General features: G+C 44.9%; 10 protein-coding genes across 53 annotated transcripts; 4 read left to right on the top strand and 6 right to left on the bottom strand.

Annotated features, from left to right (window-relative positions):
* The first annotated feature begins 10,011 nt into the window (after nucleotides 1–10,011).
* On the top strand, nucleotides 10,012–15,187 carry Mfrp (membrane frizzled-related protein). Of its 2 annotated transcripts, XM_004856798.4 has the most exons (13): nucleotides 10,013–10,369; nucleotides 10,456–10,555; nucleotides 10,667–10,780; nucleotides 10,905–11,042; nucleotides 11,178–11,391; nucleotides 11,880–12,010; nucleotides 12,136–12,261; nucleotides 12,501–12,577; nucleotides 12,908–13,056; nucleotides 13,408–13,538; nucleotides 13,670–13,801; nucleotides 14,386–14,513; nucleotides 14,608–15,187. In XM_004856798.4, the coding sequence occupies exons 1-13, from the start codon at nucleotides 10,319–10,321 to the stop codon at nucleotides 14,830–14,832; spliced, it is 1,716 nt and encodes a 571-aa protein (XP_004856855.1). In that variant the 5' UTR covers nucleotides 10,013–10,318; the 3' UTR covers nucleotides 14,833–15,187. The 2 variants fall into 2 exon arrangements, 1 of the variants encoding a protein (XP_004856855.1); XR_002386775.2 differs by lacking the exon at nucleotides 13,670–13,801 and having other exon boundaries at nucleotides 10,012–10,369; nucleotides 13,802–14,513; nucleotides 14,608–14,625.
* A 283-nt stretch (nucleotides 15,188–15,470) lies between these two features.
* On the top strand, nucleotides 15,471–17,461 carry C1qtnf5 (C1q and TNF related 5). Of its 2 annotated transcripts, none has more exons than XM_013076560.3 (3): nucleotides 15,471–15,664; nucleotides 15,949–16,205; nucleotides 16,623–17,461. In XM_013076560.3, exons 2-3 carry the CDS (start codon nucleotides 15,992–15,994, stop codon nucleotides 17,138–17,140), a joined length of 732 nt encoding a protein of 243 aa, XP_012932014.1. In that variant the 5' UTR covers nucleotides 15,471–15,664; nucleotides 15,949–15,991; the 3' UTR covers nucleotides 17,141–17,461. The 2 variants fall into 2 exon arrangements, with proteins under 2 accessions (XP_012932014.1, XP_021093409.1); XM_021237750.2 differs by having other exon boundaries at nucleotides 15,570–15,664; nucleotides 15,981–16,205.
* A 1,255-nt stretch (nucleotides 17,462–18,716) lies between these two features.
* Nucleotides 18,717–21,554, bottom strand: Rnf26 (ring finger protein 26). Its single transcript, XM_004856797.4, has one exon. It carries the CDS (start codon nucleotides 20,911–20,913, stop codon nucleotides 19,612–19,614), a length of 1,302 nt encoding a protein of 433 aa, XP_004856854.1. The 5' UTR covers nucleotides 20,914–21,554; the 3' UTR covers nucleotides 18,717–19,611.
* Nucleotides 21,555–40,458: 18,904 nt separating this feature from the next.
* On the top strand, nucleotides 40,459–52,842 carry Mcam (melanoma cell adhesion molecule). 2 transcript variants are annotated; one of them, XM_004856796.4, is made up of 19 exons: nucleotides 40,459–40,575; nucleotides 43,494–43,575; nucleotides 43,694–43,924; nucleotides 44,235–44,343; nucleotides 46,041–46,162; nucleotides 46,255–46,462; nucleotides 46,554–46,624; nucleotides 46,738–46,825; nucleotides 48,808–48,987; nucleotides 49,107–49,228; nucleotides 49,320–49,482; nucleotides 49,578–49,696; nucleotides 49,774–49,915; nucleotides 50,072–50,193; nucleotides 50,296–50,437; nucleotides 50,527–50,622; nucleotides 50,796–50,943; nucleotides 51,254–51,371; nucleotides 51,828–52,842. In XM_004856796.4, the coding sequence occupies exons 4-19, from the start codon at nucleotides 44,277–44,279 to the stop codon at nucleotides 51,855–51,857; spliced, it is 1,938 nt and encodes a 645-aa protein (XP_004856853.1). In that variant the 5' UTR covers nucleotides 40,459–40,575; nucleotides 43,494–43,575; nucleotides 43,694–43,924; nucleotides 44,235–44,276; the 3' UTR covers nucleotides 51,858–52,842. The 2 variants fall into 2 exon arrangements, with proteins under 2 accessions (XP_004856853.1, XP_087068660.1); XM_087212534.1 differs by lacking the exons at nucleotides 40,459–40,575; nucleotides 43,494–43,575; nucleotides 43,694–43,924; nucleotides 44,235–44,343 and adding an exon at nucleotides 44,389–44,797.
* On the bottom strand, nucleotides 50,071–147,170 carry Cbl (Cbl proto-oncogene). 4 transcript variants are annotated; one of them, XM_004856793.3, is made up of 16 exons: nucleotides 146,667–147,168; nucleotides 114,124–114,371; nucleotides 86,272–86,418; nucleotides 84,862–85,018; nucleotides 83,805–83,926; nucleotides 83,215–83,352; nucleotides 81,713–81,800; nucleotides 81,258–81,389; nucleotides 80,769–80,972; nucleotides 72,551–72,682; nucleotides 72,086–72,463; nucleotides 69,998–70,092; nucleotides 64,905–65,045; nucleotides 64,294–64,391; nucleotides 63,393–63,575; nucleotides 50,071–62,428 (listed from the first exon to the last, which is right to left on the bottom strand). In XM_004856793.3, the coding sequence occupies exons 1-16, from the start codon at nucleotides 146,856–146,858 to the stop codon at nucleotides 62,136–62,138; spliced, it is 2,748 nt and encodes a 915-aa protein (XP_004856850.1). In that variant the 5' UTR covers nucleotides 146,859–147,168; the 3' UTR covers nucleotides 50,071–62,135. The 4 variants fall into 4 exon arrangements, with proteins under 4 accessions (XP_004856850.1, XP_087068658.1, XP_087068659.1 ...); XM_021237656.2 differs by having other exon boundaries at nucleotides 62,271–62,428; nucleotides 63,298–63,575; nucleotides 146,667–147,169; XM_087212532.1 differs by lacking the exon at nucleotides 72,551–72,682 and having other exon boundaries at nucleotides 146,667–147,170.
* A 142-nt stretch (nucleotides 147,171–147,312) lies between these two features.
* Drc12 (dynein regulatory complex subunit 12 homolog) lies at nucleotides 147,313–155,903 on the top strand. 15 transcript variants are annotated; one of them, XM_087212529.1, is made up of 8 exons: nucleotides 147,315–148,219; nucleotides 151,868–151,914; nucleotides 152,429–152,498; nucleotides 152,880–152,945; nucleotides 153,604–153,723; nucleotides 154,153–154,245; nucleotides 155,371–155,501; nucleotides 155,670–155,900. In XM_087212529.1, the coding sequence occupies exons 1-8, from the start codon at nucleotides 148,141–148,143 to the stop codon at nucleotides 155,811–155,813; spliced, it is 750 nt and encodes a 249-aa protein (XP_087068655.1). In that variant the 5' UTR covers nucleotides 147,315–148,140; the 3' UTR covers nucleotides 155,814–155,900. The 15 variants fall into 15 exon arrangements, with proteins under 15 accessions (XP_087068644.1, XP_087068653.1, XP_087068654.1 ...); XM_087212525.1 differs by having other exon boundaries at nucleotides 147,316–148,219; nucleotides 152,811–152,945; nucleotides 155,670–155,898; XM_087212531.1 differs by having other exon boundaries at nucleotides 147,317–148,219; nucleotides 152,811–152,945; nucleotides 155,690–155,864.
* A 302-nt stretch (nucleotides 155,904–156,205) lies between these two features.
* Nucleotides 156,206–160,508, bottom strand: Nherf4 (NHERF family PDZ scaffold protein 4). 10 transcript variants are annotated; one of them, XM_021237724.2, is made up of 11 exons: nucleotides 160,133–160,508; nucleotides 159,698–159,728; nucleotides 159,407–159,560; nucleotides 158,965–159,279; nucleotides 158,523–158,712; nucleotides 158,285–158,421; nucleotides 157,807–158,011; nucleotides 157,398–157,594; nucleotides 157,086–157,313; nucleotides 156,742–156,942; nucleotides 156,206–156,526 (listed from the first exon to the last, which is right to left on the bottom strand). In XM_021237724.2, exons 1-11 carry the CDS (start codon nucleotides 160,146–160,148, stop codon nucleotides 156,497–156,499), a joined length of 1,704 nt encoding a protein of 567 aa, XP_021093383.1. In that variant the 5' UTR covers nucleotides 160,149–160,508; the 3' UTR covers nucleotides 156,206–156,496. The 10 variants fall into 10 exon arrangements, with proteins under 10 accessions (XP_021093383.1, XP_087068639.1, XP_004856840.1 ...); XM_087212513.1 differs by having other exon boundaries at nucleotides 158,523–158,594; nucleotides 159,487–159,560; XM_004856783.4 differs by having other exon boundaries at nucleotides 158,965–159,176; nucleotides 159,487–159,560.
* Nucleotides 160,509–160,637: 129 nt separating this feature from the next.
* Nlrx1 (NLR family member X1) lies at nucleotides 160,638–174,884 on the bottom strand. Of its 5 annotated transcripts, none has more exons than XM_087212510.1 (10): nucleotides 174,754–174,884; nucleotides 172,499–172,624; nucleotides 171,929–171,995; nucleotides 171,389–171,489; nucleotides 170,338–170,957; nucleotides 168,786–169,598; nucleotides 163,964–164,559; nucleotides 163,200–163,286; nucleotides 162,201–162,452; nucleotides 160,638–161,767 (listed from the first exon to the last, which is right to left on the bottom strand). In XM_087212510.1, exons 2-10 carry the CDS (start codon nucleotides 172,566–172,568, stop codon nucleotides 161,446–161,448), a joined length of 2,928 nt encoding a protein of 975 aa, XP_087068636.1. In that variant the 5' UTR covers nucleotides 172,569–172,624; nucleotides 174,754–174,884; the 3' UTR covers nucleotides 160,638–161,445. The 5 variants fall into 5 exon arrangements, with proteins under 5 accessions (XP_087068636.1, XP_004856844.1, XP_004856843.1 ...); XM_004856787.3 differs by having other exon boundaries at nucleotides 171,401–171,489; nucleotides 174,620–174,851; XM_004856786.3 differs by having other exon boundaries at nucleotides 174,620–174,755.
* A 4,671-nt stretch (nucleotides 174,885–179,555) lies between these two features.
* Abcg4 (ATP binding cassette subfamily G member 4) lies at nucleotides 179,556–194,890 on the bottom strand. Of its 9 annotated transcripts, none has more exons than XM_004856779.3 (15): nucleotides 194,670–194,890; nucleotides 193,843–194,090; nucleotides 189,470–189,587; nucleotides 189,235–189,367; nucleotides 189,059–189,109; nucleotides 188,740–188,885; nucleotides 187,336–187,459; nucleotides 186,872–186,986; nucleotides 186,581–186,723; nucleotides 185,277–185,402; nucleotides 184,936–185,104; nucleotides 184,743–184,843; nucleotides 181,746–181,904; nucleotides 181,471–181,589; nucleotides 179,556–181,253 (listed from the first exon to the last, which is right to left on the bottom strand). In XM_004856779.3, exons 2-15 carry the CDS (start codon nucleotides 194,078–194,080, stop codon nucleotides 181,028–181,030), a joined length of 1,968 nt encoding a protein of 655 aa, XP_004856836.1. In that variant the 5' UTR covers nucleotides 194,081–194,090; nucleotides 194,670–194,890; the 3' UTR covers nucleotides 179,556–181,027. The 9 variants fall into 9 exon arrangements, with proteins under 9 accessions (XP_004856836.1, XP_087068632.1, XP_004856838.1 ...); XM_087212506.1 differs by having other exon boundaries at nucleotides 185,304–185,402; nucleotides 194,670–194,724; XM_004856781.4 differs by having other exon boundaries at nucleotides 185,304–185,402; nucleotides 194,593–194,684.
* A 15,604-nt stretch (nucleotides 194,891–210,494) lies between these two features.
* On the bottom strand, nucleotides 210,495–221,914 carry Hinfp (histone H4 transcription factor). Of its 3 annotated transcripts, XM_021237760.2 has the most exons (11): nucleotides 221,393–221,579; nucleotides 219,591–219,720; nucleotides 216,677–216,867; nucleotides 214,027–214,256; nucleotides 213,676–213,787; nucleotides 213,344–213,496; nucleotides 212,810–212,887; nucleotides 212,605–212,725; nucleotides 212,382–212,520; nucleotides 212,178–212,302; nucleotides 210,495–211,492 (listed from the first exon to the last, which is right to left on the bottom strand). In XM_021237760.2, exons 3-11 carry the CDS (start codon nucleotides 216,855–216,857, stop codon nucleotides 211,078–211,080), a joined length of 1,554 nt encoding a protein of 517 aa, XP_021093419.1. In that variant the 5' UTR covers nucleotides 216,858–216,867; nucleotides 219,591–219,720; nucleotides 221,393–221,579; the 3' UTR covers nucleotides 210,495–211,077. The 3 variants fall into 3 exon arrangements, with proteins under 3 accessions (XP_021093419.1, XP_004856834.1, XP_004856833.1); XM_004856777.3 differs by lacking the exons at nucleotides 219,591–219,720; nucleotides 221,393–221,579 and adding an exon at nucleotides 221,820–221,914; XM_004856776.3 differs by lacking the exon at nucleotides 219,591–219,720 and having other exon boundaries at nucleotides 221,393–221,843.
* Nucleotides 221,915–225,179: the final 3,265 nt, after the last annotated feature.

Here is a 225,179-nt window from a genome sequence, read left to right as displayed (position 1 = left end):
TCTTGCAACAGACTCAAAGCCCAGAAGCCAGCTATACCTGGAAGACATCTCTGAGAAGAAGTAATTGCCTAAGGGTTCTAAATGCTAACAATAAAGCTAACTGTCATAAGCAATTTACAAGCATCAACCCAAGAATTGAATTAAAAACAATAGAAAATTAGAAGACACTTAAGCAAGATACAACCCCAGATTTCCAGCTCACCAAAGGCAAGCCCAGGTGACAATGAGGAACAATTTCGAACAATTCTAAATTCACTTACCTAGACTCTCTAAAGTGGTAACAGTAGAAGTAACAAAGTAGAAGAATAAGGCTCTGGAAAAAAATCAAATCAGAAATTATCTCTCAGAAAACTACAGAGATGATGACCATAAGGAAAGACATGGTTAGTGACTCTAGAGCAGATACAGATAAAAAAAATAGAGGAGCTCAGGAAAATAATGGAAGGCATGAACACCCAACATAGGAAAGAAATGAAATCCCTGAAACAGATTCAAACAGATATCCAGGAGTTTAAAAATTCCAGTGAAAAGGGCCAGGGATGTAGCTCAGTGGTTCTGGCACCTGCCTCGCAAGCGCAAGGTCCCGAGTTCAATCCCCAGTACCAAAAAAAAAAAAAAAAAAAATTCCAGTGAAAGTATATGCAGCAGAATGAGCCAATGAGAGAATAGAATATCAGATATAGAAGACAGAATTGTGGTTAGTGGTCATGAAAAAAAGATTTCTTAAAAATAGCAAGGGACCACAAAAAAAATCAATCTAACAGCTGCTAGATGATACAAAGAATAACTTAAGATTGATCAGAGTCAATGAAAAAGCAAGAAACTGTGAAAATGACATTAAAACCTGTTCACAGACCCAGGGATTTAGCTCAGTGGTGCCACCGCCTACCTTGCAAGCGCAAGGTCCCGAGTTTGATCACTGGTACAAAATAAAACAACTTGTTCACAGAAATAATGCCAGAAAACTTCCCAAGCATGGAAAGAGATTTTGACATATAGATAGATAAGTGAGGCATATAGAACTTCAGTTAGCTATGATAAAAAAAAAAATTACACCAAGGCATGTAATAGTCAAGATTCCAGAAAAGCTGTTAGAGAAAAGAAATGAATCACATATAAAGGAAAGCCCATTAGAATCACAGAAGACTTCTCAACACAAATCTTCAAGTCAAAGAGACCTTGGAGTGAATCACATCAACCCCTAAAAGAAAACAACCTCCAAGCCAGATTGATGTACTCCACAAAACTTCTCTTTCAAAATGGATAGAGAAACAAGATACTTCCATGACAGAGAACACCTGAAAAAATTCATGACCTCCAAACCAGCACTCCAAAATGTTCTGAAGGACAGTCTAGAAAGAGATAATGAGGACTACAACTCCATGTATCCCAACAGAATGAATCTACCAGGCAACTAATTAAGGCAAGTAATTAAAAAGAGGGGGGGAAAGGGGAACCAATAGCAGGAAAATAACATGACAAGGATAAGTCAATACATATCAATATAACCAACAATGTAAATGGTCTCAATTCACCAATCAAAAGAAAGAGACTGCCAGAATGAATCAAGAAGTAAGATCCAACAATATGCTACATACAAGATACACATTTAATTCAAAAGGAAATTCATGGGGCCGGGGATTTAGCTCAGTGGTTCCACCTCAGTGCCTCACAAGTGCAAAGACCCAAGTTCGATCCCTGGTACCAAAAAAAAAAAAAAAAAAAAAACAGAGAGACAGAGAAGGTCGCTTCATCCTTGTAAAAGAACAAAAACCCAAGGGGAAAAGATAACAATCATAAATATATATGCACCAAATACCAGCACACCCAACTAAAAAAAAAGAAAATATTGGGCCAGGGATTTAGCTCAGTGGTTCTGCCACCTCCCTTGCAAGCACAAGGTCCCAAGTTCGATCCCTAGTACCAAAAAAAAAATTTTTTATATGGTAAAAAATTATTAACAGACATGAAAAATCTTATAAGCACTGACACAATTGTAATGAGGGACCTCAATACCTCACTGTCACAAACAGACACATCAACAAGGCAAAAAAATCAACAATGAAATGTCAGAATTGAGCAAAATTTTGAACAAGTGGACTTAGTAGATATCTACAGTGTTTTACTCCACAATGTCAGAATACCCATTCTTTTCAGCTGAACACAGGATGTTCTCCAAAATCGACCACATACTAACTCATAGAAAATATTTAAGTAAATGCAAAGGAACTGAAATTATGCCATGCATATTATCAGACCATAGTGCAATGAAATTGGAAATGAATGGTAAAAGAGACTGCATAAACACGTGGAAATTAAATAGCACCCTCCTGAACAACCAATGGGTCACAGATGAAATTAAAGAAGAAATTAGATAGTTTCTATAATAAAATAAAAATGCCAGTACAACATACCAGAACTTATGGGGCACAATGAAAGAAGCCCTATAGGAGAAAATTATAGCAGTGAATTCTCATGTCAGAGAAACAGAGCAAGCTAAAATAACCTAATATTGAACCTCAAGCTTCTAGAAAAAGAAGAATAAGTCAAGCCCAAAGCTCATGTGAGGGAGGAAATTATAAAAATCTGAGCATAAATTAATAAAATGGGGACTATAAAACAATACAAAGAATGATGAATTGAACTTTTAGTTCTTAAAAAAATTAAATAAAATTGACAAATGCTTGGTCAACCTTATCAAAAAATGAAAGAAGACTCAAATCCACTCAATTAGAAACAAAAAGAGTAAACTCACAATAGATCCTGCAGAAATCTAGTACATCATCAATACCTATTTCAAGAACCAATATTCTAATAGGATGCAAAACACAGAAGAAATGCACAGATTCCTAGATACATATGAATTGCCAAAACTGAATAAAGATGATATAAAAATTCTAAATAAACCAAATTAGTCAATGAAATTAAAGATGTAATTAAAAACTTACCAACAAAAAAAAAGCCCAGGCCTTGACAGATTCACTGCTGAATTCTACAAGAAATTTAGAGAATACCTAATGCCCCTACTTCTCAAACTCTTTAATGAAACTTAAAGGGAAGCAATACTCCCAAATTCATTCCTGGAAGGAAGCATTACTCTGATACCAAAGCCAGAGAAGGATGCAACCGAAAAACAGAACTACAGGCCAATCTCCCTAATGAACATAGATACAAAAATCCTCAATAAGATACTTGCAAACAGAATGTAGCAAATCATCAAGAAGGTTATACACCATGACCAGAAGGATTCATCCCAGGGATGGTTTGACATACACAAATCAATAAATGTAATACACTATATTAACAGAGCCAAGGCAAAAAAACCATATGATCCTCTCAGTAGGTGCAGAAAAAGCATTTGACGAGGTCCAACACCCATTCATGATTTTAAAAAAACCCTCCAGAAAATTGGAATAGATGGTCTTTATCTCAATCTGATAAAAGCCATCTAAAACAAACCAATAGCCAAGGCCATACTAAATGGACAAAAACTGAAATCTTTCACTCTAAAATCAGGAACAAGACAAGGATGTCCACTGTCACCACTCTTATTTGATATAGCGCTGAAACCATTAGCCAGAGCAATCAGACAAGAGAAAGAAGAAGGGGCTGGGGATTTAGCCCAGTGGTTTTGCCACCTGCTGTGCAAGCGCAAGGACCCAAGTTCGATCCCCAGTACCAAAAAAAGAAGAAGAGGAAAGGAAGAAGTTAAATTATCATTATTTGCAGATGACATAATTCTCTACATAGAAAACCCCAAAACTCCACTAAAAGACTTCTAGATTTGATAACAAAATTCAGTAGCATAGATGGATACAAAGTCAACATTCAAAAATCAATAGCCCTCCTGTATATGGATAACAAACTCACTGAGAGAGAAATTAGGGAAACATAGCCGGAGATTTAGCTCAGTGGTTTCGCCACCTGCTGCGCAAGCACAAGGACCCAAGTTCAATCCCCGGTACAAAAAAAAAAAAAGAAATTAGGGAAACAATACCTTTGATAATAGCATCCAAAATATGAAATAACTAAGAATCAATCTAACAAAAGACATAAGAGACCTCTACATTGAAAACTACAGGATTCTGAAAAAGGAGATCAAAGAGGATATCAGAAAATGGAAAGATATCCTTTGTTCACGGGTAGGAAGAACCAATATAGTGAAAATGGCCATACTTCCAAAACTGCTATATAGATTCAATGAAATCCCAACAATATATTTCACAGATCTAGAGAAAACAATCCAAAAATTCATTTGGAACCAGAAGAAACCTAGAATAGAAAAAGCAATTCTAGGCAACAGAGACATGACAGGGGGTATCACAATCCCCAACTTGAAACTATACTACAAAGCTACTGTGATAAAAACAGCATGGTACTGGCAAACAGACCTGAGGATCGGTGGAATAGATTAGAAAATGCACTTAAGTGAAATAAATAGGACACATATGTGTAAATACCAAATAGTTTCACTAGTGTAAAAAACTGATAGTGTAAACAAGGGTTAAAATGATTAAAATGAATAATTGATAATTTGAAATAGGAAAAGAGGTCCAAAGACAAAGGAGTGAAGGGAGGGAAAGGGGAAAGGAAAAGAGGGAAAGGAAAAACTATGAGAAAAGAAAAAAAAATGGAAATTAAATCTATGTAAATAGGGAAGGGTGCACAGGTAATGGAGAAAAAAAAATAAGAATCAAGATATATCATGTACAGGTACAAACACCCAATGATAAATGTAAACGAATTGTATACCTAAAATGTACCAATAAAAGAACTAAGAAAAAAAATGCAGAAACAATTCCAGACATACTCAGCTACCCCATCTTTGACAAAGGAGCCAACCATCCTCACTGGAAGAAAGATAGCCTCTTTAATAAATGGTGTTGGAAAAACTGAATTTCAACCTGCCCAAGATTAAAACTAGACCCCTATCTTTCACCATACATTAAACTAAAATCAAAGGGGATTAAAGATCTAAATATTAGGCCGGGGATTTAGCTCAGTGGTTCTGACGCCTGCCTCACAAGCTCAAGGTCCCGAGTTCAATCCCCAGTACCAAAAAAAAAAAAAAAGATCGAAATATTAAGACAGAAACAATAAACTTGCTGGAAAATAAGTAGGTAGAACTCTTGAAGACACTGGCATAGGAAAAGACTTTATGAACAAAACCTCAGTAACACGGGAACTAGCACAAAGAATCAACAACTGTGATTTCATACTATTAAAAAGCTTCTGCACTGCAAGAGAAACCACCAACAGAACTAAGAGACAACCTACAATGTGGGAAAAAATTTTTATCGCTGTTCCTCAGATAAAAGACTACTGTCTAGAATATATAAAGAACTTTAAAAAATCAGACCCCCCCCAAATATAAAGACCCAATTCAAAAATGGGTATCTGAAATGAACAGACATTTTTCAGACAAAGCAGTAAAAGCAGCAAAAAAACATAATGAAAAAATGTTCAACATCGCTGGTCATTTGAGAGTTGCAGATGAAAACAATGCTGAGATTTCACCTCATCCAGAAAGAATGGCTGCTATCAAGAAATCAACCAATAACAAATGTTGGCAGGGGTGTGGGGAGAAAGGAACCCTTCTCCATTGTTGGTGGGAGTACAGACTGGTGCAACCACAGTGAAAATCAATATGGAGATGCCTCAAAAAACTAGGATTAGAGCCAGAGATTTAGCTCAGTGGTTTCACCGCCTGCTGCGCAAGCACAAGGACCCGGGTTCAATCCCCAGTACCAAAAAAACTAGGATTAGAGGTCCCATTTGACCCAGCTATTCCTCTCCTGGGTATCTTCCCAAAAGAATTAAAAGAATCACACCACAGTGATATATGTGCACCCATGTTTATAACAGCACAGTTTGTATAGCGAAAGCTTGGAAACAGCCCAAGTGCCCATCAACTGGAAACTGGATAAAGAAGATGTGATTTTTTTTTAATAAAATGGAGTACTACTCAGCCATAAAGAATGAGAAACTAGAGACATTTATAGCTACATGGGTGCACATTGAGGCGATACTCTTAAGTGAAATAAATAGGACACATGTGTAAATATTGAATAGTTTCTCTAGTGTGAGAAGCTGAAAGTGTAAATAAAGATCAAAATGTATAACTGATAATGTGAAATTGAAAATAAAGGTCTAAAGGGGTAGGGGAAAGGAAAGAAGGGAAAGGAAAAAATATGAGAAAAGGAAAAAATGTAAACAAAGTCTTTGTAAATAGAGAGGGGTGGAGGGGTTCAAGGGAGAGCAGAGGAATGGGGAAAAAATAAGAACCAAGATACATCATATACAGGTACAAGTTCCCAAGAATGAATGTAACTGTATTGTATACCTAAAATGTACCAATAAACTTTACGGAAAAAAAAAGAAAGAAAGAAAATGGCTATACTTCCAAAATTGTTATACAGCTATAATGTATTCCCAATCAAAATTCCAAAGCATATCTCATAGAATTAGAAAAAAACAATCCTAAAATTCATTTGGAAACAGAAGAGACCTAGAATAGTAAAGGCACTTCTGGGTAACAAAGGCAAGGCAGGGGGTATCGCAATTCCTGACTTGAAATCATACTACAAAACTACTGTAATAAAAACAGCACAGTACTAGCAAAAAAAAAAACAGACCTGCAGATCAATGAAAGAGATAGGAAGATGCAGAAACAACTCCAAACATACTCAGCCACCTTATCTTTGACAAAGGAGCCAAACACCTTCACTGGAAGAAAGATAGCCTCTTTAATAAATGGTGCTGGAAAAACTGGCTTTCCACTTGCCAGAGATTAAAACTAGACCCATATCAGAGCTGAGAATTTAGCTTACTGGTTCCACCTCCTGCCTCGCAAGTGCAAGGTCCCAATTTCTATTCCTGGTACCAAAAAAAAAAAAAAAAAACTAAATCCATATCTTTCACCATGCACTAAACTAAGTTTGAAATGGACCAAATATCTCAGTATTAAAACAGAAACAATCTGCTGGAAGATAGAATAGGTAGAACTCTCAAAGACACTGGTATTAGGAAAGACTTTATGAACAAAACCTCATTACACAGGAACTATCACAAAGAATCAACACCAAGATCTCATCTTATTTAAAAAGCTTTTACACAGCAAGAGAAACCACCAACAGAGTGAAGAGAAAACCCATAGTGTGGGAAAAAACTTTTGCCAGCTGTTCCTCAAAGGACTACTATCTAGAATATATAAAGAACTCAAAAAAATACCCCCTCCCCAATTTAAAGACCCAATCCAAAAATGGACTTCTAAATGAATAGACGCTTCTCAGATGAAGAAGTAGAAATGGTAAATACATATATATGAAAAAATGTTCAACATCACTGGTCATTCGAGAGATGCAAATTAAAATAACGCTGAGATTCTGTCTCCAGAAAGAATGACTATCATCAAGAAATCATCCAATAACAAAGGCTGTCAGGGGTGTGGGGGACAAGGAACCCTTTGTCACTATCGGTGGGAGTGTAGACTGGTGCAATCACTGTGGAGATTACTCTAAAAACTAAAACTAGAGGTTCCATTTGACCCAGGTATTCCCCTTCTTAATATTTTCCTGAAAGAATTAAAAGCATCATACCACAACAATATATGCACACCCATGTTTATAGCAGCACAATTTGAAATAGCTAAATCTTGGAAACAGCCCAAATGCCCATAAGCTGATAAATAGATAAAGAAGATATAGGGTTTTTATACAATGGAGTACTACTCTGCCAGAAAGAATGGAGCACCTTGAGACCATATTCTTAAGTGAAACAAATCAGACACACATGTTTAAATATCACATTGTTTCTCTGGTGTGAGAAACCGAAAGTGTAAATAAGGGCCAAAATGCATAACAGACATGGAAGCAGGAAGAAAATATTCAGATGAGAAGGGGAACAACGGAGTGGGAAGGAAGAAAAGAAGGGACAAGAAAAAAAAGAATAGAAGAAAAAAATGGAAACTAAGTTTTTGTAAATAAGGAGGGGGAAAGGTGTTGAAGGGAGGGGAGAGGAAAGGGGGAAAAAGAAAACAGAAGCAAGATGTATCATGTATGGGGGTACAAATTCCCTATGATGGGCCAGGGATGTAGCTCAGTGGCGCCACACCTCCCTGGCAAGCACAAGGTCCTAAGTTCTATCCCCTGTACAGAGGGGGAAAAAAAAGGAAGAAAGAAAGAAAGAAAAAAAAATTCCCTATGATGAATGTGATCTTTATGTGTATCTAAAATGTACCAATAAAAAAAGAAAAAACCCAAAAACTGAAGAAAATAAAAGTTAAAATTAAAAGAAATGTAAATATTTTCTTATTAAATTTTTTTTCTTACCAGGGATCAAATATACTTAAAATAATAATAAATACTTAAATAATAATAAATACTTAAAATAATAAACCTTTACATACTAACATAAGTATTGGGGTTTTTTTTGTTTTTTAACTGCATTTTTACAAAACAAAAACATTAGTAAAAAGGACAGTGTTGTTTTCCATTCTAGCAAATCTCCTTCACATGTGAGAAGACACTGGACACCCATGCACTCTACATTCAGCATGTCATCATATCACACATCACAGAGCATCTAGAGAACTACACTGGATGTTTGTGAATGACCCTGAGAAAAGCAAATCATGTATCAGTGCAATGATGAAAACAGCTCTCACTTCAGGAACTCTCTAAGGAACCCGTAGGCCCCACTTTGAGAACCGCTGCACTAAACCAGGGGTTATCTGAGACAAGCCAACTGCCAGCTCAGTTGGTGCAGCACCCGGCCAGGCCTAGAACCCGCAGCCTTCCAGTGAATGATCACAGCTCACAGGCCAAGAGATGGGGCCCCAGCTCAGTCCCCAGAGCTCAGCACAAGGCCTCTCTGCTGCAGACTCTGGCCTGGGCTCTTCCTGAGGCAAGGAACCCAGCTTGGGCTGAACCAGCTAAATGGGAAGTACCCGGTGGCCAGGGGGCATCTTGTCTCCTTCAAGAGTACCCACAACTACCAAAAGTATCTTCCTTGAAGACCAAGCTCTGCTAGGCTCCACTCCGTCCAGGTAAGGAGGTTCAACCCAGGACTTTTACACTGAGCTACATCCCCAGCCCTTTTTCTATTTTTTATTCTGAGACAGGGTCTACTAAATTGCTAAGTTGCCTGGGCCTGGGTTTGAAATTTCAATTCTCCTGCATCAGCCTCCCAAAGTATTAGGATAACAGACATGCATCCTTATGCCCACCTTTAGGTTCAACTCTTGGTTGTGTGACCTTGGAAAAGCAACTTAACCTCTCGGGGTCTTAGCACTATCATTTGTAAAATGGTTATGATACCTCATAGAGTTATGAAAGGAGATAAACTGCACAAAAGAACTCCTGCCCAAGCCCGAAAACCTAACAGACGTTCTACAAATAACAGCAAGAGGTCTTATGCTGCCTCCATACCCTCTGCCCTGCTCGACTCTCAGCCTGAGGATGGCCAACTCAAAACAGATTAGCAATCCCTTTCCTTTCTCCCTAAGGACAGCTGAGCCAGGCTGAGATTTCCGAGAGGTCATCACCCATGGAGAAACAGGCATGAAGTGATCTCATCTGCAGTGAAGGCTTTCTGCCTTGTAACAGCAGACAGTAGGGACAGCCAGGCTCTTCACTCACTCTGTCCAATGTCTTGGGCACCTTCTCTTCTCTGTCCTTACTCCTGCAGGCTTAGAGATCCTAGGGATGGATACCAAACCCCTGAATCTCACTCATTGCTCTTCCTATAATGGCTTCTTTTTTTTCCGGGTCACACAGTTCACACAGGCTTGGCTAATGCCCCCTTCACCCAGATGAAGAGGACCACTGGGCAGCTGGCTTTGTCCAAGGCCCTTAAGATGCACAGACCTCAGCGCACAGACCCTACAACAAGCTTCTCTCTCTTTCTCACACTACCTCAGGCTCCCTGATACCTGCAAAGCAACCTCATGTTCTCCTCCCTCCCAGCACCCCCAGAAGCTCTCTCAGTACCTTGGGTGAGGAAGAAGGGAGTGACAAGCTCCCCTGGTCCCTTCCCCCTCACAGCCACTGCCTGTGCCTTTAAGAACTGCCACCCAGTGCCAGAATCTTAACCTCAGCACCCTCAGCTGAGTTGGATTAAGGGACTATTTCGTGCTTTTATGAATTCTTTCTGGCTGCTACCCTTCCTCCACACAGAAACAGAGTGGCAAGGAGCCCCAACAGGTCTGCAGAGGGTAGGCCTTTCCCTTCGGGAGTAGCTCCTTTGTGACCAGGGAGTGGGCCCTTGGGGGTCTTGGACTGTCACTGAAACTCCAGAGAGCCATGCAGAGCCCTTGGCCATGAAGAACTCAGATGTAATCCTCTGCACAGAGGTGACAGAATTGAGCAAGGTAAGGGCCACACAGAACCACTGTCCCAAGACCCAGTGTCCCCAGTAGACACACTTGCCCTCAGCTCTCAATCTTCTACCCCCCAGACTGAGTTCTGCAATCCTGCTTTCGAGCCCGAAGCAGGACCACCTTGTTCTCCTGCAGCCTTCCAGAAAGATGCTTGCAGCGTCCGAGCTGCCTGGCACGGTAACCATCTCAGGGGTGACCTGGGCATAGGATAGGGGCCCAGGAACTGAGGACAGTGTGAGGGATGCCCAAGGGAAGAGGCTCTCCAAAGCCCACCGTGCCTGCCCACAGGCCGGCGTCCCCAAAGGATGCAGCTGGACTGCCACTTCTCTTGGCTCTGCGTCTTCCTGCTCATCCTTCTGGTGCTCTTGCTGCTCGGGTTGCTGGTGGCCATCGTCCTGGTCCGTAAGTACCTGAGGGCTGCTGGGGAAGAGAACCTTAGACTAGGACTCCATGGCCATGAGCCACTCTCCCCATGCCCAGGGATCCAGCACCTCTGAATGCTGCTTCTCCATCCTCCTGCCCCCAGAGATGCAGGCTGTACCCCCATCTGGGGCCACCGAGAGCCCACGGCCCATCATCGGCACCACCCCTACCAGAACCACCACCACCTCCCCAGCAACTACACAGCAGCAGGAGGCAGGCATGAGCCCCCCACACCAGGCCTGTGAGTACTAAGGACTCCTCTTCCAGAGAACTCCTAAGATAGCAGCAGAAGGGAAGGATGCCAGAGAGAGACACAGTGGGGAAATAAATGACATCCTTCCTTTTGACCTCTGAACTCTTGCCCCTATCTCTGCAGTCTGTGGGGGCCTCCTTCCTGGCCCAAGAGGCTTCTTCAGCAGCCCCAACTACCCAGACCCTTACCCACCCAACACCCACTGTGTGTGGCATATCCAGGTGGCCACAGACCACACAATACAGCTCAAGATTGAAGCTCTCAGCATGGAAAGTGTGGCCTCCTGTCTTTTTGATCGCTTGGAGATCTCCCCAGAACCTGATGGCCCCCTCCTCAGGTGGGTTCCCCTACCTCGGGGAGATCCCTCACCCTTTCAGAAGGACAGAACCAGGAAGCTGCAGCAGAAAGGCTAGACTGGGCTCCTACTCTGCCACCACCTCACTGGGTGACCTAGGGAAGTACACGTCCCCTCTCTGACCTCAGTTTCCTAATCTGTAAAATTGAGCTCCTGCCTATCTTTCCTGTTAACAAGTGCTATAGGGCTAGATGTGCAGGGGGTGGGAAGATCCAAGCTCCCTAGGAAATTAAGGGAGCCTTTCTGACCATATTGACCCCACTCCAGGGGTTGGGTTGAGGAAACAGAGTCGCAGGCCCTAGGCAAGCTCCCCTCTGGCTGGCCCTGAGCTTGGGACCCCCTTCACTACTCCCAACCTGGCTTCTTTTTTTTCCTTTTGGTACTGGGGATGGAACTCACTACCTTGCACTTGCAAGGCAGGCACAGTGCCACTGAGCTAAATCCCCAGCCCTCAACCTGGCTTCTTCCAGGGTCTGTGGGAGGGTACCTCCTCCCACGCTCAACACCAATGCCAGCCACCTCCGGGTGGCCTTCGTCTCTGACAGCAGTGTAGAAGCATCTGGTTTCCAAGCCTGGTACCAGGCTGTAGCCCTTGGGCATGGTAAGTGACTTCCTGCCATCTCCCAGATGCCTGTGGCCTGTTTACTTCCTTCCCCTCCACCACTCCCAGTACTGCCAACTAGAGAGGAGACTGGGAGGTTTCTGATCCCAAATGCCCACCCTCAGGGAGTTGTGCCCAGGATGAGTTCTCCTGTGACCAGCTCATCTGTCTGCTACCTGAATCAGTGTGTGATGGTTTTGCCAACTGTGCAGATGGTAGTGACGAAGCCAACTGCAGTTCCAAGCTCTCTGGTATGGGCCCCACCTGGTGCAGGGAGGGTACCATCTTCAGGTATCTGATCCAGGTTTCAACTGGACTCCCAGCTCAGGTCCAGCCCCAAACCTCAGAGTTCCCAACAGCATTCCCTGCCTGGTCATTCTTTTGACCCAGAATTTGTATACCCATAGGCCTGGCCAAAACTCCTACCGCCAGCCCCACCAAGTGGAGGCCCAAGTCCTGGCCACTCACGAGCCCTTCCATTTCTCTACAGGGTGTGGGGGGAACCTGACTGGGCTCCAGGGCACCTTTTCTACTCCTAACCACCTGCAGCAGTACCCTCAGCAACAGGTAAGTGCAGTGCCTCAGGGGACTGCTGTGGCACACATGGAAATATCACAGCACCCAGGCTAGTGATGCAGGAACAGCATAGTAGATACTGCCTTGTACTTGGGAAGGTCGGAGATCAAGCAGGCCAGCAGGGAACATTATTAAGTATCTACTGTGTACCCAGTTACCCATGCTGGGTAACTCATCCATCTCTGAGACCAGAACTTCAAAGGGCCTTCCTACCTTAAGAGCCCCTGATGATGGGGTTAGGTGAGCAGTGGCCAGCTGGAGGCCCAGCTTGGGACAGGAGAAGGACCCCATGGAATTATTCCATCCGTGTCCCCCCCTCAGCTTTGTACCTGGCATATCTCAGTGCCTGCGGGACATGGCATAGAACTACAGTTCCTCAACTTAAGCCTGGATGCACAGGATGGGTGCAAGTTTGACTACGTGGAGGTGTATGAGGCCAGCAGTTCAGGAGCCCTCAGCCTCCTGGGCAGGTATGGAGCCAGGGAAGGGAGTAAGGCCAGCCCCATCCTCAGAAGTCTGACTTAATGGCCCTCTCTCCAGGAGGCCCTTCCATAATCCTCTCCCCGCCCAAATTCTGCCACCCTGTGGGGCCATTGAGACCTTCCCCACAAAGCCATCCTGATTTTTCCCATCTCAAGTGACTCAAGTGCTAACAGTTTAACATCTTCTCTACTGAATATGTGGGTCCCTCTCACCAGAAGCTAAGTTCCGTGAGTCAGTGACTATGTCTCTCCTCACCCCTGGACAGCTAGGCACCCAGCTCAAAGCCCCAGCATTTGGCCAGGGAGCCCATGCCCAGGACAACTCTCTGTTCTGGGCAGGTTCTGTGGAGCAGAGCCACCCTCCTGCCTCGTCTCCTCAAGCCAGGAACTGGCTGTGTTCTTCAGGACAGAACATGGCTTCAGCAATGGGGGCTTCTCAGCCAGCTACCGGGCATTGAATGCCACAGAGAGTAGGTGCCCCTGGGTGGGTGGGTGTGGGCAGCAGAGGAACAGAGATGGGCTCTGGACTTGGTCAAGGCACATGGAGGACAGTGGAGGAGAGGCATGTCCCAGGCTACCGCCATGCCCCCTGTGCCTACAGACCCCTGTGGGCCCAGAGAGTTCTTCTGCCAGGATGGAGGGTGTAGGGATCTGCAGTGGATTTGTGACTTGTGGAGAGGCTGTGCAGATGGCAGCAAGGACAACTGCAGCAGCCCCGTGTTTCCACCCCCAGGTGAGGAGCCTGCCCCTGACAACCCGAACAAGGCCCACGGGCCCAGGCAAACTGAATGTCCAACTCACAGAAACCCTGCCAAGCACACTGCCCAACATCCCCTGCCCTCCTCCCTGATTGGTCCAGGGAGCCAGCTGGACCTCACTTCTGACTCGGGGCCACTTCACAGAGTCCTAGAGAGACTTTCAGCTGGAGGGGCAGTGGTAATTAGTGTCACCTCAGAGTGACATGGGACTCTGGGAATCAATGATTGGGGCTTCTTACATACAGAGTCTCTCCACACCTCACTTCAGAGAGGAAGGTGAGATTTTTTTACCTGAAAAAAGAAAAAGATTCTTCCAGAACTTTCCCTGCATATGTGGGTGCTTCATGTTCCCTGAAATCAAAGAGGTTCCTTCATGACCCCCAGGGCTGGCGAATGATGCTTGGAGCAGGCTCATGAGGATGCAGCAGGTGTATACTGCATCTCTCCTTGCTATCTCCTCGGGTTCTCACAACCACTCTTGTCTGACCCAGTGACAGCAAGAGCCTAGAGCACTGAAGTGGCTCATCCCCACAGTGATCCTCCTCTCCCATCCCTGCAGTGCTGGTCTGTGAACCCATCCAGGTAGAGATGTGTACGGGTCTGAGCTACAACACCACAGCCTTCCCGAATATCTGGGTGGGCATGGCCACCCAGGATGAAGTGATCGATATCCTCAGAGGCTACAAGGTGCTGGAGCAGAGGCAGAGACCAGGAGGGAGGCCACAGAAAAGGGAGGGAGTCCGAGGAACAGGTAGCTGAGGCCAACCTCTTCCTCCTACAGAGCCTGACAAGTCTTCCCTGCTACCAGAATTTCCGGAGGCTCCTCTGTGGGTTGCTCGTGCCTCGCTGCACCCCACTAGGCAGCATCCTTCCCCCTTGCAGGTCTGTCTGCCACGAGGCAGAGCGCCAGTGTCAGTCTGGCCTGGCCCAACTGGGCACCCCTTGGCCCTTCAACTGCAACAGGCTGCCTGAGGCAGCTGGCCTGGAGACGTGTGCCCAGCCCTGACCTGAAGCCGGCCCTGTCCTCTGCCTGCCCGGCCTCCTTTGCCAATGCGGGTGGGCAGGGAGGGAGCAAAGGAAGAGGGACCTTTGCTGGGGACTCTGCACATCCCCCCCTAGGAGGCCCCAGGGAGGAGGAGGATGAGCCCCCACCCCCAGCTTAATGGAACGCTCCCACCCTCACCTCTTTCCTGCCCCTTTATTTGCCAGAGGGGCCATAGGGGCGCCATTGGACAATCTACAGTTTCCCATCGGAGTCTCTGACCCAGATTTCCCCTCTTCTGCCTTCCCCTTTTCCGTCTGCCTTTTCAAGTTCTGTCACCTGCGCTTCAGCTTTCACATTTAGTCACAAGCTGTAGTGAATGCCTACTGATGTGGCAGGCCCTGTTCTAAGCCTGGGTCCAGCTGGCTCTCTGCTGGTCCAGTTGTCCCCAGCTAGAGTCTTGTCCCTGGCCTCTGTCAGTGCACCATCTCTCCCTCCCGCCTCTGGGAATAGGAGGAGCCCTGAGTGTCTCACGGTTCAGCCTCTCTGTGCCCAGCTCAAGCCTTCCTCCCCCTCATCTCTCCCCCCAAATTTTGGCCGCCCGCCGGGCGACACCACGAGTTATTTCCCTGCTATTTCCCGGCCGGGAGCCCTGAACAACTGGTTTCCTCTGGAGTCTGGGAGGAACGGAGTCGGCAGGGAGCGAACCAGGGCAGCACCAGGGGAGGAGAAGGGGAGGGGGTGATCAGCTGGGGAGAAGTTCGGGGGCGGGAGCAGGACCAGCTGGAGGGTCCCGACAGGGCAGCGCCCCAAAGGAGGCCAATCGAGAGCTCCAGTAGCCGGGAGCCGGGCGGGGGTGAGTCTGGCGCAGGGGGTGGGGTGGAGTGGAGGAGGGGGCTGCGGGACTTCTGGGCGCCGGCTGGGTTGGGCAGGGCGTCAGGGCCGGCCTCTCCTTTCCCTCTGGCCTGTGCCCCCGGGCTCGGGGGTCTAAGGCGCCCATGGCTTCACCCCCTCGCGCGGCTGAATCGGCTTGGGATTCCAGGGAGTGGCAGGGGTGGGAACCGGCGGTGCTGCACCGGGGTGGGGAGCGAGGCGTCCCCGGGATTCTGGGTCCCGATTCCAGCCCTGCCCGCCCCACAGACTTCGAGAGGACTCTGGCGTTTGGGCTCCAGGTGCCAGTACCATGAGGCTGCTCTTCGCCCTGCTACTTCTGGGCCTGGCGTTCGGCTCGGCCCCGCTGGACGACAACAAGATCCCCAGCCTGTGCCGGGGACACCCCGGCCTTCCAGGCACGCCTGGCCACCACGGAAGCCAGGGCCTGCCCGGACGCGACGGACGCGACGGACGCGACGGTGCGCCTGGCGCTCCGGGAGAGAAAGGAGAGGGTGGGAGGCCGGGTAAGAAAGCACCTTCGACGCGGTCCCTGGAATCCCCGGTCCTCCTGCTCCAGTTCTCGGGTGGCCTCCGGGTTTGTAGGGTTCGGAGCTCCCGCCAGGGGGCGCTGCCCTCCCCCTTTCCCCTCCCCTCCATCCCACCATCCGAGGGGCACAGGCGAGATAGGGGGTGGGGAGTGACTCAGCCCGAACTCTGGGGACCCTCTTTGCCCAGCCCCCCAGATCTGTCCCAAGCCCTGTAGGAAGCGGGGACAAAGTACCTTGGAAGAGGGAGGCACTTACCCCAGGAGGTGGTGTCTGGGAGGGCTTAGAGACGACGGGAGGGGAGGGGGTTCTTGTGGAGGCGCCCTTCTCCACCCCGCTGTGCAGCGGCTCAGCGGCTCTCTGCACCCTCACCCTAACCGTGCCGTTCCCGCGCAGGACTGCCGGGGCCACGCGGGGAGCCCGGGCCGCGAGGAGAGGCGGGCCCCGTGGGGGCAGCTGGACCTGCCGGGGAGTGCTCCGTGCCCCCGCGCTCCGCCTTCAGCGCCAAGCGCTCGGAGAGCCGGGTGCCACCGCCGACAGACGCGCCCCTGCCCTTTGACCGCGTACTGGTGAACGAGCAGGGACATTACGACCCCGCCACCGGCAAGTTCACCTGCCAGGTGCCCGGACTCTACTACTTCGCCGTCCACGCCACCGTCTATCGGGCCAGCTTGCAGTTCGATCTGGTCAAGAACGGCGAGTCCATCGCCTCTTTCTTCCAGTTTTTCGGGGGGTGGCCCAAGCCAGCCTCGCTCTCGGGGGGTGCCATGGTGAGGCTGGAGCCCGAGGACCAGGTGTGGGTGCAGGTGGGCGTGGGTGATTACCCTGGCATCTATGCAAGCATCAAGACCGACAGCACCTTCTCTGGATTTCTCGTCTACTCCGACTGGCACAGCTCTCCAGTCTTCGCCTAGTGCTCGCTGGCTCCTAGAGGAGGAGGGTCCACAGTGACCCCACATCCAGGAGGGCTGGCCCCCTGCAATATTGTGAATGACTAGAGAAGTGGAGTAGGGGGTCCCTCGGTCCTGCTGCCAGCAAAGCAGCATGAGGCTGTATTTCTGCCCCAGACAGGAGCGTACTGTGCTGCAAGCGTGGGTCCCCGGCTGCTCAGTCCAGGACTCCAAGGTGGGGTGCTCTCCTCCCGGTCCTCCGCTTCCTCTTTCCTCTTCCATCCCTCCTCTCCCAGGGCCGGCCCTTTACTCAGATTCCCTCAATAAATCTAAAAAACCCTCCTACTGGCTTCAGCCTTTCATGAGATGCTGTTTCTGAGGATCGCAGCAGGGGTGCACAGGCAGAAAGGGGAATGGAACCACGAGGCACAGGATACACATTTCTAACTCAACAGATGCTTGTCCTAAGTAGTTCCTGAGATGGCCACAAGGGGCCACGCCAGCTCCAGAATGCAGCAACTGGGAATTTCTGGGGGTGGTTAGGAGAAAGGGTATTAAAATCTGCCAAAGGAATTCCAGATGGGGGTGGAGGGAAAGGGGGTCCTTTGCTCCCAGCTCAGGAAGTTTATCTAACCTCATAAAATGTTTATGCCACATTAAACAGAGACTAGAAGGAGCTAAGTTTCCCCTTGCTCAGCTCCCTGACCAGGGCTCAGGAAGGGGAGAAAGAGCCGCCCCTCCCCTCGCCGTGCGGGACACAGCCTGGGTGGGCTGAGCCACAGATTTCCTCGAGGCTCACCTCCTGTGCCACCTCCTGATCCCAGCCTGCCCTCAACCCAACCTAATACCAATAAACTCAGCTTTGTCTCTGTGCTCAGCCTCTCAACCTGAGTTCTTCAGGACCAATCCTTCCCGGTTCCAAACAGTCCCTTGCCAGGTGTGGTGGCACATCCCTGTAATCCCACCACTTGGGAGGCTGAGGCTGGTTCAAGGCCAGCCTGAACTACACAGTAAAACTGTCTCAAAAAAAACAAGTATAAACCAAATGACAGTCCCAGGCATTGTCCTCCTCGATGTAACATATAATTATGGGGAGGTGCCCCTCCTCTTGGTCATGTGAGGGCAGCTTTGATCAATGGGGCCTGGGCCCCAAGGGCACCAGATAGGCCTCAGGCGTCCTGGGCGCCAGCTCCCTGCTCCCCACCAGGTCCGTTGGCCATTCTCCAGCCCTTCAGTGACCGGCTCGGTGCCAAAAGACACAAAGACAAGCACCAGCTCCTACAGGGATCAGAGGGTAGACTGGACTCTAAGTCCCGTCCTGTAAAGGTGGACTCCAGAGTCAAGAAATTCACATTCTGCTCCACAAGCAAATAATTAGTGAGGGTGAGGGGACACGGAGACTTGGAGAAGGCTTTTCCAGAGCCGTGATGACAAGGACAAAACGGAGGGGGTAAGAGCTAACCCAGCCCTGCCTGGCACGGACTCTCCCCTTGCCACAGCACTCTCCGGAGACCACACTTCTACTGTTAAATCCAGCAGGATTCAAAGACCCTGCTGCCAGGCCTGTAACTTGACCAGCTGCCCACAGAGACACACACAGTCAGAGCTGGCAACCTAACTTTATTCATCAGAAAATGGGCAGATGGACCCCCCAGGGAGGTGTGTGCCCCTAGGCCCTGGCTCCTTCTACTTGGACCCTAGTGAAATATGCCCTCCCCAATGCCAAGGAGAGACAAAGAAAGGAATCCCACTATCTTATGTGAGGCGGGGAGTAGAAATCTGGTCAACTCTCCTAAGGCTCCCAGTGGAGGTTGGGCACCCCAGAATACATGGTCCCAAAGCCAGGTGGAGATGCGCCCTCCACCAACAGGGGTAAATGCCCAACCCCAGCTTTTTGATCAGATTGGGAGGGAGCCTTCTAAGATTATGAGAGGCAGAAGTGGCTCTACGGGCACCTGAGAGATTCTACCCTCAAACCCAGGAGAGCCGAGGGGTTCTGGCTGAACACAGAGGTTCAAGATCATTCCAAGGCCCATGAGTCGCCAAAATACCCAAATGACACTGGTGTGCTGTGGCTGCAAAAGCTGAGGCAGTGGGCAGGAGGGGGAAGGAGGCAGGGAAAGAACCTACAAACCCCCAACAGAAAAGCCAGAAGCAGAGAAGGGCCGGCCCCAGAGGCTGGCGGCTGATTGGGGCTTGGGTTGGCCGGAGGAGAGCACAGCCAGCGGTGTCAGGGCCCTTGCATAGTGACATACTCACCACCCCCAGCATTACAGGGACCCACCAGGAACAGAGAACTATGTTACCCTGGCCCCCTAGATGCAGTCTTCCAGACTGTCCCACATGCAACAAGTCCTGGATGTATGGCTTGAGGCCTGGCAAGAAGCCATGGGGGCAAGAGGGGATTCAGGACAGGACCAGAGGTGAGGTGCTGATGCTGTCCTAGCACAGGTGCCTGCATGGAGCATGGAGGGTGGCGGGCAGGGAGAGCATCTTCAGAGGTAGACATTGAGAGTCTGTAGGATGCCCCGGCGGCAGAGCGGGCAGTTGCGGTGGTAGATGGGGTGACGCATGAGGATTTCAGTGCAGGCCTGGCACAGGCACAGGTGTCGGCAGGGGAGGAGCAGCACAGTCTTGCTCTGGTCCTGGCAGATGACACACTTCTTCCGCTCCTCTTGCTCCTTCAGCAACTTCCATGGGTCTTGCCCAGCTGTAGCCTCCTCCTCATTGAGCCTCTCCCGGCCCCGGGCAGGTGTTGCTCTGATGATCCTGACCACCTCCTCTTCTGCCTCTGATCTGGGGACTCCTTCAGGAAGAGTGTCTTGTCCCGGGACCCTGGCCAAGAACACCCTCCTAGGGCCACCTTGGGGAGCCCCAGGTGCCCCACCTCGGTTCAGCCAGCTTGCCAGCTGGAGGCTGCGACTCCAGACTCTGCGCCAGGCTTCTAATCCTAGCGCTAGGCGAGAGAGCCGAACAACATCCTCTCGGAGCCGGTGATAGGATGGCCGGGCATGGAGCTGACTGAGTGCTCGGGTGGCCAGCCTCAGTGTGAGGTCCGGGTGCAACACAGTCACAGTCACTGCCAGCACACAAGCCAGCAAAGCCAGACCTGTGAGATTGACAAGCACAAAGCTGGCCAGGAGGCGGGCAGCTGTGGCCAACAGCTCCAGTACTAGTTGGCAGGGGGTCCAAAGGAGGATGGCCATGGCCACAGCACTGCTGGAAATGTGGGCTAAGAAAGCAGCCACAATGTCCGTCATCCTCCACAGAGGTCCCATCACCACATCCCACAGGGCCAGTACCAGGGAGAAGAGGTTCTGTGTGCCAATGAGGCAGATGTTGACCAGACTGTTGATCACATAGGCCACCAGGCTCATGGCAATGGCACAGATGTCACAGGCCTGGTGCAGCAAAGCATGGCCGCAGGAGACCACATTGAGGACACCCCGGTGCAGGATCTCACGGCTCCGCAGAGCCCCATGGGAAGCCAAGTGCCCAAGGAGCTTTAGGCTCTCCAGGCCGGAGTAGCAGCTGTAGAGCAGGGTACACAAGGCCTGCAAGCCTCCAAAGGTGAACCTTACCAAAGCTTCAATCAAGGCCAGCAGTGAAAGCACAACACCACGGCCCAAGTGCAGAAGACTGGTCAGTACCGTGTGCGGCAGGTTGTAGATGAAGGCCAGGAGCCAGGCCAGGGAAGCCAGGAGGGAGGACACCAGCAGGAAGTTGAGATCCAACACAAAGGTCAGCATGTCCAGCACCAGGCCCACCCCGTTCACTACCAGGTACACAGCCTCCATGATAGGGCTATGGAGGCTAGTCCAAAAAGGAAGGCTGGCTCTTGAATTGAGGGTGCTGTCAAGGTTGTCAATATTTCAGGGAGTCAAGGATTCATCTGGAAGGAAAGTGAACAGTCTCTAACCCAGGGAGTTAGATGTAAGGAAGAAGTGGACTGGAGTCTTCCTAGAGGCAAAGGGGGTCAGGCGTCGCTCCAAGAGTACTGGTTTTGAAAGAGGGCTGGTTAGAAGGCAAGAGACCCAACATCTCTAAAATGAAGGCGAGCCTGAGCTGGAAGAGAGAACTCTGCCTTGGAGGCCTGGTGTTGCGTACCACGGCCAAGTAAAGGGTCAGACCTGGATGAGAACCGGAATGGGTGAGATGGGATCTCGCCGGGGCCAGGGCCGGGGCCGGGGCCGGGGCCGGGGCCGGGGCCGGGGCCGGGGCCGGGTGGGGGCGACGCAAGCTGGGCGAGGGCTCGCTGTCCAGCTACGCCGGCGCCCCTGTCCCCGCCCGGCCCCCGTCCTCCTGCTCGCGGTGCTAGGCGCCCAAAGAGGGAGCGGGAGAGGGAATCAGCTTCAGCAAACCCCAAACGCGACCTCCTCTCCTCTGGGCGCCGCCATCTTGTGTGCGAAGAGGTGGAGCAAGAGGCGGGACAAGGCGGAGAGGAACGACGACCTCCGGCCAATCGGTGAGAACTAAATACAGGAACGTCGAGCTCTCATTGGTCCGTTTGAACGGCGCCCTAACAGATGTACTTACAAAGGTGAGGATTTATTGAAATCTCCGCCCCTTTGAAGCGGTGATTGGTCTGTTGACGGACAGGATCGGATACTCCCTCCTGGTTCCGCCCCCAAAAGAGAGCCAATCTGGGAGGCCGCTACATTTGGAGGCTGTTCTATTTTTCTGGCGGTGGAAAATGAGTTTGTTGGGTTCAGGTTGAAGGCCAACGCCTCTAGGCTGGGCCTTAAGAGGGTGTCGTCTTCACATCCTACTCAGACCTTCTGCCTCTTCCTCTTCTTATTCATTTATCCTATCATTGGGCCGGGGATTTAGCTCAGTGGTTCTGCCGCCTGCCTCGCAAGCGCAAGGTCCCGAGTTCGATCCCCAGTACAAAAAAAAAAATTTATACTCTCATTTATTGCGCTCCTGCAGGGCTTGGGGTTACGGAAACCATTTAAGATACCACCTCCCAAGCAGTTCTCATGGTGAAGCAGAGTGATACAAGACTCCCAAATTGCCATTCCACACTTTGCTCATAGGCAAGAGGATTGCCAAGTTTGAGTACAGCTTCCGCAACTTAGTGACTTTGCGAGACCCTGTCCTAAAATAAAAAATAAAAATGGCAGAGAATCTAACTCGAGGTGAAGGTCTTGGATTCAATACCACTGCATCATGGGAGAAAAACAAATTATTTTTTTTCAAAAGTGTAATAAGCTGGGTACAGTGGTGCCCAGTAGCTGGAACTACTCAAAAGGCTGAGGCAGGAGGATACTTTGAACCAAGGAGTTTGAGACCAGCCTGGGGAACATAGCAAGGTCCACATCTCAAGAAAAAACAAAAGTTTATTTTATTTTTTTTAATGTGATGATGTCAATATTGATATATTATCATTAACTAAAGTCCATAGTTTACATTACAGTTCCTTTATATTGTACTTTTTAATTTAATTTATTTATTTTGCCAGGCATGGTGGCACACCCCTGTAAACCCAGCACTTGGGAGGGTGAGGCAGGAGGATCACCACGAGTTTGAGACCAGCCTGAGCTACATATTGAGTTCAAGACCAGCCTGAACTACATAGCAAGACCCTGTCTCAAAAAACAAACAAATAAAAACTTAATTTTCTTATTTTGCAGTTCTGGGGATGGAGCCCAGGGCCTCCTGCATGTTAGGCAAATGCTCTACCACTGAGCTGCACCCCAAACCCATGTTGTCCACTGTGTAGGTTTTGACACATGTGTGATGACATGTACAAACGTGTACTATTACAGTGTCACACAAGACATCTCACTGTCTCTATCTCACTCTCCTCTCAAACTTCTGGCAACCCTTGAGGGTTTCCTCCCATAGTTATGCCTTTTTCAGATGTCATATAGTTAGGTCACACAGTACACAGCCTTTTCAGATAAGCTTCTTTCACTTAATAAGGATTTAAGTTTCTTCCACATCCATTCATGGCTTAGTAGCTCTTTTTTCTGCTGAATAATATTCCACTGTGGGATTTAGTTAGCCATTCATTTACTGAAAGAAATCCTGGTTGCTTCCAAATTTGGACAATCATTAATAAGGTTCCTGTTATGATTTATATGTTTTTGGTTTGTTGTTTTTTTTTTGGTACCAGGGATCAAACTCGGGTCCTTGTGCTTGCAAGGCAAACGCCAAAACCACTGAGCTAAATCCCTGGCCCTATGATTTATATCTGGATGTCCCCCCAAGCCTCATGTAATCATAGGAGAACTTTGGGGAGGTGATTGGATCATGGGTGTGCGGTTAGGTGGTGGGACCTGGTCAGAAGAGGGAGGTCCTTGGTGGAGTGGCCTGAAAGGGTGTGTCTCCCTGCCTGGCTCCTCCCTTCGTGCTGGCTTCTTCCCCAGCACCATGAGATGAGCAGCTTTTCCTCCACCAAAAACTCTGCCATGCCATCCTGCCTTGGAGCCATCTGACCACAGACTTAAACATGAGCCAAAATAAACCACTACTTCCTTAAGTTGTGGGTGTCTGGTATTTTGTCCCAGCAATGAGGAATGTGACTAAGACAGTTGTTATAAGCATTTGTGCGGACATATTTTCAACTCATCTGGGTAAATACCACCAAGGAGCACAACTGCTAGGTTGTAAGTATGGGAAGTGTTGAATTTTTTAATTTTTTTTTTTTTTTTGGTACCAGGGATCGAACTCAGGACCTTGTGCTTGAGAGGCAGGCGGCGGAACCACTGAGAGAACCCTCCACCTGGAAGTGTTGAATTTTGTAAGAAGTTTTCCAACTGTCTTCCATAGTGGCTGTGCCACTTTGCATTCCCAACACTCTCAAGTGAGACTTCATGTTGTTCCACATTCTCCCCAGCGATTGTATCAGTGTTTTGGATTCTGGCCATTTTAATAGGTGTGTAGTGTATCTCATTATTGTTTTAATTTGCATTTCCCTCATGACCTGTGAGAATTCTTTCTTTCTTTTTTATATCTGTCTGTCTCTTGCCCTCCTCTTCCTCTTTCATCCCACTTTCTTGTGCAGGATAGCCTGAAACTTCTGGGCTTAAGATAGTCTCCTGACTCAGCCTCCCAGTAGCTGGAACTACAGGCACAAGTCACCATGCACAGCTGGAGCATCTTTCCATATGCTTATTTGCCACCTATACATCTTCTTTGGTAATATGTCTGTCAAAGCCTTTGGCCCATTATTACTTTATTTTTTCAGGATGTCAAGGTTGGGAGTGTAGCTCAGTAGCACAGCATTTGCCTAGCAGACATGAAGCCCTGGGCTTAATCTGCAGCACCACACACAGATGCAAAGGTACAGATAAACAAATAGACAAGGAGGGAGGCCTCTTTATGGTTGGACACTGGCTGATATTTACAAAGGATGCTAGAGATGAAAATCTCCCTTTGACAGCCATCATGTTAGTCAGCTTTATGTGACTATGACACAGTACCTAGGATAATCAGTTAAACTTAAAGAGGAAGCCTTTAGTCCATGACCACTTGACTCTGTTGCTTTTGGGCCTGTGGTGAGGCAGGATGTCACAGCAGGAGCACACATGGAAGAGAAAGCTACTCAGCTCCTGGAGGCCAGGAATCAAAAGAAGCAGGAAGGGGCTGGAGTCCCAATATCCACTTCAAGGCCATGCCTTAATGACCACTAGGCCTGCTAAAGATGCCACCACCTCTCAGTAGTTCCCCAGCCTGGGGGACTTTAACACATGGCCCAAATAACACATAGTCCAAATCCAAACTCTAGCAACCTTCATAGTAAAGTTTTCTTGTGTTTTGCAGTGCTGGGGAATCAAACCCAGGGCCTTGCACATGCTAGGCAAGTACTCTCTCACTGAGTCAAATCCCCAATCTGAAATTAATTTTTTTGTGTAAAACAGTAAGTCAGCAACTTACTTGCGTTGCAAACTTTCACAGATATGAATGGACCTCTCCTGAAATTAATTTTTTAAAGATCTGAACAATACCCACTCAGGAAAAATCAATTAATTTGGCATTAAAAGAAAAAGAATGTGGATACAAACTCACACAGAACATTGCAGTAAGCTCCAGACCTTCAACTAAATCCTTCAATCTCCAGTGTGTAGTCAGACCCTCTGGACTCTTCTTTATCCAACACTGTGGGTGGCCACTGTCAAAGACAAAGAGCTTTTGGGCTCAGAAACAAGTAGATGTGTTTTAAACAAGGTGCCCATAATCATTAATCCTCACAACCACCCATAAAGTAGGTAAAGAAAGCACCATCATTCTCACTTTACAGATGAAGAATCTGAGGCCCAGAGAGCTGTTGTAGCTTGCCAAGGGTGACACAACAGTGAATTGCTGGAGGACTTCCAGAAAAATGGTGGAGTGGTGAGCAGCAGAGAAAGAGCCTCTCCAAGATTTGGTGTCCTGAAACTGGAATATAGCATCATGAGGAGGAGAAGGAGGAAAGTGGGTCACCGGGACCTAGGAAAGATCTGAAGCAAGCACTGAAGTCCAGGGGAGAGCAAACATAGAGACTTCAACAAAAAGGAGGAAGGTTCCAGGTGGCACTTTCTCCCAGAGCACAGACTCACAGGATAGGAAGGATAAGTAGAACATGCAGATGCACAGTGACTACTGTCAACTCCAGAGGCCTCCACAGAGATACACACCAGTGGAATGGAGCAGTGGACACAGACTGCAGTGGCTGGTGAATTATTCAGGTTCAAATGTCACCCAGGAGACGGCAATTGGCAGATAGCCATTTTAGAGAGGGGCCAACTGAGCTCGGAACTCAGAACAGTTATGCGCTGGCTCCATCTAGTGGCTCCCAGTGTCACAGTGAGGGTGCCAAGTTCAAATTGGCAGGAGGTCAGGGAACAGAGTTCAAGCCTGCAGGAGGCACACAGATTGTTGCAGGCTCAATAAATCCAGTTCCAGCCTCATAGCCAGAAACCAGCCTGAAATTCAGGGAAACTAAAGGTGCAGGCTTGCTGGGATTATCCAGTACCCTGCCATAAAGCTATAGCTGGCTTGCCAGGATTAATCAACTCAGATCTGGACTCTGTCTGCCCATGTTGTCTTGCCAGTGACTGCAGACACACCTTGAATTGGACTTTTTTGTTTCTTTTTTTTTCTTATTTTCTTTTCTTTTTACTCTTATCTCATTTTTGTTCTTGTTTTGTTTTTTATTGATTATTTTTTCTTGTCTTTATATGAGTGTGAACATGGTTTCTAGATTTTTTTGTTGTTGTTCTGTTCTGGTTTTTATTTCTTACTTCCTTCTTCCCCTCCTGTATTCTTCACCAGTTTCTCAAAGTTTGCCTGATCTTTCTTTGTCCTCCAGCCTTGCTTCTAATCTCTTTCATTTCTTCTATTTCTCTATTTTTTCCCTGTAACCCTTTTTAAGTTTTCTCCCCTAAGGGTAAAATTGCCATAGTAAGGGTTTATTTATTGCATACAATTTTCTGGTTCATTGTAGATTTTGTTATATAAGCACAAATCTAGTTCATATGGTTAAAGGTGGAAAATTAATAGTTAACACAGTTTGTCATTTTCTAGGCTGTGTTTGATGCCATTGTGGTTGCTGATTGTACTATTTTAGCTATGGTGACAGAATTTTGCTAATCAGTTGTTCTTCCTGGTATACCAAGACTGAGATTCCTAAAGGTCTTAAAAAATACTATACACCAGTGCCAAAGAACCAGATGCTGGGCCAAGTAGACAGAAACTTGTCATCCCCAATAAATTGAAGACATAGGATCCTGTAACAGACTTAAAAACCTAGCCAGGCATGGTGGTACACACCTGTAGTCCCAGCACTGAGGCAGGAGGATTTCTGCGAGTTTGAGGTCAGCCTAGGCTACATAGTGAGTTCACGGCCAGCCTGAACTGTATAGCAAGACCCCTTTCTCAAAAAAAAAAAAAAATACAATGATACAGACTCAAAACACAAAAGCAGCTACACCTGGAAGACATCTCTGAGAAGTAGTCATTTCCTACGAGTTCTGAATACAGGCAATAAAGCTATTCACCATAAGCAATTTACAACCATCAACCCAGGAATTAAACTAAAAAAAAAAACAAACTAGAAAATGAGAAGACACTTAAACAAGATGCAACCTTCCCCAAGACTTTCAGCTCACCAAAGGCAAACCGAGTGGGCAATGAGGTGGAACAATTTGAAAGCCACCCACCTGGACTCTCTGAAATGGTAACAGTGGAAGTAACAAAGCAAATTAATAAGGTTCTAGAAGGCCGGGGATTTAGTTCAGTGGTTCTGCTACCTGCCTCGCAAGCAGAAAGACCCAAGTTTGATCCCCAGCACCAAAAAAAAAAAAAAAAGGTTCTAGAAACAATCAAAGCAGAAATAATTTCTCAGATAACTACAGAGATAATGACCATAATGAAAGACAGGGTTAGTGACTCTAGAGTGGATACAGATTTTTTTAAAAAATAGAGGAGCTCAGGAGAATTATGGAAACCATGAACACCCACCACAGAAAAGAAATGGAATCCATGAAACAGATTCAAACAGATAATCAGGAGATTAAAAATTCCCGGGAAAGTATACACAGCAAAATGAGCTAATGTGAGGATAGTATATCAGATATAGAAGACAGGATTGTGGTTAGCGATCATGAAAAGACAGATTTCTTAAAAATAGCAAGGGACCACAAAAAAATCAATCTAACAGCTGCTAGATGATGCAAAGAAGAATAACAGATTGATTAGAGTTAATAACAGGTTGACTAGAGTCAAAGAAAAAAGCAGGAGATAGTAAAAATAACATTTTAAAAACCTGTTCACAGAAGTAATGGCAGAAAACTTCCCAAGTATGAAAAAAGAATTTGAGCTACAGATACAAGAGGAATATACAATTCCAATTAGCAATGATCAAAAAAACCCTCACCAATGCATATAATAATCAAGATTCCAGAAATTCAACACAAGAGCAGAATATTAAAAGCTTAGAGAAAAGAAACAAATCACCTATAAAGGACAGTCCATCAGAATCACAGCAGACTTCTCAACATAAACATTCAAGTTAAGGAGAGCTTGGAGTGAGGTATTTCAAGCCTTAAAGGAAAACAACCTCCAACTGAGACTGATATACCCCACAAAACTATTTTTTAAAATTGATGGAGAAATAAGATACTTCCATGACAAAGAACACCTGAAGAAATTCATGAACACCAAACCAGCACTCCAAAGTGCTCTGAAGGATATTCTAGAAAGAGATAACAAGGATTAAAACTCCATGAAATCCAACAGAATGAATCTACCAGGCAAGGCAAGAAATTAAACAGCAGAGGAAAGAAGGGAGCCAACAACAGGAAAATAACATGACAGGGATAAGTAAATACATATTAGTTATAACCATCAATGTTAATGATCTCGATTCACCAGTCAAAAGAAACAGACTGGCAGAATGGATCAAGAAGCAAGAACCAACAATATGCTACATACAAGAAACACATTTAATTCAAAAAAAATTTTTAGACTAAAAGTCAAAAGATGGAAAACAATACTCCATGTGACAGGGACCCGGAAAAGAGCAGGGGTAGCTATTCTATTTGCAGACAAAGTGGATTTTGTGCCAAAACTGGTTAAGAGAGACAAAGAAAATCACCAAATCCTTGTAAAAGGAACAATCCAAGAGGAAGAGATAACAATCATAAATATATATGCATCAAATACTAGCACATCCAACTATATAAAACAAATACTAACAAACATGAAAAATCAAATAACGCACTAATACAATTGTAATGGGAGACCTCAATACCTCACTGTCACAAATAGATCAATGGGACAAAAAGAAAATAAAGATATTTCAGAATTGAACCAAACTTTTGAACAAATGGACTTAGTCGATGTCTACAGAGTATTCCATCCACATCAGAATATACATTCTTCTCAGCTGCACGCAAGACATTCTCCAAAATAGACCACATAGTAGCTCAGAGAATGTGCTTAAGTAAATGCAAAGGAACTGAAGTTATCCCATGCATATTATCAGACCATAATGTAATGAAATTGGAAATCAACAGCAAAAGAAACCACAAGAACTTAATAAACACATGGAAATTAAATAATACCCTCCTAAACAATCAATGGGTCACAGATGAAATTAAAGAAGAAATTATACAGTTTCTACAATAAAACAATAATGCCAATACAACATACCAGAACTCACAGAACACAATGAAAATAGTCCTACGAGGGAAATTTATTGTGGTGAATAACCGTATCAGGGAAACAGAGCAGGCTCAAATAAACAACCTAATGTTGAACCTCAAACTTCTAGAAAAAAGAGAACAAATGAGGCCAGAGATCATATGAGGGAGGAAATTATAAAGATCAGAGTAGAAATTAATGCAATGGAGGCTAAGAAAACAATACAAAGAATCAATGAATCGAAGAGTTGGTTCTTTGAAAGATTAAATGAAATTGACAAACCCTCAGCCAACCTTATCAAAAAAAATGAAAGAAAAGACTCAAATCCATGTGATTAGGTACAAAAAGGGTGAACTCTCAACAGATCCTGCAGAAATCCAGAAAATCATCAATACCTACTTTGAGAAACTGTATTCTAAGAAGATGGAAAACACAGAAGAAATGCACACATTCCTAGATACATATAAATTACCAAAACTGAATCAACAAGATATAAAAATTCTAAATAAACCAATATCAGTCAGTGAAATTGAAGATGTAATTTGAAAACTACCAACAACAAAAAAAACACCCAAGCCCTGATGGTTTCACTGCTGAATTCTACAAGACATTTACAGAAGATCTAATCCTCCTACTTGTCAAACTCTTTAATGAAACTGAAAGGGAAGCAATACTTCTAAATTCATTCCTGGAAGGAAGCATTACCCTGATACCAAAGCAAGAGAAGAACCCAACCAAAAAAGAGGACTACAGGCCAAACTCCCTAATGAACATAGATGCAAAAATCCTCAAATAAATACTGGCAAACAGAATGAAGCAAATTATCAGGAATGTTCTACACCATGACCAGAAAGATTCATCCCAGGGATGCAGGGATAGTTCAACATATACAAATCTATAAATGTAACACACCAAAAATAAATAAATAAATGTAATATACCATATTAACATGGCCACGGACAAAAACCGTATGATCCTCTCAATAGATGTAGAAAAAATGTTTGACAAGGTCTAACACACATTCATGATTTTAAAAAAAACCTACAGAAAATTAGAATAGATGGTCTTTATCTCAATCTGATAAGAGCCATCTATGAGAAACCAACAGCCAACAAACATCATACTAAATGGACAAAAACTGAAATCTTTCACTCTAAAATCAGGAACAAGACAAGGATGTCCACTGCCACCACTCTTATTCAATATAGTTCTGGAAATATTAGCCAAAGCAATTACACAAGAGAAAGAAATAAAAGGAATAAGGATAGGAAAGGATGAAGTTAAATTATTATCATTTGAGGATGGCATGATACTTACATAGAAGACCCCAAAAGCTCCACAATAAGACTTCTAGATTTAATAACCAAATTCAGTACTGTAGCTGGATACAAAGTCAGCATTCAAAAATCAATAGCCTTCCTGTACACAAATAACAAACTCACTATGAGAGAAATTAGAGAAACAACACCTTTCATAATGGCATTCCAAAAAATGAAATACCTAGGAATCAATCTAATGAAGAAAGTAGGAGACCTCTACATGGAAAATGACAGTACTCTGAAAAAGAAGATCAAAGAGGATATCAGAAAATGGAAAGATATCCCTTGTTCGCGGGTAGGAAGAACCAATATAGTGAAAATGGGTATACTTCCAAAATTGTTATACAGATTTAATGCATTCTTGATTTTTAAAAATTCCAACAGCAGGGGGCCAGGGATTTAGCTCAGTGGTTCCACCGCCTGCCTTGTAAGCACAAAGACCCGAGTTCGATCCCCGGTAGCCCTCCCCCAAAAAAAATTCCAACAGCATATTTCACAAAATTAGAGAAAACAGGGCAGGGGATGTAGTTCAGTGGTACCACACCTGCCTTGCAAGTCCAATGTCCTGAGTTCAATCTCCAGTACAAAAAAAAAAAAAAATAGAAAACAATCCCAAAATTTATTTGGAACCAGAAGAGACCTAGAATAGCAAAGGCAATTCTGGACAACAAAGGCAACACAGGGAGCATCACAATTCTTGACCTGAAATTATACTACAAAGCTACTGTGATGAAAACAGCATAGGACTGGCAAAAAAAAAAAAAAAAAACAGACCTGAGGATCAATGAAAGAGATAGGAGGGCCGGGGATTTAGCTCAGTGGCTCCGCTGCCTGGCTTGAAAGCACAAGGTCTGGAGTTCAATCCCCGGTTCCAAAAAAAAAGAGATAGGAAGATGCAGAAACAACTCCAGACATATTCAGCCACCTCATCTTTGACAAAGGAGCCAAACACCTTCACTGGAAGAAAGGTAGCGTCTTTAATAAATGGTGCTGGAAAAACTGGTTTTCCACTTGCCAGAGATTAAAACTAGACCCATATCTTTCACCATGCACTAAACTAAACTCGAAATGAATCAAAGATCTAAATATTAAAACAGAAACACTTAATCTGCTGGAAGATAGAATAAATAGAACTCTCAAAGACACTGGTGTAAGCAAAGACTTTATGAACAAAACCCTGATCACCCAGGAAATATCACCAAGAATCAACAACTGGGATCTCTTCTTATTAAAAAGCTTTTGCACAGCAAGAGAAACCACAAACAGAGTGAAGAAAAAACCCACAGTGTGGGGAAAAAACTTTTGACAGCTGTTCCTCAGACAAAGGACTACAATCTAGAATATATAAAGAACTCAGAAAAATCGGGCTTCCTCCCAAATTTAAAGACCCAATTCCAAAATGGACTTTTGAAATGAATAGACACTTCTCAGATGAAGAAGTAGAAATGGCAAATAAATATGTGAAAAAATGTTTAATATCACTGGTCATTCATGAAATGCAAATCAAAACAATGCTGAGATTCCATCTCACTCCAGAAAAAATGGCTGTTATCAAGAAATCTACCAGTAACAAATGCTAACTCTTGGAAACTGCCCAAATGCCCATGAAATGATGAATAAATAAAGAATATATGTTTTTTAAACAATGGAGTATTACTCTGCCATAAAGAAGGATGAGCTGGAGACATTTCTAGCTAAATGGATGCACCTTGAAACCATACCTGTAAGTGAAATAAATTGAATACACATGTTTAAATACCACATTGTTTCTCTGCTGTGAGCAACTGAAAGTGGAAATAAGGACTAAAATGTGCAATAGACGTTGGGAAATGGGAAGAAAATGTTCAAATGAGAATGAGAACACAGGAGGGATTAGAGGGAAAGGAAAGAAGGGACAAGAAAAAAATGAGAGAAAATCCAAGGAAAAAATGGAAACAAAGCTTTTGTACATAAGGAGTGGGGAATGGGAAGAAAAAGAAGAAGCAAGATATACTATGTACTGGTACAAATTCCCTATGATGAATGTTATCATTATGTATAACTAAAATGTACCAATAAATGTATAACTAAAAGAAAAAATATGTGCATTATGGGAAATGTGTTTATGATAACATAATTAAGAATTTTGAGTTGAGCATGGTGGTGCAGACCTATAATCCCTGGACTAATGAGGCTGAGGCAGGAAGTGTTTTAGGCCAGCCAGGGCTAAATAGTTCAAGGTTAGCCTCTACATAGTGAGTTGCTATCTCAAATAAACAAGAAAAAAAGAAAAAAGAACTTTACAATGTTGGGAAAACTGGCTTTACATGTGCAGCAGATTAAACATAGACCCCTATCTGTTGCTATCTACTGAGCTAAAATCAAAATGGATCAAAAATTGGGCCCAGGGATTTAGCTCAGTGGTGCCACCATCTGCCTCAAAAGCACAAGGTCCCGAGTTCGAGCCTTGGTACCAAAAACAAAAAAAGAATCAAAAAATCTAATATTAAATCACAAATAGTTTGGGCCGGGGATTTAGCTCAGTGGTTCCGGAGCCTGCCTTGCAAGCACAAGGTCCCGAGTTCAATCCCTGGTACCAAAAAAACAAATCACAAACAATCTGCTGGAAGATAAAATAGGTAAAACTCTTAAAGGTATAGAAATAGGCAAGGGCTTTCTCATCAGAACCCCAATAGCATAAGAAATAACTCAAAGTTATAATCTATAACTATAGATCCATATATAGAACTATAACATCTATAATTCCAGGACCCGGGAGGCTGAGGCAGGAAGATTGTTGTGAGTTTGAGAACAGCCTGAGCTACATAGTGAGTTCAAGGCCAGCATGAATTACAGAACGAGATTCTGTCTCAATAAATAAATAAATAAATAAACAAACCTCAAGAATCAACAAATGAGATCATGTCACATTATAATCTTCTGCACAGCAAAGGAAACAACCAAGAGAATGAAAAAAGACAACCTACAGAATGGGAAAAAATTTCACCAGCTACTCCTCAAACAGGATTAACATCCAGAATATATAAAAAACTCCAAAAAATTAGACTCCTCCCAAATAAAAGACCCAATAAAAAAATAGGCAACTGGGGCCAGGGATTTAGCTCAGTGGTTCCACCGCCTACCTGGAAAGCACAAGGTCCCGAGTTCGATCCCCAGTACCAAAAAAAATCCAAAAAGTAGGCAACTGGAATGAACAGATGCTTCTCAGAAGAAAAAATACAAGTGGCCAGTAATTCTTTTATTAGCTGTGTAGTACTCCCCAGCGTGGAGTTGATGATGCAAGGGTTTTCTTTAAAGGCCTTCCTTGGTGGTGTGTTCTGTCCCATCTCAAGTTGAACTTAGGAAGGAGAAGCTGCCAAGAAGAGGATCTTGATTGCTGTGGGTGACCTCAGGTTAAAAGAAGGCCCCGCTGTGTGCGGGAAGGAGCCTCCTCAGAAGGGACTGGAGGTCTCTGGCCCCATCATCCAGGGCAAAGGCAGGACCTAGGATGAAATGGAATCTTAGAAAGTAGGGCCTTGGATTCTGTCCCTCTGGAGCCTGAGCTCTTCGTGGATTTTAACTGGCTGGTGATTCTTCCCTTAAAACCATTCACACACACACCCTGTTGCTGTTAATAATGAATTGTGGGCCGGGGGTTTAGCTCAGTGGTATCGCCTTCTGCCTCTCAAGTGCAAGGTCCTGAGTTCCACCCTGGTACCAAAAAAAAAAGAATCGCGGTTTACAAATCTTCCCTAACCAAGCCTCATCCCACGCTGACCCGATTCTTCTCCTGCAGGCTCCTTTCCCAGTGCTGACGGTCCCCAGCGCAGCACACCCCACAGCCCTTTCCCTGGTCCTCACTGTCCGTTCATCCCTTGTCTGGAGGCCCAGGTCCGTCTTCCAGGAAGCCGCTGACCACCATGGGCTGGGTTGAGTACCTCTCCTATCTGCACTCTGGCACTTTGTGTTCTACTTCCCTGTCCCCACCACGACAGTGCATGTCTCCCAAACATCTGGGCTGTGTCCTGTCACACACACACACACACACACACACACACACACACACACACACCCGTTTACTTAACGCCTGTGCTATATTCCAAAGCACAAGCAACATACGGGTCACAGAGAAGGAAACCACTACAATGGCCCCCTCACCCTCCATCCTTCTCCGCCTGTAACCTCTAGTTCTGCTGCGGTGCTGTCATGACTCAGGATGAAGTGGAATGACACCCCAGAGTCTGGCTCCAGCAATTCATCAATCCTGCAGACTTCACCCTCCCAGGGAGATAAAATGAGGTATGATTCAAACTAGGAGCACCAGGGGGCGCTCTCGGGCCAAAAAAATGAGGAAACCATTGTAAACCTAATTCCAATTTCATCACATCATTTTGCCATTGCTCAAGAATCTCCAGTGGCTCCCCATTGCCTAACCTATCTTAAGATCCCAACTATTCCCCCATAACCTAACTCAACCTCATCTGGCCAAGTTCCCCCACGCAAGCACCTTCTACCTTGTTGAATTTCTAGTTAGCGACTGAGTGCTAGTTCTAGTTTTCCATCCAGTACCAACTGTTCATATAAGGTGACATCAAGCCTTGGTGGTATAGCCGAAACTTTCCCAAGGCTTCCAAGTAAACATATAATGGAAATGAAGGCAGAGGGCTTGTTACTCAAATACAATTTCAAGACAAGTTTCCTAGCCTCCCAGCCAACCCAGTCTTCCAGCCAGATGGCTGCTCTGAGACTTCCCATGCAGAGGTTCTGCAGCTGTTGCTGTATGTAGCCTTTCTTCCACTTCCTTCCCTCCCTCTCTGCTTGTACATTTCCCCTGCCTGGAATGACCATTCTTCACTCCTCTCCAGTCTAAACCTGTCTTTCACTGGAGCCTGCACATTCCTAGAAAGACTCTGCTGGCCAGCAGAAGCCCCTGATCTATGCTGGTCCTTCCTCTTCTGAGCCCCTGCTGTACTTCCTGTCTATACTGCAAGATATAATGCACAGGCTTTGGAGCTAGATAACTACTCCTTCCAAGATTAGTTCCTTGGATGATTTAAAAATTTTGGAAATACTTGGGCATGGTGGCGCATGCCTGTAATCCCAGCACTCCAGAGGCTGAGGGAGGAGGACTGGCGCTGTGAGATCAAGGCCAGCCTGGGCTACACAGTGAATTCAAGGACAGCCTACACACCAAGACCCTGCCTCAAAAACACAAAAATAAAATAAGATGTAAAATTGTAAATTTTACATAATGTGCGACTTAACACAATTTTCAAAAATGTAGTCCCCTCTCTCACAGGCTACGGAACTTTAAGTCATGTACCTCTTTTTTGTTTGTGACTGTCTTGTACTGCCCAGGCTGGCCCAAACTCCTGGTTTCAAGGGATCCTCCAGCCTCAGCTTCCCTGGTAGTTGGGACTATAGATATGTGCTACCCTGCCCGGTCCAAGGTCATGTAACTCTTTTATTAGTCTAGTTATCTTCACTTATTTATTTTCCATTATTTGTCCAAATTTTATGACTTTTCTTGGGGGGAGATGTAGGGAGCAAACCCAGGAGTGCTCTGCCCTTGAGTTACATCCCTAGCCCTTTTAAATTGTTTTTTATTTTAGCCGGGAACAGAGTGCATGCCTGTAACCCCAAAAAGTCAAGAAGCTGAGGCAGGAGGATCATCACAAGCTCAAGGACAGCCTAGGCTGTACAGTGAATTCAAGGCCAGGCAAAACTACAAAGTGAGACTTTGCTTAAAATAAAAAATGGAAGAAAAAACAAAGACAGGGTCTTGCTAAGTTGCTAAATTGCTCAGGCTGGGCTTGAACTTGTGATTCTCTTGTGTCACTGTCCCAGAGTCCTCAGATGATAGGCATTTGCCACTATGCCTTGTTAGTGTTTATTAATTACACTGAATGCTGGTTCTCATCGTGACATGCATGCATAACATGGTTTGGTCATATCTCGTCCTCCCCATAACCCTCTCCCTGTCCTTTTAAGTCTACCTTCTATTTTCATGTCATCTTTTCCCCCTTAGATTCCACATGAGAGAAAACATGTGATGCTCTTCTTTCTGAATCTGGCTTAATTTGCTTAACATGATGATCTCTAATTCCAACCATTTTCCTTCCATGACATGATTTCATTTTCTTCATGGCTGAATAATATTCTTTCATGTATATATACTGCATTTTCTTCATCTATTTGTTGATGGAGACCTAGTCTGATTTTCATGACATGGCTATTGTAAGTCAGGTGCCATGATAAACATGGATATGCAGCTGTCTTACTGAGACCAAATACCTGAAAAAAACATGTTGGAGGAGGAAAGGTTTCTGGCTCACAGTTTCAGAGGCTTCAGTCCATGGTTAGCTAGCACCATTGCTTTAGCCTCTCATGATGCAGAAACATCATGGGGGAAGAAAGCTGCTCACCTCACCTCATGGCAGCCAGGAAGCAGAGAAGGAGGGAAAGAGAGGAAGGAGTCAGGGACAGACATTGTCCCCCAAGGTCACTCCCTTCAAGTAGGCCCTACCTCCCAGCAATGCCATCTGTGGTAGATTAACTAAAGGTCAACTTGTAATGTCCAGCTGAACTGCATCAGCGTGGTTTGGGCATGGAAGACCCACCTGAGGATTGTTGCCAATAGCATAAAAAGGGAACTAAAGTGGAAGATTGAGCGCTGTTGATTTTCTAGGAGAAGCTTGCTACAGTTTTCCAGATTCGAACTTGGCTGTTCTCAGAGGAAGAACTTAGGGCCTCGCCATCACTGAGAATGGCTGCTGTTCTCGTCAGGGGAGCTCTGATCTTCACCGTGAGCATCAGTACCTGGCTCCAGTATAGATCCCTCAGCCTGGTGGCACAAATTCTTCACCCGACCATCGCAGGTTTTCTGGCTTCCACCACTGGCCTTTGGGCCTTTCTGGTGCACATACTCGATACAGACAAGCATGAGTTGTTGCCATGGGCTCTAGGCCACTGGCTGGACTCATGGAGGACATTGTCTTCAGCTGGACTTGTGGAGAACATTGCTGTGGGATCCAGACCATAGGCTGGATTCTTTGGGTCTCTAGTGTGTGGCTAGATCTCTTGCACTCCTCTGCATCTGACTTTTTGGGTGACTATTATAAAATAATCCTATAAATTATGTGTCCTGTATTAAATATATTCCCTTTCAAAACCTGACTACAACACCATCTGATTTTGATCTCATCAGTGGATTAATCATCTTGATCCAATCACCTTCCAAAAGTCCATCCTTGAACACTTGAGACTCTGAACACTTGAGACTTTTTGAGGATTGATTGATTGATTGACTGACTGATTTGGCAGTACTGGGGCATTTGCACTGAGTTACATCTCCATCCCTTTTTTAAAATTTTTATTTTGAGACAGAATCTTGCTATGTCACTAAGTTGCCCTGGCTGGGCTCCAATTTGTGAGCCTCCTGCTTCAGCATCCTAGAGTGCTGGGATTACAGGTATCCACCACGCCAAGTCGGAGGACAGTTTAGATCTAAACCATAACAGTGTCCTTATAGTATGCTTACACTATGCCTTTAATTCTTTGGGGTGCATACCTAGGAGTGATATAGCTGGGTCATAAGGCACTTCTACTTTGAGTTTTTTGAGAAACCTCCATACTGATTTCCATTGTGGCTGTTCTAATTTACATTCTCACCAACAGTGTAGAAGAGTCCCCCACCCCATATTCCAACTAGCATTAATTATTTTTTGTGTTCTTGATGATAACCACTCTGACTGGGGTGAGATGGAATCTCAGTGGGGGTTTAATTTATATTTCCCCGATAGCTAAAGATGTTGAAATATAATTATTGGCCTATGGTACTCCTGCCTCGGCCTCCCAGAGTGCTGGAATCACAGATGTGGCTGGCATCTGATCTCCCCATTCTGTGGGCTGGCTCTCCACTCAACTGATTGCTTCCTTTGCTGTGCAGACCATGTAACTTCGTGTTTCAATTTCCTTGTTTTGTTGTTGTAAAAATAAACATTGGTCAGGAAAATGACTCTTAAGTGGAAGCTCTAAGTCATAAAGCACTGTGGCAAACACGAGCTAAGAGTGTGGCTTCTTGTCTTCCTTGGTCAGAGCATTGTCATGGCCCTCTGAATAGTCCTTGTCCGGTCACTTGCCAGGGACCAGCTAATCAGGGAGCAAGGCTGTCTCAAAGCCTCCAGTCCCTTTGTGGTGTGGTGTGTGAGACCAGACTCCTGAAGTGAAGGGGCCATCATCTGACCTGGCTCCAGTCACTCCACATCCTGGATCCTCTCCACTTCTCAAATTCCCTTGATGCCCAACCAGCGAGATACGGGGTGCAAGAGGAGCAGGCCTTAGTCCTGCTCTTCCTCTTCTTCCCTGTTATTATAAACAGCTAAATTAAGTAGAAATGTTGTAGGCAGTCAGACAGGGCTAGGCTCTCAAGAATCATTGCAAGAGATGAGAACATACCAAAAACTGTAGCTGGAGGTGCATCTGTCAAAGGCCAGGCCTCAAGATAAAGATGAAATGGCCAGGCCTACATGCCTCCCTCAGAGATAGGCAATAATTTGAGATTATACTTTAATTGGTATCACCTGGTCCAGTAAAGTCCAGCTAGATTTCAGTCACCCAACCAGAACCTCTGAACCTATTCCTTCCCCAAAGTGTTTTTGTTCTTTCCATGTACCCTTCCTATGCAACCTGCTTCCCTACTGGATCACTATTACCTAAGCGTCTATACTTGTAATCTTATTAGTTGATCATAGTTTCATCCACATTGTTGATGTCCACATTGATGATAACCATTCTGACTGGGGTGAGATGGAATCTCAGTGGAGTTTTGATTTGCATTTCCCTCAGAGCTAAAGATGTTGAAATATAATTATTGGCCCACGGTACTCCTGCCTCAGCCTCCCAGAGTGCTGGAATCGTGATTTTGTATCCACCTCGTGATTTTGTTGTAAAAAACTTTCTCAGCGAAGTGGGCTCTGTGGCAACCCATTTTTTGGGCCCCCTCCTGTCTCTCAGAAGCTATCTGTCAATAAATTTTTGCTACTCTTAGCCTCTGTGGTTCCTTAGAATTAATTCTGATTTCAGGGAACATGAACTCAGCAGATTTGACATCTAGCAGGCTGGGAGTTAAATTTTTCCCTACATCAATCTCACCTCTACACTTTCCCACTCCAGGGGAGTCCAGGCTCTCTCCTGGCTTGCTCAAAGCTAAGGGCAGAGGAAATCCATGAGGCTCCTTCAGGGAGGAGAGGGACCTGGAGACCCAGAACACGGCACTCCCAGGTTCCCACAGGCTCCCCACACTAGGCCAGCTGGCCTTCCTTCAGGGACAGCTCAAAGTCAAATTTAAACAGAATGTCCCTCTGGAGACATTCCCCTGCCTGGGTGGTGGTTATTTTGGGGACCGGATGTGAAGGTCCCTGAAAGGGAGAGGTGTCAATTCTCAGCGTCATGTCCTGCTCCCACCATCCCCCATTCTCCAAATGTAGTTAGGGACCCTGAGGCCAGAGATTACGGAGACCCAGGAAATCACCGCTGCCCCAGGTGGGTCCGGCAGAGACCGAGAGCGACTCCTGCAGCGATCCTGAAATCCTGCCTGGAGGGTCCTACTCTTCTCTGTCCAGGGTCACAACCACACTGGCCACCCAGGAGCCGAGACCCGGACTCCCCTCGCAGCCTTGGTTCTCTCGCCAGCGTCCCCACACACACCCCCCTTTTGCAGAGAGGGCGGCCGGAAGGGACAAACTGAATCACTGTAAGAGGCCAAGTTGGGAAAGGCGTGGATACCAGATTCTGGGCTTCCGGAGAGCCCCAAGGTCCCCCTCCCGAACCCGCTGCGGCAGCCTGAGCATTTATGGTAATGTTTGGGTTGATGCGCAAGGCCGGATGCCCCGCCTCCCCCGGCCTCAGCCCGGCCGGACTCGCGGAGAAGGGCTCGGGGCTCCCAGAGGAGCCGGGAGCCGGGAGCCGGCGGGAAGCGCCACTGCCGAAGCCCGGTGCAGGCACTGGGCGTGGAGCGCGGAGGTCAGGCAGGTGGGCTGCCTGACCCCTCGGGTCACGGGGACAAGTGGGCCAGACCTGCGGCTGGGGGCTAAGATGGGAGGGCTGTGACCCTTTCAGTCACAGCTGCCGCCCTCTCGTGGTGTCCCTAGTCCCCAGGAAGAGTCCCCATGCACCCACATCCTCTTTCTCCGGCACCCCCTTCCCCCGACTCTCTGGCAGGGAAGGGGCCGAGAGGAGAGGCCAGCAGCTCCCAGGGGAGTCCCCGGAATGCTGGGAGCCTGGGAACAGACCCTGCGGTTCCTGGGAAAGCCAAGCAGAGGGAATCCCACCATCAGCCCCCTCCCTAGGACGAGCCACCGGATGCCAGAGACCCCAGCTCCCCTACAGGGGGCTTTGTGAAGGTGGAACCCCACCCCCAGCGTCAGCCCAACAAGCCCAGCCTAGCCCGACCTGGAGTTCACTAGGCCAGCTGGGCCGCCGCCGCCCCTCCCCCAGCCTGTGCTACCCCTGCCTGTTCTAGCATAAGCCTGGCCTTTGTGCCACCACTCCCCGCTCCCCCTTCTCCAGACCCCTGCACAATGGGGCCTTTGCAGCCTCCAGGGTGGGGATGAACTCACTGTCGGTTTTCCCAAGTTTAAAAATATCCCATCCCCCCAACCCGCCCTCCACCTCTCCCATGGTGTTGCCGGGGCACACCTCCATCCTGACTGCACCTCCTTCCTTCTGCCCTGGGTCAGGTGCAAGGACATGGATTAGACTGTGTCGGGAGCCAAGAGCAGGGCTGCTTCCCCTCATTCAATCTCTTCCCCCTCATCTTCCACCCAGCCCTCCAGTATCCTGTTTCCTGGCCCTAGGATGTTCTCAGCAGCAACTGCCCCCAACCCTCCTCCCACCCTGTTTTTCACTCAGCACAATCTCCTTACCATCAGACCCCCACTCTGGAAAAGTCTCTTGACTTCCCTTCCAAAGAGACCCAGGCTGGATTCTATTTTCTGGTCAGGCTAGGGGGTTCCCCAGACTCCATAGTTGCCAAGGTTGCTGGGCCACCCCCACCTCACCCCACCCCATCGTCTTCTCTCTGCAGCTGCAAACACATCTTTCTCAGCTTCCTTCCTCTTCCTTGGCCCAGCCCGCCCTTCTTACATCCTCCTGGTATGGCCCCTTCGCCAGAAGGTGCTCTCTAAGAGCTGAGGGAAACTCCTGGGTTCCATCCTTCCCTGTCATTATCCTTTTACTGTCGACTCTCCTTTTGCCCACTTATGCTGGTGGAGAGCCCTACCCACCCAGGGGCCAGACCAGGACCACAACCAGCCTCAGTTTCTCCTCCTGTGATCAGACCTGCCAGAGAGACACACAAGGCATTCCAAAAAGAAGGGACTTTTCTCTAGCAGCCCAGGTCTCCCACGTGGGTGGGGGAAAGCAGCAGTTTCCCCCCCCAACTCTGGAGGGAAATGAGGCAGAGGATTAGGACTCTGCCCCCAGAGGCCTGTCTTCCGGCCTTGGCCTACATCTGGGCTAGGCTGCTCCTACCCAGGCCAGGTGCTTGAGTCTCTGCCAGGTGCCATCTCTGCCCATCATCTCCATCTCCCTGTTGCTGAGTCTCAGTCCCTGCTTGCTGGGAGTTCCACTGCTGCCACTGTCTCTTTCCTGCTGTTGTCCCTGGAGCTTGATCCTCTGGTGTCTTAGGGAAGCTGAGGACCATTTCCACTACCTCCTGACCTGTTCTCCTGCCTTTACTCCTGTCCTTCCCTTTTCTGGACCCCCCTGAATCCTCTCCAGGGTCCAAACCCTGCTTGGTTTGGAATCCCAAAGTGCTCTCCTTAGGAAACCATCCCTAATCTTTGTCTCCTGACCTTGCCTACCCACTGTATCCTGGCTCTAGGCTACTGGCTGTCTTAAAGGACAGTCTCTGTGCTTGTTTGCTAGGACCAAGCAGGCCAGGGGCTGTCATCCTGGCCTCTAATCTTATTTCCTTTTCACCGTAGAGGCTCCTCCAACCCCCACCTGGCTTTACTCTCCTAAGGGTAGAGAATTCAGAACTGACTGTCCTTGGTGGTTAGCTGACTTTGTTTTCAGGCCACCGGAGAAGAAAATGATTAGTTAATGGTGTTAAGTGAAAAGGAGCGGGTGGGGCTGAGGAGCTGCTCCATGCCCAGCTCCTGGCCTGCCAGGGCAAATAGCATCCTTCAGCCATTCGTGCTCCTGCCCTGCAGACAAACACGTTCATCCATTCCAGTCTACTCCGGGCCCTGAGCCAGAGCCATACATCTACCCTGGCGGGGCAGGGAGCCAGGATCCTCCTCTTGCTCTCTCCCCTCAGGCTCCAGGGCCTTGGCCTGGCCAGCCTGGCCTCTGGCTAGAGACTAATGGACAAGGAGGAGGGGTCAGAAGGCTGAAAGACAAGGCTGATGTGGTTTGCCAGTCATCTCTGCATCATCAGAGCATTCTCTCAAGTCACCCAGCTATCTCAGCCTCTGTTGCCTTACCTTGCCCCTCCCCCAGCCCACAGGATGGCTGCCCACAGGGTAACAGACCTCCACCCCAAACCCAGGCCCTATCCAACCCTCCTTGGGGGAGGAGTTCTACCAGACAGGGGCCCTTTCACAAAGCCAGGGTACTGGGGTCTCTGTGAGGCAAGAGCCACCCTCTTCTGTTGCATCAAGAGGCCAGAAGACCCAGGGAGAGGTTGGACATTTGGGGAAGGTTCCTTACACCTTCCCCTGTGGCAAAGCAGCTCAGGCACAGATGCCTGGCAGTGGCAGCCAGATCTGACTCCTCCTCCACGGAGCCCTATTCCACCTGCTGAGTCCCAGCCAGTGGGGCCCCCAAGGAGCTGGGGGACAATAATGCTGCAGAGTCCCTTTGTGCATCAGGGTGAGCAAGGATCTTCTGGGGGTCAAGCTGGAACCCTGCATCCATGAACTCTCTCTTCTTTTTCCTTCATTCAGGTGAGAGGAAATTGAGTCCGAGGCCAGGCTCAAGGAGTGAAAAGGGCAAGAACAGAATTCTTACGCTTGGGCTTGGACAAATGTGAATACCCTGGGCCTGTGGACCCTGCCCTCTCCCTCCCTTCTCTAGGCCAAGCCAGACTTGTTTGGCTTGGCTGAGAACGACAACCCAGACGGCACCATCTCCACTCCCCCTGCAGGTACCTCTGGGTCTGTGGGACCTGGCGTACGTTCCTTCTGAGAGCTGCCAGGTCTGCGAGGAGGCTGGGGGCAGTGCCAGGTCGGCTGCAGCCGCAGTGGAGCAATCAGTTTGGGAGGCGACCAAGGCCCGCCCCGATTGCTCTGTGGTAGGGCAGAGGAGCCTGAATGGGAAGCCCCCACCGGGGACATCGAGGACTAGTCGTTACTCCTCAGCCAGGAGGTTCCCCAAGGTGACACGGGCTGGCGGGGCTGAGTGGGGTGGTTGCGACGACGCTGGGTATCCGGGCCAGCTTGTAGCTACTGCCTTGGCCAGTCATCCCGGCCTCAGGACACCTGTCACGGCCCCCTCTGCCTTCCCAAGCCGAGGGCTACAAGGGCAGCTGGGGCGTACTCGGGCCGAATTCTCCGGAGCAGCTCCGGGCAGAGCCGGGCCCGCCCCTTAGGGCTGCGGCACACGGGGCGGGGGCAGGGGGCTGCGCGGGGCGGGGCGGACGGCACTGGGCCCCCTCCCCCGCCACCCCTGACGTCAGCCCCCGACAGCCGCGAGCTGCTCACTTGGCTCTCGCCCTCTGGCCGAGAAGTATGGGTCTCCCCAGGATCGCCTGCGCGTTCTTGCTCGCCTTGTGCTGTTGCTATCGCCGCGCCACGGGTAAGTGAATTCTCGGAGGCCCGCACCCTGCAGCAGCGGGGCCGGGGTCTTCAGCCAAGTATGCGGGGAGCAGCGCCGGCAGCACGGCGGGGCTGGGGAGGGCGCTCGCCCTACCGGGTCTCTGGTCTCGGGCGCCTTGCGCGCGTGCAACTCTTGCAGCCAGTTTGCAGCCGGGATCCTAGAGTATCCTGGGAGCAGGACCTGGGAGGCGGGGAGGAGGCTGCGACCACTAGCGGGAAGAAGTGGAGCCGAGCCTCTCGGGGCGGCATCGGGGGAGTCTTCCCCGCAGGTGCTCACCCTGCGGACCCGCAGTTGCAGCCGGAGCGGGAGACGCAGCTAGAGCGCATCCCCGGGGCCGGATCCCGCGCCCGCCTGTTGCTGGAAAAGGCAGCTTCTCTAGCTCGAGGGGTGCGCCGCCCCCTCCCCCCCGCCTGGGCCGCGCGCCAGGGTGGAGGTGAGCGGGAGGCTGAGGGACGGCGCTCCCGCCCGGTTGGGCGTTGGCAGCGGCTGCAGGGTGTGAGGGTCTCCTGGCGCCTCATGAGGTTGGGAGGTGTGTGTGACAGGATCACAGGTGGCAGAGACAAGAGATGGAGGCTTTCTAGAGTGGAAGCGCCAGCAAACTTATTTCGGGGACCACGGTCAGGTGAAAGAGCTCCAGGGCACCTCGGAGCTTTTTCTCTGGAACCGCCTAGTAGCTCCAGTTCCCTGCTGCCCTTGTAGGGCTCGTGGCAGCGTGGCGCATTCCTCCTAGCTCCATACCCCAGTCCCAGGAGCTGTCTGGCTGGGGAGAGGAAGGCTAGGAATGACCTGCTTCCAGTGCTCAGGCCCTGCCAACCATGTCCCTGGGGCACTCCAGCCTCCTGCCTCCAGGGCTGACCTTTTTTCTGGGGAAAGGGCTAAATCGGGTGCCACGCTGTAGCAGGTCCAGCTCCATCATGCCCTGCTGACCTGGGTCTGGGGAAACAGAGTCAGGGATTGGAGGCCTCTGCTCTGGGTTGAAGACCACTCCACCTGCCCTTCCTGCCAGCCCAGGGCAACAACCCAGGCATCCCAGGGTCTAGGCAGATGGTGGTCAGTGACATCACCTCCTCACAGAGCCGGCAGCATGCTAGCGCCACTGACGTCACTCCTGCCCACTGCCTGGCTGTGGCCGTGACCCCTGGGGGAGATTCGGACCCCTCCATATACCAGACTCCCAATGTTCGAATGTTCATTGAGAGTATGAACTCTCAATGCTTCTGGCCACAATTACCACTGGGTCTTCTGGGGGACTTCTAGGGGACTTTGAGGGCAGAGGGTAGAGTAGTGACGTCTTCTCCTGGGGGTGGGACACAAAGGGGCCTGTGTGCCCAGCCTGGCACATGCCTTGCATTCTCACACTCTGAGCTCACTCAGAGAGGAGGGGAGGGGGCTCTGGAGGAAAGGGGCCTTCCTCTTGGCCCTGATCCTGAGTTGTCCCTCTCTGCACTTCTGCCAGCCTCTGCTAGAGGTACCCAGGGCTCAGTCTCTGCCCCAAGGACCAGGGATCTCCTGCACTGGAGAGGGTGGACGGTGAGGTTGGGTGTTGGGACAGGGAAAGGCCTTCTCCAGACCTTCCCAGTGGCTGGCTGAACAGCTGCAGTGAGTCGTGTGAGGGGAGGGGATGAAGAGCAGTTGGAGCTGACACAGCTGCTGGGTTGCCCCCTCTTTCACCCCAGGTGTGCCTGGAGAGGCAGAGCAGCCCACACCCGAACTGGTGGAGGTGGAAGTGGGCAGCACAGCCCTTCTGAGGTGCCCCTTGGACTCCTCAAGCAACCTCAGCCATGTGGACTGGTTTGTTGTGAGTGCCAAGGCTCCCCTGGGAGGGGCGGAGGTGCGAGGCTCTGCCCCCAGGTACCCCCAGCACCCTCAACTCTCTGCCCCTCCCCCCAGATCCACAAGGAAAAGCAGACACTCATCTTCCGTGTGCGCCAGGGCCAGGGCCAGAGTGAACCTGGTCAGTACCATGACCGCCTCAGCCTCCAGGGCCCTGGGGCCTCCCTGGTCCTGACTCAAGTCATCCCTCATGATGATCGAGTCTTTCTGTGCCAGAGCAAGCGCCCTCGGGCCCAGGAGCACCGCATCCAGCTCCGTGTCTACAGTGAGTGCCCCTGCCCCCTTCCTGCCATTGGAGCGGTGTGGGTCATGGAAATGGGGTCTCATGGCTGCTGCTCATTTCCTTTCCCTTGTAGAAGCTCCAGAGGAGCCAACCATACATATCAGTACCAATGGCATCTCTGTGAACAACCATGAGCTGGAGGAGGTGAGCTCTGCTGGGGAGTGGGTGGTGAGCAGGGCTAAGGTGGGGCTTGGGGGGGGCAGGTGGGACTTGGGGGGGACATCAGAGTCAGGATACTCACACCTCGTCCTTCTCAGATCGCCACCTGTGTGGGGAGGAACGGTTACCCCTTCCCTCAGGTCATCTGGTACAAGAACAGGCGGCCCCTGAAGGAGGAGAAGAACCGTGAGTGGTCTTTTCTGCTTGTGGTGCCACACAGGGACCACTTTGCCTTTCCTTTTAGCTTTTACTTTAAAAAGAAATTGTGTAAGTGATGACTGCTAATGTTCTCATCAGAATTAAAACTCTGTAGAAAAGCTAGGAGTCCCTTCCTGCCCTTTCCCAGAAGTAACCTCTGCTGTTATTAGTTAGTGGGTTCTTTCAGGCCTATTTCTGTTTATTTACTCACAAATACAAATTAATTTTTTTTCAGTACTGGGGCTTGAACCCACAGCCCTCATGCTGAGCTACATCCCATTCCCTTTTTGACTTTCACATAGAATCTCACTAAATCACCAAGTAACCCAGGCTGCCTCAGTCTCCCACTGTCCTGGGATTACAAATGAGTTATCATGCCCAGCTGTGTGTGTGTGTTTAGTGCATAATCCATTTTATTACTTTATGAAATTAAAGAACATACATGAAATCATTTAAATTGTACATGTATGGATGCTGGTACATGTCTGACATTATTCTTAGTACTTTTCTATATTTTTTATTTCTTAAAATCAAAGAAAAAGGAATAAAAACTAGATGAAGGAAATGTTTTTTTTTTTTTTTTGTTACCGGGGATTGAACTTGGGTCCTTATGCTTGTGCAGCAGGCAATTAAACCACTGAGCTAAATCCCCAGCCCTGATGAAGGAAATTTTAAAGAGTGCATCCAAACACATATTTCTATTAGTAAAAACACGTTATAATTATTGCAGAAGAAGTGTAGAAGATAATTAAAACTGAGTTATCTTGGACTCTGTGCTTAAGGATTAGCATTGTAATGTCAAACATCACTTTTCCACTTATATTCTACTTCAAGGCACCTCTGTGTGTGTGTGTGTGTGTGTGTGTGTGTGTGTGTGTGTGTGTGGTTTGAGACAGGATCTTGCTTTGTAGTCCAGGCCAGCCTTGAACTTGCTATATACCCCAAGGTGGCCTCAAACTCATCACCTTCCTATCTCAGCCTTTTAAGTGTCATACAAATATTTCTAGAAGCATAGATCAGTGGTCCTTAACCAGAGGTGATTTTGCACTGCCCCCTGACCCCAGGATACTTGGCAGTGTCTGTGGTGTTTTGGTTATCACAAGTCCAGTGGGTGCTACTGGCACCAGTGGGTAAAGGGCGGGGATGCTGCTAAACACCCTGCACTGCACAGGTCAGCCCCACCGCAAAGAATTAATTCTGGCCCAGAACACCAATATGCTGAGGTGGAGAAACCCTGACCTCAGTGGTAATTTATTGTGTACACTGCTGTACAGTTCATTTTGTGTCATCTTTCCTGATGTCTATAAAGATGTATCTGCTTGCTTCGCCTACTGCTCAGTTTTGCAGACTGTCTATATTATGATGTTGTTTAGTTAACCATTTTCCTGCTAGTGCAAGTCAAGTGCTTCTCATTTTTCTACTCTCCTTGGCTATTTTGTGGGGGGGATGGTGTGAGATCAAACCCAGGCCCTTGCACATGTAAAGAATATGCTCTGCCCCGAGCCACACCCTCAGCCCCTTATTTTCTTCATCACTGCAGCCCTTCTGGCCCACACCCTAGTATGCACTGTGTGCCTGTGTTTGTCTAGGGTAGATACCATGCAGCAAAAGTGCTGACTTCAAGAGTTACCTCCTTGCATTTGACCTTGGTCCTCTGCAGGACAGGGGTCCTTCCTTTTTTTTTTTCATGGTACTAGGGATTGAACCCAGGATCTTCACACTGAGCTACATCCCCGGCTCTTTTTCATTTTTATTTTGGAGACAGGGTTTTACTGAGTCGATAAGTTGCCCAGGCTGGGCTCTAACATGCAGTCTTCCTGTCTCAGCCTCCCAGAGTGCTGGGATTACAGGTGTGCACATCACACCTGTCTACAAGACAGGGATCCTGAGATAGCCCCCTGCCAGCCTGCCTTCCAGGAGACAACAGGGTAGGGCTGAGGCTGAGCCTTGCTCCTTCCCTCTCTGCCCAGGCATCCACATTCAGTCATCACAGATTGTGGAGTCAAGTGGCTTATACACCTTGAAGAGCATCCTGAAGGCACAGCTAGCTAAGGAAGACAAGGATGCCCAGTTTTACTGTGAGCTTAACTACCGGCTGCCCAGTGGGAACCACATGAAGGAATCTAGGGAGGTCACTGTCCCTGTTTTCTGTGAGTACTACCCAGCCCTCTGCTCGCTGGGGTAGACCTGGTGGAAACTCCCGTCAGACCCTGCCCATCCAGTCTCAGGCTACTTCCTGGGCTGAGAACACTTTCCTTTGTTTGTGCAGACCCCGCAGAAAAGTTGTGGTTGGAAGTGGAGCCTGTGGGAATGCTGAAGGAAGGGGACCGAGTGGAAATCAGGTGTCTGTCTGACGGCAACCCTGCGCCCCACTTCACCATCAACAAGAAGGTGTGGAGGCCTCCAGGTTGGGCGCAGTGGCACAGGCAGGGATGCAGGGGAGTGGCTGGGGCACTCTACTCACCCCTCCATCCCCTCCCAGAACCCAAGGACCGGGGAGATGGAGGAACAGGAAACCCCTGACAATGGCATCCTGGTCTTGGAGCCTGCCCAGAAGCAGCACAGTGGGGTCTACCAGTGTCAGGGCCTGGACTTGGAAGACATAACATCACTGTCAAGTGACACCGAGAAGCTTCTGGTGAACTGTGAGGGGCTGGGGGCCCAGGACAGGGGGACCTAGCTGGGTCAAGACAGAACAGGCCCTGACCTGCCCAGGCTGACATTACTGCTGTGCCTCCAGATGTGTCCGATGTTCGAGTGAGCCCTGCAGCCCCTGAGGGCCAGGAAGGTGGCAGCCTCACACTGACCTGTGAGGCGGAGAGTAACCAGGCCCTTGCATTCCAGTGGCTGAGAGAAAAGGTACCCAGGCGAGTCTGTGACTGTGGGTGACAACAGCTTACTGCTTCCCAGGCCCTCTGACCTGCCTCTCCCCCTAGACAGGCCAGGTGCTGGAAGAGGGGCCTACGCTTCAGTTACTCAGCCTGAAACGGGAGGCAGGGGGTGGCTACCGCTGCGTGGCATCTGTGCCCAGTGTACCTGGCCTGAACCACACACAGCTGGTCAACGTGGCCATTTTTGGTGAGGCCCTTGGGATGGAGACCAAGTCATCCCAAGTTGGGTGGTTTTGAGCTCTTTGAGGCCAAAAAGCCACCCACTGCCCTGGGAGCTCCTGGGGGAGGAGGAGGCTGGCTAAGCAAGTGTGCTCCCTCACTCTTCCTGACCTTCCTTCCCAAGGCCCCCCGTGGATGGCATTTAAGGAGAGGAAAATGTGGGTGAAAGAGGACACAATGCAGAATCTGTCATGTGAGGCATCAGGGTACCCTCGGCCCTCTATCTCCTGGAATGTCAACGGCACGGTGAGCAGGCCTGGCTGTAATTAACCACTGCCCAGGCTTTATTCCGTGGATGCTGGAGATCCTGCCTGCTCCGGCCCTCCTGAGCTCTCTCCTTGCTCATAGGCAAGTGAACAAGAGCAAGACCCACAGAGGGTACTAAGCACCGTGAATGTCCTTGTGACCCCAGAGCTGCTGGAGACAAGCGTACAATGCACAGCCTCCAACTCCCTGGGCAGAAACATCACCACCATCTTCCTGAATCAAGGTAAGGGCCACTTCCCTGCAGAGGATGGCAGGGAATGCCCAGGCGCGGGCATTAACGTGTGCTTCTCCTAACTCCCCTCTGCCTCCCAGTCGGTTTAACCACCCTCACACCAGACTCCAGCACACCCGCTGGCCCCAGCACCTCCACAGTCAGTCCTCATGCCAGAGCCAACAGCACCTCCACAGGTAAGCAGGGCCTGGCAAGAGAACAGGATCAGTCTGGGCACCCTTTCTGCCCCGGCTCCCTCAACTGAGGAGGTGAGTAGCGGCTCATCTCCTGTCATCCTGGGCTGGGCGGGGCTGTGATGGCAATGTGGCACCTGGGGCAGGCAGTGACTCTAAGCGTCTTTGTGCCACAGAGAGAAAGCTGCCGGAGCAGGAGAGCAAGGGCGTGGTCATTGTAGCTGTGATTGTGTGCATCCTGGTTCTGGCTGTGCTGGGCGCTGTCCTCTATTTCCTCTACAAGAAGGGCAAACTGCCCTGTGGGCGGTCAGGCAAACAAGAGATGTAAGCACGGGGCCAAGTCCCTGCCACCCGCTGTCATTTCCTGCTGCCCAGCTTGCTGTCTCCTCAGGGACAGTCCCCGGTCTGCCCCAGTGCCCCTCACCCAAGAGCAGCAGAGGGACCCTGGGTTGGAGCAATTCCTGTTTCATGCCTGCTACCCAGCTGCCATCAATCACACTATCTCCCAAAATTATCTGCTTCCTTCCTGAGCTGGCCCCAGAGAACCAAAGAGTGTCATCCATGCAGCCCCCTTCCCAGTGGGCCCTCTCTTTCCCTTCCCCCAGTTGCCAACCTCTTGCCTCCCTCCTCCCAGCACGATGCCCGCGTCTCGTAAGAGTGAATGTGTAGTTGAAGTTAAGTCAGATAATCTCCCAGAAGAGATGGGCCTCCTACAGGGCAGCATCGGTGACAAGAGGGCTCCAGGAGACCAGGTAGGAGGCAGTTCCTGTGGCCAGTGCCTGATGTATCTTCAGGGAGTGGGCGCAACAGGGGCGAATGGTGCTCATTCCCTGAACACTAACTCTTTCTGCCTTTCTCCTTCTTGGAGAAAGGGAGCAGGCCCTTCTTGTCTTTTTAACACTACTCATAGATGACAGGCAGGACAAGGGGCAGAGGGATCCCAGAGGAAAACAAAGCAAAGCCCCTGTCCTGTTATCATCTTTTTCTAAACAAGCCTGTGGCTATGGCCTGGAAGTCTGAAGTGTGACTTCCATTTCCCCAGCACTGAGGCAGAGTTGGGGGCCGCCTGTCCTTCTCTGGCCTCCACAACTATCCCTGCTTCTTCCCTCCGGGCTGCTGCAGAGTCCATCAGCTTCCGCTTCAGTCCATCCTCTTAGTGCTCACACCTTGAACCTACATTCCCCTTACTATTCTCTATCCATTTTTAGGGCGAGAAATACATCGATCTGAAGCATTAGCCCAAATCCCACTCAGCTCCCACCCTGCCTGGAATGTTTCCGGCTTCTTGCTCACTCTGCTTCCCAGCCAAAGCCTCCAGAGGGACTACAGAGAAGATCCCTGCTCCACCTCACCCGAAGACCAGTTCCAGAGGCCCAGAGGCTAGGACCAGATGCATCCTGACGAGGACCTCACTCAGCCCTGGAGGCCCCCTTTCAGGGAATGGGCCACTAAAGTGATGCTCTTGTCAAGAAGGGGCTTCAGTCTCCAAGGGTAGGGAGGAGAGTTTCTCACAGAAAGTGTTTTCTCCTTACAACGGTATGGCTGTAGATACTTCTATCAGCAGTGGAGCAGAGTGGCCCCTCTGTGCTGGTTTCCCGCCCCTCAGGCTTCAGTATCTCAGTTGTACCCCTAATGTGAGCATGCAGACATCTGTTTGCTGTCACAGTGTCACTCTGGCTCTGGACAATACCCAGCCATATCCAGAATCAGCTGCAGAGGCCTGATGTCTTCCTGCACACCTCTTTGGAGCTGCTTTTGTGACATTTTTTTCCCTTGGGCAGAAGCCACATACTGGTGTCATTCCTTCAAAGATCTTTCCCTGCAGTGAGGAAGCTGGGCAGTTTCCACAGGGAGCTACTGAGCCCAGGGTCCCTGTATTCTTATGGGTCCCAGCACCCTTTCAGAGTGGCCATATGAGACAGAAAGGTGGGAGCTGGGGACAAAGATGAAGTCCAATGTCCTTCATGGTGTTAAGGACTATAGCTGTATCATACCAAATCTATACACTGAGCTACCAGGCCCAGACCCTAGAAAGACCCAAAAGGGAGAGTGGTACTTAGGGATGAAAAATGAGGGTCTGGCCAGAGCTTCGGGACATGTCTATGTGTGCCTACACATATGTGTATGTGTATATATATGTATATGGTTTTGTGTGTAAATTTGCAAATGGTTTCCTTTTATATATATATATATAAGAAAAATAAAGCTTAATTGTGCCAGGAATCTCACACTGCTTCCTATCATCACCGGTACAAAGGTGCCTGGGGAGACTCTGACCAGCAGCTGCACCAAAAGGAATGCAGAATGCACTGAAGTCAGCTGCACACTGGGCCTGGCAGGCTGCTGGCTGGGGCTGTGTCACTTCATATGTGTTTTGTCACTGAGACTTGCCTCATGTCAGTAGTACCTGCCCTGGCAACTGCTCCAGAGCTGCCCCATTTAGCACCTCCCAGCCCGGAATGAGCAAAAATTCAAGTAAGCTACGATAAAAGAAACTTTATTTAAAAATATTTTTTTTACAGACATGAGTGCTTGAAAAAGCTCTTTAGTTAACTGTATATGGAAATGAAAAAATTAATAAATAACATTAGTATAACAGACCTCTAACATTAATACACTGGCAAAACAAAATGGACTTGAAAATGAATCTTAAAGCTCTGCTATTCTCTGTAAGAATATTTACCTTCTGTTTTTCTTATTCTTTACAGGTGAGAATGATTAAATACTAATATAAATTTTTTATATTAATGACATTTTTTAAAATAGTCCATGAAAAATCTCGTCTAAGTGTTTTGTTTTCTTCTTAACACTGATATACAAATTGGGATTCTTCATACTGGAGAAAACATCAAGTTCTCCTCAGCCCCACCTAGGCCAAGAATTTCAAAATCTTGAACAAGGAGGACCATAATAAAAATTGTTTCTATCTCCCAATTATTAGTTAAAAGCAGGAAAGAACTGAGGGAAGGGTAAGAGATAAGGTAAAATGTCACTGTATAGAAAACATTTTTTTTCCCTGAAACCTATTACAGTCACAATACCTATAGGCTTCTGGTGTGTTCCTTGCTGCCCCTACCTGGGGAAAATGAGACACTGTAGAGGGCACTGGCTGCTTAATGCTTTAAAGGTTTGAAGCCTTCAGATGAAAGGAGAGCAAGTCTGAAAGTCAGGTCTGTGCTGGCTCAGGATCCAGCAAAAAGAAAGAGGGAAATGGACCCACCTCCCCTTCTCCACAGACCACACCCTTCACTTCTCCAGCACCAGTCATCAACATGATGGGGGGGGGGGGTGCACTTGGAATGGTCCAGAATATACCTAGAAATTGTGGGACATTCTGTCTCCTACAGGGGACAAAATATCCAATCTGATAATCAAGCTGCTGAATGGAACCAACCAGATGATCCCAGGGTACAATGCTGCTCTCTCCAGCAAAACCTCGTGGGGGAAAGGGACCACAGACACACTGGACCTGTGTGCCACCTCTCTCTCCACAGAAAGACTCCTTCCCGTCCTCAAGACTCTACAGTAGGATACTCAAGGTAGAGGAGCTCAGACTCTGGTGTTTCCATATTAAGTCCTAAAATGCAGCCTGGGAAACAGTGCTGCCTTAGAAAGGCACAAAACATTTGGCTTTTTTTTTTTTCCAGTGTGCTAAAAATTGTTTTGTTTTGAATAAAGGAAAAAAGATATATAAGGTTAAAAGTGCCAAGTCACCACAGCCAGAAAGCAGATGTAGGAGGTACCTCGCGACTGCCAGGCCCTACCACATGTTTCAGCAGGAACTTAGGCTTATCATTCAAGGCCAAGACACTCCAATAGTGCCAAGCAGGGGAGGTCAGGAGGCACCCACTCTCCCGGGCACTATGCAGGCTCACTCATCACAGAGGAGGCAAGAGGCCACAGAAGACATGTGCTCTATGGGCTCCTCAGTATTCTCTGCCTCTTCAGTCAGGACAGCCACAGGCACAGGTACCCTCACCTACCATGGGGTCAGAGGTAGGTAGAGAGGAAGAAAGTGACACAGAGGACCCCAGCACACCCCACACCTCAGGACCTGCACAGGGAAGCAGCGCAAGGCCCAAGGAGCTGCATGCAGCTCTGTGGCCTCACATCTTTATTCCTGGCTGGAAGGAAAGCATGGGCCAGGTGATGTGGCGGGCCACCCCCACATTCATTTTTTGGGACTGAATCAGGAATATGGGATCAAGTGATCAGAACTTTTGCTGATTTTTTTCAGCTGCCAGGTCAGTAGATGTGAGGTTGGCTTTTGGCCTTAGCTCTGTACAAACACAGGGAGTGGTCAGCCACATTTTTTTCAAGCACTATACTTGGGAAAGGGCAGCAAGATCTCCAAACAGCTGCTACTCTTGTTAGTCAACAGCTGGCCCTACCACATAGCATTTTCTATCTGACCTGGTACATATGTGGAAAGCTTTGCCCGTATTTCCCCATCTCTTACTCTTGCACTACTTTCTGGAACCAAGAATACTGGCAATTCCCCCTAAAGTCAGCCCAGATTTCCTGGGACACTGTGAAGGCAAATGGCATTACTGGCCCTCTGCTCCTTCACTCAGGAGCCTACACTAGACCATCAAATGGAAAGTCTGATGCCTTGCCCTTCCTATGTGCCTCGATGTGTATCTTTGGATTCTTAGGTTACTTCTGTGTTTATCAAATGACTAGCAGTTTAAAAAAGTTAAGTTAAAGGCAGTATGAAATGCCTTACAAATCAGGATAGGCCCTAGGATGGGATAAATAAGATCCAAAGACCCAAGCAAGCAATAGCATAGCTGGGAAGGAAGGAAAAAACCCACCTCTGATAGAGGATCAAAACTAAAGGGAACAGGGAAGATACAGGCAGCCTGTCTAAAGATGTGCAGTAATGCCGGCCATGGTGGTATGGGCCTGTAGTCGCAGCTAATTAGGAGACTGGAGTGGAAAGATGTGCAGTAAAAGCTCTGTTCTATACTGGACCCCCAGTTCATATCCTGGCAACTGCCCCAACCCTTACCCATTCTTATAACACTAAGCACACTACTGCAGAGCTCTCGCCCAGAAGAACTAGTAAAAAGAGTAGATGAGGGCTGCAGGAGACAGGCTTCTGAGAGAGTGCAGAAGCCCAAGGGTAGTGGCTATAGTGGAATCTGTGATCTTCTCTAAATGATAGGAAAGAAGGCTAAAAACCTGAAGCTAAATGGAGACTAAGAAATGTTAGCTGGGAACAGACCTGAAGGTCCTCAAGGAGGAGAGAAATCTTAGATGACAAGATTCACATGGGGAAAAAAAAAAGGAATCAGACAATGACAATGACTTAAGGATTTCCTTGATGACCCAGGCACACTGACATGCCTGCCCTTCCATTCTAAAAATACAGGACAGCAGCAGCTTTACTCCCTAAGGCTGAGGTCCTCTTAGAGGGTCTATGGAGTCAATAAGCCTCTTCTCTTAGAGGCTCCCAAGTCCCAGCTAAAGGACTGTGCTGCTGCCGCCTGGTCTGCCACACTTCCCTTCCCTCCCTGAGAGGCTAAGTGGCCTTGGGAGGGACTCTGATCAATGTGTGAGCTGAGCGTACACATTCCTAAAAACATGAACTAAGAGGAAATGGGAATCTGTGTGTGATGATCCCCAGAGCCAGAAGGTTGTGTGAACTTGAGGGCTGGGGTGCCTATGTGGGTGTCATGTATGCAAACAGAAAATTAAGCAGGAGGAAAGATTAAATGCAAAGTTTTACAGTCCCAGCACCATGCAAAAATCAACTGTACTTCCTTCCTATCCTGGGTTCCAAGAAAGACCCTGTGCCCTTATAATGACTCCCTCCTTTGTTTAGCTTGAATATTTCTTGTATTCTAAAGGATGCCTAATTAGGGGAGTTAAAAATAAAATCTTGATTGAGGAAAAAATAAATCTGGCTACTGAAGAAGCTACAAGCAAATGATTCAAGAAATGCAGAAAAGGCAGCTGCAAGTTAAGGTCATCTACAGATACCAGACTGTGTATTATGCAAAAGATACTCAAAGTTCTAAGAACCAAGAGTCCACCAGGGGGTATGAGAGATCCAGTGCCAAGAGAACCAGGCAGAGAGCGCCCTCTAAGGACTGATCCAGGCCTGGTGCAGTGCCCAAGAACCACAGCTTATTTCCTACTGAGGACAGAGAAAAGGAAAAGAAAAAGAACAGTAACTGTAACATGAAGAGGACCCTTAGTGATGGTCAGGAGGCAGTGGTTATTGTGAACATAGAAATGGTGCTAGAGCTGGGCATGGTGATGCACACCTGTAATCCCAGCACCTGGGAGGCTGAAGCAGGAAGATCTTCATGAATTCAAGGCCAGCCTGGACTACATAGCAAGACCCTGTCTCAACCAAAGAAAAGGAAATGGTATTAGATTTGCATTATAGTCTACAGTCCTCTGCCCAATCCTGCTTCCTGCCCCTTCTGTGTACTGTAGTTCTACCCCTAATAATTTTCTGCAGTCAAAAAACCCGAAACAACAACCTCAAGCCTGATCTGGCTCCACCATTAGCCCTCCTCCATGCATTAAATGACTTTGTGCATTCCCAAGGAAAGAGCTAAAAGCTGGGCACAGTGGTGCAGGCCTGTAATCCCAGCACTCTGAGGGCCGGATGCAGGAGGACTCCAAGTTTAAGCCCAGCCTGGTGAACTTAGCAAGACCCTGTCTCAAATTCAAAGGACTGGAGATGTAGTTCAGTGCAAAGGCTCTGGGTTCAACAACCAGTACTGTGTCGGGTGTGTGTGTGTGTGTGTGTGTGTGTGTGTGTGTAGGGGGTTGCCTAGACTGAAATCAAAGTAGTACCAGTAATTAATGCTTTATGCAGAGTTAAAAATACCTCAAATCAAATTTCGCAGCTTTAAGGTCTAGGAGAATGATGACATGTTGACAGGAAACTCTGAGCTCCCCACTTGGGGAGGAAAGGCTGACACCACTGCTGGAGTCCAGTTTATAATACTGACTAGCCCTCAAAAACCAAACAACTGACTACAGATTAGGACATAAAAGACAAGTGCCCAACCCTTCCCAGCCCCTCCAGCCCATCTAAGGCAGAGTTGGCTTCAAAGGTTGAAGGGCAGGAAAACAAATTCTAAATAGTATAGAATGGCAAAAAGTCTCAGAGGGTTAAAAACAAAACAAAACAAAACAAAAAAAAACTTCCTAATGGGGTTAGGAATACAAGCAGCTCAGTAAAAAGATCAAGGAAGGCACTGTACCAAAAAGGAAACTGTGGGCAGATACTAGATTGAAAAGCGGACTACAGACAGATGCTTTGCTTAAACATTTAATGCCCAATTGTGCAACTCTGAGCACAAATATCTCTCAACCCACTAATCAGATCCCACCAAAATACATAAAAAGGTGGGTGTCCACGAGACTTAGGCCAAGGAATCTCTCAGACATTATCAAAGCTGTAGAAGACAACAGGGGTTAATGAGAGAGTCTTAGACCAATTTTCAGCAAGATAGCTCTGTAAGGACAGGCAAGTCATATAAAAATGCTATAAATAAAAACTGTACAATCTTATTGGGAAGAACTATTTTTATGGTCAAATTAAAGTACTGTACAGTCCAAATACAATCCCCTGTGGCAGCAGGGAAGGACAACATTCTGGCACACAGTACTCACTCAAACATCTGCTGAATGAAGAACAATCAAACTGCTATTGCTAGGCCAATAGTCAGAATACTATTATTACTCAGTAGACAGTGGTCATTCATAGTCTAAAAGACCAACAAGCAAGAAGGAAGTTTGGGAAGGTCAATAACCTTTTGACTTTCATGATGTGAGGTAGGAGAATATTCTGCACTAATACACTGCTGGTCACTTAACAGAAAAGACTAGATTTTGTTCATTGCACCTACCTTAAAGGAAATATGTAGCTGGTCCTTAGTTTGCAAGTAAGTTGAGTTGTAAGAACTGACTTGTAGGGTTGGGGATTTAGCTCAGTGGTTACACTGCCTGCCTTGCAAGTGCAAGGACCTGAGTTTGATCCCCAGTACCAAAAAAAAAAAAAAGAATTGATTTGTAAGTCTGCTGCTTCCACCATAAAACACATTCTACTTTCCTACACAGGAAATAAATATTTTTAAGTAAGAAGAATAGCAATCATTCCCCACCCTCAATTTTTAAATCCAAAAAAACTGCTGAATGATATTAACAGTACTGTCCCACATCTTGAGCCCTGGTAATGAGGCTGGTAAGAAAGGAAGAGAATGGAAGAATGGCAGACTATGTAGGGTGGGGCTGGGGAAAGAGACAGGGCTGGTGAGAGAGAAGGGCTAACCCCAGCTAGGGATCACTACTGTATTTAAATACTATTAACAGATAAATGCTGAGATGATGAGCTGCCTAATCTACCATTTAACTAAGGGCAAGTATATATTATAGAGCCCACAGGTTTTTCTACTTTGAGGACTTTGACTTTAGCAGGAGTATAGAAGAGGAAGCTTCCGAAGTACAGTCCTGCCAGCTGCAGGACAGCAACCTAACAATGAGGCAGGTTGTGCAAAGCAACACACAAAAGATACAGGGAAAACAGAAGATTGTGTTAATAAAACAGCCTAATGAATCTTCTATTAAAGTGGTTTTCTTGATCATATCAACCATTTGTAATGGGGGTGGGGGGTGGGGGACTGGGCTTGCCAAAAATGACAAAACTGAAAATAAAGCCTCTTCATGAATGGCAATTTTAAATTCAGATCAGAGCTGAAGAATTAAAAATTGGAATATATGCCCAGCATAGCATCACACACCTATAATCCCATCATCCGAGCATTCTAGGAGGCTGAGGCCTCCTTGATTCTAAGTTCAAACCAGTATACACTTAGTAAGACCCTATCTCAAAATTTAAAAAAGAGCTAGGGATGTAGCAATGCAAAGGCCCTGTGCTCAATCCCCAGTACCACCCCCTACACCCTCCAAAAAATCAGGATACAAACAGAAGATGAAGAATAGATGCCTCAGTCAAATGAAAATAAAAGAAATCCTCATTTCGAGACTATCCTCTAAAAAAGAGTTGTGTGGCAACCTTTCTAAGGCTTACCTGGCAATTTCCAGCCCAGACCTAGTATGTTCTCTGAGCACCAGTCAGAGAAATGGCCATAATTCAATGGTCCAAAACCCTGAACATCTGCAGATATTCACTTGACAAAGCGCTATCCAAGCCCATTAGTGTGCACAAGCTCAACACAGGGGCCTGGACTGTCAGTTTCAGATCTGACTGAAGAGCTACACAGCTGCTCAGGAGAGGAAGGAAAAAGCCCTCAGCCTGGCCAGTATGGACAATAATCTCATGTAAGATGAGGATGCACTGAACAGGCAAAAGAGATGTGGCCAGAGCTGTTTTCTTTTCTTTTTTGGGGGGGGCTACCGGGGATCCAACTTGGGTCCTTGTGCTTACAAGGCAGGCAGGCTAAATCTCAAGCCCAAGAGCTGTTTTCTTGACAGATCTTCAAACTACAGCTAATATCTATAGAGAAAAATATTATAATCTGAATAGCCCTGGAAACTGCTGGCATTTTTCTTTTCCTAGTACTCTGGCTAGGCCTTCAATATTTAAACAAAATGCAAACTGAATGCTACCAGCTTTTAGGAGTGGATGTTAGGCTACTGTTCTTATTTGCTGCCACTTTGCCCACCTCCCTCCTTCCCAGTGCAGGACCTCCTGCACCCGCTGGGGGCTGTGCTATTTCCTCTCCACTGCAGAGGAGACAGGAGATGACACTAGGTAACCATAGCAAGTCATCACAAGGCCCAGTACTGTCTGCTTTGGGAATATAAATAGCTTGAGGCAAGAGGATAAAACACAAAGAGCATGGAGTAGATGGATACCATGAGAAGACTTAGAAAGGGTTTTAGTTCCAAGGATGACACAACTGGAAAGAAAGCTGCTTTAGGAGGGTCATTTCTGTCTGGATCAGACCCTGAGGAAGGTAATTTCTCAGACAGCAGCTTTGTTTCTGACAAGGAGAAGGAGTGCACACTGCTGGGAAAGTCAGTAAAAGACTCCAGACAGAGAACAAACTCAATTCCAGGGGCCATGGGGCAGCAGCTACAGATCTGACAAGTGGGTCTCCCAACTGGACTCTGATTCTTCTTCATAAACTTGGAATTTCACAAACCACCAGCCTTTTCCCATACTGTCTTTGACTAGAGTAATTTATTTCAATGAAAAAAAAACACAGTATACATGGAACCTAAAGGGAAGAGAAAAAGGCAAGAAAGGGAAGAAACTACATTCCATTCCCCAAGCCTGAGGCACAAGAGAAAACCAAGTCACTGGGCAGCACCAATATAGAAAAGGTGCTAATAATCAGCAAAATGCTGTGCTACCCCCAGTGTTATGCCCATACTTTAAAGGCCAAATAAAAAGTCATTTCTGAAAATCTAATCTGGCTCATGTTCAAAAAGAGATACCCATATAAGCTAAAACTGATTAACTGGAAAGAAAAACTGAACAGATAAATCCTTATGGTCTATTTTGTGCATCTAAAAACATATAAATGAAATTTCCTAAAAGCTTCATGGTGTTCAGGCCAGAAAGTCATCCTGGAAACATGTTCATCTCTTCCCGTTAAGAAGAAACACTCATGACCTATACCAGACCACATGCCTGGCATCAAGGCAACGGACTCCCACAGAATAATTTCTGGGGAGGACATGGAATGTATTTGAAGGCCTCTATCTCAAATCAGTCATTATATAATTAGGATAATTCAAATCTTATTTTAACAAATTCAATGTTCCTATAGAAACAACACTTTGGAGTGACCAGTGTTAGCTGCTAGTATCAAACATGACTACAATGACACAGCAACAGTACTTTCTCTCTTACCTATCTCTACCAAACAAACCAACACCATCACACATAATATGGAACATCTTATTAGGGTGTGGCCTCAGTAAGGCTGGTCACAGCAAGCCCACTGCCAATGACAGAACACTGAGGGTGGGCCAATAGGACAAAGGACAGGACGGTATTCTAAAAAATATAAGATTTGAGCTATGCACATGACAATCTAAGCCAAAGAGGAGTGCTGAAATTGTAATACACACTAGGGTTGGGTGGAATACCACAGTAGAGGGAAGTCTTTAAAAGATCCCTTTCTGAACCTCTTGAGCTAATTCCCCACTTGGGATTAACACACATACAACCACAGACAGACAGACAGACAGACATGAACACATCCTTAACCAAGGAAAGTCTTAAGTCCTCAATCAGGGTTTATAGCACAATACTTATTCTACTGCTTTCTGGACTGTTTCCAAAAATCTACACTCTCTCCAAGTGGGGACTGAAGGACACCTTCAAGAACAATACAATAATAAAACACATTAGCTGCTCCATTTTCATTCCACTGCTTTGAAATCTTGGGACCACAGTATGATACCCACAGAGAGGGCAGGGCCTCATAGTGAAGTCCCCCAAAAGAGCTTCTGCCCTTCTAGGTGCTCCTCAAGAGCCCAGCTCTTGGATCCTCGTAGCCATGGCAGAGACGGATGTGCTAGGTGGCAACATGAGCAGGGGATGAAATAGAAACAAATTCCCGGAGGATGTTTTTGGCCATTTCAATGTTGTTGTGGGCAATGACCAAAGCTTTCTGAATGTCCTGATAGGAGTAGCCCTGGCTCATGAGGTTCTCAATCTCACTGGAGAGCTGTGGTGATGGGGTGACAGCAGGGGAGGCCACAGCAGTACCACCACTTTGCTGACAGCTACCTGCTTTCCGTTCAGAATTGATTCTCCGAGGGAATGGTTTTGGAGGCCGCTCAGGAACTTGAGAACCCTCAGTAAAGTCTAGAAGAAATAGCAAAGAAAATATTGGGGGAAATCTTCATTTAGTGGCAGTAATAAAAGTAGTAACAATTGCTGATATCAATACATAATTGACCTCCTGTCAATTGGGGGCCGGTGCTTTTCTGTCACAAGGCTGGGTTTTAGAGGTTCAAGGGCTTTTGGATCTAGCTTCCTCCTTATCATAGTAGGAGCCATCTTCTAAATATACCACACACCTGTTCAATTCACAGTAACTGTTGCTATGATAAACATGTAACATCTGTATCATCCTTTACCCCGAGTGACATATTTTCATACATACAATCATCTGGTTTATTATTTTTTAATTCTGGGGTGATCAGAAGAGATTAAACTCTTCCTTCTACAGGAGCAGAAAAAATAAGGAGCAGAAAAAAAGCCTGAGTTGTAATGCAGAAGCACCAAACCAGGATGGGTGGAGATCACTGCCTGTCTGGGCAACTGGATGTTGGAGTTCTCATCAGCTGTCCTGAAAGCTGTCTTTAATTTCCAAAGTGACAGCAACTTTGCTTGTTGTCCTACCAGGCAGCCACAGGTGCAAGAAGGGCAGCCCCCAGCAGTCCAGGCCCATTGTAGGCTGGCTCCAGGCCCATTCCTTGTGCATTCCAGGACAGCCTGCCTTCTCTCCAGCAGGACAGGATTCAGAAGAGAGGAATCCAAAGTCTGGGCCATCTGCTTAATTACCACTGTCAAAAGATGTCGAAACCCTATCTACCCAGCATGGGAGAAGCCAAAGTTCAAGGACAACCTCATCTCTAAGTCTAAAGAGTCTGAACACAGTTTGATTTCATAATCTGGGACCCAGGAGCAGCTTTCCTCCCATTTAGACACAATTAGCCTACTACTCCTACCTACTAACTTGTGCCACCAGAGGACGTCACCTCTTTCAGTATAAATCAGGAGCAGACAGCATTCAGGTCAAACGCAAGGGAGCCTCCAGACTCACTTGTTGAGGGATCGCCATCCAGAGACAACCAGCCAAAGGATGAGCTAGCATTGGAGATGTCTGAGAGAGTTCGGCGGGCTAGGACAGCTGGTACCGGTGGCTTAGGGACATCATAGCCATCATCATCATTTTCCAATTCCTCAGGGCCAGTGTTGGGGTGGGCTACAGCCAAATTCCCTTCACCTGGAGAAAAGAGCGTAAGTTATCTTTTTCCTGACATACCTCATCTTTTAACATCCCTCAGCAGTCCAGGGGCATCCATTCATTTGTGCATGCATGCAAGCATTTACTCTAAGGCTACAGTTACTCAATATCTACTGGGGGCCAAACACCATGTGAGGCCCTGTGGATGGAAATAAAAAGAAACAAAATAACAACTGTGCTAAACCTGCAGCTCTCTTGCAGAATGTGTCAAAGGTTACTCTTGCCAAGATTAAAAGCCACCTCTCAGTGGCAAAGATTTAAGTGCCATTTGATAGCGTCTATCTATCGATGTGTCACCTCAGGAGATCAGCCAAGGGGCCCTGTGTATGCGGGCTTCTTGAACTTTCAACTCGGGAAGCCTGTCGTCATGGGAACTGAACTGAGTAAGCACCACCCACACACGAAAGAATTTCATCAATGCAATGGGAATGAAAGAGCTTCCAGAACTGCACGTTGGAGCCATGTAACACAAATGTCTCCAGGCCTGGGAGGATGAAAAAGCATAAAAGGAACTAGCTGTATGAAAAGGAAATAAAAGGGGGAGAGGCCATCCCGCCCATGAATCAAAGATATTTTACCAGAGAAGATTACTGACAACGATTTTCTCCTTTAGTAAAGCGACCTCACTAGACAAATGTTACAGGCTTATTCCTATGTCACATTAACAATTTTTTAAACAGCAGAGAGGGCTACTCACCAAAGGTGCTGTTCTCGGTGACAGATGGCGCCTGGGACTGAATATTATACATTGCTTCATATGTGCAACTATCAATCTGCTGGTCACAATCACCCACTCTGAACCGGAAGGAAAGCGGCATAATGATCTTCAGAAACAGAACTCTGTCACCTGCAAACTTACTAAGGCTTATCTGCTCACAACTATGCTAGACCCTAATTCTCTCGGGAACACATTCTTCTTGGGCCACTACCACTAATAAAAGACCACTAATAAAATGTTGTAAGATTGCCTCTTGTGGAAAGTTACAGATGTGTGTATTCTTTTTTTGGGGGGGGCGGGGGGGTACCAGGGATCGAACTTGGGACCTTGTGCTTTTGAGGCAGGCATCAGAACCACTAAATCCCTGGCCCAGATGTGTGTATTCAGATGGTCACTGTGATGCTGAGAAAAGATAAGCTGAATTTCTTACAACTACAAGAGACTTCAACATAGGGACTAGACTTATCTTTCTGCTTTAATTCTGGCTGGATAATTTTGTGTGCAAGTAGCAAGCCAAGCAGGTGACGGGTATCAACTGAATCACCCACTGAAAGGTATCTGGCCCCAAGCAGGGTTGTTTGTGAACCTACCGAGAACTCTGGGCTGTCTCTGAAGGCCGTTTTAGCTCTGGCTTTTGAAGCCCTACAGGCCTAGATGAGGGAGTCATATACTCTGTGTCCTCCTCACTCTCACCCCGTTCTCCAGGTGGCAGTTTTGGCACTGGAAGGGGTCTGCAAGATAAGAAATTAAAAAATAGAAAAAATTAAGCTGGAAAGCTTTCAAGTATGAAATAGGCAAATTCAAAACAGACATAACTCAAATTTGACAAAGCAAAATACATACCTCCTAGGAATTATTATGTATTTCTACTAACCAGGGAAGATAAATAAGAAAGGGCGCACCAACTAATGGTACGATGATTATGCTTGAAATGTATTATACTGGGGTAGATATCTGATGCCAGCTGGTCCCAACCTAAAAGTCAGTTTCATTACAGGTTCCAATTTTAGAGTTAGCATCCTAGTTTTTCTATCACTAGGTTTGAAAGAAGAAACAGCAGGTAGCTTTCGGACAGTACACTAGGAATGTATACCAAATCCCATAATAAAATCTACCTATGGTTTCAAACACATAGTTGTCAAAACTTTTCTCATATATTACCTTAAAGTACAAATACATTTTCCCCTCAATATTTTCTACAAGAAAAATCTAAAATAGAGAAAAAATAATTCAGGAATATGTATCAATTCTAGAACTAGAATCCAGTGTTCTGACTCCTATTGCAGGTTGACTTTTTGTTTCACAAGGCTGGGGACCAAACCTAGGGCTCATGGTAGACAACTGCTCTACAAAGTGCTAGGGATGTCCCCAGCCCTGTACTTCAGAAGCTTCTGAAACAATACTTCTCTCACCTGCCCCATGAAAGGAGACTAAACACCAATGAACTGCAAAAGAAATATGCAAATTGTTTCTTGGACTGTGAATTTCTGAATGTTTTTTCTCCCTTCCTCTTTACTTTTTCTGCATATTTGATATACTCTATGAGGATTATCTCTTACATTTGTCTCTCTGTATTTACTTAATGTTTAGTTTTCTTGAGCATACAAGCAATACGTGCTTGGGCCAGGAATTTAGCTCAGTGGCACCATGCCTGCCTTGCAAGCTCAAGATCCTGAGTTCAATCCCTGGTACCACAAAAAAAAAAGCAACACGTGCTTATTCTAAAACAACTGTGTTACAGAAACTCAACAGAACACAGCAGTCCTCTGTATTGTACTTGAGTTTCTTTCTTTCTTTCTTTTTTGAGCTTATTTCTTATAGGACTTGACTTTGTTTTTGTGAGATGGAGCTCTTGCTATGTTACCCAAACTGGCCTTGAATCCTAGGTTCAAGCAACCCTCCCACCTTGGCCTCCTAAGTATGTAGGACTATAGGGTACACTGCTCTGCACAGCTTAGACAGTACTGTCTCCACTGAAAAACTACCTACATGTATGCTTTGTTACAATTCAGCCTATACCCATTAAGATTTATGCAATGCATGCTGAAACTATGAGATAGACATGTACTACCTTCTAGATGATTTGCTTTGAAATACGTCAATCAGCAATACACACTGATGAGGTAAAGATAGTGTATGATAAGACACTATAACAAAATGTTGGGGCCGGGGATTTAGCTCAATGGTTCTGCTGCCTGCCTCACAAGTGCAAGGCCCCGAGTTCAATCCCCAGTACCAAAAAACAAAACAAAAACAAAAACAAAATGCTAATAGTTGCATCCAGCTGATAAGTACACAGGTGTTCAACTTTATGTTTGTAATTTTCCCAGGGGGGAAACAAATTAAGAGAAAACATCAAGTGTCAGCAAAGGTGGAAGGAAATAAATGGGTACTTTCTTATATAGCTGTAGAAATAAGAAGCTGGCCCAACTTCTTTGGAGTGTTAATTCAAATTCCATTCTAAGAATTTTCCCTAGGGAAACAATCAAGAATATTCATTACAGTGTTATCTATACTGAAAAAATAAACAATAACCTAAAATATCAAATAACAATGTATTGGACAAGCTGTTTTCTTTTTCTTTTGAGATGAGTCTCACTAGGTAATTCAGCCTGGCCTCAAATTCATGGCAATTCTCCTGCCTCAGGCTCCCAAGTGCTGGGATTACAGGTGTGCACCACCACATCCATCATGGAATGGTATTTTGGGGGTTTTTTTGGTACCAAGGATCAAACGTGGGTCCTTGCACTTTCGAGGCAGGCAGCGGAACCACTGAGCTAAATCCCCGGCCCATGGAATGGTATTTTTAAAAGGCTAAAAGAAACTAACTCCAGAATATATGGTTCTCAGTAAAAATTCTTTTTAAAAATGTGAAATAAAGAAATTTAGTCAAACAAAACTTGAATCCATGACAGAAGATGCATTAACCCTTTACAAATGTATTCACCCACTAAATGAAGTTCTTGAGCCAGGCATGGTTGTGCATGCCTGCAATCTCAGTAATTGGGAGGCTGAGGCAGGACAGAAAGTTAGCTACAAAGCAAGTTCAAGGCCAGCTTGGAATACACAGCATGGTGGCGCAGGCCTATAATCCTAGCACTTAGCAGGCTGAGGCAGGAGGATCACCGTGAGTTCGAGGCCAGCCTGGGCTACATAGTGAGTTAAAGCTCAGCCTGAACTACTTAGGAGACCCTGTCTCAAATATCCAATCAATCAATCAATCAGTCAATCAATCAAGATAAAGTACACTCTAACCAAGGGTACACATTGGAATTTCTAGGATAACTACTAAAGTAATAACAGGAAGGGTGACATGGTATAATAGTAATACTTCAATCCAAAAAATATGAAACAGGAAAAAAAAAAAAAAAACCCAGAAAAGATTGGAAAAATGAGGAAAAGAGTACGACCAAATGATTCCATTTCTCCAAGACAAAGAATAACAGATTAGATTTATGGGAGAAAAATTCCCACCACGTATACACTGCTTATGAGAGATGAACCTTTGATATAAGGTTTCTCTTGTCTGTTTTTTATTTATTGTTTTGTTTTGTTTTGTTTTTGGTACCGGGGATCAAACTCGGGACCTTGTGCTTACAAGGCAGGCACCAGAACCACTGAGCTAAATCCCCAGCAAGCTTTGATACAAGGACAGAGAGAGTTGAAAGTAGCGATTTTAATAAAGACACTGTAGACTTAAGGCAAGTGAGAAGTAGAACTGCAGCATACATTTCATGATAATATAAAAGCTTACAATTTAGTATTAATAATTTTATATTTCTATTATCCTAACTACACAAGTTACACTTGATCTTAAGTCAAAAGACCAAGGGCTGGGGATTTAGCTCAGTGGTTCTGGCACCTGCCTTGCAAGCGCAAGGTCCAGAGTTCGATCCCCGGTACCAAAGACAAAAAAAAAAAACAAAAACACAAAAGACCAAGAAGCAATACATAGGATAAAAATACATAGAAGACAAATGGATAGAACTAAAAAGGACAAAGGGAAACTCATAGGAGAACTCAAACACAGTCCTCTCAGTTATCTGACAGAACAGGTATGTTTTTTGTTGTTGTTGTTCAGAATAGGTAGGTTTTTAAAACTCCAAGACAGAAGATTTGAACACAATAAACTTGACATCACTGATATATACAGAACACTATATCCAACAACTGCAGAACACACATTTTTACGAGATGAAGGTACATATTACTAGGTTTTAGCATAAATTTGTGAATAAAAAATATGACATTGCTGGGCGTGTTGGTGCACTCTGAGCAACTGACGCAGGAAGATTGCAAGCTCAAGTCCAGCCTGGGCAACTCAGTGACTTAGTGATAGATACCCTGTTTCAAGGAGAGGAGGTGCTGCACTGGGGAATGTAGCTCAGTCCAAAGTATAGGAAAACAACAAAAAACAAAGAAAAATGCTGGAATGAAGCCAGAAAGCAGTCACAGGATAACCAGAAAATCCTCAAATGTTTGAATCAGGCACTTCATAAATAACTCATCAGGCCGGGGATTTAGCTCAGTGGTTTTGCTGCCTGCTGTGCAAGCGCAAGGACCCAAGTTTGATCCCCGGTACCAAAATAAATAAATAAATAAATAACTCGTCAAAGAAGAAATGATAAATGAAAAAAAGCATTTTTTTTTTTTGTATGTTATGGACTGATGTTTGTGCACCCTTGAAATCCTATATTGAAGTTCTAATCCCTGGTTTGGCCATATATATAGATAGAGTCACTCATAGGAGATATTAAATTAAGGCTGGATGAGGTCACAGGGTGAAATCCTGACAGGAAAGGATTTGTACCCTTATAAGAAGACACCCCTGGGCCGGGGATTTAGCTCAGTGGTTTCGCTGCCTGCTGCACAAGCACAAGGACCCGAGTTCAACCCCCGGTACCAAAAAAAAAGAAGATAGCCTGGAGCACTCGCTCCCTCTGCCTGCACGTATGCACCGGAGGTGGCTACCCACACACCAGGAAGAGGGCCCTCATTGAAACTGGCCCTGCTACACCCTACTCCCAGACTTCCAGCCACTAGCACTGCAAAGAAATAAATTCCTGCTGTTTAAACCACCCAGTGTGTGGTATTCTGTTATGGCAGCTGAAGACTAAAAGTGCATCCATCTCATGACACCAGAAAGTCTAAAAAAAGTTGGAAGAATAAAAAGCAGACAATTAAACAGAAAGCAAATACCCAGTAAGAATAAAAACCATAAAACCAAAATTGCTTTTTTGAAAAGATTAATAAACCTGACAAGTCCCAGCAAGACTGATTTATATACATGTATAGAGAAACAAGAACAAGTAAGGATTTCAAAACATAAAATGACTTCTACATGGTACAAATACAGATCAATTTTTATTTTCTCCTTTATATTTTTCTGAGTTTCCTAACATGTATAAATCAATTATTTTATTTTTTTTACTATTTTTTTTGGCACCGGGGATCAAACTCGGGTCCTTGCGCTTGCGCAGCAGGCAGTGAAACCACTGAGCTAAATCCCCGCCCCAAATCAATTATTTTAAAGTACCAACTTCACCAGGAATTTAGCTCAGTGGTGCCACTGCCTGCCTCACAAGTGCAAGGTCCTGAGTTTGATTCCCAGTAATACATAAATAACATAAAATAAAATAAAGTAGCAACTTCACCGAATGAAATACAACATTAGTAAACTTACCTGGCAGCCAGAGAATAAATAGCATTGGCAGATGAGGAAGGTTTGATTTTGGGGTGCTCACACTCTGGACCTGCTAATGGACTGTTACTTGTATTCTGGAAAGTAAAGAAAGGTGTTGAAAAGAGCCTCCTTACCACAGCTAGGTACCTCCTCTTAATCTATTCAAAATCACAAGAATACTAATGCTGACGCAAACCTTACGATAATGCTACCACTAAGAACTACCATCTCTGAGAAAAGCACTGCTGCTTTCCAACCCTGAAAAATTTTCAAACTTAGGGTCTGGGGATTTAGCTCAGTGGTTTCGCCGCCTGCTGCACAAGTGCAAGGACAAGAGTTTGATCCTCAGTACCAAAAAAAAAAAAAAAACTTCAAACTTAGGGTTAGAAAGACAGAGATCTAGAAAGGGCCAGGGAAATGGGCTTTTCTGTTTGTCTGAATACTGGAAAATTTTGACTAATTTAGTTGCCTATACAAACACCATTTCTAGTTTAAATAATCTGTACTCAAACTCAAAATGGTCGTTCTGTGTTAAAAAGTCACACTTAGCCATTCTCACTAATTAGACTGCCTATCACACAGGTGCCACTTAAATGGAAATACCTGAGTGCCCTAACATTCTTCAAGTTCATCCTTCCCATTCCACTTCTTCCTCAGATTTCCAACTACTTACTTGTCAACTCTGTCAAAGGTTCGTCTCAAATTTAAATGTCCCTAGTTAGACAGATTTAAATATATGTGTATGTGTAACTAAATGTATGTATGTATGTGTAACTTCTCATTGTCTTTTCCATCTCTTGACTGCTTTTACGTCTTAATCTGTTTTGTACTCTCTAAAGGCTCCTCCTAACTGGGCAGCCCACTTTTGCTCAGAGACAAGGCCTCTCCCTCTTGATTGCATGGCACTAACTACACTACATCCCTTTGTTATTTCTCAAACAGACTCTTCCGACCTCAATTCCTTTCCCTCCACTTCAGAATGGTCTTCCAAGATAAGCACGGTTCACTTCCCCTACTGCTTCAGGTCTTTGCTTAGTCGTACCACATCACTTCCTGTACTGCCCACCCCAACTCCAGCTCTCTGTAGACCTTTCTTTAACGGCTCTTCTCCACAGCACTCATCATGAACATACTATATATTTTACTCACTTGTTTACTTTCCATTGTCCTCCCACTAAGAATGTAAGCTTTGTGAAGGCAAGAATTTGTGTTGTGTGAACAAGTGAACTGACAAAAGGAGAAATCTTCTTCCATCCTGTCTTTTCCTGTCTTCTTCAACCTATTCTTTCCAATCTATTCTGCATATTACTATTAAATTTTTTCAATCCACAAACTTAAACCTTCAAACATTCACCATTTTCTACCAAATAAATTCAAATTCTTTTTGGAAGGGGGTAATCCACTATGACTGCTCCTTTCTCCTGCTGTGGTGTACAGAATCTCTGCTCTACTCATCATTCCATAATACACCTTAAGCACTCTGTCAGTGTGGCTCTGACCTATCTTAAAACTGCATCTGACTGGATGTGATGGGCCAGGGATTTAGCTCAGTGATTCCGTTGCCTGCCTCACAAGTACAAGGTCCCGAGTTCGATCCCCGGTACAAAAAAACCCCAAAACACTGCATCTGAACTCTGACACTCCCATGACTTAGGTATTTAATAAATGTTTTGTGCTCTTCTTTTCCACAATCTCTGTATCTATCTTTCAAAGAACTCTTAGATTTAGATGTCTTCTTTTCAATTGCTCTAGCTGAAATTCCTCTTTTCTCTACAACGTAAAAAAGTTTCTAGTTATATTACTCATGGCATTTACACAAGACACTTACTGACATACAATTGCCTTATTTGTCCTGTTAATGTGCTTCCCCCTCCCCTCAGTGTTTGGGATGGAATCCAGGGCCTTGTGCATCCTAGGCAAGTGCTCTACCACTGAGATATATCCTCAGACCAACCTACAGACTTCTTGCAGTTTGGAGATTCTGTTACATTATCTCTGAATTCTGTACAAAACCTATCACAAAACTTGATCCATAAAATACCATCCACAAATATGTGTTAACAGGCTAATTTCAAAATTGGGACTCACCATGGAAGTATCCAGACTGAATGTGCTTCCAAGCCTGGCCACATCTGCTCTTGGCTCCATTTGTGAAGGCAATGAAAATGGAAGTGAGTGCCGGTTGGTTAATTCTCTTCCGGTCCAGGGGTCACTGGGGCTTGGAGTAGCTCCTGGTACTTTGGGGATTGGGCGGGGCAACCATGAGTCCCCAAGACGGCTAGAGGGTACAGGGGGCAGTTTATCCCTGGATGGACAATCGCCTGGTGTACAAGGCAGGGGGCGTCTCTGAGGTCGGGTATCTGCTCCAACAGCATATGGCCGCTCTGGAGGGGGTGGTGGTGGAAGATCTCGAAGTGTAGGAGGTATTGGCAATGGCTTGTCCTTATGAAGGGAGGCAGAACCAGCCTGTGAAAGCAAGATGAAGCCAATCTATCAAAACTCCTTAATGCACAACAAAGAGACAGAAAACTGAAGAAATGGATAATGCTGTACCTTGGGGACAGTTCCTAGACTAGAAGCACTTGGAGGAACAGACACTCGCTGTTGCAGAAGGTCAAGCCGTGGTGGCACTGGGGGAAGGGAAGCTTGTGGGGCCATGGAGAATGGAGAAGGGGGCCGTTCCACCTAGCACCAATGAAATTTAACAGGTTACTCTTGTTAGGAAACTGGCATCTTTCAGATCCTTTTAAGGCTGGACACAGCAAATACTATGTGAAATTTAAATATAATGTCAGGTGGAGACTTGGGGCTACACAAACTCTAAAATCTCAGAACCTTCCAGAGTCTTGAACCAAAGTCACCATAAGAGGGCACTCTCAATCCCAGAAATATCACACAGATAGCAAGTTGTAGGCAGATGCATCCAGATAATCAAGGCTACAAAAGGCTTCCTAACTTACAATTAAAAAAACAAAAACAACAACTTATTACAATTTTCTGCCTCTTCATCTTTGGAAAGAAAATCTTTTCAAGATTAAATATAGAAATCCATATAAAAAGAAAGGAGCAGACATTAACCTTGCAAGTTAACTAGGAGAATGTTTAGGAGTCAGAATAAGGAAATAAATCAATAATGATAAATTCTCTTGGGTTTTTACAATAAAGAGATTTGTAAGAGGGAAATGATCAACAATACCACTAAAAAGCATCTTGAGTCCTTCCTAAGAAATAAGTTATTTCAAAGGATTTATATTTTGACAACTTGCATTATAAAAATGAGGTACCCAATGAGAAGAAACAATACATGTATAACCTTTTCCTTTTCCCTGCCTATCACAGGATGAGGAAGAGGTGAGATAAGCTTGCTGAAGTAAGCTGTCAGGCGATAGTAATTCATACAAAATGCTACTTTGCATTTATACTGCCAAAGGGAAGGCACATGACCAAATACAGGCAAACTGTGTATTATAAGCACTTACACAAGGGACAGAAAAACAACCCTCCCCACATGTAGTGCTACCATTGGTGCTGGGTGCTAAATAAGGGGGGAAATAAGCAAGCCCTTATCATTTCCCATGTTTTTTTTTTTTTGTGGTACTGGGAATTGAACTCAGGACCTTGCACTTGTGAGGCAGGTGTGGTGCCACTGAGCTAAATCTCCGGCCCTATTATTCTGGCTTACAAGAATGGGCTCCACCTCAGCAGAAAATTCAGCTAAACACCAAGGATTAAGAAAGCCAAAAACTACTCATTAGCTTAACTCATCAGTATCTAGACAGTAACTATATCTTGCTGATTTTTCCCTGAAACCTCATTTCCATATCTTCCTTTTCACTGTACCTACCAGCTCAGCCCTGATTTATTAACACAAGCTTCTAGTGATCCCCTCACACTTATAGTTTCCTATCTCACCAAATATTTTTTCTTACAGCTATGAGCTTAGTCACCCTTAAAACATTCAATAACTTAAAAGCAATCAGTAACTCTAAATTCCTAAGTCATAGAAAGTCCTTCTGCCTGGTTCTCCCAGGTCTCTGGAACCTCATCTCTGTCTGCCACATCGCCCTAAGAGACATCACATCACTGCTGCTCTGGTCAGGCTGTCTCTGCAGCACTTCCAACCTTAAGTCGTTTCTGGATCCAGAAAGCCCTCTCTGCCCATCATCCACTTCCCTTTCTTTCATTCCTTAAGTGCAGAGGGTTGAACTAATTGTTTCTTCAATTCACAGCTCATCATAACTGCTATCTGCAGTGTTCTTCTATCCCAACACATAGCAACGTTCCAGAAAAGAAAACAAATGGAGGAAGAAATCAAAGAAATTATATAAGAATACTTCCAAGACCTGAGGGACATGAATGACCTATGTATACAGAAAGGGTTCATTGCATACCCAGCCCAATGAAGGAAAAAGGAGAAGAGATCATCAAAAAGCAAAAATGTACTAAAAAGCTAGAAGTCAGTGCAGCCATAACAATTCAGAGCTGAGCTGAATATTTTTCAACCTAGAAACTTCTGAGGGTTCAATAAAGGCATCTGAAGGTATCAAAGACCCCAAAAGGTTTACCACTCACCTTTTCACAGAAATCTGTTTTGAGGGCATACTCAATTCAAACAAGGAAACAGCATGACAAAGAGGACCTTCCTTGACCTCCCCAGTTGCATCAGGTGCCCCCTCTGTGCCCACAGCTCTCTGTGCTTCACCCTGGTAGCACTCCCTATTCTGTGATAAACTGTTATGTTGATGTGTCTGTTCCCCACACTGGAGTGTGAACTCCACAGGGACCCAGCCTGTGTCATCTATCTGATTCTCCAAACCTTGCCCAGGACATTGCTGACCCAGAGGAGAAATAACTAACTAGGTGAATGAGAGAAAGAATTCATCAGCACGGAACCTGTGCTTACTATAACCCAGTTTGGGTACTGGTTTCCTTGTGTCTCAGATGATAATGAGAAGTTTTTTAATTAACAAAAATGTCATTAACTTAAAAAAAAAAAAGCCAAGAAGCAGGCACCATAACAGAGGAGAGCAATGATGTCCACAGAGATGAAAGGGACAACTCAGGGGACAGGAACATAGCACATGCAGAGAATAACCAATCCAGACAGGAGGGGGACATTGCCACCCCTATGGATCAGAAGCTGTACTGTACTACATGCTACTTATTATACTAATACAGTGGATTAATAAAGCTTACTGCACACGAGTCTGCTGCGAAATGACACAACTTGCCAGTGACAGGTACAGACTGAAAACTAGGGAAATAAAAACCGTCTCAGAAAAAGCAAAAGGTTATCTAAGTCACCAAAGTAATTACAACATAGTTTATTAGCTGGCACAGTAAGGAACAAAATCATTTCAGACACTGAATATTGATTCAGGCAAAAAAGTAAGTTCATAGTAGAGAGCTATAGAATAGAAAGGAGGGACATAATATGAGATATAAATCTATTTCTCTACACTATATGAGGTGAACAAATAATTAACCAAGAAAAAGTATAGGTACCTGATTTAGAAATGTAGAAGCAGGAACTGAAAATTCTGAATGGAGGTGTACAGAAGGGACTTAACATGGGTGAAGGCAGGGAATCAAAGTTTCTACAAGCCTATTCATTAATCAATTATTAACTGTATAAAAAACAAATCAAAATAAGATAAACAACAACAGCCACCAAGATATGAAGAAATAGGCACTCTTGTTTTCATATGCTTTCTGGAGTGATTTTATGACAAAAAATCAGGACAAATTTTAATAGCTATCCAAAAATGTTAATTATTTTTATTCAAACATTTTATTCATACAAAGTATATACATAAAGAATAATTTTTAAAACATACCCATATATCTACTATCTAGCTAAGAAATGAAATATCACCGTCTCAGTGAAGTTCTCCTATGCCTCTTCCTTCATTATATCTCTTTTCTTACTACGGTTTAAATACACATTTTTTTTTTTCTTTTCTTTCTTTTGCACAGTACTGGGAACTGAAAGGTCTCAATTATGCTAGGCAAGTGCTCTAGTGCTGAACTACAGTCCCAGCTCTAAATATACACACTCTTCTCTAGAAGCTCTACTGTAGAAGTTCATCCTACAGACAAACTTGCAAAACATGCCAATATGCATATACCTAGAAATAAAATGTCCTTTAAGGAGAGTCTAAATAAAGTACAGAATAATCAAATATAGGAAGCTGTATTTTTTCTATTTGAGTTTCTATACAGATAGTGTTCATTTTCTTTTAAATGCCTATACTGGGAAAGAGGAACAAAGGGGGTGAAAAGAAGAAGGGAACAGAAAAAAAAAAAAGAGCACAGAAGGAAAAAAATGGACTCAAAGCTTCTGTAAATAAGGAGGGGAAGAGGAGTTGAAGGGAGGGTAGTGGGTGGGGAAAAAGGAATCAAGATATATTATGTACAAATTCCTATGATGAATGCGATTATATACTTCTAAAATGTACCAATTAATGTTTTAAAATTATGTGCATAAAACAACAAAAAAATGCTTATACTACTAAAAGAGTATATGACTCAATGATTTTTTTTTTTTTTTTTGAGACAGGGTCTGACTATGTAGTTCAGGTTGACCATACTCATTATACAGCCCAGGTTGGCCTTGAACTAGGGGTAACCCTCCTGCCTTAGCCTCAAAGTGCTGAGATTATAGGTGTGCACTATAATCTACACCCAGTTTATAATCCAATAATTTTGAATAACGCTCACTGTCTCCCTTGTGTTGAAGTGTCTCTCCTGCATCTATATTCTCTTTCCAAATAGAATTATCTACACCTTGAGAACCCTGACTGAGACTTATGGTACCACTCAGCACTCCACACTGAGCTATTTAGCTAGGCAATAAACAACCACCTTACAAAAGTTAACATTTAATTGTAGAAAACTCTTTAACACTGTATTACACAAAATTGAAGTTCTCAACTTCTGTCTTCAGAAATAATAATTCTTTTTTTTTTGTACCAGGGATTGAACTCAGGACCTTGCACTTGCGAGGCAGGCGGCAGAACCACTGAGCTAAATCCCCGACCCCAGAAATAATAACTTAGTGTTAGTCATTGTTACGCTTTCTGTTTAGATGTTCCCCAAAGACTCATGCAGATGAAGTGGGACTTTGTTTTTTAGAGGTTGTTGAATCTGGAATGTGTGATGCTGGGGTTAAGGGCATGTAATTACTAAAGCACTACACATGATTAGTCTGGCACCACCCTAGTCCTGGTAGGTAGTCTGAATAAGATAAAAGGGGCAGAAAGATGCTGCTAAACTCCCTTATTATCTTTGCTGTCTTTTGGGTGTCATAGTTTCTGCTCTGCCATGCCTGTTTGTCATCCCTGCCTTGGAATCGGCTGATTATGGACTGAAGCTTTGCAAACTGTAAGCCAAACAAACCCCTTCCCTTTTAACTTTGGGTGTTGAGTATTTTGTCCCAGCAAGGAGGGAAAAGTAATACAGTCATCGACGGCAATCAAACCCAGGGATGCTCTACTAGTGGGGTAGCTATATTCCCACCTCTTCATTTTAGACAAAGTCTACCTAAATTGTCCAGGTTGGCCTTGAACTTGTGACCCTTCTGACTCAATCCCCAGGCAGCTGAGATTATAGGTATGCACCACTGTACCTGGCTTTTGAAAAAATTATAAGCAATTTTTTTTTGGTACTGGGGATCAAACTTGGGCCCTTGTGCTTGCACAGCAGGCGACAAAACCACTGAGCTAAATCCCCGGCCCTATAAGCAATTTTTTAACAGAAATGAGGTCATGTTATAGCATGGGGCGGGGGGGGGGGGCCCCACAGAATCCAGGGCCTCTCACTGAGCTACATACATCTCTAACTCTTTTTTATATTTATTTTTATTTTGAGATAAAGTCTCACTAAGGTGCTAAATTGCCCAGGCTGGTCCGGAACTGTTATCCTCCTGCAGTGGCCTCCTAAAGTGCTAGGATTACAGATTTGTGCCAATACACCCAACTACATGGTTGCCTTTTTTTTTTTTTTTTTTTTTTTGCTGCCTTTTAACTTTAATACACATTAACCAGTTTTCCCATTAAGTAAATGTAAACTTAACTTTTTTTTTTTAACTTAACTGATTTTGCAGAACATCTAATTATATGGAATGTGGTAGGCAGAATAGTGGTCCCCCAAAGATGCCCACACCCTAATCCCTAGAACCTTGATTATGGTAACCTTATTTGGCAAAAGTATTCCACTAGTGTGATTAAGGATCTGGATCTCAAGATGGGAGAATTATCCCAGATAACCCAGGTGGGCCAATCTAATCACAGAAACCCTTAAAGCAGAGAACCTCAAAGAAATAAGACTGAAAAAAAGAGGAAGAGACCAGAAGCCAAATAAGGAGGCTAGACCTGAAGAGCTGACAATAGTCACCAGCTGAAAACCAGCAAGAAGCTGGGGATTTTAATCTACAACTGCAAAGAACTACATCTTATCAAGCCCAAATGAGTGAGGAACCAGATACACACTGGAGTTGAGGAATGCAGGCGAGGTAGAACCTGGAGTTTTAGCCCAGTGAGACATGTTTTGGACTTTTAACTGACCTGCAGAGCCATCAAATAATAAATATGTGTTGTATGAAGCTGCTAAATTTGTGGTGATGTTATGGAAGCAATAGAACACCAACACATGGGTGTAACAGTTTTTACTGATGGATATGTGGGGTTTTCTTCATTTTTAAAATTACAAATAATGCTGCAAGAATAACTATATTTATACCCTTATATTGTATATAGTTTAGGATAAATTTCTAGAAACAGATTTGCTAATTCCAATTTCATTATAGTTTGACAGATGTTAAATTGTCCTCCAAAAAGATGGAACTTATACTCACATCAACACTGAGAACATACTTCTCCACAGTGAGTGTTTGTTACCTGTCTATAAAATTTCATAAAGGAAAAAAAAAGGACATTTGAATTTCAAAGACACTCACATGTGATTATCTCTATTTAGCTTACTATTCATCTTCCCTAATATTTCAGGAGTTGCCAGTGAACTTTTAATGAATGAGCAGATAGTAATCTATATAAAAATATGAAACTGCTTTAGGAAGCACGAGTCTCTTAAAATGTTGACACTGAACCTGTTATGAAGGGCCAAGATTAACTGTTGTCATCTTCAAATACCAAGCATGAGCCAGGCTCATGGCACATACCTGTAATCCCACAGCTCGGGAGGCTAAGGCAAGGGGATCCCAAGTTTGAGACCAGCCTGGGCTACAAGACCTTGTCTCAAGAAACACACACACACACAGCCCAAGAACATACCATTCAAACAGTCTGGCTTTCCTCAACTAATCTTTACTAATCTAGCACTGATAAATCTATCAAATTCTGCTTGGAAGTGTTTCAGTAACAAACAATGAAAGTAACTATTATGTGTACAACTTTGAGCAGCTAAGTTACAAACAAGACATGGCTTTTCTAAAACTTAGAATGGGAAATACTTTTAAGAAAATATTTTATGGTCTAAGTTCTTACTGCAGTGCTGGAACCTGGATCCAGGGCCATATTAAGCAAAGACTACCACAAAGCTTCTCCCCAAGCCCTGTAGAGTCTTAGGTTCTATGGCAGACCTACTCCTAGGGTCCCAGTAACACTCAGACAGGCCTAGGTTACATGTATGTCAATGCATGTGAACTGTGAGTGGGGAGGCTACGTGCAGTCTGAAAAGGTTTCCCAGAAAGTGAAGACTGAGCTAAATTACACAGAAACTCCCAGATAAGGCAGGGGGAAATTCTAAGTGTTTCAGGCTTACTGGATCAAAAAGTGTAAAATGCAAAGGAACTTATCAGGCAAGGTGCCTGGAAAGAACAAACTTAACTCATTAAGAAATATGAGGTCATTATAGTGCGGGAAGCAAAGGAATGAAGTAGTCAGATCCATGTCATAGATCAATGACCCTGTAACAGGAAGAAGAGGTGATAGAGATGTTGAAGTAAGGTGAAATAAAACTCATTCTTCTGATAATAGTAGCATCTTGTCACATTCTTTCTTTGCTATCATCTTTCACCTTTTCTATCTTTTCTATCTTTAATAAGGCTTTTCTTACTATTTAGTTTCTCCTCTCTCTCCCTCCCTCCCTCTCTCCCTCTCTCTGTGTGTGCATGTGTGCATCCTGGGAATTGAACCAAGGACCTCATGCCTGATAGGCAAGTACTCTACCAATAAGCCACAACTCCAGGCATTTTTTTTTTTTAATTTGTTTTAATTTTGAGATAAGGTCTCAATAAGTTGCCCAGGTTGGTCTTGAACTTGCACTCCTCCTGCCTCAGCCTCCAGAGCAATGACGATTACAGCAGCATGCCATATGCTTGTCTGTGGTTTGGTTTCTTCATTTATTACATGAGGATAAGCTGGATGCAGTGGTGTGCACCTGAAATTCCAGCTACTCTGGAGGCTGAGGAGAAGTTTCCCAAGTTTGAGGCCAGCCTGGATAAGATCACCATCTCAAAATTTAAAAGGGGGGGGGGGGTGCTGGGGATGTAGCTCAGTTGGTAGAGCACCCCTTGGTTCACTCAGTACCAAAAGAACAATAATAACGATGATAATGATGATAGCACCTACTCAAAGGGTTGTTGTAAAGCTAAAGATTATATGAGTTATAAGTAATGTGTTTAGTACAGTATGTCTTACAGCAAATGCTTAATCAATAAGTTATTATTGCCTGTGTAGTCTGGATGTCATTAAGTGCTCCATGGGTTTAGAACACTAATCATAGATTTTGCCATCCTACACCATGGTCTTACCTTGGCACCAGCCAATTCCTTCATCATGAAGAGAGAATCATCAGCTCGTTCATCATCGTCATCATCATAATTTGGTGAGGGAGCTCCCTCTGCTCCTTGCCTCAATAAGCTGCCACTTCCTCGAGGGTCAAATGGATCTACCACAATGGGCTCTGTACCTTTGATTTCACATCGGCAGAAAGGACAGCCTTGACCTTCTGATTCCTGCAGAAGAAGGAGAAATTGGTAACACATCCATCTGAAAGTACTTAAAACATTAAGTACATTTCGTAGAGATAAAAATGAAATTAAAGGCTTATAGCTCAGTGGCAGAGTACATGCTTAGAATGTAGGAGGCACTGGATTCAATCCTCAGCATCAAAAAAAAGAGAGAGAAATTAAAAATTTTAACCTCCCTCACAAACCAGGCCACCTCTTATATCTGTAAAGGATATATAATAACTCTTCAGGGATTACACATCTGAGAAAATGCATGGCTTAGATCCATACCTGCCAGGATGTCAGACAGGATGTGCACATGAGATGTCCACAGGGCTCAATCTTTACATCCTTATCATTTTCAGCACATATTTTACACAGTTGGAACGTGGATCCCATCTCACAGTACAATTCATACTGTTCCTTTGATCAAAAAAAATTAAAAGACCGTTGAATGAATGACTGTAACTGTAAATGCTACAAGAAAACTGAAGGCTCTTACTTTCTATACAAGTTTTGCTTGAATAAAAATGCAACAGGAGTGGTCAACATTCTCTCATTAAACCAGAAAGCATTCAATCTTGATCCTATTTTAAGCTGCATGGTTTAAAGAAAAACACATTCACTTATGTAGTCAATGGTTTAAAATTAAGTGTTCTAATCACTTAAATTATATTTTCAATTCTATAAAGTATATCCAAAAGCATGGAACCAATGATATGGTTATAATGTAAAACAAACCTTACCTGGGTCACTTTGATGTGGTCTTGGGGAGTTGGTTCACACAGGCCTGTCAGGTCAGGATTCTGATTTCGTCCATCAGGAAATAAATAACTGTAAAAAGTGTAACCAACCTTGAGGTCTTACTAAAGCCATCTTATAGTGCTTGTTAATATAGACAGATGATATCTAGCAACTTTCCCATTCTAAAAGGACAATGTTGTATAAATTTAAGCTAAGTCTTAAAAAACTTCAGAAAAATGAGTAACACACATTTCCAAGAAGATATCCTGCAGGGCACAATGCCATAGGCTCATTTTCCAACTGAGGGGCTGGAAAGCCTTTTCTACAAAGGACCATATTAAATAGATTAAGCTATGTAGGTCACATAAGTCTATGTCTTTGTCTTTTCTTCTTTTAAACAGTACTTTAAAAAGAAATAACTATCTTACAGCTTGCAGGCTGTACCAAAACGCTGGACCGTGGGCCATAATTTGCAAAATGCTATTTTAATCAACAGATGACCACACATAAATTTTTAATTTAAACTGCATTTGCTAGAGGTACCCACTTAGTGGTAATGTACCAAGAAGCAAATTAAACCATTGAGATCATCTACCAGGGAGGTTTTAGCACCAAACTGCTCTGACATCTGGGGCAGTATTTCTTCCAATTCTACTGTAGAAGATGCTGCATAAAGGAAAATGGATTTTCCTAATAACTTTAAAACATGCTAGTTTTCTGAGACCTTATCAACAGTGTCTTTAGTACTTACTGATAATTTGATCAACTGATTAAATCCCTAAGGAATAGCAATTCTGTAATAAGTAAAAACTTAAGTCATAAATATTAGCATACATTGCAAAAGCCAATAGGCTGGGGATATAGCTCAGTGGCGCTGCGCCTGCCTGGCAAGAACAAGGTCCTGAGTTCAATCCCTGGTGCCACAAAAAAAAGCTAAAAGCCTGTGGAAAAACTGCTGACAAAATAAAGTTGGGATGAAGGAAATGAAGGTCATTGAGGCCACTGTCGTTATTAACATCTAAATTTTGGCTGATAAAACTGCTGGCAAAGTTTCATGCTAATTCTATAATTATACTTCTTTTATAGACTTGAAAATAAGTTAGTATTTAGAAAAAAGATAAAATTTATTCATGGTAATAACTGAAGCAGCACAGAAAAAAAGTTCATTTACAGAATTCCTATAAATAGCCGGGTGCGGTGGTGCACACTTGTAATCCTAGCACTTGGGAGGCTGAGGCAGGAGGATCATTTCAAATTCAACTCCAGCCTGGGCTACATAATGAGCTCAAGGCCAGCTTGAAGTACATAGCAAGACCCTGTCTCAAAAATAAGTAAATACATACATACAAAAGTTCTACAGAATCTGAAGGTCAAATAAATATAACCTGTTAATATGTTTCTGAATCTTAATCTATAGAAGAAACCTGGAATAAAGTAATTAACGATGAAGTGTTACTGAGCCTAGGTTCCTAGCCTGTAGTAGATAGTAACAGTGAGTACTCACAAGCCTTCCCTGAAGCCATCAATCAGTGCTTGGAAGAGAGGTTTATTGTGAGGGATTGTCTGCAGAATGTTCCCATCAGCAGTAACATACCCAATAGCCCACTGACCCAGACGAGTACAGCTCAGCCGGAAGATGTAACTGAGAACAAAGATGAGCAAAGATTTTAATATATGTACTGGTATTAAGGTAGAAGGTAAGATAGAGACAAAAATCAAAGAGACCATTAAGGATAACTTCTTCAGGGCCTTGAGGGTAGCTTAGTAGAAAAGCTCTTGCTTAGCATGCCTAAGGCTCTGGATTGAATTCCCAGCTCCAAAAAAGGAACATGGAAAAAGAAGCAAGCATAACTTCTTTAATGACTCCAGACCAGAAATAAAGGACACCTAAACTCCAATCTTAAGGGGCTTTTATCAAATCATTTATCAAACCATAGGATTTTAATAAGTCAATTCCTCTGATAAACAGACATAAATCCTATTAAAGAATCCTGGCCACTGAGGAACTAATACAAGACCATTTATCTCCTATTCCAGCAGAAGTCACAAGAGAATAAAACAGGAGAATAAACCTCTTTGCTTTATGGCACTGACCTGCCAGGTTTGTGAATGAATTTCTGGAGCCGAGCTTTTACTTCATCATATGTCAGAAAAGCCATGTAACCAGGATGTGTTACAGCAAGGCTGTTCCAATTCCTGAGCAAAGAGGACCAGGGCTAAAGAAACAAGAGATCAATCACAGACTATCTGGCTCAAGACACAACCAGCCTCAGAACAATGAAAGGCAAGAGAAAAATCTTCAATTCTCAATGATAAATTCTCATCTGATTGTCACAAATTCTCAGTTACACTGTTACTCTAGGAGAATATATTTGAAGATGAAAAGCTAAGATGAAAAGGATATACGCAGTAGAAAGAAACTTAACTAAACAAAATGAAATTAAAGAAATTGTACAGTAGCTTTAACCAGTAGTGAGGTTAAAACAAATGAAAATCAGAAAACACAATAGGGCCTGTGCAATTAATGAATTCCAAATAAATATTTATGTAAATTGGCATGTATCCACCAGAGAAAACATTGAAAGAAATAAATTCTTTTTGAAGCATCAATACGTCTTTACATTAACAGTCAAAAATTTCATAGCAAGAAGAAAAAAATGGAAATATAGACTAGAGTCCAGTATTAGAAAACAGGTAAAACATATTATAATCAGCTGGGCCAGGTGGCACATACCACTAGCTACTACAAGTTCAAGGCCAGCTGGATGATTCAGGGAGACATTATCTTAAAATAAAACTTTAAAAAGGTGCAGGGTGAGGGGTGAGGTACCTGGGGAATGTAGCTCAGTAGTATAGCATTTGCCTAGCATGTGTAAGGCCCTAAATTCAGTCCCAAGTATTCCCCAAAAAATTTTTTTAACATATACTCCATTTTCTAGCACCTCTATAAACACTAAAATAATGCAAAGAATAATAATAAGAAGACTGTATAATTATATTTCATGCATATAATACAGAATAGTTTTAAGGTTTTCTTTTTGTGAATTAAAATACTTTTATAATAGAAAGACTCAAATGTTAGGTTGTTCAAAAAGCTTTCTCTTTAGAAAAGAAACAGTAACCAGGACAGCCAACATTTTTAGTATCTTACCTGAAAGAGTCGTGTAAAGATGTCAAATTCAAAAACTGAAATATAATCATTACAAGTCAGATCAATGGTAGATTTCAGAGCCATAGCCTCCAGCCCAGAACTGATAGGATGCACTTCATGTAGGGCCTGTCGAAAGCTCTTCCAAGGGACTATTGTCCTAGGGTAGGGTGAGACAGAAGGCACAAACTGAGACAATAGAGATAATTCCAGGCATTGCAATTATTAAGAAAAAGAAAGCAAGCCAACTGGGTGTGATGGTGCACAAGTGTAATCCCAGCACTAGGAGACTGAGACCAGAGGTTCAAGACCAAAGTGGGCAATTTAGGAACTTAGCATGACCCTGTTTTAACTCTACAGCTACATTGGAAAAGACTTTGAGACATTATTTGGTCTCTTTTCCAATGTAGCTGTAGAGTTAAAAGAACAAAGCTAGGGCCGGGGATTTACTCAGTGGTTCCGCCGCCTGCCTCACAAGCGCAAGGTCCTGAGTTCAATCCCCAATACCAAAAAAAAAAAAAAGAACAAAGCTAAATTCATTCCCATCCTCTTCAAGTTCTAGGCTTTGGAGGTACAGTGGGTGCTGGGGGTTAAATACATACAATAAGTTTAGCTCGGTGGTTTCGACCCCTGCTGCACAAGTGCAAGGACCTGAGTTTGATCCCCGGTACCAAAAAAAAAAGAAAAAGAAAGTATACACTCTACCACTGAGTTACGCTCTCAACCTCTCAACTAGGCTTTTAAAATTATGAATTGGTCTATAATTTATGTATGAAATTATTTTTATTTATTTATTCTTAGTTGTTGATAGGGATTGAACCCAGGCCGTCATGTATACTAGACAAGCCCTCTATCACAGAGCTGCACCTCCAGCCCTGAACTCTTATATACTACTTACTAGAATATAAACTGGTATAACCACTTCGGAAAGCAATTAGGCAATACTCAGTAATTCCACTCTTAAGTATGTAACTACAGAGATATTCTTGCTTATAAAGACAACTAAGATATTGGGCATTGCAGCACTGTTTTCAACAGCAAATTAGGTGAAATGCGAATGTCCACTAAGAACAGAATGGATATAAAAAGGGAAGTGTAATTAATTAAAAAGCATGGGCCAGGGCCATGGATTTAGCTCAGTGGTGCCGTCTCCTGCCTCGTAAGTGCAAGGTCCTGAGTGCAATCCCTGCGCCCCCCCCCCCAAAAGCATGGGCTTCAACTGTATCTGTACAACTTTCATTTCTTTAAAAAAATGATTGAGAAAAAATGTTGATTATTTACCAAAGCTAAGAAATGAATACACTTATTTTTCTCAAAGTTTTTGTTTTAAGTATTTCATTAATAAAACACTAAACAAAAACTTCAGATAAGCTTCAGTTTTTCACAGTTCAATTTCATCACTTTGAGACTCACTTTTCTCCAAAAGCTTTTCTCCAAAACTCTGCAGCATCTGCTTTGGTGATCCTAAATGTGTCTCCTTGAAAGAGTCCACTTGGAAAGATGCCTTTCAGCTCTGCCAGCATGTGGCTGAAGATCAGGGACAGTTTGGTTAGGTTTCGCCTACAAATAACCAGAAATATAATAATTAAATAATCACTTAAATTATTTAATATAGTTTAAATGCACTAAATTCACCATTAATATTACATTAAAACAAATTTAGGGCTGGAGATATAGCTCAGTAGGTATAGCACTTGTCTAACGTGTGAGGCCCTGGGTTCAGTCTCAAGCACCATAAAAATTTATTTATTTATGTATGTATGTATGTATGTATGTATGTATGTATTTATTTATTTATTTATTTATTTGGTCGGTCCTGGGGATCGAACACAGGTCCTTGTGTTTGCAAGGCAGGCAGCGGAACCACTGAGCTAAATCCCCGGCCCTATTTATTTATTTTAGAGGTTACCTCTTCAAGCAGTGTGGCAGCACAAGTCTGTAATCTCAGCACTTGAGAGGCTGAGGCAGGAGGACTGCCACAAATTTGAGGCCAGCATGTGCTACATAGTGAGTTCAAGACCAGCATGAATTACAGAGCAAGATTCTTGTTTCAAAAAATCAAAAAGAACCTCTTCAAATACATTTTCTGGTCAATATTATTCAAAGATCTATAGAACAAAGAATGGACTGTGCTTCTGAAAATATTAAATACTCTGTGATACTATCTTTGTTCAAAGATGGGCTTCAGAATTGCAAATATAATGGAAGCAAGACTTGGAATAATTAGGCATCTTCCTACCTTCCCACTCAAATGTGTATTATATATAGAAAATAAGGGGAAAAAACTTTCACAGCCATACATCTTAAAGTTTAAACTTAAATAAGGCTTAATAACAGAACATAAATATGAGCATATTTGCTTTTCTAGGATGACAGGTAAGAGAATTCAACAAATAATAAGAACTTGTGCACTATTATAACCAATCAACCACAAGAAAATGTTAGAAAATTAAAATGTATTATTTTCTACTTTGCATAAGCTATTTTTTATTTTAAAAATGTACTCATCAGACAACTTGTCCAAATTAAAAGACAAATTTTAAATTCTCAATGAAAAGTGTTTAAATATCCAACAATTTTAAATTCTCAATGAAAAGTGTTTAAGTATCCTAACAAATGTTTTCATTAAATCCAACCTTGAAGAGGTAAAACAATTTCTTCCTTGGACAAAAAAAATCAAAACATAGTATTCAAACCACATAAAAAATTTCTGCATTGAGCTGGGCGTGGTGGCACACGCCTGTAATCCCAGCACTCAGGAGGCTGAGGCAGGAGGAATAGCTGTGAGTTCAAGGCCAGCCTGGGCTACATAGCAAGTTCAGGGCTAGCCTGAACTACAAAGGGAGACACCCTACCTCAAAAAACAAAAAGAAAAAAAAATTTTTTTCTATATTAAGGGCATATGCTGCCAGTATTTTTTGTTTTTTGGTACCAGGGATTGAACTTGGGACCTTGCGCTTTCGAAGCAGGAGACGTCACCACTGAGGTAAATCCCCAGCCCCACTGCCAGTATTTTTAACAATTGTTAACTTTGTCCTGATAACCTCTATTTAAAGGGTAATTATAAAGGTGCTGCACAGTACTAATTTAACAGATAATATCTGTAATTTTAGGTGTGTACTTTGTTCAGATTATCTTTAATGTCACACAGAATAGGATGCTTCAAATACTACTATAAACCAAACCAGCTACCAATTACTCTTATTTTCCCTTGTCCCGATAATCTGTATTATGTATTCAAAAGTCTATTCTGTCATACAAATGGACTGACTATAAAATGCCAAATCAAATCATGATCAATTATTGACAGTCTAAAAATCTTTAATAAAGACAATTTTTTTTTCTTTTTTGAGACAGGGTCTCACGATGTAACTCAGGATGGCCTTGAACTCACAATGTAGCCCACGCTGGCCTACAAACTGGGATTACAGATGTGGTACATTTTTCTATTTTCAATGCTATGCTGGAGGTCACTAACAGTGTAATCTTTATCTTTTCTGGATAAAATGCAACAAATTAACTGACCCTGCTGCTAGTCCTTTGTCAGGTTTTCAATAAATCAGCTTCAGGGGGCTTTTTTTTGGTACCAGAAATTGAACTCAGAAACTCGTGCTTGCCAGGCAGGTGCTGCGCCGCTGAGCTACACCCCCAGCTGAAATCTTTTTTTTTTTCACTTATAAGCAAGCTATTGCCTTTCTAGCTTTCTGTTTGATTTCTGAAGACAGCTACAAAAGTGGTAAAAGTAATATCATCTGAAGATTTTCTAAATTCGCCAAACAGCTACAGTGTAAGATAAAAATATATCTAATGAATCTCTAAACCCAATTAACTGTTTTCCTCTGTGCACTTTGAGATTCTTTGATTACTGCTGGTTAGGACTTCTATAATTTACCAAAGAAAAACAAAAAACAAGATTAAGAACACATCATGCGGCTCAAGGTAGAGTGCTTCCCTGCATGAACAAGGCTATGGGGTTCAATTCTCTGTACTAGAAAAAAAAACCCTAAAGGATATATGAAACAGGTAACTTGATTTAAAAAACCTGCGAAGTTGTGCCGGGGATTTGGCTCAGTGGTTCCACCACCTGCCTCACAAGCACAAGGACCCGAGTTCGATCCCTGGTACCAAAAAAACAAACAAACAAACAAACCCCTGCAAAGCATACATTACTACCAGTAAGTTTACTTTCAAGTTAGCAGGACACTAATCTATACAATCAGAGGCTTGAACCTCAGATAGTTATATAATATTCTCCCAGATGTTAATCCTTAAAGATAGGCAAGGGAGTGCCCATGTGTCCTTAACAACTGCTTAATTATTATGAACATATGTGAAAAGAACAATGCTCAACAATGTAACAGATGAGATGATAGAATAGTACCCCGTGGGTCCATGGGTTCTACATGCAAATTCAAGAAGATTTTTTTTTAAAACTACGTCTTGGGCTGGGGATTTAGCTCAGTGGTTTCGCCGCCTGCTGCGCAAGTGCAAGGACCCAAGTTCAATCCCCGGTACCAAAAAAACCCCAAAAAACTCCCATCTGCATCATACATGTACAGACATTTTTTGTCATTCCCTAAACAACAGAGTACAACTTATTTACACTGCACCTATCCTGCATTAAGTATTTTAAGTAATTCAGAGATGGTTTTATAAAGTATAAAGGAGGATATGCCCAGGTTACATACAAATACTATGCTATTTTCTTAAGGGACTTGGGCATTCTCAAATTTGGTATTGGCTGAGGGTCCTAGGACCAATCTGTGGGATACTGACAGACAACATACATAACACTGAGATTACAACAGAGCTCTTTCTAAAGAAAACAAGCCTAAATCTTATTTCTTCATGAAAATATTTTTCCCTGGTTCTTTTACTGTTGTCTTCTCTTGGTTCTACTTGCTTCTCCACCCCCCCCTTTTTCCCTCCCAGTTCTGAGGATCAAACCCAGGGCCTTTGCACTGAACTACATCACCAGGAAACCTCTCCTGCTCCGTATTAATTTTGAGACAGGGTCTTTTTTTTTTTTTTTTTGGTACCGGGGATCGAACTCAGGACCTTGCGCTTTAAAGGCAGGCGGTGGAACCACTGAGCTAAATCCCTGGCCCAAGACAGGGTCTTCTTAAGAAGCTGCCCAGGCTGGCCTCCCAGAGTGTTAGGATTGCAGACATGCACGGTGTCCAGCCTCTTTCATTCTTTCCTTCCCACCTTTTTTTTTTGGTACTGGGGACTGAACTCGGGACCTTGACCTTGTGAATCTTCCCATCTTTCTAAGAGGTACTTCCCTAGAATTTGCTCTCTGCTATTCTCCATTCACTCTCCACGCCTTTTTTCTCTTCTTTTGTAATCTCAGTATCTCAAAAATCACTTTGCAAATAATTCCCACATCTTGGGTCTTGGTAGCTTTTCAACTGCCTATCATACCATACTTCTCCAGCAGAATGCCAGCACTTCAAAGTCACAAGATCCGAATTAACTCATCTTTCTTTCAAATCTGCTCTTTATTCATGTTCCCTACCTCTTGCTGTATTTAATGACAGCATATCTTATTTCCCACAATTTTAAAACCGTAAGCATTGTCTTGGCTTCTATTCCTCCAGTTCTCCATTATCTGATTTATTTGTCAATTTGCTGACAATGTGTTGTCGATCCTATATTTGAATTATGTTATTATTCTAGTGCAAATTCCTGCTGCATCTGCCTATTGTATAATTTAAATTCTGGTCTTTCTTTAGTTTTTTCCTATGCAGGTCCAATCTTAATACATTTGAATGATTTTTAAGGGGAGGGGAGAGATAAACTGCAAACTGTCTCGATTTTAAGACTACACTGACCTGGATCTAAGCTAGCCTACTTTCCTAAACAGTTTCCTAGTTTAGTAGTATATTCCAGCCACCTGAAACCATCGCCTTTTCTTTTACTTTTTCTCCCTTTCTCCACCTGCTCCCCTGCACCTTGTGTTACTGGGGATTGAACCTAGGGGACCCCCCAATCTTGCTAGCTTTCACCTTACACGTTACCACCAGTTTTGTTTTTGCATATTTTAGTCTCTGCTTATGTTTTCCTAATCTGAAGTAATATTCAGTTAAATATCCCTTGACTCACTATATAGCCTAGGCTGGCCACAAACTCATGGGGATCCTCCTGCCTCAGCAGCCCCACTGCTGGGATTACAGGTGTGGGCTACCAGGGCCGGTTTATTTGTTTGTTTGGTACCAGGGATCGAACTCGGGTCCTTGCGCCTTGGAGTCAGGCAGCAAAATCACTGAGCTAAATCCCCAGCCCTAGGGCCGGTTTAAATGTCGTTTCTTAGGGCCAGGGATTTAGCTCAGTGGTTCTGCCACCTGACTCACAGGCACAAGGTCCCGAGTTTGATCCCTGGCACCAAAAAAAAAATAAAATAAATAAATGTCATTTCTTTAAAAAGCCAGCTAAATCAGTGGTTTCCCCGCCTGCTGCGCAAGCGCAAGGACCCGAGTTCAATCCCCGGTACCATAAATAAATAAATATAAAAAGCCAGCTAGATATAATAAAAATCTACTCCAGCATTTTCTCTGCATATATCTTATGCCATCCAAACCCATCTTGCGCTATATTTACCTGTGCTTGCAAACACTGCATCCATTTCTGATTCATATTATATATATTCCTCTAGGCATATGGCATAATTTCTAACTTTCATTATACCTTCGGGAAAAATGTGATGTCTACTATGTGGCAGGCTTTGGGGGTAAATAAGGAAATGAACATAAAAAAAATCCTCATTTTATGGCATTTACATTCTCATGAGTGAGTATTTGGAGGGAAGAAAAGTGCTTTGAGGAATGAGAAGAAAGTCAAGCAGTGTTGCTATGGAGGAAGGGTGTTCTTGTAAGGCCTCTCCTGTTTTTTTGAGACAAGGTCTTGCCATGTACTTCAGGTTGATCTTGAACTCACTATGTAGCCCAGGCTGGCCTCAAACTTGTGGGGATCCCCGTCTCCGCCTCTCCAGTGCTGAGATTACAGGCATGCACCACCACACCCCGCTTCTGAGTTGATTTTTAAACTGAGTTTGAAGTGAAGACAGCGAGTCTTGGAATGACTGAGCCATGTCTGTATCTTTTGCTATTCAAATAACTTTCTACTGAAAAGCTACCAGGTATCTAGTTCTGTGCTGGACCAGAGACAAAATATACATACTGAAACAATAATGGATAGACAGCTTTTTTAAAGCTGTACAGCAAGCCACAAAAAAAGAGTAAGTTATTGACCACAAGGATGTAATGGCATCAGGTACTAAGAGCAGTTCAAAGTGCTGACTGAAATAGCTACTGAAAATCAATTTAAGACATTTTCCTACTCTAGGATGCTCCCAAAGCCAGCATACATCTCATAAAACCTGCAGAGATAGGCACTGTAAGCATCACACTTCTTAAAAGGAAATACTGGATGTACAAAAGCCCATGGTCTGAGCATTGTGTAACCAATGTGAGTTGAAATTCTGTTCAATAACATTTTAAAGCCTTAGGCTTACAGTTCAGTGTCTACAGTGTAGGGCAGAATTTAATCAGGAGAATCTGTCTTAATACATAAACAGCCCAATGCGGTGGGATAGACATTTGAGTTTATTACAGTAAGCAGTACTTCTCAAAATTTTGTCAGCAGTGAGATTCATACAACATTTCTAACAATTCTGCAAAGATCCACAAAGAACTGTCAATTTTTGTAAATGTCCTGAAGAACTTTTCTAAATTCCAACAACAGCAAGTAGTGCAGGTTCTCTTTAACTGGGTTTGAAGAGTTAGAGCACTCCTTTCATACTAACCACACATCTAAGCAACTGCAAATTCACTCTAGAGCGTCCATCTTCCCCTTCTCCTCTCACAACTTCCCCTTAAGACTGGTGTTAGCTCTCCCCTTTACCACTATTCTTACCCAAAAGCCAAAGTACCCTCCTGCCTCCAGTCTAAAATACTCTTACACATTTTTCAATGTGTAAGGACCTAAGATTTTTATGTTGCTCATACATAAGTATATTAAAAATTAAATGAGGGGCAATCCATTTGGGACCCCTCCTGTCTCTCAGGAGCTATTCTCATTCCCCATTCCTATTCCTCAATAAATTTTCTTACTCTTAAAAAAAAAATTAAATGGGCAATTATAGTTCCTATTTTAGTTTCAAAAGCAAAAATACAGGGCCTGGGATTTAGCTCAGTGGTTCTGCTGCCTACCTCACAAGTGCAAGGTCCCGAGTTCAATCACCGGTACCAAAAAAAAATTTTTTTAAATGAACAGTTAACTGTATGGACCTAGCTGATAAATCTAATCTGTTAAACTAAAATACTGTTATGTACATTAAGGATCTGCTAAATCCCACAATGTGTTATTTTCTGAAGAAATAATACAAAAACATCAAAAATCACCTGAGTCATTTCAAATCAGGCTCATGTGAAAATGGTTCAAAGATTCAAAGACATTTGATTTTTAAAAAGAAAAAAACTTTCCTTTTAAAAGCAGTAATTTAGTAATTTAGCTCTAGATCAATATATGGTACTTACAAAATTCTTTCAACTTTTCTGTATAACTGAAAATTTTCCTAATACTGGGGAAACTCCCAATAGGTTAGACATAAATCTACTTTAATATCAAGGACCTTACAGTCTTTTCCAAAGGAATAATTTCATAATTATTTAACAATTTTAATACAATGCCTAACAAAACAGGTGCAAAACATACCACTTTGAGATTGTAAAATATTTCCCAAAATGAGGTTGTAACATAACCTGTTCTTTGCAGACATTTAGCTGCAGTATGGGTTAAAAACCTACTTAAGAAGTGAAGGGCGACACAAATGCTTTCAAGTACTGTACTGTACATCACATACTGGTATAGTTTCAGTGTCAACTGCTGCTCTTTCTATTTGTTAAAACTCCAATAAACCTTATATGCAAAGAATGCAGAGTGAAAACATACTGAGGCCATTTGTAACTCAGAAGCAGCATCCTCTGCTCAAAGTAACCAGCTTTAAAAATAGATACAACGGAACTTCTTTCAACAGCGCTTCACAGGAAGTCAATGAATACTGTTTAACTCTTACCTTCTGACACTGTTAAAAAAAAACTATCACCTATAAAATTCTCATTCAACATAGCTAAAAATATCAATGGCCCCCTTTACTAAGTGCACATTGAATGTATCTGATACTATTACTCACAGTCCTACCTTTAGGCCCTCAAGCAACATGGTAACAAACTGCCATTAATCATCCAGAGCATCCTGAGCTATTTCACAGAAGTCTAAAGCTAAGGAAGAAACTAACCTAACTCACCAAGGAAATGGGAAGGCAGCAGCCCACTTGAGCCTCCAACACCCCCTCATACTTCCACCTCCAGCAAGTCAACTGTTAAACACAGAGCCAATCTCCTCAAGCCTCCTACATGGAACTCAAGGAATGACCAAAAAATACCCCAAAAAAGTTCAATTTAAGGAGGATCCAAGTTTGAGCCCAGCCTGAGCAACTCAGTGAGACCTGTCTCAAGATTTAAAAAAGAAAAGAAAAAAAAGGGCTGAGAATGTAGCTCAGTGCAATGGCCCTGGGTTTAATCCCCAGTACCACATATACACACAAAAATTCAACTAGTTCCACCTATACATCTACGAACTCACAATATGGTCCTAATTCATCTTTCTAAACAATGCTCACACATTCCCCAACATTCTATGCTTTCCAAGTGCCTTGCCTTTGGTGATGGATTTGCAACAGCAACATATGCTTCTCTTGCTGGGCTTGGTATTGCACTCCAAAAACCCAGCACTCTGGGAAGCTGAGTCAGGAGGACTGCAAGTCTGAGCCCAGCCTGGGACACTTAGCCAACTTAGGGAGACCCTGTCTCAAAATTTAAAGGAAGGGCTGGGGGGGCCAGGGATTTAGCTCAGTGGTTCTGCTGCCTGCCTTGCAAGCACAAGGACCCAAGTTTGATCCCCGGTACCAAAAAAAAAAACCAACAACAATAAAGGAAGGGCTGGGTATGTGTGAATGTCCTGGGTTAAATGACAGAGGGGTGGGGAGACAACAATATACACTTTTCTCAATCTCTCATAGCTAACTTCAAGAGCTTACTATGTGTCAGATACCTTTACTAAACTAAAGATACCTCATTTTATTCTCCTAAAAATGCTTTGAAATAAAAATTACTAATCCAATCTACAAATGATAAAGACTTGGACATTAAATACAAATTAATTTTGCCCAAGGTCACAGAGCTAGTAGGTGGCAGAGCTAGTTTGTCTGATTCAAAAGCCAGGGCTCTGACTGCCACCTATTTCCTTTCCAATGCCTAAGGTTATGAAAACCCTGCCCATTCTTCAAAGTTCTTTTCAAACTCACCACTCCATACTTAATGTCCACTCTCACCTTCTGAAGCCCCACAGCATTTTGTGCATACTTCCACAGGCTGTAATGCTCTTACTTCCCCCCTTATGAATATCAACTCCTCAGAGGCAGGGAAGGTGCCATAGCCATGAACACAATGCCTGGCACACAACAGACATTCAAGAAATTTGTGGAACAGAACTGAAAAATACAACTTGTTTTAAATAAACATTTAATTCTGAAATAATTTTAGGTTTTTCAGAAAAGTTGTTAAAGATACAATCCCCATATGTCTCTCATCTAGTTTCTGTTTTCTCTAATAATCATCTTATATTACTGTAGTACATTTGTCAAAACTAAGAAATTCAGGCTGGGACAGAGCTCAGTAGAGCACATGCTTAGCACAAACAAGGCTCTCTGGTTCCCAGCACCAAAAAACAGAAAATTAAGACACCAAGTCAGAACCGTACTGTTAACTAAAGCCCAGACTTGATTTGTGTAGGTTTCACTTTCCTCCTTTAAGGTCCTTATCTGTTCCAGGATCCAGTCCTAAGCACCTTATCACTGGACCCATCTCCAGTCTCTTCTAGCCAATGATAAGGTCTTCTCAGGACAAGGCCAAGCATTCTGCAGAGCACTGATCAGGTATTTTATAGAAGACCCTTCAATATGTCTGTCTCATGTTTTTACCAGGGTTATCAGTTTATGGAAAAACAACACAGAGATGAAGTGCACTTTAATCACACAGCCTCATTCGAGCCACACGGCACCACTAAGGAGGTTAACCTTATCCACTGGATTAAAGGGATGCTTCGTGATTAAAGCCATGTTTGTCAGTCAAGCTACTGGAAAAAGACTTATTTCATTCACAGAAACGTTCTCCTTTCCTGACTTACATAGAACATCGTTTAATATTTTAAAGTAATTAATATGACACACTCTTACAAAAGTACACAGTATTAATGCATATTTTAAGTTAGTATTTTTTTTAGAAAATACAAAAAATAGCTCAAAAATCAATGTGAACATTTAGCAACTAACCCATGGTACTATGGCTGCTTCTTAAAGAGTTCAAGAATATAATCAGACTTCTATTTCAACATAACTTCTGATTTAGTTAACCCAAGTTCTGAAAGACAACTATAAGTAATGTTACATGCCCTGAAGGATTTGTCCATAGCTAAAAGCATTTTTTTTGGTACCGGGGATCCAACTCAGGTCCTTGCGCTTGTGCAAAAGGCGGCAACAAAACCACTGAGCTAAATCCCCAGCCCGCTAAAAGTATATTAAGCCAGAGTTCTGCTTACTACTTCTCTATACCAGTTCCCTAGATATACATACACACATCAAGCCTGGCATAGTGGACCATGCCTGTAATTCCAGCACTCTGGGAGGCTGTGGCAGGATCACAGGTTTGAGCCCAGCCTGAGCAACATCACAACTCTGTAAGACCCTGTCTCAAAATTTTTAAAAAAACTACAGGGCCGGGGATTTGGCTCAGTGGTTCTGCCACCTGCCTCGCAAGCGCAAGGTCCTGAGTTTGATCCTGGTACCGAGTTTGATCCTGGTACCAAATAATAATAATAATAATAATAATAATAATAATAACAACAACAACAATAATAAAAATAAAAACTACAAAACAACAACAATAATAATAAAAAAATAAAAACTACAAAAAAATAAAGCAGAAATCTTCAAAACCCCTCATACCTGTCCTGAAATAAAAAATAAACTTTCAGAAGGCTCATGGCACGAACTTTAAAAAGTAAAAAACATAAATATATAGCTAGACAAAACAAACTATAACAAGCAAGAGACAGCCCTAATAGAATCTAATGAAATATGCAGAGTCTATCTAGTATCATTAATTATTCAACTTCTGAATATAACACATCAGACGCCAATTTCCATTTAAACATACAGTTTCCATAACTAAATACAGAGTAGCTGCTACTACTAAAGTTTGTTGTCCTCAACACTTGGGAAAGAAAATGAAATTTTTGGTGGGCAGGAGATGCTCCATCTGCAATTCCCTTCAACAAGACAAAGTGAAACAGTTTCCCCCTTTGAGATGAAAGTGAGATGTGGGGGAGAAAGCTAGAAGCTCAGAAAAGAACAGTATTGGCAGACTTCTCGAATAAAAGCACAAATCCACATTAGAAATACTGGACAATGCCCCAAGTGAGTTTCATCTTCTTTATAAGAAAACTGTTAATTTTTTGTTATTCTCATCTAAGGCAGAAATTAATGTCATGTCTTTGAGAGTCAATCTTTGTTTCTTAGTGTTTTACTGTTTGTTTGTCTCCCTCCATATAAGAAGTGGGACCCAGAGGCTTCACACCTACCAGCCCTTTTTTCTTGTTACCAGGGATAGAACTCGGGACCTTACGGTTGCGAGGCAGGCAGCAGCACCACTGAGCTAAATCACCAGCCCTTTTTTCTTTTTTTAAATTCTGAGACAGGGTCTCACTAAGTTATTAAGTTGTCCAGTCACAGCTGGAACTTGAGATCTTCCTGTCTCAGCCTCCAGAAAACTAGAATTATAATAAGCATGTGCCACCCTACCTGGCTGTCTCAGTTTTGTGTTTTTTTGTTTGTTTGTCTGGAGACAGGGCCTTGCTCTATAGTTCAGGCTGGCCTTGAACTTACTATGTAGCCCAGACTGGCCTCAAACTCTTGGTAATCCTCCTCCCTCAGCTTCCCAATTGCTAGGATTATAGAAGTGTGCCACCATGCCCAGCTTCAGTATCCTCCCCCACCCCTGTACTGGGGACTGAACTCAGGACCTTGCACTTGTGTGGCAGGCGTGGTGCCACTGAGCTAAATCCAAGCCCGCCAGCTTCAGTATCTTTTATATAAACTTTTTTTCTTTCATACAAACTTGATGAAAACACATTTATCTTTCATTTTTGCATCTTTCATTTTTATTTTTTATTAGTATGTGTTTCTACTACATAATAATTACATCATTGTGGAGTTAGCACATGTACAGAACACATCTCAATTTTTTCTTCATCTCTTCTCCCTCCTCTCCATCTCTTGAACTCCTTTCCATGTGAAAAAGATCAGTCTCCCTACTTTCTAATTCTTCTATTTTGCTCTTTATTTATATTTTGGATTTCTCCTATGACAGAAACCATGTTATATTTAACCTTGTATGTCTGATTTATTTCACTTAACATTATGGTCTCAAGGTGTATCCATTTTCCTACGAATGACTAAAGTTTATCCTTTATGACACAGTAGTACTTCATTGTGTGTAAATACCGTATTTTCTTCATCCGTTTACCTGTTGATAGACATATAGGCCACTTCCACTAAGCTACATGCCCAGCACCCCAAGGACAGTTTAGCTTTATAAACTTATTAAGATAATTCACTGAAATAACAGAATATAGGGGGGAAATGTTACCATCTTATGGTGTCAATAACTTTTTATCCTCATCTTAGTTCAATTATCATCTTAGTCCAACCCACTGCCATCTCATTTAAGATTCCCAAATTCCACTCACCATTCTTCTTGTTCTGTCTGGGTGGTTTGGCAATGACCTAACAAGCACCCAGGGCGCCTTCCTCCCCTCCCTTCAGCAGGAGTTTCTCCTAAACATCTTTCCAAAGACCCCAGGACTCTCAATACCTGGCAAACAAACTGGTTCTCAACAACTCCTACAAACGGGTGGGACCCAAACTCACACTTTTTTCTCATTTCTCACACTCAGCCCCAAAGAGAACAGGGGTGAGGGAGGAGAGACACAGAGTCCCTCTTCCTGGAGCCCAGGCTCAGGCCTTGTCCGACAGCCTCTCCACAGGGCACCAGGAAAAATTGCTCATCCTCCTGCCTGAGTTCCCATCTAAACGATGCCATAGGCACTCCCTTGAGTCTAAGAAGAAGCTCTCAAAAATACCTGCCAACTGGGTACTTACATAAAGGAAATCCCATAGCCTTTAAACTATGACATTTCTTTTGGGGGGGGACGGAGTACTGAGGATCGAACTCAGGACCTTGTGCTTGAGGCAGGTGGTGGCACCACTGAGCTAAATCCCCGGCCCATGGCTTATTTCTTTTTAAAAACTGTAGTTAAATATACAAAGCAAAATTCCTGGCCCTGTGACTTATTTCTTTTTAAAAACTGTACTTAAATATACAGAGCAAAATTTACAATTATTTTTTTGGAACTGGGGATCGAACTCGGGTCCTTGCGCTTGCAGGGCAGGAGGCGGCACCACCGAGCTAAATCCCTGGCCCAAAATTTACAATTTTAACCATCTTAATTATATAATAATTCAGAGGATATGACATTTCTTGTAACATTTTTCTTTTTTCCAAAACTTTTCATCAGAGTATATATCTCTAATTTTCTTTTAATCAAATACTTACTCCTGCTTTCTGTGACTCAAACATTATTTCAAGTGTTTTCTAAATATTTATTTATTGCAATACAGCAACATTTTTTTTAATGGTATGGGAGACTGAACCCAGAGCCTTCATAACAAGCTACATCGCCAGCCCTTTTTTAAATTTTGAGACAGGATCTTGATAAGTTGCTAAGTTCCTCGGGCTGGACTCAAACCTTAGATCCTTCTGACTCAGTCTCCTAGAGTGCTGGGATCATAGGCATGCCCAGCTCAAAATAATACAACAATCCTATGAGATTTTTATAAAGTTGCATTGTTAACTGATAAATATTGTATATATTTATGGGATACAATGTGATGTTGATATGTTACATTGTAGAACTAAATATGAGAACATTTCAAAATGAGAAATCTGAGTTAGATAGGACGCTCTTGTTTAAGGCCATATAGAAAGCAAAGAGTATAGTCAAAGGTGAACAATACAGCTCCAGAGTCACGCACCTGACCTTGCTCTACACTGCCTTCATAATACCACATATTTTCCAACAATGGGCCACTGGGTAAGAAAGGGCTGAGACACTGCTCTACAAAGTAGTACCTTCATCACTTAGGGTCTGCAAGGAAGACTATAAAACTCTGATCCAGTGACGAAAAAAAAATAAAAGAGGTCATGGTCATATATTGGCCAAGAGAGCTCTGCACCAAGGATCACATCAATAGAACTTTGGTTACTGTTAACAGAACAATGGAAGATGTCCACTAGCGAACCGATTTTAAGTCATCCTTATTGAAGTTAGAGTAGGACAGGAGAAAAAGGATCACTGTTATTTGATCTAACTTTACAGGACAAGAAAAAAAGAGCCTAGACCTTCTCATTCCTAGCCCTTCTTAAATTTTAAATTTTGAGGCAGGGCACTGCCAAGTTTCTAAGTTGCCCAGGCTGGTCTCAAACATATGATCCTCCTGCCTCAGCTTCCCAGAGTGCTGGGATTACAGGAGTACACCACATCTGGCTGAGAAAATATTTAACTGATTAGTTAAATGTAAACAATTGGAGAAAATACCATCAAAATAAGAATGATATATGTTAAGAAACATTAACTCTAAATACTTCAACTTGTATTTCAACCATCTAGATATGTTTTATTAATCACTAAGCTGGATGAATGTTCTGCATGTAAAAGGAGTAGTGGAAGGGCTTAGAAAGGAAAGAGAAATGCTAATAACGAAAACTTTTCACTCCATTTAATACATTCAATAATTTAATACATTGGATTTAATCTTTCTGAAGAAATTTCACATTCAATACACAGCAAACAGAAGTGAAAAAGTAAGTTGCCAGGACAGAGGCACACAATGCTGCTAACATTTCCCTACTACTAGGTATCTCCAGCAGACAATGGCTGGCTTTATAGACTACAGGCTAGCAAGACAAGACACTCTGGTGGCCAGCTTTTGAATTTGTTCTTTACGATGTTCTCACTTAAATGCAGTTGTAGACCTCACAAGCACTCAAGTTTTAGAGCAAGTCTCAGTTGGCACTAATAGGACAAAGTGATTAGAAAAGCTCTGCACTTCCTGATTGCCATTCACTGCCCATTTCCTACAGTGCTCCCATTTCACGAATGCTAACACTGCTTCTTCAGCAGCAGATGTAAGGCAATGCCTTACATTACAAGGAATCTTCTTGCAACTGCATAATCAAGCCTGTGTCTTAACTTTACATATTTTGAGCCAGTCTATTGTTATGTGAATACATAATCCTAAATCACGTGACTGAATCTTCTGTGTTCAAAAGACAGGCTCATTAGAACAGTTTAATTTCTCTCAGTTGATGTGGTTTAATACTTGATATGATGCTTGAAGTGCAGCCTCCAATGGATTATTTCTGCAATAAGGAATGAAATATACAGTCATCATTCCTTGACAATGAAAAAAAAAACAGAATTGGTAATAAGCATTTTGGAAACTAGTTTAAAAAAAACAGGACCTAGCACTTACTAGCTACACAGACCTGAGTAACTCATTCTAACTCTCTGAGCTTCAGCTTCCACATCTGTATAGTGTCCTTACACATAGGCAGACTGTAATTTTGTTCAACAATGAACAGGCAGGGACTAACACACAGAGAGTTTTCAACTAATATGTCTAGAAAGGCAGAAAAAGGCAGATCAAGCATATGATAAATATTACCTGCTTCTTAATCTGGAAATGGCCTAAATTACATTTTAGATTGGATTTCTGCTTTTATCTAAAATAGAATTACAAAGACTGGTTTATGCTCTTACCTGAAAAAAATGAAAAATTGGACAAAATATGAAACAAGGGTTTTAGACACCGGACATCAGGCAGTAGAGAAGTAACTCCAAAAAGAGAAAGCAAAAGAGCAAAACCCCATGACTGGCCTAACTTACTATCAGGCAACCTGAAAGTGTCTCCAGGAGAAAGAACTTCAGGTCTGAGGAAGCAAAAACAAATCGCGTTCACAGCACAGGATACTGGAGAAGAGAGTTGCACAGTAAGAATTATTCTGGAAATCTCCAGAGGGAGAATCTTCTAAGCCTTCAACTGAGCACTGGTGAACAGAGGAAAATACCTGAGGCTGGGAAAGAACCACCTGAAAGGTGAAAAATCACCCCTAGTTCCCACACAGGGACAGCAGAGGTTGAAACTTTGTACATAATACACTAGGTAGTGGAAAAAATTTGCCCTAGATTAAAAGGCTGTTCCATACCTGCCTAACAAAATATAAAGATCAAAGTATTCTAAGTAACACAGCCCTGTCCCAGAACACAGCTAAGGAATACTTATAAGAATACAAAAGTAGGGCTGGGGATTTAGCTCAGTGGTTTCGCCGCCTGCTGTGCAAGCGCAAGGACCCGAGTTCGATCGCCGGTACCAAAAAAAAAAAAGAATACAAAAGTATTAAGCACAAAGTAAAATTAACAGTCTGGCATTCAACCAAACATTACCAACCACACAATGAAGAAGGAAATAAGAGTCTTACTGTAAATAAATCGATAGAATACCTGAGTGACACATAGGACAGAATTAACAAAGATATCAAAATAGTTATTCTAACTATATTCCTTGTACAAAAGAGAAACATTTGCAGGTATTATGTATGTGGAGCATACAAAAAGACCCAAATCCAACTTGTAGAGATGAAAGCTTCAATGAAAGCAGATTAATACTGTTGAAGAAAAGAAACAACAGCTTTAAGACAAAGTAACATAAACTACCCAAAATAAAACAATTATGGAGGGCTAGGGATTTAGCTCAGTGGTTCCACCGCCTGCCTTGAAAGCACAAGGTCCTGAGTTCGATCCCCGGTACCAAAAGAAAAAATTATGGACCTCTCATATCTGTTTTCCTATTCCACCCTGGGACCTTCTGTTACCAAATGCCTCAACCCAGCAATCTAAGCAGTGACATGGGACATGGTACACTTACTCAAATCTATGTACTATCCTTGATTTGATTCTCTTCTTTGACATACACAATGGTTCAACCACAAAAAGAGAAGCTTGCCTTTCTCCAGAATTATCAAGTAATACAGGAGCAGCAAATCATCATGAAGAGACTACTCTTTAAAAGACTAGAAGGAACTGCCCCGATAGCAGCTTTAGTCACTTTCTTTTCCCTTGTTACTTTTTTCAATTCCCTATAATGTGGCTACAGCATTTTAAAAATCTGTACATCAACACAGCAGTCTCTCACAATTTGATGATACAATCCCTTCGACCCTTTAAAAAAAGTCTACGATGTTAAAAATTACTTCTATTAGGGGCTGGGGATTTAGCTCAGTGGCACTATGCCTTCCTCGCAAGCCCAAGGTCATGAGTTTGATCCCCCGGACCAAAAAAAAAAAAAAGATTACTTCTATTATAATACTAAAACACCATGATTTTCCTTCTCCACTGTGTTGATGTTTACACAGATAATACAAAGGCAATGGCGGTCAAGACTGCTAGTTCCTGAGCTTGAATCAAGACAATAGTACCAAAGTGTACAAGCAGTCAATACTGTATTCTTCACCATGACTTGCAGAAAAAGTGAAATGTCACTTGCAAAAATGAATGTCCTTAATGGCCAGGTATGGCAGTGCACACTTGTAATCCCAGCACTCCAGGAGGCTGAGGCAGGAGGACTGCAGCAAGTTCAGGGCCAGCCTGGGCTACATAGTGAGAACCTGTCTCAAAAAAAATTTAAAAAGGATGTCCTTAACAAAGCTGGGCATGGTGGCGTACACCTCTAATCCCACCACTCTGGGTGGCTGAGGCAGGAGAGTCACAAGTTTGATCCAAGTATGGGCAACTTAGTGACTTAGCAAGATCTTGTCTCAAAAACAAAAAGAAAAAAAAAGTCTTTAATGAGCAAGGAAAAGTGGTGCACACCTGTCGTCTCAGCTATTATTAGGGAGACTGAGGCAGAAGGATAGATTTCGAAGCCACCCTGACTAGCAAGGGTAGCAAGACACCTCCTCAAATTAAAACAAGGGCTGGAGACGTAGCTCAGTGGTACAGCACTTGCCTAGCATGTACAAGTCCCAGGATTTGATACCCAGCACTACAAAGGAAAAAAAAAACCCAAAATATCCCCCCCACATACACAAAAAGTTAAAAAGAGATTGTCCTTAATTAAGTAGACGAAACTTTTGTTTAGGTCTTGACTATGGCACTGTGTATGACAAAATAACACAAAAAGCACTTCTATAAATTTTAAGCAGTAACCACTCTCCCTCCATACCTTTATCTCTATGACAATTTGCCTACTGTAAATACCTTGCATAACTGGAATCACACAACAGTTGCCCTTTTGTGTTATGATTGAGTTCTTTCAGAATGTTTTCAGGATTTATCTGAGTTGTAGCATGTATGAGCGCTTCACTCCTTTTTATAAGTAAATACTACTTCCTTGAATGGCCACACTATTATAGACAGCTAAGTTAGGTAGAAATATTATAGGCAGTCAGATTGGGTTAGGCCTTCAAAGGTGTCAGTGCAGAAGACACAATGCCACTATGGCTAAAGGCGCATTCCTTGAAGCCCAAGTCTTAAGATAAAGATGTAATGCCTACGTACCTCCCCAGAATGCTTACATGCCTCCCTGGAGTGCCCACATATCTCCCCAAGGGATAAGCAATATACTATGACTGACAGCACCTACTCCAATAAGTCTAGATGGGCATCAGTCACCTGAGTGGGTAACCAGGACCTCCTTACTCATCTTTTCCAAAAAGGTTCTTGTCTTTCCATGTACACCTGCTACAGTGACTTGCTTCCCCATTGGATCAATATTACCTAAGTGACTATACTTGTACTCCTATCGGCTGATCATAGTTTTGTCCCATGTTGTACCCACCTAGCGATTTTGTACCTACCTTGTGATTTAGCTCTATAAAGCTTCCTCTGTAAAGTAGGGTGCAAGGCAACCCATTTTCCGGTCACTTCCTGCCTCTCAGGAGCTATCTCTCTCAATAAATATTTTCTACTCTTAACCTCTGTTGTTCCTCAGAGTTCATTCTTCTATTTTGGGAACATGAACCTGAGAAGTATCAGACATCTAGCAGATTGGGAGTTATATTATTTCCCCTATATCATTTGGAAGTCCTGTATCAGTACCACGTTTCTTTTACACTTTCATCTGCTGGTAGACATTCAGTCAATTTCTCATGTTTTGGCTATCATGAATACCGCTGCTATTTGAACTTGAGTACACATACCTATTCAGGTCTCTGCTTTTGATTCATTGGGGTACATACCTGGTAGAATTACTAATTCCCTGTTCAACTTTTTGAGGAAATGAACTGTTTTCACAGTGGATGTACCATTTTACATTCCTGTCAGTAAAGTAAGAGCATCCAATGTCTATCCTCACCAATTCTTATTCTTTTTTGATAATATTCATCTTAATTGGCATGAAGTGGTATCTTATGATTTTTTTTGGAACTCAGCTCCTTGCGCTTGTGAGGCAGGCAGCAGAACCACTGAGCTAAACCCCTGGCCCAGTATCTCATGATTTTGAGTTGCATTTTCCCTAAAGATTAAAGATGTTGAGCATCTTTTCATGAGCTTATTAGTCAACTGTATATCTTCTTTGAAGATATGTCTATTTAACCTTCAACTTTGGATGGGGGCAGACTTTCACTATGTAGCCCTTCAATTCACTGTGCTGGGCTTGAACTCACAATCCTCCTGCCTCAGCAGCCTGAGGGTTGGGATCACAAGTATGTGCCACCAAGCCCAGCCTTTTTCTTTCTTTCTTTCTTTTTCTTTCTTTTTTTTTGGAGACAGGGTCTCTCTGTACTTCAGGTTGGCCTTGAACTCATAGCAATCCTCCTGCCTCAGCCTCCAGACAGGGGGTGCACCACACCCAGCTCCTTTGAGCATTTTTTTTGGTACCAGGGATCAAACTCAGGTCCTTAAGCTTACCTTTTAGTATTTTTTAATTGGTTTGTTTCGCTGGTACAGAAGTACTTTATATGTTGTACTCTGGCTATTAATCCTTTATCAGAAACATGCTCTGCAAACTTTTTTCCATTCTGTGGGTTGTCTTTTCAGGGGTGCTGGGGATCAAACTCAGAGACACTTTTCCACTAAGCTATATCCCCAGCCCTTTTTGAGACAGAGCCTTGCTAAATTGCCATGCTGGCCCTTAAACCTGCAATCCTCTGCCTCAGCCTCCTGAGCAGCGAGGGACTACAGGTATGTGACACCACACCAGGCTCTTTTCACTCCCTTAATAGTGTCCTCCGATACAAAAGTTTTTAATTTTGATGAAGTTCAATTTATCTTTTTTCTTTTCTGGCTTATGCTTTTGGTTATTATGCTTTAAAGCTCAGCAATTAATTGAAGGTCATAGAGATTTTTTAGGTATAGTTTTCTAAAGTTTTATTTTAGCTCTTAAATTTAGGTCTTTGTTGAGTTAATTCTGTTTAACATGGCATAAGATCCAACTTCATTCTTTTGCGTGTGGTTATCCCTTTGTCTTTGCACTATTTATTGAAAACACTATCCTTTCTCCCTTTCTTCAGGGAATGGACCTGTCCTTGTCAAACGTAAACTGATGAGCTGGGAGATGTAGCCCAGCAGTCTAACACTTCCCTGGCAGACACTAGGCCCTGGATTTAAAACCCTAGGATAGGGCAGGAGATTTAGCTCAGTGGTTCCGGCGCCTGCCTTGCAAGCGCAAGGTCCCAAGTTCAATCCCCCCTACCAAAAAAAAAAACAAAAACAGAAAACCCTAGGGTAGGGGTAGGGGGTTAGACTGACACAAATGTAAGGGTTTATTCCTGGACTCTCAGTTTTACTTCACTAATAAACATATCTATATGAACACTGGTACTATATCATTTTGTGGATTTTTTTTTTTTTTTTGGTTCTAAATTCATACAGAAATGCAAAGCAGGGGGCCGGGGATTTAGCTCAGTGGTTCTGGCACCTGCCTTGCAAGGTCCCAAGTTCGATCCCCGGTACCCTCACCCCCCAAAAAAAAGAAATGCAAAGGACCTGGATGAGGCAAGACAATTTTGAGAAAGAAAAGCAAAGTTGGGAGATAGGTGCAGCAGTGCATACCTGTAATCCCAGCTACTTGGGAGGCTGAGGCAGAAAGATTGCAAATTTGATACCAGCCTGGGCAATTTAGCAAGACTCTGTCTCAGAATAAAAATTTAAAAGATTTAGGGAAGTAACTCAGTGGACAGCACCCTTAGGCTCAATCCTCAATACTGTAAACAAAGCAAAAAGAAAAAAAAAAGAGGGGAGGGGGAGAATGAGGAAGAAAAGGGGAGGAAGAGTTGCAACAACAAAGTTCTGGGCCTCCCATTTCCTGATTTCAAAGTCCTAGTCCATGTCTGCAATCCCACAAGTTCCAGGCCAGCCTGTATACATAGTGAGTTCAAGGCCAGCCTGAACTGCATAACAAAACCCTGTTTCAAAAAAAAAAAGACAAATATGTAAACTAATGAAACAGAACTGAGCTCAGAAATCTTTACATTTATGGTCGATTTACTTGTGACAAAGGCAACCAGTCCATTCCATGAAGAAAGGAAGGAAGGACAGTCTTATAGTCTTTGACAAATGGTGCTGAGACAAAGGGATATCCTTGGGCCGGGGATTTAGCTCAGTGGTTCCGAGTTTGATCCCCGGTACCAAAAAAAAGGGGGGGGGGACATCCTCAGGCAAAAGAATGAACTGGACCCCCATTCTCATACCACATCCAAAAATTAATTCAAAATAGATCAAAGATCTAGATGCAAAAAATGAAACTCTTAGAAAAAAACAGGCATAATCTTCCTGACATTGAATTGGAGACAGAGATGATAGTACAGGCCTGCAATCCTAGTGCTCTGGTAGGCTGATGCAGCAGGATCACAAGTTCAAACTCAGCCTGGGCAAGCTTCAACCTCAGCAACATGGCAAGACCCTCTCTCAAAATGGGGCCCTGGGGATGTAGCTCAGTGTGAAACACCAGGGTTCAAACCTTATACTGGGAAGAAAACACAGACTTCATCAAAATTAAAGTCCTTTATACTTCAAAGTACTACAGACAGCTAAATTAGGTAGAAGTATTATAGGCAGTTAAACAGCTAGGCCCAAAGGAGGGTGGGAGTCAGAATATAAAATAAGACACAACAAAAACTGTAGCTGGAGGCACATCTGAAGATTAAAGTCACAATGGCCAGATTTACATACTTCCCTAAGGGATAAATTAAAGTGTGAGGCTATTGGTCCTGTACAGATAAACCACTATCTCATTAGGGATGGGCCATCCTCTCCCACCCACTAAGACTACTAAAACTATAGATTATCCACCAGGGTTAATGATGGCATCCATACCCCTTGCTACTATTGGATCAATAATAGCCAAGTGACTATACTTGTAATCTTATTGGTTGTTTATAATTTGACCCACATTGTACCCTCGTGACTTTGCTCTATAAAACTTTCTCAGAGAAGTGGGCCGTTAGCAACTCACTAGGGATCCCTCCTGTCTCTCAGGAGCTATTCCTATTCCCCATTCCAATTCCCCAATAAATTTTCCTACTCTTAACCTCCATTTCCTTAGAATTCATTCCTCAACTTGGAGGAATACAAACTTCATGTATCTGACATCTAGCAGGTTGGGTGTTACATTTTCCCCCTATATTAAAAAGATTCTACTGAGAAAGTGAAAAGATGATTCACAACTGGAGTAAAGTTTTACAAATCATGTATCTAGTTAGTATATATACTACGCAAATTTCCAGAATATGTAAAGAAGTCTTACAATTCAACAATAAAAAGACAACCCAATTGAAAACAACCAAAAGATTTGAACAGACATTTCTCCAAGGAAAATATAAAAACATCCATCCAAATGGCACCTGGAAAAATACTTACATCATTAACCATTAGGAAAAATGCATTTCAATGAATTCAGTGAATTCAATGAATTCAGCCAGCTTATTTTTTGTTTCTCTTCTATTTTAATATTTAGTGTTTCACATTTGAGGACTTTTTCTCTCTTGTATCTTTGTTTTAGGTTCTTTGTCCTTTATAGACTTTTTAGTTCCTTTTAATGTGCCAAAAATTTGGAAATGTCCAATTAAAGTGTTGTATAATAATAAAAAAAAAGAAAAATGCATTTCAAAACCTCAAGATACCTCTTTCCACTAGTACCATGATATAAAAAAATTGTAAGTATCAGTAAGAAGAAATCAGACTTTTGCTGGGTGTGGTGGTGCATGCCTCTAATCCCAGCACTTTGGAGGCTGAGGCAAGAGTTCCTGGGCTACATAGTGAGGTCAGGGCCAGCCTGAACCACATGGTGATACCCTTTCTAAAAACAAACCAAAAAAAGAAAGAAATTAGACCTTTCATAAACTGCTAGGGGAATATAAAATGCTGTAACCTCTGTGGAAACAGTTTGGAGGTTCCTCAAAAAGTTAAGACACAGAATTACCATATGACTCAGCAATTCCATTCCTAGGGGATATACCAAAGAGAAGTGAAAACATAAAGCTGCCCAAAATTTATACACAAACATTCACAGCAGCATTATTCACAATAACCAAAAAGTAGAAACAACACAAATGCCCATTTAAAAGAAAAAGAAGTGTGGGCTTGGCCTGGTGGTTCACATCTGTATTCCCAGCATTCAGGAGCTGAAGGAGGAATATCTCCCCAGGTTTGAAGCCAGCGTAAACACAGTGAGAACCTGTCTCAAAAAACAAAACAATTCAAAGAAAAAGTGGTATAACCATACATTCCAGGTGCCACACATCTGTAGCCTCAGCACTCTGGAAGGTTGAGACAGGAAGTTAACAAATTTGAGCCCCACCTGGGCAATTTACCAAGACTGACTCAAAATAAAAAATTTTTTAAAGGCTGGGGATGTAGCTCAGTGCAAAGGCCCAATACATGCAGTAAGTATGAATGAACTATGAAAACATGCTAAATTAAAGAAACCAGACACAAAAGGCCACATGTTATATGGTTCCACTTACACATGAAATGTCTACAATAGGCAAACCCACAGAGATAGAAAATAGGTATTAGCAATTAGGCTAGAGGGTAACTGAACGGGAACGAGGAATGAATGCTAATGGGTCTGGGGTTTTGTTCTGGGGGAGGGGAAAATGTTCTGGAAATAAATACTCCTAATAGTTGTACAGCTATGTGAACACACTAAAAACCACTGAATTGTATACTTTAAAAGAGTGAATTGTAGCAGGGGTGTAGAGGTGAGAGCCTGTGAGCCTAGCACTCCGGGATGTTTGAGACATTAAAAAATAAAAAGGCTGTCCCCGGTATGAAATAAAATAAAATAAAATAAAATAAAAAGGCTGCAGGGCTGGGAATTTAGCTCAGTGGCACCATGCCTGCCTTGCAAGAGCAATGTCCTAAGTTTGATTCCTGGTACTGCAAAAATTAAATAAATAAATAAATAAATAAAATAAATACATACATACATACATACAAAGGCTGGGGATATAGCTCAGCGAGAAACCCCCAGGACAGCCAGGCATGGTGGTGCACACCTGTAATCCCAGGCTGAGGCAGGAGGATCACTGCAAGTTTGAGGCCAGCATGGGCTCTATAGTGAGTACAAGGCCAGCCTAAACCACATAGCAGACTTTGTCTCCAAAAAAGAAAAAAAAATCTCCAGGACAGGAGGTGGGAGTAGGGAGCTGGGTGTAGTATTGGGATAGCTATAATCTCAGCTACTGGGAAGGACAACAAATTTGAGGCCAGCCTGGACAATTTAGCAACATCTGTTCTCAAAATTAAAAAAATTTTAGAAGGGTTAGGGGGGCTGAGGATGTAGCTCAACGGTAGAGCATTTACCTAACAAAAAGTTCAAGCCTTAGTAGTAAAAGTAAATTTTATGGTTATGTAAATTACAGCTAAACAAAAAAAGAATAGGAAAAAGCCTCTAAACAACCACATCATGGGCCAGGGATTTAGCTCAGTGGTTCCGCCGCCTGCCTCACAAGCATAAGGACCTGAGTTCGATCCGCAGGTACCAAAAAAAAAAAAAAAGCCACATCATGATTTCAAAAATCACATACTAAAGCTCATATATTTTCTCATAACAAAAAAATAATCCCAACTCTCACTTGAAATCTATTTATTTTTACTTTACATATACAGTACTTTGTATAGATTGGGGTTATACAGATTGAAAGTCCACAGGGGATCAAAACGTTACTATTTAGGAGAAACTGCATTGACATGGAACAGGTATACTGACAGTGAAATTTAAATAGAAACAAAAAAACTTGTTAGCATAGTCTGAAGTCATTTGATAAGGACAAATTACACACTTACATTTTAGTATGTTATATATTTACAATATACATTTAGCAAGGTTAACCTATAAACTTCATCACAGATATACAATTTCTTGCAATAATCTATGTTTACAGTAAAAAAAAAAAGAGTTAATCCACTTATCACTTTCATCGTACCAATCACTTTTCTAAGTACTGAACATTTTAGTTACTCATTTAATAAATCCAACAATTCTACAATGCAAGTATTGCTAGCACCTCACTGTACAGATGAGGAAACAGAAATCACATAGCTGAGAAAGTGGCAAAGTCAACCTTCCAACTTGGCAGCTGGCTTCAGAATCCATCTGTTTAACCATTCAATATACTATACTGCCTCTCGGTGATGAGTCATCAGTCATTAAAAAAAATAATAACAAAGTGCAGTACGAAGCCAGGTATGATGCCACAGGCCTGTGATCCCAGCACTGCAGAGGATTACTGTGAGTTCGAGGCCAGCCTGGGCTACATAGCAAGTTAAGGACAGCTTGAACTGCCTAGTGAGACCCTGTCTCAAAAGCAAAACAAAAGTACATTATGAGCTAAACATGGATACTCAGCCTGGGTATCACAACAAGACCCCACTCAAATATTTTTTGAAAACTGTTCTATGACAACCTATCATCTGGAGGAAATCTAGAGATCAAATGCCAGCCAGCCCTTTAGAATCTGACTCCAACATGTATTTCCACTCATCCTTCTCTTGCAATTCTAAACCAAACCCGACTTCTAAAGCTCCTTGCAAAACAGGACCTGTATTTTCACGTCACTGTGTTAAAGGCCGTTCCTTGAATTTTCTGCCTAGAAAATTCCTACTTATCCTTCAAAATCTAGTTCCTCTATGCCACTTTCTCTGATTCCACCACGCCAAACTGTGTTCTCACAACATTTTATACACATCTCTATTAAACCTTTGTCATATTACATCATATTTGAATGAGCAACTCTCTTTTCACCTTCCATTTTCTAAAAACTGCAATACTTCAACGGGGGGGGGGGTGTATAACACAGAATGACTAGTTACCTAAGAAGTTCATACAGTCAAGATTTCTTTCTTTTACTCTTCTTCAATTTTTCTTTTTTCCTTTTTGCAATATTGGGATCAAACCCAAGGCCTCACACATGCTTGGCAAGTACACTATAACTGAGCCATACTCCCAGTCTCAAGATTCCATTTTAACAAAAGTCATAACATTTTAAAATGTCATAGGAATAAAGCTCATCTGCATACAAACCAGAAATTACAAAAGCAGTCACCAGGAATATTTTCAAGAAAAGACTGACACTATGAACTTTAAACCTGAGGAATTTGTTTCAGTAAAGACACCAAGGACGGAGAGGAAAAAAATTTTTTGAGAAAATTTTAAATTAAGACTAAAGTTGCCAAAATCGAAACCAAAAGATTCAAAAGAATAACAGATTACAAGGCTATCAGCTAGCAGGCTATTGCTTGAGTTGTACATAGTAACCTAATGCCTTCAGAAGTTATTCTTCCACTTAACTCAGGTCACTTCTCAACACTAAATCACTCACTAAGAAATCCCAGTAGAATATTATGTTTCATTACTTGTTCCAGATGAATATTTATCTTTAACTAGAAAAAAACAAATACAATCACATCCACACAGTTAACTTATTTTTCCCGAGTATGTAATTTACAACAACCAAGCTAATACCATATAGGATAGCCTACAGTTTTTAGTATTTAATTAGTATGAAAGAATATATGTGATCCCTCAAATGTTTACTGAATTAACTGCATTTGCCTCTATTTTAGTTGAAAAATTACTCTTGCCTATTAAGGAAATGTCATTTCACTTTGCTTTACTTACAAAAAAAAGCAGGCAGGCATAGCATGGTGGCGCAACCTGTAATATCCCAGCACTTTGGGAGGGTGAGACAAGGGGATTGCAAGGTCAAGTCCAACCTGAGTGATTCAGCAAGACCCAATCTCAAAACGAAAACAACAACAAAAAATACTGGGGATATAGCAGTGTGTGAGTCCCTGGTTTCAATACCCAGTACCACTCCCCTAATGGTTCTCTCAACTATTGCTTATTTTTTCCCTATCATCCCATACTTATTTATAATTTACCTAATCTGCTAAGGAAGCTTCTATTAAATCTGAACTATTATTTACTCCAAATCTTAGCTTCAACGATCTTCCTTTCAAACTCTATCTTCAATGCTCCAAAGGTTCTATTGCCCGAATTTTTTTTTTTTGGTATCGGGGATCAAACTCAGGACCTTGCATTTGCAAGGCAGGCGCAGTGCCACTCAGCTAAATCCCCGTCCCCTCAAACTCTTTTTTTTTAAATGGTACTGAGAATTGAACCTAGGGCATTATACTGAGCTACATCCCAGCCCTTTATATATTAACTTTTGAGACAGGGTCTTCCTAAGTTGCTGAGTTGCCTAGGTTGCGCTGAAACTTGGTGATCCTCCTGTCTCAGACTCCCAGAGCACTGGGATTACAGGGGTGTACCAGTGCATCCAGCTGGACTACAACCATTTCCATGCCTATAAATGTCTAGTTTTCCAGAGATAAACAAATCTGTCAGAACTAAGGATGGTTTAACATCCCCCAAGGCAACTTTTTAAGTAAGTCACACCTTTAAATCAAATTTCAACTTTCTATTCCAACTAACATAAAATTCAAACCAACTCAATTACTTCTATGTGTTACCCATTCAGGCAGTCACAGACCTGAATTAATATTTGTGTAGTATTTCTCCATTACCTAGGCTGAGAATTCTCTTCATACATTCTTTCTTTTCCCTCTTTGAAAAGACTTATGGTCTGTTTAGTTTTCTTCATCAAATTTTCCATGAACACCCTAAAATATTCATTTTCTCCAAGCGTCTCCATCTTCCCCTCATATCTTGACAAGATAATACGGAGATGCTGGTAGGTGTCAGGCAGCAGGTCTAAAATATAAGGTGGACTATTCTTTAGTGCCAGCTTTGGATTCTGACACAACCGCACCACCTGCAAAAAATGGAAAAGAAGGTATATTACTTGGAGGACCTTAAGGACAATTTCCTATTTAAAGTCTAAAAAAAGTTATGAAATTTTTATGCAGATATACGAAAAATACATGAGAATATAAGAAATTATCTATAACCCATGGCTCACAAGCAATCATTCTATGTGTCCCCTAGAAGAGGTTCTTACAACTCTGTGAGAGACTGGGGGTATAGCTGAGTGATCTCACACTTGCCTACCATGAGGAGATCTGTTTTTGAGCCCCAGCAAGGAGGGGAGGGATGACAATAGCAACAAAGCTCCATAAAAGATATTAATGTGGACACACAGCAGACTAAACCACTAGAAGGGGTGGGGTGGTCCCCACAAACACCTGAAATCTGCTAAATGAAATGAAATATGACAAGATAATTTTATACATGGCTGACCTCACAATAAAGAAAATTCCCAAAGGCAGAAATAAAGTACATGGCTGCCTTTGGAGTTAAATCCACTTTCTAAGGGTTTGGGTTTTAATAATCACTATGCCAGGAAAAGACTTCCAGGAAGACAGCAGAGCAGTAAGCAACAACAAATCAGTCTCTCCAAGATTTGGAATACAGACACTGGAAAATAACAACTTAGGGAAGGAAAGAAGGAGAGAGATGGATCCCTGGGACCCAGGAAGGACCTGAAGGGAAAATTAAAGCTTATAGGGAAATTGAAGAGACAGACCACAAAAAAAAGGAGCAAACTGCACTTTCTCCCTGGTTCCTTTGGCATGAGAAAGGAAGACTGAATCTACAGAGACACAGTAAAAGAGGGCAACTCCAGAGGCCTCCAGGGAGAAATGCACCAGTGAAAGGGAACAGTGCATGTTGTGTGCTACAACAGCTCGTAAGCGATTCCAGTCCAAGCAACTGCTGTGTCCTATGAGAGGTCCTTGGTCAGATGCCATTTTAGGGAGAGGCCAGCTCCCCCTGGACTCAGAGCAGCCACAGGTCAGCTTCATCTCAGGGCTCCTAGTATTTAACTACCACAGTAACTGGCTGAGGGAAAATCATGGGAAATGTCCATGGTCAGGGGGCCATGGGCAGGCCAGTAAGAGACACTCAGAGTGTTATATAGTAAAAGACTCAGGCCCAACCCCATAACGAGATGTCACATGCAGCCTCAACTTCCATGGATTCTGAAAGTCCCAGAACCAATACCATGCCCTAATTCTACCACTCTCTAGTATTATTCAACATGGATCTGGGCTCTGACCGCCTCCTTTGCCTACTAGCAAGAGCAGAGTCATGCCTTGAACTGGTCACTGCCACAAAACTATAGATCCCAGAAGAAAACCACAGGCTTGAAACCTCAGAGAAACTTTTTTTTTTTTTTTTAATTTTTCTTCATTTTTTTTGACCTCAGATTGTTTTTGTTTCTTTGTAAGAGTGAACATTGTTTATAGCTTTTTTGTTTTGTTCTGTCCTTGTTTTTGTTTTTTCATTCTTTCATTGTCTCCTGTCTTCTTCACCCATTTTCTGAAGCTGGGTAATCTTCCTGTGTCCTTCAGACTTGCTTCTAATCTCTTTTCCTTTATTTATCTATTTTTTCCTCTTCTCCCTTTTAATTTTCTCCCCTTAAGGTAAAACTGCTCTAATGAATGGATATCTATGGTATATAATTTTCTAATTTGTCTTAGATTTTGATATAAAACTATAAATCATATAAATACGGCTAAAAGTGTCAAATTACTAGTTATCACAGTTTGTCATTTTCCAGTCTGTGTTTGATGCTATTGTTATTGCTGATTGTACTACTTCAGCCAAGGTGACATAGTTGCTGTGATCAATTGACCTTCCCTCCAATACCTAGATTGTCTGGAGGACATAAACAATACTATAGTCCAGTACCAAACAGCTGAGCCAAACAGGCTGCAGCCTCTCATTCCTAATAAAAAGAAGATCCTGAGACAGACTCAAAGGCCCAGAGCCAGCTACACCTAGAAGACATCTTTGAAAACTAGTCATTTCCTAAAGAGGTCTCAATACTAGTAATAAAGCTATCTACCATAAGCAATTTACAAGCATCAATGCAGAAAACAACAAACAAACCAACAAATGAAATGAGAAAACATGGAAGCAAGATATAACCCCAGACCTCCAGCTCGCCAAGGCAAATCCAGGAAATTAAAAGCCACCCAAGTCAAACTTTCTGAAATATACCAGTGAAAATAACAAAGATGAATGAATCTCTAGAAAAAAACAAAACAAATACACAGATAATTAAAGAGATGATGACTATAATGAAGGATATGGTTAGTGAATCTAGAGCAGATACAGATTTTTTTTAAAAAAATAGAAGAGCTTAGGAAAGTGATGAAAACCATGAATGCCCAACATAGGAAAGAACTGGATTCCATAAAACAGATTCAGACACAGATCCAGAAGACTAAATATCCTGTTGAAAGTATATACAGCAAAAACAACCAATGTGAAGATAGAATATCAAATCTTGAAGACAGCATTGTGGTTCACGATCATCAAATGAAAGACTTCTTTTTTTTTTGGTACTGGAGATCGAACTTGGATCCTTGCACTTGTAGGACAGGCAGCAGAACCACTGAGCTAAATCCCTGGCCCAAATGAAAGACTTCTTAAAAGCAAGGGAACACACACAAAAAAATCAATCCAATAACTGCTAGATGATGCAAAGAATAACATAAGAGTAATCGAGATCAATGAAAAATCAGAAGATAGCACAAAGGACATAAAAAACCTGTTCACAGAAGAAATTGAAGAAAACTTCCCAAGCAACAAGAAAGAATGTGACATATAGATAAGTAAGGTGTATACAATTCCAATTAGCCATTTCAGGAAAAAACTACACCAAGGCATATAATAGTCAAGATTCCAGAAATTCAATACAAGAACAGAATATTAAAAGCTGTTAGAGAAAAAAAATAAATCACCTATAAAGGAAAACCCATCAGAATCACAGCAGACTTCTCAACACAAACCCTTAAGTCAAGGAGAGCTTAAAGTATTTCAAGCTCTAAAAACAACAACTCCAATCCAGACTGATGTACCCAAAAAAATTATCTTTAAAAACTGATAAATAAGATACTTCCGTGATAAAGGACACCTGAGGAAATTCACGACCACCAAACAAGCACTCCAAAAAGTTTTGAATATTCTAGAGAGACAACAAAGGTAACAATTCCAAAAATCCCAACAGAATGAATCCACCAGGCAAGGCAAACAATAAGGAAAAGAAAGGGAATCAACAACAGGAAAATAAGATGTTGATAAGGACAAGTCAATACCTATCAGCAGTTACAACCATGAATGAATGTGGTCTCAATTCACCAATCAAAAGAAACAGATTATTGGTACAATGGATCAAGAAACAAGATCCAGGACCAGGGATTTAGCTCAATGGTTCCACTGCCTGCCTTGTAAACAAAAGGTCCCAAATTCGATCCCCCGTACCAAAAAAGAAAAAAAAAGAAAAAAAAGAAACAAGATCCAACTATATGGTGCATATAAGAAACACATCTAGGTCAAAAAGAAACTCACAGACTGAAAGTCAAAAGATGGAAAACAGGGCCGGGGATTTAGCTCAGTGGTTCTGGTGGCTGCCTCACAAGCACAAGATCCCTAGTTCAATCCCTGGTACCAAAAAAAAAAGGAAGAAGAAATTAGACAGTTTCTATAGTTGAGTAATAATGCCAGTATAACATACTGGAATTTATGGGATGTAATGAAAGCAGTCCTACAAGGGAAATGTAGAGCAGTGAATTACCAAATCAGAAAAAGAGTGAGCTCAAATAAATAGCCTAATGTTGAACCTCAAGGTTCTAGAAAAAAAAAAAAAGGCAAGTTAAACTCAAGGCACCTACCAGGAAGGAAATTATAAAGATCAGAACAGAAATTAATGCAATTGAGCCTAAAAAAAAAAGAATCAATAAATCCAAGACATGGTTCTTCAAAAGATTAAATAAAATAGATAAACCCTTAACCAACTTTATCAAAAGATGGAAAGAAGATGGGCATGGTGGCCCATGCCTATAATTCCAGCACTTAGGAGGCTGAGACAAGAGGATCACCAGTTAAAGCCAACCTGAACTACATAGTGAGTTCAAGGCCAACCTGAATTACAGTCAGATACTGTCTCAAATAACAACAACAACAAAAGACTCAAATCCATGCAATTAGGAATGAAAAGCATGAAATCACAACAGATTCTGCATAAACCCTGACAATCATTAGTACCACTCTGAGAACCTGCACTCTGATAGAAAATTCAGATGAAATGGACAGAATGCTAGACACATATAAATTATCACAAGATATAAATCAAAAGATATAAAAGTTCCAAATAATCTTATATCAGTTCATGAAATTGAAGAATAGGAAAACTACCAACAAAGAAAAGCCCCTGCCTAGGTCCTGATGGATTCACTGATGAATTTTATAAGAACTTTAGAGAAGATGTAATGGTACTAACTCCACAAACTCTTTAATGAAATTGAAAAGGAAGCGATACCCCCATGTGGGGGGCCTTGCCCCCCCCCCCCGCTAGAACTCTTGAGTGCCTTTTACGGACGTATCCGAGCCTGCTGCAAATTTACCCGGCAACTAGGAAGTAGCCCCAGTACCCTCCTCTTGCTCCTCCCCTCTAGCCCTACGGTATATATGTTGTAACAGGTTCTGCAATAAACGAGACTTGATCAGAAACCTGTCTTGTCTCCATCTCTCGTGTCCCCTGTCCTTTGTCATTCTCACCCCCCCTCTAGGGTCTCCGTTGACTTACCCGCGGGCCGGGACACCCCCAAATTCATTCCTAGAAGCAAGGATTAGCCTGATACCAAAACCAGAGAAGGATTCAACCAAAAAAGAGAACCATGGGCCAATTTCCTCAATGAACCCAGGTGCAAAAATCCTCAATAAGACACTGGCAAACAGAACACAGCAAATCATTAAGAAGATTATAGACCTTGACCAAGAAGGATTCATTCCAGGGATGCAAGGATGGTTTAATATATGCATATCAATAAACGTAATCCCCGATAGTAACAAACCATGGACAAAAACCATATGATCGTTTCAACAGATGAAGGAGAAAAAAAAAAGTCCAACACACATTCATGATTAAAACCCTACAGAAAACTGGAATAGAAGGTCTTTATCTCAATCTGATAAAAGCCATCTATGACAGCCAGGCATAGTGGCACAGGCCTGTAGGCCTGTAATCCCAACACTTGGGAGGTGAATGCAGGAGGATTGCCTGGGCTACATAGTAAGTTCAAGGCCAGCTTAAACTATAAGACTCTGTCTCAAAAAAAAAAAAAAAAGCCATCTATGATAAATCAATAGCCAGCATAATACTAAATGGTCAAAAACTGAAAGCTTTCACTCTAAAATCAGAAACAAGACAAGGATGCCTACTATCACCACTCTTATTCAATATAGCACTGGAAACATTAGCTACAGCAATTAGACAAGAGAAAGAAATAAAAAGAATAATTTAGCTCAGTGGTTCTGCCTCCCACCTTGAAAGCACAAGGACCAGAGTTTGATCCCCAGTACCAAAAATAAAGAATATGGATAGGAAAGGAAAAAGTTAAATTACTATTATTTGCTGATGATATGATACTCTACACAGAAGACTCCAAAAACTCCACCAAAAACTCCTAGAATTAATAACCAAATTCAGCAGCGCAGCAGGATACATAGTCAACACTCAAAATTCAAGCATTCCTGAACACAAATAACAAACTCATGAAGAAAGAGAAATTAGGGAAACAATATCTTTCATAATAGCATCCAAAAAAATGAAATAACTAGGAATCAATCTAACAAAGGAAGTAAAAGACTTTTATAATGAAAACTACAGTATTCTGAAACAGGGATAGAAGAGAGTATCAGAAAATGGAAAGATGAGTAGGAAGAGCCAATATAGTGAAAATGGCCATACTTCCAAAACTGCTATATAGATTCAATGTGATCCTGATTCAAATCCCAAAAGTATATTTCACAGAACTAGAGAAAACAATCCAAAAATTCATTTGGAACCAGAAAAGACCTAGAAGAGCAAAAGCAATTCTAGGCAATAAAGACATGACAGGGTATCACAATCCCCAACTTGAAACTATACAACAAAGCCACTGTGATAAAAACAGCATGGTACTGGCAAAGAAACAGACCCAAGAATCAGTGGAATAGATTAGAAAATGCAGAAACAACTCCAGACATACTCACCCACCTCATCTTTGACAAAGGAGCCAACCACCCACCCTCACTGGAGGAAATATAGCCTCTTTAATAAATGGTGCTGGAAAAACTGGATTTCAACCTGCCAAAGATTAAAACTAGACCCCTATCTTTCACCATGCACTAAACTAAAATCGAAGTGGATCAAAGATCTAAATATTAAAACAGAAACACTAAACTTGCTGGAAGATAGGTTAGATAAAACACTTGAAGACATTGGCATAGGAAAAGACTTTATGAACAAAACCTCAGCAGCACGGGAACTTGCAAAAAGAATCAACAACTGGGATCTCATCCTATTAAAAAGCTTCAGTACTGCAAGAGAAACTACCAACAGAGCTAAGAGACAACCTATAATGTGGGAGAAAATGTTTACCAGCTGTTCCTCAGACAAAGGACTACTATCTAGAATATATAAAGAACTTAAAAAAAAATCTGTAAAATCTGTAGTAATGTCCCCTAGATCTTGATATTGTAACTTTTAAAATGTATAATTGATATTGTGTAATAGGAAGAAAAGGTCTAAAGGAGCAGGGGAAGTGGGAAGGGTAGAGGAAAGGAAAGAAGGGAAAAGAAAAAATGAGAAAAGGAAAAAAATGGAAACAAAGTCTTTGCAAATAGGGAAGGGTGGAGGGGGTGAAGGGAGGACAGAGGGAGGGGAAAAAAATAAGAACCAAGATTCTCATGTAATGGTACAAGATCCCAATGATGAATGTAACTGTATTTTATACCTAAAATGTACCAATAAACTTAATGGGGAAAGGAAAAAAAAAGAATTTTTAAAAAAATCAGACCCCCAAATTTAAAGACACAATTCAAAAATGGGCATCTGAAATGAACAGATATTTCTCAGACAAAGTAGAAGCAGCAAATAAACATATGAAAAAATGTTCAATGGCCAGGGATTTAGCTCAGTGGTTTCGCTGCCTGCTGCACAAGTGCAAGGACCCGAGTTCAATCTCCGGTACAAAAAGAAAAAATGTTCAACATCACTGGTCATTCAAGAGATGCAGATGAAAATAACACTGATATTCCATCTTACTCCAAAAAGAATGGCTATCAAGAAATCAGTAACAAATGCTGGTGGGGTTGTGGGGGAAAAGGAACCCTTCTCCATTGTTGTTGGGAATGCTGACTGGTGCAACCCACTGTGGAAATCAATATAGAGATACCTCAAAGAACTACTAGAGATCCCATTTGACCCAGCTATTCCTCTGCTGGGTATCTTCTCAAAAGAATCAAAAGAATAATATCACAGGGATATAATCACACCCATGTTTATAACAGCAGTTTGTAACAGCTAAAACTTGGAAACAGCCCAATTGCCCATTAACTGGTGACTGGATAAAGAAAATGTGTTTTTTAGGGGTCAGGGATTTAGCTCACTGATTCCACCTCCTGCCTCGCAAGCGCAAGGTCCCAAGTTCGATCCTGAGTACAAAAATAAAAAGAAGAAAATGTGGGGTTTTTTATAAAATGCAGTGGCACTCAGTCATAAAGAATGAGAAACTAGAGACATTTATAGCTAAATGGATGCACATTGAGGCCATACTCTTTAAGTGAAACAAATAAGACACACGTGTAAATACCAAATAGTTTCTCTGCTGTGAGAAACTGAAAGTATAAATGAGGATCAAAATGTTAATACATAATGTGAAATAGGGAAAAAAGGTCCAAAGGGGAAGGGGAAGGGGAAGTGGGTTGGGGACAGGAAAGAAGGGAAAAGAATAAATATGAGAAAAGGAAAAAATGGAAACAAAGTCTTTGTAAATAAGGAGAGGTGGAGGGGTTGAAGGGAGGCCAGGGGAATGGGGAAAAAAATAAGAACCAAGAAATATCATGAAAAGGTACAAATTCCCTTGGGCTGGGGATTTAGCTCAGTGGTACCACACCTGTCTCACAAGCACAAGGTCCTGAGTTCGATCCCCAGTACCAAACAAGGTACAAATTCCCAATGATGAATGTCATCATATTGTACACCTAAAATGTACCAATAAACTTAATGAATAAAAAAAATGAAAACTATTTCTGAGGGAAAAAAAGGAAAATGGAAAGATATCCCCTGTTCTTGGATAGGCAGTGAGAGAGGAAACCAACCCTCTGTTTGAAATTGGTCAACTATAGGCTGTGTTATTGGGCAACTATGGGTTAACTGGGTTTATACCCTTTGTGAAATACACCTGAGTAACGATGACAATTTCTCTAATCTGTCACCAAAGGGGTGTGATGAATTCAGAAAGCCCTGTCAGAATTCTTTGCTCCCCCCATCACCTTGCATTGTATAAATTCTGCTTGCTAGATTCCCAGGGAAACTCCAATGAAATTAAGCCTCGTAAATGTAAAAAGAGGTATATAAAGAAGAGCAAACTTCTACTCAAGGCTCTTGAGACCAATTAAGAGTCACTCATCGAGCCACCAGCATTAAAGGCAATTTACTCCTTCTTCATGTGTCCACGTGTTCTGTCTGGGTAGCCCACCTTTTCTCCTGCTTCAGCAGAACCAATATAGTGAAAATGTCCATACTTCCAAAACTGTTACACAGATTTAATACAATCCCAGTCAAAATACCAAAAGCATACCTCACAGAATTGGAGAAAACAATCCTAAAATTCATACAGAACTAGAAGAGATCTAGAATCACAAAAGCAATTCTGGGCAACAGGGCAAGGCAGAGGGCATCACAATCCCCAATCTGAAGTTACACTACAAAGCTATGATAGAAACAGCATAGTACACGGAAGAAAACAGACCCTGATCAATGGAACAGAATAGAAGAGGCAGAAACAACTCCAAGCACACTCAGCTACCTTATCTTTGATAAAGGGGTCAAACACCTTCACTGGAAGAAAAACAGCCTCTTTCATAAATGGTGCTGGGAAAACTGGCTTTTCACATGCTAAGGATTGAATCTAGACTCATTTCTCTCACCAAGCACTAAACTAAAATTGATATGGATCAAAGATCTAAATATAAAAACAGAAATAATCTGCTGGAAGACAGAATAGGTTAAACTTGAAGACATGGGTGTAGGCAGACTTTGTGAACAAAACCCCAATCTCACGGGAAATATTACAAAAAGAATCAACAACTGGGATCACATCAAATCAATAAGCTTATACACAGCAAAAGAAACCATCAACAAAGTGAAGAGACAACAGGATGGGAAAAAATTTTTGCCAACTGTTCCTCACACAAAAGACTAATATCTAGAATATGTAAAGAACTTAAAAAAAAAAATCAGACCCCGGCCCAAATTCAAAGACCCAATCCCAAAATGGGCAGCTGAAATGAACAGACACTTTTCAGATGAAGAATGGAGGGCCAGGGATTTAGCTCAGTGGCGGCGTGCCTGCCTCACAAGCACAAGATCCTGAGTTTGATCCTTGGTACCAGAAATAAATACATAAATATCACATTGTTTCCCTTGTGTGAGAAACCTTAAGGCTAAAAGGAACAAAATGAAGGACAGATATTGGGAAGTAGGAAGAATATGTTCAAATGGAAAGGGGAACAAGGGAGAGGGGAGAGAGAAGGAAGAGAAAAGAGATTGAAAAAACAAAGAACGGAAGGAAAGAATGGAAATACACCTTTTGTAATTGGGGAGGAAAGGAAGGGTTGAAAGAGGAGGAGGATAATGGGGAAAAAACATACAGGTTCAAATTCCCTATGATGAATGTGAATACTATGTATGACAAGTATGTACTAATAAAAAATTTTTTTAAAATACTCACTATGTCCTAGTGACTCAGGGGCAGGAGCATTGAGGCCATGGGCCCAGCAATGCACAGAGTTGAACTGAGACACCCATTCCTTATCAAAGAAATGTAGGACTCTCAGAATGTCCCAGGTAAGTCTTTTTCCTCTGTTACTTTCAACCTTTCTGAGCTCGTATGTTTTAAATGGGTTGTTTTTTTTTTTGGTGCCAGGGATCGAACTTGGCTCCTTGCACTTGCACAGCAGGCGGCGAAACCAGAGCTAAATCCCTGGCCCTAAGTGGGTCTTTTTTAAAGCCAGATTATAAAAATCTAATGCAACAATTTTGTTTCTTTTCTTTTTTTTTGGTCTTGCTTTGTAGTGCAGGCTGGGCTTGAACTCACTATGTAGACCAAGCTGGCCTCGAACTCACAAGATAACTCCTGCCTCAGCCTCCCCAGTACAGGGATTACATGCATGCACCACACCAGCCTAACAATCTTTGTTTCTAACTGGTGGGTTCAGTCCATTTTATATTTGTTATAATAGCTGACAAATTTTATTTATTCCTACATCTTGTTTGTGCTTTCTATTTTTATGGATTTTTCTGTGTCTGGAAAAGACACTTCTGTAACAGAAAAGTCTAGAAATATACCTACAGAAACATAAACCCTTGATTTATGACAAAGTGGTATTTCTCACCTGGTGTGGTGGTGCATGTCTGTAATGTCAGCACTTTGGGAGGTTGACACAGGAAAATCATGACTTTGGGCCCAACCTGGTCATCTCGGGGAGTTAGCAAGACACTATCTCAAAATAAAAAAATAATAAAAAGACTGCGGCAGCTCAATGAAAAGGTCCTATATTCAGTATCTAGTACAGCAAAATAAAGATTTCTCTTTTACCTGTTTTGTTTTTTTTTTTAAGCACTGTTACTATGATGTGTCTAATGTGGTTTTCTTTGTATTTTTCATGCTTGGTGCTTACAGAGATTCTTTAATCTTTGACTTGATGATTTTCACTAGTTTTGGGAAATTCTCAACCAATTTCTCATCAGATATTGCACCTGCCCCATTTACTTTCTCCTCTTCTGGAAGTTCAATTACACATGCCTAAGATGTTTTTACTATATTCTAAGTCCTTACATTCTTCAGTATTCTTCATCCTTTTGTCTCTCAATGCCTCAGTATGAATTATTTTTCCTGACTTGTCTTCTACTTCACTTCTCTCTTCAGCTGTACCTATGCTGCTAAACCTACCCACTGACTCTCAATAATCAGTTGTGTTTTGTTCCAGAATTTCTACTTTGTTCTTTTTTTTTTCTTTGGTACCGGGGATCGAACTCGGGTCCTTGCGCTTGCGGGCAGGCGGCGGAACCACTGAGCTAAATCCCCGGCCCATCTACTTCCTTCTTTTTATTTCAATCCTGTTAAAATTATCAACCAAGTCTTTAATTCTACCACAATCATATATTTGAAGTCCATAACTGATAATAAATATTTGCATTCTTTGTGCCTATGTTTCTAATATACTGTCAGTTTTCCTTGAAGTTGTCAGTGTGTCTTGCCTTTTCATATCCCTAGTTTGTTTTCTTTTTTTTGAGGCAGAGTTTCACTACGTAATCTTGGCTGGCCTTGAACTCACAGTCATCCTCCTGCCTCAGCCTCCCAAGTGCTGGGATTACAGGCATGTGCCACCATGCCCAGCTCTCCTAGTTATTTTTGAATGTTAAACATTTTATATAAAAATTATAGACAATCTGAGACTATGAATGCTGTTATTCAGAAAAGATTTACTTTTTGCTTCTAGCAAGCAGCTATGCTAGCGATATTAGGAATGTCAGATCATCTGAACCCAATTCAGAATTGAGAAGATTAAAGGCCAGCCTTCCTCCTCTCTGTAACTTGGTCTGTTTCTTCCTTATTCTCAGGACCATTCGCCTTGGCAGGCTATAATTTCAATGTTTTTCCTCCTCAACACAAATATTTTGGAAAGTTTACCTGGCCTCTTAGCTATCACTTCCAGAATCTTCAAGGGTCAAGATAGCCTCAAATGGGGGGATGTAGCTCAGTGGCACCGTGCCTGCCTGGCATGAGCAAGGTCCTGAGTTCGATCTCTGGTGCCAGGAAAAAAAAAAAAAAACCCAATAGTCTCAAATGTCAGAGCCTCAGCTCTGATGACTTTATTCATCCTGCAGAACTTGACCTCAAACTTTCCCACTGCCTTGAGAACTCTTCCATCTATGTCTCTTAGCTTTTCTAGTTGTCAAGAGTATATGGCTCAGGGCAACCCATTTGGGACCCTTCCTATCTCTCAGGAGCTATTTCTATTCCTCAATAAATTTCCCTATTCTTAAAAAAAGAGTATATTGGTTCAAAACAACTTAGCCTAACATGAGTGGAAGCAGACATGTGACACTTTCCTCCTTTTTTCTTAAATAACAGCCAGGCTGCGGATACTCTTAAGTGCTAGAGCACCTGCCTAGCATGGGCAAGACCTTAGGTTCAATGCCCAGCACTGCAAACACAAAATAAAACAAAAAAGTTTGCTTCTGTCAGCAAAAAGTCATTATAAGCTCTTTTAGGATGTCTAAATGAGTCCATTCTTGCACGCACTCACTCTCTCTCCCCCTCTCTCTCCACACACACACACACACACACACACACACTCTCTCTCTCTCTGTATTTTAACTATCCTTGCTTCTGTGTTTTAATACTTACATTGTTTGCAAGTCTTCACGATTGCAAGTATCCTTGTGATGAGTAGGCTTGGGCAATTTCATTTTTCTATATATCAGATTGTTTCTCTAGAATAGATCCCTCAGAAGTGGAATTATTAGGTTCATCTAACACACCTGGAAAATTTCCTCTTAACTAATCAAGGGTCCTTCAAATGATAAGGCAATATGAAAACATAAAAACTACGTTATTTTACTGTTTCCTTCCTTCCTTCCTTTTCCTCCCCGCTCCCAGCACTGGGGATTAAACCCAAGTCCTTCACACAGAGTTAGGACTACATCCCCACATCTTTTTTATTTAGAGAAAGGATCCAAATTAAGTTGCTAAATTGCTGAGGCTGAGCTTCAACTTCCCACCCTCCTGTCTTAGCCTCCTAGAGTGCTGGAATTATAGGAGTGCACTACTATATGGTGTTCTCAGCTTGTACACCATTTCTTACACTCTGAAAACTTAGCCCTATGTAAGCCTAGGAAATAAAGACAAGCTGAATCAACAAAAACATTTGATGTATGAATTTTTTTTTTGGTGCCGGGGATTGAACTTGTGACCTTGTGCTTGTGAGGCAGATGCCGGAACCACTGAGCTAAATCCCCAGCCCCTGATGTATGAATATTTTAACAGTATTTTAGGAAGCCTAAAGCCTAAGCCACTTATCCTATAAAGTGTTCAAGCCAAAAGCGAACAACTTAGCCAAGGAAAAAGGTTTTACCTCAGAAAACAACTATATTCTAAGTATAACAGAGTTGAGAATTCACATTAATAAAACAAATACAGACAACTCCCAATTTATGAGCATTTGGGGCTGGGGATTTAGCTCAGTGGTTCCACCACCTGCCCCACAAGCGCAAGGTCCCAAGTACGATCCCCGGTACCAAAAAAAAAAAAACCAATTTGTGAGCATTATATCCCAAAACCTCTTTTGTAAATCAGATATTATAATTCAAATATACAATAAAAAGGGCCGGGGATTTAGCTCAGTAGTTCTGCCCCCTGCCTCACAAGTGCAAGGACCCAAGTTCAATCCCTGGTACAAAAAAACAATAAAAATATTTAAAGGTTCGATCCCCAGTACCAAAAACAAAAATATTTAAAGGCCTAGGAGTATAGCTTAATGGTACAATGCCCAGCACACGCAAGGACCTGGGTTCAGGCAGGCATCCAGGTACACACCCATAATCCCAGCACTGTAAGAAGCTTCAGCATGAACACCCCAACTTCAAGGACCTCGGTTCTATCTCCAGCACCAAAAAAAAGGAAAAAAAAAACCCCAGATTTTTAATAAAAATATTTAAATGGTAGGCTTCCTAGTTTAGCACATAGGGGGAGGATGGGATACTAACAGTGAGAATAAGAGAGTAGGCCCTAGCACACTCTATAAATGTGTGATTTTTATGTGTCAATTTAAGAAAAAGACCCAGTAAAGGGCCAGGGATTTAGCTCAGTGGCTCCAGCGCCTGCCTCAAAAGCCCAAGGTCTGGAGTTCGATCCCCAGCACCAAAAAAAAAAAAAAATGACCTAGTAAAGATTACAAAGGATTTTTGAGGATTCTCATTTTCAGAAAAAACTTAACACTCTTTATATTGAAAAACAATAGAAGAGTGATTACAAGCTGAGGTTTCTGTTAAGATTATGGGAAATGGGATCTAGAACACAGGTAGGAGGGATCACACCAAATACCATTTAAAAAGAATGGAAGCCTCCTAAAACAGAAAGCAAGGAAATGAGGATAGGTTGAGAGAGAGACAAATCTGAAGATACTGTAAGGGGGAATTATTAAGAGAGGGCAAAATGGATCTTCAAAAGTTCAGATTTTTCTTTTGGCATTAAGCTGCTTCCTCAGGCCAAGAGCGCACAGATCTACTCTTCCTCTCCTTAGCCCAGATGAACAGAACACTCAGTTAGGGTCTGTGTTCCTCTCACGGTGCAGGGCTGGGGGGGGGGGGTAGACAAACATAGAATGGTCGATTGGCTTATTGTACTTCCTCTCCCTCTCTCCTTACTATAAAGGCCCTTGCACACCTGACCACAATGAGATGGGGATTTGAGGCAGTAAGAGGGCCCTCTATCTCCTAGGAGCTAGCTTTGAACAAAGTCTCACAGGAGTGAGAAGTCAAGGTCCCTCCTCTGAATCTAAAAATTATCAATAAAAAGAGAACTAACAACAGTATCACATATGTTGCTGAGAATTAAAGGCGAATAATACAAAAAATAGTAGCCAGGTGTGGTGACACACATCTGTAATCCCAGCACTTGCAAGGCTGAAGCAGGAAGATCACTGGGAGTTCAAGGCCAGCCTAGGCTACAACGTAAGTTCGACGCCAGCCTGAACTAACTACATATTGAGACTGTCTCAAAAATAAATAAATAAATAAAAAATAATCTAGTAGATAGAAGCCAAATGTGGTGGCACACACTTCTAACCCCAGAGGTTGAGGGAGGAGGAATGCAAGTTGCAAACCAGCCTGGTCAACTTAACGACTTAGCAAGACTATTTTCAAAATTTAAAAAAAAAAAAAGGCTGAGAATGTAGCAAAGTGCAAAGGCATTGGATTCAATCTCCAGTACCACAAAAATATATATAAATAAAGCATTACATAGCGAAAGCTTCCCAAAGGTAACATTTAGGAAAAAAAAAAAAAGGTAACATTTAGGCTGAGTTGAAACTACAGAAAAGCCAGCAGCGATACAGAATCATCAGCAGAAAAGTAGCTCCAAGAGAGGAAAGAACTACTCCAATGGCCCTGAAGTGGGAACAGATTTGGATTTGCCTGAGAAACAAAGGTCAGTGAGACTAAAGTGTAGCAAACAAGGTGATTAAGAGTTTTGTGGAACAGGGGCTGGGGATTTAGCTCAGTGGTTCCAGCACCTGCCTTGCAGGCACAAGGTCCCGAGTTTGATCCCCGGTACCAAAAAAAAAAAAAGAGTTTTGTGGAACAGGCAGGGAATTACCAAGGAGATGTTATGATGAAGTCTAAAATTAAAGTTTTTAAACCAGGCATGGTGGCACACGCCTGTAGTCCTAGCACTCGGGAGGCTGAGGCAGGAGGACTGCCACAAGTTCAAGATCAGACTGGGCTACATAATGAGCTCAAGGCCAGCCTGAACTACATAGCCATACCCTGTCTCAAAAAGGGGGTGGGGGTGACAGTTGGTTCAGTGGCACAAAAGGTCCTGAGTTCGATCCCCAGCACTGAAAAAAATTTAAGTTTTCAATTAAAATTTAAAAGGACTATTAATGTTTTAATATTTTGACAAGACTGCATCAAAGACATATCAAAATATCTTATTTTAGTCATTCACCTTGAATAAACTTCTTTTTTTTTGGTACCGGGGATTGAACTCAAGACCTTGAGGTTGAAAGGCAAGCAGCAGAACTACTGAGCTAAATCCCCGGCCCTTTGAAAAAACTTCTTAACCTCAGTTCTTTCATCGGTTAAAAAAGAAGTAATACCTACTTCACAATAAAATGTCTATAAAACCCTGCACAGTGTCCAATAAAGGAGGAACCTGATACATATTATCGCCCCTTCCCACTTCCACACAACTTGCTTGACCAGGCTACACTACTGCGTAGGCAGGAAGACTGGTGATAGCCAGGGCAAGGGTGTCCATCTGTAATTCCAAGCTTCTTAGCTAGGTTATGGCAGAGACCTCTAGGTTTTTTTGTATTCAGGGCTTTACTAATTTGTGCATTTAAAAAGAGAGAGTGAGAGAGAGGAGAGAGCCTGAGAAGACATAATGGTAGCCTTTACATCCCCCTTTGCTGACTACCAAAAGCTGATAATATTATTTCTACCATGCTGGACCACACTATATAGTTACCTTCCTAGTCCTGCATAGTCTCCAGCAACGAGGAGTAGGCAAAATGCAACACAAGGATGATCAACAATCTGCAAAAGCTAGAGAGCCACCCCTTTGAAGGTCTCAACCAAGTACAGCTCCTAATAAAAATATTTACATTTACATCCAGGGTTACACACTGGGAGAAAGGTACACTTCCCTTCAACAACAAAAACTAAGCTGAAATTGTTCTGGTGTTACACACAACACCCAGCCTACAAAGTGAAATCAATAAGTGTTTTTTGTTTGGTTGGTTGGTTTTTTGGTACTGGGGGATCGAACTCCAGACCTTGCACTTGCAAGGCAGGCGCCAGAATCACTGAGCTAAATCCCCGGCCCAATAAGTGTTTTTAATGCCAATGAACTGAAAAATACATCAACCCTCACAACACACCACAAAACATCTCCAAAATACTTGGTTAATTTGCATTTTCAAACTAGTATCATGTGCCTTCCATGAATACTACTTGTGCTTCCTTAGAGTGTGACCTTGTGAAGATCTTTTGAAGATTACATGTCTGCTGGGCCGGGGATTTAGCTCAGTGGTTTCGCTGCCTGCTGTGCAAGCCCAAGGACCCGAATTCAATCCCCGGTACCAAAAAAAAAAAGATTAAATGTCTGCTTTTCTCAAGATCTTTTTGAGATGAATCATCCCATGACCAGGGAATTCAGTGCTTCATAAAAATTCCAAGTTTTCACCTGGGATGTAGCTCAGTGACACCGCACCTGCCTGGCAAGCACAAGGTCCTGAGTTCAACCCCAGGTACGGAAAAAAAAACAAAAACAAAACAAAAAAACTCATGTGCAGGTAGGATGAAAAACTCTTTTCAACTACAGAACATTAACACAGACCGTAAAGAAACTACAGAGGTAGGGCTGGGGATTTAGCTCAGTGGCACCACGCCTGCCTCGAAAGCGCAAGGTCCTGAGTTCTATTGCCCATATGGAAAAAAAAAGAAGAAAATTTAGAGGTAGGCCTACTCTTTTAATATTAATGGGCTCTGGAAAAGAAAAAATGTCCTAAATATTAACCTCTTTAACTTTTTTTTTTTGGTACTGGGGATCAAACTCCAGTCCTTGCGCTTGCAAGGTAGGCAGCGGAACCACTGAGCTAAATCTCCAGCCCTAACCTCTTTAAAAAGTTCCTGAAAGGTCCTATGTGAGTAATTCAAGTGAATAGTTAAACATCAAAAGCCAAAAAATCCTGTCTTAAAAAAAAAAATCCTGCCTTTATTACTTACTGAATTTTAAATCAGCAGTCATGGTTAACCTGCATGGTACAAATGTGTACTCTGAGCTTATAAAACATTCACCCAAAAATTTGTGAAAGATAAAATATTTTCCTGCTTAGCCTGTCCTCCATTTGCCCAACTTTATTTTGCTTTCCAAGTTGTACAGTAGCAAAAATGGCTGCTTTTGTTTCCTTCTGTCCATGCATTTACAGTGGCATTCAAACCATGTCAAAAAGGGACATGCTTAATTCTGGGGGGCCAACAGCACCCGTGTACAACTGCCACACACTCCATTCATAACAGCTTCTCATCACCTCACTCCTCCCTCCGCTTCTGCCAAGGCTTCAATGGTCAATGCAAAAACTTTGGAAAATGTTATAATCACAATAAAGAGAAATAAAACTATCCTTGAAAACTGCTGATTTTTTAAAAAACGAAAAACTACGTACAACAGTACATGAGCCTGTGTTTTGAATATAGAATCTTTTCTGACACAAAGGAATTTGCATTTCCAAATAGCCAAAAGCTCTAAGCACACAGGACCATAAATTCATCTTTCAAGAAGGGCAGAACTTTTGTTTTTTTAAGTGGTGAAGGTTGGTGTTTGTTTGTTTGGTACCGGGGATTGAACTTGGGACCTTGTGCTTGCGAGGCAGGAGGTGGAACCACTGAGCTAAATACCCGGCAAGCGCAGAACTTTTATCAGTTGTCTTCATCACTGTGCCTCCAGCTCCTAGAACAATGTGACACACACTGGGTGCTCAATAAACATTCTGAGAATGAATACTCACTTGTGTCACAATCTTGAATGAGGTGGGTTTTGTTTTGTTTTTTTACCTCTGTATACATCAACTTATCCATGTAAGCATTTTTCATTTCAAAATATTTTAAAATGAATAAAATAAGTGCTATGGTACACAAAAAAGTTACATGGAATTATACATAAAAACAAAATGTGAAATTTTGTTACAGTTTTAAATATTGAGTGATATAAACTAGTCACAAAGCTTAAATACCACATGGTGTCTCTCATTTGAGTAAGGTAAAGTACAAAGGGAATAATGAAGGATGGATAGAAGGAGACAAGGGGATGGATCTCTCGCAGATGGGAAGGGGATCCAAGAGATCAAGGTTGGGGGGAGGAGAAAGGGAAATAAGAATAAAGATATGCCATGTCCAGGAAGCTAATAACCTCAATGAATGTAAACATTATATGCCATAAACAGGAGCTAAGATTAATAATATCAATAAGAATGAAGATGGGGAAAGGGGAATTAGAGGAGAGGGAGGAGGGAGGGAAGAGAAAGAGGATTAAAAACAGAAACAAGTTATATTATGCACATGTACTCACTCCCCAGGACGAGTAAATGGTATGTACTGATTTAAAAAAAAAAAAAAAAGTCACTCTTGGGAAAGGATAACAAAGTAGAAATCCAGAGACACAGGTCTAGTCGGCTAACTGACCTTAATTGGCTACATGACCTCAAACAAGTCATTTGCCGCCTAGGTCTCAATTTCTTCCTCTGTATACTAAAGAGTCATATCAATTTATTTCTAAAGTCTCTAAAGCTGCAAATTTTGGAAACTCCATTATATCAGAAAGCTGAATAGGTTTTAACAGTTTTACAAGTATAAATACACAGTGACGCTTTTAAACAAAAACAATTCTTGATTGTTTTTCAAAGACAAATCAGAAACCTATACTTTTCAAAGTAACACATTATCACTAGATAATGATCCTAAGAAAAAGTCTTTTACTTCTAATTACTATTCTCCATTATTGATTTATTTAAAACTCCATTCAAGCTCTTGAATTATAATTACTATATAACACTTCTCAAATACCACCCAACAGCATTTTATTAAAAAAACACCCTAGGGGCCGGGGATTTAGCTCAGTGGTTCTGTCACTTTCGTCTCAAGCGCAAGGTCCCAAGTTTGGTTCCCAGTACCAAAACAAAAAACAAGAAAGTGGCCGGGATTTAGCTTAGTGGTTTCACCTTGAAAGGACCCAAGTTCAATCCCCAGTACCCCAAAAAAAAAAACCAACAACCTATTACATCTCATTACTTTCATTTATTATATCAATTGCTGAAAAAAAAATACATTCAATACAACCTATGAAATTAAAAAACTGATATGTTCTGAAGTTTAACCATGCAGTTTTTATACATGAATTCTTTTTTTTTTTTTTTTTAAGAATTCTATTTTAAAAGGAAAAAATTTCTTTCTTTTGAGACAGGGTCTTGTTACATAGCTCAGACTGGCTCCCCACTCTCCATCCTCCTGCTCGGCCTCCTGGACTGCTAGGATTACAGACTTGAGCCTCATTCTTTTTTTTTTTTTTTTTTTTTTGGTACTAGGGATCAAATTCGGGACCTTGTGCTTGCAGGCAGGTGACTGCACCACTGAGCAAAATCCCCAGCCCATTCATTCTTTATCTAGAGTTATCAGTACAACTTCAAACCAAATACTTGGCACAAACGAGAGATTAAATGACTTCTGCATCACTTTAGATGCCATACACCAAATAAGACACAATTATGGATTGATTAGGGTATTACACAGCCACCTGCTTGGTCTCAAGTCGCTCCTCATTCCCAAATTCCCTGTCTCCTAAGAGATTAAGGGTTTGGTCCATTATCCCACTGAGGGTCCCCATACTTTACGTTTTATCACACAGACTAGAAATGTCAGCCCTAGGGGCTGGGGATTTAGCTCACTGGTTCCAGTGCCTTGTAAAAGCAAGGTCACGAATCAAAAAAAAAAAAAAGAAAGAAATGTCAGCCCTGGGTCATCTTAAACTTCCCAGCACCTGGGACATAATTTGTGTTCAATAAAAAGGTGAATATAAGGCCCGTTTGGGCTATATTCATTAAAATATTAATCATAAATAAGATACCCTACTGTTTTTGGTTTTTATTTTTTTCCAGTACTGGGGATTGAACTCAGCCTTCACACTGAGCTACTTCCCCAGCCCTTTCTATCTATTTTTCTTTATTTTGAGACAGGGTCTCACTAAATCACTAAATTATCCATACAGGACTCAATTAGCAATCTTTCTGCCTCAGTGTCCCTAAGGGCTGAGATTACAGGCATGCACCACACAATGCTTGGCCTGTCATTAAAAAAAAAAAAAAAAATACTGAGGCTGGGTGTAGTTTAGCAGCAGACTGTCTAGTTTTCACTAGGGTCTGCATTGGATCCCAGCATATCACAAAACTGAAAAATAAAATTTTAAAAATCTGCCAAACTTTTAAAAATAAAAACAACTGTGGTATAGGACCTTGCTACATTGAGTGTGGTCCCTGCATCAGGACACTGGATCTCCTGGGAGATGATCAGGAATGCAGAATCTGAGGCTCCAATCCAGATCTACTCAGATTCCCCATTTTAACAGGATCCCAGAGGATCTGAATTCATACTCTAATCTGAGAATCACTAGTATACAAGAAATAACTTGATACAGTCCGAAACCAATTTAAAATCCACATAAAGAAAAAGTTTGATAGGGCTGGGGATTTAGCTCAGTGGTTCCGCCGGCCTCACAAGCGCAAGGTCCCAAGTTCAATCTCCCGTACCAAAAAAAAAAGAAAAAGTTTGATAGTGTGAGAAACCGAAAGTGTAAATAAGGTCCAAAATGTATGACAGATATTGGGAGATGGAAAGAAAATGTTCAAATAAGAAGAGGAACAAGGGAAGGGAGAGGGGGAAAGGAAGAAACAAGGAGAAAAGTAGAAGGGGGAAAAAAACCCAGAAACAAAGCTTTTGTAAATAAGGGGAAGAGGAGTTTTGAAGGGAGGGGAACAAAAAAAAGCAGCAAGATATAAGATGTACAGGTATAAATACCCTATGATGAATGTTAACTATCATTATGTATATCTAAAATGTACCCATTTGAAAAAAAAAGGAGGGCCGGGGATTTAGCTCAGTGGTTTCGCCGCCTGCTGCGCATGTGCAAGGACCCGAGTTTGCTCCCCGGTACCAAAAAATAAAAAATTTTTAAAAAAGGAAATTAATTTCCAGCCCCTCAAAAAAGAAAATGTTCAAGCTGAGTGATATGGAAAGGTTACTTAATCATAAACTATCTTGTATGACATTTCTGATGAATCAGCAGACATAAGGTTGTAAATTATTAAAAAAAAGATTGTAAACTGGTAAACTGTTATGGTCGGGGGTGGTGCCACATGCCTGTGATCCTGGGCTTGGGAGGCTGAGACAGGAGGATCACTGCAAGTTTCCATGACAAGGACAAAACATGCTATTTAAAACTAAATTTGCTAGGCGTGGTGGCATAAGCCTGTAATCCCAGCACTCAGGAGGCTGAGGCAGGAAGATCAAATTCAAAATTAGCCTGGGCTACCCATTGAGTTCAAGGCTAGCCTGGACTACATAATGAGACTCTGTCTCAAAAATAAAGAAATAAAGATCGTAAACTGCTCTAAGATAGAAGGAGTTATTAATACTAGGTTGTCAGTTGTAGAGAGTAATTGCTTGCTAAAATCAAGAAATCACTCTCAAGGGGACGCTGTCCATCCAACTTTCTCAGAGACACTTGGGAAAGACGGTAAGAGCTGGAAGAATGAATTCTGAACTATAGACGGTGGACACCTCTGGAGAATGCACTCATTTGAGGATGAGAGTTTGTTCTGTACATTTATTTCATGATTCGCAAATTTTGTTTCTGATTCCTGAAAGCAGGATATAACTAGGTACTAATGTTGAAAATAGGCCTAAAAAAAGGAAGGGCCAGGAAATAGGATCCATGCCACTCCATGAAGCACTGATACATTGGCTTCCATTAAAGCCTTCCTCCATGGCAGACCCAAGCCAGGGGAAGAAGGTACTCAGGCACCTGAGTGTGCTAAGCACAACATGGCGCCGCCCATCCCAGAAGCTGCAGAGAGGGGACTGTCACTGCTGGTCTTCAATGGCACCCTACATCCCCAGTGCCTGGATCTCAATGGACATGTACCACCACTGTCCATTGAACACTGTAGGGACAGAGCTGAGGCGGGCTTCTAGCACTCCTAGTTGACTACTCCCACCTATTTCCTTCCAACAGCCAATGTGCTAATCATGAAAACATTTCACAATGGCTTGCTTGTTATAATCCCCCTCTTCTAAAAAAGGTAAAGTAAATCAGAACTAACAACTTCTTTGGAGCTGGGCCTGGTGGCACACACCTGTAATCCCAGCACTTGAGAGGCTGAGGCAGGAGGATTGCTTTGAGTTCAAAGCTAGCCTGGGCCGGGGGGGATTTACCTCGTCGTTTCATCGTTTCCAGTCGCTTGCCTCGCAAGTGTAAGGACCCGAGTTTGATCCCCAGTACCAAAAAAAAAACAAGCTAGCCTGGACTACATAGTGAGTTCAAAAAAAACAATTCACTGGAAAATGTAATTGAAAATTAGGCTCCATTTTCAAACTAGGAGCATATTTTTCTTTTAATGCTTTCTAGGTTAATCATTAGAGAAATGATTTTCACAATATAAACATTATTGTATGTTTAAATATACAGTAAGAACCCTGCTGAAGAGGAAGATTCATCTGATCATGATTTATCATCTCACTGCATTTATACAACTTACAACATATTAAAAATAGGTTTCCTATACCAACAGTCACCAAAAACTTTAACCAGAGACACAAAAGGAAAAAAGCAGATTATCTTCTTCCCTACATTTTTTTGGGGGGAAGGGGGGGGTACCAGGGATCAATTCAGGACCTTGTGCTTGCGAGGCAGGCAGCGGAACAATTGAGCTAAATCCCCAGCCCCTTCATTCCCTACTTTTACTCTTTATGATTTTATGTAACTTTTTTCTTTAGGAAGTATGGGGAAGTACTGGGGATTGAACCCAGAGCTTTCATACTGAGCTACATCTCCTGCCCTTTTTATTTTTTCAGATAGGGTCTTACCAAGTCCCTAAATTGCCCAGGTTGGGCTCAAACTTGCGATTCTCCTGCTTCAGCCTCCTAGAGTGCTGGCTGAATGTCACCAAGCCCAACCTACTCTATCTTTCAAAATTTGTCACTAATGACATGAAATTCTCAACTGACTCATATTTTGCACACAATAAGAGACTATAAAGAATTTTATATTCTTTGTGGGAGTTCTTAATAGACATAAAAACAATACACCCATGTTTTATAATAGTTATATACTATCTTTACAAGATAATACCACTTTTAGTAAATGTTATTTTAACTCAGTCACTCAAAAAAAGTTTTCTTTGTCAACTGGATCCCCAAATGAGGCAGAAAATAAGGGATTATGTTAAGACATGGCTTGGTCCTAAAGAGCTGGGAGGGGGGACCGACAGTTTATGTCAGTAAAATGAAATTAGTAAGTGCAGCTGGGCATGGTGGCACATGCCTGAAATCTCAGCTACTCGGGAGAATCTCAACTTTGGAGGTCAGCCTGAGCAATGTGGGGCAAGATTCTGTCTTGAAAAAAAGATTTTTTTAGCCGGGGATTTAGCTCAGTGGTTCCACCACCTGCCTCAAAACCGCAAGGACCCAAGTTCGATCCCCGGTACCAAAAAAAAAAAAAAAAGATTTTTAAAAAGGGCTGAGGATGTAGTTCAGTAGTAGCACACTTGCCTAGCATAATAAAAGGCCTTGGGTTCAATCCCTAATACCACAAAAAAATAAAATAAAATAACTTTCTATGTGTATAATACTGGGGATTGAATCCAAGGTTTGTGGCACTGGGCTACATTCCAACCCTTCTATTATTTTTTATTTTGAGACAATCTCACTAACTCACTAAATTGCCCAAGCTGGGCTCAAACTTGTGATCCTCCTGTCTCAGTCTCCCAGAGTGCCGGGATTACAGGTGTGTGCCACCACATGGCCTGGGAAACACATCTTTAAGTGGTATTTTCATTGTGTGAACATCACAGTGCACTTACACAGAACTTAATGACATGCTATAGGTAAATCAGTTGGCATGGCCTCTTGCTATGATCAAGTGCCAGGACCGAAAAAACAAAACAAAGAGCCATGATAAGCACAAGATGTACAAAGCCGCTGCTGATGTGATAAGACACAGTGTTGCTGGGCAATGTCGCATGCCTCTAATCCTAGAACTCAGAAGACTGAGACAGGAGGATCACTGTGAGTTCCAGGCCAGCCCAGGCTACATAGTAAGATCAAGGCTAGCCTGAATTATACAGAGGAAGACCCTGTCTCTAAGACACAGTGTTTTATAGTTAACTTTTCTAAGTAGAAGGCATACACTCTAAAATAATGATTAAAAAAATACTGTACATAGTAACTTTTTGTTGTTGTTCAGTACTAGGGGTTGAACCCCAGAACTTTGCAGTGAGCTACATTCCCACCTTTTTTTTTGAGACACATCTCACTAAGTTGCAAACTGCCCAGGCTGGGTCAGGCATGGTGGTGCCCACCTGTACTCCCAGCACTCAGGAGGCTGAGGCAGAAGGATACTTGTTAGTTCAAGGCAAGCCTGGACTACATAGTGAATTCAAGGCCAGTCTGAAATACATAGTGAGACCCTGTCTCAAAAAAAAATGGCCTAGTGTGGTGGAGCATGCCTGTAAGCCCAGCACTCAGGAGTATGAGGCAGCAGGACTGCTCCGAGCTTGAGGTTAACCCAGACTACATAGTGAAACCCTGTGTCATAATTTAAAAATAAAATAAAATAAAATAAAATAAAATAAAATAAAATAAAATAAAATGCCCAGACTGGGCTCAAGCCCTCCAATCTCCTCCCTCAGCCCCCCAGAGTATCACAACACCAGGCTAATATAGTCATTTATTATCAAATCTTGTGTCCTGTAGTAACTATAGGTGTGTACTTTGCACAGTAGGTATGTTTATACCACATACACGGGGTGATTCGTTGCTGCCTTATGACATCCACCAGTGTTAAAAATGCTGGACTCCACCTCACAAGTGCAAGGTCCCAAGATAGATCCCCGGTACAAAAAAAAAAAAAAAATGCTGGACTCCATTGTAATCTAATGGGACCAGCATTGCATATGTAGTATGAGGTTGACTCAAGCGTCCCTTCTGGTAGCAGAAGACCAAAACTGGTTTTTGTGGGTGCAACTTTACAAAGAACAAACTGTAGGGAAGACGTTTCTAAACTTCGGGAGGGGGCCAATTCGGGATTCAGGCTCCACTGTTAACTAAATTATTTAATCGCACTTCGCCTAAGTGTTTTCATCTATAAAACAAGGATACCAATAAAAGGCTTTTGCGAGAAATAAATAAATGTAGCCGGGCATCGTAATACATGCCTGGAATTCCATCACTCAGGAGGCTGAGGCAGGAGGATTGCTGTAAGTTCAAGGCCAACCTGAACTAGACAGTGAGACCCTGTCTCAAATAAATAAATAAATAAATAAATAAATAAATAAATAAATAAATGTAATGTGATTAAAATAAATTTCTACTTCTCCTTTCAGTTAAATACTTGGGGGACAAAATTATTAGTACTTGCAAAGTGCTACTATTGTGTAAGCTCCTAAAAGGGATGTCAGAGATAAGCAGCTGCTGCCCTAGGGAGCTTATAAGCTTCAGAGGTTTATAGATCCCAAACTACCTGGACCTATTTCTCTAGGCCCTTATCACTCACCTATCACTTATCTTTTTGTTTCTCTTTTTTTTGTTTATCCATCACCCATACAATCTCCTGGAATGTAAGAATGTGCACCCAGCACCCTGCTTGGGGCTGGGCAAGCACACATACACAGGAAGGCAGGTAGAGGGAAGAATGGAGACAGCAAGAAATCCAGTGTTACATCTTGACTCAAAAATTTCAGGGCCAGGGATTTAGCTCAGTGGTTCTGCTGCCTGCCTCGAAAAGTGCAAGGACCCAAGTTCGATCCCTGGTACCAAAAAAACAAACAAACAAACAAACAAACAAAAATATCAGCCCAGGGCCGGGGATTTAACTCAGTGGTGCCAACTCCACCACTCCACGCCTGCCTCACAAGTGTAAGGGCCCAAGTTCGACTCGCAAGTGCAAGGGCCCAAGTTCGAGCCCCAGCACCAAAAAAAAAAAAGTCCAGCCCAGGCTGGTAGTGCACACATCTATAATCCCAGCAATTGGGAGGCTCAGGAGGAGGATCCCCAAAGCAAGACCCTGTCTCAAAAAACAAAAAAACTCAAAATAATAATAATTATCATTACTATTCATTCAGCTGAATACACTTTATTTCCAAAATACAGTATAGGAATTTACCCAACGTTCTTTAGGGGACAGGAAGCAGGTATAGCAAGCAAGGAAAGATGAAGTAGAAAGAAATAATCATCTTTTTTTTTGTACTGAGGATCACGCTTAGCACCTTGGACTGGCAAAGCAAGTGACAGAACCACTGGGCTAAATCCCTGGCCCTGGAAATAATCATCTTTTGAAAACATTTTTTAGGGCCGAGGATTTAGCTCAGTGGTTCCGCCGCCTGCCTCGAAAGCGCAAGGGCTGGAGTTCAATCCCCAGTACCAAAAAAAAACAAAAACAAATCAGTGAGGCAAGAGGATCGCTGAGAGTTCAAAGCCACCCTGGACTACATAGTGAGTTCAAAGCCAGCATGAACTACATAGTGAGACTCTGTCTCAAAAAACCAACAACAACAAAAAAATCAGGAGTGACTGTACACACCTATAATGCCAGCACTCTGGGAAGCTGAGCCAAAAGGATTACAAACTCTGGCCTGGGATTTAGCTCAGTGGTGCTGCTGCCTGCCCCTCAACGTGCAAAGTCCCGAGTTTGATCCCTGGTACCAAAAAAAAAGGATCACAAGTTCAAGCCTAGCCTAGGTAACTTAAGAGACCCTGTCTCAAAATAAAAAAAATTAAAAAGGTCTGGGGGGGCTAGGGATTTAGCTCAGTGGTGCCATACCTGTCTCGAAAGCACAAGGTCCTGAGTTCAATCCCCGATACTGGGAAAAGGGGGGAGGGGGTAATAGCTCAGTGTGACAGCACTAAAAAAATACACACACACACACACACACACACACACACACAAATACTTTAATGTTTTAATGATAATTTAAAATGAGGACATAGGAAAAAAATAATAATAAAATAAAAAAATAAAATAAATTTTAAAAAATGAGGACACAGGGCTGAGGTTGCAGCTCCGGGTAGAGCACCTGCCTAGCATTTGTGAAGCCCTGGGTTCCTTCCTTCCTCAGCACCAAGATAAAATAAGAACAGAGTACAGACCTACAATACTTCCAGCAGAACACTCTGTCCCGGGGGTAGGCACATCATAACCTGCAGCCTTTCTCCTCCCAGTGCATCTGCAAGCCAAGTTTGGCTTTTTTTTTTTTGCAGTATCAGGGATCGAACTCAGGACCTTGCACCTGCCAGGCAGGCGCAGCACCTCTGAGCTTCATCCCCAGCCCCAAGAGTGGCTTTTGCATATTTTGGTTTGTTTTCTTCTTTTGTTTTGTGTTTTTTTCTTTTTGGTACCGGGGATTGAACTCAGGTCCTTGCATGCAGCAGCGCAGCAGGGAGCGAAACCACTGAGCTAAATCCCCGGCCCTGTTTTCTTGGTTTTTTGAGACAGGATCTTGCTATGTAGTCCAGACTGCCCTTGCACTCACTATATAGCCTGGGCTGGCCTCGAACTCAGAGTGATCCTCCTGCCTCAGCCTCCTGAGCACTGGGCTCAAGTGGCTGGCTTTTACATTTTTAAAGAGTTGTAACAATAACTAAAGAGCACACAGGATTAAGCATGTAGCCAACAAAGGCTAAAATACTTACTATATCTCTCCCTATAAAGAAAAAGCTTGCCAACCCTGCTATAAAATTGAATTTTATATTTCTCACTAGATTAAATATCTTAGTGTTTTACATATACATTTAAGGTCATTTATTATTTTCTCTCTACTCCCCATTCCTCTTCCCTGCCCGGTTTCTATTCATGTACTAGCCATTTCCTTTACATAGAAGTATTTACACAAGTATTTATTACAATATCCTGAGGAAGCAAAATAAACTAAAAACAAAAAACCTAGATACTGACCATGCCTACCCTTTTGTTTATTAAGTGCTCTAACATAAGCATTTTTCCACCTGTGATTTTAAATTCAATAACGAAAGGATAAATTAGTAAACTGGGCTCATGCTGACCAGAACGCATAACTTCAGCTAACTTCTCTATTCGCATACATCCAGGACTGGGCGAAAGGAGGAGGAAAGGAGGAGACCGACAGTTCCCAGTGCTCACTCAATAAACTGATTAATAGTAGGCTGGAATGACAGCTTCAATGACAACAACAAAACACAAGATTTGAGACTGAATTTGCCGGGTGTGGTGACATAAGCCTGTAATCCCAGCTCTGAGGCTGAGGCAGAAGGATCACAAGTTCAAAGCCAGCCTGGGCTACATGGTGAGCTCAAGGCTAGCCTGAACTACATAGTGAGACCCTAACTCAAAACAAACAAACAAAAAAGATTGAATTCAATAAACCTACAGGAAATCTGTGGATATGACAGTAACTTCTTTACTACTGGTACTTAATACCATATGGGCCAGGAATTTAGCTCAGCGCAAGGTCCCAAGTTCAATCCCTGGTACAAAAAAAAAATGCTATATGAAGTCAAGAAGGTACAATGACCCATTAAAGACCTTTGGCAATAAAAATACTGCAAAGTAAAAAAAGAGAACCCTCTATGCTCAAAACACCAAGAGTAAAAGAGATGGTGCAATGTGGCAAGGTGACAGAAGTATTGAGAAAGTCTGGAAAGCAGTGTGGACCTACAGGACTGACACATCGGAAGGCACCAAGTCTTTGTTTCAGCACAACTAGTAACATGTGATACAGGGCACAGACGGTCTGAGGTCATCTTCCCAGACAAGTAAGACAAGAATACATCCTTCTCCTGGGGCTAGAATAGAAACATTCGGAAAAGCCTACTGTCCTCTAAACCACCAAGACTAGCTAAATCATTTCCACTCAACTCTTTGAGTCCTTTGTATTCCCCCCAAATAAGCACTCTGTAGAAGAACTCAAAACTCAACATGCAGTTTTTTGCTGGTTTTTTTCTGGGTTACTGCAGCTTGAACCCAGGGGCATTTTACCACTGGGCTACCCCAGCCCATTTCATGTTTTATTTTGAGACAGGATCTAAGTTCCCCGGTGAAACCAGAACTTGCAATCCTCCTGCCTCAGCCTCCCCTTATACTGGGATTTACAGGCATGTCCTACCCCCACCACACCCAACACAATACACATACTTTATACACATACTTTATACACATACTTTAAAAAGATAAAAGAGTAAGGCATAAGAGAGACCATTATTTGCACAACTGTGTAGAATAGGGGCTATTTATAATTTATTCTCTATTTACAGAAGCATAAAAGTTTAATTAAGAGAATTATTTTTAAGGGGCTGGGGATTTAGCTCAATGGCACAGCACCTGCCTGGTAAGCTCAAGGTCCTGAGTTCAATCCCTGGTACCCAAAAAAAAGAGAGAGAATTTTTTTTTTGGTACCAAGGATCAAACTTGGTATCTTGTGCTTGTGCAGCAGCACTGAGCTAAATCCCCGGGCCCAAGAGAGAATTATTTTTTAAGGAGGGTCATTTATCAGTACAATTTTGACATACCCACACATCCTATATGAGAAATAATTAGAAATGTACATTTTTTTTCTGTGCCACAGTAAACTCTGTAGTCCTTAACAGTAAATCCCTAAGATATAAACCAACAAACTTCAGGTTTTTAATACATTCAATATTTTTTGTTTTGTTTTTTGAGACAGAATCTAAATATGTAGTTTGGGCTGGCCTTGCACTCATTTTGTAGCACAGGCTGACCTAGAACTCTCTCACTGATCCTCCTGCCTCAGCCTCCCAAGTGCTGGAATTACAGGCCTGTGCTACCATGCCTGGCTGAGTAGCTTCAGTATTTTTTAAAAGCTATTGCCACATTTAAAGTTTCCCTTACATGCCTAACTTTCTGTAATGGATTTATTATAATTTCCAATAATAATACCAGTACTATACCACTAATACAATCAACCTACACTAATACTACAGTACTCAACATACACAACCTATAGTGTACATAAACCTAGTGTACACTATATACAATCGCTATAACACTAGTACTACACACTAATATAATCAACACCTGTTATTAATTACAATATCAATGGAGGAGGATGGTGAAGATGGAACCCAGGGCTTCCTGCAGTACCAATTATTTAACAGGAGAAAAAAATGAGCCCTGAAAAAGTGGCTCTGAAATCACTGGTATGCACTACCAGAGTGTTAATTCTCACACAGGTCTTGTTAAGCATTTATACAGCACATTTATATTTGCCAAGTGCTTCATAATCATTTTATTAGCTGTTTCTAGTCCAAAACAATCCATGAAGAACTTTACAGAAGAGGAACCTAGGCCCAGAAAGGAACCAAAGAAAACCAGTTTACCCTGGAGGAAACACCACCACTCTCTTACAGGCCAGATCCTCCGCATTACTTTGCAATCTGCAGTAAGAATTTAGCCAAAACTATTAAACAGAATAAATGTCAATAAAATATGAAGAAAATTACTAACTTCCTATACACTCTTAAGTACATGGGACTAACTGCTGTGTTTCATTATACAGACACACTATAAAGAAGTAAAACTCTACCAAGTGACAAACTTATAAAGCAGTTACTTTTTTCCGCACTTGCTAAGCAAAGGGGGGCGATGAAAGAGGCTCAGTGAATAAGTCCAAGTCAGGTCCTTTAATAATAGGGAGCTGGTCTAAATAAGTAGGGCCCAGCTAAAAGCTCGAGTGGTGAGCATAGGGAGGATAGGAAGAAGTGAGAATGTGCTACTTACTTAGCATGCTTAGTCAACCCACCTATCAGCAGATAATGGTTCTAACCAAAACTTTGTGGTTTAATCAGTGCATATCTCAGTACCAGCAATGGATGATCACATACAGTTATATCACATACAGGATAACAAAAAACTTGAGCCAGAGCCAGATGGGGCATAAAGTTCCTTCCTTGCCCCATTTAAACCTCTCTCTTATCTTGGTGCTGCATCTTAAAATGAAAAACCTATATGCTCACACAGGGCACAGTTAGACTGAGGAGTTGTCCTGACATCACATTCCTCCATCAGAGCCCATAAACCTCATTCCATAGAGACATCTCTGCTCATCCAGAAAGGCGCCCTAACCGGTAAAGTACACACTTCCTCACTCTGTCCCTCCTGTCTCCGGGGCCAATTCCGTGACCCACATCCCTGCACCCTGCAGAGCCCCAAACTCCTCACCCCTACCGCACTTCCGCCCCGGTGGCTTCCCAGTCAAACCTCACCCCAGCCCCCACCCCACCTTTGTCTCACTCCCCAAGCACCCCAACATTCTCAACTCCCAATGGTAGCCCTTCCCCCACGAGACCCCCCACCCTCCGGCCTGCTCCCCGCCCCCACGTTCCCCGGTCTCCCGGCGTCGGGATCCCCGACCCCTCCCCCAGCTTCCTCCGTCCGTCAGTCCGTCCCGACCCTCGCCGCGTCCCCTCCGCCCACGCCCACCCTGCGCCCGCGGCGGGTCCCCAGCAGGCCTTCACCTTGTCCATGAGCTTCCAGCACTTCTCCACCATCTTCTTGTCCACGGTGCCCGGCGGGTGCGGGCTGAGGTGGTGGTGGTGGTGGTGCGGCTGGAAGGCGTCCTTCATGAGCCCGATCAGGCCGCCCGCGCCCGAGCCCCCGGAACCGCCGCCGGCTCCCGCGCCGGAGCTCTTTTTCACGTTGCCAGCCATGGCCAGGAAGGGTCGCGGGCCCAGCCGGGTAGGCGACTGCGCTCGGCTGCGAGCGAGAAAAAACGAGGACGCAAAGGAGGGGCCTCTCCGGCCGCCGCCGGCGGCTCTCCGGGCGGAGGGAGGAGCGGAGTGGGCGGTGCCGGGGAGCACGGGGCGCGCCCCTTCAGCGAGCACGGCGGGCGGAGCGCGGGGGCACGCACGCACCGGACGGACCACCGACTGGCAGCGGCGGCCGCGTCCGGATCAGGCAATGGTCCGCTCCCGCGCCACCCTTCGCGAGCGCCCGCGTACCCACAACCCCGGAAAGCTGCGGCCAAGTTTCCGCGCCCGCCTCCCCTGCATCTACCCCGGGCGGGGCGGGGGGGGGGGGCGGGGGCCGGGCGGAGCCACGGAACCTCAGCTCCGGGGCCCTCTGCTGGAGAAGCGGGGAAGGGGAGGGACGGGGGCAAATTGGAGCCTGCGCACTAGACAGAAGCCTGGACCTCCATGTTTCTTCTGGGCTGGAGGTTGTTACTCCAGGGATGGGTCTTGCAGTGAAAAGGTTAATACCAAGTCTTTCCTTTACACCTGACCTATGTGGAAATTGAGTTTAGAGTTATTTACTTCATACTATGGAGAAATGGTGGGAGAAAAGGGAAAGTCGTTTCTCTAACCCCTGGTATTTTAAACTCTTCATTAAGACGCGACCCACTGAGGACCTGAATGCGAAACAATGCAACACTTCTTCTGAAAAGTGGTTCCTTTTCTGGGAACTGAATATGTACTTAAAATTCTCAGCGCTTTGCACGTGAGACGTGAGACTGCTGCAAGGAGATCACAGGGGTTCACCCTCTGCCCAAGAAGCAGAAATGCGGTTCCCTGTCTCTTCCACTTCTCTAAAACTTCTGTTGGAAGAACTATGAAAATAGTAACTTCCTTTCCAAAGAAGGAAGTGCCCTACTCTAGTTAATTCTGAGCCAAGGCTCTGTGAGATGCAAGCCTAGGTATGTCAACACCTACTCAGTTCCTCCTGAGACCTCCCTCCCGGCTATTCCACAACAGTCCTGACTGATAAGGAGTTTATCAAATACTTATGCTGAAGGGGAAAATATCTCTAAACCAGAGGAACATTCAGCCATCCTGGTTTGCAGACAATCACCTCTATGTAAGACTAACTGTGGAGTCAGCATTATCATTTCTTAGCTGTAGAACGGCTTTTCATCAGTTCCTAGCTAGAAAAAGAATCTACTGAAGAAAAATCTAGGCAAAGCTCTTGTCAAAATTTTCCATCCCGGCAGGTGTGATGATGCATGCCTGTAACCCCAGTACTTGGGAGGCTGAACCGGGAGGATCACTGCAGTTTGAGACCAGCCTGGGCTACAGTGAGTTCAAAGCCAGCCTAAAGTACAGAGCAAGAACCTGTCTAAAAATAAATAAAACTTTCCATCCTTGGTGCCACCACCTTAGCTATAGGCCCTCTTTTTCTTTTCTTTTCTTTTTTTTTAACCTAGCTCTGCTGCTGCCCTTACATAGCAGAAGGGGCAAACTTCCTTGGGGGAAGCGCACGCACGCGCTCTCTCTCTCTCTCTCTCTCTCTCTCTCTCTCTCTCTCTCTCTCTCTCTCTCTCTGTCTCTCTCTCTCTTTCTCGTTTTGTATTAGTACACATTTACAGTACATAGTGATTACACTCATGGGAAGTTGGTACATGTGCATAACATCTTAATTCTTTGTACTCTTCCCTTCCTCTTCCCTCTTTCCCACCTGTCTCCATCTCTAGGTGAATCTGTTTTTATATCTTAGGATCAGGTTTCTGCCCTTTACCTTTTCAGTTGATCTATTTTATGGACTTGTCTTTAAGGAATTTTGGGGGAAAAAAAAAAAAAGCCAAAACAGCATAAACAAGCCAGGGGAATAAAGTTGTGAAATACAGATATGGAGAACTTTGAGTAACTTTGGTTCTGGCAGGTAGTTTCTGTCTTCTTAAACACACAGTTTTTAAATTATAATTTTCCTTGTCTCCTTTCTACCTATCTTTACTTTTCTATCCTACCTCAAGTGCACCAGGGTATTCTTCATAGTCAAAGCCTAAGTTTAATGAAGTACAGCTAAGATTTTTACCTGTGAGGATATGCATGTGTTGTTTAGGTATACACTTCATCTCTCTGTCGTGGCTCAAGGTTTCTGATTTGTATTATCTTCAGTATGGTCTGCATACCATGGAATTATATACTGTGTACTTTGTTTCTGCTGCAGCCAGCCTTTTCAGATGGTTGTTATTGTTTTTTACTGGGGATTGAACCCAGGGTTCTCTACCACTGAGCTATTACATCCCAACCCATTTTTTTTTTTTTTGAGGCAGGGTCTCTGCCTTTGTAGTTCAGGCTGGCCCTGAACTCACAGTGATCCTCCTGCCTCAGCCTCCCGAGTGCTGGGATCACAGGCATGCACCACCACACCGGGTCTCCCCAACCCTTTTTTTTTTTCTGGTACCAGAGATCAAACTCGGGTCCTTTTGCTCGCTTGGCAAGTGGCCAAACCACTGAGCTAAATCCCTGGCCCTTCCTCAACCCTTTTTAAAGACAGGGTCTCACTGAGTTGCCTTGGCTGGCCTCAAATTTCTGACTTTTCTACCTCAGCCTCCTAAGTAGCTGGGATTACAGGTATGCACCACCATGCTTGGCTCCAAAAAAAAAAAATTTTTTTTTAAGAGCTGGAAGTGTAACTCAGTGAAGCACTTGCCTAGCATTTGCAAGGCCTTGATTTCAACCACCGTGGGGGAGGAGGGGACATTAAGTTTTATTCAAAGGAACAGAGAGTTCTGCTGAAATAATCTACTTTGCTGTCACTTCTAAAGTGAAATTAATGAAGAAAGAAACACAGATTGATCTTTTTCTCACAATTTTCATTTGGGTTGGGTTTTTGGTTTTTGTTTTCTTGAGACAGGGTCTCCCTGTGTGTAGTTCAGGCTGCCTTGAACTCACAGCAGTTTTCCTGCATCAGCCTCTTGAGTGCTGGGATCACACAGGCCCACCTGTGACGTGCCACCACACCCAGCTTCATTTGGCTTGTTTTTATTTTTTTTTTATTTTTTATTTTTTGGCTTGTTTTTAAAAATGTGCTAGACATAGAATTGGATTGTTGAGCATAATGTTATTGTCATTCTGGGTTGTGCTAGCGCTGATTTAGCTTGTATCATCACATTGGGTGACACATAGCACTTATCTTATTCCACTTCTCCATCCAAAACTACATCCTCATTCTGTACCTGAAAGTCACATTTGTAAAGTAAATGCTGGTCTGAGTCATGATACACTGCCTGTGTTCTATAAACTCTGTCCTTTTTATGTCATTACACATCAGCATAATGGAAACACTAATCAATCTGTAGAAGTCTCCAAACAGACTCCTGGGTGACAAGGGCAGGGACATGCAACTGTATTCCTAAGCAGGGGAAGGATGTAAGACTAGAAGAAAAATATTCTCCAGATTTGGGAAATGTGCATAAACTTTTTCATTTTGTTTTTTTTTTAAGACAGGGTCCTTTTGTTGTTGTTGTTGTTGTTGTTGTTGTTTCTCTTGAGACAGGGTCTCCCTATCTGTACTTCAGGCTGCCTCGAACTCACAGTAATCCTCCTGCCTCAGCCTCCCAAATGCTGGGATTACAGGCATGCAGCACCACACCTGCCTGTCTGATGTGCATAAATTTAACTCAGTGCTGAATTACAGGACCTGTAAACATTGGAAGGAGAAGCCTGGCCCTTTTCTTCACTCTATAAAATGTCCAAAGAGTAAGAGAAATACCCTGCAGCCACCAAAGGGTCATATAAACTTGTAGCAGCCTCTGTCTGACTATTCCTGCTTCCCAGGGACAAATTGCTGTTGTTGTTGTTTTGTTGTTGTTGTTGTTGTTACAGGATCTCATAGTGATGCTCAGGCTAGCCTCCAATTCTCAATCCTCCTGCCTCAGCCTTCCAAGCGCTGTTATTATATGACCATGCCTGGCCAGAGGCAGCCATTCTCAGATCTTGTGTCTATTTCTGCAGACCTGCTTCTGACAATGAAGAGTTGACTAAAAACGTGGAAGGGGATAAGGATGGAGAGAAGTGCCTAGGAATCGAGTCTGCAGGTCCCTTAATCCACAAGGAGAAAAACTCTGAAGTTCCTGTTGTTTTCATTCTAGTCAGTTTGCTGCCCAGAGCTCCAGGCAGTGGACAGGAATGGATGGCAAGGCTCCAGGGTGGCACTGGGCTGGGGTGGGGACGTTGTCTTCCAAGAGCAAGCCACTCATCATACTCTCTGCCCCAAATTCATTTTTGCAACCACTTTTGGCACTAGCATGATGCCAGGAAGCATCCCCAATGTGATCTGCCCAGTCATTCACTGTTCAATAATTTGAGGAGAAAAAAAAAAAAAAGGTCAAGAGACCCAGGAGGTCAAGCACATCCACTAGAGGGAGCGCCACCAAGTCTGTGCAGGCAGGGAGCCTCCCAAGGTCGCTCCTCAGCACCTGTCCGAGGATAACCACGTGGGAAAGAGGGGAAGTGAGGCAATAAATTAAGCATTGCGGGAGTGCTTGTAAATACCCAGCTAAAACCCAGGACTTTCAGGAGTCACAAAATCAAAGATTTAAAGCCCATGAGACTGAGCAAAATTAACTAGCTTGCCCAAGTTCAATCGGAGAGGGAACTCTTATCTCACCTCTCGTCTCTAACCAGTCCCTTTTCCTGACATCTACATTCTACTGGGTTAGCACGGTGGACTCCACAGGTGCACTTTTCCGTTCTCATTTATCTGAAATGGAACATTCTTTTCACTATCTGCTCCTGCATTTGTTTCCCTCATATACTGCGCAATGCTTTTCTGAAGGGCTCTTCAGTTTTAAGCCTAATAATGTCATCTTGCTAAGAGGACCCCAGGATGTAAACTGCCCAAGATGGCTCCCGACAGTCCTTTTCCTGCAGCAGTGCCTACCTAGAAGTGAGTCATAGCTAATCAGCAACAACACTTTTTCTCTCCAAACTATACTTAGGACTTGGGGACAAGGGAAGAATTGACCCGCCAGGACCTTCCTATTTGGTGAGCTGATTTGCCCATTGCACCTGCCTGTAAACTCCGTGTTTCCCAGTTGCCTGGACAACAGGCAGCCTCCAGAAACCCAGCCCTCCGTTCTCAGTCCTGCCCTCGGGGAATTTTGCCATCCTGGATTGGCTCCCAGGGCCAGGCTCCTCCTCAGGCTCCACCTGCTTGGGCTCACAGCCCTTCCCTGTGGGTGGGGCACTCCACGGAGAGACCTCACACTAAGGGAGAGACAGAGACAGAGGATCCGACAGGGGGTGGGATGATGGGGAGAGGGAGAGGACCAGGTTCAGAGACTTTCTCTAAAAGAGGGATGAGAGGAGTGACTTCTGTACATAGAGCCATCCTGCCCCGACCCCAGCCCCGCCCATGGTTCCCAGGAGACCAAGCACTTCCGGAAAGTGTGAGACAGACTTGGAGACTAGAGTGCCTCTCCTGAGACTCCTGGTTCCTTCCAGGGGTCAGGAAAGCATCCCTGCGTCTAGCCCTACACACCAAGTCCTTCCTCCCCCAGGACATGCCACCTAAGACCAAAGGAAAAAGGAGAAAAACTGGGGAACAGAAGAAAAAAAACTCTGGTGCTGGTGAGTGGCAGTGGGAAATTGTGCCCCTGTTCTCCACATCCTGGCATGGGGACCACACAGGGGTCCTCAGCATTCAGCCCCCTGCATGACAAGGTGGAGTTTTCTTGTCCTCATCATAGCCTTGAACCCAGATTCTACAAAGCTGAGGAACTGAAGAAATGCCACCCACATTCCCCCTGGAGTCCTGCCCAGCTCTGTGCCTCCCTAATAGGTCTGTTACCCATATGGGCTCAGCAGTGAGGACACAGCAGTGAGGTCAGCAGACTTTGTCATCAGGGATCCCTCATTGATCGGTCCTCTGACCTCATGCAGGAGCAACTCCAGCGGGTAGTGCTGACAGAGATCCCAGTAAACTAAAGCTCAACCAATTTGCCAGGGCAGATGTGGAGTCCGAGGCCAAGCACAGCCTCGTGCTTCTGGAGAAGGAGCTGCTCCAAGACCACTTGGGTGAGAAGGGTAAAGACTGGGGGGATCAGAAGTGGCACATGGGGCATTTCTGTGTCCTCGGGGTTGAAGAATTGGAGCTATGTGTGGGGCTAAGACAAAATCTAACCATCATAACTGGAAAAAGACTGTGAGGGAGGACTGAGCAATATGGGCTGATGAAAGCCCTCCCCCGCAACCCCAGCGTCCTGGAGATGGAACGCAGGGCTTTGCAGATGGTAGGCAGGGACTTTACCACTGAGCTACATCCCCAGCCCTTTTCTATTTTGAGATAGAGTCTTGCAGGGCTGGGGATGTAGCTCAGTGGTTTTGCTGCTTGCCTCACAAGTGCAAGGTCCTGAGTTCAATCCTCGGTACAAAAAAAAAATTAGCAGAGTCTTGCAGTTTCCCAGGCCGGCCTTGAACTTGCGATCCTCCTACCTAAATTTCCCAAGTAGCTAGGATTATAGGCAGGAAAGTACTTTTTAAAATCAAAACAGGGAGGGAGTTTTTACTTCTTAGTAATGAACAGGCCATTTGGGGTTGGGGGAGGCCAAACAGAATAAGAGGCTGGATACCCTGCCACCAGGTTTCCAGAGGTGGTCAGAGTTCATCAAGCCCATGGGAGCTGATTCTGTGCCACCCACAACCAGTTCTGAGGGTGGCTCTGGACTATTCACAGCTATATGGAGGGCTGAGGCCCGCCGAGCCAAAGCGTCTGAAGACCAGCTGAAGCAGAGGTTGCAAGAATTGGCAGCTGAATTAGAAAGGGCCCGAAGTGAAGGGAAGGCCATATTTGCAGGTGCGTGGTCAGTCAGGTAGTGAACAAAAGACAGGCCCGGAAAAGGACAACCAAGAGGCCCAGGGATGCAGGACGATCACGCATGGAGGGCTCTGACTCCCAGGCCTCCTCTCAGCATTCCAGAAAGATCCAAAAGCAAATCTCTAGCATCCCAGGGAGGGACCTTCCTGAATGCCTGATGTCATGTGCTTAATGCTTTGTGGGGAACAAAATGCAATCACAGCCGTTATGTCATTCATCCCATGAAAGGGGAGAAGGGCTGGAATCTCCATCCTAAGCTGGTATGTGGTTCAGGGTCTCCCAGCTTCACAGCATCACCACAAGGACCAAGAAGTTGCTATACTTCAGTCCTCTGCATCCACAACCTCATTTCCTTCCTCCATGCCTCCATTCCCCCCGGGTCTCTGGCTGGCCACTGCCCCACTTCAGAGATGAGCCGCCAACACCGGGCCCTGCAGAATGAGATGGATGCCCACAGAAAACAACTAGAGGAGGAAGTGAAGTGCCTTCGGGAACAGCTAGGTAAGTCCCCCCACCCTGCATCCTTCCACTCAGAAGGTCAACAACAAGCTCCAGTGTGAAAGGATGGCTATAAAAGGTCTTTCTCTAAAAGGTCGCCATCTGTTGGCTGAATGTGAATTTAGATCACTTTCTCCCCGGACTCTTTTTCCTTAAATATCATCCTGAGATATAAGTACAGAAAAGCTAGGTCTCTCACCCGTGTCCCCTTTTGCTTGGTCTTTCCAAACCCAGTGCTTACTTCTCTTCCCTGCTTTGTCTCTCCCAAGCAAGAAAACTAAGGGAAAAACGTTACGATTCCTTTACTTCTATTCCTTCAAGGCCTAGCACCTGGAAAATCCTAAATAATTTACTTACTAAATAAATGAATAAACCCTCCAAATAAGCAGAAATATGAAAAACAAGAAGCCTTTGTTTCTCTTCCCTCTTGCTTACAGGAAAGTTGAAATATCTTAGCATGGCATAAGAGATCTTTCATAATTTTGGCCTCAGAGTGTTCATATACTAAAATATCTTTAGTAGCTCTTTACCTACCATACATACCCTGGGTTCCTTCCTTGATCTTTGCCTTATTTCAAATCAACACTTATTGAACACCTCCTGTATGACAGGCACTTTGCCATCCATTTTCACATTTAAGAATCACAACAAGAAAGATATGCATCATTTTCTCTTTAAAGATGAAGAAACTGAGACTTAAAGGGAGCTATGTCCCAGATTATACAAGTTGTAAATGACAACCAGACTTTGAACCGGTTTCCTGTTTCAAGCCCACTACTCTTTCTATCATAACCCAATATGTCTTCAGCTTTTTGTTTTGTTTTGTTTTTGTTTTTGAGACAGGGTCTCACTATGTAGTTCAAACTGGCTTTAAACTCACTGTGTAGCCTAGGCTGGCCTCCAACTCATGGTGATCATCCTGCCTCAGCTTCCCAAGTGCTGGGATCACAGGTGTGCGCCACCACACCCAGCAGGTCTTTGGCTTTTTGCGGACTATAGAAAAGTTGATGACCCTGAGGGAGTCTGGAATGATCCCACTCATGATGCCCTTATAAGTACCTTTGGGAACTGTCCAGGGGTAGAGTGTCACCATCCTGTCTTCTTTGATCTTTCTGCCCTGCCCCCCAGAAACCTGCCAGAGAGAGACTGAGGCTTCAAGGAAAGAGGCTGAGCGAGTCCTTGGAGAGCGAGACCGGACCCTGGCTCAGCTTCGGGCCCACGTGACAGACATGGAGGCCAAGTTTGAGGAAATCTTAGATGTAAGCACCACCCCCCAGCCCCATCCACCCAGTACTCTGCCCTCCTCCACCCCATGTCCCACAGCTAGTGTGATGGCTGATGACCCAGGGGAAGGTGCAGGGTCTCCAAGGGCACCTTGCTCTATGCTGAGTGCAGATGGAGGGGATACACCAGGCCTGTTGGTTCAGATAAGGTGTCTGCAGGGCAGCCTGGACCTTCTCTTGGCCAAGCTGCGAGCCATCAAGCCTCAGTGGGATGAGGCTGCACTGAGACTCCACACCAGGCACAAGGAGATGCTGCGCCAGATTGGTCTCAACCCCCTGGATCTTTGAGGCTATTGGCCTCTAGTTTCCGGGGCCCAGCAATAAAGTATGTTGATGTAGAACTCAGCAGAGCTATGGGCTTAGCCTTTGGTGGGGAGGAAGCACACTTCCAGTCTGAGTTGACCCATATCCCAAAGCCTGAGTGACAGGAGAGAAATCTGACAGATGAGGTCTCAACTCCTCTCCTACAGAAACTGGATCCCATCCCTTGAGCCTAGGTCCTTTTTGAGTCCTCAAACTACCTCTCCCTTTCCCAAAAAACCCACAAAGACAGCGAGATTTACAAGAAAAGGCCATTCCTATAACTGGACATGGTAGTAACTAGGCACCCGCCCTTACAATTCTCAGGTGTCCACAAGGGAGGGTGTAACTAGTCTCTGAATTCTTGTACCACACCGTAGTCAGCTTCCAAATGGTTTTAATCCTTGCCAGCCCCACAGCGCCCCTCCTCAGGAGCTTCATCCTGGTGTGCAGCTCTCTGAAGTTCCCACAGCATTCCCTGGAGCCTCAGGCCTCTTCATGGGCCTTCTTCACATGGCCTCTGACCACATTCTCAGCTGGAAGGGAGCCCATGGGAGGGGAAGGAGCCCTGGGCAGTCCTGTCGGTGGTGCCTTGGAGTCCTCCAGCTCCCACTCTGAGCAGAATGGAAATGGGAAAGCTGCTCCATAGATCTGTGCCAAGTAGGGCTGTTCTACAGCAGATCTGAGGCCAGAGCCCGGTCCTACATAGAGAGAAAAAGGTTGTTCCTGGAGCACAACAGTTCCCTTTCCTTGGCCCGACCTGTCCTGAAATGTCCAGGATTAGGACTTACTCCATGAGTCCCACCTCTCGTGACCTGAAGTCCCCACCTGCAACCCCACACAGTCCTCCCAATCTGCCCTTTTCACTGGCTTGTCTTTGCCCTCTGGCTGTTAACAGCTATCTCTTCTTCCTCACCTCTCCATACCCTGGGGGAATCCAGGCTTCCAAGCCCTCTTGAGACCTGGCTGCCAGCGTCAGGCAGAGGGGTGGCTCAGCTTCAGCCAGCTGCTGAAGCCTTTCCAGGTCACTATCACCACCCACGGGATACCCGTTCACCTCCAGAACCACGTCTCCCATTTGCAGCCCTGCCTGGGCAGCTGAGCCTCCAGGGGTCACCTAGGGTTACAGGGGGACATATAGAACATGGGACAGCATGAAGAAGTTTGGTGGGTGTTCTAAGGCTCTGGGAGGGAGGCAGAAGTAGGCTGATGGGGAAGTAAAATGGAAAAAAAATCCAAGGTACATAGGGCATCGGTCACCTGAGAGATGAAGAGACAAGGCCCACTGGTCACACAGCTGAGTCGGAAGCCATAGCCACCACCAGGCCCAGGGTACAGGAAGCACTGGCAGGAGCCAGGAGGACCAGGAGACCCAGCTTTGTGTTCCACTGGTCGGTTCTCAGTCTCAACTGGAGAGGTCAAGTCAGTGGCCTTCGGGGAGGCAGCAGGCTCTGTGCTCTCCAAGAAGAGGAGTGGGGACAGGCGAACCTGAGGTGCAGATGGAGCAAACCTGTTGCACTTGAGCCCTGCTCCATTCCTGCCCATTCCCTAGCCCTGTCCCTCAGCACCCACCATGCTGAAGAAGCGGTCAGCCTCAGGGTCGACGACAGTGAGGGAAACACGAGAGCCCTGCTCTCGGATCCGGGATACAGTCTCCCCGTGGCCCAGCTCCTCCACACTCTCCCCAGCCACAGCCACCAGCCGGTCCCCTGCCCGCATCCCAGCCTTCTCAGCTGGCAGTCCTGGGTCCACCTCCCGAAGGAACTGCCCTGGGACACAGATATTGTCACTACTCCTCCCCAATTCACCCCTGTGCTGTCCCAGATCACCATGTTCACACCAGGGGGAACACAGGAGAAGGAGGCTGGGATCTAGGACTTAGAGAGGGACCCCTCTTTTGTGCCCTAAGAAGCATGCAGGTGCACTTGTGTGCCCACTCCAAGGCCCACCTTCCTTACCCACTCCCAGGGCTCCTACTCACCAAGTCGGCCATCAATGCCCTTCTCCTCCCGGAGCAGGAACCCAAAGCCCTTGGGCCCCTTCTCTAGGTGTAGACAACGGGGCTTGGCAGGCAGTGTCCAGCCTTCTGCCAGGGGTGCAGCTAGGGGCATTCCCAGCTGGCGACACTGATCCTCCACCTCTGGCCCTGCCACCAGCAGAGTCACCTGCTTTCCACTCTGCCAAAGCTGTGGGGACCCAGCAGGGCACCAGCATCAGCCATCTGGATAGGAAGGGAAGAGGCAGGCACCTCTTCACAGCCCCTCCTCCCAGGTACAGAAATGAGGCTCTAAGGAGAGGGCCTCGCACAAACTGGAGAGGGAAGGATGTTGAGGAATGCAGACCTCCAGATGAGGAAGTTAGGTACTGCAGAGGAGTCAGAAGTCAGAGAAGTCGGCTGCCTGCTGTGGGCCCTGCTCAGATGGGTGGAGGGTGGGGGGAACTGGCTGCAGCCAGTGTACCTTCCTGCTGAGCTGGTAATGAGTGAACTTCTCCACACTGACTCCATTCACTTCCAGCAGCCGGGCCCCAGGGGGCACCCCTGCCCGTTCAGCTGCTCCCCCTGTACTTAGCACCAGCCAGAAAGGACCTTGAGCTCCTGGAATCAAAAATGAAAAACAGCAAGTTCCAGTCTGCTGCCTGCCCAGAACAGCAGCTCCAATCCCCTTTCTAATCATGGCCCTTAGCCTCTAAGCTCACCGTGAGTGACACTGAAGCCAAAGCCACCCTCATCTTTCACTACATGGCACAGCCGGGGCCGGACCCCTGAGCCTAGGACAGGACAGAGGTGGGTATCGTTCCCCTGCTGAGCTCGGACTGCATCATAGACATGCCTCGCCAAGACTGTCAGCAACACCCGGGGACCGCTGGCCCGGATGTGACGCACCACCTAAACAGAGGCATGTGGGGTGAGAGAAGGTGTCCCCCTTGCCAGTTCCCAGGACCTCCCTGAAACTTGCATTTTGCACTGTGGAAACCAGCTCTCTAATGCCTTTACCCAATCCTTTCTACCTGGGCACCCCTAAATCCTGGGGTGTGGGAGGATGGAGGATAGTGCCAGAGAGCTGGCTGACCAGCTTCCCTCCCTGAGGTGCTGTGGAATGTTCTCCCATTACTACAGGGAGGCCCAGCCCAGGCTCACCACCACATGGTCCTCGTGCTCCACAACATTGTTGTTCACTGCCAGAATCTGATCTCCTTCCTGGAGACCTTGGCAGTGGGCAGAGGTGCCTGGCTCCACTCTGCACACCACATGCCCAGCCCTGCCCAGCTGCTGCTGAAGGTGAAAACCAAAACTCCTGCCTTCCTCTTTGCTCAACAGACAGAAGCGAGGCCGATGCAAATTCCAGGGATCTGGAGGGGAATGTAGGCAGCAGGGAAGGGGAAGGGGAGGGGGCACAGCCCAAGTACAGGTCCATGGCATGACTGGCAGCTGTTGCCTCCTGCCAGGGTACCCCTGTACCAAGAGAGAGGTTGGCAATGTGGCTAACATTGTGTGGGCAGTGTGCCTAGGATGGAGGCCATACTAGCCCTCACCCCCATCTCTGCGTAGTTACTATCAGAAAGAGACAGTGAATGGTTACCAAGGAGATGAGAGGCTGTGTGGAGCTGTGGTGTCTCCAGGGAAAGCCAATGGTTGTCAGGGGGCAAGAGAGAGGGTTACCAGAGCAGTTGTAGTCTTCGGCCAGGGAGAGGACCGGATTGTCAATGCCCAACTTTGGGTTAAATTTAAACTTCCTGCAAGGAGGCAGGAAAGGTAAGAGAAGCTGGAAGCTGGACTTAAGTCCTAGGCTCTGTCTTAAGTGTTAATGACACTGAAGACCCACCCTACCTTCAGTTTCTTCCCCCCTTTCCCCAACCATTGTGTCACTTACACAGTTAATGATGCCGTGTCCTGAAGATCTACTGGACAAAGAAGTGGGTGAAAGGAAAGGCAATTCCTCTTTCACACACACACACCTCTTCTATGGTCATAAACTGAGAGGACTTGGGGAACCCTAAACCCAGTTCTGGCCCCCTCTGTTCTGCTCCAAAAGGGTCTTCCCTTTTTACTAATGCCATACGAACAGGGCTGTTGTGTCTTCCCCCTCCCCTTCCAAGTCCTGGCTCATAAATCCAAGCATATCAGTGCAGGGTGTGGACCAGGTAGACAGAAATGTCAACTCACTTCTTTCCTCATAACTGCTGTGTATTTGCCTCGGGGTTCCAAGCCCCAGCATCAGGTATCCACTAATCCCAAAGCCTCCCAACCTGCCCACCAACCCCAATTGCCCTAAGTGCCCACCAGAGGATATCTCCCAGCCTCCTACCTGCAGCTGCCTCCATAGTTGGATCAGTGACCCAGTGCTCAGACAAGGGACAAGGTCCATTGTAACCAGCTGACCCTCCCACCTACCCCCTCTCAAGTCCCGCCTCCTTGAAGACGCTGCCTTGGAACTCAGAGGGTAATGGTTAACATCGATGAGAGTCTTATCCTCTGGGGAAGTGTGTGTGTTCCTCCTGCCCATTCCTGGGCCCCAACTTTCTCCAGAGATCCTGTAGTGAACCCTATCACCCCTCTGCTCATAGAAAGGCAGATTGCAAGCTCAGGGGAAGAGGTAAGGATGAGAAGGGAGACAGGAGTTCTATGGCCCAGCATGGCCAACCCCCACCCCAGGATCATGTACATGTGCCCTTCCCCTGCCCCTGTAGCCTCTGAACCTAGTGTCCAGTAACCACTTCCAACAGAAAGTGGTCAGCAGCTTAATCAGAATGACCAAGAACCGAAGAACAGTGCCCTTTCTTGGAAGCATCAAACAGGAAGCAGAGGCACGATAGGTGGAAGACACACAGCTTTTTAATAGCAGCAATTGGGGTGCACCTGCCTGTGGAGGCCACCAACTCATCAGTACCAGTGTGGTGCAGGGAACATGAGGGCCAGGGAAAGCACCAATATGAGGGCATCCTCAGTACCCATAGGTGAGCATAAGGCAGGAGTGAAGGCCCTGGCATGGCAGACATAAGAAGTGTGCCTCTCAGAGGCACAATCAGAGGCTCCTTGAGTGGAAGGAGAGATGAGTGGTGGTGCTACAGCACAATGTGGCCACCCAAATGCCACATCCTTAGTCCTTCTGGCCAATTGGAGAAGAGGCATGCCACAGAGCCCTAGGACCAAGCATCAATTCACTATTTCTGACTCAGGAAAGTCCAACTGTACAGGCCCTGGGGAACATGGCTCAGCGGGCAGTTGGCACAGCTGTGCCCACTGGTTTGCCTTCAGCATTATATATGCCTCCATATATAAAATATATATACATATATATAATTTTTTCCCCTTAGTTCTGGGAGTAGAACCCAGGGCCCAGCACATGCTAGGCCAGCACTTTATCACTAAACTAGAACCCTATCCCTTTTTGTTTTTCATTTTGAGACAGGGTCTCACTAAGTTGCCCAGGCTAGTTTTGAAATTGCAATCCTCCTGCCTCAGCCTCCTGATTGACTGGGCTATCACAGACATGCACCACTGTGCCCAGCTGCAGGGACCTTTCTAGAAGGAGTAGAATAAGCCAGGCAGGAAGGAGTTTGGGCCAAAGGGAAGGAATTCCAGCCAGTGGTCCCACAGCTAGGTCTCAGTTGCCACTGTTCAGCTCCCAGGGCCTCCCAGCTGCTCTAGGAGGGCCTTGACCTCACCCTCCACTCGAAGCAACTGGGCCTTGCGCCAGGGATTAAGGGTGGCACCTCGGTTATCTTCCAGATCTCGAAGCAGCAGCTCAAGGTGGCGACGGACCCGAGTCCAATCCCAGCTGTTGAGGTTCCGCTGTACTTCACTAAGGATCATCGACCAGTACTCTGACACAACTGCCCCCTCTGTCAGCGATGCCACAACCCGGGTACCACCTTCAGCAGTGCCCCCCAAGTCTCGAAGGACCTGGCGGCCCTCTGAGCTCAGCTCATTGAAGTAGAGGCTGGCAGGAAAGAGAAGGGCAGACACTCATCAGGTCTCTGAGAAGGAGGACCCAGGGGTGGATACACAGAGTCAGGAGACAGGGACAGGATGGCCAACTCGGCCCCTGGCTGCGAAACTCAACTGGGTAAGAATTTCCACTAAATCAATGATAGCTGGTGTTGGTCAGTGGGAGGCAGGGACTGACATGAGACTTCAGTGGGACAGGGACAATAAGCCCCTAGGAGAAATGGCAGTAGGAAACTGGGGCAGGGTAAAGGCCAGTCACAGAGAAGATGGGTTGCCTCAGGGCTGGGTTGGCAGGAGTCAGCCAAAATCCAAGAAGAGAGGACAGATACCAGGCCCAGGCTCAGAGCAGTCCTGGGGCAGGAAGAACACAATGGAGAGGAAAGGACTGAGGGGCAGGGGCCTTGGGACCCAGGGACAGGACTCACTGCAGCAGCTCCAGGGAAGGATGCTCCCAGGCTGCCTTGGCCAGGGCCAGGGCTGCCTTGTCACCAGCACCATTGTAGGCCACGTTCAGCTCCTGCAGTTGATGGTTGTGGTCCAGCTGGGCAGCTAGCAACTCCAGGCCCTCGTCCCCAAGGCCAGTGTGCAGCAGGGACAGGTGTGTCAGCGAGGTGTTTCCCTTCAGCCCCTCCAACAGCAGGGCAACACCCGCTGCAGTCAGTGGGTTGTTAGATAGCCTATGACCACAAGCAACCCAAGGTTATGACAGATGCCCTATGCTAGCCAAATGGGATATAGTCTGAGGTGGAGACAAGCCTGGGTACAAAAAATGCAGGCCCAGGAGAAGGGGACAGCAGGGATACAGTGGGTATGCCCCCTGCAGAGGAGGGACCATGAGAGAAAGTGAACTGCTTCTGTCCTCTTCCCCCTCTTTCCATCTCTTTTGCTCCCTGACTGCCTTCTCTCCTCTCCTTCCCTCTCCTTACCACTATTTCCCATCTTCCTTTTTTCACTGCCTCCCCAGCCTATGCTTCTCCCTGCTCTCTGGCTCCTCCCTTCTGCTCCCCCTTCCCTCTGCTCCTCCTTTGTCTCCCCTTACTCCAACCAGAAATGAAGATCCTAGTAGATCAGCCAACACTTTGAGAGCTCCTAGCAAGTGCCCAGCCTTAGGGTCATCCTTGTGAAGCTGCAGAAAGAGTCCTGGGAGGGATCAATGGCTCTGTTACCAGGCAAGTGGCCCAGTTATTACTGCAGCCTCCCTGCTCCCAGGCTGATGTTAGCCAGGAGAGAGGCTTTCTTAGCACCTATTACTGGTGGCATTCTCCCTGTTCTGTAATGAACTTGGGTGAGGGGGCTGCACAGGGTCTTGACTCCCACTCCCTTAACTGTGCCAGGTATGCTGTGAGGCAGGGAGTCGCCCTCAACCTGTGCTGGCCACCAGGATGGCCAGAGCCTCCCTCCAACACCTCTCCCAGGGTACTCACCTCAGGGTGGTGATTTGGCAATGGTCATGCAGCAGTAGGTCTCGGAGGTCCCTGCAGGCCTCAGGGCCCAGGCTGTTGAGTTGTAAGCTAGAGCAGAAGGTGGCCAGAGGGGAGGTGAGTGGAGGGAGTTCAGTATGGAGGCTTCCCATCTACAGAGCCCTTTCCTCCCCAGCCTGCCTCTTGCACCCACACCTGCCTCCTACCTGTTACTCCTGTCACCTCTGCCTACACCAGACTTCATCCCACCCTGATATGGCTGGATGTGGTTTGTTCCCCAAGAGTTCTTGAGTTAGAGGCTTGGTCCCCAGTGTGGTAGTATTAGGGACCACCACATTAGGGACCAAGGTGGCAGAACCTTAAGAGAGGAGGCCTGGTACAGGGCAATTAGGTCACTGGGGAAAGAGATTAATATTGGCCTTGCAGAGTTAGTGAGTCTTCCTGAGAATGGGTTGTTAGAAAACAGAAAGCAAGGCCACGCTGCACTTGGCCTCCTCTGCATGCACATTGTAATGCAGCCCAGGGATCCCTCTACAAAAGCTGAGCCAATGCAACTGCCCAATCTTGGACTCAGCCACCAAAACTGGGAGTTAAATACATTTCTTTTCTTTATAAAGTATCTAGCCTCAGGTGTTTTGTTATGGCAACAGAAAATAGGTGAATACACACCCTTTGGTCCTTCCTCAGGATTGTTGGTTTCCCTAGCACTTTCTCTCTCCCCCAACCCTCTCCTTTCTTCAGGCCCGTGCCTAAGGACAGGTCCTCACCCCAGCTTCCGGGCACGCAGGAAGACGGGCATGAGTGTGCGCAGCCCAGCAGGGTCCAGCTGGCAGGAGGCAAAGTTCACCTCATCCAGGACATGCCTTCCACTGCCCAGGACAGCTGCCACCACTGTACACTTGAGGGGTGTCATACGCACACCTGCCAAGTTGAGCTGGCGCAGGGAGCTTAGCAACTCATTAGAGAATCGCTGGTTCTGGAACTCATAGTGGAAGAAGAGGTGGTCAAGGAGCTCTGAGGGGGGCAGCACCTGCTGGCCCAGCTTGCCCAGCTTCTTCTTGATGGCCTGGGCATTCTCCAAGGCATCCAGGTTCTTGATGGGGCAGCCAAGCTGAGCCAGCACAGCCCGGTTGTGGGCAGACAGAAGCCCCCCCATGAACATGGGGAAGAGTTCAAAGACTTCATCCTCTGGGGGCTCATCGGGGTGACGCCGGGGCCCCTCCACACCCAGGATACTGGCACCCATCTGGTCCAGAACATCATCATTGTAGTAGTCCTCCTCTCGGAACATCTCCAGCACCATGGCCTGGGCCACAGCTTCCCGGCTCTTCCCCACCAAACGCCCAAACACTTGAGGAACCACCTGGAAAAGAAGCAGGGAGGGCGCTATGACAGCTAATTCAGTTTATTCAGCTGCCAAGGCACAGCTTAAGGTATACTTGCTCCTGCTCCAGCTTCACGATTTGCTGGATCACACTACTCCTGAGCTGCAACACCTCCATGGTGCCCCACTGCCTGTGTGGCAAACTAAATGGCCTGGAATGGAACACTTTTCATAATCCAGCCCAGCTGGGCCTTTCCAGGGCTATCTCTCAAACACCTGCCTCATCCACTCCAAGCATTAGGAACTTCTTTTTTTTCCCCTAAATACCCATACATTTTCAAGCCCGGGAGATGGGAGGGAGGAGTGAGTATACATGGTTGTCCCTTGGTGTCTGCATGGGCTTGGATCCCAAGAACTCTCACAGAGACCAAAAATCCATGAATGCTTAAATCCTTTATATAAAATGCTATAGTGTTTGCATATGGTTTACACTCATCCTCCTGTATATTTTAAATCATCTCTAGAATAGTTAAGATACTTAATATACTATAAAAGCTATAACTATTACACTGCAACTACACTGTGTAAAGTGTTACTGTGGATTGGAAAAAGTCTGTGCATGTTCAATACAGATGCAATTTTTTTAAAAAAAATATACAAATAATTTCGTGTGAGTGTGCACACATGTGTGGATGGGACTTGAACCCAGGGCCTTGTGCATACTAAGCACTCAATGTACAGCTACATCTCAGTCCTTTTTTTTTTCAAATATCTTCATCTGCAGTTAGCTGAATACATGTGTTTGGAACCAGAGGGTGCAGAGGGCCAGCTGGGTTATGCACTTAATTTGAGCTCGGGCTCTGTGTCATAAATACATCACTATCTTCAACATTCTCAGCATCACGGCAGCTATGATGGATGTAGCTCCTACTACTCCAAGGCTCTGGGGGATGTGGCCCTTGCCAAACACAGTGCACCTATCACAAGCCTCCACCCTGCTCACCACACCCTGAGCTTTCAGTTTTTCTCATCCTTTTGACAGTGCCGATGTCTCCCCTCCTTCCATGCTGCCTCTTCCTGAGGTGTTTCCCCCAATTCTCCTCTTGACTAACCCTCCAGGGATCATACTAAATACTCTTCCACAAAAAAGCTTTCCTGATCACCCATCCCAACCCCAATGTCCCCCCAGCACACACTTTACAACACCTGGAACTTCTCTTTCTAGGCATTTGTCATAATTTTTCACTATATAGTTATGCTTTTTTGTGTTCAGACTGTAAGATCAGAAAGGGTAAAAACCTGAAATCCTGTTCACTAATTTTTCCCTCAAAATCTCAACGCACTGCCTGGCACACAGCAGGCATTCAAATATTTGACAAAGAAATGAATGTCTGGGAAGTTTCTAATGTAATCTCCCACCCTGAAATGATTCTAGTTTTTTTGTTGTGGTGGTGGTGGTGCTGGGGATTGAACCCAGGGCCTCACACATGCTAGGTAAATGCTCTACCACTGAACTATACCCTTAGGCCCCTTGCAATGGTTCTGAAAGGCAAGAGGGAAGGTTCTATTCTTCTGGCACTGAACTATGAGACAGTTTTGTGGCCCCTCCTCTAATGTCTGGTTTTTTTCACTTTGCGGGAGAGGAGAGACAGAGTCTATTTATGTAGTCTAGGCTGGCCTTGAATTGGCCATGTAGCCCAACCTGGCCTTGAACCCAACCTGGCCTCGAACTCTCAATCTTCCTGCCTCAGCTTCCCAAGGGCTCCCGAGTTTTTTCACTTTTTATTTTGTTTTGCTTTGCTTTTTGTGGTACTGAGGATTGAACCCAGGACCTTTGCTGAGCTACATCCCCGGCCATTTTTATTTTTTTATTTTATTTTTGGTACCGGGGATTGAACTCAGGGCCTTGTATTTTCGAAGCAGGCAGCAGCACCACTGAGCTAAATCCCCAGCCCGCCATTTTTATTGAGACAGGATCTCCCTAAATCATTAAATTCCTCAGGTTGAAATTAAACATGTGATCCTCCTGCCTCAGCCTTCCAGAGTGTTGAGATTATAGGCATGTGCTACCACTCCCAGTTTCTCACTTTTTATAAGAGAAGTTCCTGCTGTGGAGGTGGCAGTGCTCCTTCTCCAACACTCATCTGGGGACAAGACTAAAAATGTCACCTTGTGAAGCTGAATCAATAGCATTATGAGGGCATGGTGGCACACACCTATAATCCCAGCATTTGGAAGGCTGAGCCAGGAGGATCGCCCAGAGTTCAAGCCAGCCTGGGTTACATAATGAGTTCAAGGCCAGCCAGAACTGCATAGCTTGATCCTGTCTCAAAAAAGCATATGAAGAGAGTTAGGGTATAAGTAGAACACTTGCCTAGTATGTTCAAGGCCCTAGGTTCGACTCCCAGCACTGCAAAAAGAAAACAACAATAATAAAATTAAATTAAATTTAAAAACATAGGTTTATGAGGAGACAGTCAGGATCAGTCCTCTGCTAAGAAAATCCTCCCTTGGAAAAGGATGTGATGGACTTTAAAGATAACTAGAGAACTCTCCATCCCATCAGGCCCCCAGCCCCTAACTGTAATCCTGACACAGTAGTAAGCACATCCTGAAATGCATGGGGTAGCCTCGGCTGTAGCTGTGACCTCCCCATCTGAGGTAGTGGAGGCTGCATGAGCCTGCTTTTGTTTGAGAAACAGTGGAATAGCACTTACTGTCTTCCAGACCCTGAGGATGAATTCATTTTATCCTCATTTTAGACCAATGATTGTAAGTTCTATATTTAGTTCCTTTTAACTGGTGAGGAATCTGAAGCACGGAGAGGTTCAGTAGCTTGTCAAGAGTTACACAGCCAATCAGGGGCAGAGCCTGGGATTTGAACCCAGGTTACTAGACTGCTAGATCCTTGCTCTTAATCTTTATGCTTTGTTGTCTATAAAAGAAAAACATTCGGGCCGGGATTTAGCTCAGCAGTTACACCGCCTGTCTCAAAATTGCAAGGACCCGAGTTCAATCCCTGGTATCAAAAAAAAAAACAAAAACGGAAAAACATGCTGAAATTCTGTGAACACTAACCAGGACTCTGCCTTTTCAAGACCACTTACTGACATGATCCAAGAGAAAACTAGAGTAACCTAATGAGGCACCACAGCTGGGCAGAAATATCCCTGAAACATCAGGAGAGTTTAGCAGAAAGAACACAGCACTCAGAATCACAAAACTCTGCTCATTTCCCAGCTATTCTGCTTACTATCTGAGTGATCATGGACAAGTTCATTCTTTCTGTGCCTCAGTTTCTTCATTTATAATAGGGATCATAAAGCCAGGCATGGTGGTGCACAACTTGAGAGGTTGATGCAGGAGGATCACCACAAGTTTGAGGCCAGCCTGGGCTACATAGTGATTTAAAGCCCAGCCTGGACTGCATAGCAAGACTTTGTCTCAAAAAAACACCAAAAATTAAAAATCTATATAAAGGGATCATAATAATATTTCATCTCCAGGTTGATATGAAAAATGAAAGGAAGAAACCTGAGGAAGTGCTAGGCAGACAGCACAGAGTGGCTCTCTCTGTTCTTCAGGAGCTCTGTACACCTGCCTGCTCCCAGGCCAGTTCTCAGGCCATCACTGGCTTTCTGGAGCAGGCCTGCACCCAGGATGGAGTATCCTAAGCCAATTACCAATGCCATCCACCTTCCCAGTATAAATGAATAAAACAGCATCTCCTTAATAAAGCTGTCTCTGGTGATTGAGTTAGGATGAGTCATCGCTCCCAGAGCCTAATCACATCTGGGGAAACAGATGCAATCAAGTTTCTGAGCTGGCAAAGCAAAGGACAGAGCCTGGACTGTAGTGACCCCTGCTTCCTGGCAACAAAGACTAGGAGGAGAGATGGAAGAAGGCAACCGTTGTTAATCCATCTGGGACTGTCAGTGAAGTCCTTGTGCCCTCAAATCCCTCCCAGCCCCATGCCTTTCCCAGCCTATGGCTTCTCTCCCCTCATTCCTCAGGCCACCAACTTCATAGAAACCAAATTGTCTACAGCTAAAACCAGAGCTCAGGTAAAGATTCGCACTGATGCAAGAGGCAGTGCTTTCCTACTAGGAGAGGGCCGGGGATGTAGCTCAGTGGTGCTGTGCCTGCCTGGCAAGCGCAAGGTCCTAAGTTCAATCACCAGTAAGGGAGGTGGGGGATCCTTCTGGGAGAGGAGTGAGTGCTTGAGGAACCACAAGGTGGGCAGTTTGGGGTCCTGGGGCTGTTACCTTGAGCAGGTTGAAGAGCAGAGGCAGAATCCGAAGAGGGAGTAGCTTGGCCACGATGCCCAATACCAGGCTGACATCCTCGCCAACACGGCCCATGAGCTCAGCTGCCTCCTTGCCCACCCGCTGCAGGGTTGTCTTGCGCAAACCCAGAACGATGTAGAGGGCAGCCAGGTACTCCTGCATGGCGGGCACGGTGAACACGAAGGTGCCCCGGTGCCCTGGCTCCACACATGGGGCCAGGAAAAACCTCAGGGCATCGCGGTGGAAGACATGTAGGAGCTGGAACTCCTCTTCTGTCTTGATGCCGGCCTCCAGGCAGCCACGGACATCCTCCTCAGAGAAGTAGGTCTTTCGGGAAGACACACCCTCATAGGCCAACTTGCCCATGGTTCGGGCTGCATAGGCCATCAGGGATAAATTGGAGGGGTCAGTACTGTCTAGTGTTTCCCCACTGAAGTTGAGCCGCAGAAAGCTGGTGTAGATGCTTGTGAGGGTCTGGCCGGCAGGTGTTGGGGCATGAAGGAAATGCAAGGTGGCACAGACAAGCCAGCAGTAGGAGGGCAGGAAGCAGGCAGCAGCAATCTGATGGTGGCCCTCCAAGTTCCGGGATAGCATCTGCACCAGGTGGTCCCGCTGAGCTGGTGTGGCCGAGAAACCTGCACTGTGCCCACAGTCAGGCTGGTTGAGGCGGAGTTGGAAGTAGAGCTTCTGTAGGTTGGTATCAGAGAAGCCACAGATCTCACCATAGCGGCCCACATATTTGCTGGGGATGCGGCCAATGGCAGAGGGCCGGGTGGTCACCAGAATGCTGGCCTGGGAAGGGCATATTGGAGAATTAAGAAAGACCTGCCAGGCATGCCTTTAATCCTAGCACTTGAGAGGCTGAGGCAAGAGGATCACTGTGAGTTTGAAGCCTGCCTGGGCTACACAGTTTAAGGCCAGCCTGAACTGCCTAGCAAGACTCTGTCTCAAAAAAAAAAAAAAAAAAAAAGACCTGAGTGCCCTGATTACCTCAAGCCCCTGAAAACTAAGTGTCCATCCAAGGATGAAGAGAACAATGACTACAATAACTGTAACTAGCAACTACTGAGCATCTATGATGGTCCAGGGCACTGAGTTAAGCACATTACACAGGATCCCACTTGATCAGTACAACTCTAGGATACCAGAAACTGAAGCTTGGGAAAGTTAGTGACTTGCTCAGCATCACACAACTGGGAAGTAGAAAGACCAGGATTTGAACTAACCCAGGGTTTATCCTACCCAACAAACATGTGGACCAGAACACAAGACTCCTTAGATCTTTTAGAGACCGAGTACCCAGACTGCAAACCCAAACACACTTATTTATCACAAAGTGCTAACACTGCAATTAAACCTGAATACTGAGGTTTTAGTTTAGAAAAAACAACTCATAGACTTGGCTGGCATGCTGACAGCAAGGGCTCTACGTGCCTGCTGTGGTACATGTGCCATAGGTTTGCCACCACTGCCTTACCTGTAAGGCAGGTCAAGCAGCAGCAGTGGCAGAGTATGTCAAGAGGTCACCCACCTCAGGCAGCATGTATTTGCGCAGCAGGTTGACAATGATGGCAGCTGGTGCAGCAGGCTCCTTGAGGTCACTACAAAGTGCTGTGCCTGCCAGCCGGAAGTCCAGGTTGAGACGCTCCAAGCCATGGAGCACAAAGAGTAGGCGGGGCCCGGCAGCAGGCATCAGGGTCAGAATCTCCTTCAGGGGTGGGTATCGCTGGGCCACGAGTTGGCACAGGGAGGCAGGGGCAGGGCCCAGGGACGACAGGTCCTCACAGGAGAAGGGGATGACCAGCTTGAAGGTTGGCAGACGCCCATAACACCAGTCCAGGACCATCTTGCGCACTAATGTGCTCTTGCCTGTGCCCACGGTCCCATACAGCACTACTGTCTGCACCCGGCGCCCACAGGCATCTAGGTTGAAGAGCTGAGACAGGGCCAGTGGGGGGAGCCCAGCTGAGGGCGACTGATGATCCAAGGCCAGCCCCGAAGATGGGCGAAGCAGCTCATCAGGGGTGCTCTCTCGGATCACAGGGTCTACATGGACCGTGTCGAGAGCAAAGGTCGGGCCAAACTGGCGCTCCTCCCTGGGCAGCCTGCTGAACCACTCGGCCAGGTTCTGGCGGTGCAGATGAATAGCTTCTAGATGGGAAGATGAGAGATTTGGGTCAGGGAAAGGGGCTGGAGATGTTGGAGTTAGGGAGAGCATAAGCCAAGACACAGCTCCCAGAGACACTTTCTCAGAAAATAGGGGTGTCTGAAAAGTTTGGAGCCCCTATGGCAGAAGGTGGGGAGCCTCTGGAATGTAATGCTGAAGCTGTACTGACCAGCTTCAGTTAGGTATCTTTGTGTAGTCTTAACCTGGCTACCAGCCCCAAAGTTGGTTGAAGGTAGAGTGTGTCTCCAACTGCTTTGTACACAGTAAGTGTGCAATGCACAAGTGTCGCAGGAGGGAGACAGGCAGGGAAGGAGGGACCATTAAAGAATGAGAGCAGTAGAACCTCTACGCTTCTCTCATCCTGCTTCTCTTCCCAGGCCCCACCCCTCCACTCCTCCCTCCATCTGGATCCTACCCAGTCCTTTACCAGCTGCAGAGGTGCTCTGGAACAGTTGTCCATGCCTCCCTGGTGGGGGAGCAGTGTCTGCTGAGCTTCTATGGTAGCGTACAAAGGCCCTGGGAGCAAGGAGAGGGCATGAACTGGGGTTTGGATATGGGGTTCAGCCCTACACAGGCTCTGAGTCCAGTCTGTACTGCTGGACTTTCCACTGCGTGAGACCAAAGCCTGACACTGGACACCCAATTCTCACGTCTTCCCAAGGGCTAATCCTTCGCCCCTGGCCCTCTATGCCCTACTACTGACTGCCTGCATGGAACTCAGGATGATAATGCCAGGTCCACCCACTTCTCACAGTGTCCCATTCCCCTGACCATGACTTCTACATAGACTATCTAAGCCAACTTCCTCCAGGGCCTGGAAGCTGCCTCTATGCCCTCCCCACTCCCAAAGCCCCAATCCCCTCTTCAAGGGGATCAACTTAGTGCCATGTCCAGACCCTTTTCAGCCACCTGGGCTGTGCCCAAGATGCATTCTAAGGCATGACAGCAAACTCACCTAAGGGGCCCAAGGGGATGTTCCCCTTTCGGGGGCCAACTCCAGTGCATCAGGAAAGGGATACGATCTACAGAGAGAAGGAAGAAACATCTACAGATCCCATCCACATTTCCCCACCCATACACAGACCCCTTAACACGAAACACCCCTCTGTAGCAGTTATTATGCAATCCTATATTTTATTATATGATTATTTGATTAACATTCACACCTTCACAAGAGCAAAAACCACATCTGTTTTTATTCACTGTTATATACCTAGCTTAACCAGGGGTTGGCACATGGCCAGCACTCATTTAATATCAGTTAAATGCAAAAGAAAATCAGACAAATATTCCTGGACTTGTGCAGCTATAAAGGACCCCAGAAGATCATCTAGCCCCACTCTCCTATTTTAGAATTCAGAAAAAGGAAGCTCAGGGAGGTGAGGTAGCATGGGAAGGTCACCAGTTAGAGAAGCAGAGCTGGGCCTACTGCCCCTGGTGTCTGGATCCCTGCTCTCTAGGGGATGCCATCCAGACTCTGTAGAGCAAGGAGAGGTAGAAAGAGAAGCCTCTGCTTCCTGCTCACCTGGTGGCCGGGGTATTCTTCCCAGACCAGAGCCCCAAGAGGCCCTGGACAAATGGAGGCCCCACCTCATCCTGGGAGAAAAGGTCAGAGTCTGGGGGACTTAGCACCACCTTCTAGGCTGTTCCCCTGCAAGAAGAACGGCATGAATGTATGGCCACCATCACCACCTATCCTCCCTCCCACACACCCTTGCCCCATGCCAGTAAGGAGGGACATCCCCCCAGGCCAGGCTCAGCCTTTCCTCAGATGTCAGCATTGTTGTCGTCCTGGCCAGCTTCTGGCTCCCCTCTTTCTCTGATAATCCCTACCTGAATGATCCCATTTTATTTGTTTGGGTTTTTTGTGTGTGTGTGGTTTTTTTTTTTTGGTACTGGAGATCAAACTTGAGTCTTTGCGCTTGAGAGGCAGGCGGAACCACTGAGCTAAATCCCCAGCCCAATGATCCCATTTCATCTCCTACCACCTCTTGCATCTCTCCTGAGGCTTCACAAATACCTTATTCCTGATTTATAGCCCAATAATCTGCTTTTAGAAGCTGGGTGCAGTGGTGCACACCTGTAATCCCAGCATTCACAAGACTGAGGCTGAAGGATCACCACAAATTTCAGGCTAGCCTGGGCTACAGAGCAAGACCTTGTCTCAAAAAAAAAACCAAAAATCTGCTTTTAGGTGTCCCCTCCTCCACCTTGGCTGCCAGTGAGCTCAGATAGCAGTCTGTGTTCATTTTCAATAGCTTTCCTGAGCCTACATTTTCCAGCAATTCTTATCCACTCCCTTCCGCCTTTGGTCCCCAGCCATCAGGTCCTTTTAGCTGAGTTCTAATAGTTTTATCATTTTATCTTCTCTGTGACTTTTATATAAGCTGCCTTTGAGGCTGATATAAATAATAAATGAACGAGTAAATGAACTTCCGACTTGACATATTCATAATGATATTCTGCTTCAAACTTCACTGTGTGAAACTGGACTCATCGTTCCCTCTCTCCTTCTAGTTACTCTGCCACAGCTTTTCCTCAGTGGACACTGGAAACCTGACCTCTTCCTCCCCTGCCCCTTCCATCAGTGGAAACTGTCCTCCAGCCCCGCCCCACTGCTCTGCCTTCCAGTCACCTATCCCAGGCCAGCACAAACTCCTCCAGATTTATAGGACACCCATTTCCACAGGGCTGCTCTTCCTGCAGTCTCAGCCCATTCCAGTCCCTCAGTCCAGACTGACCTAAAGTCTCAGGTTACTTACAGGTAACCAATGTTTGGCCTACAATTAGTTTGCCCCCAGCCTTATTCTCCAGGCTCACAGCATTCTTGCTCTCACTTTCTGAATTTTGTGCTTACTTTATTCAACTCAGAATGACCTTTTTTCACTATCAGAATCCCACCCAGTCTTTTTTTTTGGTACCGGGGATTAAACTCCGGACCTTGTGCTTTTGAGGCAGGCACCAGAACCACTGAGTCAAATCTCGGGTCCTCCACCCAGTCTTTAAATATCCTTCTCTCCCCAGAAGCCTTTCCTGAGCCCTACAGCTCCCTTAAATGCAGTGCACCCCAACCCCGAGATCAGAGATTAAGGGAGGGCACCCTTCTTAAGTGACTGCTACGGTGGCATGGCTTAGCAGGCCCAACCGGTGCAGCAGCTCACTAGGGTATCCACAGGACCCAACGCAGGAGTCCCAGCGGGTGGGGAAGAGTTAAGAGCCGCCCCCCGCCGCCGCCCCCCCCCACCGCGCCCTAGCTTCCAAACTTGGGAAAGTTCAGTGTTAGCATCAGATCCAGGGCCACTGGGTCAAGGTGGGACGCACAGGGACCGAGCAATTCTCTGCTGATCACCAAGTCTCCAGGACAGTACAGAGACAGTGTTCCCACAGGTCCAGAGTCGCCCGCCAGACTAGGTCCCAAGCTCTCCTACTTTCAGATGGCTTTGGGGACCCACAGGAGAAACTGCGATCACAACACTGCCTCCCCGCCCCCCCCCCCCCACCAGGCCTAGCCCGGTGCTACTCATTCCAGCCGAAAACTCCCAGCCGAACTTCTCAGCGCCTCCTCACTCTGCACCCCGCCCGTGCCCCCGCCAAGCGCAGCCGCCTAGCCGGGCCGGAGGGGTGACCGACCCAGCTAGGCCTTTACCCGCGGCTGTCCAGGCCCGGGAGCCCGTTGCCGCGGCCCTGTCGCACTGACTCCTAGTTCCTGGCTCCCTCGGCGCGGCACTTCCTGGCCGCCTGCGCCCGCCCCGCCGGCCGCGGCAGCCACCCCGCGCGCACCCGAGCGAGCAAGCAAGCCGCGGAGCCCTGGCGGCGGGAGGGGTCAGCGACAGCAGGCGCAGAGCTGGAACTCCAGCTCCAACCGGCTCGCCGGCCCTGCCCCTCCCCGGGCACGGCCTTGGGTAAGCGCGCCCCGCCGCCGGTACTGCCCCCTGCAGGTTCCCCAGCGCCAGTCCGGCCCAATGACCTCACTACCTCCCAGGCTGAGTTGTTGACACGCCCATTTTACAGATGAAGACACTGACGCTCAGAAGGATGAAATGACTTGGCAGGCTGACCCAGTAGGAAACTGGATGAGCCAGAAACAGAATCTGGAGCCCAGACCTTCCTATCTCACCCCAGGGCCTTCCTGATATATCCATCCCCAGAGCATCCTACCCCTTTCTCTCTATCCTCCCTCACCCCCAACGCCTGTCACCTTCTCAGTCTGCCTGCAGACAAATACTTGAGCCCTTCTTGGGTCCTCCCTTTTGTACCTGGCACACTTCAGGCCTCAGGTCTCTGTATGCAGCTTCTTGTCATTTTGGAGAGGACAGAAAAATGGGGTTGAAGGTCAATTCTCACACCAACCTGCTTTTCCTGTCTGAGGCTTCAGGTCCTCAAACCCCCCACCCTTATGCCACACAAGGAACACCCAGGGCTCACGTAGCCCAGGTGGAGGAACCACCCTCCGCCCACAACCAAGGCACGCCTCCACATGCAAACATAAGTGTGCAACGTGCAGGGAACAGAGATATGCAACAAGGAACTCACCAACAGGCTCCCCAGGGCAGGACTGGGAAGAGAGCTTTATGGTCTACTCCATCCCAACTAAAGACAATGTTCCTCTTTCATTTAGGCATTTGTCCATTCACTCAACACGTGGTGTTGGGCTAGTATGGAGCACCCACCCTCATGGGTGCTTCCTCCATCTGGGCTATGTGAGCCCAGGGTGTTCCTTATGTGACTTATGGTGGGGGCTTTGGGGGCCCAAAACCTCAGGTCTAAGCCTCAGCACTAAGGCCTGGGTTCCTCACCAGAACATGCCTTGCAAACTGTTTACAAATCATATGCCTCAGAGGTAATGTTAGGAAAGGCAAGAAGAGGAAGTTACTAACTGCTTCTGGTGGAAGAAATGACATTTGAACTGTATGTTAAAAAAAAAGGGTCAGGGCAGACAGGAGGGTCCCAAGTTCAAGGCTAGCCTGGGCAATTTAGCAAGAGAAGCTCAAGGGAATATGGCACATTTGCATTTTATGGGAAGTTCTCCAAAGGAGGGAAATTAGAGCAAACTAAAACTGTGGTCTCAGGCTAAACTTTTGGGCCTGGGAGACTCTTCTAGTATCACGCCCCTTACCCAGCCCTGCCAGGCAGGCAGTCACCTGGCTGCAGTTACTGGACTGCTTCAGAGCAAGCTGTTCCCCTCCTCCATGTGTATGACAGGCATGTAAGTTTTATTAGTAACATATAATTTGACCAGTCTCTTGCAGACAGAAACACTAAATCATTCTATGGGCATGTCCTCTGGTGTCTGATCTCAGGATGCGGCACCAGGCTCCTTAAGAGCCATAGCATGAAGAACTGTCTTGGTCAACTCCAACCTCCAGCACTCCACATAGGCATGGAGCATGGAGTTGTGTTAAAGAGTGTGATTGCTGAGTCCCAACATGTGAGCTCTTAGGGCAACACTTAGGGAAACAAACCTAGATGGCAGAACACATTTACCCCCAGCTTGGCGGATTATGGGACTAGTGGAAGACACAGCATGTGGCTCACCAATGGAAAGAGCACAGTGTCTTGAGAATATGCTCAAGTCATTTCTCCTAACCTCAGTTTCCTTTTCTGTAAAAGTATGGTAGGCAGCTAAGTTAGATAAAAAATCATATACAATCAGAGAGGGATTGGGCCCTCAAGGAAGTCATTAAAAAAAATAGACATCAGGCCTGGGGATTTAGCTCAGTGGTTCTGGCGCCTGCCCCGCAAGCTCAAGATCCCGAGTTCGATCCCTGGCACACAAAAAAAAAAATAGACATCAGAATTGTGGCTAGAGGCAAATCTAAAAAGACCCAGGCCTCAGGATGGAGATAGAATAGCCAGGCCTGCAAAATAAACAGCACCTTGAGATTATCCTACAATGAGCACCAGCTGGTCCAGTGGGCCCAGATGGGCATCAGACAGGCATCAGACACATAGGTGGGCGACCAGAACATCCAAACTCATACTCACCTTGTGTCTTAGCTACTTTTCTCGTTGCTGGGACAAAATACCCAACACCTACAAGTTAAAGGAGGAAAGGTTTCTTTTAGCTCACAGTTTGTAGAGGTTTCAGTTTATAGTCAGCTGGCTCCAAGCCAGGGCGGCATGGCAGAGGAGAAATAATCCTCAGCAGAGCAGACAGGAAGCAGTACCATCAGTGAGCCTTCCTTTCTCTTTTACCCCATCCAGGCTACAAGCTGGCACCACTCACACCCAGAGTGGGCCTTTCCATTATCCACACCCAGAACTATCCTAAACCAATCAGTGGACTAATTTAGTTTTCACACACCCTTAATCCATATATACACATCCTAGATCCAGCCACCTCTGAAAAACCCCACTTATGAGCACATGAGGCTTAGGGGGGACATCTAGATACAAGCTATAACACTTCCCTTCCCCAAAATGCCTTTGCTCTTTCCATGTGCCCTTGCTATGTGACTCGTTTCCCTATTGGATCAATATTAGCTAAGTAACTGTACTTATAATCCTATAGGTTGATTGTAGTCTAACCTATGTTGTGCTCACATTGTGATATTGCTGTATAAATTACCCCTGACAAAGGGCTCCAGTGGCTACCCAGGACCCCTCCTGATAATCCAGAAGCTATTCTTCTTTCCCCTATTTCCAATAAAAGTCTCCCAATTTCCTCCTTTGATTTGCAACTTCATTCCTTGATCTTGAGAGACCATGAACGTAGCATGTCTGGATGGTTCCAAGACAGGGTGGCATGGCAGAGGGAGTTATATTTTTCCTGTATCAAAAGGAGGAAGTAATAGTGATCATGGTGATTCTCCTGCCTCAGCCTCCTAGCTGCCTCTTGGAGTTGCTGTGGGAATCATAAAAGCTCTCTTTGCAAATATGTGAACTATTCCACAAATATTCTCTGTGTCAGAAGGACTCTTGCTGTCTCCAGAACAGCTATTTTTGTCTTCTTGAGCTTCTGAGAAAACAATTGTGTGACTTTGTAAATGATGGTAAACACTTCCACGAGTATTTGCAATTCTCTCCCTCCCTCTCTCTCTCTCTCTCTCTCTCTCTCTCTCTCTCTCTCTGTGTGTGTGTGTGTGTGTGTGTGTGTGTGTGTGTGTGTGTTACTAGAGATGGAACCCAGGGACATGCCACTGCTAAGCTACATCCCCAGCTCATTTTAAAATTTTTATTTGGAGAGAAGATCTCACTGTTACCCAGGCCAGCTTTGAACTTGTGATTCTTCTGTTTCAGTCTCCAGAGTAGCTGAAATTACAAGCGTGCACGATCACACCTGGCTTGTTTGTTTGGATTTTTCTAGGGGTTCTGTTTGTTTTATTGGAGTTTTGTAATTGTCTGTCTGTCTGTTTGAGACAGTCTGGCCTTGAACTCAGTCCTGATTTGCCTGCCTCAAGTATTTGCATTTTTAAAAAGAGTAAAGATGAACACTTCAGAAAGACTAGTTGATGGTCTTCTATGCCCTTTGACTTGTAAGGAGCCATCTACTGAGCCAGGCATGGTGGTCCACACCTGTAATCTCAGCACTCTGGGTCACTAAGTCAGGAAGATTGCAATGAGCTTCAGGCCAGCTTGGACCACATGGCGAGTTCAAGGCCAGCCTGAACTATATACTGAAACTCTGCCTCAAAACAAACAGAGAGCCATCTACTGGCATCACTCCAGGGAAAAAGAGGTTCTCAAAATTCTCCCTAAAGCTAGTTAGAATTCCAGAACTAGGATTCAGATTTCTTTCCATTTCCTACTCTCAGCCCAAACTCCCACAAGAAACAGTTACTCCATCTCTAGCCAAGCACAAGTAAGGTGTTCCAGGCAGCTGGCAGCACAGGTGCCAGTCCCTTCCTTCAGTTCCCAAGCTTCAGTCTCAGAAGCAGAGACAATCTGCTGCTTCTCAGACCATCCTGCCTCCAGTCCTCAAGACCCTCTGGACACCTGCCTACTCCAAACCCATGGTCTTCAGTCCTGGTAGATAATGGCTCAGTCCTGCAAAATGTGACTTGGTAGGAAAAACGTAGGGAACAAAAGGAGAAAAAGCAGAGTAAGCCCAGTGAGGTCCATGCCACTCACATCCTAGGATGAGGTTCTCTTTGTGCTCATGGAGACACTCCTTCCCCTCTAAGCACTGAAGATACCATCATGTATCACTCCAGTAAGAATACACCATGCCACAGACATGTGACACCACAGGCAGCATGAGGATCCACCATGAACAGGGACACCAATCAATGCCAAGCACAGGAATGGGAGGCTCGATCTCCACCAGCAGAGGGCCCTTAGCAGATTCCTTAACCCAAGTCTCAGTCCTTTCTTCCATACAATGGCATAATGGTTTGTCAAGGCGTACAGTGCAAGGCCGGCAGGGACCTCCACCCTTGACATGATGACCATGAAGCACTGGAGGGTGTGGGAAGCACAATACAAATATTTCATCAGACCCACATTTGCTAACTTTATTGACCTAGAACTTACCATTGCCTGCCACAGGCTTGCTGAAGTTCACAGGCCTCTTGCCAAGAGCTCTGAAGCCCTCCTCACAGCCTATGGTACTAGGTGGCAGACCCACACACTCACACACTGTGTACTGTATAAATATAGGTTTTATTAATAATGGGTGAAATCCCACCAATACAACTGGCATCTCTGTGGATGGAAGATCAGGGAGGGGGAGAGGTGTGTGTACAGGAGTAAGGGGAGACCCCTGGGGAGGGGAAATCAGAATGATCCCAGGCCCACCTGGAGAGTCAGACATGCTGTAGGTGCGTCTGCCACCTGGGTGCCCAAGGCTTGTTGTTCTGATGCTGAGGGGCCACCCGCTGATGGGAAGGCCAGGCAGCTGGGCAAGGCGTAAGAGAGTGAAAATGCCAGCTTAGAGCACAAAAGGAGGGCTGTGAGGTGGCGAGAGTCAAGGCCAACTTATGCCCCTGCTTGTGCTTGTTGGCTCCTGAATGACTCCAGGAGGCTTGTGCCCAGTGCCAACCCCTGGCTTGGGAGGAAGACCGGGGGGTAGACACTTCCAGATCCTGGAGCCTACCGGGGCAATACCAGCCCCATCCTTAGTTTCCAGCATGGGATCCCCAGGAGGAGGTTGGCACTGCCCTCTCCACAGCACCCACTGCCATCACTGCCATGCCACCTCCGGTCTTCCTGTGAGCCATCGGGGTGGAGCCTGTGGGGGACTGAGATTGCCTGCTTGCATGTATGCGCCCATAACTCTGAGAGGGGAGAGAGTGTGTGGAACCATGTGTCAGGAGCAAGAAGGGAAGGCTGGGTTTTCTCCCCTCTCACCCTCCGAAATAAAGTGCATTCTCCAGTTGCAGTGGCCAGTGGGAGAGAATCACAGACAGTATTGCAGAATGCCCCCATCCCTGCTCCTGACCAAGGGGAACAGAACATCCAATGGCCTGTCCAATCCCCAGGATTGGGGATGGTGACCCAGACAGAAAATCCAGCTTCTGTCCCAGCAGACTGTCCACATCAGCCAGGTGTCTGAGAGTTTGAGAGAGGTAGGAGGAAGAAGAGACTTCCAGAGCCCCTCCCTGCTCCATCACAACATCCAGGACAAGACTCCCAGGAGACTCCACCAGGGTCCAGCCCTGGAGCTCCAACCTTACAGCAGCCCAGTTTACAAACACTGGTGTTGTAGAGACCCCCAGAGGGAGCCACTTTGGTCAGTTGTAAGTGGGACCCCAGAGATTCCATGGCTCCCAGGCAGACAACAGAGAAGGGTGCCAAGGACAAGAAGGAGGGTGGCAGCCTCCCAGTGGTCTTTGCATGCAGGTGGTGAACAGAGAAGGGAGGAAGCTACAAACTGCATCAACCTTGCCCATGCCAGGCTCCTGGGCATGGTGGGTGTCCTGGAGTTCCCACACCAGGGCCACAGCTGGTGGCTGGCAGCTGGCAGTACAGTCCAACAGCTGGTCTGGAGCATTCAAAGGGAGGGGAGGGCACTGCACCAGACACCAGTGCCCAAGTCTATAAGATTAAAACAGTCCCAAAGGGCTGAGGCTGAAGGTTTTCTGCTGCGGGGGCTGGGCAAGGCCAGGGCAAGGCTCTATCTCTCAGACTTGACCCGGTAACGGAGCACAAGGTATGCCAGCAGCCGAAGGGCCAGGAAGAAGATGCCCAAGACTAGAAAGTCCATGTAGAGCTTGGCATCCTCCACATCCAGAGCCTGCAGGATACTCCTCGGGTCCTGGAACTGGCAGGATTCCTCTAAGCATGACAGCTGCTCACGCTCCATGCCGTAGATGGTCAGGATCACACCCTCAAAGCCATACCTAGGTAAGCAGGGGCATCAGAGCAAGACATAAAGCGTGGGGTCCCTGTTCCCTCAGCAAGTCACCAGAGCCCAGCTGCATCATCCTCGTCTCTGCAGGCCAGCCAGGGTACTCCTCCCCCAAAGGGTGATGGAACCAGGCCAGGTACACCACAGGAAGTGCTGGGTAGGGCCTCCTGAGGGAAAGAGAGGGGAGGCTGGAGGGAAAAAACACTCACCTGACATAGGAGAGGTAAGAGCTCCACTGCAGGTACGTGGGGATGGTCTTGAAGCTGACAAAGAATCCGGAGAACAAGAGGACAGGGATGGCAGTTACTGGGCCCACAAAAGTGGCCACCTGGAGGGGAGGCAGGGGGGGCCAGGCCATCACAGGGGTGACCAGGATTAGGGTGCCCCCAGGGTTTCCAGAAGACCATCCCACCCCTGATACCAGCGCCTATTTCTCCCATAAGACCCAGCCCTGCTTGTGAATCCTCCATGCCAACCTTCTCACCTGTAGGGAGTTGGACGCAGCTCCAATCAACAGTCCCAAAGACTGGGCCACTAAGGCAGTGGCAGTGGCCAGGGCTGAGAAGAGCAGGAACCTGCTGGTCTCTGCTGGCTGGCCTGTCATCCAGTACACGATGCTGCAGTACGCCACTGGGCACACCACCTGGGGAGCAGGCACAAGGTGGGCAGGGGACTCTGAACCAGGGATAAGGCTTAAGACCCTCACCTGGGAACAAACTGCTAAAATAAAATGCCTAGTCCCAGAGAGCCCAGGCCTGCCCTGCCTGCACTCTTGTTCATGCCGCCCCCAGGTTGACACCCATCCCCTCCCTCTGTGACCCTATGAGCCTCACTCCTCAGGCCCTCTTCCATGAGGCCCACTCTGGCCTCTTGTGAGCACTTAAAGTCCTTCCCATCTGAACCAGCTTGTTCCTTACATCATTAATGAATTAATTCTCTCTAGGACAAGGTTTTGCTCCCCTTTGAGACTATCAACTGTGTGGATACAAAGAAACAGACATGTAGGATCAGCAACTCTAGAGAGCTAATATGTAACACTGTGACTATTGGGTATTTTTAAATTAATTTTATTGGTACATTTTAGGTATACAATATAATGACATTCATCATTGGAAATTTGCACCTTTACATAATCTCTCTTGGTTCTTAATTCCGTGACTATTGTTAATAAAATTACATTGTATCAGGAATTTTTGTTAGACATCTTAGCTGCTCTTATCACAAAAATGTAACTTAAGCATTGAAAGACATGTTAATTTGCTTCACTCTACTATCTATATGTATTCATAATATCATTTTATAAAACTCAAATGCAAACCATGATTTATTGTGGTTTTTTTGGGTTTGTTGCTTATTGTTTTGTTTTGTTTTGTTTTGTTTTTTGAGACAGCATCTCACTATGTAGTCCAGGCTGGCCTCGAACTCAATTGATCCTTCTCCCTCAGCCTCCCGAGTACTGGGATTACAGGTGTTTGTCACCATGCCTAGCCTGTATTTGTTTGATTTTGTGGTGCTGGGGACCAAACCCAGGGCCTCATGGATGCTAGGCAAGCACTTTGCCAACCAGCCCCAAATTATTATTATTTATTATTTATTTGTTTATTTGTTTATTTATTTATTTATTTATTTTTGCAATACTGGGGATCGAACCCAGAGCCTTCATACTGAGCTATATCCCCAGTCCCCTTTTTTTTTTTTTTTTGGTACCCGGGATCAAACTCGGGTCCTGCGCCTGCACAGCTGGTGGCGAAACCACTGAGCTAAATCCCCAGCACCCCCCAGCCCTTTTTATTGTTTACTCTGAGACAGGACCTCGCTAAATTGCCCAGGCTGGGTTCAAATTTATAATCCTCCTTCCTCAGCCTCCCCAGTAATGGCATTACAGGCCTCCATCACCATGCCCAGCCATTTTTTTTTTTTTTTAAAGATTATCAATCCCTGGGCAGGGACTGAATTCGCTATAAACAGTTCTACAGACTGTTACTTGCACAAAGCAATCCAACCAGAGGCAACCAGAAGCCAAGATCTAGCTTATGTTCCTTGCACTAAGTGCTGTGCCCTGGCACACTTCACTGCCCACCTGAGGAAGGAAGATATTTTTGTAATGTGCTTGGAAAAAGGCAATATTGGCAATCACAACAAAACCAGCTAACATGTTTTGGGCACTCAGTACATGCTAAATGCTATTCTAAGAGTTTTACATCATTGGTCATGGTAGCACATACCTGTAATGTCAGCATTGGGAAGCTGAGGCAGGAGGATCTCATGTTTAAGCCCAGATTGGAAAACTTAGTGATTTAGTGAAGCCCTGTCTCAAAATAAAAAAATAAAAAAAGAGCCAGGTGTGGTGGCAGATGCCTGTAATCCCAGCACTTGGGAGGCTGAGGCAGGAGGATTGCTGTGAGTTCAAGATTAGCCTGGGCTACATAGTGAGTTCAAGGCCAGCCTGAACTACATAGTGAGACCCTGACTCAAAAAACCTAAATAAACAGGCTGGAAATGTAGTTCAGTGTGAAGGCTCTGGATTCAATTCTGAATACCCCCCCCACACACACAAAAGAACTTCACATGTATTCATTCAATTCTCATAAACAACCCTGAGGAAGCTGAAGCAGGAGGATCACCATGAGTTCAAGGCTAGGCTGGGCTAAATACTGAGTTCAGGGGCAGCCTGAACTACAAAGTGAGACCCTGTCTCAAAAATAAAATATAGTAAACAACCCGGAGGTAGATACTGCTGTCATTCCATGTTACAGATGGCACTGCAGCAAAGATGACTTGCTCAACATCTTGCAGCTTGCAAGGGGCTGAAAGCTTCAGAGCCTACCCTGGTCTCTATTGCTTCTAATAATCTTTTGTTTTGTTTTCTCAGCAGTGCTGGGGACTGAACCCAGGGCTTTGCACCTGCCAGGCAAGCAAGCACCACTGAGGCACACCCTCTGCACATAATAGGATTTAGAGTCACTTGCAGGGTTATTATTTTCCTTTTGTTAGTAGTTTCCATTAAAATATAAGCTCCACAAGGTTAAGACTATATCAATCTAGGCAGGGGATTTAGCTCAGTGGTTGTGCCAGCTGCCTCGAAAGCGTAAGGACCCGCGTTTGATCCCTGGTAACAACAACAACAACAAAAAGACTATATAAATCTAAATCATGTGCAGTGGCACATACCTGCAAGCCCAGCACTTAGGAGTCTGAGACAGGAGGATCAACACAAATTCCAGGCCAGTCTGGGCTACAGAGTGAGTTCAAGGCCAGCCCAAACTACACAGTGAGACCTTGTCTCAAGAAAACAAAAAAACAAAAAACTCTGTGGGTCTAGTCTGCTGCCATCTCCCTAGCACCTAGCACAGAGCCTGGTGCATAGTAAGTACCAATAGCTATTCGCTAAGTAAGTAGAAGGAAAGGGTGAAAGTGACAATGCTGAGGAGGAGGAGGAGCAAGATGGGGGGGCAGAAGGCAAGCAGAGGACAAAGCTTACCTGAAAGGGCACGTCGGCCATGGTCTTGGCCAGGTAGTACGCTTTGAGGCTGTACCAGTAGTTGAGATGCTCCCGCATGAAGACTGCCATCTCTAAGGGGACTGAGGACACAGGCAGATGAGGTGCTGCTGGCCGACCTCTGCCCCTGCCTCTTACCCAGTGCCCACACCCGCACCCAGACAGCTCTGCTCACAGGTGAGCACGGTTGGCATGAGGGCAGCAAACATAAGGAACAGCATGGAGAAGAAAAGGCAGCCGGTGTTGTTGAAGACCTTGCTGGCATCGTCGCCAATATGCAGGTAGAGGAGACCAATGAGCACGCCAATCAGCACGTGGGACACAAACCTCAGGTGGGTCAGGACCTGGGGAGGAGTGGCCAAGAGGAGCAGAGTGTCTCAGGCCTGGGAGAACAGGCAGCCGCACTGGGGTGGGAACTCCGATACAACCACAGGGGCACCAGAGGGCTATGGGGCAGGGTTCCCAGCTCCCATCCCACCTGCTGTGACCCTACAGCCTCAAAGGGCAGACCTGTACCTCCTGTCCCCCAGCTTGATGCCTCACCGTGTCCCTGAGGATGGACAAGAAGGTCCTCCTGAAGAGGATGCAGAACTGGGTGAGGGTGCTGGTGGCAAAGGTGTGGCTTTCAATGGGATCCACTTCCTGGGGAGAGGAAATGGAGCCAGGTGACCCTACCCCTCCCACCAACTGCCTGCCCAGACTGGTGAATGGAAAAACCCCTGAGCCCTTCCCAGAGCAAGGGCCCTAGGATGCAGAAGGAGAATTCTCCATTGCTAAGCTACGTGCCTAAAAACTAACTGGGCTGTGGGGTTTGAATCAGAGAAAGGCAGAGAGAGAGAGAGAGAGAGAGAGAGAGAGGTGCCCTGGGAGGCTAAGGCAGGAGGATCACCAGTTCCAGCCCAACTTGGGCAACTTAGCAATTTAATGAGAACTTGTCTTGAAATTTTTAAATTATACTCTTTTTTTGGCACTGGGGATTGAACTGGGGACCTTGCCCTTTTCAGACAGGCGGCAGAACCACTGAGCTAATCCCCACCCCCTTGTCTTCAAATTAAAAAAAAAAAAATTGTTTAAGGCCTTAGGATTTTGCTCAGTGCAAAGGCCATGGGTTCAATTCCCAGTATTGGGGTAGAGGGAGCTGTTGCCAGGCATGGTGGCAATGCCTCTAATTCCAGTACTCTAGGAAGCTGAGGCAGGAGGATCACAAGTTTGAGCCAAGCCTGGCCAGTTCGGTGACTTACTGAGACCCTGTCTCAAAATAAAAAAGGGCTGGGGGTATAGCTCCCCCAAAGGTTCTGGGTTCTATCTTCACTACTGAAAAAAAGGGGCAGATACCCTTAGGCCACCAGCTTCACAAAATTACTTAATAGTGACATCAATGACAAAAATAACACTAATCAAGGCCCTGGTTTTCAAGGATGACAGTGTCTCATCTAAAGAGACCTGGCACTAGACAAGCACCTGCTGCTCCAGTGGCCTGTGCAGAGCTTTCCGTGATTATCTAATTAGTCCCTCAGCACCCCTGGGTGATTAATCAGGTAAAGATGACAGGCAGCCACATTGGCCACGAGGCCATGCTGGTCACACTCACCAAGTGGCCCTAAAGCACTGGGGCCAGTGCAGTAGAAGTAGTTGTAAGAGTTTGCTGAGTGAGTGGATGAGAAAACTGAATCACAAAAAGGTCAGCAACATGCCCAAGGTCACACAACTGTTCATGATCAGTCTGTTCTAAGTCAGATATTTTTCCCAGCTCTAGGGGACAGCCCCTTCGTCGGGGCCACTGTCCATGTCCCTTCTCTCCTCCCGTCCACATGACTCACCTGAGGGGAAGTGAGGCAGGGGGCAGGGACCTCATCCTTCTCCGGGCTGCTCTTCTTCTCAGCCATGGCACAAAGCCCATTCTGCACAGCCCTGAACAGCATGGGGTTCAAGTCTCCGTACTCCCCAGAGGCCACCTCAATGACTGGGGGACACAGAGCGAATGCTTAGCAGAGCCTGATCTTTCATTCCCTCCTGGGTGTGTGGGTGGGCAGGTGGCAGTGAGCTCCCTGCTTCCAGAGGTCCCAGGACCAGCCCCCCACCGCATTCTGGCCTGCTAGTGGCCCACTCACTGAAGTCGGCTGGGTTGTGGTAGGTGGGGCAGTGTAAGCCCAGCCTCTTAAGGTAGGGGATCAGGTTGGTGACCATGCCCTTGAAGATGCACTGACCCTGGCTCAGGATGTAGAGCTACGGCAGAAAGGAAAGGGTGAGGAAAACGCCACCAGCCAGGTGTGGTGGTGCACGCTTGTAGTCCCAGCACTTGGGAGGCTGAGGCAGAAGGATTGCTGTGAGTTCGAGGCCAGCCTGGGCTACATAGTGAGTTCAAGGCCAGCCTGGACTACATAGCAAGATCCTGTCTCAGAAAGGAAGGAAGGGAGGGAGGGAGGGAGAGAAAGAAAAGGAAAGAAAGAAAGAAAGAAAGAGTAAAAAGAAAAACACAACCAGTGGGCAGGCAGGGTCCCCTCCAGTATCCCTCCCGACTCCCTTCTGTTCCTCCATCTTAGGCCAGTCTTCTTCAAGGCCCAGAGACACTCACCTTGTCAAACATCTCAAAGAGCTTGGCACTGGGCTGGTGGATGGTGCAGATGACAGTGCGGCCCCCATGGGCCAAGGACTTCATGAGGGAAACCACTTGGAAACAAGAAGCGCTGTCCAGACCGCTGTCCAGAGAAAGGCCACCAGGATGCCCAATGAGCCAGGTGGGGGCAACAGGAGGGAGTCTCTGGGGTGGGGCAGCTGCTGTGAAGGGGATGAACTGGCAGGAAGAGGCCCCTTTGGCCAACCCCATAGTCTGTACACTCTGTGTTAGTTCAGGCATTTTCTTTCTTTCTTTTTGAGACAGGGTCTGGCTATGTAGCCCAGGCTGGCTTCAAACCAACATCAATCCTCCTGCCTCAGCCTCCCATGTGCTGGGATTACAGGGGTGCACCACTTGAGCACCTGTTGTATGCCATGTACTGGAAATTTCAATGATGTATAAATAAAACTGGTCAGGAAGGACAGACAGACAAACTCAGATGATTTTAGGAAATGTGGAAAGTGTTACCGAAACACAGGTGAAAGAGGTGGGAAATCAGTTGTGCTTATAGCAAGGTGTTAGAGAGCAGTCAGAGAAGCTTTCTAGTGACTGGAAGAAGGAAGACCTAAGTTGGTGGAGGGAGTGGGTGGGGGGGATAAAGGTTGAGGGATTCCAGGCAGAAGACACAGCATTCGCAAACTTACAGGCATGAAGCATGTAGTTTGGCCAGGGAATCCCCAGCAACTCAACATTATTACAACATGACATACAAGGCATGAAGTTGGACAAGTAGGCTCCAACCAGGACCTTGTAAGCCACCTGGCTGTTCTGAGGGCAAATGGGACATATTGGATGTTTTGAAGCGGGGAGGAAGTCTCGCCAAACTTGTCTTTTAGAAAGTCCACTCTATAGGGGCTGAGGATTTAGCTCAGTGGTGCCGCCGCCTGCCTTGCAAGTGCAAGGTCCCGAGTTCGATCCCCAGTACCAAAAAAAAAAAGAAAGAAAGAAAAGAAAGTCTACTCTAGCCACTGGCTGGCTGGGGAGAGAAGTAGATGGGAGAGGCTGGGATGGGGATGAAAGTGTGGTGAAGATGCCCTGAACTCAAGCACTGGCACTAGAGAAGGGGCAGGGTGAATCTAAGAGCTACCAGAAGGAGGCGGAATCCACAGGACTTGGTGACTAATGGCTGTGGGGGAGGAAAGGGAGGCATCAATCAAAGGGGACATCCAGATCTCTGCCTGTGTGAAGATGGGCTGCTGGCTGCAATGAGATTGGCAAGGATGGAGGAGAGGAGAGGAGTCAGCTTTTATCTGGGCCCCAGAGGAGGGGCTCTGTCCCCAGCCACAGAGGAGACATGGGCTCCATCCCAGGCTTAGGGCTGAGGGGAGCAGGAAACCCCATGCAAGGTGCAGGGAGAATTACCTGGTGGGCTCATCAAAGAACATGACAGGCGGGTTGTTGACCAGCTCCAGGGCGATGGCCAGGCGCTTCCTCTGCCCGCCAGAGAGCAGGGCTGTCCTCGTGTGGGAGCAGGACATCAGGCCCAGTGCTGTCAGGATCTCTGTCACCTGGGCCCACCCCCACCCAGCCCAGGTCAGCTTCAGAGCATCTGCTTCCCAGCCCCACCGCCCCCCCTGACTTCACAGCATCTCCCCTGAGCCCACTTGACTGCCACTGAGGGCCGCAGAGCTCATGAGCCTCTCAAAGGGCAGCTGTCCCCTTGCCTCCCTTCCTCACTCACCAGTTCTTTCTTCACCTCCTGCTTCTCACTCAGCTTCAGGTTGGCAGAGACCTAGGGCCCCAAGCAGGCAAGAAAGCTGTGTGTGAGAAGAGCACAGCCATGGCCCCTCCCTGAGGAGGAGGGGCACAGCAGACAGAAGAGGGGGTTAGGGAAGGGGACAACTGTCCAGCCCTCACCATCATGGCCTCTAGCACTGTGAGGTGCGGCAGTAGCATGTCATCCTGCATGATATAGCAGGACATCTTTCGGAAGGTCCTCAGCTCCCTCAGCCTCCCGTTGACCAGGATCTGCCCCTTCATTCCAGACTCCCTGTGAGGACATTGGTTGTGGGAGGGCCAAAGTCATTGTAGAAAACTTTCTGTGCCCCCTGAAGGGTCCTATTCCTGAGTTCTGCCCCATCCTCATCATCACCTGTATCCTGCCAAGATGTTCATGAACGTGGACTTGCCAGCCCCTGAGGGGCCCATGATGCCAATCAGCTCCCGGCGGCAGAATTTACCCGATAGGCACTTGAGGAGGGTCTTATAACCTGCAGTTGAAAGGGAGGAATTTTTGATGAGGGCTACAGTGAATAGAGACACCCCCCAAAACTCTTATGAGCAGCCATGGTGGCTATCAGTGAAATCAGTAGGCAGTCTTTGCTCAGTGTAATGGGGTTAGAATGGAAGAGCGACCTTAAGAGTACCAGCAATGACCCCATTTGTCCCTCAATAAATGACTGGCACTAATGTCAAAGTTCCAGAGGTGACAGTCTTCTGAGGGCTGTGGGTAACCTATGGATCTCAGAGGTGGCTGTGGAGAGGGAATCAAGGTTCTAGAAGATCCTTGCCTTCTCCGTAGCCACAGGGCTCCCTGTCTCAGGAAGACCTTCCCTCTGGTCCAGCCTGGACTGGCTGCCTGTCTTTTGTCTCCCCAGGCACTTTCTTATTTTTTTTTTGGTACCGGGGATCGAACTCAGGTCCTTCTGCTTTCGAGGCAGGCAGTGGAACCACTGAGCTAAATCCCCAGCCCCCCAGGCACTTTTGATATGCCAACATGTTTGTGACTTATTGTGCTTGTCCACTCCCCCACACACACACCCTCTTAGTCAGTGAGCTCCTGAGAGGCAGTCTCTGTCCTACTCATCTTTGTAACAGTCTGTCTGTGTCATAGAGGCTCAGTAAGTGTTTTTGCTATAGAAGCATGTGTCTGCAGAGCTTTTGCCTCATTCTGGAAAAAAATAAAAAAAAAACTGCCTTCTTTGTGTTCTGTCTCCCCTCTGAGCTTGTCTCTCCAGCCCCTAACATGGCCCCACAAAATCTCACCTTTCATTCACTCACAGGAGACAGTCTATGCATAAAGAGCACCAGTGTGGAGTCAGGTGGATATGGGTTCAAATTCTGGCTCCACACTTACCAGTTGTGTGCCCTTGGGCAAGTTGTTTAACCTCTCTGAGCTCCAGGTCCCTCATCTGTAAAATGAGGATGATATACCTATCTCACAGAGTTGTTGAGAAGATGCAATGAGTTAAGCTAAGTAAAGCATATGACATAGTGCTTGACACATAGAGAGGATGTACAAAGAGATATTGGATTATTAATCCCATTTGACAAATGTTTATTGATATCTACTATGTACCAAGCTCTGTACCAGTCACTGGAGGAAGAAAACAAGGAAGGGCAATTTTGACACTCAAGCAGGTCAGAGTCTAGGTAAGACAGATGGACAAGAAAACATCTATGATCTGAAGAATAGTAAAAATGAGTCATGACAGAAGGACGGTATAAATAATGTGCCACAACAATGGAGAAAATGGCATTGATGATGGTGGATGGTGAGGGGGACATAAGGAATGGCTTCCTGGAGGAGGTGACATTTGAGCTAACAATGAGCAAGATTTCAAAAGGCAGAGGCTCTCAAGGCTTTAGGAGGGAAATCTCTGCTATATAGAAGTATGACCAAATATATACACAGACAATAATGCAGGGCACAGCGAGCAGGGACTCCATGGGGAACCTGGGGAGATGGGGTGGAGAGGAAGGAGGAAGCCCGTGAGGAAGGGCTTGCCTCCTACATTTGCCGATCTGCCCTGCTAAGGGGATGACACCTCTCACCTAGCACTATGCTCTCTACCGCCTTCCACCAAGACCATAGTGCTCAGTTCGTCCTTAGCAGAAATGGAGAAAGAACTGCTTACTCCACCCTTTGCCCACTACACCCAGGATGCCAAGTGGCCCCGCTGTTCCTCTGGGCACATCCATTAGGAGGGGATCAGCTCCTGCCCACCATCAGGGCCCAACCACATCGACTGCCTGCCTGGGTGGTCCTCGCCACCACAGCTGCTCCTCTAACAATATGGCTGAGGCACCCAGACCAGGACATCAAGGGAGTCACCCAAGGTCACACAGCAAGTTCTCCACTAGGATAGGAAGCCATAGGTTCTGACCCTCACCATCAGTCAAAAGGGTATTGGGTGGTGCTCACCACCCTACATTTGTCAGAGCCACACACAGGAAGTGATTTCTGGTGCAAGGGAAGCAATTGGTGATGATGAACTTTCCCCACATTTAGTTGCAGCCAGGCATTGGTCGAAACACTGAAGTCTAGCACAAATATCATCTTATATTCCCTTGCCTTTTACTAAGTACTTTCATAGATGCAGATGTGCTGAGCTCCCCAGGTGGGTACTGTTACCATCCCTACATATGGATGAGGAAGTGAGGCTGAGAGAGGGGAAGCAATCTGCCCAAAGTCACACAGCTTCCATGGGTAGGAGCCCATGTCTCTGGACCACAAGTGCTCCACATGTAAGAGGCCTGCCAGGCCTTCGGGCCAGAGAGACATTAAGAGTTCTAGTCTTGCCACAGTCAATAACTCTGCAATTCTGTCAAGTTAGTCTTTAGGGCCTCTAAGCATTTATCTGTAAAAGAAGGATCATAATAACGCTCCAAAAGACTTAGTAGGATTGTTATGAATATTAAGTGAGGTTATTAATAATAATGGAAAAAGGTTCTAAAAAGTAAAATACCACATACAGTTAGGGAGATGGGTGGCAAACCCTTAACTAGGAAAAGCAGAAATTTGCCTCTCTCCACATCTTATTTTTTGGTACCGGGGATCAAACTTGGGACCTTGCGCTTTCGAGGCAGGCACCACAACCACTGAGGTAAATCCCCAGCCCCCTCTCTCCACATCTTTGATTTTTCTTTTTTGAAGGGTTGTTACGTTTGTTTTGAGACAAGGTCTTGATATGTAGCTCAGAATGGCCTTGAACTCACTATGTAGCCCAGGCTGGTCTCAAATTTGCAGTGATCCTCCTGCTTCAGCCTCCCAAGTGCTGGATTTTAGGCATGTGCCACCACACCTGCTTTTAAAAATCTTCCTCTCTCCATATCCCTTGCTCTTTTTCTTCCTGCCTCTCTAATTGGTTTTTGCCCTCTAGAGAAGGGGCAAGGGATTCAAGGGAAAAGAAAAGTCAGAAGAGGATGGGGGATTTAGCTCAGTGGTGCCGCCACCTGCGTCAGAAGTGCAAGATCCTGAGTTCAATCCCCGGTACCAAAAAAAAAAGATAAGTCAAAAGAGGAGGGCAGAAGACAGAGGGCAGAAAAAGGATAAAGGGATGGAAGAGGCAGCAAAATATACAGTGGAGTAGTATGGGGCTAGCAAGGTGAAAGGAAAAGCAGACCTGTCTAGCCACATTTCTTTTTGTCTTCATTTCTCCTTAAAGTTATGAGGATCCAGGTGTGGTGGAGTATACCTGTCATCCCAGCTACTCAGAAGGCTGAGGCAGAAAGATTACAAATTTGAGGCCAGCCAGAGCAACTTGGCAAGACTCTGTCTCAAAATTTAAAAAACAAATATAAAAGGGCTAGGGATGTAGCTGAGTAGTACAGCATTTGGCAGCATGCACAAGGCCCAGGGTTCCATCCTCAGCACTGGGGCGGGAGTTATGAGGAAATGAGAGGGCTAAGGAAATAACATCATCCTTTTGCCCAGAGCTGGTCTCAGGCTTGAAAGAGGCTCCTTAGGGACCTGGTGCTGGGCAGGGAGCCTAGGTGCCTCAGTTTCCACTGGCTGGGTCCTGTGGCTTTTTTGTCACTCATGGGAGTGAGGGTGGAGAACATAGGGAGAGCTCCTGCCCAGCCCTGCTTTGAAGAACCCCAAACCTAGTTCTTAAACCTGAGACAACAATGTCCCAGCTCCACCCCTGCCCACACCCAGCCCTGGGAAACAAATCCAGCCTCTCCATTCCTAGCTTAGGCTATCCAGGATAGATGTGCAAGGGGTGGTCCAAGCTTGGCACATGTCCTGATGGAAGAGGGGAGGAGGGGGAACTGCTGTTCTGGGCTTCTGGCCCAGCTCTGCCACTTTACTAGCTGTGGAACGAGTCAAGGTAACTTCCTGGAGCCTCAGTTTCCTTATTAGTAATACAAGCATGACATCTATCTTGCCAAACCTCCACCCTTCCCGCTTGGGACTGTAGCAAGAATGGAGTTAGATGACAGGAACGAGGACATCTTTAAAAACAGGTGCAAGAGTATTGATAAACGAGCAGGAGGCCCCCTGCACACACCTCCTTTTCACACTAGCCCTCACAGGCGGGGATCCTCCAAGATTAACGAAGAAAAACTCATTAAAGATGAGAGGTCCTAGGGTCTATTTTCTTCAATAACCAATAGAACCTAGCGTCCTGCAGCGCTCACAGGTGTGGGGAGCAGGCGTCTTGTGCCCCAACCGCGTGCACAGCGATGAGGGGCGGGGGCCCATCAGTCCCCTACATGCTCCCGGGACAGGCTGCTCCCTACCGCGTTTGCGCCAGCAGGGCCCCTCCCGCACGGAGTAGGACAGCTCCACGAACTCGATGTCCACAGCGGAACGCTTGGGTAGATGGGAGAAGCGCTGGGCCTCTGTGATATGGTTCTCCACCTTCTTCAGGTGCGTGGTCAGCACAGGGGGCTCCGCCCCATCCTCCAGCGCCACGGCCATGGCCACAGCCCCCGGTCCTAGTGCACACCCCACGGCTTCCAGCGCCTTCTCCGCCATCGCACCGGGCCTGCAGGGAGAGGGCCTGCTCGTTTCAGGCCGATCCCGGCCTCGGCTCAAAGCCCCTTGCTTTCTAATGCTCCCCACCCCGCCCCCGGTGGTTACCAGCCTACTCCAGGCCTGGGGAGCTGGCCCTGGCCCCACGCTCCGCAGGGAGCGGCTCAGCCCCGACCTCTCCTTGGTCCCGGGCAGCCCCAGCCCGGCCCCCCGAAGCCGCCCCGCGCCTCCTCCCGAGCGGCTCTAATCTCCTTAGGCCAGCAAGCTCCCCCCCCCCAACCAGATGCTCGGGGAGGGGAGGGCGGCGGCGGAGCTGCCGGGGAGGTGCGCGCAGGGCGGACCCTCGGAGGGCACCGGAGAGGAGGCTCTGGGCCCCCGCAGCGATCCCTCCCGGGGCCCAGGCGCTTCCCCTCCGCCGGTGACCATGCCTGGCACCGCCGCGCTCCCCAAAGACCCGTGTACCGGGGACCAGAACTCCCGCGGCTCACTGCGCTCATCCCTGCGCGCCCGGTCACCTTGACGCGTCCCGGGCCGTGCGCGACCGAGGCGCTCGGCGCTGCCCCGGCCGGAGACTGGATCTGGGCTCCCTCACCTGGCTCCGCTGCGGCACCGGAGCCCCGGCTCCCGGGCCGGGTGGCCCGGGGGCCGGGGCGGGGCCGGGGCGGGGCGGCCGGCCGGGGAGGGCCCGGCTTGCGGTGCGAGGAGGTGGCAAGGTTGAGGAGGGGCGGCTGAGGTCGCGGCCCGATTCCGCTGAGCCGCGCGCACCCGGGTCGCTGAGCCCGGTCCCAGGAGCTGTGTCCTCCGAGCCCGCCGGCCGCTGCGTTCTTCAAGCTACTGCTCACCGGTCCCGCTGGTCTTAAAGGGCCCGTGCCGCCCCACAGCCCGCGGGGGCCGAGGATGAAAAGCAGAGCAGTGCCTTCGGTGCCGGGACCGAAGGGGGCGCGGTTGTGAATTCAAGACTGAAGGCTGGCTGCCAAGAATCGGCTTGGGGGCCATAAAGAAGGGGAGCTGAAGTGACTCGGTGGGGACTGGTCCCTGAAAGTAGACCAGACAATGGCAGTGACGACGGCGGGGCGGGGGGGTACGCAGGAGACTGAGAAGCGATCGGTCTGTCTGTGCACAAACCCTGCCTCGATCAGTTCCCCTCGGTTCTAGCCCTAGAATTCAGCCCTCTCCCATACGAAAACTAAGTACGAAGGGTTTCAAAAAAGCAGGAGTCAGGACGTTCTCCTTCCACTCCCATTCACGGGCCTTCTCTAAGGGTGAGGACACTAGTTAGAAGGGGAGTTCAGCTTTGAGGGCAGCTGCAGGGTTGTACTGGTACCCAGACTCCTGCTCCGACCGCAGAAATCTTTAGTCCACCAGGCAGATTCAGCCCCCCAAGCAGGCGCAGGGCTGATCCTGGAGGCGCCTGCGTGCAGGGCTGTGCAGGGGGCTCACAGACATTGCCCTGGACATCTCATACACGCGTGGATTCCCTCCCTCACCCCAGAAGCTTGCAGCGATGGGTCCCTCGGGAGCACTTGGGGCTCCCCGACCCCACCCTGTGCTTTCCCCATTCCTCAGGCAATTCCTCCTGGCCCCTGCCTGCCCCAGCCTCTGTGTCTTCAAGGGGTAAGTAGGTTAGCCAGCCAAGACACATGACCTGAGCTTTTAAGTTCCCACCTGTCACACAGCAGAGATGGATGGGAAGGAAGCGGCTGAGGCTGTTGGGACCACTGCCACCGCTGAGGCTTCTACTGACTGCAGCAGCTGAGAGGTTACTAGCAGTCAAACCCCCAGCTCGCTGCAGCTATAGGCTGATGGTCCCAGTGGGGCATCTCAGGCCTGTAACTGTGAGGTTCACATGGGTTTTGTAGACAGCCTTTACTATCCTCCCTCCAACCCCTGATGCAATTACCATCATTCCTTGGGACCAGACTTTCTACTCTTCAAATAGACCCTCCATTCTCCATGTTAACCTCCAATGTTCCACTATAGATGCTGCAATTGCTCAACAGTTGTATTTATTAAGCAACTACTCTATATCAGGCATATTCTCATTTAATCTCCTTTAGAGGTAAGGCAAACTGAGGCATAGGAAGTTAAGCAATATATGCCCAAGGGGACATGTCTAGTCAGTAATAAAGCTGAGCATGAATCTTAAAGTCCCTTTTACCCACTCTGCTAACTGGTCCTCTCATAACCAAATGAATTGTCCCCCTCCATTTTCTAGAGAGGCTCTTCATATTCTTTGAGACAGTCTCACTAAACTACCTAGGTGGGACTTGGATCTCTGATCCTCCTTCCTCAGCCTTCCAAGGTGATGGGATTACATGCCTGCATCACCAAACTCCACTCATCTTCACCGTCTCCTAATGCCAATCCTCCCCACCATTCCCTGTCATCAACTTTCCAGTTTCAGGAAAGTTTCTTCCCCTTTCAGGAAAACACCATCTCCCATTCTGCATCCTCTTTTTAAAAATTACTACATGTTTGTAATACATAAAAATTACAGTCATTTTGGGGAATTGATATATATATGTGTGTGTGTATCACAGCTTAATAATTCATTCCCAACTACTTTCCCCATCTTTTTTTTTGGACAGGGTCTCACTATGTTGTTCAGGCTGGTCTTGAATTCACTATGTAGCCCAGGCTGGCCTCGAACTTGTATCGATCCTCCAGCTTCAGCCTCCTGAGTGCTCCATTCCCCATCTTCTAAGACCAACAATCCATGTCTTCTGTCAGCTTTCCATACTGTGGGATGCACACACTATCCCCAGAGCCGTGGTCCTGAGCCTCGGCTGAGAGTTGGTCTCTCTTGGGGAGCTTTCAGAAGTTCCCAGACACCATTCCAGACAGTCATTCTCACTGTAGGGGAGAAATCCAGGCAACAGTGTTTTAGAAGCTCCCGAGGTGATCTTCTGGGGCAGCAAAGCTAAGAGCTGCTGTCCTGCAGAAACCTGTTCCTTGAGTGATAACCCTTGCCACGTGCCCATGGCCAATTCAAGGTCTCTCTTGCCCGAGCAGGCTTCCTTGTTCTAAGGACACTCTCTTCCCATTTTGTGAGATCTTCCACATCCTGAACCAGGAGTCAGAAGATCTGTGTTCTGATCTCAGCACTGCCTCTTACCAGTTCTGAATTGTATTTTCATGTTTTGAGAAACAATGAATGGACACATAATGCTTATCATATTATGGGGTATAGGGTAATATTCCAATCCATGTATACAACACGTATGATATTATCAAGTTAGTTGACATATCCATCACCTCATTTATCTTTCTTTGTATTGGGAACATTCAAAATCCTCTATACTATTCTGAAACATACAATTAGTTTTTGGCAACCAGCTACCTTACTGTGCAGAATATTAGAGGTTAATCCTCTCCATTCACACCCTGTACCTGTTAGCCACCCTCTTTCCCTCTCCTTGCAGCTCCCCGCACAGTTGTTCTGTTCTCTTAAGCAATGTTTTCTACCTGAGCCTTTACTGATTAAGGGGGATGATAACTGTGCAACTGTCTCCAAAGTTTCTAATGCAGATCAAGTGTCCAAATCCTTAGCAACAGATGATCTTTTTTTTCTAGTATACGTTTGTGATACATAATGAATATATTCATGGACTACTGATCCTTTTGAGGGGGGTGACACAGGGTCTCAATACGTACTTCAGGCTGCCCGTGAACTCCCTTATGTAGCCCAGGCTGGCCTCAAACTTGCAGCCATCCTCGTTATGGGTTAAATCTAGATGTCCCCCAAAAGGCTCATGCACACATAGGTGGGGCTTTTGGGAGGTGATTGGATCATGGCAGTGTAATATCCATTACTGGATTAGTACACTGATAAGTTTATAGCTGGGTGTGACTTTGGGAAGTGAAGCCTGGTTGGAAGAGGTGGGTCACTGTGGGTGTGGCCTGGATCATATTCCTCCTCCTCCCTTGATCCCTCTGCTTCTGCTTCCTGCCTGCCATGCCATGAGTTGTTTCTCCTCTTCCATGGCCCTCTGCCATGCTGTCCTGCCTTGGAATCAGCCAACTATGGACTGAAATCTCTATAAACTGAGCCAAAATTAATCTCTCCTCTTTTAAATTGTGGGTGTCAGGTATTTTGTCCCAGCAATGAGAAAGTAACTAAGACACTCCTACCTCAGCCTCCCAAGTGTTGAGATTACAGGTGTGCACCACCATGTGGGCTAAGATTATGGTTTTTATTGTCAAGAATAGACCATATATACTTGCAACCAGGAGATGGTGAGGACTCCCTGGGCACACCCACCAGCTGCCAGCATAGCTGCAAGAGCCAAGCAATCCTGGGCTGACTGGAGCCCCGCTCCGTCTGGCTCACCATGCCCACTTGTGACCAGGAGATGCTACTTGGTTCCACACTACAGAGGCACAGGGGGACATAAAGGCCACTGTCCTGAGCTACAGAAATGAACAACAGAGAGAGCGCCTCTCTCAGGCTCCCTGATGAAAACTGAAGCCCACCGGAAAAGTGAAGAGAATCTCTGCAATAAAGGTACACCAGACCACCGTACTTGGTAAGTTGGAGGGATCACCATCTTGCATCGGAACCTGGACTATCTTCAGGGGAAAGGCAGCTGGAACCTGCAACAGAACTTTGCAGAGTTCAACCCTGCAGGAGGACAGACAGCTCAAGTTGGGACTTGTAGCCAGAAATCTGCCTGAATCTCACACGTGTGACTGGCCTACTGAGACTCATTGACTTATAACTTCACACTGCTGCCCATGTTGTCTATTGTGACAGCAGAGACATACCCTGAACGAGACCCTTCATTTTTATCTTTTGTTATTTTCAAAATTACTATTTTTTTGCTCTTATTTTTAATTTTTTCTTTTTCTACTCTTAAAATTTTTCTTTTTCTCTTTTCTTTCTCCCTCTCTTCCTAGCTCCCTTGCTGTCCCACATTGTTCTTCATCTCCCTTTGTGTTCCTATTCTGGTCCTAATTTGTATTTCTTCTTTATTTTTCTTTTCTTCTCTTTCCTTCTCTCACCTGTGCCCTCTGGCCTCACTGCTAACCTTCCCCTATCCTTCTACCTACCTATCCCTCCCTCCCCAACTCCTTCTAACTCCCCATCCCAAAGGGTAAAGTTGCTATATTGAAGAGTTTATTCACTATAAACATATGTTGGGTTGGTCCTTGATTTTGATTTAATTCATACAGTTAAAGGTGATAGATTAATAACTACCCCAAATTGTCATTTTCTAAGAGGTACCTCATGCTATTGTGTTGCTGATTGTATCACTTGGGCTAAGGTGTTGTGATTGATCTAATAGTTGTCCTTCCTGGTATAATGAAAATGAGATAGCCTCAGAGCCATTAGAGACTCAAAACCTAAAGACCAGCTATATCTGGAAGACACCTCTGAGAAGCAATCATTCCATAAGGGTTCTAAATACACCAACAAAGATACTTACAATAAGCAACTTCAAAGTATCAACCCAGTGCCGTCACCTGCCTCGCAAGCACAAGGTCCCAAGTTTGATCCCTGGTACCAAAAAACAAAACAAAATAAAACAAAGTATCAACCCAGAAACTAAACCAAGGACAGTACCAAAAACAAAAATGAGAAGACATTTAAGCAAGGCAAAAGCTCAGACTTCCACCCCACAAAAGGCAAATTCAGGGGGAAACAAGGTGGAAAAGACTTTTAATCAACCACCTGGACACTCTGAACTGATAGCACAGGAAGTAACAAAACAGATGAATGGGGCTCTAGAAAAACTGAAAGCAGAAATAATCTCCCAGATAACTATAGAGATGGTGAGCAGAGTGAAAGGCATGATTAGATGCTCTAGAAAAGAAACAGATAAAAAAATAGATGAGCTCAGAAATATGCTGGAAGCCATGAATGCCCAGCATAAGAAATGCCAGGGCCAGGGATTTAGCTCAGTGGTTTCGCCACCTGCTGCGCAAGCGCAAGGACCCGAGTTCGATCCCCAGCACCAAAAAAAAAAAAAAAAAAGAAATGGAAACCATGATCGCCCAACATAAGAAAGAAATGGCATCTAGGAAACAGATTCAAACAGACATTCAGGAGATTAAAAACTCCACTGAAAGCATCCACAGCAGATTAAGGGAATCTGAAGATAGAATATCAGATATAGAAGACAGGAATGCAGTTATGGACCATGAAAACAGAGATTTCTTAAAAATAGTAAGGGATTACAAGAAATCAATCCAGCAGCTGCTAGATGATGCAAAGAAGAATAACATAAGACTGATAGAAGTCCATGAAAAAACAGGAGAAAGTACAACTGACATAAAAACAACTGTTCACAGAAGTAATAGTAGAAAACTTCCCAGACAGAGGTGGAGAATTGGACATACAGATAAGTGAGGCATATAGAACTCCAACTAGCCATGATCAAAAGAAATCTACACCTAGACATATAATAGTCAAGATCCCAGAAACCCAACAGAAGAACAAAATCCTACATGCAGTTAGAGAAAAGAAACAAATCACCTACAAAGAAAAACCCATCAGAATCACAGCAGACTTCTCAACACCAACCCTCAAATCAAGGAGAGCCTGGAGTGAAGTAGTTCAAGCCCTAGGGGCCGGGGATTTAGCTCAGTGGTTCCGCTGCCTGCCTCACAAGTGCAAGGACCCGAGTTTGATCCCCGGTACCAAAAACAAAACAAAACAAAAAACCCCTCAAGCCCTAAAAGAAAATAACTTCCAACCTAGACTGTTGTATCCTGAAAAATTATCTTTCAAAGTTGATGGAGAAATTAGATACTTCCACAGCAAAGAACACCTGAGAAATTTCATGAACACCAAACCAGCACTTCAAACAATTCTAAGCAATATCCTAGAAAAAGGCAATGAAGGTCACAACTCCATGAGGCCCAAAAGAGGGAAGCCAACAGGTAAGGTAAGAAACTAAAAGGAAAGGGGGGGGGGGATAAAAGAGCCAACAACAGTAAAACATCATGACAAGGATGAGTCAGTATCTAGCTATTATAACTCTCAGTGTTAATGGCCTCAATTCACCAATCAAAAGAAATAGACTGACAGAATGGATTAAGAAGCAAAATCTATGGGGCCAGGGATTTAGCTCAGTGGTTATGCCACCTGCTTCACAAGTGGAAGGACCCAAGTTCGATCCCTGGTACCAAAAAAAAAAAAAGGAAAATCCAGCAATATGCTGTATACAAGAAACACACCTAACTCAAAAAGAAATTCATAGACTGAAAGTAAAAAAACAGTTCTCCACGTGACAGGAACCCAGAAAAAAGCAAGGGTAGCAATCTTATTTGCAGACAAAATAGATTTCAAACCGAAACTAAGAGAAACAAAGATGGTTACGACATCCTTGTGAAGGGAACAATCCAAGAGGAAGAAATGACAATCATAAATATATATGCACCAAATACAAATCCCCCAACTATACAAAACAAATATTAATGGACATGAAAAACCAAATAAGCACTAATACAATTGTAGTGGGGGACCTCAATACCCCACTATCACAAATAGATCATCTAGACAAAAAATTAACAATGAAATTCTAGAACTGAACCAAGGTACTGGACAAATGGACTTAATATTTACGTGTTCCACCCCACAAAATCAGAATACACATTCCTTTTTTCTTTTCAGAATATACATTCTTTTTGGCTGCACACAGGTCATTCTCCAAAATAGACCACATGCTAGCTCATAGGACATGTCTAAGTAAATGTAAAAGAACTGAAGATACCCCCTGTATATTATCAGACCATAATGCAATAAAATTGGAGATCAATAACATAAGAAACCACAAAACTCCCACAAACACATGGAAATTGAATAACACCCTCCTGAACAACCAATGGGTCACAGAGGAAATTAAAGAAGAAATTAGACAGTTTCTACAAGTAAATGATAATGCCAGTACAACATATAGGAATCTATGGGACACAATGAAAGCAGTTCTACATGGGAAATTCATAGCAGTGAATGCCCATATTAGGAAAAAAGAGAGAACTCAAATAAATAACCTAATGCAGAACCTCAAGCTCTTAGAAAAAGAAGAGTATAACAAACCCAAAGCTCGTACAAGAGAGGAAATTATAAAGATCAGAGGAGAAATCAATGCAATGGAGACTGAGAATGATACAAAAAAAATCAATGAATCAAAGAGTTGGTTTTTTGAAAGAATAAATTTGATAAACCTTTAGCGAACCTTATCAAAAAAAGGAAAGAAAAGACTCAAATCCATGCAGTTAAGAACTAAAAAGGTGAAGTCACAACAGACCCAGCAGAAATCTAGAGGATCATCAATACCTACTTCAAGAACCTGTACTCTAATAAAATGGAAAACAAAGAATGGACAGATTCCTAGATACATACAAATTGCCAAAGTTAAATGAAGAAGATATAGAAATTCTAAACACCCCAATTATAATGAGTGAAACTGAAAATCTAATAAAAAATTTACCAACAAAGAAATGTCCAGGTCCTGATGGCTTCACTGCTGAAATATATAAGACATTTAGAGAACTATCACCATTACTATTTAAACTCATCAAGGAAATGGAAAGGGAAGCAAGGCTTCCAAATTCATTCCTGGAAGCAAGTGGTACTTTGATTCCAAAACCAGGGAAACACCCAACCCAAAAAGAGAACTACAGGCCAATCTTCCTAATGAACATAGATGCAAAAATCCTCAACAAGATACTGGCGTACAGAATACAGAGGGTCATCAAGATGATCATACATCATGACCAAGCCAGATTTATCCCAGGGATGCAAGGATGGTTCAACATTTGTAAATTAATAAATGTAATACACTAGATTAAGAGAGTCAAGGATGAAAACCATATGATCATCTCAATAGATGCAGAAAAGGCATTTGACAAAATCCAACACCCATTCATGATAAAAACCCTACAGAAAATTGGAATAGAAGGTCTTTATCTCAACCTGATTAAGGCTATCTATGAAAAACCAACAGCCAACATCATACTAAATGGTCAAAAACTGAAAACTTTCACGCTAAAATCAGGAACAAGACAAGGATGCCCACTATCACCACTCCTGTTCCATATTGTTCTGGAAACATTAGCCACAGCAATTAAAAAAGAGAAAGAAATAAAAGGAATAAAGATAGGAAAGGAAGAAGTGAAACTGTCATTATTTGCTGATGACATGATACTTTACATAGAAGACCCAAAAATTCGGCCAAAAGACTTCTAGACTTAATTGACAGATTCAGTAAAGTACCTGGATATAAGGTTAACACTCAAAAAACAATAGCCTTCTTATACAGACTTCTTAACAGACTCACTGAGAGAGAAATTCGGGAAACAATTCCTTTTATAATAGCATCCAAAAAATGAAATATCTGGGAATCAATCTAACAAAGGAAGCAAAAAACCTCTACACTGAAAACTACAGCACTCTGAAAAAGGAGATCAAGGAGGATATAAGAAAATGAAAAGACGTCCCTTGTTCCTGGGTAGGAAGAACCAATACAGTGAAAATGGCCATATTTCCAAAACCACTATATAGATTTAATGCAATGCAGATTGAAATTCCAATACACTTCACAGAACTAGAGAAAACAATCCAAAAATTCATTTGGAACCAGAAGAGACCTAGAAGAGCAAAAGCAATTCTAGGCAACAGAGATATGGCTGAGGGTATCAAAATCTCCAACTGGAAACTATACTACAAAGCTACTGTGATAAAAACAGCATGGTACTGGCAAAGATACAGATCCAAGGATCAGTGGAACAGATTAGAAGATGCAGAAACAACTCCAGACATACTCAGCTACCTCATCTTTGACAAAGGTGCCAACCACCCTCACTGGAGGAAAGATAGCCTATTTAATAAAGTGTTGGAAAAACTGGATTTCAACCTGCCAAAGATTAAAACTAGACCCATACCTATCACAATGCACTAAACTAAGACCGAAGTGGATTAAAGATCTAAATATTAAGACAGAAATACTAAACTTGCTGGAAGATAAGTTAGGTAGAACTCTTGAAGACATTGGCATAGGAAAAGGCTACGAACAAAACCTCAGGAGCACAGGAACTAGCACAAAGAATCAACAACTGGGCTCTCATCTTATTAAAAAGCTTCTGCACTGCAAGAGAAACCACCAACAGAGCTAAGAGACAACCTACAATGTGGGAAAAAAAATTTTTAGCAGCTGTACCTTAGATAAAGGACTATCTAGAATATATAAAGAAGTGAAAAAGGGCCGGAGATTTAGCTCAGTGGTTCTGCCGCCTGCCTCGCAAGCGCAAGGTCCCAAGTTCGATCCCTGGTACCAAAAAAAAAAAAAAAAAAGTGAAGAACTGAAAAATTCAGACCCCCCAAATTCAAAGACCCAATTCAAAAATGGGCATCTGAAATGAACAGACATTTCTCAGACAAAGAAGTAAAAACAGCAAATAAATATATGATAAAATGTTCAACATCACTGGTCATTCAAAAGAGGCAGATGAAAACACTGAGATTCCACCTCATCTCAGAAAGAAGAGCTGCTATCAAGAAATCAACCATGGGCCAGGGATTTAGCTCAGTGGTTTCGTGGCCTGCTGCACAAGCACAAGGGCCCAGTTCAATCCCCGGTACCAAAAAAGAAAAAGTCGTCAACCAATAACAAATGCTGGCAGGAGTGTGGGGAGAAAGGAACCCTTCTCCATTGTTGGTGGGAGTGCAGACTGGTGCAACCACTGTGGAAATCAGTATGGAGATGCCGCAAGGAACTAGGGCTAGAGGTCCCATTTGACTCAGCTATTCCCCTGCTGGACATCTTCCCAAAAGAATTAAAAGAATCATACCACAGTGATATATATGCCCCCATGTTTACAGCAGCACAGTTTGTAATAGCTAAAGATTGGAAACCACCCAATTGCACATCAACTGGAGAGTGGATAAACAAGATGTGTTTTTTAAAAAAATAAAATGGAGTACTACTGGGCCGGGGATTTAGCTCAGTGGTTTCGCCGCCTGCTGTGCAAGCGCAAGGACCCGAGTTCGATACCCGGTACAAAAAAAATGGGGTACTACTCAGCCATAAAGAATGAGAAACTAGAGACATATATAGCTAAATGGATGCATATTGAGGCCATACTCTTAAGTGAAATAAATAGGACACACATGTGTAAATCCTGAATAGTTTCTCTAGTGTGAGAAACTGAAAGTGTAAATAAGGATTAAAATGATTAAAACAAATAATTGATAATTTGAAATAGGGAGAAAGGTCCAAAGGGGTAGGGGTGGTGGGAGCGGAAGGGGAAAGGAAAGAAGGGAAAGGAAAAATTATGAGAAAAGAAAAAAAATGGAAACAAAGTCTATGTAAATAGGGAAGGGTGGAGGGGGTGAAGGGTGCACAGATAATGGGGAAGAATAAGAACCAAGATACACCATGTACAGGTACAAGCACCCAATGATAAATGTAAACGTATTGTATACCTAAAGTGTACCAATAAAAGAATTTAAGGAAAAAAAAATAGACCATACAGGGACAGGGATTTAGCTCAGTGGTTCTGACGCCTGCTTTGCAAGCTCAAGGTCCTCAGTTCGATCCTCGGTACCAAAAAAAAAAAAAACCCCAAAAAGAATAGACCATACATCTTTACTCTCCAGGTCACTTACTGTAGTTTTGGGTCAATTCCTTTCCCCAGGAGGCTCTCCCACTTCCTTGGCAAAGGAGAAGCTACATTTATTGCATAGCTACTCTGTTAGACATCTAGCACAGAGATGTGACCTCTGAGGAGGGGATAGGTCTTTCTCTTCTTCTTTGTATTCCTAAAACTTTTACACAGAAAATGCATTCAATAAATATTTGTTGCATGAAAGTTCTAATCAGTCCTCACACAGCTTTATGAGGTACCACCTTCTTATGTTTCAGATCCAGCAACTGAAGCTCAGAAATGTTCAGTACAAGTTTGAGGTCCAGGTCACATAACTGGTGTGAAAGATCCAAGGGTTCAAATTCAGGTCTCAGGGGTTCTAAACTATAGCCTTGGTATATATCTGTAATATTAGCACTTGGGAAGCTGAGGGAGCAGGATCACAAATTTGAGGCCAGCCTGAGCTACACAGTGAGACCCTAGACCCTATTTCAAAAGGCCAAAAATATATAAGCAAATAAAATTTTTTTAAACTATGACTTTATTATGTTAGATTCCTTATTCCATAATTATCACCACCTTCCCATCATATGTTTTTTTTTTTAAAGCTTGTTTTCCAGTTCTGGGTATGAAACCCAGGGTCTAGACCATGCTAGGCAACTCCTCAATCACTGAGCTATACCCCAACACCTTCTATCCCAATAAAGTAGATCTGTCTCCATTCCCCTGAACAGACGTTATTCTAGGGTACAGAATCTACCTAGGGGTAGGGATATAGTTTGAAGGTAGAGCACTTGCCTATTGCCTCTCATGTGCATGGCCCTGGGTTCGATCCTCAGCAATGAAAAAAACCATGTTTCTAACTTGCCAGAAGGCCACTAACATACTCTCCCCAATTCCAGCAATACTCCCCACTCCCACCACATAGCCTCCTCTTTTCTGAGAACACATGCTTCTAACTCCTAGAATAGACATTATTAACTCAAGAACAGTGGCTGTCAAACTTCAGTGCAAACCCAAATCGTTGGGAGTGCTACTAGTATAGGGACCACACTTTGTGCAACATTGCTCAAAAGAACCTCCTTTCCTTAGCCTAGACCTCACCATCCCCAGAATAAACCGTTTCCCACCATAGACTTCCCTAATGCCCAGATGGGCCCTTTCCCATCTCCCCAAGTAGTCCTCCTCCCCTGTGGAGACTTGAGACAGGGTCTTGCTTCATAGTGCAGGATGGTCTTGAATATATAGCTCAGGCCTTGAACTTGCAGGAATCCTCCTGCCTCTGCCTCCCAAATGTGAGCAGGGATCTGTGGGAGCAGTTGGTAAGCTTTATGGACCGCTGAGGAAAGGAGGATGGCAAGGTCTTATGGGATCCAGAAAAAGCCTCAACTGGAGACTTTGGAACTGACTCAGTTCTGCTTCCACAACCCTGGGTCCTTTGTTCATGGTGCTTCCTGGCCCGCCTTGACAGTGTCATCTCTAGGCAGACCCATTTTGCAGCATATCTGCCTAGGGGACCACCCTCTGCTTGCCACTTGAGGTGCAGCGACTGACAGAGAAGCCTCTCTCCCTCAGCTGGCCTCCCTGTCTAGACCAGGATATGGCAGATGTTGTCTCTGTGGACTCCCCTACAGCAGGGATTGTGGAAGGGGCAGGGACTGTGAAAGGCCTCCTACTGATTGCCTTTCCTGAACCCTGACATTAGGCACTCTTTACTGTTGCTACAATTATTGTTTTGAGAAAGGGTCTCACTATGTAGTCCAGGCTGGCCTTGAATTCACTGGGATCCTGCCTCAGCCTCCCAAGCCTTAGGATTATAGGTGTGCACCACCACACCCAGCAAGAATTGTTGTTCTAAAGCTAAACGAATGTAACAAAATCAAGCAATATTGATATGGGTATTAAAAGTGCAGCACTCCTTTTTCTCTGATATGCCATTTCCTTCTATAAGAAAAAGGTGAGCACTGGACTACATTCGTAGTGGGCAGCTCTCCAAAGCTGCAGAGTAACAATGTTCTCTGCCTTTTTCTTTGTTCTTTCAAAACTTGAGAGTCTCACCACTCTATGGCTTTGCACACCAGCTTCAGGTTAAGTCTCTTCGCATCTTTGCTCTGGGACCTATCTGTTCCCTTTCTCTAACAAAGGCAGATGGGACAGAGGTCACTGCCATCAAGTGGTCCCTTCTACTCCAATGACCTCTGCCTCACCCTGTAGCCTACTTCCTAGTGGACACACTCTGGACCCTGATTGGCTCCATTTAAAACTGTCCCTTCATGGGGCTGGGGATTTAGCTCAGTGGTTTCCCCGCCTGCTGTGCAAGTGCAGGGACCCAAGTTCGATCCCCAGTACCAAAAAAACAAAAACAAAAAACTGTCCCTTCTGCCACAGCTTCCCTTCCTGCCTGCTCATCTTCAGAGGCCTCACTGAAGCCTCCAGTTCTTTGATTCTAACTAGTACCTTCTAGTTTCCTGGTTCAGTCTGGACCTTGCGATCCCACTCCAGCTGCTCTAGGTGTCTTGCTCCTTGACCCTGTGCCATCCACTCATGTCATGCTGTCACTGTGGGTCACACGGTGGCCTGTCTTCTGGCTTTTGTTCCAGGGGCACTGGTATGAGGTTTGTACTGCCTAATCTTGGTCAACAGCTCAGTTTTTTAGGTGGTCTCATTTAATGCTCACATCATCTTAACAGAAATGAATTTATTCCTCGGGACATTCCTCTATCTTCTCACCTTGGAGAATCTTTTCTTTTATATGCACTCGATGTTTCTGTGCCCTTCGCTAAAGTTGAGGACCTGCCCCAAGAAAGCTGGGAGGCTGAGGCAGGAGGATTCACCACAAGTTCAAGGCCAGCCCGGGCTACATAGTGAGTTCAGGGCCATCCTGAACTATATAGCAAGACCCTGTGTCCCCCTCTCCCAAAGGAGCACCAGTTTCCAACACCTGGCTCCCTTCCTGCGCACCCTTTAAGAGTAAGAGGGTCTCTCCTTACTCTTCAGATACTGTGTAATTTCACAAGTTTTTGTTTGAGACAGGGTCTATGTAGTTCAGGCTGCCCTTGAACTATTTAACCCAGGATAGTCTTGAACACACAACAATCCTTCTGAATCAGCTTTTTGAGTGATTACAGGGGTGCCATCACATCTGGCTCTTGTGATTTAATATTTTGTTTGAATTACATAGTATTATGAAAAATGGGGTACCACAATCTTTTCAGGGTTTTTTTTTTTTAGGGTTGTTTTGTATTTAGTCATTTGGTCTTGGTTAGGAGGAAGTCTCTTCTTGTGTGAAGCCTTTTTTTTTTTTTTTTTGGTACCAGGGATTGAACTCAGGTCCTTGCGCTTGCAAGGCAAGTGGCCGAACCACTGAGCTAAATCCCCAGCACAACGTGAAGCCTTTCTTGATGTACTGCTCAGGTAATGCTGTCTACTCTGTTTTTGTGGTGCTGGGGACTGAACCCAGGGCCTCATGCATGCTAATCATGGGCTCTACCTCTGAGCTTTATCTCCCAGTGGCTACTCTTTGAGCCTTCTAAATGTACTCCACAAAGTTCCTGTCACTGCATACCTAGTCCTTCCTTATCTCTATATTGCAAGTGCCTCCAGCCTAGGCTCTAGGTTTTATTCATCTTTATATCCTCAGTATGTGTGCCCAGGCAAAAGCTGGAACTCAGTAATAGCTGATGAAATAAAGAGATTTAAAAAAAAAAATTCTACTTATAATAGGCACACTTTTTTTGATTGTTTGTGTCTATTTGGTTGTTTTTAAAGAAGTTTTATTTAGCTCACAGGCACACTGTTTTTGTAGTAAGAATTAAGGCTGGGATGCAACTCTGGTAGAGCACTTCTCCAGTGTACATAAGGCCTTGGATTTCATTCCTAACACTGCAAAAACAAAAAACAAAAAGCAATAAAAGATCATTTTAAAAGGCATAGAAATCTTTTTTAGGTAAGTTCTTGTCTATCCAATACTTGTAAAAGTATTTCCTTGATCTCTCCAGATTGCCAGAGATCATAAGAATGGAGCGTGTATCTGAGAAGTGAATGAAGAGGCCTGAAGAATGGTTATTTTATGGGGTTTCAACCTCCTTGAGAATCTAATGAAAAATAGAACCTTTTCCCCAATAAAATGGACATCCAGGAACACAATTTTCTAATTTGGTGCCTGGACCCAGGAGTACTTGGCATTCCCCAAGATGCTTGCCAATCCACCCTCCATCCCAGCTTCCTTCAGTCTCACACATACAGAACTTTACTCTAGAGGCCCACGGTACTAATCAGGACTGAGAGTGCAGCCCAGCTGGGTGAGCACTGTTTGTCCATTCTATAGTGCTACTACTGTCCATTTAACACTAAGTGCCTGGGGCCTCCATGGAGCTGGCAGATGCTTTGAGAAAAAAAAGGACAAGTTCTACCAAAAGGAATGGCATGGTAGCACATGCCTGTAACCCCAGGACTTGGGAGCCTGAGGCAGGAAGATCACTGCAGGTCCAAGGCCAGCAAGGGCTACTTAGTAAGTTCAAGGCCAGACTGAATTATATAGTGAGATTTTGCCTCAAAAAACCAAACAACAGGGCCAGGGATTTAGCTCAGTGGTTCTGCTGCCTGCCTCGCAAGCAGAAGGACCCAAGTTTGATCCCCAGTACCAAAAAAAAAAAACCCACCCAAAATCCAAACAATAAAACAAAGTTTCACCAAAGGAGAACAACATGACAATTAAGCAAAGGACCCCAGTCAGTAAAAGGGGAAGAAGCCTAATTATTCAGCTCCTCTTCTGGGCAGCTATACCCTCATTACCTACTTAACTGCCACAAAATTTAAAGAGAAATGATTAAGAACCCAAGTGTTTTATTACCAAAAACAATGGTTACACACACATACATACACACACACACACACACTCAGAGAGTACCTTCAATCCAGTCCCTGAGGATAACCACAAATGTCCCTGGGGTGTAGGAGGACCCCTTGAGAGAAATGGGTGCCTGGTTTTCAATGCCTTAACTGGTATCAAGGAAAGGGCCCTTGTAAGCGACTAACCATTCATCATCCTTGGGCCTAAGGACTCCTAAAGATGGGTATGGATGTGAGTTGACTAAGGATTTAACTGCTGCCCAGAACACTGAGGGAGTTATAGTTAAGACTGATAACGAGAACCCCATAACAAGAACACACATGTCCAGGATCCCCTCAAAGAATCCAAATTCCTCAGGATCCCTACAAAACACAGTGTGGCTAAAATTGGAAGTTCTTAGAATCTGTAGAATGATGCAAACCTGGGCCACAAGCGACCACACTGTTTTCAGCACCACTCCTGAAGGCATTCATTGGCAAAGGCTGCCCACTGGGGACACTGCTATCTGCCTGGCTCAAACCTCAAGGCCTGGGGTAGGAATGGTCAGCTTTTGTAGCCTTCATGCCATCTGGACCTCTGGCTCCTCAGCTACTCCTTGAAGCTTTTCCACCAAGCCCCCTGAGGGTGGCTCAGGGACTGGGGGTGGCTCTCCTGGGGCTTCAGACAACACATAGTAGACGATCTCTCGCTGGCCTTGGGCATTGGTCTGATTCACCACGTGGATAACAGGGCTTGAGCTGCCCTGAGAGGTGGAGAGAGCTGTTCCCTCACTGCGCCCACTCGCTTCTTCTGCCTCTTCAGGTCCTGGCTCTCCCAACTCTGTTTCTAGAATAATGCCCTGCAGGCTGCTCTCACTCAGCGCCACTCCCAGGCCTGGGCCCTCTTGTGGCTGCCGAAGCAGTTGCTGTGTCAGCTCCACACTCTCATAGCGAACCAGCTGCAGCCTCATGTAGCCATCTTCGTGCTCCTTATACCTGGTGGGGGAGAAGCACAGGGCAGCAAACATGGGCAGAAGATGCAGAAAGGGCCCAGACACTGGCGAGTTAAGAGACAAATCTGAGGGACAGAAGACTCCTGGGATTCAGTGATGGGACTGAAGACAATAAAGGTCTTTATTGGACTATGTAAAAGAAAAGGCAAGAGGGAAGGATCATTATTCAAAGTGGAAAATTTTATGTAGAAACCCAACCCAGAGAAAGAGACTGATTCTCTATGTGGAAGGGCAGGAACATTAAAGGGTTTACGAGAAGGGGATGGAGCTGAGGGTCAGGACCCTTTGGCTCTAATTCTAATTCTGGCTGCAGGACTTTTGGCACCATTTACTGGGTTTGCCACTGTGCCTTAGATTTTAAAAATTCAAAAAAAAAAATATCTTTGCCCCACTGCTTTTGGACTCTACTAGGGTTGAACCTACACAGAGATGGCAAATGTTAATGTGGTACCAATTTCAAGGTTTCTAACTTGTTTATAAAGGATAACTGGTATCTTTTTTTTTTTCTTTTTTCCATACCAGGGATCAAACTCAGGACCTTGTGCTTTCGAGGCAAGCAAGGTGCCAGTGAGCTAAATCCCTGGCTGCAGAAAGATACTCAAGGTTTCTAACTTGTTGAAACATATAGGGAGAAATGTGTGTGATCTGGAAGGAAGATAAAGACATACCGAAAACGAGGGTGCCCTGAGGGCCACTTGAACTGGTGCTTCTTACGAAGATGCACAGTGAGGTTGTTGCCTCGTGTGAAGCATTTGTCACACACATGACACTTGTACCTTGGCTCTGAGTCTCCCTGATGGGAGGGGAGGGAGAAGTGAGGCCAGGCTCCCCAACACTCCTGCTAGCCCTTCCCCACCACCAGACCCACTTACTTCATGTACTCTTCGGTAATGGTATTTGATAGAGCAGAGGGTCCGGGCACTGAAGCTGCAGTTCTCAAAGTCACACCTGTAGGCTGGCCCCTTGCTGTGGGTGTCCAGGTGTTTCCGGAGGTCAATCATATTCTTGCAGCTGCCAGGAGAGGTCAGGAGGGGTTGGAGGGCCCAGGGGACCCTGGAACACAAGCTCCGTTTTCTGGTCCCTGGTTCCCCTTACCTGTAGTCACAACAGTCACATTTAAAGGGCCGGTCCTCACTGTGGCGAAAGCGCATGTGGTTGCGGAGGGAGGAAGGCAGCGGGCAGGTCATGTCACACAGAGGGCACTTATAGTGATTCACTAAGAGGAGCAGAGAGGAGGCTGTGATCTGGGAATTCGGAACCTAAAAGGGTGGACAGAAGGCTAGGGCAGCGGGCCACTCACCATGGTTGCGCATGTGGTCCCTCAACAGCCGCTCTGTGGCAAATCTCTTAGAACAATGAGAGCACTGGAAGCGCTGTTCTGAGGTGGGGTGGGCAGAGGAAAGGGAGCTGTAGGGGATGCTGCAGAGGTACAGAGAGGTAAACCAACCCAGGCAGGAGGGAACCACCCAAGGAGTAAAGGGGAACTATGGACAGGACTTGGAGTTAGGAACCTGAGAAGGTTGGCTTTACCACTTACTAGCTGTGTGATCTCAGGTAAGTGATTTAACCTCTCTGAGACTCAGTTTCCTCATCTGCAAAAAGGGGAATAAGAAGCCTACCTCATGGGGCTGTTGTGAGGATTCTCTGAGATAACTGATCTGGCACAGTTGTAGAATAAGAAGGTTGAGGAACAAACTGTGGGAGGTGTCTGAGCCCAAAATGGGGAGGGAGCCAAGCTGCAGGTATCTTCAGTGGCCATCTTCCCTGGGAACATGCCCCGGCCCGACTCCAAGCAGGATGGCCTATACCCACACCCTTCTCTCTCACTGCTTACGATCCAAGGAGGTCTGGCGACGGATGTGATCTAAGAACTTAGTGTTGTTGGCGAACATGCCCCCGCAGGTAGGGCAGGCCACCACCTTTTCCTGGGTGTGGCTGCGGAGGTGCTCTCGAAGCTTACAGCGGTCCTTGAAGGTACAGGTACAGCCTGAGAAGAAAGGCCCGGTCAGGGCCCAGCCCCAAACTCCCCACGTTGGACCTGGGAACCCAAGTCTCTACAGCTAGCTTCCAGCCTTGTCCTGTAGGACTGGTCCCATCCCTGGCTACCAGAGCACCTTAGCACCCCCAGGCTTTCTTCCAGAGGCCAGAGTGAAGGAATGGCCCTACCTTTCCAGCCACACAGCACCACATGGTTGTCCTTGCCGACTGCTTGGTAGTCACAGCACAGGCAGTGTGCGTCCACATGCCGATAAAACCACTCAGGATTGTCGAAGGAGCTCTGTGCCAGGGCAACTTGGGGTGAGGATGAGAGTGGTGGAAGGACTCATACCCCCAAGCCAAAGGGCGCTTTTCAGCTCTCTCCCAAATTAACTTGGTGGGGATGGGAAAAGTTTGAGAAAAGGAGCTATACAGAAATAGAGATACTAGCAAGAATCTTGGGAAATAAAAGGCACCCCAGAAAGGGTCAAGTTGATCCCCAGGTTCCTTCCACCCCTACTTCTGGCACTGCCTGCTGACCTCACAATGTTCCCATAGACACAGGAAGTGGTCAGGGATGTCAGGGACGATATTCCGGCTCTGGAAGTCCAAGATGCAGGGGCTGAGGTCACCCTGGCTTTGCAAGGCCTGCAGCCCCCACTGTTTGAGCTTGGTGTGGTAGCAGTGGAAGTAGACGTGGCGGATGAGGTCAGCTGAATTGTCCAGAGAGCAAAAGCCACATTCCTGCCACAAGCAGGAGAATTCTTCCTCTGCAGAAAGGGGTTTAGAAGGAAGAGTCTGATACTTTTCAAGGCTCAGGCTGTCTTCCACCTGATGTATCTATAACAAGACTCTGACCAAGTTACCAGGAGCTGATTCAGCAAATACCAGTATTTAATCATCCTCAATTGTATCAGGCACTCAGGATATAACAAGAGTCCCAGTCCTTGTCCTCACATAGCTTTTAGCCAGGGAAACAGAACATTAATCAAATAATCAAAGCTATAAATATAAAACTGCAACTAATGACAAGTGCTATGGGATGAGGCATAGGAGGTATCATAAAAGTATTAAACAGGCTGGGGATGTAGCTCAGTGGTGCCATGCCTGGCTCACAAACCCAAGGTCCTGAATTCAATCCTGGGTACCAAAAAAAAAAAAGTATTAAACAGAAAGATGGGTGTGGTGTCACACATCTATAATCACAGCACTCAGGATGCTGAGGCAGGAGAATCAACATGAGTTTGAGGCCAGGCTAGGCTACTTAATGAACTCAAGGCCAGCCTGAACTGCATAGTGAGAGCATGTCTCAAAAACCAAAACAAGCTAGGCATGGTGGCACACGTCTGTACAGCACTCAGGAGGCTAAGGCAGGAGGATCACTGTGAATTCAAGGCCAGCCTGAACTACATAGCAGAGACCCTGTCTCAAAAACATAACAAAATAAAGTATTAAACAGAAGTAATTTGATGTGGGCAGAGGTGCTTTGTGAAGTGTTTCATGTTGAGAGCAAAAGGATGAGTATGCATAAGGAGATGAAGAGTGTAGTCTAGCCAGAGGCAAAAGTGTATGCAAGGCCTATGGCAGAGACAGCAGGCATGGCTGGCACACACAACCTCCACTCAAGAGTTCCTGCCAGGTCTTGAGGAAGATGTGGTCTCTTAACTTCAGAAACCACCAGGCCTCCTTTCCCTCCTGTTCTGCTCAAGCACTGCCTTCTGCAAGAAGGTCTCATCAACTATTTACATTTCAACCTATTTCCCAATTTTCTAGCACCTCTAAGCACCATATGTTTAATGCTTTATAGGGATTTACTCATTTTCTTTTCTTTTTTTTTTTTGGTACCGGGGATCAAACTCGGAACCTTGCGCTTGCAAGGCAGGCGCTGGAACCACTGCGCTAAATCCCCGGCCCGGGATTTACTCATTTTAAAAAGTAGGTACTTGGCGCAAGCGCAAGGACCCGAGTTCGATCCCCTGTACCAAAAAAAAAAAGTAGGTACTCGCCAGGCATGGTGGTGGATGGCTATGATCCCAGAACTGGGGAGGCTGAGATAGGACGGTCTCCACAAGTTCAAGGCCAGCCTGGGCTACATAGTGAGTTCAAGCCCACCCTAAACTATATAGCAAGACCCTGTCTCAAAAAAAAAACTTCAGAAAATGCAATCACGTCTTAATTCCTTTTATAATATATACTATATATAATAATATACATATTATATATATCTTTTATAATAATATACATATTATTTGACTTTGAAACTATAGTTTGACTTAAAACAGAATTTGAGATGGGGGAAAGATACTGCCATACTTTCTACAGAATAATCTTTCAAACTATTGTAATCCACTAATGGTTGGTGAAGTTGATTTAGTGGACCGAAATCACTTTTCTTTTTGAAAATAAAAGAATAAGATAGAACATTTCAGAAAACATTTAATAAGTACTGGTTCAAGAATTTTTTTCTTTAACTTTGTACACAGAGTTGTGATTTAAAATATATCCCTAACTGTTGGTTAAAGTTTAAAAGAAGGGTAAGAGACACTAATACAGAATAAAACAAACAGCTTATACAGTGTGACCTTATTTAAAACATAAGAGAAGCCAGGCATGATAGCACATGCCTCTAAACCCAGCACTTGGGAGGCTGAGGCAAGAGGACTGCCATGAGTTTGAAGCCTGCCTGGGCTACACAGAGAGTTCAAGGTCAGCCTGAACAAGACCCTGTCTCAAAAAAAAAAACTAGGGGCTGGGGGTTTAGCTCAGTGGTGCCACTGCCTGCTTCGCAAGCACAAGAGCCCAAGTTTGATCCCCGGTACAAAAAAAAAAAAACTAAACAAAAAAATATATGTACAAAAAGGCAGAAGAAGGTCAAAAAGAATGTTCACTGAAGTACTATCAGTAACTGCCTCTTCAGAATGTAGAGAGCATTTGCCTAACATGCAGAAAGGTCCTGGGTTTGCCCAACATCACAGTCAGTCAATCAAAGTAAGTGTACCTTGATGGCAAGATGGAGATCATTTCTTACATCCTTGTTGAATGAATTTTCTATAAGTGAACTTACAATGGTTTTATAAACCAAAAAGCAAAAGTAGGATAATAAACTATCATTCTCACAGGCCGCCTTCTCCCTCTGGAAAAAGGAGTGTCAGATTTCTCTCCAGCCCCAGTCTATGTCCTGCTTCCTTACCAAGTGGGTTGTCCTCATCCTCCTCTCCCTCCTCCTCCCCAGAGCTGTGCAGATGCTGCTGCAGGTGCTGAGTGATGTGCTCGCAGAACTCCTCCATGGCTGAGCACACGAAGGAGCAGGATCCCCACTCGCACCGGAGCCCCAGGTTCTCCTTCCGGGGAACTTTCCCAGGAGGTGACATGGCCTTTACCCTAGAGCAACAGGAAGAAATTCACAGCTGCAAGGATTCCACCCAAGCTGAGCAGGCGGCCTGCCAAGAATCAGCAGGTGTTTTGCCAGTGACCCGTGAAAAACCCTGTGCCTTTTTTAGGTAAGGACGGAGTAGCAGTTCCTCACACACCTGAAAGCTGTCTGGAGTTACTGGGAAGGGAGAACAAAAACTGACACTCTTGAGCATGTGCCAGACACTGAGCCAAACACTTTAACAGACATTTTCAAATGAAGCTTCAGGGCAACCAGCCAAGAGCAATTGCTATGGGACTCAGGAAACTGCTCAAGTTCAAAGAGATGACTTTGGAGAGAGACTAGAGTTCAAATACAAGTTCTGCTATCCTACCACCTACTACTGGTGGCTGTGCAACTTTGACAAAAATAAGGATAAGAAAACTTTTTGTTATGAATTTCATAGACAGGCATATCAAACATTTTATTTGCATCATATTGTTTAATTGGTAATTCCTATGAGTAGGCACTATTTTTTTTCTTTTTGAGACAAGGTCTCACTATGCAGTCCAGGCTGGCCTTGAACTTTCTCCGTAGCCCAGGCTAGCCTCAAACTTGGGGTGATCCTCCTGCCTCAGCCTCCCAAGTGCTGGGATTACAGACATGCGCCACCACTGTCACCACGCCACCACCAACCTGGCTGAGTAGGCACTATTTTTAACTTCATTTATAAAGAAGGACCCAAGGCTGGGAAAGGTTAACTGGTTTGTCCAAGGCCACACACTAATGGTGTGGTAGGGTCAAGAGGCAGATTCTAGTGTCCATATTCTTCCTACTCAATGCAGCCAACAGATGAACCCACAAGCTCCCTAGTTCTTACTAGATCTTTTCATAGTTCCCCTGCCAGATTTTCAGTGTCATACAATCTGTCTTTGCCTATCTAATGGTCCACTCCACCACTCCCCTAACACCCAGTGTTAAAATGTAGATTCCAAGTCCAGGATGATGGCACACACCTATAATTCCAGGACTCTGAAGGCTGGGGCAGGATTGAAAGTTTGAGCCTAGCTTGGGAAGCTTAGTGATTTAGTGAGAATTTGTCTCCAAAAAAAAAAAAAAAGCTAGGGATATAGCTCAGTGCAAAGACTCTGGGTTCAATCCCCAGTACAGCTTAAAAAAAATTTTTTTAAAGTAGATTCAGGGCTGGGGATTTAGCTCAGCGGTTCTGCTGCCTGCCTCGAAAGCGCAAGAACCCAGGTTCGATCCCTGGTACCACAAAAAAAAAGTAGATTCAATATGAATACAAGAGACCAATCTGCCTTGTTTATACTGCATCTTGGGTGTATGTCTATCCACTGCTAGACATGCTTGGGCATGTAACAAGTATTTGTTGAAGAAAGATGAAAACAAAAAGGTTTCACCAAAGTTCTAGAAGACACTAACGGGCCTTGACTCTGTCCAAGGCCACTTTCTTACTGGGGATTCTATTGATTCTTGCTGCCTCACATGGTGAACCAGCAAAGAGAATGAGCCAGCGCTCCCTCTGGCCCTCAGGAAGGCAGACGGGAAGTCGGAAAAGGGCCTTTACTAAATACCAAGAGGAAAAAACAGAAAATACAAAACATGAAATCCTGGATGCCTCCAAGTGTAGGCTTCTGAACTAACTATTCCTTCTAAACCTACACAGCCTTTTCTCCTCAAAGAATCTAGTCACCCTTGACTGGGATGAACACAGGATTGCTATGCTGCTCAGAAATTAACCGTGAAGCCTTAGTAGAAGAAAACATTGACTACTTTTATAATGTTGAGGTAGAGAAAAACAGGAAAGCCTTCCAGACTCTCACACTCTTACACTCTCTACCACCTACATATGGAATGCAAGGCTCTTCTTAAACTGGTCTCAATTTACCTCTTCAGGGGCTGGCTAAGGAAACTAGCACATGAGGGCCTATGGTATGTCAAATCCTGAGTGCGTCCTCTCCACATTTCATTTCGCATGAGTGTCATCCAATTCAAATGCAAAGATCATGATCTTTTCCCGTATCTTGCTGCTTCTCTGGCTTCATCCTCCACACACTATTCTCTCTTCCTCTCTAATTATCATTTTGTCCCTAAATGTACTACATTCTCTTAAGACTCTCCAACGTCTACTCATCCTTCAAGCCCAAATGTCTCTTCTTTGGTGACCCTTTCCCAATTCATCTAAGTACAACTGGAATATCTCATCTCCTGCCTACAGCACTCCAAACACACTTTAATTACAGTATGTGTACTTAATTACAGTACCTGCGATCCTATAGTACAATCCAAGAGAACATCTGTCTATCCTAGACTAGCAGTTGCATTCTCAATGTCAGCAGAGTTGTGTATATCCTAGATCAGTAGTGGCAAACCTATGGCATGCATGTCATAGGCCCCTGTTTGTTATCACTGAAAGCTCTAAAAGGTTGCCATCACTACCCTAGATGCTCAATAAATATTGGGATATGATCACATTTCAGGAAGTGAAAATATCTCACCCCTCACTGGTTACTTTTGTCTTTTGGTTCCGTAGCTGGCACAGTTGACAGACAACATAAAACCTCAAACCTACTTTCCTGGTGCCATAGTCACCCACTGTCCTTTTAATTGTTCTAATTTTGTTTACCTAACTGGGCTATAAGTTTCTTCTGAGCAGAAACCATGTAGTGGCCCCCTGTGTCCATACACTATGTTGAACATAGCGCTGAGGACAAATATTCTAAACACATACCTGGTTTAGACTGATGAATAAGACCTAGGAGACTGACCAGCAATCTAATGACACGAATAAGCAAAACTCCCTGATGCCTTCTTTCACCGTCCCTCAGTCTTCTTTAATTTTCCTATGCTCCTGTTTTACCCTGGGAGGATAAAGGACAAAGGAACTATATATCATCACTCCACCCTCTGGAGGCAAGGAATACAAATAGAACAACTAGTACACTGGAAAGGAAACTGAACCAGTTGTCAGAGAAGTGGGTTCAAGTTTCCTGTCTCAATTTGCTCTGACTACTAAGTATTTCCTGTACGCCAAACATTGTTCTAGGTGTTTTATAAGAATATAAACTCATGAATACACAACCCTATTGGGGCAGGTACTGTTATTATCCCATTTTAAGGACGAGAAAACAGGTCCAGATAGGTTAGGCAATTTACCCAGGGTCACAAAGCTGGGAAGTAACGGAGACAATTTAAAGTAAGGAATTTGGCTCCTTTTTTCTAGCCTGTCTCATCCCTCACATTCAAGTCCCTCCTCCATAGGCCTCATACCAATATACACAATATACAGAACATGTTTTATTAAGTCATTATTTTGTCAGCTTTGCCAATTAAGCTGTAGGTTCCTCAGAACCCTGGCCTGTGCCCTGCTCAGTTCTACGTGTAGGGCAAGCACGCACCTACTAAGAAGCTCTTGCAGCGTCTTGTTTGTTTTGTGGCTTCGGGGATGAAACCCGGGGCCTTGAATATGCTGGGCAAGCATTCTACCACTAAACTACATCCCCAGCCCTCTTGCCATGTTTTAAGGAAATCTATAAATCACTGCTTTTTGGGGGTTTTTTTTTGCAGTGCCAGGGCTTGAACTCAGGACCTTGCACTTGCAAGGCAGGTGCAGCAACTCTGAGCTAAATCCCCAGCCCAATTACTACTATTTTGGACACATCACCTAGGTTCTCTAAACTTTTTTCCTTAAATGTAAAATGGAATACTAGAATTATTTTGGGGGGGGGTACTGGGGATCGAATTCGGATCCTTGCGATTTCAAAGCAGGCAGCAGAACCACTGAGCTAAATCCCCGGCCCAAAACGGGATACTAATATTACAACCATTGATTTTGGGATTCTACTGATCTGATTACAAAGCTCCAATATTTACAATTACATGATCCTAGGCAAGTTAGTTAATCTTCAGTTTCCTATGTAGCATGGGAATAATTACACACGTCAGTGAATTAAGAAATCAAGTAACCTGGTGTGGGGGGGGCACATGAATGGAATCGCACCACTCAGGATGCTGAGGCTGGAGGGTGGCGAGTTCAAAGCCTGGACTACATACATATCGAGGTTCGGTCTCAAAACAAATAAAAGAATTAAACTAGACATCAGATATTAAAAGTGTTTAGCTTAACACACCACTAGAACTCAACAAGTGCCAGCTATAAATACTCTTGACGCTGAGGGTGAGATGTCCAAGCATGGATACTGCAAAAAGGCCAACAAGAACCGGAGATTTAGCTCAGTGGTTCCACCGCCTGCCTCGCAAGCTCAAGATCCCGAGTTCGATCCCCGGTACGAAAACAAACAAATAGGCCAACAAAAACAACACAAGAGATTCTTCATCATCAAAGTAAGAAGCAATCAGCAAACACATGTGTGCATGTATATATCATACATTGATACCCAGCACACATCGGTATCACAAGATACCGAGTGAATCCTGAATGGTATTTAAGCAAAGGATGGACCCACATCCTAAACTCCTAAGGACTCCCAATTTAACAAAAGAGATAAGACTCTGACACACGAAGACAACTACCAAAACAATGCGCCCGAAGAGGGAGATCAGGTCGGCCAGAAACCCCGTAGGCAGCTGAATCCAGGAAAGCTCGCCTCAGCGGAGAGGGTGAATGAGGCTCGCGTGCCAAGCCTCGAGAATGGTAGAACTGGGGCGGAGGGCCCCGGAGAGAGACCGTCCGGAAGGCAAAACCTCATTCGAAGCCCTGCGGACTTCCGGGACTCCTTCCCCCGGAGGCGCGGCGGTGCTCGAGTTTCGGCTGCAGCGAAGCCCCCAGACCAGAAGCGGGGAGGTTCGAATCGGGGTGAGAGGACTAGGATAGCCCAGACCAGCGTGGCCGAGCTGTAAGAGGAACTCGGAGAGGCGGCTCCGGAAGAGCCTAGCCTCTGTAACTCCCGCAGAGCGCACCCTAGCCGCGAATTCCGCTGAGAAAGACGCTCCAACTTACGGAGCGTCGGCGCCCGGGCTCTCCAGCTCTCCACCCACCTCAGACCTTCCACCCGGAGGGCACTTGAGCGACGGCCAGCGACAACCAATCACTGTCCGCGGGTCGACTGCCAGCCAATGGCCGCTGCGCCTGACGGAACCCGTGCGCACCAAAACACGGAAGGGGCGGGAACGGCGGGTGAGTTCGGCATCCGCTGCTGGAATGAGGGGCGACCGGATGCGGGAAAAGATATCGGCGGCCAGCCCAGCCGAGTGTGCAAACGGAGAACCTGGGGGCCGAATTTTCCCAACTGCGCAGACTCGGTGCGCGGGGCCTAGTGGGCATGCGCGGGGCTCCGGCGGGGCGCCCTGTGGGGGTCTCCTTCCTCTTTTGCCCCAGGCTTTAGTTAGCCCGCCGCGTGGGCGGCAAGGCGCAGAAGTTGTGGGAGGCTCTTTGCCTAGCGCTGCTCCAGGCTCTGCCTTAACTGGCGGCCTTACCTCCACTCTTACTCTTTTTTTTGTTACTTTTTTCTTCTTCTTCTGTTAAATACTGATACTTCTGGCCGGGGATTTAGCTCAGTGGTTTCGCCGCCTGCTGCGCAATCTCAAAGACCTGAGTTCGATTCCCGGTACCCCCCCCCCCAATACTGATACTCCTGTGCCCACTTCCCCCAAATCTCTGCCTAGCCTGTTTCCAGGCTTCGTGAACGCCCTTTCATCCGTCCAGTCTTTTACGTCAGAAACTTAGTACCTAGTCATCCCTGATTTCTCCCTCACCCGTCACATCCATTACACCGCCAAGTTCTGTGGAGTCTACCTTCTTAAACACAGTATCTCAAATTCATCCCCCTTTATCTTCACCTCTCCCAACCTAAGCCATTAGTGCCGTCCAGCCCAGATTTCTACGTTCAAGTGACTGGTCCCACTGCTACACTAGCTTCCTACCAAAGCATCCTCCACGGAGCCCTCAAAGCGATCTTTACAAAAACAAAAAACAAAAACCAGATCTGACCGGATCACCATCCTGCGTTATCAAACCGAGGCTTCCTAGATCCTTCACCGTCTGGGTCCTGCCTTCTTCATTGGTATCTTGAGTCTTGCTCAGTTTTATTTCCTGCGTCCATTTTTTTGTTTCTTCACCACACCGAGCCACCTTTAACCTGTCATCCCTTGTACTCGCTGTTTTCTCTGCCCCGAATAATCTTCCCCGTCTTCCTATCTCAAAATTTATGACTGATTGCTATTCATTCTGGTATCAGCCGAGATGCTTTGCTTTTTTTTCTTCCAAGAGGTCTTCCTTGACAGTCCTTTCCTGTATTTGCCAATACCAGTCATCACATCATATTGTATTTGCCTATTTATTCCTCTGCATTCTGTTATAGACAGTCGAGGGAGGACAGGGATTATATTTATTTTTTCACTAGTTTAACCCAATCACTTAATGCAGTAGCTGAAATTCAGTAAGGGTTCAATATATTCGCTAAATAAATTATATACCTTAGTAATGTTCATTGGGATTGATATTTTATTGCATTATAGTTTTCTGTATCTTCTAGAAATAACCTATATCATTTATATAATCAGAGAAACATTAAATTTCAATATAAATAAAATGAATTTAAAGATCCCCTTTAAAATGGTAAGTTCAGGGCTAGGAGTATAGCTCCGTGGTACAGCACTGGCCAACTGGCCTACAGAGGTTCTGGGTTTGCTCCAGCATCAAAAAAAAAAAAAAAAGCGTGCATGATTTTGTTGTTGTCATTGTTGATGCTACTGTTTGTTGCAATAATGGGGATTGAACTCAGCCCCTGGCACATGAGAGACAAGTACTCTACCATGGAGTTACATCCTCAGTATGAGTTTTGCTTTTAACAGTGAATTTTAGCTTAGTCCCTATTTTAAAATTGGATTTTAAAAACATAATTGAAAAATACAAAATCTATTCTACCAACTTTATTCATTCAGAAATGTATACGGTAAAACTTCATGAAATGCTAACCTCATTTTAATTCAGACCTAACACCACTGGAAATAGCTCTTAGCTTTATTTTAGCAGTTTCGTGAAGAATAAGTTCAATCACAGAGTTGTGTGAACTTCAACATAGGTTTTACAGCAAAAATTTCAGTACTGCTCTAGAATCTATGTTTCCAAAATTTAAGGCAGTGTCTTGCTGTCTAGCATAGTTTACTTCTTTCTCAGCCTGTTTCTATTGAAAACAAGCCACAATTTTGGCTGGCTAATGCAGACAGATTCCAAAATTTATTCTTTTTTTTTCTTCTGATACTGGGGATTGAACTCAGGACCTTCTGCTTGCCAGGTAGGCACAGTGCTGCTGAGCTACATCCCCAGCCCCTGAGATTTATTCTTTAAAAGCTGCCACCAAAAAAACCCGCCAAAAAAACCCTTAAAGCATAATTTATTCTTACTAAAAAGCTGTGGCCGGGGATTTAGCTCAGTGGTTCTGCCACCTGCCTTGCAAGCACAAGGTCCTGAGTCTGATCCCTGGTACCAAAAAAAAAAAAAAAAAAAAAAGCTGTGGATCTCTATCTAGGGTAAGATGGGTTGTTAATAGAATAAAATTGTTTCATTTATTTATTTGGCTTCACACATGCTAGACAAACACTTTATCACTGAGCTACACTCTGTTTTGCATTCATTTTGAAAATGTTTGAAAGGGCCGGGGATTTAGCTCAGTGCTTTCGCCGCCTGTTGCGCAAGCGCAAGGACTCGAGTTCAATCCCCAGTACCAAAACAAACAAACAAAAAAATAAAATAAAAATACAATTGAAAATGTTTGAAATGTGATTCGAGTCATCTTCACTTTAACGATATCTATTTCCATTGATCTCTAGGCAACACAGCACCAAACACAGGTCCAATGGAACTTTTGACTATCTGCCCTCCATCAACAAGTTTCCTATGAAATTACAAAGTCAGCGTGTTTGCCTATCTTTATTTTTTATTAATTTTTTTGTCTGTCTTTAATACTGGTAAACAAACTGCTCCAGGAGAAACAGCTTGAAAAATGAGCTTTCATGAACTATAGTTGAGCCTTTCACTACATAAAAAGTAACTGAATATCCAAATCCTGCCACTCTTTTCAAATACCGTGTATTGGGCCGGGGATTTAGCTCAGTGGTTCAGCCACCTGCCTCGCAAGCACAAGGACCCGAGTTCGATCTCCCGTACCCCCCCAAAAATACTGTGTATTCCATGACTAGTATGGAAAAGAGCAGGGAGAATATTAATAGTTCCATGCTGTCTACCCAGACATGTGTCCTGAACTCTCTGTGATGCAGGTAAGTCACAGAATGCTAAGACTAGAAGTGACCTGACTGATTATCCAGGCCACACTTATTTAAGATGAGAAAATTGAGGTCC

The sequence above is a fragment of the Heterocephalus glaber genome, unplaced genomic scaffold (assembly GCF_053883595.1).
Source record: "Heterocephalus glaber isolate CG9 unplaced genomic scaffold, H.glaber_assembly_v1.0 deba00001429, whole genome shotgun sequence".
NCBI lineage: Eukaryota > Metazoa > Chordata > Mammalia > Rodentia > Bathyergidae > Heterocephalus > Heterocephalus glaber.
Note: the sequence above shows the minus strand (reverse complement) of the source record. Positions and strands in the feature narration are given on the sequence as shown.

Coding starts and splice junctions, on each gene's coding strand:
- Mfrp (XM_004856798.4), top strand. CDS start 10,319: ATGAAGAACTCAGATGTAATCCTCTGCACAGAGGTGACAGAATTGAGC. Junction 10,781..10,904: donor GGTGGCCATCGTCCTGGTCC/GTAAGTACCTGA, acceptor TCCTGCCCCCAG/AGATGCAGGCTGTACCCCCA. Junction 12,262..12,500: donor CTGCAGTTCCAAGCTCTCTG/GTATGGGCCCCA, acceptor ATTTCTCTACAG/GGTGTGGGGGGAACCTGACT.
- C1qtnf5 (XM_013076560.3), top strand. CDS start 15,992: ATGAGGCTGCTCTTCGCCCTGCTACTTCTGGGCCTGGCGTTCGGCTCG. Junction 16,206..16,622: donor AGGAGAGGGTGGGAGGCCGG/GTAAGAAAGCAC, acceptor GTTCCCGCGCAG/GACTGCCGGGGCCACGCGGG.
- Rnf26 (XM_004856797.4), bottom strand. CDS start 20,913: ATGGAGGCTGTGTACCTGGTAGTGAACGGGGTGGGCCTGGTGCTGGAC.
- Mcam (XM_087212534.1), top strand. CDS start 44,404: ATGCGGGGAGCAGCGCCGGCAGCACGGCGGGGCTGGGGAGGGCGCTCG. Junction 50,194..50,295: donor CCTGGAATGTCAACGGCACG/GTGAGCAGGCCT, acceptor CCTTGCTCATAG/GCAAGTGAACAAGAGCAAGA. Junction 50,623..50,795: donor AGCCAACAGCACCTCCACAG/GTAAGCAGGGCC, acceptor TTTGTGCCACAG/AGAGAAAGCTGCCGGAGCAG.
- Cbl (XM_004856793.3), bottom strand. CDS start 146,858: ATGGCTGGCAACGTGAAAAAGAGCTCCGGCGCGGGAGCCGGCGGCGGT. Junction 83,927..84,861: donor TCTTTACACGACTCTTTCAG/GTAAGATACTAA, acceptor TTGTTTCTTTAG/CCCTGGTCCTCTTTGCTCAG. Junction 72,683..80,768: donor AGGAATTGGCTGGTGCCAAG/GTAAGACCATGG, acceptor CATTGGTGCTAG/GTGGAACGGCCCCCTTCTCC.
- Drc12 (XM_087212517.1), top strand. CDS start 148,141: ATGATGCATGCCTGTAACCCCAGTACTTGGGAGGCTGAACCGGGAGGA. Junction 151,915..152,428: donor CGCCAGGACCTTCCTATTTG/GTGAGCTGATTT, acceptor TTCCTCCCCCAG/GACATGCCACCTAAGACCAA. Junction 152,946..153,603: donor GCTGCTCCAAGACCACTTGG/GTGAGAAGGGTA, acceptor GACTATTCACAG/CTATATGGAGGGCTGAGGCC.
- Nherf4 (XM_021237724.2), bottom strand. Junction 159,561..159,697: donor GACACGGCATCATTAACTGT/GTAAGTGACACA, acceptor GCCTCCTTGCAG/GAAGTTTAAATTTAACCCAA. Junction 158,713..158,964: donor AGCACGAGGACCATGTGGTG/GTGAGCCTGGGC, acceptor GCCTCTGTTTAG/GTGGTGCGTCACATCCGGGC.
- Nlrx1 (XM_087212510.1), bottom strand. CDS start 172,568: ATGAGGTGGGGCCTCCATTTGTCCAGGGCCTCTTGGGGCTCTGGTCTG. Junction 164,560..168,785: donor TGCTCTTCAACCTGCTCAAG/GTAACAGCCCCA, acceptor CTTCTTTTCCAG/GTGGTTCCTCAAGTGTTTGG. Junction 162,453..163,199: donor TGCCAAATCACCACCCTGAG/GTGAGTACCCTG, acceptor TTGTGGTCATAG/GCTATCTAACAACCCACTGA.
- Abcg4 (XM_004856779.3), bottom strand. CDS start 194,080: ATGGCGGAGAAGGCGCTGGAAGCCGTGGGGTGTGCACTAGGACCGGGG. Junction 188,886..189,058: donor AGGAGGTGAAGAAAGAACTG/GTGAGTGAGGAA, acceptor GGGTGGGCCCAG/GTGACAGAGATCCTGACAGC. Junction 185,403..186,580: donor CCTGCCTCACTTCCCCTCAG/GTGAGTCATGTG, acceptor TCCTCTCCCCAG/GAAGTGGATCCCATTGAAAG.
- Hinfp (XM_004856777.3), bottom strand. CDS start 216,857: ATGTCACCTCCTGGGAAAGTTCCCCGGAAGGAGAACCTGGGGCTCCGG. Junction 213,788..214,026: donor GTCTATGGGAACATTGTGAG/GTCAGCAGGCAG, acceptor GCCCTGGCACAG/AGCTCCTTCGACAATCCTGA. Junction 211,493..212,177: donor TCAGGGCACCCTCGTTTTCG/GTATGTCTTTAT, acceptor CTCCCCCACCAG/GTATAAGGAGCACGAAGATG.